General features: G+C 41.3%; 2 protein-coding genes across 24 annotated transcripts; both read left to right on the top strand.

The window, feature by feature from the left end:
- Positions 1-60,976: 60,976 nt before the first annotated feature.
- RNF38 (ring finger protein 38) lies at positions 60,977-190,179 on the top strand. Of its 14 annotated transcripts, none has more exons than XM_057313594.1 (14): positions 60,977-61,078; positions 124,790-124,860; positions 149,094-149,141; positions 159,780-159,973; positions 162,879-162,950; positions 165,932-166,145; positions 173,057-173,224; positions 174,423-174,593; positions 176,899-177,060; positions 177,592-177,698; positions 179,218-179,302; positions 183,106-183,227; positions 185,241-185,340; positions 186,754-190,179. In XM_057313594.1, exons 4-14 carry the CDS (start codon positions 159,867-159,869, stop codon positions 186,814-186,816), a joined length of 1,371 nt encoding a protein of 456 aa, XP_057169577.1. In that variant the 5' UTR covers positions 60,977-61,078; positions 124,790-124,860; positions 149,094-149,141; positions 159,780-159,866; the 3' UTR covers positions 186,817-190,179. The 14 variants fall into 14 exon arrangements, with proteins under 14 accessions (XP_057169577.1, XP_057169576.1, XP_057169575.1 ...); XM_057313593.1 differs by having other exon boundaries at positions 149,094-149,156; XM_057313592.1 differs by having other exon boundaries at positions 149,094-149,243.
- A 33,049-nt stretch (positions 190,180-223,228) lies between these two features.
- GNE (glucosamine (UDP-N-acetyl)-2-epimerase/N-acetylmannosamine kinase) lies at positions 223,229-268,498 on the top strand. Of its 10 annotated transcripts, none has more exons than XM_044386810.3 (12): positions 223,229-223,421; positions 240,332-240,537; positions 247,290-247,741; positions 250,962-251,114; positions 253,220-253,432; positions 256,695-256,782; positions 257,541-257,751; positions 260,060-260,189; positions 260,538-260,759; positions 262,640-262,822; positions 265,450-265,566; positions 266,317-268,498. In XM_044386810.3, the coding sequence occupies exons 1-12, from the start codon at positions 223,257-223,259 to the stop codon at positions 266,550-266,552; spliced, it is 2,376 nt and encodes a 791-aa protein (XP_044242745.2). In that variant the 5' UTR covers positions 223,229-223,256; the 3' UTR covers positions 266,553-268,498. The 10 variants fall into 10 exon arrangements, with proteins under 10 accessions (XP_044242745.2, XP_057169571.1, XP_057169574.1 ...); XM_057313591.1 differs by lacking the exon at positions 223,229-223,421 and adding an exon at positions 234,965-235,076; XM_026506235.4 differs by lacking the exon at positions 223,229-223,421 and adding an exon at positions 235,135-235,336.
- Positions 268,499-268,809: the final 311 nt, after the last annotated feature.

Genomic DNA, 268,809 nt, shown 5'->3' with positions numbered 1-268,809 from the left:
AATGGGCAGAAGATATGAACAGACACTTTTCCAATGAAGACATACAAATGGCTAACAGACACATGAAAAAATGTTCAAAATCATTAGCCATCAAGGAAATTCAAATCAAAACCACACTGAGATACCACCTCACGCCAGTTAGAATGGCAAAAATAGACAAGGCAAGAAACAACAATTGTTGGAGAGGATGTGGAGAAAGGGGATCCCTCCTACATTGTTGGTGGGAATGCAAGTTGGTGCAGCCACTCTGGAAAACCGTGTGGAGGTCCCTTAAAAAGTTAAAAATTGAGCTACCCTATGATCCAGCCATTGCACTACTGGGTGTTTACCCCAAAGATACAGACGTAGTGAAGAGAAGGGCCATATGCACCCCAATGTTCATAGCAGCAATGTCCACAATAGCTAAATCGTGGAAGGAGCCGAGATGCCCTGCAACAGATGACTGGATTAAGAAGTTGTGGTCCATATATACAATGGAATATTACTCAGCAATCAGAAAGAATGAGTTCTCAACATTTGCTACAACATGGACGGCACTGGAGGAGATAATGCTTAGTGAAATAAGTCAAGCAGAGAAAGACAACTATCATATGATTTCTCTCATCTATGGAACATAAGAACTAGAATGATCAGTAGGGGAAGAAAGGGATAAAGAAAGGGGGGGTAATCAGAAGGGGGAATGAAACATGAGAGACTATGGACTATGAGAAACAAACTGAGGGCTACAGAGGGGAGGGGGGTGGGGGAATGGGATAGACCGGTGATGGGTAGTAAGGAGGGCACATATTGCATGGTGCACTGGGTGTTATACACAACTAATGAATCATCGAGCCTTACATCGAAAACCGGGGATGTACTGTATGGTGACTAACATAATATAATAAAAAATCATTATTAAATAAATAAATAAATAAATAAAGATAAGAAACTAAAAAAAAAAAAGAAGCTGTGTATTTTTGTGTATTTTTTTAAAGATTTTATTTATTTATTTGTCAGAGAGAGAGAGAGTAAGAGAGAGAGCACAAGCAGGGGGAGAGGCAGAGAGAGGGAGAAGCAGGGCCCCCACCGAGCAGAGAGCCCGAGCCAGACTTGATCCCAGGACCCCAAGATCACGACAGAGCCCAAGGCAGATGCTGAACTGACTGAGCCACCCAGGCGGCCCTGTTTCTGTATTTTTTCTTAATGGGTGATGGTGGATATCAAATCATTCAGTATTTCGAGTCCATTGGATAACTTTAAAGGAGTGATGTTACAGCTTTATTCTAAGATGTGTACAACAATCCAGCTTTTTAAAGATATATTTACAATAATCCCAAAATTATATTCTTAGACCATTCAGGATTATGAGAAAATGTAGATGTCTACTTTTTCAAAATTATTTTGAGTATACATATTTAAAAGAGTTTGGATATTACTGAATTGAGGAGAGTAATTATGCCACAAGGCAAAATAGTCCAGTGCAAGGAGGCAAGTCTCTGAGTTGTGAGGCCAGAAAGAAGCACCTAATCCAAACCAAATAATAATAATAATAATAATAATAATAATAAAAACCTCTCAGTTACCTAAAAAAAAAAAAGAAGAAGAAGAAGTGCCTGATCCTCTGTCGGCCTGTTTCCTCATATGGATAATAAGGAGGTTGGATTACGTTTGTGCTGTTCTTGTTTCATGAGTCACTAACTGGGTGGGTCTGGCCATTTGGGATATAACGTGTCTACCAATAATTACACCATTACCAGCAATAAGATCCACTATGACTTTGTGAGCAATTATGTGCACTCACATGCATCATCTCTATAACCAAATGCCAGCCCCTCTCTCACAGTGTAATGTGTGCTATTCATTCTTCCACCAGTCACCAGTGCCTACCCTATGCCAGACCCTATTCAGGGCAATGCCAGAGAAAGGAAAACAAGAGATGTTGCTTCTGCCCAAGCAAGCTCACAGACAGAAGAGCCAGATTCAGATTCACAGACAACCAATTCTAATAAAAGGCCAAACAAAAGTACTAAATACAAGTGCACACAGCCATGCTGATTAGAGCTCAGAGAGGAGGGCAATCATTTCTGACCAAGGGATTAATGTATTTTGTACTGGAGTTAGGCCTTGGGAAAAAAGAAGAATTTGACAAGAAAAGAGCATACCGCAGACAGAGCAAGGTATGTGTGCAGAAGCCCAGAGGCAAGAAAATACAAGTCTCTTCAGAGCAAGGCATGTTGGGTAGAGCACAAGGAGACGGGGTGTGGCAAGAAAGGAAGAGCCGGGAAGTGGAGACCCACCTCACTGGGCCTTGTGTGCCAGGCTAGAGTTGGGTGGGGTGCTGACTGGGAGATGGGGATGAGCAGATGTACCTTTCAGAGAAAGACCAAGCAGCCACCCTGCCAGCATAGGAGTACCTGGGCTTGGCAAGGAAGGGTAAGAACTGTGCTTCTCTGGTGGCAGAATGGATACCCAGATGTCAGCGATACATGTGGCTAAGTCATCAGTGGGGAAAGGAAGCAAAGGCTTCAGTCCATTCATAGCAATGCTGCTTCCCTTACTAAACCCAGGTTAGACAACCTCAGGCTATAAACCACATCTCAATTCCTATACGCAATCCAAGAGAAATTGGGAAGCCACATAAAATTAAGTTTTTGGCCATAGTCTTGCTAAAAAAGGGGATAGCTCTACAAAAATTTTTTTAAAAAGCCTAACTTCAGGGACGCCTGGGTGGCTCAGTCGGTTAAGCATCCAACTCTTGGTTTCAGCTCAGGTCATGATCTCATGGGTCATGAGAGCAAGCCCCATGTTGGACTCCCCACCCAGTGTAGAGTCTGCTTGGGGGTCTCTCTCTCTCCCTCACTCTCTGCCCCTCTTCTCTCTCTCTCCCCCTCTCAAAATAAATAAATAAATCTTAAATACTTCAGGGGCTCCTGGGTGGCTCAGTCAGTTGAGCGTCTGCCTTCTACTCAGGTCATGATCCTGGAGTCCTGGGATGGAGCTCCATGACAGGCTTCCTGCTTGGTGGGGAATCTGTGTCTCCCTCTGCCTTTCACCCTGCTCATGCTCTCTCACCCCCCTCTTGTGCTCTCTGGCTCTCGCTCTCTCAAAGGAATACATAAAATCTTAAAAAAAAAAATACAACAGAAATTTGAATTAGATAACTACTTTGGGAATTTGTTAAATTTCCTAATTTTGACCATTGAACTTGTAGTTAGGTAAGAGAATGTCCTTGTTCTGGGGAAAACAGAGAGAGTGAGAGAGAGAGAATGATGACGATGATGAGGATTATGACAGTGACAATGATGTTAGGGCAATATGTACAATTAGTGAATTTGGGTAAAAGGTATGTGAGAGTTCCTTGTTCTGTTCTATTCTTGCAACTTTCCAATAACTTGGAAATTGTATCAAAATAAAAAGTAAACAAAAAATGTCAGGAATACATTTCTCTTTTTTAAAGAATTATTTATTTGGGGGGGGGGTAGGGACAGAGGGAGAGAGAACCTCAAGCAGACTTGCACTAAGTGCCCATCATGGGTCTCAATCTCATGACCCTGAGATCAGGGCCCAAGTTGAAACCAAGAGTCAGACACTTAAATGAGTGTGCCTCCCAGGTGCCCCAAGAATACGTTTCTTAATTCTGTTTACCCTTTGCACCTACCACAGGATCTTAACATCACTATAAATAAACAATGGTTTATCTTAAGTTTCCATTCTCTGCTAGACACTGTACTAGGGACTATAGATACATTATGTCCAATCCTGCAGAGTAGATATTCATATTCCCATTTTACAGATGAGGAAACTGAAGCTCAAGAAGTTTAGTTACCCGGTAAGAAGCAGAGCCAGGGATCCAAAGCCCAGGCTTTTTCTTCTGTAGTTCTGTTAATGTTTGCTGTATTGAACATGAGAGAAGTTTTAACATTAAAGTGTAAGGTACATACAAATTTAAGAGACTTTGTGAATTAATAAGAATGATAATGAACAGTCTGATCAAAAAAGAGCACCCTCATCAATAGGCAAAGGCTACTATGCAACCAACTTTTCAGAAGAAGTACATAAATACACTGCCATTAGGTTTTCTAGGTAAAAAAGCAACATATAGGGACATGTTTATACTAAAAAATTATCCAGTATTTATCCAAAATTTAAATTTCACTGGGGATTTTATATTTTTAGTTGCTATATCTGGCAACCTTAAATGCCATGAAAGGATGTCTGCTTTTTCAGTGAAAAAATAAGCTAATTATATAGATAAATAATGCAGCCCCATTTTTGTTTAGAAAAATGTGTAAGTATAGGAAAATGTCTGGAAGGATATATGTTGTAGTGTTAAAATTCCCTCTAGAAAATGGAATTAGGGTATAGAGGGGAGACTTCGTTTTTACTTTCCATGGTACTACATTGCATGTATTTTTAATTGAAATCTTTATTGAGATAATTATAGATTCACAGGCAATAGTAATAAGAGATAATGCAGAGAGATCCCTTATATGCTTTGCTCAGTTTTCCTCTAAGGAAAAAAAGAGGGTTTTTTTTCCTCTTTTCTTTTTCTTTCTCTTTTTTTTCTGTGTTACTACTCACACTAAACACTCTGACACCAGTTTAATGTTGACAATTCAATTCTGACACGATCTACCTGGAGTTAGCATTAGACAACACAGGTTAAGGGTTTGGTCCCACGAAGCCGCACCCACTTCACATACCCATCTGGAGTCTGGGCCTCCTGCACTTCAGACCAACCAGCTATAAATCAGGAGTTCCCGTGACCCCCTCCTCGGGTTTGATAATTTGCTACAGCAGCTCACAGAACTCAGGAAAAGAGTTTACTTACCACATTGCTGGTTTATTCTAAACGGATACAACTCATGAACAGCCCAACGGAAGAGATGCGTAGGGCAAGGTATGTGGGAAGGGGCTCAGAGCTTCCAGGCGAGTCACCCTCCCAGCACTTTGATGTGTTCAGTGACCTGGAAGCTCTCTGAATGCTTGGCTTAGGGTTTTCTACGGGGGCTTCACTATGTGGGTATGATTGATTAAATCACCAGCCACTGATCATTAACTCAACCTCCAGCCTCTCTGCCCTCCCTGGGGGTTGGGGGATGGGGCTAAAAGTTCCAATTCTCCAGTCACAGTGTTGGTTCCTCTGGCAAAAACCAACCCCTCCAACCTTTGGGGCTTTCCAAGAGACTGCAGCCAGTAGTCACCTCATTAACATACAGAAATACACTTACTGCTTCAGATTCCAAGGGTTTTAGGAGCTGTGTGCCAGGAAAGGGGGAGGAGGGAAGGCAGACAGCAAATATATATTTCTTCTTATGCCATATCCCCAATGGTAACATTTTGTAAAACAAATTCATTCAAGGTGTTGCATGTATCAATAATGTATTCCTTTTCATTGCTGAGTAGCATTCCATGGTGTGTGTTTGTGTATGTATGTGTATATGTGTGTGTGTGTGTGTGCGTGTGTGTATATATATGTTCACATGTTGAAAGACATCTGGGATGATTCTGGTTTGGAGCTATTACAAATAAAGCTGTTATGAACATTTGTGTGAGGGTTACTGCAATTGCATTTTTAAACTAATTTTTAGAGCTAAAGATAATAGACTACGTAAAAATGTTAAAACATCAACATGACCAAAAAAACCCACAAATAAATTGAAAAGCAAGCCACAAACTGGGAAATATTTACAACTTATTTATAGACAAAATAAACTGGTAGCTGTGATTACCTCTGGGGAGAACTGAGTGCCTGGAGGAAAGGAGCAGAAAGAGGACTGCTTTTTCACCACTTTGGCTTTGTACTGATAAACTTCATTGGTGCATCAGGACCCACAGCATGGTGAGGCCCACGACACAAATCTAAGCCTAAATCGGCCTGCACTTACAGGAAACACCGGTCATGGAAACCTAACATACACCGACCCCAGTCCTCCACCTCAGTGTTAGCTAGCTGACCTTACCCAAGAAGACGGGTCCTGTTAGCTCTATGAGGAAACCCCCAGCCTCCTAGCCGATCATGCCCTGTTTCCGTATTGCTGCTTGTAATGCTCTATAAAACTCGCTCTTGCCCCAAATCCCACGGGAAGAGCGCTTTGCCGCTGGTGAGGCACCATACTTCCCCAGTCCATGGATTGTTTTCCTTTGCACAAAGAACAGCAAGTTTGTTACTAAATCGTCTTAGTTTTGTCATTTGACAGTACCTTTTGAATTTTATAACAAATTTGTCTATTACCTTTTCAAAGCTGAATTGCTTTTTAAAGTAATACGTGCATTTTTAAAATCTTTGGCAACAGACATAATTACTTCAAAAAAAAATTCCAAAATGATTTTCTGGATGAAACAAATAAGGTCTATGCTGTGATTTCAGAACTATATAATCCTCTCCCAAAGGCCTGGAGACATGGGGGGAGGTGTTTTCCTGATGAAATTAGTGAGAATGCACAAAAATGTAGGAATCTTGCCCACCAAACGAGCTAATGTGCTTGTTGCTGTGGAAATAAAGATGTTTTCCGCAAGTGTTTACTGGGAGGGCAGAAACGGTAATCCAGGAAACTAAACATAGGTGACGGAAGAGGGGAAGGAAAGGGACCTACGTGGAGCAAAGAGAAAAAAGGGTCACCTTTTAAGAACTAGACACTGTAGGAGAGCCTGGCTGGCTCAGTCCATGGAGCATGCAACTTGAGATCATAGGGTCATGGGTTCGAGCTCCATGTTGGGTACAGAGATTACTTTAAAAAAAGAGAGAGAAATGGCCACTGTATTCAGTCCCTATAGGTGGAGGATTTGTCACCAGGGGAGAAACTGAGCAGGTCAGCGGGGAGAATTCTCCAAGTCTGAGCCCTTTCAGAGCTAGCAGGAGGGGACTGTGCCACAGTAGCATCCAGGACAGTAGCGTCCAGGCACCTTGCCTCCCTGGAAGCTTGCATCCTCTAAGCAGCCTTCTGGGAGCAGAGAGTGGCCAGTTCCCAAAGGTTTGTGGTCCTCATGTGAAAGACTCCACAAGCTCTGGCTTTCCCTAGTAGTCTTCTGGGAGTTTAGTGACTGCAGTGAGCACCCTGAAAGTGGGGTCTTCTGAGTGTGTGAAGCCTGAGCTGTAGTTCCCAGGAGAATGCACACTTTACCCCTATGATCATGCAGCCTTAGACACACACTTCCAGTAGTCCACCAAACACCAAGGCTCATGGCCAGCCACTCAAATGTTGCTGGGAGCCTCTGAATACTGGAGGCCAGAGACCATGTCTGGGAGCCTGCTCCCAGCCTGGCACACAGTAGGAACTCAATAAGATTTCTTTTGAGATGTAACATTCTTGTGTGTCTGCATATCTGTGTGTGTGTATGTGTGTGTGTCTGTGTGTGTCTGTGTGTCTGTGTGTGAAAGCTTGGCTTAATTTTGAGTTTGAATTCACATTCTGCCAAAAGAGCAGAAACTTAATGTCAGGTTTTTGAAGTCCACCCCACAATTTCTCTTCCACCACATTAAGATGATAGAGGTGAGCACCTGACCTTGGTCATCAGCCCATGCCAGTGACCATTACCATTTCTCTCCTTCCTGACAGCCAAGACCCTTCTGTCCTGGAAGCTGTCTTCCCTTCTCTGCCATCTGAGAGTGTGGGAATCAGGCTCCTCCTTCTCTGGAGTAAAAGGATCCCCAACCTTCAACTTTGTCCAGAAGGCAGGGCTTGTCCCTCCATACACCACCAACGTCTCTATCTCCATTTCTTCCCCATTGTCTTTTCTTTCTCCCAGCTGCAGGGAAACCTCTTCTTTGTTTGAGCATGGGGTTTGGGAAGCCCTGCTCTCTCGCAGAGATTTTGTCTATTCTTGGAGTCGTCTCTATTTATGGAAGGGCATATATTTTTGGACACCAAAGCAAGAAGACTCCTTTGATTTTTCTTTCATCTCTATCACATCCCTTTCCTAGGGACATAGACAACCAAAAAGGCAGCCCCTTAAATGGAGGGGGGGTAGGGGAATAAGCTGAGAGGAGGGTGATAAAGCACATGGTGAAAGGAATATCATTAAACATCTCAAAAAATTGTATTTCAGGACAAACAACAGCTCGCTGCATGTTTTATGACATGTGAGTGGATGAACATTCACACCTGCCAAGAAATGAAGTTATCTTGCATTGTGTCCCAGCTTCAACGCAGCTGCCATACTGTGTGTGCCTGAGAGCCACGACAACCAGAAGATGTCATCTGGAGGGTCATCTACGGTAACCGAGCCCACAGATCACCCTCCTTGCGTACCAATAAATCTTGAAACAGCTTTCACTCCCAGTTCAGAAGCTCTGCATGCTGGCCAGGATTCCCAGAATCCCTGAAGCTGGGTTGGGAGAAATAGCTGGGAAAACCCAACCTGTTCACTCTGAGGGGCGTTTCCAAGTTAAGGCGAGGCAGCAGGTCTGAGATCAGAACATTTTACTGGGAACAGATGGACTGCCAATCAGGCACCTTTGGGCCTGGCTGCCCCGCCTCTGTTGTGCACTCAGTCCCCTTGCCTCCTGTGACAGCTGCTGGAGACCCCTCCTTGCCATGAGTTCCTCACACCAAAGCTTCCTTGGCTCTGTCTCCCCATAGCGGGGCCAGCAGAGGACTCTGTGTAGAACTGAACTGAAGGACAAACTGGAGGGCTTAAGCTAAGAAATGGCCATGTCCACCATAAGAAGGCTCACTGGCAGGGGTGCCTGGGTGGCTCAGTCGTTAAGCGTCTGCCTTCGGCTCAGGGCGTGATCCCAGCGTTTTGGGATCGAGCTCCACATCAGGCTCCTCCGCTGGGAGCCTGCTTCTTCCTCTCCCACTCCCCCTGCTTGTGTTCCCTCTCTCGCTGGCTGTCTCTCTCTGTCAAATAAATAAATAAAATCCTAAAAAAAAAAAAAAGGCTCACTGGCAGTTCTCTAAAACCCCTAACTCCATGGCCAAGATATCACCATGTCCTTGAGAAGGGCATTGTAGCGTGCGCTCAGGGGATCGCAGCGAGATCACATAGCCTCAGCCTCCGAGGCTGGGAGGGGCCTGCAACAGCCCTGGAGCCTTCAGAATCAGGGACAGGATTCCAAGACTCTGCACGGAGCCAACATCTACCAAACACTTGCTGTGTGTGGAGACAACGATAAAAGTGATGCCGCCCAACAAATATTTAACGGGCTCCCACAATTCCCTACTCTCACAAAGCTCACCTTCCAGGAAGAGAGACAGAGAACAAACATGTAAACATATAAGTGATTTCATTTCAGAACGTGACACTTGCTGGCTAAGAAAACTAAGCAGGCACAGGGGATGACAAGTGACACGGAGAGAGAGTCGCTATTGTGGATAAGTTGGTCTGAGAAGGCCCCTCTGAGGAGATGACAGGAGAGCAGAGGTCTGCAGGATGAAAAATAGCCACGTGAAGGTAGAAAAAAAAAATCCACACAGAGGGAGCAGCAGAGAGAGATTCTGAGCTGGACTGAGCTTGGCATGTTCAGGAAAAGTCTACATGGCGGGTGCAGAGAGAGCAAGAGCAGGAAGGTGGGTGGTTAAGGTGGAGAGGCAGAAGCCACCAGATGGCACAGCGTCCTGCAGCCCATGGAAGCACTTCAGATTTCATTCCAGGTGTGAGGAGAAGAATTTAAGTAGTAAGACCTGTCAAGAAAGCTATTGCTGTCCTGGTAGGTGACAGTGGCTCGGGTGTGGGTGGCAGTGATGAATGGCGGGAAGCTGTCGATATCCTGGATATATTCTGAAGGCAGACCCCACAGGACTTGCTGATGGAGTGGATCTTGGGGAGTGAGGAGAGGAGTCAAGAATGACTCTAAGGTTTCAAGCTGGGCACGTGGGTGAATGGTGATGCCATCAACTAAGTGGTAGGTAGTATAGCGGGGTGGGGTGGGAGGAGGTCTAGAATCAGGAATTAATTTTGCCATAGCAGGTAGGCAATTCGACGTGATTCTGGAGCTCTGGGGTAGGTTGGGACTAGAGACAGACTGGGGAGTCATCTGTGCAGAGGTGGCATTTAAGCTCCACGACTAGATGAGACGAATAGGAAGAGAGTAGAGACAGAGGAGAGGTTTGTGAATCGAATGCTGGAACATGCCACCAAAATGTGGTCAGGAAAAGAAGGAGTGGCTGAGAAGGTACAGAGGTCAACCGTGTCTGAAGGAAAGCCTGGGAAGAAGCGCTTCAAGGAGAGTGTCAGAAGCAGCTCTTGCACAATCAGACTTATAACTACAGAGAACAACTTAATGGTTGCCAGACAGGAGGGGGGTGGGGGAAGAGCAGGAAGGGGGAAGGGGAGTGGGAGGTAAGGGCTGCCATTTATGGAATGAGGAAGTCACAGGATAAAAGGCACTGGGTAGGGACTATAGCCAATGATGTTGTAATAGCCTCGTATGGCAAGAGATGGTAGTTACACCTGTGGGGAGCACAACATCACGTATAAGCTTGTCCAATCACTATTCTGTATGTTGTACACCCAAAACTAATGTAACAGTGTGTGTCAACCATATTCAAATAAAAAAATATTTTTCTTCAAAGCTGCTAGTAGATTAAGATAAGAACTGAGGGGCGCCTGGGTGGCTCAGTCAGTTGAGCGTCTGCCTTTGGCTCAGGTTATGATCTCAGAGTCCTGAGATAGAGCCCCACATCGGACTTTCTCCTCAGTAGGGAGCCTGCTTTTCCCTCTCCCTCTGCCTGCTGCTCTGCCTACTTGTGCTCTCTCTGTCAAATAAATAAAGTCTTAAAAAAAAAAAAAAGTGAGAACTGAGAGTTAACCACTGGCTAGGAAAAGTGGAAACTGGTAACTTTTCAGTGAAATGCTGGGGTGCTTGCCTCACTGAAGTGGACTGAGGACAAAGTGAGACGCAAGGAAGTGAATGAAAAGCATGAGAGAATCCTCATGGGAAACAGCCGGCACACCTGCAACCCAGCCCAGGTGGGCTTTCTTGTTGCTATTTCTTTGGGTTTTGTTGTTTTAAGTAGGCTCCGTGCCCAGTGTGGAGCCCGATGCAGCGCTTGAACTCATGACCCTGAGATCAAGACCTGAGCTGTGAATAAGAGGCGCTCCCTCAGCTAGGGTTTTTTCTTGAGATGTCTTAATGATGGGGGTAGCTGGAGGAGGTGTACTAATGGGGAAGCTGAGACTCCCAGGGGACAGAATAGCGGGGAAGTTGTTAACACCCTGAGGCCTGAGGGGTGAGAGGAGAAAATTGTATTAGCTGTTGGTAGGCGAGAAGCTTTTGAAGAGGGCCACCTGGAGCCAAAGTTGTAGCTGTTGAAGGAAGTAGCCATTCAGAAACACTGCAAAGTAGTGTGAAAACACAAAGAATAAATTGGGCTGAACTCAGTTGGAAGCCATTGGAAGGCACTGGGTCAGACAGCCACAGGACCCAGTTTCCCAGAACAGAGATGGATGGAGAATGGTTTGGGGGGTGGGAAGAAGCAGGACAAACAAACAAAAGTCAGCACAGCTGTAAGCTGGGGGCGAGGAGGGGGTCAGCAAGTACAGGCAACTCCAAAATAGACCAAAAGGGAAGGCAGCAAGGCACAGAAATGGTTAGGAGAACAAAGGTAGACCTCAAATCTCAGCCTCACCACTGTTTTACCATGGACACAATGATTTAATATCATCGGGTATTGTGAGAATTAAATGAGATCACGGATGTAAGGTTCCTGGACTCAATAAATTTGTAGCTATTATTAGTTGCTATAAAAGCACTATAAAGACACAGCATTAGTTTATTTTAAAAGTAGCTTTTAAGTATCATGTTTAAGAACTGTGGTAATTTAATAAAGTTTCAATGAGGAGAACAAGTCCAGCCTTCCATCACCTTACAAGAAAAGTGTTTCCCTTATTTTACTGCTTGAACCTGTGGCTATGCGTGCTGTTACCACCCGGTGGCAGCATACCCCAATTGTGGATTCCATTGTTTGGAGGGACAACTTCCTTTAAAAGACTACGGATAGAAAGGCGCAGACATTCGGTACCTCCTGAGGAAATGCACAGCACCATCCATGAAGTAGACATGCCAAAAAATCAAACCTGAATCTGATTAAGGTTCTGGATCCAACCACCAATTTACAGAAAATACAGGAAGAGACATTAAACAACTTCATGAGGTTGTGTGCAGGAAGTGAGAATATGTAAATCTCTACCAGACTAACACGTTAGCTTCTTAAAAAAAAAAAAAAGCTGGAAGAGGAATCTTCAGACTAAACGAGACTGAAGAGACAAATGACATATCACGATAAAAAAGCACTGATGGGACAATGGGGGAAATGTGAATGCTATCTGGATATGGATGGTATTTAAAACTCCCTGTCAGAGGGTGGGTCCAAGATGGCGGAGGAGTCTGGAGACCTAGATTTCGTCTGGTCCCAGGAATTCAGCTGGGTAGCTATCAGACCACTGTGAACACCTACGAATTCAAAAGGAGATCGAAGAAAAGAACAGCAGCAACTCTATGAACAGAAAGGTGACCACTTTCTGCAAGGTAGGACGTGCAGAGAAGTGAATCTGAGGCAATATATGGGCAAATAGACCGCAGGGGGGAGGGAGCCTCCGTTAGTACTTACCCACAAGTGATAGAGCAGAGGAGCACGAAATCAGAGCTTTTCAAAGTCGGCTCTGGTGAGCAACGGAGCTCTGGTGGCTAAGCAGGGAGGTGGAACCCTCGCTGGGACGGTGTGGTCTCAGGACCCTCAGGGTCGAAGAAAGACTGGGGATGCCTGAGTGCAGCAGAGCTCCTAGGTATCAAAGTGGGGAAGCTGGTCGCAAAGAGTGAGCTGAGGGGTGGGCTCTCAGCTGGGGGGTGCCATAAACCGTGATCTGCGGCACAGTCGGGCCACTGCTCTCCGAGCTGGAGCCCAAAAAGCGGCAGAACTGGGGCGACCTCCCTTCCTCCCCCAGGAGGAGCAGTGCGGGAGCGTGCGGCAGGAATCCTCGGGGTTTAGAGACTTTAGGGCCCTGTGCCTGAGATAGAAATGCTCGGTCACAGGCCGGGTGAGCATGGGGTGCGGCCAGAGACCAGGGAGACTGAAGTGATTGACTGCTTTTCTCTGAGGGTTCCCTGAGGAGTGGGGCCTCCAGCTCTTGCCTCATCTGGGGCCAGGGATTGGGAAGCCGCCATTTTCAGTCTCATCCTTGAAAGCTGTACGGAAAGCCTTCAGGGAACAAAAGCTACTGAGACCAAATGTGAGCACAGTACTTAACCTGGCCTCTGGCAAGGGCGGTGCAATTCTACCCGGAGCAAATGCATTTGAGAATCCATGCAACAAGCCCTTCCTCTAGAAGATCGGCAGGAACATCCAACCAAGACCAAGTTTACCGATCTATGAGAACTGCAAAAACGCCAGCACCAGGGGAATACAGTGCATAGAATTCATGGCTTTTTTCCCCTATGATTCTTTAGTCTTTCAACTTTTATTTTTTAAATTTTCTTTCTTTCTTTTTTCTTTTTCTTTTTTTTTTTTTGAATTTTTCTTCTTTCCTTTTTCAACCAACTTTTTATCGTATTAATTCCTTTTTAAAATCTTTTTTAATTTTCACTTTTACAGTCATATTCCATCCCTTCATTGTATTTAGCCTTATTTTATATATGTATAAGTTTTTCTTTCTTTAAAATTTTGGGAGGCAATTTCTTCTAACAGACCAAAATACACCCAAAATCTTCTCCCTGGTTTTGGGTCTCTTCTGATTTGTTTAGAGTATATTTCTCTGGGGTTGTTGTTACTCTTTTAGCATTTTGTTCTCTCGTTCATCTATTCTTCTCTGGACAAAATGTCAAAATGAAAAAACTCACTTCAAAAAAAAGAACAAGAGGCAATACCGACTGCCAGGAACCTAATCAATATGGACAGTAGTAAGATGTTGGAACTAGAGTTCAGAATAATGATTATAAAGATACTAGCTGGGCTTGAAAAAAGCAGAGAAGACACTAGAGAATCCCTTTCTGGAGAAATATAATCTAAACAAGTTGAAATAAAAAAGGCTATTAATGAGGTACAATCAAAAATGGAGGCTCTAACTACTAGGATAAATGAGGCAGAAGAGAGAATTAGTGATATAGAAGACCAAAGGACGGAGAATAAAGAAGCTGAGAAAAGAGAGGCAAACAGCTACTCGAGGGGGAGATCACGAGGGGAGAATTTGAGAGATAAGTGATAAAATAAAGCAAAACAATATTAGAATAATTGGGATCCCAGAAGAAGAAGAGAGAGGGGGAGAAGGTATATTGGAGCAAATTATAGCTCCAGAACTTCCCTAATTTGGTGAGGGAAACAGGCATCAAATCCAGGAGGCACAGAAAACCATCCTCAAAGTCAATAAAAGTAGATCAACACCCTGACATCTAATAATAAAACTTACAAATCTCAGAGACAAAGAGAAAATCCTGAAAGCAGCTCAGGACGAGAGGTCTGTAACCTACAATGGTAGAAACATTAGATTGGCAGGAGACCTATCCACAGAGACCTGGCAGGCCAGAAAGGACTGGCATGATACATTCAGGGTGCTAAACGAGAAAAATATGCAGCCAAAAATACTTTATCCAGCAAGGATGTCATCCAAAATAGGAGGAGAGATAAAAAGCTTCCAGGACAAATACAAACTAAAAGAATTTGCAATCACCAAACCAGCCCTACAAGAAATATTGAAAGGGGTCTTCTAAGCAAAGAGAGAGCCCAGAAGTAACACAGACCAGAAAGGAACAGAGACAATATACAGAAACGGTGACTTTACAGGTAATAAATGGCACTAAATTCATATCTTTCAATAGTTACCCTGAATGTAAATGGGCTAAATGCCCAAATCAAAAGACACAGGGTATTAGACTGGATAAAAAAGCAAGACCCATCGATATGCTGTCTGCAAGAGACTTACTTTAGACCCAAAGACACCTTCACATTTAAAGTGAGGGTGTGAAAAACCATTTACTGTGCTAATGGACATCAAAAGAAAGCTGGGTTGGCAATCCTTATATCAGACAAATTAGAATTTAAACCAGAGACTGTAATAAGGAATGAGAAAAGACACTATATGATACTTAAAGGGTCTATCCAACAAGAAAATCTAACAGTTGTAAATATCTGTGCCCCTGGCATGGGAGCAGCCAATTACATAAGCCAATTAATAACAAAATCAAAGAAACACATCGACAATAATACAATAGTAGGGGACTTTAACACCCCCCTCACTCATCTAAGCAAAAGATCAACAAGGAAATAAGGGCTTTGAATAACACACACTGGACCAGATGGACTTCACAGATATATTCAGAACATTCCATCCCAAAGAAACAGAATACACATTCTTCTCTAGTGCACATGGAACATTCTCCAGAACAGATCACATCCTGGGTCACAAATCGGGTCTCAACCACTACCAGAAGATTGGGATCATTCCCTGCATATTTTCAGACCACAATGCTTTGAAACTTGAACTCAATCACAAGAGGAAATTTCAAAAGAACTCAAATACATGGAGACTAAAGAGCATCCTACTAAAGAATGAATGGGTCAACCAGGAAATTAAAGAAGAACTAAAAAAATTCATGGAAACAAATGAAAATGAAAACACAACTGTTTGAAACCTTTGGGATGCAGCAAACACAGTCTTAAAGGGGAAGTATATAGCAATACAAGCCTTTCTTTCTCAAGAAACAAGAAAGGTCTCAAATACACAACCTAACACTACACCTAAAGGAGCTGGAGAAAGAAGAGCAAATAAAGCCTAAACCCAGCAGGAGAAGAGAAATAATAAAGATCAGAGCAGAAATCAATGAACTAGAAACCAAAAGAACAGTAGAACAGATCAACAAAACTAGGAGCTTATTAATTCTTTGAAAGAATTAATAAGATTGATAAACCAGAGGCCAGACTTATCAGAAAGAAAAGAGAAAGGACCCAAATAAATAAAATCATGAATGAAAGAGGAGCAATCACAACCAACACCGAAGAAATACAAACAATTACATATTATGAGCAACTATATGCCAACAAATTAGACAACCTAGTAGAAGTGGATGCATTTCTAGAGACATATAAACTACCAAAACCAAACCAGGAAGAAACAGAAAACCTGAACAGACTCATAACCAGCAAGGAAATTGAATCACTAATCAAAAATCTCCCAACAAAGAGCCCAGGGCCAGATGGCTTCCCAGGGGAATTCTACCAAACACTTAAAGAAAATTAATACCTGTTCTGAAACTGTTCCAAAAAAATAGAAATGGAAGGAAAACTTCCAAACTTATTCTATGAGGCCAGCATTACCTTGATCCCAAAACCAGACAAAGACCCCACCAAAAAGGAGAATTACCAATTAATATCCCTAATGAACATGGATGCAAAAATCCTCACCAAAATACTAGCCAATAGGATCCAACAGTACATTAAAAGGCTATTCACCACTACCAAGTGGGATTTATTTCTGGGCTGCAAGCTTGGTTCAACATCTGCAAATCAATCAGTGTGATACACTACATTAATAAAAGAAAGAACAGGAACCATACAATACTCTCAATTGATGCAGAAAAAGCATTTGACAAAGTACAGCATCCTTTCTTGATTAAAAGTCTTCACAGTGTTGGGATGGAGGGTGCATACCTCAATATCATAAAAACCATCTATGAAAAACCCACAGCGAATATCATTCTCAATGGGGAAAAACTGAGAGCTTTTCCTCTAAGGTCAGGAAGACGGCAGGGATGTCCACTATCACCACTGGTGTTCAGCATTGTACTAGACATCCTACCCTCAGCAATCAGACAACAAAAAGAAAGAAAAGGCATCTGAATTGGCAAAGAAGAAGTCAAACTCTCACTCTTTGCAGATGATATGATACTTTATGTGGAAAACCCTTTTTGAAAAACCAAAACTGCTAGAACTCATACAGGAATTTATCAAAGTGGCAGGATATAAAATCGATGTGCAGAAATCAGTTGCATTTCTATACACCAACAACAAAACAGAAGAAAGAGAAGTTAAGGAGTCAGTCCCATTTACAACTGCACCAAAAACCATAAGATACCTAGGAATAAGCCTAACCAAAGAGGGAAAGAATCTCTACTCAGAAAACTATAGAACACTAATGAAAGAAATTGAGGAAGACAAAAAGAAATGGAAAAACGTTGCATGCTCATGGATTGGAAGAACAAATATTGTTAAAATGTCTATGCTACCTAGAGCAATCTATACATTGAGTGCAATCCCTATCAAAATACCATCAACTTTTTTCACAGAAATGGAACAAATAATCCTAAAATTTGTATGGAACCAGAAAAGACCCCGAATAGCTAGAGGAATGTTGAAAAACAAATCCACCGCTGGTGGCATCACAATTCTGGACTTCAAGCTCTGTTACAAAGCTGTCATCAAGACAGTATAGTACTGGCACAAAAACAGACACGTAGATCAATGGAACAGAATAGAGAACTCAGAAATGGACCCTCAACTCTATGATCAACTCATCTTCGACAAAGCAGGAAAGAATAGCCAATGGAAAAAAGACAGTCTCTTCAACAAATGGCGTTGGGAAAATTGGACAGCCACATGCTGAAGAATGAAACTGGACCATTTCCTTACACCATACACAAAAATAGACTCAAATGGATGAAAGACCTAAATGTGAGACAGGAATCCATCAAATCCTTGAGGAGAATACAGGCAGCAAACTCTGTGACCTCAGCCATAGCAAATTCTTGCTAGACATGTTTCCAAAGGTAAGGGAAACAAAAGAGAAAATGAACTATTGGGACTTCATCACGATAGAAAGCTTTTGCACAGCAATGGAAACTGTCAAACATTTGACAAAACTTTGACAACTGACAATGGGAGAAGATATTTGCAAATGACATATCGGATAAAGGGCTAATATCCAAAATCTCTAAAGAACTCATCAAACTCAACACCTAAGGAACAAATAATCCAGTCAAGAAATGGGCAGAAGACATGAACAGACATTTCTGTAAATAAGACATCCAAATGGCCAACAGACATATGAAAAAGTGCTCCATATCACTCGGCATCAGGGAAATACAAATCAAAACCACAATGAGATACCACCTCACACCAGTCAGAATGGCTAAAATTAACAAGTTGGGAAACAACAGATGTTGGTGAGGATGAGGAGAAAGGGGAAGCTTTCTACACTGTTGGTGGGAGTGCAAGCTGGTGCAGCCACTCTGGAAAACAGTATGGAGGTTCCTCAAAAAGTTGAAAATAGAGCTACCCATGATCCAGCAATGGCACTACTAGGTATTTACCCCAAAGATACAAATGTAGTGATGCAAAGGGGCACCTGCACCCCAATGTTTATAGCAGCAATGTCCACAGTAGCCAAACTATGGAAAGAGCCCAGATGTCCATTGACAGATGAAAGGATAAAGAAGTGGTGTATGTATATATGGGATGGAATATTATGCAGCCATCAAAAATGAAATCTTGCCATTTGCAATGACATGGATGGAACTAGGAACTAGAGGGTATTATACTAAGCGAAATCAGTCAGTCAGAGAAAGACAATTATCAGATAATATCACTCGTGGAATTTGAGAAACAAGGCAGGGGAAGAGAGGAAAAAATAAAACAAGACAAAACCAGAGAGGGAGACAAACCATAAGAGTCTCTGAATCTCAGGAAATAAACTGAGGGTTGCTGGAATGGAGGGGGGTAGGAGGGTTGGGGTGGCTAGGTGATGGACACTGGGGAGGGTATGTGTTGTGTTGAGCACTGTGTATTTTGTTAAGACTGATGAATCACAGACCTGGACCCCTGAAACAAATAATACATTATATGTTAATAATAATAATAATAATAATAATAATAATAATAATAAAAGAAAGTATATCATAGGCCACTTCTTGTGACCTCTTTCTGCCCACAGGCCCTGTCCCTGTGCTTTAATAAAACCACCTTTTTGCACCAATAAATAAATAAATAAATAAAATTAAAAATCACTGCCAAATTTTTTAGGGAAGTGATGTCAATATTGTGGTTATATTTTTCTTTTTTTTTTTTTTAAGATTTTATTTATTTATTTGACAGAGATAGACAGCCAGCGAGAGAGGGAACACAGCAGGGGGAGTGGGAGAGGAAGAAGCAGGCTCCCAGCAGAGGAGCCCGATGTGGGACTCGATCCCGGAACGCCGGGATCACGCCCTGAGCCGAAGGCAGACGCTTAACGACTGCGCCACCCAGGCGCCCCTGTGGTTATACTTTTCAACGATACAGGCATACCTTGTCTTAATGTGCTTGGCTTTATTGCAGTTTGCAGATACTGGGGTTTTTTTGTTTGGTTTTTTTTTTTGTTTTTTTACAGATTGGACATTTGTAGCAACTCTGGGCCAAGCAAGTCTGTTGGCATCATTTTTCCAACAGCATTTGCTCACTTTGTGTCTCGGGGTCACATTTTTACTAATTCTCACACTATTTCGATCTTTTTCGTCAGTATTGTATTTGTCTCACTGCGCTCAGATGATGGTTAGTAATTTTTAGCTATATTTTCTAATTAAGGTACGTACATTGTTTTTAGTCATAATGTTATTGCACACTTAATAGACTACAGTATAATGTAAAAATGACTTCTCTATGCACTGGAAACCAAAAAGTTCGTTTGACTCACTTTATTGCGAGATTCACTTGATCGCAGTGACGTGGAACCCAATCTCAACATCTCTGAGATACGACTGTATCTCTTCTTAAAGAGATACATACTAAAATGTAGGTGTAGTGAGTGATAGGAACCTGAGATTTACTTCAAAATAACTGGGGTACGGCTAGATGAAGAGAAGGCAGAAGCAAAATTGGCCATGAATCAGTTGCTGTTGACGTTGAATAATAGTGCTTAGAAGTACCTTATGCCCTTGTGTTATGGACTGTATGTTTGTGCCTCCCCAAAATTCTTATACTGAAACCCTAACTCCTAAGGCCATAGTATTAGGAGACAGGATCTTTGGGAGGGAATTAGGTTTAGAGGAAATCATGAGGCCAGAGCCCGCACGTTGGATTTGTGCCCTTAGAAGCACAGGAAGAGGCATTAGAGCATCGTCTCTCTGCTATGCGAGGAGCAAAAAAGAGGAGTCCAGAAGCTAGTAAGAGGGTTCTCACCAGGACTTGACCATTCTGGCACCCCGATCTCAGACTTCTCAGCCTGCAGAACTGTGAGAAATCAGTCTCTGTTGTTTAAGCCACCCAGTCTAAGGTCTTTTGTGATAGCAACACATGTGTATGGTATTTGTGGTCACCCCTGAGTATCACAGGGAATCTTTTTCCTAGAAATGCAGAGTCTCGGGCCCCACTGCAGATCTACTGAGAATCTGCAGTTTAACAAGCTCCCCAGGTGAATCATAGAAACACTAAAGCTTGACAAGCACAGAATTACAGGATTCTTTCTGTTTTTGTGTATGTTTACAATGTCTGCTATAAAAACAAAGGAATTGTGAACATAAAATTGATTTGTGTAGGAATATTATATCAAAGATGCTCATTAAATATCGGTTGGGGTGAGTTGGATGCTGCCCAGATGGCAAATATTTGATTTTTTTATCAATCGTAATTATATCATAATTGCTGTGTATTGTAATTAAAAGCATAACACATAGCAACATGTTTAATCTTTGCAAAAAAAGCCACCAGAGTAACCATTGTTACTGTTTTCAGATGAGTAAATCAAAATTCAAAGAGGCCAAATGACTCATCTAAGATCCCAGAGCTCTGAAGTGGAGAAACCAGACTCTAAACCTGGACCTCTGACTCCAAAACCCATCCTCTCTCCACCAGTACAGCGTAATTCTGGGGATTAAAATGGAGTTGAGGCATTTGTGGTTTATTTTTATATATAATTCGGTTTGGGTTTTAGTCTTTTGTATGTCTATTTTAAAAAGTTTCTTCTTATAACAGAGCTTGTTAGGCCAAGCTTACTCTTACTTCCCGCTCTGAGCTCTCCTGACCTTCTTCTGGGAAAACAATGCAGCTCTGGCCTTTAAATCTGACTTTATCCAGAAGAAAATTACCTCAGCCCTTGAACCCTTGAATCCCATTCACAGGATCTTGAAACTTTCGTACTAAAATGACTGAATCATAAGAGTGGTATCAGTGATTCATGAATTTGTTTGTACATTGAAATCACTTGGGGAACTTTTAAAATTCCTGATGGCCAGATCACATCCCAGACCAATTAAACTAGAATCTCTGAGGGATGGGGGTTCCCTAGGCAATCTCAATATGTAGTCTAGTTTGAGAACCCATGACCTAGCGATTCAGAGCAAGATTCTTATTTTACAGGACTAACTTTCCAAGGTATATATAAAACTTAAACATCAAATTTCAACCACGTATTCTGCATCGCCCCCAAAACTCTGGCAAGTAGACTGCAAAGCAAGGACTGAGTAAACTTTGCAATAGGACAGCCTTAAGTAGCTGAGCCATTTCCAATGATCATGATATACATGCAAACTGCAATTTAAAAGACCCTGGGCCTCAGCAGGCCTCCAGGCCAAGATTAGACTCCGTATTAACACATCCATTGCAGCTGGAGAAACTGGATCTACAAAAGGAATTTTGGAGAAAGACCTGCCAAGCCCATTTACTCAGCTTATGAAATTCTTTTGACCCCTCCCGGGGCTGTCCTTTATACCAGACCACCCATGTTCATAATACATCTCATTGCAAGCCTGCCTGGAGACTGGAAACAAGCCACACCACATCAAGAGCACTAAAAGCTAAATATACTCCTGAGTCCCCTGCAAATCACAGGTACCATTTAGGACCATGATAGTCTGAAGGGGAACCCCTAAGTTTTCACTGCTCCACGGTGGCTTTAGCCTGGAAAGAGAAATGACATCCATAACTAACCAGGAGATGCCCACAGTGAAGTATTCTTGGAGAACTGTGTGGATATGTAGGATAGATAATGCCAGGACTAACTGTCTGAACTAGGAAACCACAGAGTGAATCCTGCTTATAGGATTCCTTATAGTCTTTACTTTGCTTGCAGTGGTGGTTTGCTGGTGCCTACCAGGAAGGTCTTCCTTCCCCCCCACACCGCTTCTCCATCATACAGTGATGATGAACAGCTAGAATCCCTAGAAAGGCATTTTCATGGCCCAGTGAATGCAAAGATATGAATCTGTGGATCTGCCTATACTAAGAAGGAAGAATACAATGAAGAAAGCAGCGCCTCCATAATAAAACACTACAAAATACCAGGTAAGCAAAATCTCAGTTATCAAAAATATCTTTAATGTTTTACTCACCTACAAAATACTGAAATGCTTTTATAAAGATTCTAAGTATTTTATTGGACAAATAATCATGACTTCTTTCAAATAAATGTTACTCTTTCAAAAAGACTTTTAAAAAAACAACACTTTTTATATTGGAAAAATTGAAACATACAAAAGTGGACAGAATAGTATAATGAAGTGTAGTGGGAATGTAAATTGGTACAGCCATTATAGAAAAGTATGGAAATTCCTTTAAAAATTAAAAATGGAACTACCATATGATCCAATAATCCCACTTCTAGGTATGTATCCAAATAATTGAAATCAGGATCTTGAAGAAGTATCTGAACTCCCAGGTTCATTGCAGCATTATTCACAATAAGCAAGATACAGCAACGACCTAAGTGTATGTCAACAGATGCATAGATAAAATGTGAGATATTTATATATATGTATTATATATATATAATGGAATATTATTCGGCCATAAAAAAGGAAATACTTCAATTTTCAACAACATGGATAAACCTGGCACACTTTATGCTAAGTGAAATAAGCCAGACGCGGAAAGACAAGTACTATATGACCTCATTCCCATGTGAATCTAAAAAGTGCAATTAACAGGAGCAGAGAGTGTTTTGGTGGTTGCCAGGAGTTACGGGGAAGGGGAAATGAGGAGATGTTGGCCAAAGGGTACAGACCTAGATTGTAAGATGAATAAATTCTGGGCATCTAATGTATAGCATGGTGGCTATGGTTAATAATATTATAGTGTATACTTGAAATTTTCTGATAGTAAATCTTAACTATTCTCACCAAAAATAAAAATAATAATAATAAGGAACCTATGTGAGGTGATAGATATAGTCATTAGATTATTGAAGTAATCATTTCACAATGTATACATGTATCAGATCATCCCATTATACACCTTAAATATATACAATTTTTATTTGTCAATTATGCCTCAATAAAGCTTGAGGGGAAAAAAAGTTAAGCTTTATTTTTTTCCTGTACCTTCACTTCTGTTATTTCTGTAGTATGGCAAAAACCAATCTCACTTGCTTGGGGATCCTGCCTCTTTCATTCGTGTGGCTTCTAAGTGTTAACATCACTGAAACGTGCTTCTCCCCAGATGGTCTTCAGGCCCCGTTCCAAGCTTTGCTATCGCATCTTCCTTTGATCCCAATCATGTGACTTTGAGCTCAGCTCTCTTCCAGCTACTTCTGCGCCCCAGTTAGGTGCATGGGGATCATTTGGCAATGCCAGGAAGAGTCACAGGGACTTCAAGCTGTGGTCTGAAGCCCTGCCTGCCTGGCTTCTCAACCCCCTCTGTGCCTTAGCACCACCTGAAGGAATTGCTAAAAAAACAAGTGCTGGGCCCCACTCCCAAAGCTTCTGATTCAGGGGGTCTGGGGTAAGGTTGGGAGAATGTACATTTCAAACAAGCTCCCAGGTGATGCTGACGCTATAGGTTTGAGGACCAGGCTCTGAGAACTTGGCACATAGACTTAACATGCAGCCCCTCTCTGGGGCTCTAACCAGGAAGGTCAACCCTCTACGTTCAGATTGCCCAAACAAATCATAAGTTCTATTATGTACTACTATTCTAGCCCTGGGGTCAGCTAATCTTTTCTGTGAAAGTCCAGATAGTAGATGTTTTAGGCTTTGGGGGTCTTACAGTTTCTGTTGCAACTACTCAGTTCTGATGCTGGAGTACGAAAGCAGCTAAAAACAGTATGTAAACAAGGGCGCCTGGGTGGCTCAGTCGTTAAGCGTCTGCCTTTGGCTCAGGGCGTAATCCCAGGATTCTGGGATTGAGCTCTGCATCGGGCTCCCTGCTCTCCCTGCTCTGCTGGGAACCTGCTTCTTCCTCTCCCACTTCCCCTGCTTGTCTTCCCTCTCTCGCTGGTTGTCTCTCTCTCTGTCAAATAAATAAATAAAAATCTTAAAAAAAAAAAGAAGTATGTAAACAAATGGAATGATATCTAAATGAATATGTAAATGAACAAATGATTGTTCCAATAAAACTTTATGGAACCCGAAATTGGATTTTCACATAATTTTTATTCTCATTCTGAGTTTTTCAGTCATTGAAAAATGTTCACATTTTCACATGGTTTACAAAACAATCAGAAAGCTAGAATTAGCCCATGGGAAGGATTTGGCCTACTGGCCAGAGTTTGCTGACCCTAACCCTAGATTAATCACTTCTGCGTAACCTTTTCCAAATTTGAAATCTGGCTTTTTGGGGAATGAAACTTGGTAATTAGTTACAAATACATGGGATGCCTCCACATCAACTTCAGACAAGAAATGAAGATGATTCTTACATCTGATCTTAACTGCTGGGTGAATGTGTCTCGAACTGTGAAGGTGAAATCCTCATTTATTTTAAACATGATTATTATAGTTGAGATGAGGCCTTGAGAAAATCACAAAGCCAATAAAGAAAAGTAATTGATCAGGGCGCCTGGGTGGCACAGCGGTTAAGCGTCTGCCTTCGGCTCAGGGCGTGATCCTGGCGTTATGGGATCGAGCCCCACGTCAGGCTCCTCCGCTATGAGCCTGCTTCTTCCTCTTCCACTCCTCCTGCTTGTGTTCCCTCTCTCGCTGGCTGTCTCTATCTCTGTCAAATAAATAAATAAAATCTTTAAAAATAAAAAAAAAGAAAGAAAAGTAATTGATCATGGTCTGTATTCTGGTTTGATACTTGATAATAATAACTAAATTAAATGTCTCGCTTCTCCAAACAATTTAGCTATGTGAAGAAGAGACTTAAAATGTCGTGTAAATCAGCTTGATGGTTTCGCAAAAATAGCATAGTAGATGGCCAGTAATGAATGAATGTCTTTCCTTTTAGACAAGTGATTCTCAACTGTAGCTCCATATTAGAATCATCCGGAAAGCTTTTAAAACTCCAAATGCGCAGACTGCATCTCTACCAGTTAAATCAATCTCTGGGGAATGAGAACTCCCTAGGTGATTATAATTTGTATCTATGATTGAGAACCACCACTGTAGTATAATATTCAGAATTTCTGCTCTTTGTCCAGGTGCACCGTGTCATATCCAATGCCAAATGACAGTTTGCAACACTTGCATAATCCTGTGTAGCTTAACTCCTAAGTAGATTCAGATGCTTTGATTATAGACACCTGGCCTTGAACCTGTGTGCCAGGGCCAGGTGAATTCCAGGTGGGCTTCTGGATTCCGTGTCTATAATCTTGGCAACGAAGAATGATACAGGTACAAATCAATTTTTAAAAATAGCAAAAGGCTTAACAGACACTTTACAAAAGAAAATATATGAATAAGCACATGAAAGGTTCTCAGCATCTTTAGTCATCAGGGAAATGCATACTAAAACCATAATGAGATACAATTTCACACCCACTGACAACTCCAAAAGACTAACAATACCAAATATTGGCAAAGCTACAGCAACTGGAACTCTCATACTGCTGGTGGGAGCATGAAATGGCACAACTTCTTAGATAAACTGTTTAGCAATTATTTATAAAGTTAAATATTCACTTGTCCAATCACCCAGCAGTTCCACCCCTAGGAAATAAAAACAAAAGTCCACTAGAAATGTTTAAGAATGTTCATAGTAGCTTTATTCATCGTAGTTAAAAACTGCAAATAACTCCAATGTCCATCAACAGGGAAATGAATAAACGAATTGTGCTACATTCATACAATGGAATGCTACTCAGCAAGAAAAAGGAACGAATGATTCATGCACACAAGAACACAGATGAATCTCAGAATCATTATTTTGAGTGAAAGAAGTATGACACAGGATGCATATGGTGTGATTCCATTTATAAGAGTCTCAAAGAGAGGCAAAACTGGGGGCGCCTGGCTGGCTCAGTTTGGTAGAGTGTGTAACTCTTCATCTCAGGGTTGTGAGTTTGAGCCCCACGTGGGTGTAGAGATTACTTAAAAATAAAAAATCTTGGGGTGCCTGGGTGGCTCAGTTGGTTGAGCATCTGACTCTTAGTTGTTGTTGTTTTTAAGATTTTATGTATTTATTTGACAGGGAGAGAGAGAACACAAGCAGGGGGAGCGGTGGAGGGAGAAGCAGACTCCCCGCCAAGCAGGGAGCCGCACGTGGGGCTCGATTCTGGGACTCCGGATCATGACCTGAGCTGAAGGCAGACACTTAACTGACTGAGCCACCCAGGTGCCCCTGTCTCTTAGTTTTGACTCAGGTCATGATATCATGAGTTGCGGGATGAACACCCCCCCTCCCCAGTCTGGCTCCACACTCAACTGGGAGCCTGCTTGAGGATGCTTTCTCTTGGCCCCTCCCCCCACTTGTGTGCTTGTGTTCTACCTAAAATAATAAGTCTTAAATAAATAAATAAATAATCTTTAAAAAAAAAAAAACAAAGTGAGGCAAAACTAATCTATGGTAATAGAAATCAGAGTAGTTTTCTGGGGATGGAGAGGGGTGATAACACAAGGACTGACTGGAAAAGGGCAGGGGAATGAGGGAACTTTTTGGAGTGGTAGAAATATTTTAAAACTTCATTGGATTGGTAATTAGGTGAATCAGGTGAATAGTGCTAATACACTTAGGATCTATGCCTTTTATTCTATATAAATCATACTCCCATAAATAAGATATTTAAAACTCATATGAGAAGAAGGATGGAGGACCCATGACCACACATGATTGAGCCCTCTCTCCAGGAGGCTTCTTGACTTTGGCTGAGGTGAGAATGAACACAGGCTCTGAAGAGCATTCTGACCACAGTTAGTGCCCCAGCGCTTCCTCCCCTTTAGGGTAAAGGCTCAGAGGTGGCAAAGTGAAGGAGACTTTGGAGAACATCGAGTAGTCCTGTTTGGTAGCACTGTGGTTCTGCTGGGGGGTGGGGAGGGTGCAGTATGTGAAGGAGAGTTTGGGAAACAGAAATGTCAAGGAAACCCTTGAATGCCAGGTGGAAGAGCTTGATCTTTATTGTAGGTAAGGGAGTCTGCTGGAGGTTTTGAATAGGGAATGCTCCTCAAATAAATGCCTTCTTTTTGAAGGTATCATTGATTCACCTGTGATTCTTTCTCTTTTTTTTAATCAAATGGGCTCTGCGATGTGGGGCTCAATCTCATGACCCTGAGATCATGACCTGAGCTGAAATCAAGTGTCAGACACTTACTTGAGTGAGCCACCAGGCCCCCCAAACCTGTGATCTTTCTTAATGCCTTGTGGAATCCAGAGGGATGCACAAAACCTATTAGCAAAAGTTCCTCCTCCTGGAGTCTATCAAACTCATCATCTTAGTCCTCTGATGATGAGCAGAAGCATGAAGGCAGCTGTTTGCTTTGGACTCAGACTTGTTTTGTCCTTTCCTAATTCCAGGGACATGCTTTCATGGACATTTTCCAGAATAGCTTACTTCCTAGCTCCCATTCTTCATCTTCAGTTCACTCCTGACACCCTGCAATTTTATTTCTCATTCCACCATTCTTCTTAAACCACTCTTACATAGAACATCAATTCTATTAGTTAGAACTTTGTATTCGTTTCTCTCTTGCTGTGGAGCAAACCATCCTAAAACGTAGTTTGCATGAAAACAATGATACTCATGTATTAACCTCCACATTCTTTGTGGGTCAGGACCTCAGACAGGGCACCACCGGAAGGGCTCCGCAAGGTCTCTATTCTGCAGTGTCTCAGATCTTAGATGGACGATCTGAAGCCTGGAGGCTGGAATCATCTGAAGGCTCAGTCATTCACATCTAGTGATAGATTCTGGCTCTCGGCTGGCATCTTAGCTGGGATTGTGGGTTACAGCTACATGTGGCATCTCTAAATGGGTTAGGTTTCCTCACAAGGCAGTGGGTGGGTTACAAAGGCAAGTGTTGAGAGAGAGAAGGAGTGAGATGGAATCTGTACCTTTTTATGCCTTAGCTTCAGAAGTCACATAACATCACCGTGCCATCCTCCACTGGTCAGGGCAGTCACAAGCCCTAGCCAGACTCAAGGGATGGGAGCACAGACCCCACCTCAGTGGGAAGGGTATCAATGACATTGCAAGAAGAGCATGTGTGGTGGGATAAATATATTGATGCAGCCATTTCTGGAAAATACTACACTACACACTCTTGTTGGTTTCATGTTACAGAAAACCGAAGACTAACTGGCTTAAACTAAGAGGAAATTTATTGGCTCATGCATGTGAAAACTCCAGGAGTAGGGGTGACTCCAAATAAGGCTGGAATAAATCTCAGGCTATGTCAGCAGAACCCGGTTTCTCTTTTCTTCAGCTCTGGGCTCAGCCTCTTCCATGCTCGCTCGAGTCTCGGACAGATTCTCCCTTCGTGGTGGCAAGATGCTGCCACAGCTCCACCTACACATCATGTCTTGCTCAATTACTGCAGGAAAAGAGAAGTCTGCTTCTCTGACAGTTCACACAAACATCCTAGAAATCGAGTTTCTTTGGCTCTAATTGTCCTGACTTTGCACTTGTGCCCATCCCTGAGCAGTTTGCCGACATTAAGGAAATGTACTGTACGAACTGCCCGACTAGGCTTGAGTCACACAGCCACCCCTGGAACCACGGGCAAGGTCAGTATGACCAGAAGTCACAGGTTTTCTGCAACAGAGACTGTTTCAGCTGTAAGGGCAGAATTTACATCAGGGATCTATATTTCTCACATCACAACATGTCTGGAATCATATAACTACTGGTATCTGTCCCATGCTTCAGTGATTCAGGGCTGGTTAGAGCTGTGATTCTCTTGATCTTCCCACTGTTTTCAAAAGAGGGATGCCCAGTTCTAGTTATCATGTCTGTCTAGATATCATGTCTCTTTTGTGCCATATATCACATTGCCAATGCTTGCTGTCAGGCAGTTGGGAAAGTGAGGGCAAGTGAGGCAAGCAAGGGAGAGAAGGGCTGGTTATGGTGTTAAGCTATCCAGCCCATTGTCGCCCATGTCAACCCCTGGATATGGAGATGCGGCCACTTCACCCAAACCACATGGCTGAAGTAAGAAGGGACGTCTCCTTCATAGAAAATGTGGAGCGCACCTATCATAAGAAAGCTAATGAGTTGCTGAATGGCAAACGTAAGATATGACCTCAAGGTCCTGTCTTTGAATTCTGCAGTCTTTTCTTTCTGTGGGAAGTACAGAAGAAACCCTAGTGACCTCTTACGAGTAATTGGCAAATTCTGTAGTTTTAAGTAATCTTCTTATTGCCTCTCTCTTTTGCGTTGGATACTGTTGCTCCTTCCTTTTATCTGCAACTCATTACTTCTTCATCAAAATTGTTTCCCTTGCAGGACAGCTGGGTGGATCAGTTGGTTAAGGATCTGCCTTTGGCTGAGGTCATGATCTCAGAGTTCTAGGATCGAGTCCTGCGTCTGGCTCCTTGCTCAGTGGGGAGTCTGCCTCTCCCCCTGCTTGTGCGCGCTCTCTCTCTGACAAATAAATAAATAAAATATTTTTAAAAAGAAACCTGTTTCCTTTGCTTCTATGACACTGACCTCTTTGGGCTGTCCTTGAACCTCTCTGACCATATGATCTGTGCATTCAAGAGGCCCTTCTGCCTCCCCATATTCCACACCCATTGGACCCGCCTGTAGCCAAACACTTTTCTTATTCTGTCGGCTCCCTTCTCTTTGTCATGTTTCTTAATTTGACTGCTCAGTTCAGGTATTTTCATTCTTATTTCTATAATAAGGAAATTTAAGGTTGTTAATCTTCTTGTAAGTAGATTTGGCGTATTCCTATGAACTTTGTTATGTAGTGTTCTCCCTTTGGTAAATACCTAAATAGAGTTTGCTTTCCTTGAGTTTATTTTGTAATATGAATAATGCATATTCTGCTTTCTTTTTGTTTGCACTTCCCTGTTGTCTTTTCCTAAAGGTTGTGTTTAATGTTTCTGCTCATTCATATGTTGCACATGCTTGACTTAAATACACACTCTTGACTTCCATCTAGTACACACATGGACCCTTTTGATTCTCCACATTTATTGTTTAAATGCCATGGCTGCACACCCAGAGATTTCTGAACTTGTGGCCCACTACTGAAAGTACTTTGGATGCCCTTGATATACTTCATGGCAGAGATATTGAGGAGACTGAATCAGACAGGCTTCTCTGGTTACAAGCAACAGAAACCAGCTCTGACTAACTTAAAAAATATATATATGGGTTAGTTCACAGAAGAAAAGGAAAGGCTGAAGAACCAAACCCCTCATCACCCACAGGGAAACGTTCAAATTCATTAAACATAGTAGAAATGTAGTTTATTTTTTTTTCTCCTAAGCTAAACACTGTTCTAAGCACCAGGAAGTCAGTGGAGAACATAATGGACATGACCCCTGCTTTCAAGACATGTATATCTAATGTGGATCTGGACCCAGGGCTATGGCCTGACAGTCTCTTTTCCTGCCACTTTCCAACGAGCGCCTTAAATACTACAGTTATGCATTTCTCTGGTGTACCAGGTTCTTTACTTAATGTTTGCACGACTTCTGTTATGCTACTCTTTCTGCCTGTAATGCCCTCTTCCACATCTTTACTTGATGACCTTCTATTCAGTCTTCGAAAATCAAGCAAAATGTCATCACTATTAGGAGGTCAATAAATGACTCCCACCTTTTCCCTGCTCAGTTGAGAACTATTTCATATGTAGACAGAGGAATTGGTTGATTGAGATAAAAAAGTCATCTTTAGGGGCGCCTGGGTAGCGCAGTTGTTGAGCGTTTGCCTTCCACTCAGAGCGTGATCCCGGCGTTATGGGATCGAGCCCCACATCAGGCTCCTCTGCTAGGAGCCTGCTTCTTCCTCTCCCACTCCCTCTACTTGTGTTCCCTATCTGCCTGGCTGTCTCTCTGTCAAATAAATAAAATCTTTAAAAAAAAGTCATTTTTATCATTAATAAAGTCAAGGTTAGAGGGGCACCTGGGTGGCTCAGTCGGTTAAGTGTCGGCCTTCGGCACAGGTCGTGATCCCAGGGTCCTGAGACTGAGTCTGCATCAGGCTCCTTGCTCAGTGGGGAGTCTGCTTCTCCCTCTCTTCTGCCTGCCACTCCCCATGGCACCCAATAATTCTCCTCTCCTGGTATTCACTCCTCCCCACAAAGAATAGGGTGAACTGCGTAACCTATAGGATATTATGGTAATGATGTAGGTAATGATCTTCCAAGGAGAGATCATAAAAGACAGTGTGGTGTCTGCCTTGCTCCCTCTTAGATCGTTTGCTCTGGAGAAAGCCAGCAGCCATGCTGTAAGGACACTCAAGCAGCACTATGGAGAGGTCCCCATGGCAAGAAATTAAAGCCTCCTGAGCAGCTATGTGAGTGAGTCCACTTTGGAAATGGGTCCACCAGTCTAAGGCCAATATCTTAACTGCAAGCTCATGAAAGACCTTTGCCACCAATAGCTCGTGCTTTGCAAACTGTCTGGTTACTCAGCTGCCTCCCTGATGGATTCTGAGCTCCTAGACCCTGAACCTTGGACTTGCTCATTTAAGTCTTTCCCCATCACAGCAGGCAGACTAAAGGCTCAATGAAAGTGTGTTGGATGTACAATGGTGCCCTAGTAATCAAATGAATGAATGAAGGGAGGGAGATATTCCCAGGGACCTTTAAGTCAAAAGGCACAGACTTCATCTACAGGTCTTTCTGAGAAAACTAGACCTAGGTTTCAAAACAGCAAAATGCAAGGGAGAGACTACTTTCACATAGACTAGGAAAGACTGCCAAACCCTCAAAACAATGGGCCAGGGGAAGGAGTCTTCAAGTATCACAGAAAGAAGAGATGTCACTTTGGTGACCAGGGGGGCAAAGCAGGATTAGAGCAAGGAGATAACTCCCTTGTGAGTACCTCGCTTTATAGCATGTTTTCCAACAGCCTTGTGAAGCAATCGGAGGTGAGATAATAGCTCCATTTTGTTGAAGCGAACATTGAGAATCAGAGAAGGAAAGTGACTAGACTGAAGTCACACAGGAAGGAAGTAGTGCTTGAATTTCAAACCAGAAAGTTGTTCCAAGACTCTGTAATGTACTTCTCAAAACACTGTCTTATATTCCTCTTGGCCCAACCCTGCACTCACCAAAGATTCCTGGGCAGAAGAAGGAAGTAAAAAGAGTAGTTGCTTTTCTGCTGAGAACACTTTCAGTTTCTTTGCAAAGAGATCTCAACAAACTGCGTGTTTGGTGGTGTCGGGGTGGGGAAGGGGGTTGAGCAGGATTTATGAAAGGGAACAGAAGATGCTTCTGGACTGCAGAATTCTGCTGAACATCACTGAGGCCCCTCCTCCTCTCAGAAGCCAGCTAGGGATGATCCTTCTTTGCCTGAAACTCCCACTCCTTTTTCTGAACTCATTATGAGTGTTGGGGGATGATGCGTGGGGGAGCAGAGCAGTGGGAGAGAGTGGGACATTGTCTGGTATTTCACTGATATACATCCATTTATGCCTCCATCTCCATACTCCTAATGTACTTTATATAGGCCTCTATCATCGGGCTAATCCACTCCAGTCTAAATTGTATAAACTCGGGCACCTGGATGGTTCAGTTAGTTATGCATCTGCCTTTGGCTCAGGTCGTGATCCCAGGATCCTGGGATCCAGACCCACATCGGGCTCCCTGCTCAGTGGGGAGCCTGTTTCTACCCTCTCCCTTTACCCCCCTCCCCTGCTCGTGCTCTCTCTGTCTTTCTCTCTCTCTCACTCTATTTCTATCTCAAATAAATAAATAAATAAAATCTTTTTAAAAATAAACTATATAAACTCTTTTCTGGGGTATTTGACAAGGAATGGAGGATTTCTACAATTTCTCAGTAATTACCCTTTAAATGTTAATAATTGAGATAAGGACAAAAGAAGGGAACACTAAATGTAAGTATTTACAAATACTCTGCCCACTGTCTTTACCCTTGAAGCAGGAGCATAACAGAAGCTGAGAGCAGGCCAGACTGCTTTTCAGGAGAAAGAATGGGAGCAGGGAAAGGGGAGGAGGCAAATGGGTAGAAGTTGGTGGTGAGGAGAGATAGAGGAGATGAAATGAACTAACCCTGAAGAGTGGAGCTGTAAGAACAGAGCTTTGTAATGTGAATTTTCATGAAATGATCGTATGTTTTGTGATATAATTCCCAACTTGTTTTCAAGGGCATTCAGTAAAGATTTCTACTGCTTTTGTAGAGTCCCCTTTGTGTTTCTCCTGGATGCACCACTGACCTAATTTTGGCCTCAAAGTGGCAAGATACATTTCAGTTAAGTAATAATTTGACTTCTTTATCTAATAGCAGCTACTTTTTTTAAAGATCTTATTTATTTGATGCAGAGAGAGAGAGAGAGAAAGAGAGCACAAGCAGGGGAGAGGCAGACTGAGAGAAGACTCCCCACTGAGCAGAGAGCCTGATGTGGGCCTGGATCCCAGGACCCTGAGATCATGACCTGAGCCAAAGGCAGACTCTATTTTTTTTTTAAGATTTTATTTATTTATTTGACAGAGAGAGAGAGAGACAGCCAGCAAGAGAGGGAACACAAGCAGGGGGAGTGGGAGAGGAAGAAGCAGGCTCCCAGCAGAGCAGGCAGCCCGATGTGGGGCTCAATCCCAGGACCCTGGGATCATGCCCTGGGCTGAAGCCAGATGCTTAACGACTGAGCCACCCAGGCACCCCCCAAAGGCAGACTCTTAACCGACTGAGCCACCCAGGATCCCCAAAAATTTTTGATAAGAGCACTTTTTTTAAAGATTTTATTTATTTGTCAGAGAGAAAGCACACAAGCACGGGCAGTGGCAGACAGAGGGAGAAGCAGGCTCCCTACTGAGCAAGGAGCGCTATGCTGGATGCCAACCCAGGACCCCGGTCGGGATCATGACCTGAGCTGAAGGCAGACGCCTACCGGACTGAGCCACCCAGGCATCCCTAAAAGCACTTTTTAAGAAAAGACTATTTATTTGACAGAGAAAGAGAGAGAACACGAGGTGGGGGAGAAGAGCAGAGGGAGAGGGAGAAGCAGACTCCCCACTGGGCAGGGAGCCTGATGCGGGGCTTGATCCCAGGACCCTGGGATCATGACCTGAGACAAAGGTAGATGCTTAACCACCTGAGCCACCCAGATGCTCCTCTGAAAATTTTTAAATATAAATCTTTAGGATAACTATCTTGTGGCCTCTCTCCACTAAAAGGAGCCAAAGAAGAAAAGATAAAATTAATGTCATTTGGTCTGAAAAGCTTAAGTTTCTTGGCTTTTGACAAAAAAAAAAAAAAAAAAGAAACCAGAGCAAGGACAGGGTTTGTTGCAAAGCTTTTGTAGAAACTTGGTTTCTTTATTATCCAGTTTATATCCTTTTAGGTCTGTGGTTCTCTAACTCAGCTGCTGGATTTCCCTAAAGGAAATTGGGTACCGGCTGGGGATGACACAGTGAAATCATAAAGAAAAGTGTTCAGATTTAAAAGATAGGCTGTGTTCCAGCTGACTGAGGCAACCAGAGCTGTTCTGGGCTTCCCTACATTTCCAGCTACAGCACTTTCTGGGACTGGTTCCTATTGGGGGTCCAGGAGAGAAAGCTATTTCTTAAAATCCTTCCACCTGCCGAGTATACTCTTGCTGAGTTCTGTGTTCTAAGGCCAAAGAGAGGGGGGAATGGAGGAAAGGCAAGAGAGGGATGTTTAGGTTCCCAGGCTCAAATAATGTCAGAGCAGGGAGGGACCTTAGATAGCATTCTAATCCAAATTTTATAAATCCTTTATTTCTTTACATTACAAAATTAAGATATGCTTGGGGTAACAGATTGCTATAAATAGAAAGCAGACACTCCTTACTCTCCTGCCTTCATTTACAGATGGAGAAACAAGCTCATGGAGGGAAGTGACTATGCAATGTCATCTAGTTAGAGTGCAGGGCAAGTTTTCATGCAGCCAGACATTGGGATTGAGCAGGATTGTTTCCCATAGAAAGAGAAGAGGCTGGAATGTTGAGGAGAAGGTCGTCAATTATCTCTTTTTAGACCTGAGAAAAGACTGGAAGAAAAATAAAAAGACTAGGGCTGTTTTTTGTGTTTTTTTTTTTTTAATGTATATATATGTTGAGTACTTATTGTGGTACTGTGCTCAGAGTTTTGTATGTTTTTTTTTTTTTTTTACTTGAGCCTTACCACTCCCCTGGGAGGGGGGTTAGTTGTTCTCATATTAGAAATGAGGAAACTCAGGATCAGAGGCTTAATTAACTTGTCCCAAATCACACTGCTAGAAAAGTGGAGTAACTAGAATCCGGGTCTCTATAACCCTCAAGTTTCAATCCCACTTGTCACCTGTATAAATTAAAAACAGGTGCCTCTACCTCTGGGCACATGAAGCTTTGCGTCAAAGCTCATGGGTATGGTAGGTACATTCTTCAGAGCATCAGCTGTGTGTTCTGCTCCAAGCTTAAGGCCCTTAACCACTATGCAATATGGTTTATCAAAAAAATCACGACATTTTCATTATGGTAATTCTGTACTAATCCTGCAAATTCTCTGAATTTTTATTCTGACGTGAGATAATGGGGAGCAGAGTACCTGCTGAGAGTCTCTAAAATGCAGTACGGGAAAAGGAAGGACAGTCATACTGCCCAGACACAAAGCACCATATCTTTTCTTTTTTCTTTTTTTTAGAGATGGGGAGGAGCAGAGGGAGGAGAGAGAGAATCCCAAGCAGGCGCCACACTCAGCGCCTCAGCATGGAGCTGATGCAGTGCTGGATCTCACGACTCTGACATCTTGCGTGACCTGAGCCAAAATTGAGAGTCACCCAGGCACCCCCACAAGGACACCATATCTAGGTCAACAATGAAGAGAACCCTGGCGATCTGGATTCTGGTGCTATCTTCCACCATAATCTGGCTATTTGACTTGGGTCTTGGCTTTCTTGTGTATAAAGTGGTACAAAGTGGGGTCTGACCAAATGAATTCTGAGGCTCCTTCCAGCTCTGAGGTCTCTGGTTCCAAGAATAGACAGAGATGCCCAGTGGGGAAATGTTTTAAAATCAGACAAAAACTTAACAAGCAAAGAGAAGACACTCATATGAAGAGTTGAAGACACACAGACTATGGAGATCATTTAATCTAGTGTCTGAAACATTGAAACATGGTATCTAGTATCTGTTGCAATAAGCTCTTGCCCCCTTGAGATAGGCCATGTCATTGCTGGCCAGTTCTGATGGTTAGAATTTCTAGTGAGTCAAGGCTTGCTTTCTGAGACCTAACTGTGCTATGGGGACCATAGAGCCCATATTAAAGGCACTTCCCCAAGATAGTCCTTCAGATATTGAAAAACAGTGAGTGTATCTCCCCAGAGTTATCTCTTCCCCAGGCTAAATGTCCCCTGGACCACCATTTATCCCTCAAAGGACATGGTTTCATGTCCCTTGACCCAGACTCATTCATTCAACAAACAGTTGCCAAGCATATAAGTGACAGTTTCCATGGGGAAAACTGGGAATACACAAGGTGAAGTAGACACAGTCCCAGCACTCAAGGGGTTTACCAGCTAACGGGAATGATAGACAAAGAAGTCCCCAAACCATTATACCAACCCTAGTAGAAGATGTGTAAGTGTAGTCAGGGTCTAAGAAGGAGGCAGTCAAATCTACCCAATAGGTTAGGAAGAATTTGTGGAGGAGGTGAGACTTCTGTCTCTGGAGGTCCATACATAAATCACTTTATCTTCCTCATCATCCAAGGACTTTACCTCCTTCTGCCTTCTTTTCTTGGCATTTCTCTAACACATCCTGTTGGAGTGTTATGTTTCAGGAAATTTTTTAAAAATATATTCATCTGCCACCTTAGAAATGTTTTCATAAGAAGAGAATCTAGCAGCTTGTGACAAGAATGACTATTTCAGCACATAAAGTCTGAGATAATTTCACCAGCTCCCATTCTTCTTATAGTCTCTCCAACCTAGCTTCCTCTCTTTCATCATTCTTCTCTTTTTCTTCCTCTCTCCTTCAGGATTTTTCACTCTCCCTTTCAAGGCATTTTTACATTCTCATAGTTAATACTCACCACACAGCCTTCTTTGTAAACTCAGACTGTTTAAAGGACATGACAGGGCACAAGCTGGGAAGTAGCAGAAGCAGGATTTGAACCTAGCTCGTCTGGTAAATATTCACATTCAATTATAGGAAAAGAGGTCACAGGGTTTCTATCTGACTTTTTGCTAATGCAAGAGTGCAAATATAATCATTCCATGACATGCCAAAATCCAGGCGTAACTCTCCCACCTTGTTGCCCTCTATCCTTCTTGAATAAAATATAAAATATCCTCTCTTAATTGCTTTTAACCTGTTTCTGCTAATGTACATATACCCAACTATTCAATCATTGCTATCACATTAAAAAGTTGTCTTTTCAAAAAACAAAACAAAACAAACAGTTGTCTTCCCATAATGTCCTGAGGAGGTAAATTCGTCAAAGTCCTTTATCTTATCCTAGAAGATGCAGCATGATATAATAAACACAATGTTTTCTAAAATTTGGTAATCTGTATACCACTTTCATTATTTTTATTACATTCTTGTACTAGTTATACTACCTTTAAAAATATTTTACTTTCAATTCATTTACTTTTTTAACCTAAATTTTAAGGGAAACTTTAAATCATTATATAATGTCCCTATCCATAATACCAAAATTTGATGTGCTTTTTATGTTTTCTAAACATTAGAATAAATGCATAAGGGGCTCCTGGGTGGCTCAACCAGTCAAGTGTCTGACTTGGGCTCAGGTCATGATCTCGGGGTCCTGGGATCAAGCCCCATATTGGGCTCTCTGCTTGGTGGAGAGCCTGCTTCTCCCTTTCCCTCTGCCTGCTGCTCCTTCTGCTCACGTGCATGCTCTCTCTCTGTCAAAAAAAAATGAATACAATCTTTAAAAATAAATAAATGTATAATTACTAGCATCTGTAAATATTTGTTCTGAACTATTTAAAATAATCTCGAGAGCATGTCAGTGAAATCAGGGCTGCAGCATGCAAAACTCTGAGGGTGCCATTTACCTCATGGTCATGTCAGAGCTGTTCAAAGCTGTGGTTGGACACATTCACCCTGAGTAAACCTTGGGAACTTCAAGAAATAGTGGGAAATTAGGGCCCCCAGGTGGCTCAATTGGTGGAGTGTCCAACTCTTGATTTCAGCTCAGGTCATGATCTCAGGGTCATGAGATCGAGCCCTGGGTCAGGCTCTCTGCTCAGTGTGGAGTCTGCTTGAGATTCTCTCTCCCTCTCCTTTTGCCCCTCTCCCAGCTTACATACACACACACTCTCTCTCAAATAAATAAATAAATAAATCTAGAAAAAAAGAAAGAAAGAAAGAAACAGTGGAAAGTAGAAAGTGTACTTAGTGAGAGCCTGTAAACCTGGTCTTGAGCCCTGGCACTGCCACTGATTTGTGGTGTGACTGCAGGTAGATCCTTTCATCTCTCTGGACCCCCGGCTGCCAGATCTGAAATTTGAGGGGGATGGACCAGAAGAACTATAAAGCCTCCTCCCAGTTGTTATAATCTTTCTTTTGAGTAGCTTTAGTCATTTTGGATATCATTCGGAGGCATTCCCTAGCTTTTAATCCCAGAGGAAAACCTTGCTGTTATTGTAATTCAGCCAGATACAATGGGTACTTACAGACCGAGGAAAATAATTTTCTTTGCTCCTGTACTCAGGAGATAAGATCAGGCAAATCTTCCAAGACAGGGATCACATGTGGCAAGAGGGCAGCTCTGGGGAAAATTGTGGGTTTGATATTATTGTGCAAAGTCAGATGTTATCACTATGGTTATAGATATTGGTATCTGTGAACTTTTTTCCCCTATTGACTAGAGAGTAAACTCTTTGAAAGTAGGGGATGAAGTCCTCATAGTGCATTAATGCAGTAGGATCTCAGTAAATGTTTGAAAATGGGAACGTAAGGGGAAGGAGAGAAAGTAGAAGGGAAAGAATGGAAGAAAAGAAGGGAAGAGGAAAAGATGGCACCGGAGGGCCTGCTCTTTTATTCCTTAGAATAAGCTAAATAATTTTGGGGGCGCCTGGGTGGCTCAGTTCGTTAAGCATCCAACTCTTGGTTTTGGCTCAGGTCATGATCTCAGGGTTGTGAGATGAAGCCCCTCTCCCAGTAGGGCTCCTGTCTTCTTTTCCCCATGTCCCTCCCTCCCCCCCCCACCCCGGCTTACACATCCTCTCTCTCTCTCTTTCTCTCTTTCTATCTCAAATAAATAATTTTTTTTTAAGGGAGCCTAATGTCTCCATCAGTTAAGCTTCTGTCTTCAGCTTGGGTCATGATCACGGGGTCCTGGGATGGAGCCAGAGTCGGGCTCCCTGCTGCTCAGTGGGTATCTGCTTGTCCCTCTCCCTCTGCCCCTCTCCCCACTCGTGCTCTCTCTCTCTCTCTCTCAAATAAATAAATAAAGTCTTAAAAATAAAATAAAATAAAATAAAAAGTAAAAGAATAAGCTAAATCATTTTGGCTCATCACAGGAGCGACACCTAAATGTGAAGGAGGATTATTTCGCTATTTCTGTTCCTTGTGTTAATTTTCAAGAATGCATTATTTCACACAGTAGAAATGGCACATAGAATGTTTTTCTAATCCTTTCACCACAGTTAAGACTTTTTTGAGATTTCCCCTATGTATCTTTGATCTATTATTCATAAATGCATCCTATTTAAATGATTTAAATGCAATGGTAATTATTGTATATTTTTATTAATTCATTTATTTATTCCAAAAATACTTTTGAGCCCCTACTATGTGTCAGGACCCATGCTAGATATTGTTGAAAATATAATGATGAATAAGATATAGTTCATGACCTCAAAGTTTTTATAGGCTATTTTGGGAGACAGACAGGTAAATTAGAAAAGACCCTTGACATTTGTGAATTACTATTCATCGTTTCAGCTATCCAATTCACAAACAGCCTCAAAGATCCATGACATGAATTTAATTGTAATGAGAATAATTATACTGATATTGTGGGCTGTTGAAAGGATTAACTGAGATAATGCATTTTTAAACACCCAGCATGAATTTGAATCAAGAGCACTGTAAAAATCTTGTACAGGAGGGACTCACTTGGCTAGTCAAACCAAACAGAGGGAGAGCAAATGGGATGGGTTGCAAGGAGGAGGGAAATGAAGGTAGGATATCTCATTCTCCAAATTTGGGAAAGGGAAGACATTTCTTGTAATAAATGAAAAAAGACATGAAAACAATTGCACAAATTGTAAAATATAAGTCATAATCCAAGTTCTTGTGTGGCACTATTTTTTAAAAATTACAAACTATTTATCAAGATTGAAAAAAAGAAGAAAAAAGATTAAAAAGAAAAAGCATGAGTATGCTGGTGTAAATCCAGTGACAATCACTCCTCCTGCCATCTCCACCTAGATGACAATCTGCTTCCCTTCTGCACAAATATAGTTGTTCATATCAAATTGCACAGTTTGCATCACTTGGAGCACAAATTTATGATGCATCTTTGGTTGTCAATCTTTGTTAACTCTGATGACATTATTTGAGATTGTCAAAAGTTTTTTCATTTTTCCTCCCTGGTCCCTTCTCAGTGGCTGTGTTCAGAGCAGCCTCTTCTCTGTCTCTTTCTTTCAGCTTGTATTGTTTTCTCCCGCTATTGTCTCTTCCCTGCCTCTTCAGGTTTGGTGAGGTTGGTCCTATAGAACTAGTGTTTCAGAGACCAGAGACTGTCCTGGTGTGATTTGAAGGTTCAGAACCTTGGACAGCAACATGGGTGCCCTCCCCATTTAACATTCTCATCGTGCTATGCCTGTGCAATCAATAATGAGTAGTAACCATAAATGTGTCAGGGGCCTGCCATAAGATTCAACTTAATAAGTATTATCCTAGCAGAATATATAAAGTGTTGTAGGAGAACCAAGGAGGGAGAGATTGAATCGTCCTCAAGAATCTGGGGAAGGTTCCCACAGGTGACAGGATACTAGCACCTGGGAGAATAATAGTCATAGTATCCAGCTGTTTGAGCTAAAAGACATCTCAATTGTCATGGTATACAGTTTCAGTTTGAAAAAGTTTTGCATAGTGTATCAGGATTAAGATGAACTGTGAATAATAGAAAACCTAAATAAATAACTTAAAAGGGGCGCCTAGGTGGCTCAGTTGGTTAAGCATCTGACTTTGGCTCGGGTCATGATCTTGAGGTCCTGGGATCAAGCCCTGCTGAGTGGGGACCCCGCTTCTCCCTCTTCCTCTCCCTCTGCCCCTCCCCCTACTTGTGCGCTCGCTCTCTCTCTCTCTCAAATAAATAAATAAAATCTTTTAAAAAAATAACCTAAGAATAAGGTAGAAGTTTGTTTCTCTCATGTAAAAGAAGTCCAGAGACAGTCCATATAGAGCTGATGTGGAGACTTTACAATCGCTAGAGACCAAAGTCCTTATGTCTTTCTCTTCTACTATCCTTCGTGGATTCAATACTGGAGGGTAACTCATGATGGCAGCTAAAATTTCAGTCATCACATCTGTATTCCATGCAGAAATAAGGGAAGGGTTATAATGGTACCTCTATTGTCTAAGTCAGCCCTTTTAAAAAAAAAGATTTATTTATTTATTTATTTGAGAGAGAGAGTGCGAATAGGGGGGCAGAGGGAGAGGCAGAGGGAGAGAATCTCAAGCAGACTCCCCGTTGAGCACAGATTCCGATGCAGGGCTTGATCTCAAGGCCCTGAGATCATGACCCGAACCAAAATCAAGAGTCAGATGCTCAAGCCACTGAGCCACCCAGGCACCCCCTAAGTCAGCCCTTTTTAAGGAGACGTCCTGGAAGTTCCACCCTATAATTTCCATTCACATTTTATTGGTCATTCCTTGCTGCAAGAGAAGCCAGGAATGTAATATTTTATCTGAACATGTTACAGCCTATAACAAAATGAGACATTTGTTAGTAAGAAAGGAGAGGAGAATAAATATTAGGTAGACAACCTGTAGTCTCTGCCATATTTAATAAGCTCTGGAAGGGACCTTATCCCAGGGCTTATCCCAGTGAATGAATAAACTGCATTTTAGAAAAAATTGCAAAGTCTCCAATTCCTCATGAAAATTTCTTCTAATTATACTCTACTTTCCAGAATTTCCACTCACTGGTCCTTATTTCTCCTGTGAAATCACCCTGAGGAAGTCTGCCTTTGTCTTATAAGACAAACCTTCAGATATCTGGAGACACTTCTCATGTTCTGTTTCTTTCCTCTAGGTCTTTGCTTCTCCAGGACAATGACCTCCATATTTTCAGCCATTTCTTATAAGACACAACTCCTGGATTCTCCTTTCCAATTTGCCCTCCTGGCAGAAATTTTGTCCCAACCTGGAGCCAGGAATTAATTAATCCATTCCAACCATGGGCAGGACCTAATTTCAGGTGCTGTGGGGACTCCATACTGACTAAAATAAAGCCTTATAAATTATTTTATTAAATTCCCTTGCAATTAAACCTCTTACAGGGGCGCCTGGGTGGCTCAGTCAGTTAAGCATCTGCCTTAGGCTCAGGTCATGATCTTGAGATCCTGCCCTGTGTTGGGCTCCCTGCTCAGCAAGGAGTCTCCTTCTCCCTCTCCCTCTGCCCCTCCCCTGCCCATGCTCTCTCTCTCAAATAAATAAATAAATAAATAAATAAATAAATAAATAAATAAATAAACAAACAAATAAAATCTTTAAAAATAAATAATAGACAACAACAAAAAAACTTACAAAATAGATGGGGGAGAAAAGAGAGACATATGAAAAGTAAAACATCATCCTCAAAGTTGTCACTTGATATTTATAAAATATTACTTCCCTGTGTTTTATATTAATAGCACCTGGCATGGTGGAGGTTTGCCTTTTGGTTGCAGCCCCAGGATCTACTTCCCTGCTTTCCTTGGAAGTTGAACATCCAGGTCCCATTCCCCTATTTCTCTTCTCCTCAAAGCTTGGGTCTCTCTGATTAAAACACTTTTCACATACTGGACGATGGAGCTTGCACTCTCTACTCTGCAGAGTCAGAGGGAGCTTTTCTGGAAGATGTAGCCTTGAGCTCAACGCCTCAAATTTGCCTGATCTCCCAATAAGCACCTCACCTACCCTTGATCCAGCCTATCGTCCTGCTTCTGGATTCCCTGATTAACTCTGCCTTTACATATTTTTTATTTATTTATTTTTATTTTATTTTTATTTTTTAAAGATTTTATTTATTTATTTGACACAGAGAGAGACAGCCAGCGAGAGAGGGAACACAAGCAGGGGTGTGGGAGAGGAAAAAGCAGGCTCCCAGTGGGGATGCGGGGCTCGATCCCAGAACGCTGGGATCACGCCCTGAGCAGAAGGCAGAAGACGCTTAATGACTGCGCCACCCAGGCGCCCCCATAATATTTTTTTAAAGATTTTATTTATTTACTTGACAGAGAGAGAGAGAGGGGGAGAGAGAGCACAAGCTGGGGCAGTGGCAGGCAGAGGGAGAAGCAGGCTCCCTACTGAGCAAGGAGCCCAAAGCAGGACTTGATCCCAGGACACTGGGATCATAACCTGAGCCAAAGGCAGAAGCTTAACAGACTAAACCACCCAGGAGTCCCTGCCATTACATATTTTGGGAATATATTCACCTACCCATGTAGCCAATACATAGATCAAGATACCGAATTTAAAAAAAGTTTTTGAGTATAGTTGACGTGTTACATTAGTTTCAGGTGTACAAATAGTGATTCAACATCTCTATATGTTATGCTATGCTTACGACAAGTATAGCTACCATCTGTCACCGTACAATGCTATTACAATATTGTTGACTGTATTTCCTATGCTGTACGCTTTGTTCCCATGACTTATTCATTCCATAACTGAAAGCCTGTATCTTCCGCTCCCTTTCACCCATTTTACCCATTCCCTCCATTCCCCCTTCCCTCTGGCAATAATTAGTTTGTTCTCTTTATTTATAGGTTGATTCTACTTTTTGTTTATTTCTTTATTTGGTTTTTTAGATTCCACATATGCGTGAGATCATATGGTATTTGTATTTCTCAATCTGACGTATCTCACTTGGTATAATACTTCTAGGTCCAACCAGTTTGTCGAAAATGGCAAGATCTCACCCTTTTGTGGTTGCATAATATTCCATTATGTGTATGTACCACATCTTTATCCATTCATCTATCGATAGACACAGGCTGCTTCCATATCTTGGCTATTGTAAATAATGCTGCAATAAACATAGGGGTACATATATCTTTTCAAATTAGTGTTTTGGTTTCTTTGGGTAAATATCCAGTAGTGGAATTATTGGATCATATGGTATTTATATTTTTAATTTTTTGAGGAAACTCCATACTGTTTTTCACAGTGTCTGCACCAATTTACATTCCCACCAACAGTGCATGAGGATTCCAAGATAAAGAATATTTATAGTCCCCTAGAAGGCTCCTGTGTGCCTCCTTTCAGTGAATACTCACTCCTCAATGACAGCCACTATTCTGGCGAGTTTTGCCTGTTTTTCAACTTTAGGTAAGTGGAATTATCCAGTATGTTCTCTTTTGCATTTGACTTCTTTCCTTCATCATTATGTTGGGGAGATTCACTCATGTTCTGAGTAGCACTATTTCGTTCTTTTTTATTACTGTGTCCATTGTAGCAAATGATTTCTTTTTTTTTTTTAAGATTTTATTTATTTGACAGAGAGAGAGAGAAAGACAGTCAGAGAGAGAGGGAACACAAGCAGGGGGAGTGGGAGAGGAAGAAGCAGGCTTCCAGTGGAGGAGCAGGGAGCCCGATGCGGGGCTCGATCCCAGGACCCCAGGATCAGACCCTGAGCCAAAGGCAGATGCTTAACGACTGAGCCCCCCGGGTGCCCCATGTAGCAAATGATTTCAATATCATTTCAATTTGAGTCCAATCTATAGCCAAGATTGAGAACCATGGCTCTAGAGTCAGAAAAAACAGTGTTTGAATCCTATCTTCAAAACTATTTGACCTGGATTTACTCCTGAAATGTCCACTCTCATGGTCATTGGGCTCAATTAGCCATTGAGTTTCACTTAATTACCATAGCCTTTACTTGGCATCAAATTAACTCATCAAAGTCTAAGATAAGAAACCGCACACCAGCAGAAAAGCATCTGGTACATCTCTTTAGTAGGAGTTCTTGCAGTAATCCAATGATTAGGTTTCTTTTGGCCCCCCAAGGTGACAGCTCAGGTACAAGGAGTTAAGATCACATCAATGACTGTGACGACAACCTTAGTTTAGAAATGACCTGTCTTAAATAAGAATCAATGTTTTGTGTCCTATGGGCACGGCTTTCAGGTTCCCTGTGGGAGATGAGTTTACTGCACTTAGGGAGATCCAAAGCCATGGCTTCCTACCAGGACTTAAATACCCGGCCCACATGTACCAGGAGTTATTTTTATCATAAACAATGCTGCCTAATATCACAGCCCTCATTGCGCCTTTATTAGATTTCCAGGGAGACAGAACTATAAAGTTAACACAAATTTGTCCTAAGAGAAGGAGAAAGGGAAAATGCTTTATTCATACTCCCTTCAGTTGACATGTTACCAAGCAGGTTAGGTCTGAAAATGTCTCCGCTTTTTGAGTCAAAAACAGTATTTGGCATATGAAAATGCTTAATAGATGTTTTCTAATGAGTAAATTATGACAAATAACAGCTTTAAAGAGTTACATTCACCTAAAACAGAACAAAATGACTTGACTCTTGTTTGAGTCTTAATTTCTCCTCATTCTTGCTACCTCTTTTGTGAAATGGAAATAAAACTTTTCCCACGTCACTGGGATTGTTACAAGAATTAAATGAGATACTGCATGTAAAATATGTTACAAACAGCTATGCTTAATCCTCATTATTATAGATGGAGAGAAGAGGTCTAGAGAGAGGGAAAGGGATTTGCAGCAGGTCACATAAGGTGGTGGAACTATCCAGGTCTCCTGACTCCCAGCCCAGGGCTTGTCCACAAGACCATGAGGGCCCTTTTCACAAGTTGTTTTACCCAGTTATGGTTTAAGAAATCAAATATGTCAAACTAATCAGGTCTTTTATCCAAGAGGGAACTCTCGTGAAGGTCCACTTTGCCCTGTAGACTGCTCACCCATCTTTCGCAGGACACAGTCCACTCATGTGCACTTCTCCTGGTGTTGAGTGAAATTCAGATTTTTCTTCAGGCCCTAAGAAAAAGTGAAAATTATGTTCTTGGTTTGCTGCTGACTAGCAGATGAAGGGCAAACAGAACGTCTAAGCATTCATTCTCGAAGGCTCTGGTTCCTTTTTCCTTTTCAACAGCCACTGCAAGGAGGGGGTTGTGAAAAGCAATATGATCAGAATGTAATGAAAGAACAAATCTCACTGGGAGTTAAATACCATTGTTTAAAAAAAAAAAAAAAAGGCACCATGGGCAGAAGCCCAAAAATCAGAGGCTTCCCCCAGTGTTCTTTGAATCCATTTTTTTTAAGTTGTTAAAAACACCCTTAAAATAAACCTGCCATCTTGTGAGGACAGGAAGAAGGTTACCCGTCTTTCCATCACCATCTGCAGGGCTAGCTCAGCTTTAGGCTTCCTTGAGCCACACTCCCCCGCCTCCAGCCTGTTCTTTACAACATGGCAGGGTAGGGTTGATTATAGTCTCTTTCCCTAACTTAGCAAAATTCAGTTACAATTAAAATCTGAAGTGAACCAAGGAGAGGCTATAGAGTAGTTTGCTTCACAATGCATTTTATTGTTGTAATTTCATATTCTTTAATAATTTCTAGCATTGTGCTCAGCCATTTGGATTTATCAGTATACATTTGGATCAGGTTAGTTCGTGAGTTGGGTCAGGGCTCAGGCTGCATTTAAGATTAGAGCTTGATCTGCTACTGAGGTCACGGCTCCTACTTTGGTTGGGATCAGGGGTCACCCTGTAGCTGTGATTAGGGCTCAGTCTGTGGTGGGCTAGAAATATAGTCTGTGATTAGGGTAGAGCCCTGTCGGTGATTAGCATGAGGGCTCCATCTGTGCTGGAATCAGGTCTCAGCCTGTGACAGACATCAGATTTGTTTGTGGTGAGCACTAGGATTCAATCAGGGGTTGGAGTCATAGCAGGACAGGGTTCTATTCCAGGAAAGAAGGGCAGGAAGTGTTGGTCAGAAGTACGGAGTCCACTGAGGAGCTATCAGACCAGAAGACGGAGCAGATGGGGGAACCAGAGAACCAAATGGGGGGTTAAAATAGAATTGGTGACCGCCATCAAAATGGCGTACATTAAAAGGACTAACAATACCAAGTGTGGGTAAGGATGTGGAACACCTGGAACTTTCTTATATTGCTGGTAGAAGTATAAACTCTAAAACTCTATTGGACTGTATACTGTCTTTGGCAGTATACACTCTAAGTATAAACTCTAAAACTCTATTGGACTGCATACTGTCTTTGGCAGTATACATGGAGGTAGGTATATATATGTATACCATATGGATCAGCACTTCCAGTCCTGGAATTGACAAACAACTGCTACACACGACATGGATAAATCTCACGAAATACTGTTAAGCAAAAGGAGGCAGACACCAAAGGGCAGATATTTTATGATTCCATTTATAAGAGGTTCAAAAACAGACAAAATTACGGGGTGCCTGGGTGGCTCAGTCATTAAGCGTCTGCCTTTGGCTCAGGTCATGATCCCAGCGTTCTGGGATCGAGCCCCACCTCGGGCTCCCTGCTCAGAGGGAAGCCTGCTTCTCCCTCTCCCACTCCCCCTGTTTGTGTTCCCTCTCTCTCTGTCAAATAAATAAATAAAATCTTAAAAAAAAAAAACAGACAAAATTAATCTATGATGATAGGAGCCAGATAGGGGTTACATTTGGAGGGGGTATAGACTGGAGGGAGCATAAAGGAGACTTCTAAGAAGATGGTAGGGCTGCCTGGGTGGCTCAGTTGGCTGAGAATCTGACTCTTGGTTTCTGCTGAGGTCATGATCTCAGAGTGGTGAGATAGAGCCCTGCATGGGGCTCTGCATTCAGGGCAGAGTCTGCTTAAGATTCTCTCTTTCCCTCTCCATCTGTCCCTTTCCCCGCTCACTCCCTCTCTAAGATAAATAAATAAAATATATTTTTTAAAAAGATGATGCAGTCTATGTTTTGAACTGGATGGTGGTTACACAGGTGAACATACGTAAAAATTCGCTGAGGTGAGCATTCAATATTTGTACATTTTACTACATGTAAGTTATATCTCAAGGAGGAAAAAAGAGAGCAAGTGAAACCATATTGAAGTGCGGTTGGCTAGGGGCACCTGGCTGGCACCGCTGGTAGAGCATGTGACTCTTGATCTCAGGGTGATGAGTCTGAGCCCCACATTGGGTATAGAGCTTATTTTTTTAAAACATATTTTTTTAAAGTGTGGTTGAAAAAATGTATATATATTTTAAAGTGTGGTTGAGGGATGCCTGAGTGACTCAGTCAGTTAAGCATCTGCCTTCAGCTCAGGTCTTGATCCTAGGGTCCTGGGATCGAGTCCCACATTGGGCTCCCTGCTCAGCAGGGAGCCTGCTTCTCCCTCTGCCTGCCACTCCCCCTGCTTCTGCTCTCTCTTTTGCCTTCTCTCTGACAAATAAATAAATAAAATCTTAAAAAAAAAAAAAAAGTCAAATGTCATTGAGGGGCACCTGGGTGGCTCAGTTGGTTAAGTGTCTGACTTTTTTTTTTTTTTAAGATTTTACTTATTTATTTGAATAAGAGAGAGAGAGAGGGATCACAAGCAGGGGGGAAGGGTAGAGGGAGAAGCAGACTCTCCACTGAGCTGGGAGCCTGATGTAGGACTCTATCCCAGGACCCCAGGATCATGACCTGAGCCAAAGGCAGACACTTAACTGACTGAGCCACCCAGGCACCCAAGTGCCTGACTCTTGATTTCAGCTCAGGTCATGATCTCAGGGTTGTGAGATAGAGCCCTGTGGGGCGCCTGGGTGGCTTAGCTGTTAAGCGTCTGCCTTCGGCTCAGGTCATGATCCCAGGGTCCTAGGATCGAGCGCCGCATCAGGCTCCCTACTTGGCGGGAAGCCTGCTTCTCCCTCTCACACTCCCCTTGCTTGTGTTCCCCCTCTTGCTGTCTCTCTCTCTGTCAAATAAATAAATAAATCTTAAAAAAAAAAAAAAAAAGATAGAGCCCTGTGTTGGGCTCCACACTGATCATGGAGCCTGCTTAAGATTTTCTCTCCCTCTCCTCTGCCCCTACCCTCTTCTCTCCCTCTCCCTCTTGCCCTCTTAAAAAAAAAATTATTTTAGGGCCCCTGGGCGGCTCAGTCAGTTAAACGTCTGCCTTCGGCTCTAGTCAGGATCCCAGGGTCCTGGGATGGAGCCCCACATCGGGCTCCCTGCTCAGTGGGGAGTCTGCTCCTCTCTCTCCCTCTGCCCCTCCCTCGCCATGCTCTCTCTCCAGTGCTCTTTCTCTTTCTCTCAAATGAATAAATAAAATCTTTAAAAAATTATTTAAAAAAAAGCATGGTTGAAAAAAATTGGCTAAAGACTGGTTGGAGAATTAATTCTGCAGTTACGACTTTTCTGCCCTGCCAGTTGTGGCATTACTACCATGGCTTGTTGAGCCTGTGGAGTGGGCCTGGAGGTGCCGGGGGTGAGAGGGTACAGCCTTTGAAGCAACTGGACTGGGCAGTAACGTAGTGTTAGAAAGCTACACACTTGGAGTCAGCAGTCCTGAGGTGGGATCTCAGCGCTCTGCTCAGTATCTAACCCAGTGGGAATCACTGGTGTGTTGTGATCGCTGTGAGGTACGCCACAAGTCATTCATTCTAAGTCACCGAAGCTGTTAATACTCTGCTCTTAATTCCTTTCAATTCTTAATACATGCATTTGGTTAAAAACAAATTAAATCTTACAGAGCAGTATACAGTGAAAAGTCCATCTTGCTCCCATCCCTGACTCCAAACATCAGTTCCTTAATCTCCCTCTTGAGAGACAACCACTGTCATTGGCTTCTTAAATATCATTCCAGAGAGAGTCTATGCATATTCATGAATTATTTCCTTGAAGAAAATCAGAGCAGACTCAAGGTATGCCTGTAATAATGTTGCTTGCATACTGAATGCTTTATTTTATTTTCAGAATGGAATTAAGTTTTCATTATAAAACAATACATGTTTATTTAAAATTGTATAAAAGTAAAAGTGAAAACTCCCTTCACCCACTGTACTACCTCTCACTCCTTAATTCCAGAGACAGCCACTGTTAACAGTTTCCTATGTGGGCTTCCTGACAGCTGCATGCGTGTGTAAACATACAAAGAATATTACTATAAATAGTAAATTTGCAATCTGATTTTTTCATCAGCAATACATCATTGATTCTTCCCACATCAATTACATACAGTTCAACTTACCCTTCTTTTTTTTTTTTTTTAAGATTTATTTATTTATTTGAGAGAGAGAGCAAGAGTAGAGGCAGAGGCAAAGGGAGGGAGAGAATCTCAAGCAGATTCCCGCTGACCATAGAGCCTGACACTGGGCTCTATCTCACGACCCTGAGATCAGGACCCTAAAATTGTGACCTGAGCCAAAACCAAGAGTGGACCACTCAAACGACTGAGCCACCCAGGTGCCCCTCAATTTACCCTTCTTAATGGCTACAGAGCATCAAATGTTTTCCACTGGGAGAGAAAGGGGTAATGATGGGGCAAGAATTACACATGGGTATGTGTCCATCTGAAAAAAATTATCTGTCATATGTGTCCCAGAAGAAAAATTGTGGAAAGCCACTGACTTAAACCATCTAGGTCTCAGTTTCTCATCTGCAAAATGGAGACAATAATGAGATCCTGACTACCTCACAAGATTGTTGTGAAGACTGCACAGAGAGGAGAATGGGTGACAGTGTACTTTGAAAACTGAAAAGTGCTGTGCAAATGTGAGCAACCATTCTTCCTGGAAGGGGAGGTGTGAAGGGGGGTAGTTCCACAGTCTAAAGCCTACAACCAGCACTAATAATTGTTTTTCCTGCCCTTCCTCACCAAATGAATTGATCATCTTTGCATAATAATTGTGAACATTTCTTGAGTTTTTGCTAGCCATTCTTCCAAGATATATATATATGATAAATACATGATACCTTATATATAATCTATACCTATATATATAGAATCTTCATTTAATCCCTCAACAACTCTGTGAAATAGGTACCCTTATTATTCTCATTTGGCTGATTCAGCAGCCAAGGCTGACATAGTTGGCAAGTGGCAATGTTACTTTTGAATGACACCAAACTCTGTGCTCTTCATTTTGGAGGCTTTTGCCTTGCTTCAACTATGTGGGTTGGCCTGTGACTTGAATAGGCAGGTGGGGCGTATGCATTGGAGAAAGAAGTGGCTCATTCCACTGGTACTAAAAAAATAAATAAATAAAAAGCAACCAACGACAAAAACCCCGAGTTTCACTACTGCCTGCTCCAAGACCTTTCATGACTGACTCCCTTCTGCTAAATAAAAGCCACGCTCCTCAGCCTGGTGTTCCAGGCCTTCCTTTGTCTAATCAAATAACCTTTCCAAGCCTTTGTCTTATACCACAGGAATTTCTAAAATCAACTTCTGCATCATTTCATATCTATCTAGGAGCCTGCTATGGGTTGAATTGTGTCCCCCATAAAAAAGGTATGTTGAAGTCCTAACCCCTAACACACCTTGTTTGGAAGTAGAGTTGTTGCAGATGTAACTAGCTATGATGGAGTCACACTGGAGTTGGGGAGACCCCTAATCCGATATGACTCGTGTCCTTATAAGAAGATGGCCGTATCAAGAGACAGCAAGCACACCATGTGACCACGAAGGTAGAGATTGGAATTATGCTGCTGCTGGCCAAGGAAGGCCAAAGATTGCCAGTAAACCACCACGAGTTAGGAAGAGGCAAGGAACAATTCCCCTACAGATTTCAGAGGGAGTGTGACTCTGCTGACAACTTGATTTAGGACTTGTAACCTCCAAAGCTATAAGACAATAAATTTCTGCTATTTTATGCCACCTAATTTGTAATACTTTGTTACCACAGATCCTGGAAACTAATATGGAGCCTCAGCCATTTAACTCCCACACTGCAGATCTGCGCCCAAGATGAATCAGGCCTTCTTTCTCCTGTCCCATTCCTGTTCTCTCAGCTGGTCATAGCATCCTTGGCGGCCTGCTTGTACAACACTCAGACAATCACACCCATGACATTCCTGGTCTCCCCCTTCTCTTCAGGCCGGCAGCACACCAGTGGTCTGTTTACTTCCCGACATGCCCTGCGCTGGGCCAGTCAGGTTCCCTGCCCCCTGCCTCTTCCTGGCTCACGGCCAGCCCAGCCCCTCTGGGGAGACAGTAGACTGAAGCCCCCTTCTGGGTTGCCTAGGCAACAGTGCCGTCTGAGTGCCCTGGAGCCAGGCAGCTGTGGCTGCAGGGAAGGGAGGGACCAAGGGAAGGGTGTGTGTGTCGGGGGATGGGGAGGGAACTGGAGGAAAGACCCAAGGATAGTCCTTAAAACTGGCTCTAGTACAAACCCAGAAGGTGAAATCAAAACTGCCGCCTTGCCATAACCAGAATTATAAAGCAACATAAAAGACTTGAGATGGAGAGGAAAGACTTTACTCAGGGAATTCTATAATGGAGCTCAGCTCTGTGAGTCTTTGAGTCCAAACCCCACTCAAACCTATGCTTTGAGGCCTTTTGACAGCATGAAAGATCAAAAGATAACAAAATTTGGGGCAAATGGGGACTGGCATTTTGTATACCAAGGGCAAATCTTCTACCAACTGCCTTAAGGTGCACAGTAAATGAAGAGAAAGATGCTTGTGATTTTAAGTAAATAAGCAATGCCTGCTGCGAGCAGGGAAGCATGCAGGGCGCTGTGTATGTGGGGTGGGAGCACAGGGAGGAACAAGACGTTATACTAGCCCTCTAGCAGCACATCGTCCTTCTTTCCATCATTATTGCAGGAATGGACTTTTATAACAGCATCTTGGAACTCTGCAAGGTAATTTTTCTCAGCCCATGAGGTTACATAGGACTTGAGGGAGGCATGGGACTCCGTCCTAATCCATCAGGTCATCACCTTGCCCTGGCCACAGATGGGGACAGAGGTGAGCATATACCCAATCTCAGCCAATGACAAGTATTGAGTCTTTTGCTAGAATTGCTGAGAGGAATGCATGTTCTCTCTTCTGTGCTAGAAGCTGCCATCACCGTCTTGTTCCTGCATGGAATCTGATATGAAGCCAACATGGCGGTGAGCACAGCTGAGAGATGGAGGAAAATTGGGAGCTGATGATGTCATTTGAGCCCCCAAATCAAGTCATGCCAGATCTACCCCAGACTTCGGGATATAAGAGCCAATAAATTCTAAGTTTCTTGAGGTGGTTTATGTTACTTCCAATTCAAAAGATTCGATGGGGTGCTTGGGTGGTGCAGTTGGGAGAGTATCCCTCTTGGTTTTGGCTCAAGGCTTGATCTCAGGGTTGTGAGATCGATCCCCGCCTCAGGCTCCATGCTGAGCGCAGAGTCTGCTTGAGACTTTTTCTCCCTCTGCCCCTCCCCGCCTTTCTCTCTCAAAGTAAATAAATAGATCTTAAAAAAAAAAAAGATTCGATAAAAGATATATTAGGAACTCTTTTAACTGATTAATGCTTTCTATTCCCTATGTAAAATATGCCAATTTATGCCTCTGTATCCTGAACATTCACAGCCAATAGGCTTTCTGCTACTTTGCCCTGAATTTTTTAGTTGTATTTATTTCTGCTATTATGTTATATAATTAAATATTAAGTAAACTGCAGAAATACAAGTGCAAAAGGAAAGACAGTTCCTGCTTCTATGAAAACTAAGTTACATGTTTTCAAAAGACTTTATTGAAAAATTACTTTGGGGTTAGATATGGATATATACATAGTTAAAAATGAAAAAAAACATGGATGGGTTTTACACTCAGCTTTGGAAGACTCTTTAGGTTCTTTTTCCCCTCTAAAGACACCAATGCTGGAAATGATGGACGATGCATATTGGGTGAGAAACAGACCATTAATTGTCTCCTAAGAAGCCTGGCAGCTTCCACATGGGACAATTGGAACATTTGCTCTAGAGGAAGGCAGGCACTAGGTAAGAAGTCTACTTATCCTGAGACCATGATATTTTTAGGAAGTCCAAGCTGGTGGCATTGAGAGAGAGATGCCCTGCTAACCCCCAGCATTTCTAGCCATTCAGCGTAGGTACCAACCAAGTGAGTGAGAAAGTCATCTTGGATATCTAGCCCAGTTGAGTTTTCAGATGACTCCACCCCTTTCCACCATCTGACTGCAACCTTTTAAGAAATTCTGAGTGAGAACCACCCCACTGAGCCCAGTCTACCCACAGAAGAACAAGAAATAATAACACATTTTTTGTTTTAAGCCACTTTATATTAGGTTGGTTTGTCATACAACAACAGATAACTGGTCTCTTATGGATGAAAGGAGAGAGTCACAAGAAAAGGGGGGCAGCCACTAATGTCAAATACCATAAAGAGATCAAGGAGGATGAGAAAGGCCACTGTGTTTCACAATTGAGAAGTCAGCATTGTCCTTCAAGCATTGCAGTTTCAATAGAATGGTAGGAGCGAAGGCAAATTGGAAGTGTTCGCAGGGCAAGTGAGTGGTAGGAAACAGATACAATGGCAGATTCGTCTCTTTTCTTTCTTTCTCTTTTAATAGTTTAACATTCACTAATGATTCTTACCTGAATCAATTATCTCATTGGAGATGGCAAAATGGAGAATTTCTAATTCTATCAGTCCTTCTACATTTATTAGCTGACATTCTTCTGCAAAGAAGAGTTTTCCCTCATCAATTGGAGATGAACCTAATTTCTTCCTAAAATGACACATTAAATACTTAATTCTTTCTCTTTAATTACCAGTTTCCTGACAAAGGAGTTAGTGTCATAGTATTTCCATTGGTGGTAAATGAGTCCCCCCCCCCTTTTCTCTCTCTTTCTCTCTTTGAGTATCATTATGGACTCCTGTGTGGACTCATGTATCACATTTTTTCAATGTGTTACAATCAATTACAGACTAAATTAGTCTTTACAAGAAGCAATGGAGGATAGGGCTAAGATGTGATCAGAAAATTCCTGGAAGAATACAGTGGTTAAAGAAATACACACAGACACACACACACACACACACACATCCTTATCAATGATCAAAAAATGAAAATCAAAATTATATAAAAGAGAAAAAAAACTATAAAATAACCAATTCTGTTACTGGATATATAACCCAGAGAAATTCTCAGATAGGTCTCATAAGAGTCATGTATGAAGATATTCACAGCAGTGTTGTTTTGAGTTGTGAGGAGCAATTTGGGTGTCCATAATTGAAGAAGTCCTTAAGCAAAATGTGGTGGGTGGAGTACTATTCGGTAGTTCAAAGCAGTGGACCAGATCTTAAAAACATGTTACTGCGAGAAAGAACAAAATGAAAAAAAAAACAAAAAAACATTTTACAATACTTTTCATGTAAGAAAAAAATACACAAATCTAAAACAATAATACACATTTTAAATAAACACCTACAAACAAAAGGATATATACTTAACATACTGGTTAAGTGTAACATATATGATTTTCTGGGGTGGGAAAGGGCAATGAGATTGGAGAATACGGATAAAAGAGACTAATAAGTAAAATCAATGTGAAAGGCTTTGTGAGTGAAGAATAGGATCAAGTCAGTCCCCTGTATTTAAATACAAATAAATAATTTAAAAAATAAATTGTGATAGTCTTTCTGGAAAGTAAAACCTTTAAAAACATTGACCTAGCAATTATTTTAGGAATCTAGCCTAAGAAATAGAAACTTATGCTTATTAGCATTATAACAGTAAGAAAAATGGTCAGCACGTGTTCCATTAATCTCACCCACAGCCTGCAGTGTACATCCCCAGGTGTTTCAGGGAGGCCTCAGGGGTGTTTCGCAGGTGTTTGTGATGTGCTTGTGAACAAGTATAGTCATATGACATTGGGGGTTAAATGCATCATCTCCTGCTCCAGCTCCTTCCATTTAGTATGGCTATTTCCACTGCCTTTGCTGGGCATGGTTACAACAGTCATTGAGTTCTACTGTATCTGGAGTCCTTCAGTTGCTAAGGCTGCCGAGTGTTATTCTGTGATGTAGCCGAGACTATCTGGCTCTTCTTTTGGTTTTACATGCTATTAAAAGTTTATTGTTGTGTATTACAATTTTTCTGGAAGTAACTCTTTCGGTGTTTTCTTATCATCTCCCTCCTCTATTCACTCCCCCTCTAGGAAAAACAAATAAACAAACAAACCAAAAGACAAAGCAAGACACCACCTGCAAAGCATGCTGGAAGACAAATACAAACAATAGAAGTGCTGGGCTTAAAAGTGAAATGAGAAACGAAAATCAAAACCACAATGAGGGGCTCCTGGGTGGCATAGCGATTAAGCGTCTGCCTTCGGCTCAGGGCGTGATCCCGGCGTTATGGGATCGAGCCCCACATCAGGCTCCTCCACTATGAGCCTGCTTCTTCCTCTCCCACTCCCCCTGCTTGTGTTCCCTCTCTCGCTGGCTGTCTCTATCTTTGTCGAATAAATAAATAAAATCTTAAAAAAAAAAACCTACAATGAGATACCACTTCAGACCCAGTAGATGGCTGATATTAAAAAAAAAAAAAAAAAGGAAAATGACAAGTGTTGGTGACGATGTGAAGAAATTGGAACCCCCGTACATTGCTGGTGGGAATGTAAAATGGTGCAACCACTGTGGAAACCAGTTTGGTGGGTTCCTCAGAAAGTTAAGTATAAAATTACCATATGATGCAGCAATTCTCCTCCTACGTGGAATTCAAAAGAACTGAAAGCAGGGACTCAGATACTTGTATACCAATGTTCATAGCAATATTATTCACAATAGCAATAGCCAAAAGTTGGAAGCAACATAAATGATTGATGAATGAATGGATAAACAAAATTTTATATATATAATGGAATATTCCTCCACTTTAAAAAGGAATGAAATTCTGATACATGCTACAACATGGCTGAACCTTGAAAACAGTATGGTAAGTGAAATAAGCCAGACACAAAAGGACAAATATTGTATGATTCCATTTGTATGAGGTACCTAGAATAGGCAAATTCATAGAGACAGAAAGTACAATAGAGGTAGCAGGGACTGGCAGGGAAGAGAATGGAAAGGTTATTGATTAAGAAGTACAGAGTTTCTGTTTGGGTTGATGAAAAGTTCTGGCAATGCATAGTGGTGATAGTTGAATAACTTTGTGAATGTGGTTGCTGTAGACTGAATTGTGTCCCATTCAAATTCATATATCAAAGTCCTAATCCTCAATGTGATAATATTTGGAGATGGGGCCTTTGGGAGATAATTGGGTTTTGAGGTCAGGAAGATGGAACCCTCAAGTTGAAATCAGTGCCCTTATAAGAAGAGACCCCAGAAAATTTGCTCTCTCTCTCTCCCCCCACCATGTGAAGGCACAGTGAGAAATCAGCCATCTACAAGCCAGAAAGAGAGCTCTTAGCGGAAACTGACCGTACTGACATCTTGATCTTGGACTTCCAGTCTCTGGAACTGTGAGAAAATAAATTTCTGTTGTTTAAGCCACCAGCCTATAGTATTTTGTTACGGCAGCCCAAGATAAGACAGTACTTAATGCCACTGAATTGTATACTTGAAAACGGCTAAAATGGTAAGATCTATCATGTATATTTTACCACAATAAAAAAAAAAATAGAAACAAAAAATGAAATGGGCAATTCTGTTATCTTGCCTCTCCTTTGCAAATCTCTAGATCCCAATCTCAGAAAGACATTAGTAACTGTATAGCAGTGACTCTTGTCCAACTGCCTCAGCCCTTCTGCCTTATGTGGATGAGGAAAGTGAGGATCACCGCGACAAACTGATGTGACTGGGATTGCAGTTCTCTGTTCCTCACCAGGTATACCCTACCTTCAAGAATGGCACTACTATCACCCAGTTGCCCAAACCAAAACTCTTTCTCATCCTTGGTTCTCTCTCAACTTCCTCAACAGCTATGTCATGATGATTCTACCATCTTAATACATCTGTATTCCTACTGTCTCTGCCTCAGTCTGGGTCACTTTGGTCGCTTGCCTAATAGCTTCTTAGCTGGGTTTATTGCTTCTCTTCTTGCTCCCTTCCCATCCATTTTCTAAACAGTAGCCAGAGTCTTTCCAAAATCCAATCAGATTATTTTATTCTCTCACTAAATCTTTCAATAGCTCCCTTCAGTAACTTGGGTTAAGTTCAAATGCCTCAACGTGACATTCAAGACTCTTCAAGTTCTCCTGGTCTTCTCTTAACTCTCCAGTCTGGTCTTTTCTCTCCACTTATTTATTTTTTAAATATTTTATTTATTTATTTGACAGAGAGACAGTGAGAGAGGGAACACAAGCAGGGGGAGTGGGAGACAGAGAAGCAGGCTTCCCACTGAGCAGGGAGCTGGACACGGGGTTCGATCCCAGATCATGACCTGAGCTGAAGGCGATGCTTAATGACTGAGCCACCCAGGTGCCCCATCTTCTGAGCTGAAGTCAGACGCTTAAGAAACTGAGCCGCCTAGGTGTCCCTGTGGTCCATTCTTTCTTTTGCACCCCTTAACTGGCAAGGTGAGGTGGCCAAGGGTCTGATCTGGCCCTCTCTCTTGTTTCTTCCTGGCCTGAAAGGCAGCCTCAGTGGAGTCTTTTGGTTACTGTATTAAACTGCTCTCCTGCCCCTTTTCTTCTAGGGCTGGTGGGAAAGGCATTTGACCAAATTGGAGTTTTAAGAGTAGAAACTGGGATTTGGGCATTGGGGTGGAAATAGGCATGATTTTGTTTAAGGCTGCTGAGACCTATTAAAGGAGAGAAGAATGCCATAGTTCATGGGCATTCTACAGAAGGCATTGGATTGGGACTGAAGCCCCAAGTAGTAATGTTTGTTACATGCCATGAGAAAGTGAAGGATGGGATTCAGGAAATACTAGGACCCTGAGATCAAGACCTGAGCTGAGATCAAAAGTCGGACACCTAACCGACGGAGCTACCCAGGCGCCCCTGACCAATTACATTCTTAAAGTCTTCCCTGTCCCTTCCCCAGCGTGTTTCACCTGGTAAATTCCTAGTCATCCTTAAGCTCTTAACTTCTAAGAATTTCACCATCCTCCAAAGAGACTTGTCAATTCTTTGAAATCTGGGACTGTATCTTCTGGGACTATATCATTGCATCCCCAGGGCCTGGCATTGCTGATGACGGAAAGATCATGTACCTAGTGATTGTCAAAGTGAAATTTAAAATGTCGGTTGCCAAAAATTCATCCACACTTCTCTCTCATGGGGCCAGCCTAGCACTTGTAGCACTGTGCCTTGTCAACTTGTAACTTGTTGTCTCTCTGCTCAGTTCCCGGTTGGTGGCTGCATGTGGGGAAAGGCTGAGGATAATGCCTTATTGAAAAGATCTAGTCAGCAGTTTAGCTGCACCCTCACCCACAAGGCTGTACTTAACAGCACTCCCTGCACATGGTTGAATTTTATTCTGCTTCTCTATGGCTTTGAGATGAGTCAGAAAAACGCGAAAAAGAAATAGGTTCAGTAACCGATATCCCATCCAAGGAGAGGAGGGCCGCCAAGGGGGTCACGATCTGCAGAACTCTTCTTAGAACACCGTCAGCACAGCTCAAAAGCCTTTCCTCACCTCCCGGCCTCTCCCTCTTTTGAGACTAGGCCCAGATGGGTTAGATGGTTTCCCGTAAGTATTTTAACAACAGGGCGTTTAGAAAGAGGAAGAGAAAGTCGGAGGACAGGGCAAGGGGCCAGGGCCCAGCCAGGCTGGCTTTTGCTCATAATTCAAGACGGGTCTCTAAATTCAGAGAAGGCAGCTCATCTCCCTCCATCTCTTTCGTTTCTGCCTCTACTATCCTCTCTGGGTCCGTTGATTTATCACTGACACACAGCTCGAGAAGGGGAGAGAATTTCTTTCCTAAGTGTCTGAAAGAGAAAAACTTTGAGCAAACAGCCAAAAGAGGGAAGGAGAGGAGACTGGCTATAGTGTGGGGAACAGAAGGAGGGAGGCCGAGGCGGCACCAGCCGTGCACTGGGAGGCCGGCGGGCGGGCGAGCCGGAGAGCCGCAGCTAACCGGCCGAGCCCCTGGCAAACTCGCGGGCGCAAACACTGGCGCCGGAGGCAGCCGTGCAGCTGAGCCCCAGGCGCAGCCGGGCCTGGGTGGCGCGAGGCCCGGCCCGGGAGGCCCAAGTCTGTGCCCGGGAGGCGGACCGGGGGCGGGGCCGCCCCCGGAGCTGGGCTCTCCCTCGGGCGGCCCTTAGTCTCCCCGCCTCCGCGAGCGGCCGCGGCAGAGGATGCCCTACGGCGCTGCCTGCCCTGCCGGGAGTCGCGGCTGAAAAGCCGGCCGCCCATTGGCGGCAGCGGCGCAGCGTCTCCGCCCCCTCCGCGTCCCGCCCCCTCCGCCGCCGCCGCCGCCGCCGCCGCCGCTGCTTCCCGGCTCCGCCTCCTCCCCCTCCGGGAGCCGCCTCCGTCGCCGCCACAGCCACCGCTGCCGCCGGCCGGGGCCCAGCCAGCGCCCGCCCGCCGGAGTCAAGTCGCAGTCGGAGCCGCTGTCCGCGGCCCCGCCATGAGCGGAAGCGCCGCCGCCGCGGTCGCCGCCGCCGCCGCCTCAGCAGCTGCGGCCGCCGCGCACTTCCAGCCTCAGTCGTCGTCTCCCAGGCCGGGCGCCGCCGAGCTCGGGCCCCTGCGCCGCCCGCGCCCCCCACCGCCGCCGCCCCGGCCCGAGCCTGCCGCTGCCGGCCGCCTCAGCCCTTCGGGCCACGGGCCTCTCCGGGCGGGCGCCCAGGGTGGCGGCGCCTGCGGCCGAGCGCCGGGAGCAGGTACGGGGTCCGGGAACGGGCCGGGTGGGGAGGGGCGTGGGTTGGTTTCGGGGGTGGGGGGCCCAAAGGCGTACGGTCCAGCCGGCCGGCCCCGCGGAGGGGGTGGAGCGTTGTCCGGGTCAGCTTTGTCCGGCCCTGGAGCCCCTGTGAGCCCTGCGTCCCCGTCGCGCCGAGAGGCTCACAAAGCGTTTTCCCACCCGGTGGCTAGCCCCCTCCCCTAGGGTGGGCAGGGCAGGACCTCTCTAGGTCTCCGCTCCGCGGAGGAGGAAACCGAGGCGTACAGGGGGAAGTGACTTGCCCAAGGTCACGTAGCCGGTGAGAGTCGTAGCTTGGCTGGGACCCAGGGACACCCTGGGCCGCCGCGGGCCCAGAGTAGGGGGCTGGGAGGAGGAAGAGCCGCTAGCCCCCGAGACCCGAGAGACATTGATTCGGAGGAGGGGGCGCTAGGCCCTGCTCTCAGACACGCCCACCCAACGCTTTTTAGGTAGGTTTAGGAAATAGGATCTCTTGCGGGGTGGGACGGAGGAGCAGGGGCCTCTTTGGGGACTTGGTGGTACCCTGGGGAGCCGATTTGGGGAGCCTCGGGGAGAGAGTCATGTGGGGGGTGTACTCTGTGGGAGAGGGCTTTCTTGAGTGAATGGGGCAGGGCTTCGTTCGGAAACTTCTCATCGTGGGGACCATTTGGTCTCTGCCAGGCCGCCTTGCCCACCACTGCCCGGACTAAACTAGTCCAGCTGAAATTAATAGGAGGGAGGCCTTCCCGCTTTTGTGGAGACACCCCTAAGGTGTCTGTTTTCATAAAATGGTCCAAGTTTCGTTCGTTCCCCAAACAGAAGTGCGTATAAGGCCCTAGTAAAAACATTTCTGCTGTAGAAGGCCGAATGAGTTTTTTCCCAGGTGGTCTGCATCTGTCACCCATGGAGAACTAGAGAATAGCTATCCCCAGGCGTGAAGGGGGAAGGAAGCGGGGAGGACTGGGACAAGTCACCCGCCTGCCCGGCATGTTAGGCAGGGCCATATACTGTATGGGACTCCCATTTTTCTTTGGGGTGGGTGCTTGAGTGGGTGCTTTTGACTGTGGATGCATCTTGGAAAGGGAAGGAGGGGAGCACTTGGGAGTTCTGGAGAGAGAGAGAGAGAGCGCAATGAAGAGGGCCCTGTAGCGCTGGAAAAGCTGTAGAATGGGGGGAAAGAAGATATTTAGTCATTGTGGGGGAAGGGAGATGAAAGGGTTGCTGAGGGGAGGGGGCAGTGTCTAGTCCTGAGAAAAGTTGGTATGTTTCAAAGACCGAGCCAAGGGTGATGAGTTTGAAAGGAGTCTGTTAGAGGTGGATGGTATCTTACAAGGTTGAGTAATAGGTATTGGTCTGCAACAATCACTTCATTTTCTTCGTAAAGACAGTTGTACTTTTATATAAATGTTTTAGCCTTTGCATTCCCCACCCCCATTCTCTCTCCAGTTCTAAGGCTGCTGGCCCGCAGTATTGTCTTGGAAGTAAGGCTTGACAAAAGAGGGAAGGGGAAGACTAATTAGCAAATGCATTAATTAGGGCCCTTTGTCCGAAATGATTTCCTTGTTTAAGTCAGCTGTTTTCTTGCTGCCCTCCTGCACTTCAGCTTTCCAGCTGTGGTGGCTGTTGGATGGGTGCTGTGGAAGAACTGCCCTGATTTAGACAAGATAGTTTAGGTGTTTCTTAAAAAACCGAGAAACGCCTATTTGACAAATATGTATGAAAGCATGAAAATTTACTGGTCAAAGATTTTAATCAGGGAAATGCAAATGGAAATAGCAGTGAGGTGCCATTTCACACCCATCAGATTGGCAAAATTTAAATGCTGTGATAACCAAGTGTTAGTGAGCTTGTGGGGAAATCAACGTTTATTTCCTGCTAGTGGGAATGTAAATGGATACAACCCCCTTGGAGAGTGAGTGATGTCTTATTGGAGAGCTAATATACCTACTTACCCGAAATGTCCGTTTCTGGCTCTAAGAAATCCTAGTACAGGTGTCCAAGAAAAGAAGTATGATAGAAGTATAAGCATGTTCATTGCAGCTTAAATGTCCACCACCAAAGGAAATGCATAAATTGTTAGATAGTCCCACACAATTGAGTCTTATCACACTGAAAAATAAACTATAGCCACATGCATTAAAATGATTGAATCTCACAAACATAATATGGGGTGAGGGAATAAGTTACAGAATTCTTACAAAATGTTTCCACTTGTATAAAATTTGAAAACATGCAAAATAATATTGTTTGTGGCTATGTCCATATATAGTAGTAATATAAAAACATGCATGGTAACAACTAACACCAAATGCAGAGTAGAGATTATCTCTGGGAACAGAAGAGGAGGAATGGGATTGGACAGGGGGACACCGAGGGCTTTAATAATATCAAATATTCTTTTTTTTTTTTTTTAAGATTTTATTTATTTATTCGACAGAAATAGAGACAGCCAGTGAGAGAGGGAACACAAGCAGGGGGAGTGGGAGAGGAAGAAGCAGGCTCATAGCGGAAGAGCCTGATGTGGGGCTCGATCCCGTAACGCCGGGATCACGCCCTGAGCCGAAGGCAGACACTTAACCACTATGCCACCCAGGCGCCCCTCAAATATTCTGTTACTAAGAAATCTGAATCAGATAATTGCAAATTAGGATTTGCTTATTTTGGGTGTAGGGTCAGAGATATTCAATATCTTATTTTAAATGTTTTTCAGATGTTTGAAATATTTCTCACACGCAAAAAATTTTCTTGTTTATAGAGTGCAGGATTTTTGTCTCATAATAATGAAATTCTTGCTGCAGACTCTTGTCCAGCACAGCCTGTCAGGCATGTAGCCTAGTGATCCTTTCTCACCCCTTTCTGACCTGCAAAGCCTGGTGTATTGTGCTGGATGATTTTTATTTTGGAACTGCTGATAGGCATGGAGTATTTCTCAGTCTTTCTAAACTTTCTGGTGGACCTAGGTCAGCAGTTTGAGCTTTGTCAAAATATAAGTGGCCCAGGATGTTCAGACTTACATGATATAGGAAGGGACCCAGAAATCTGATTCTGAAAAAGCTCCCCAGTCGGTTCTGATGCCCACTAAAATTTGAGAGCCACTGCCTTGGGCTCCTGACTCTGGGCTGTACTCCATCTCAGCTTTGCCCTAGGCTACCTTCTCTTGCCGCTCCTGCATGACTAGGGCTAATTTGGGCCCATGTGATACTTAGCTCTTTTGTAGGGCATAAAAGAATGATAGGGTTGGAAGCTATTGAGTGTTAAGCCCTTTATAATGTGGTTGTCTATTCCTCTTATTTTCATGCAGGTAGCTGAGGGGCCCACTGCCCACCAGGGCTGTTTATCAGGTTTTACAAACTTTAACCACTTGTGTCACAATATGGAATTTTATAATTAGGATAGGAGCAAAAAAAGGGGCTAACAAAAGGAAAACCAGCAAATTTGGAGAAATGAAACCTCCCCCCAACAGTAAATGTATGTGATTGTGCCTTTTTCTACAGATGATAGTGATTGTTTTAGTGCTTTAGTATATGACATGCATTTAATTTTCAGCTGTTTGAACCTACAGTCAAAGATGAGGGTCTCAGATAACAACTGCTTACCCCCCTCAAGATGGAAGAATTTTTTTTCTCCCAAATTTGCTAGTTTTAGTTCTCTGCCAGACCCTTTTTGCTGTAGTCCTAATATGTTTAGGAATGAATTTATATTCACAAATGTGAGAATTTCTGGTAATGAAATTTGTGAAATGCCTGTTTGTCTTTGGGAAAGTTCTTCTTCCTGGAACCCTACTTTGGAAGTGCAGTGTTTCTCCAGGTATACTTTTTTGCAGGGCTGCTGTGTTAGGTTGTATAGATTGTGCCCAACATGAGGTCACCTGTTTTGGGTGGTGACTGGAAGTGGAAATTCATTTGTGCTCTGTTTTATCAAATGAGCATTTTGTAGAGGTGCCTGGGTGGCTCAGTCGGTTGAGTGTCCGACTCTTGGTTTGGGCTCAGGTGGTGATCTCAGGATTGTGAGATCGATCCCTGCGTCAGTCTCCACGCTGTGTGGAGTCTGCTTAGGATTCTCTTTCCCTCTCCCTCTGCCCCTTCTTGCCGTGCGCTCGCTCTCCTTTCCTCCCTGTCTCTCAAATGAATAAATAAGTCTTAAAAAAAATGTGTTTCGTGTGGAACTCAGGGAGGGGACACCCTTTTCTAATTCTCACAGAGGTACCTCATGAACTAGCATGGCCTTGGAACTTTGGAAGGCTCCATGGCAGCTTTGTTGGTCCATGTGTAACTAACTGTGCCATCCATAGTTATGGACTCTGTGAAGAGGGCAGGTCAGTTTTGGGCCTTGACTTAGGAGAATTTTCTACATGTGAACTTTTCAATGGAAGGAACCTCCCCCTGGCTGGCTGGCTGGCTGGCTGGCTGGCTGCCTGGCTGGCTTGCTTGCTTTCTTTGTTTCTTTCTTTATATTTTATTTATTTATTTGACAGAGAGACAGCCCGGGAGAGAGGGAACACAAGCAGTACCCTTGGCTTTTCATCACCATGCTCAGTTGAACCAAGATTTCAGCTTAAAATTGTAAAATTTGTTATGGAGCTGGAGAAATATGCACAATTTTGAAAATACCATTATTTACGAAAAGACAAAATGAGAGAAATATTAAAAAGACAAAAGCGTCTGGTAATTGAAGAAGAGAAAGTAGCTATGTACCACATTGGCTCTTGCATTCTTGCAGTGCTCACTTTGAGGGGAAAATACAATAATTTGTCTCCCTACTCCTCTACACTAGCGTTCCTGAATTTCTTAAGACCTGAGGCTTTTTAGCCAATTTTGAAAATATTTACCCATTTGTATTTTTCATTAAGTGGTTGTTTACGCTTCCTGCTGTTTTATTTTTTCTTGAAGAGAGAGGAGGGGGTAGTGCTGAACCAAGGACAAGACTGGACTTCCTGCTGCTTTTGCAAATAATGGCAGTGTGTTTTTTAGAACAGTTGTCATGGAAGAGTGCTGTTCTGCTGGCTCAAGGGAGAGGTACATTTGAAGTGGTTTCTGTTGTCTTTTTTATTATTATTTTTAAACATGATCGAGGGTGACGGTTGCAGAGTTCCATTGTGCTTTTGCTGCTGTCTTGAAGGAGTAAAAAAATGTTTTTAAAACGAAAAATGTTTAACAAAAATAGTCTTTTGCCCACACGAGGAAAATAAACAGTTCTCACCTATGGGCCTTACCCAAAGCCGTTTGTTTTCTTTCCAGTTCTGTTTAAATGAATATTGGTGCTATGTTTAGGGACTGCTTTAAACAGTTAACAGGAGTGATGTTGGGCAGGTGGAGGAGGAGAATGATGGGATTATACTGGAGTTTTTCAGTAGTTCCCTGCAGTCTTGATACGCAGAGCTATCACTGTATTGTCTGCTTTTGTGATAAAGTATGTGTAGAAATAAGGGAGAGATTGTGAGTTTTGATAAATACAGTAATTTGACCCTGTTGAAAGAAAAAGCAGAGGCAAGAAGTGGTAAGAGGAAGAAATACATGCATGGAAAAGAGAATAGCAAGCAATTAAATAGTAGGACATTTCATAGCGCTTTTGGGATGTTCTTTGAGTTGAGAGTTACCTGACTGTATCCGTTCTACTTCAGCACCTTGATTTCGGTGTCTGAAGATGGTGCTTACTGATCTGCAGTTGAAACCTGTTCTATTGTCATGGAGCTGGAAAGTGAGCAGTTTTGAAGGCTAGGCTGAGGTGGGAGGCTAGGCTAAAAGTAAAAACAAGTATCCATTTTGTAATTGCTTTTGTAAATAGGAGTGGAGACTCTTGGCGCGCCTGCGTGGCACAGCGGTTAGGCGTCTGCCTTCGGCTCAGGGCGTGATCCCGGCGTTGTGGGATCGAGCCCCACATCAGGCTCCTCCGCTATGAGCCTGCTTCTTCCTCTCCCACTCCCCCTGCTTGTGTTCCCTCTCTCGCTGGCTGTCTCTCTGTCAAATAAATAAATAAAATCTTAAAAAAAAAAAAAGTGGAGACTCTCATAATTAACAAAAGTATTTTTCGTTTGGCATTTAGGCTGTCTTATTTAAAAATGGTTTTACTACATTTGTCTTCCTACATTGATTTTTGTTGCTGCCTGAGTACGTATTTGATCACCTACTGGGTGCCGTAATCCCAGCACTAACCCAGTAAATGGGGGTGGGGGCCTTCCTTGTCGGAGACTTCATTACCTGAGGTGCTGAGAACTGCCCAGAAGACTGCGCTTTGGCCTGTGCTTCCTTCTTCTCCCTGGTCTTTTGGCCTTGGTGGTGGTCTACGCATCTGTCAGGTGATCTCCCCACGTGTGAAGGTGCAGAGGCTTTACGGAACCTTTTGACTGGGCACCCTTAAGTAAAACCCCTTGAACAGTATTGAGCCAGACTTGAGGGCCATCATAGCGGCTCCAGCTCCTCTTTCTTCTCTGCTGCCTGTGTTGCCACCACCCACCCTTTGCTGTGGAGCCTGGAAGGCGCCCCCCTCATCCCCAATCATACAAAGAGGCTTTGTGCTCTGAGGATGTTCTAAAGGCGGGATCACTGTAATTATAATTCCCCAAGCACAACCAAGTAATGGGGGCAGGCAGGGTAAAGATGGTATCCAAGTTCTTGTTGGTAGGGAGAAGTCAGGCGGGGATTAAAAATCATCTGGAGACAGTACCAACATGGATAATGGAGCGTTGTTGGTAATGCTGGTGGAAATGTGTTTAATTGAATACATTTCAGATTTTTAAATTCTAATACTTGCAAGATACTTGAAACTTTAAAAAGATTAAGACAGCCTGACCTTTTTTTTTTTAGGTTTTTTTTTTGTTTTAGTCTAAAATTGTAACTGGAAATTACTTTAGAAGAAGGTATGTAGAAATCTCAGTCTGCTTTGCTTTATGTTTATGTTGCCAGAATGATTGATTGCCCAAGAAAGCCAAATACATATCTTACTTACTATCCAGGGGGTGCTCTTACTAATCCAGCTTTTTTTGTTTATTTCTAAAAGTAAGCCATGACTGACATTTTTGGGAAGCTAATTTTCTCCTACCACTACAAGAAGAAAATCAGCGTGGGGTTATGTACTTAATATAAGACTTTTATATCAACCATCCTATGTCATGATGTGCTTCCAAGCTCTATTGGTAATCTCTTAGTGAAAACTTCTTTCTTACTATGTTAACTATTAGTATATTACTCTGATTAATGTCTTAAACAGACTCTTTTTTTTTTTTTTTTTTTTTAGAAGTCTGCTGAACAGTTGACTACAGAGGTTATCTTTAGACTTTAGCATAGTGGACTCAAGTTGTCTTTTATGCAAGGTGAGGGGAAAAGATCCTTTTTGTTGTCATGATTAGCATGGACGTTTGTGGTGAGTGAAGCAGCCAGGGAGAGTGTGTGTTCTGTATGGAAACCTATAGATATTGTAAGCTGGTCCTTCATCTAATTACTTATTGGAGTCACGTCAAGAGTTGGACCTTTATTTTTACTGTCTAGCGTGATTTTTGTCCTGTTGGAGGAAATCTCCTTTTTTTTAATTGACGGAAGTGTGCAATGTGATGATTTGATATATGAATACATTTTGAAGTGATTACCACAGTCAGGTTTATTAATACATCCATCACCTCATGTAGTTAACCTTTTTTTTTTTTTTTTTTGTGAGAATGTTTCAGATCTCTTAGTAAATTTCAAGAATATAATACAGTATTATTAACTATAGTCATACCATGTTGTACATTAGATTCTCAGAACTTGTAATTGAAGGCTTGTGCCTTTGATAGACATCTCCCCGTTTTCCCTACTTCCCAAACCCTGGTAACCACCATTCTGCTCTCTGTTTCTATGAGTTTGACTTTTTAAGTTAAAAACAATAAAAAAAATTTTTTTTTCTTAGATTCTGCATGTAAGTAAGATAATACTGTATTTGTCTTTCTCTGGCTTATTTCATTGAACATTATGTCCTCCAGGTTCATCCATGTTGTTGCAAATGGCAGGATTTCCTTCTTTCTAATGCTGAATAATATTTTATTGTACGTATATACCAAATGTTCCATCATCCATTCATTTGTTGGACACTTAGGTCCCTGTCTTAGCTGTCGTGAATAATGCTGCAAGGAACGTGGGGGTGCAGATAGCTTGAAGAAATCTACCTTAAATTAATCTTTACATAAGACTGCTGGGTAGTCTGTTACAAAGATATTGCCCATATAATCCTTATAAACCAATTTGACAGCTAAATTTTATGAGATTTGAAAATACACAAGGATGCATTTTATCTGCTATCAATGAAAAGTAAGGTTGAGCTCTCCCTTTCCACTCCCAGTGTTTAAGGCAAGTATACTGCCCAGCAGAGACTTTATTTTAGCTAAATTATACACTGTTATTTGGCTACTTCATACGCTTCGTTTATAATATGTATTTCCTTTGGGCAGTAACCTCTGACTGCTTACTTCACTGCTTTCTGGTGGCCACTAAAAGTAATAATAAAACATTTATTGAATGCCAGCTGTGTACCAGGCACAGTGAGGATTTCAGATACAATTCAGATGGACAACAGTTCAGTGATAGATTCTGACAGTATGTTAGCAGAACAAGTGCTTTTTTGGGTATGCTAACCCTTAATAAAAGGGGAGAGAACATCAAAATAGCATTAATAGTAGTGATATATAACCGTGATAAGTAATGTTGCTAGAGCACAGATCTAACCAGACCAAACATTTACGTGGTTGCCTCTTAAGTAAAAGAAATATTTTTTCATCTGGCATTCAAGACCAACATATTATTTCAATCTCTACTATTTTTCCTCATGAATATTATTCTCCAGGGAAATAGGATACCCTGTTGTCTATATGTGTATCACTTTTTGACCTGTTTCTTTGATTCTTCATCTTGGAATGCCTTCATTTTTTTCCAAATCCTACTTATTTTTTAATATCTAGGTGGTAGTCGTCATTTATTGTGTGCAAAGCTCTGTTCTAAGTGCTTTACCTGGATTAATTAATTTAATTTGTGCTACGGTCCTTTAAGGTTGATGCTATTATTATCCTTATTGTGCAGATGAAGAAACTGGAACACAGAGAGGTTAAATAACTTGCTAGAGATGATGCAGCTATTAAGAGTGTTATCTGGGATATGAACTCAAGCTGTCTAGTTTCAGAGTCTGTATTTTTAGCCATCATGCTTTACTGCATCTATTTTTTTTTTTTAAGCAAACTTAGCAGTTAGTTTTGGTAACAAGAGGTTGAATGTAAGCTAAGGTGATCACTGCTTTAGCCACTGAAAGGAATTTGCAATCTTTAGTTTTACCTTTGTTCCTGAGAAATACACTCTCTTTTTCTTAAGTTTTGAATTATTGCATTAGGATTATTTAATTTTTTTAAAAAAGTCATTCATTACTTTTTTATATAAGGTGTAGGAGTACCTGCTTTGGGATGGGTGGGTTCATATTAGGCATATTTAAATTGCTTCTTGGAAAGTCTCCCATGTTCTGTGATCCTGAACATTAGGGTCTTAACTGAGTGCTTGTTTGAGCACATAAGCGGATAAAAAAATCTCTCAAGGAAAATTTTGGCCCTACTCAGATGAACTTCTGAATCCCACCTTTTTGTGGATATGGCTACTTTCCCCCCAAATATCATCGGAAGAATGGATGTTAGACTTCTTTTTAGCCTTTTTTTTTTTTTCTTTTTAGGCTTCTTAATTTCCATAATAAATTGATTTGTCACAAACTAAAGCATAAACTTATCTGTTCAGTAGCATAGAATATGAACATTTCAGGTATTAATTGGAGATGCTAATGTGTTGGGTTGATGCTGTCTGAGACAGTAGATTATTTGAAGAAGATAATGTGGCATTGTGGTTACCAAATGAACTACTTCAGACTTGGTTGGAATGCTTGTTAAAAATTCTCTGTCTTTAGGTGGCCTAGAGTTGGAATCTGAGATTGAGTAAATTTTGTTATAAGCAGCTATAGATAATGTTTCTAATATTATTTTCATTTATACTGTAGGCTTAATAGGCGTTGGTGGGCCATCAATTTAGAAAATGTGCTGTGGGAAAATGAGATTCTAAGGTCAAAACCAGGTACAGTACTTAACAGACTTTTGGAACATGGCCTGTTTTTGAGCGGAGCACTGCCAGTAGTCTTTTTCTCCTACTTCACTTTTGGATACCTAGAAAGAAAGAAGGAATTCTTTGCTTTTCAAATTACTAAGCGATATGGAATTAAATTCATCAGAGGAAGATACTCTTTCTATTCAGACAGGATAAAGACTGGTTAATCCAGGTAATTGAGGAATTTCCACTCATTTACCTGTTTGGGTTTCTTTAAGACCCTTAGCTTCAGAACAAATCAAGAGTTATGTTTGGGGGCTCTAATGGAAGACATTATTGTTGACTGTGTTTGCTCTATGTCAAAAATGAGTCATGAACTCGTGTGATCTAATTATCCAGTGTTTCTTTTTTTAAAATTGTGCATGTATTGTTGAAAACAAATTATTTCTATTCTATGATATTTTTGAGCTTTAAATAAAAGCTACCGTTGTGTGCTACAAAACCAAAAAACAAAACCAAAAAACCAACAAAGGCAGCAAGTCAAAAGATCTGCCTTCCTAAAACGAGTTTGCTTGCATCTCATGACGTTATTAATTTCTATGTTAAGGTCAAAACAAAAGTCAGAATTTGACTGTAGAATGTTAGAGTCTGTACATACTTTGAATCTAACTTTTGGTAGAACAAAATCTTCTAAAACATGAACTCTGTTTCAGCTGACCTAAGTGATTTTAATTTAACATTAACAGTTTTGTGGGGTGGAGATAGAAATCAAACCAGTTTTGCTATACCAAAATCTTTCTCTAGTACATTGGAGATGTAAATATGTTTCCTTTTTAAGTACAGTTGTTTGATAGAATAGTTGTACTATTTTTCCTGGTGCTATGTAGTTAAAACCCCAGGGCCTAAATTTATTTTAAGGTTTGATTAAAACTTTGTTTCTATGGAAGAAAAGTCACCAAATTGAAAAGGGGCTTCCAAGGGACGCCTGGGTGGCTCAGTCAGCTAAGCGTCTGCCTTTGGTCAGGTCATGGTCCCGGGGTCCTGGGATCCAGTGCTGCCTTGGGCTCCTTGCTCAGCTTGGATCCTGCTTCTTCCTTTCCCTCTGCTGCTCCCCCTGCTTGTGCTCACTCTCTGGCTGTCTTTCTCAAATAAATAAATGAAATCTTAAAAAGAAAAAAAAGAAAAGGGGCTTTTGAAATTTTGATTCCAAGATTGCTTTTAAGGAGGGAGAGGCAAGTCAAACTGGATATGGGCCCCACAGAATTGCCTGTGCTACTTCCTGGGTCAGGGGAGCTCAGAGAGGGGGCTGTGTTGCAGTAGGGCAGGGCGTAAACCTGGTAGGAGCTAGAAGTGAAACTGGAAGTGTCTTTAAAAAAAAAAAAGGCAGATCGTTGTATTAGACTGAGTCAGGCTGGATTGAGCAGTGAGACTGTGATTCTCAAGCACAAATGTGTATGTAGTACCCCTGGCAGATTTCCTGATTAAGTCAACATGTTTGCAGTTGACTCGGGACAGACCTTAGTCTCACTGGAGGAAAACGAGAGAAAGAGCAAAGGGAGAGGCTGAGGCAGGGGCCTTAAAGTGCAGGTTCTGTAAGAAAAAAAAAATTTTTTTTAAGATTTTATTTATTTATTTGACAGAGAAAGAGACAGAGAAGGAACACAAGCAGGGGAAGTGGGAGAGGGAGAAGCAGGCCGCCTGCCGAGCAGGGAGCCCAATGAGGGGCTTGGTCCCAGGACCCTGAGATCATGGCCTGAGCCGAAGGCATATGCTTAATGACTGAGCCACCCAGGCGCCCCATGAAAGGAAATTTCTTTAAAAAAAAAAAAAAGGAAGGAAGAAAGGGAAAAGGAGAAAAGGGACGAGAGAAAGAAAAAAGAAAGATTTCTGTGCCTTTGAGAGCGAGAGAGAGCAGGAAGTTAAAGGTGAAATTCTGGGAATACTTTCCCCTCCCCACAAGCTGTATGGAAGTGGAGGCTGTGGCACGGAAGTGGATGATAAGTAGACTTAGAGATGTTGATAAAGGTAGCCTTCATAGAACAGAAAAGATGGATCACTGGAGTTTGTTTTTAAAACGATAGACGTCACTACAATGTTAGCAGTACAAAGGTTAGCCAGTCTTACGTAATTTTATTATGCCTAGGGTTAAAATTGAAATTCACTTACTTTAAAAGAAAAATGAGAACTTACAATTGACTTAAAATTGACACTTCAGAGCCTTGCATTTCCAGGGTGGTTTAATGGTAGTTACGTGCTGTCTGTCACACACAAAAGTTGACTATGCTAACATGCTCTGCCTAACTGGGCATGCACAGCTCATGTTTGTCCCACCGGAGTGATAGGTCAGATGCAAAGAGATGAGAAACCATTGCTCTTTCTGCTGGCCTCCCCCCTTCCCATCCCCAGAACCATTCATAGATGCTCTGTGTGTGGATGGTGTGTGTAATATGGATTGGAATTAGGTTGATGGCTCTGAGGTAGGCCAGCACCTCTTACGCTCTATGCATCACCTGGGAATCTTGTTAAAATGCAAATAGTTAGCAAGGGCACAGATGATAGTGGAGCAGCCAGGAGGTGGAGGAGTGGCTCTCAAACTTGAGCCTGGATGATAGGCATCTGAAGGGCTGGTTGAAAGGAAGACTACTTGGCCCCACCTTCCTGAGCTTTTGATTCACCTCATTAGGGTGGGGCCTGATATTTTGCATTTTATTTTATTTTTTTATTATTTATTTATTTTTAAAAAAGATTTATTTATTTATTTATTTGACAGAGATAAGAGACAGCCAGTGAGAGAGGGAACACAAGCAGGGGGAGTGGGAGAGGAAGAAGCAGGCTCATAGGGAGGAGCCTGATGTGGGACTCGATCCCACAACGCCGGGATCACGCCCTGAGCCGAAGGCAGACGCTCAACTGCTGTGCCACCCAGGCGCCCCGTGATATTTTGCATTTTAAACAAATTCCTAGGTGATGCTAATGCAGCCGCGGGGAGTATAGTTTGAGATCCCCTGAGGTAGAATATAAATAATATTGAGGAGAATCAAACCATCTGTCTTGGCTTCTTGAGCATTATTTTGTAACTGAAAATGGTGAGGAAGTTTGCTGAAAGTAATAATTAATACTGTTCATGGTGAAATAGGTGATGAGAATGAAAGAGGGCGCTTGTGATCACCGCCACCCGGTGTTCTAGGAAGTGTCGAACCACTATATTGTACACCTGAAACAAATATTACACTGTATGTTAACTAACTGGAATGTAAATAAAACTTAAAAAAAAAAACACTGTCTGTGTTAGGCAATTAACACCTTATTAAACAAATCTGTGTTTTATTGTGGTGAATATATATCTCTGTCTAGAAAACATCCACAGTAGACCCCACCAAATGGATGGTTATAAAGATGATTACTTCTGGGGAAGGATCCAGCATTATGGAGGGTGGGATTTAGCTTTCTTTGTAAGGTTTAATTTTTACTAAAGAGATTGTCCTTCTATTTATGTAATTAATTTTATAAAAAGGGTTAAGAAAACTGGGCCGGATAGCCTCCCATTTACTTCTCCAGATCTGTCCTCCACCCTGTTCCACCTGGCTCTCTGCCCCAGGGAAAGAGCTCCCCCCAGATCCTCTGGCTTCTTACTGGGTTCAGCCTTAGGAGATTTGAAGGGAAGGAGAATGAAGTCAGAGTATTTATCCCTTCTGCTGTTGTGGTAGCCTGCATTTTATTACCTGGATTCTGAGAATCTCTGTCTCCTGTCTTTTTGGGGGGCCAAAGCATTAATTGTTCTGCTATTGCTAGTCCTGGTTCCTGTTCTACCCCCTTTGATTTCTGTAGGCCTCACCTAATTTAGTAATTATTCCTTTTATAAATAGACCCTTTCAGATTATTCTAATTCGAGTTTGTCATCTCTTCACTGTTGGAAGCCTGATGGACCCTCCAGTCCTATTCCTGTCTTTACTATATTTTCCCATTTACACCCCACCCCGATCCTCTCTACTGTAATCCCAAGGGTAATGACAGTACTATTTTGGTAGGTGTAACCTTCCAGACATTCTCTATATATAGTGTGGCTCTAAAATAAATACACATATTTAACATACAAGGAATCATTGTATTTCCTATTGAATAAATTCTTTTTACATCATACTAGATCGTGACCGTCTTTTTTTTTTTTTTTTTTTTTTAGATTTATTTATTTAAGAGAGAGTGCAAGGGGCGGGACAGAGGGAGAGGGAGAAGCAGACTCCCTGCTGAGCAGGGAGCCCGACAGAGGCGACAGAGGCGGGGCTGGATCCTAGGACCCTGGGATCATGACCTGAGCAGAAGGCCGTTGCTTAACCAACTGAGCCACCCAGGCAACCCCTTAACATGCTAGTTTTAATAATGTACTGAATTTCCATTAATACTTGATCTGTTTCTGCATTCTGTTCTATTGATCTGTCTCTATTCTGGCACCAATATTACACATTTTATTGTAGTTTTATACAGCTAACTTTTTGGTCGGGCAAATCCTCATAGTTATTTTTATTTTGGAGAAGACTTTTGGCTTTCATCACATACTTTTTTCGCCTTCCATATACAGTTTTTAAAAGTGCTTGTCAGGGGGGCGCCTGGGTGGCACAGCGGTTAAGCGTCTGCCTTCGGCTCAGGGCGTGATCCCGGCGTTATGGGATCGAGCCCCACATCAGGCTCCTCCGCTATGAGCCTGCTTCTTCCTCTCCCACTCCCTCTGCTTGTGTTCCCTCTCTCACTGGCTGTCTCTATCTCTGTTAAATAAATAAATAAAATCTTAAAAAAAAAAAAAGTGCTTGTCAGGATTCCCTCAGATCCCATTGATACCCTGATTGGAAACGTCTTTGTGAGTTTTGTAGTTTAATTCGCATTTGTCAATGTATTTCACATTTTTTTTAACTTAAAAAAATTTTTTTAAAAAAGATTTTATTTATTTATTTAACAGAGAGAGACAGACAGCCAGCGAGAGAGGGAACACAAGCAGGGGGAGTGGGAGAGGAAGAAGCAGGCTCCCGGCAGAGCAGGGAGCCCAATGTGGGGCTCCATCCCAGGACTCCGGGATCACGCCCTGAGCCAAAAGGCAGATGATTTATGACTGAGCCACCCAGGCCCCTGTATTTCACATTCTTTTTGCTTTTGACAGTGGGGTGTTTTCATCATACTTCTTGAGTTTTGCTGATGTTAGGGAAAGCTGTTGATTTTTGTATATTTATTTAAAAACCTTCCTATTTCCTAAGCTCTTGTAGTTGTTTTAGTAATTTTTCACAGTTTTTTCTTGGGTGTTCCAGTTGGACAGCTTTATTATTGGTAGAGATTACTAATTTAGACTCCCTTTCAGTATTTTCCTCTTTTTTTTCTTCTTGTTTCGTTGGCTAGGCTCTAACATTGGGAAAAATGCCGTCTACTTGACTTTAATGAGGCTGCCTCAGGTGTGCTTCACTCTTCATTGTCGGGCTGATGGTGGATCTGAACCCTAAAAAGTCAAAGGAGTATTTTTATTTATTTATTTATTGTTTTTCTCAGAAAGGATAAATTTGTCAGATGCTTTTCAACTCAGTTATCTACCCTTGGAGGTTGTTTCTTTCAGCCGATTTATGTGCTGAATCCTATTAATCAGTTTTTAGTATGGAATTATCTCTAAATTTCTGGAGTAAATCTTACAGTACTAGATTGATTTGTTAGTATTTAGGGCTTTGGTATATATTCAGAAGGGGGAAGGCCTATAATTTTCCTTCCTTGTGCCATCCCATCAGGATTTTGGTAGCATGGAAAAATGGTGTTTTTGTTGGAGGAGCAGTGACCGTTTCTATTTTGTTTTTTAGTTTATTGTACTCAGTTTTCTTATTTTTTTTGTGTGTGGGGGGCAAGTATTCAATTTTGGTGAATTAGATTTTTTTTGTAGAAAATTCTTTTTCCAGCTTTAAAAAAATTATGAGTTCATTAGGTTCTTTTACTTTTTAGAGTTTCCTCTGTAAATAAGATTTTGTCAGCTTTCTTAATAAGTTGCACTCTTTTTTATTAAAATAAAATCTGTCTTTGTCTATTTACTCATCTGTAAAATGGGTATAATGAAAATGAGCTAATGTATGTGCCTTACCACATAGTAAGCAATCAAATGATGGTTGTTATTTTTTATTATTTAAATTTTTACTTATTTATTTTTAGAGAGGGAGGGGGAGGGGTAGAGGGGGACAGAATCTTTAGCAGGCTCCACGCCCAGCACAGAGCCCACTCTGGGCTAGATCTCACAACCCTGAAATCATGACCCAACCCCAAACCAAGAGCCGGGCACTTAACCAACTAAGCCACCCAGGCGCCCCTGATGGTTATTTTTAAAAAATGATTGTCTTCTATTATTTTTGAATTTCTTGAATTTACTATGTCTGTATTTTTGTATCCTGATTCAGGAATTTCTTTTTAAGATTTTATTTACTTATTTGAGAGAGAGAGAGCGCGCGCAAGTGTGCACGAATGGGGGGGAGGGCAGAGGGAGAGGGAGAAGGAGAATCAGACTCCCTGGTGAGCAGGGAGCCAGCTGTGGCCAGGAGCCGCATGTGGTTTTTTTTTTTTTTTTAAAGATTTTATTTATTTATTTGACAGAGATAGAGACAGCCAGCGAGAGAGGGAACACAAGCAGGGGGAGTGGGAGAGGAAGAAGCAGGCTCATAGCGGAGGAGCCTGATGTGGGGCTCGATCCCATAACGCCGGGATCACGCCCTGAGCCAAAGGCAGATGCTTAACCGCTGTGCCACCCAGGCGCCCCGCATGTGGGTTTTGATCCCAGGCCCCTGAGATCATGACCTGAGCCAAAGGCAGATGCTTAACCGACTTGAGCCACCCAGGCCCCCCTGATTGAGGACTTTCTATTCTCATCTTTATTAAAATCTTTCTGTATGGCCTTAGAAGTTTTTAAAATATGTATATATTTATTGTCTTCTGATTACAAAAACGCACATGGCAAGAAAATTAAACATTACAGAAATATGTGTCAGAAAATAAAAAGGTTTTATTTGAATTCTTGAGAGATCAGTAAGAACAAGTTGGTGTATATATACTTAAGAGTTTTTGTTTTTTTATGCACATACATGTTATAAAAGAAGGGCCGTACTATATATATTATTTTGTAGCTTGCTTTTTTCAGCTTTATATCTTGGATCTCTCTCCAAGTTAGAATTTACAGATCTGGTTTTTCTTTTTTGAAGACTTTATTTAACAAACAATAGACATATAGCAACATTCACATCTTCTGAGTTTGCAACTCAGTGAATCATCAGTGTGAACACACTTGTGTAACCAGTAGTCAGGTGAAGAAATAAAATATGACAAATATTCCAGAAGCTTCCCACTGTGCCTTCCTATCTCAGTCTTTTAAAAAATTTAACAGCTTTATTAAGATATAACTCACATATACAATTCACTCATGAAGTATAAAATTCAATGCGTTTGGTTTGGTATATTCACAACTGTGCAACTATCACTACTGTCTAATTCTGGAATCTTTTCATCACCCCAGAAAGAAATGCTATACCCATTGGCAGTCACTCTCCGTTTCCTCCTACCCCAGTGGTAGGCAACAACTAATGTAATTTCTGTCTCTATAGATTTTTCCTTTCTGGACCTTTTATGTAAGTGGAGTCATACAACTAAAGTCTTTTATGACTGGCTTCTTTCTCTTAGCATAATGTTTTCAGGGTCATCCATGTTATAATGTATATCAGTGTTTCATTCCTTTATATGGCCAAATAATCATTGTCTGAGTATACTACATTTTATTTATCCATTAATCAGTTAATGGACGTTTAGGTTGCACCACTTTTGGACTATTGTGAATAATGCTGCTATGAACATTTGTGTACTAGATTTTGTGTGGACATATGTTTACATTTCTCTTAGATACACACACACACACACACACACACACACCCAGGAGTGGAATTACTGGGTCTGGTAACTCTGTGTTTCACCTTTTGAGGAACTGCCAAACTTTTCTAAGTTGGTTGCACCATTTCATTTTTCATTTCCACCAGCAATGTATGAGAGTCCTAAATTCTTCACATTCTCATCAACAGTTACTATTTTCTGTCTTTTTGATTATAGCCATTCTACTGGGGGTGCATTGGTAGTTGTTTGTGGTTTTGGTTTGCATTTCCCTAATGGTTAACAATACTGAGCATTTTTTCATGTGTTACTGGTCCGTGTAGATTTTTAAAAGGTCTTTAAATTTTCCCTAATTGTCTGAGGCAAAGCTAAATAGTATATTTTATGTCTTTATAATTTTTAGAAAAGCATCTAAAATTTCAGTACATCTATGCTTCTCTACTCTCTTTACTTTTTTTTCTGTAGATATAATCTGGCATTTATGTTATTTTTATATATTACATATTTTGAAAGTGATTTTTTAAAGTGTTTTATGCAATTATATAGTGAGATTTACAACAGTTACTTAGATTTATCTGTATTTTATTTTATTTTTTATTTTTTTTTTAAAGATTTTATTTATTTATTCGACAGAGATAGAGACAGCCAGCGAGAGAGGGAACACAAGCAGGGGGAGTGGGAGAGGAAGAAGCAGGCTCATAGCAGAGGAGCCTGATGTGGGGCTCGATCCCATAACGCCGGAATCACGCCCTGAGCCGAAGGCAGACGCTTAACCGCTGTGCCACCCAGGCGCCCCAGATTTATCTGTATTTTAACTTGTTTGCGGTTGTTTTCCATTCTTAGCTATACAGTAAATGTAAATCACTTCATTTGTCGTGTGAATTCTACAGTTCCCAGAATCTGTGTTTCCGCCATTTTTTCTATAGTACGAGTAGAGATCTGTTTGATTGATAAAGCTGATGAGACATTTCAGAGGTATGATTAAGGTTTGCATTTCATTGACAGAATCCAGAGTTTTTTTCCTCTTAACTGATCAGGAGTTTCAAGGTAGTATTTTTCAGTTAGTTAGCCCTTCTGGGAAGAACAGCCTGAGGTTGGGAGTTTGTAGGAAAAATGATGTAGTCTGTTTCTTGGTGATCAGAGAGATGACTAGGGAAGCTAGATGGACAGAGTGGAGTGCATAGTTTTGTTATTTGGAAGGATTACCTGGTCCTGGAGCATCATGCCTGCTGCCTTTGTTCAAATATAATATGTACATATCCTCGTATTTGTGTGATTTATGAGTACCACTACTTTCTCTATGACCCCTTTCAATTATTACAAATAACTTTTGTACAGTGTACTTTGCTTTACCCAAAAGGTTAACAGTTCATATTGAAATCTGAATGGAAATACTTCTCGAGGAATCTACAGGAGTTGGGCCACAGGATTATTGTGAATTTTCCAAGGCCTAGGAGCTAGTATTCAGTTTCATGGCCCAGAAACTGGGCTTTTCCTGCATGTCTACAGGTGATCAGATTCACACTGCCTCTGTAACAGAAGACTTGTATCCAAACTAAGAGTACCAGTTCATAATGTGAAATGGCCTTTCGGATGACTTAAGTACAACAAATACATACGAGTGTCTGCTTTGTACCAGGCCTGCTTACTACTGGGTATGCAGTAGTGAACATAAACAGGTAAAACCGCTGAACTTACGGAGGTTATATTCTGGTGATGTGAGATAGACTATAACTAATAAACATATAACATGTCATAAAGATGGTGAGTACTAAGAAGATAAATACAGTAGGGTAAGGAAAGATAAGCAAAGTGTAAAAGGAGTGGGTGCTGTTTAAATCTGAGACCTCTTTGGTGTGGTGATACCAGCTGAGATCCAGAGGAAGTGAGGAGTCAGACTACTCAAGTGCCGAAACCCTGAGGCAGGAGTGTGCTTGCTCTATTCTGGGAGCAGGAGGGAATTCTAACTGGCTAGAGAGGAGGAGCAGAGTGGCAGGAACTAGGATGGTGACCTTCACCATTATAAAGACTTTTGTTCTGAGATGAGATTACTGAGCAGAGGAGTGATGATGTGATGTAACTTCCCTTTTAGCACTATCACTCTGGCTGCAGAGCTGAGAATGGGCTGTAGGGGAAGGGAAGGGTTGGAGTAGGAAAAGTGGTTAGGAGGCAGTTCTAGTAGAACAGGAGTTAAAGTGATTAACTTGCTTCTTGGTTATAGCCGGGACGTGTGCGCTAAGTCAGAAACAGGCCGCTTGGTGTACAGTCCATCACCTGTAAGCCCTGGTCAACTTGACCCTTTCTTCTACTTCCTTAAACTTTGGTTGCCAAAATCATCCGTGATGGTGAGTTGCAAACCAGTGGACACTCAGGCCACATCTCACCTTACATCTGACCAGAATCCTCCATAAAATTGATTTTTTTTTCTTAAAAATTTTGTTTGAGAGAGAGCAAGAGAGAAAAGGGGGAGGGTGGGCAGAGGGAGAAACAAACTCCCCACTGAGCAGGGAGCTAGACCTGGGACTGGATCCCAGGATCCCAGGATCCCAGGATCCCAGGATCATGACCTGAGCTGAAGGCAGGTGCTTAACTGACTGAGCCACCCAGACATCCATGTAGAATTAATCGATTCTTTCTTGAATCCCTGTGTCTTGGCTTCTGCAACTTTGCACTGTTGATTTTCCTGTCATCTTTATTTGTATTTTTTTTGTTAGCTCCTTCTCCCCAGTAACTATAGGAGTGAATTGCTCATGGCTTGGCCTTGTACCCTTGTTTTTTTCTGTGTTCTCTTTCTTGATATTATTTGTTCCCAAGGATTTAAATATCATTCATTTGCTGAGAATTCCCAAACTTACATTTTATAGGGAGCTCATATTTTATATGTCAATAACTAAAATTATTACCCAGCCAAAACTGGGGGGGCCTGCCTTACCACCCCCACAGTTTTTCCTTTTTTTTCCTCCCTATGCTACCCCTTTTTAAAAATTTAAATTCAATTAATTAACATATACTGTATTATTAGTTTCAGAGGTAGAGTTCAGTGATTCATCTCTCTTACATAATTCCCAGTGCTCATTATATCATGTGCCCTCCTTAATGTCCATCACCCAGTTACCCCAGCCCCCCCTCCCCTCCAGCAACCCTCGGTTTATTTCCTATGATTTTTTTTTTAAGATTTTATTTTTATTTATTTGACAGAGAGAGAGAGAACACAAGCAGGGGGAGCGGCAGGCAGAGGGAGAGGGAGAAGTAGGCTCCCCACCGAGCAGGGAGCGCAACGTGGGGCTGCATCCCAAGGCCCTGGATCATGACCTGAGCCGAAGGCAGTTGCTTAACTGACTGAGCCACCCAGGCTCCCCTATGATTTTCTTTTTTAAAGATTTTATTTATTTGAGAGCGAGAGAGCAGGGTGAGAGAGAGCATGAGTTGGGTGAGGCACAAGCAGACTCCCCGCTGAGCAGGGAGCCCAATACAGGGCTTGATCCGAGGACCCTGAGATCATGACCCACACTGAAGGCAGATGGTTAACTGACTGAGCCACCCAGGCGCCCCTTGTTTCCTGTGCTTAAGAGTCTCTTATGGTTGATTTCCCTCTCTGGTTTTGTCTTATTTTATTAATAAATTCCTTAAATTCTTAAATTCCACATGAGTGATAGCATATGATAATTGTCTTTCTCTGACTGATTTCACTTAGCATAATACTCTCTAGTTCTATCCACATCATTGCAGATGGCAAGATTTCATTTTTTGATGGCTGCATGATATTCCATTGTATATATATACCACATCTTCTTTCTGTCAATGGACATCTGGGCTCTTTCCATAGTTTGGATATTGTGGACATTGCTGCTATAAACATTGGGGTGCAGGTGCCCCTTTGGATCACTACATTTGTATCGTTGGGGTAAATACCTAGTAGTGCCATTGCTGGGTCATAGGGTAGCTCTATTTTCAACTTTTTGAGGAACCTCCATACTGTTTTCCAGAGTGGCTGCACCAGCTTGGATTCCTACCAATAGCATAAGAGAGTTCCCCTTTTTGTGCATCCTCGCCAACATCTGTCATTTCCTGACTTGTTAATTTTAGCCATTCTGACTGGTGTGAGGTGGGTACCTCATTGTGGTTTTGATTTGTATTTCCCTGATGCCTAGTGGTGTGGAACATGTTTTCATGTGTCTGTTGGGTGCCTTCCTTGGAGAACTGTCTGTTTGTCTTCTGCCCATTGCTTGATTGGATTATTTGTTCTTTGGGTGTTGAGCTTGGTAAGTTCTTTAGAGATTTTGGATACTAGCCCTTTATCTGATACGTCATTTGCAAATATCTTTTCCCATTCTGTCAGTTGTCAAAGTTTTGTCAACTGTTTGACTGTTTCTGTTGCTGTGCAAAAGCTTTGTATCTTGACGAAGTCCAAGTAGTTCATTTTTGCCCTTTCCTCCCTTGTCTTTGGCGATGTGTCTAGGAAGAAGTTACTGCAGCCAGGGTTGAAGAGGTTGCTGCGTGTGTTCTCTTCTAGGATTTTGATGGATTCCTGTCTCACATTTAGGTCTTTCATCCATTTTGAGTCTATTTTTGTGTATGGTGTAGGGAAACGGTCCAGTTTCATTCTTCTACATGTGGCTGTCCAGTTTTCCCAACACCATTTGTTGAAGAGACTGTCGTCTTTTCCATGGGCTCTTCTTTCCTGCTTTGTCGAAGATGAGTTGATCATAGAGGTGAGGGTCCATTTCTGAGTTCTCTGTTCTGTTTCATTGATGTGTGTGTCTGCTTTTGTGCCAGTACCGTACTGTCTTGATGATTACAGCTTTGTAACAGCTTGGAGTCCATAATTGTGGTGCCACCAGCGTTGGTTTTATTTTTCAACAATCTCTTGGCTATTTGGTGTCTTTTCTGGTTCCAAACAAATTTTATGATTATTAATTCCAGCTCTGTGAAAACGGTTGATGGTATTTTGATAGGGATTGCATTGAATGTATAGATTGCTCTAGGTAGCATAGACATTTTAACAATATTTGTTTTTCCAATCCATGAGCATTCAATGTTTTTCCATTTCTTTGTGTCTTCCTCAATTTCTTTCATGCGTGTTCTATAGTTTTCTGAGTAGAGATTCTTTCCCTCTTTGGTTAGGTTTATTCCTAGGTATCTTATGGTTTTTGGGGCAATTGTAAATGGGATTGACTCCTTAATTTCTCTTTCTTCTGTCTCATTGTTAGTGTATAGAAATGCAACTGATTTCCGCGCCTTGATTTGATATCCTGCCACTTTAATGAATTCTTGCATGAGTTCTAGCAATTTTCAGCCCCACAGTTTTTTCCATCGATAATGGCACCATCAGTTGCTTAAACTGGGAACTTAGGAGTTCTTTTTGGCCCTTTGTTTTACTCTCATGCCCTTCCCCCACATCCTTCACCAAGTCCTTTTCAGCTTATCTCCAAAATGTATCCTGTATCCTTTCCTTTCTTTACGTCGAAACCATCTTGTCTCTCTTCCAGAACTACTGCCTAGAGTGTTTTAGTTGGTCCTCAGACTTCTCTGGTTTCCCTCCCATTTTCTCGGCACAGCAGGGCTTTTAAAACAGTGGGTCATATAGCTGCTTAAAACCATTCATTGGCCCTCTGCTGCACTTGAACTTAGCCAGTATTTCCTTTGTTTCACAAGCTGTTTTCTCTACGAAGACTACTCTCTGCCCTTTGCTCAGCTCCTACTCATCTGTTAGCTCTCAGCTTTCCTCTGAGGTTTTCCTTGACCACCTTTTCTTTTTTTTTTCTTTAATAATGATTTTTATTTTATTATGTTAGTCACCATACAGTACATCCCCGATTTCCGATGTAAGGCTCGATGATTCATTAGTTGTGTATAACACCCAGTGCACCATGCAATACGTGCCCTCCTTACTACCCATCACCGGCCTATCCCATCCCCCCCCCCCCCCAGGCCCTCAGTTTGTTTCTCATAGTCCATAGTCTCTCATGTTTCATTCCCCCTTCTGATTACCCCCCCCCTTTCTTTATCCCTTTCTTCCCCTACTGATCATCCTAGTTCTTATGTTCCATAGATGAGAGAAATCATATGGTAGTTGTCTTTCTCTGCTTGACTTATTTCACTTAGCATTATCTCCTCCAGTGCCGTCCATGTTGCAGCAAATGTTGAGAATTCGTTCTTTCTGATAGCTGAGTAATATTCCATTGTATATATGGACCACAACTTCTTAATCCAGTCATCTGTTGAAGGGCATCTCGGCTCCTTCCACGATTTAGCTATTGTGGACATTGCTGCTATGAACATTGGGGAGCATATGGCCCTTCTCTTTACTACGTCTGTATCTTTGGGGTAAACACCCAGTAGTGCAATGGCTGGATCATAAGGTAGCTCCATTTTTAACTTTTTAAGGGACCTCCACACTGTTTTCCAGAGTGGCTGTACCAACTTGCATTCCCACCAACAATGTAGGAGGGATCCCCTTTCTCCACATCCTCTCCAACAATTGTTGTCTCTTGCCTTGTCTATTTTTGCCATTCTAACTGGCGTAAGGTGGTATCTCAGTGTGGTTTTGATTTGAATTTCCTTGATGGCTAATGATTTTGAACATTTTTTCATGTGTCTGTTAGCCATTTGTATGTCTTCATTGGAAAAGTGTCTGTTCATATCTTCTGCCCATTTTTTGATTTGTTTATTTGTTTCTCGTGTATTGAGTTTGAGAAGTTCTTTGTAGATCTTGGATACCAGCCCTTTATCTGTAGTGTCATTTGCAAATATATTCTCCCATTCCGTGGGCTGCCTCTTAGTTTTTCTGAGTGTTTCCTTGGCTGTTGACCACCTTTTCTAAAAGAAGGTTGCACCCTGTTTTCTTTCCTTTGAAGCTCTTGGCACAATTTGTAATTACTTATTCATGGGCTTACATATGCGGCCCAGACACTTGTTCCCTCTAGGTCTGGCAAGGTAGTTGAGGCTGTCCTTTAGCAGAAGAGTTTGGTCTTGATTGTAACTGATCCCAAAGAAAGTGGATTCAGAAGAGACTGCACATAATTTTGTACTTTGTCTTGGGTCAGTTCCCAGAAGCCCATTCTCTTTTGATGTTCCTTCTTCCTTGCTTTTCTTTATCCCTTTCCTTTCTATTCTTATAACCTTCCTTTTGCCCGAGACAGGGAAAGTCTTTGACAGCTTGTGTTGAAGCCTAAGTCGATTTGTTCCTGGCTCTATCCCATAAGGTGGTTTTTTTGGATCATAATATTCTTCACAACTGAACATATATGGGACAGACCAGACCTTTCTTATGTGGTCATCTCTCCTAATAAACTTTGTTCTTTTTTTTTTTTTTAAGATTATATTTATTTATTTGCCAGAGAGAGGAAGTCACAAGCAGGGGTAGCAACAGACAGAGGGAGAAGCAGGCTCCTCACTGAGCAGGGAGCTGGATGCAGGACTTGATCCCAGGACCCTGGGATCATGACCTGAGCTGAAGGCAGATGCTTAACTGACTGAGCCACCCAGGCGTCCCTCTCTTAATAAACTTTGATATGTCGTCCTAATGTATCTCTTTGTGACCAGGAGTTTGGTATTGGGAAAAATGGAGGGAATGAAGGGGCGTGGGGTTCCCCTGTCCTGTTCAGGTTTTCTTCCCTACTAGATTGCAAGCAGCCTGAGGAGATAGATCTGTTTCCGATGTTCGTCATCATGAGATACCCACTGCTTCTGTAGTCCTGACCCTTAGTAGCTGCTCAGTGCACATGCACAGAATGGAAGTGGAACAAAAGCAAATTCTCATCTCGGGAGATCTCACCTAAGTGCTGGGAGGGGGGAATTGATGAAAAATCTCTTCCTCTCAGCAGTAGATGCCTCTAGTATCCAGAATATTTGTATGCTCCCCCTTGCTCCCTGCGCCTGCCTCTCCTCTGGGTAGAGCTAGATGTGACCAGAGTGTGGTCTCAGAACCTGTTTTTTATTGCTGATTGCCACCTTCAGGTGGCCCTTTGTTTCTCTGTATGTACACATGCCACTGATGACGCTGGTTGCTTCTCCGTCTGGTAAGTGTTCCTGGGCCTAGTAAAAAGCCTGTTTCCTACCACTGTGTTCTGATTTGTTTCACTTTCCTAATCAGCCCTGTTCTTGTGGTGGGGGGGGGTGTTTTGGGGCAAGCACACTTGGACATACACACACTTTGTTGCTACTGCATTTATTCCAGAATGTACGTGTATATAATAGTTTGATTAAATCAGTGTAGATAAAAGTTCTTTTTGTTCTTGCCTCTGAATTTCCTGTTTGCTGGCTTAAATTTTGGATTCGTTTTAGTTTCTTTTTTATTATGGTCACTTATGCTAGAGACGTAAACCCATCAGTTTTGCAAACTCAGAACAGTCTATTTGTGTAATACTCTCCACTACCTTCCTTGCTAGACGTCCGTGTGGGGAGTTCTGAGGAAGGTGTGTGGATAATTAACTCTGTATGCTTATATCAAACAATTACACTGTGCCTATAAATGGGGGGTTTGGAATTTCTAGTATATTTATTGGTCATTACTGTTTTTAATCCTCAGCATTGCCTTCTAGGCAGTTGATAATCATCTTAAGAAACCACAAGAAAAATATTTTTTAATTACATTTGTCGTCTCTAATTGTAGGCACTGATTTTGGCCTTGAGTATAGTTTTTAGATTTTAGAGACATGGTTTTGATGAAAGGATTTAAGCCTCTGCCTTTTAAGTTAAAAAAAAAAAAAATTTTTTTTTTTTTTGCATTCAGGTAAAAAAATTTCCCCTAAAGCTTTAGATAGCAATATCCTAAAAATACATAGATATAAAACAGCATTTGTGCTGATGTTACCAATTACTATGGGATAATCTTGAGTTCAAAGATTTCCTGACTAATCCTTCTTTCATTTTCTTTTGGAAGAACACTGCAATTAGTTAAAAACTTATTCTTAGCTTTGTACATGGTGATAGAAGATAAATATGAAGATAAAAAATTTTTTAAATCCACAAACTTTTAAAGTGAACAACTAATAGTATTTAGTGCTGGTGGAAGGAAAGAAGTATTTCTATGTAAGCAGCATACAATGTTTAGAGTTAATATTTTAATGTGGTCTGTATGTGATAGAGTATGGAGTAAGTTCTCTTTCTCTCTTGCTCTCTCTCATGTATCCGGGTGTTAAATATAAAGGAATTCTTCAGTCACAGAAAACACTAACGGCATTTGTAATCAAAGCTTACGAAGCCATAATAATGGATTTATTCTCAAAATATTAAATACTCAACAAAATGAGGGCAATACTCTAGTCCTGATTTGACAGGTTTTCTTTTTGGACAAATAAAACAAGTTAATACTTTAACATAGATTAGTAAATTTAAACTAAGAATAATTTCAGGAATAAATACCTGTCAGACAGAATGGCTAGTATGAAAAAGAGAAGAAGTAACAAGTGTTGGTAAGGATGTGGAATAAAGGGAACCCTTATGCACTGTTGGGGGGAATGTAGATTGGTGCAGCCACTGTGGAAGACCATATGAATGATCCTCAAAAAATTAAAAATAGAATTACCGTATGGTCCTGCAATTACACTGCTGGGTATTACCCAAAAATTATGAAAGTATTAATTTAAAAAGATATATGTACCCCTGTGTTGATTGCAGCATTATTTACAATAGCCAAAATAAGGAAAGAACCCAAGTGTCCATCCATAGCTGAATGGACTAAGAAGATGTGGTCATACAGTGGAACATACTCAGCTGTAAAAAAAGAATTTTATCTTGCCATTTGCAACACATGGATGGACCTAGGGGGTATTATGCTAAGTGAAATAAGCTGGACAGAGGAAGGCAGATACCATATGATTTCAATTGCGTGTGCAATCCAAAAAAACCAAACATGCTCTTTTTTTTTTTTTTTTTAAGATTTATTTATTTATTTATTTGAGAGAGAGCATGCATGCATGTGTATGTGATTGAGCCAGGAGAGGGGCAGAGGGAAAGAATCCCAAGCAGATTCCTGGCTGAGCACAGAGCCCCATGTGGGGCTCCATCCTACGACTCCAAGACCACGACCCCAACCGAAATCAAGAGTCAGACACCCAACCAACTAAGCCGCCCAAGCACCCCTAAACAGACTCTTATATACAGAGAACAAACTGGTGGTTATTAGAGGGGACGGGAGGGGAGTGTGAGGGGGGATGGGCAAAATAGGTGAAGGGGATTAAGAGGTACAAATTTACAGTTATAAAATAACTAAGTTGAAAAGTACAGCATAGGAAATGTAGTCAATAATGGAATAAAGTTGTATGGTGACAGACAGTAACTATGCTTACTGTGGTGAGTGTTAAGTAATACATAGAATTGTCAAATCACTATATTGTACACCTGAAACTAAACATTGTATGTCAACTATACTTCAATAAGAATAAAAAAAAAATCCCCCAAACTTAGAGTAATTTCTGGGAGGGTTAGATCATGGATGCTAAGAGACCCTTTACCTTAGGGACTCCCCTCTCACATTTTCACCCCTTCCCCCAATCTTTTCATTGTGTGGCCCTGGAGGACAATCTTACTTTTTTTTTTTTTTTTTTAAAGATTTTATTTATTTATTTGACAGAGACAGCCAGCCAGCGAGAGAGGGAACATAAGCAGGGGGAGTGGGAGAGGAAGAAGCAGGCTCCCAGCAGAGCAGGGAGCCTGATGCGGGGCTCGATCCCAGGACACTGGGATCACGCCCTGAGCCGAAGGCAGATGCTTAACGACTAAGCCAGCCAGGTGCCCCATAATCTTGCTTTCTTATAAAATATCTTTTTTTTTTTTTTTTAAAGATTTAATTTTTAGGGGCTCCTGGGTGGCTCACTTGGTTAAGCAGCCAGCTGTTGATTTCAGCTCAGGTCATGATCTCAGGGTCCTGGGATTGAGCCCTGTGTCAGGCTCCCTGCCTAGCGGGGATTCTGCTTGTCTCCCTCTTCCTTTGTCCCTCCCCCTCGCTCTCTCTGTCTCTCTCAAATAAATAAATAAATCTTAAAAAAATTTTATTTTTAAGTAATCTCCACATCCAACATTGGGCTTGAACCTACCACCCCGAGGTTATGAGTCACATGCTACACTGACTGAGCCGCCAGGCGCCCCTAAAATATCTTGATGCTCTGTGTCTAAGAGACCAAATGTGGCACTATGCTGCTTGGAAGATGTAGTGGACTTAGTATATATGGTAGACTTGTCTCCCAGTCTTGCCACCAGGAAGCTTCTGGTCTCTCAGGAGTACTACTGTGTTGAGGTTCTGCATTCCAGAAAGGTTGGTATGCGTGAAGAGAGCAGACCTTTGGTGTTGACCATTCTGCGGCCAGCAGAGAGCTGCTTTGCCTCCACAGCCTGGACACTTTGTTTTATTAAAAGCAGTCATTCTGAACTGATAAAGCTATAGATCTTCTCTCCTAACACATGCATGTATACACACACATGAAGAATTTTATAAACAGTTTTAGGGAGTTCATGGACTTCCTGAAGTCCATTGATAAATTTTTAAGGGCCTGTGGACTCCATTTTGAGAACCTCTGCCTTGGGGACACCTGGCTGGCTCAGTTGGAAGAGCACATGATTCTTGATCTCGGGGCCGTGAGTTGGGAGTCCCACATTCGGCATGGAGCATACTTAAAAAAAATGATTTGAAAAAATAAAAATAAGAACCTGTGCCTTAAAGATTAACATCAACAAGGCTTCCCATAAAACTTATACCTAAGGGTGTTAGAGCTATTCCAAGCAAAGACTGTTTAAATAAATATTACTGTCTGCCCATTTGCAGACTTCCAGAATCTCATGGTGTGAACAGAGCTCTGTTGAAAGGATAGATGCATGTTATTGTCTTATAACTCAATAGAGAAAATGTTACAAATTAATATATCGATCACCAATTAAATGGTTTAAGTTCAGGCAGTCTTTTTCAAGCATATCTTACTCTGAACTGTTACTTGGACACAGTGTGTGTAGTTCCACAATATAGTTTTATCTTATGTTCGGTTTAAATGAGATGGATTCCTAGGAGTTTAGTGCCTTACTGTTCTGGAAGAAAGCAAGCTGGTCCTACTTTAACACAAGTTTCATGAGCAGAAGTCAGATTTTAAGGCTTCATTGTCTTATTCCTGGAAGGACTGGTGTCCATGAATTTAAAGAATTTGGGTAAAATTTGTCTCCCTTAATGGTTTTATCAGCTTGTGTCTTATTGTATGGTAATCTTGCAGGTTGTGAGTGTTGATGTAAGTAGTGCAAAAGACACTTGGGCTAGAATACAGTAGATCTGACTATTAATAGATTTTCTGCCACTAAATAACCCTGTGACTTTGGGTGGGTCACTTAATCTTCCTCAGTTTTACTTGTCTGTAAAACAGGGAGGTTGAACTCATCACTAAGGTTCTCGTAACTTACACTTCTAAATACTTCTAAAACACATTCACCATTAAATAGGTCCGTACAGCGGCCAACACAATCCAGACTCTTGGCTTCATACCTGGCACATTGTAGGATGTAGCAATTCTGGAACCAACGAGGTGGTGCATTTGAGCTAGTCAGGAACCTAGAAGCAGTGGGTATTTATTAGATTCAGTAAGTCCAGTAGGCTGAGAGCTAAATTGCAGGAAGAGGCCAAGAGAAACCCTTAGTCCAGGAGGGGAGGCAGTTTTACTGGCAAGTTAGAGCCTAGGAGAGATCATTAAAGAGAAAAACCAAGAGCTTGGCATTCAGGATAGCAAATGGCTAGTTCTCCCTTGATTGTACAGTAGCAGGCATCAGAGTTTTTGATAATTGGTGTTTTTTGTTTTTTAAAGATGCAGGCATCAGAGTTTTTGATAATTGGTGTTTTTTGTTTTTTTAAAGATTTTATTTATTCGACAGAGATAGAGACAGCCAGCGAGAGAGGGAACACAAGCAGGGGGAGTGGGAGAGGAAGAAGCAGGCTCATAGTGGAGGAGCCTGATGTGGGGCTCGATCCCATAACGCTGGGATCACACCCTGAGCCGAAGGCAGACTCCTAACCGCTGTGCCACCCAGGCGCCCCTGATAATTGGTGTTAATGGTGGTTGTGTATAATGAACAATTTTAAATTGCTTTGAATTTAATGTTTTGTAAAGCAGAGGAATACATACTGTATATTGAAATCATATCAGGAAAGAAGGTTGAAATAAAAATTGTTGGATCAGTTATCAAGAAAGTTCATCCAGGTGGAGCTTCTATTCTCTACTGATGCTAAAAAAAAAATTCAAAATTACTGGGCTGATTTCTGTGATCTGGTCAAATGGCGATTTATGAAACCAAAAAAGGGAAAATGACTGCAGTTTTAAACTTGACTTGTTTCTTAGCTTCCTTCCACTACAGATACTTGAAAGTTGGCTTTGTATAGTTTGTTCTTTATATTAAAGAAACAAAACTTTAATTGAGTTAAAGTACAGTTACTACATTTGCAGTTTCTCTGAACTTATTTCTGCATATATGCGGGAGTTGAATACTGATAAATTTGATTTTTCATATTTGTAGGTAATGAGTTTTAGTTGGATACAACACAGTTTCTGTTAACTAGCATACATATGTAACCTTGAAAATCTGCTATTTAGTTACTAACAGGATTTAAAATTAACATATAGGGGCACCTGACTGGCTCAGTCGGTAGAGCATATGGCTCTTGATCTCGGGGTCCATGTCATGTGTAGAGAATACTTTATTTTTTTTAAAAATGTTATTTGAGAGAGAGAGCAAGCACGAGCAGGGGGAGGGACAGAGGAAGAGGGAGAAACAGACTCCCCAGTGAGTGGGGAGCCTGACGCAGGGCCTAATCTCAGGACCCTGAGATCATGACCTGAGCCGAAGGCAAACACTTAACTGACTAAGCCACCCAGATGCCCCTAGAGAATACTTTAAAAATTAAAAATAAAATCAGTACTAATGTATAATTGATACTTTTATTAAGCATAACATTTTTTCAGGTTTAAAAAAATACTTGAAGATGGGGTGTCTGGGTGGCTCAGTCAGTTAAGTGTCTCTCGATCTCACCTCAGGTCTTGATCAGGTTGTGAGTTCAAGCCCTGCTTTGGGATCTTGGGAAATAGACCCACGTCGGGCTTTCTGCTTCGTGGGGAGCCTGCTTTTCCCTCTCCCTCTACCTGCCATTCCGCCTGCTTGTGTGCTCGTTCTCTCTCTATCAAATGAATGAATAAAATCTTTTTAAAAAATGTGTGAAATCTATATATTTGTAATATTGTAGGCACACTTTTAATATTTGTTACACAAAGTTTTGAACATGTACAGGTGGAGAGAGACTAGTACAATCAACCCCTGTGTACCTGTTATTGCAGGTTCAGCAGTTACAAGATTATGACAGTTTTTTTTCATTTACACTTCCATTTCCCCCATATCTATCTGTATCTACCTTGAATTATTTTGAAACAAGTTCCAATCTTGGGCAGCCATGACACTCTCTAGCCACCTGGTGGCAGTATATCATAATTTGAAAGTTATTAAATCTTTTGGGAATATAATTATAGAAAATAAAGCACTGGGGATGGGGAGTTGTTTCTTAATGGCACAAGATTTCTGTTCGGGGTAATAAGAAAATTTAGAAAAAGATAGTGGCAATGGTTGCACAATGTTGTGAATGTAATTAATGCCACTGAATCATACACTTAAAAATGGTTAGGATGATAAATTTTATATTTTATGTTTTGCAACAATAAAAAAAGGACAACCTCATGATAGTATTTGTTAACGTATAAATACACGAGGAAATTTAGTAGTGTGGTTCTTGTGAAAAGAACTAATATGTGTTTGTTACACTGTTACCTTTTTGGAGAGAAAGACCTGGACCAGCCTTTAAATCAGTGAGCTTCCAAAATTACTTTGAGCAGCAAAACCGTGATAAATAAAGCATTAAATTGGAACTGCTGAGATATAATGAGGGGTCTCGGAAAGCTTCTTCCATCTAGTTGAGCAACCTTCTGCATTCCCATACCATTTCAGGGCTCCTGAGTGTATGTAACTATGGAAAATCCCTGCGCAGTTCCTCCTAAACCAAAAAGCCAGTATTCATTAGGCTTACAAGGATTTGTAGAAGAGATCTAGGTATCAGTTGGATGTTTTTATTTATTTTTTATTTTTTATTTTTTAAAGATTTTATTTATTTATTTGACAGAGAGAGACAGCCAGCGAGAGAGGGAACACAAGCAGGGGGAGTGGGAGAAGAAGAAGTAGGCTTGTAGCGGAGGAGCCTGATGTGGGGCTCGATCCCAGGACCCTGGGATCACGCCCTGAGCCGAAGGCAGACGCTTAACGACTGCGCCACCCAGGTGCCCCTATTTTTAGTTTTTTTAAGTAGGTTCCGCGTCCAGTGTAGAGCCCATCATGGGGCCTGAACTCGCGACCCTGAGATGAGGACCTAAGCTGAGATCGAGAGTTAGACACTTAACCGACTGAGCCACCCAGGCCCCCTCATTAGTTGTTTTAACTGGTTTATTGTTCAGTCTGTTTCAACCTGAGATAATCACATGCTCAGAACTTTTTTTTTGTAGGGGGAAATGTAGGCATTTTATGGAGAACACTGTAAATTATAAGAAAGCATGCTTAGTGTTCTAGATGTTCTGAGTTTCAGAGTTGGAAGGGGTCTTGCATTATTTAGTTCAACCTGTTCTTTTTAAAGATGTGAAAACTGAGTTGCCGGGAGGCTGGCTTGCACGATGCTACGCAGCTAGACAGTCAGCAGGAGGGCTTTGCGCTATACCACCACTGCTTGAGAGCAAAAGCATATCAAAAAGAAAATGCTCTCTTCTTATGTCTAGAGATAGGACTAGGAGTCATTCTGATTTTACCCTTTTTTCATGTTCTTTTTCCTGATAATTTTGAGGTTCAGTTATCAAAACCAACCTTTGGTAACCAGAAAATGAAGTCAACTAGAATATGCAGTTCTTCTGAGAAGTCTGCTTGGGAAGGTTTTGCTATATTTGATCATTTTAATTTGCATTTGTACTTGCATAATGCTTTGGTATAGTTTATCACAGTGAACACAGATCCTAGTAGCTGCAGGGACATGGTTTGGAATAGCAGATCCCTGGCCTCAGCTTTAAGATCTTCAGCCCTTGCTCTGCCATTAACTTCTTGTAAGCCTGGGGCAAGTCACTTCCCCTCAGTGGACCTTAGTTATATGTTCAGTGTAAACTGGTAGAGGGAGATTTGATGGGACTCAAAAGTTCCAGCCATTCAGAGCTGTTGAGCTGTGTGTAGGTTTCAGCATTGCCTTGAAGAATCACCCTCTTCCGTGCCTATAGTTAAAAAGAATTCACAGGGTAGAGCTGCTGCTCTTGGTTGCCTGTGACAGTAGTTATGCATATAAGTGAAAACAAACTCAATTACAGAGTACACATGAGTGAATTTTTATTTAGGTCTCTTAATGCAGTTAATAAATTTGAGTGTTGAAATCTGAAGCTTCCTCTTGGCCTGCGTCCTAAGGTCACTGGATTTGAAAAGAAAATAGAAAGCAAATGGTAGTTGGCAAGACCATTTCCTTTCTGTGTTTACATTTCTGTTACTTATTCAATAGTTATTTTGAATACTAAGTATGGTGAGAGGGCTCAAGATTTCAGAGTCTGTTAAAAACTTGTATTTTCTTTGCTTCTTTGGGGACTTATGCCTCTCCTTAGTTTTCTGTTTAAGCGGTCGTTTGTTACTAAACGTTTACTAGCATCATGTTACCAAATGCCTACACATCTAGGGCTTGAGGTACGTAGCAAATTTGAATCCTTCGGAGATAGCAGAATTTTAGTTAGAAATTTGTCTCCTGGATTCATAATGAGTATCATGTCTTTCCATTCGGAAGTATTTATTTAATACCTACTAGTGCCCAGTGGTGTGCTGGGTTCAGTATATCAAAGCATGTCGTAAGGTGTGGGTTCTGCTGTCAAGCAGCTCTTGGTCTAGAAGGAGAAGCAAAGCAATGTGGTATTTTGTGACATGGTATGCAGAGGTCTATAGCAGCACAGAGGAGTGTCTAAATCATGTTATTCAGTCACAGTGATGAGACCCTGTACTCAAAATAGCCACACTTAATCACAGGAGCTTAATCAGTCTAACTTGATGTGCATTTAAAGTTAATGAACAGTTTTTAGATTATATTTTTAATACAAAGAAAAAACAGTTGTTTCCAAACCATTTCCTTATTCCTTCTTTTTTTTTTTTTTTTTTTTTTTTTTTTAAGCACAAGGGAGGGGAAAAAAGCATTTCATGTAAACTGTTAACACTGAATTCATATTGTCGTCAGCACTTAGAGATTGTCCGGAAAATCCTCACTGGGTATATGAGCCCTGTACATTGACTCCTTGCCCTCAAACTCCAGAACAGAAAATAACCCTCCATGTAAATCAATGTAACATTGTCAGAGTCTGTACTTGAAGGGCCAGAAGTCCCGCTTGGAGGCTTTTCGCATAGTGAGGACTTTGGCAGGGCTAACCTACAGAGAAACTCTCTAACCTGAGTAGAAGGTCCAGTTTTTCACGTGGACCTCACAGAGCAGCATGAGAGTTTTTAGAGCATCACAAAGCTTGGTAGGCTTTCCTGTGCAAGAGCCAAAACTTTGAGGGAAGGGGAAGAGGGAAGACAAAGACTAGATTAGAGCAGAGTGAGTGTGGGAGAACTAGACAATTCAATTTCTAAATGTTTCAGTAAGTGGGACTGGCTCTCATGTTCCATCTCAAGGTGTTCAAGCCTGGATGAGAGTTGAAAGGGAGAAGAATTTCAATATATCTTTTCCTAGGCCGTCATTTCAGGTGACACGTTGAAGCTGTGAGTTGCTTTTGTAAAGGAAAGTGTTCACTGCTGGTATTTTGCTGTTCTGTGACACTGTTTGAGATCAGCTGACACTCCGAAGTACTAAATCGAAAACCTGGATTAGGGAGCTGTAGCCCCGCTTTCAGAGAGACACATGCCTCCTTGCTTAAGGAGAGTCTTTCACCAGTTGGTTCTCTCTCTCCCTCCCCCTCCCCAGGTCTTTCTGGTCTGTGGTTTGGCTCTTCTGTCTTAGCATGGACTGTCTGCTTACACTGCCTTTCATCCCAACTCCTTAACTTATTCTCAAGCATCTTTGTAACAGTGTTGTATGTTCTATTGCTTTGATACATATGGCCACCAATGATCCAATTTCAAGTTGTGTACAAGGTCTGATAAAGAGAGTAGAGCAAATGGTAATTGAGTCTGTTTAATTATGCAATTAACAAATAACCATTATTAAAAAGGAAAAAATTACATGAAATCATATTGTCTCAAAATTTGGAACATATGGCCATGTGATCTACTTCTTGCATTTGTCTGTTTCCCAAACCATGTTCAACCTCTCTCCCATGTTCAGGTTTTCTCAGATAGCATTTCATGATTGACTTCTTTCCACCTGGATTTTTTCTGTTCTTTGCTTCTAATACTTGATGATTCTTGTTGATAAGTTCCTAAGTCATATCATTTGTGTGCACTCTTTCCACCTGGATTTTTTCTGTTCTTTGCTTCTAATACTTGATGATTCTTGTTGATAAGTTCCTAAGTCATATCATTTGTGTGTACTCTGTCAGACATCTAGGGTGGAAGCATCATGTCATAATACACTCTGCCATGGTAAAAAAGGTGGTCTACTCTGGTGGATACTGAACCCTGTGGGGCACTGTGTGTTCTGGGTTGGCTAGTGTAGCCTAGGAGATTTGAGCCTTTGTGGTCTATGCAGAATTTGCTGGGGGTGGGGCAGGGACAAGGGATTCACCAGAGTGTATCATAAATGATCTCCAGAGACGGCTGTGAAGAGAATGGTTCTTAAAGCTGCAATATGAAATTATGCTTAATTTTCAGGTTAATAAAGAACACTGATAGCATTTGGGGTGAGAATATTTCTTTTTTCTTTTTTTTTTTTTAAAGATTTTATTTATTCATTCGACAGAGATAGAGACAGCCAGCGAGAGAGGGAACACAAGCAGGGGGAGTGGGAGAGGAAGAAGCAGGCTCATAGCCTAGGAGCCTGATGTGGGGCTCGATCCCATAACGCTGGGATCACGCCCTGAGCCGAAGGCAGACGCTTAACCGCTGTGCCACCCAGGCGCCCCTGGGTGAGAATATTTCTTTATTCAGATTTTACTCTTTAACTTATTTTTCCTCTGAAAAGCTAAACTGTAGTTGTCGTATTTCTAAAGCTGGGGTCTGTTTGATTTTAGCCAGGGATATACAGATAATTTTGTTAGTTTAGCAAGATTTTCTGGACTGTGGGTCTGTTGAGTTCTCAGAAATGGCAGTTAACTGGAGTATTTTACTACAAAGTAGCTAGGCTGCTTACTGTCCCCTCCAGGCCTTTAATTCCATCAATGAATTTCTAGCGAATCAAATTCTTTGGACACTTTTCAGTCTTGATTTCTAGTTGAACTTCCTGTTTATCACTGTTCTTGAAATCCTTCTCCCTTGGTTGCAGTGAACTGTTCTGCACTGTTTGCTCACTGTCCCTTTCAGTGTTCCTTTTCAGGTTTTTGCTTTGTTCATGTCTCAAATCAGTACCAGCAGTCTGGAAAACTGTGTGTCAAATCTGGTTTGCTGACATGTTTTATTTGGTCCTCAAAGTGTTGGAAATGTTTATGGTAGTTGCCAATAATAAAAATATAACATTTTATTTTAAGAATCTGAATGTATGGCTTTTTTTGTGGTGGGGAAAGGAGTTGGCTGCACAGGGTGGCCATTTCCCTGTGGCAGTGATCTTCCGAGCTGCTGCTCTGGGAGAGGCACATCCTCGCTCCACTTGGTTGGCGCTGTCCAGAGCACTTCCCTCCTTCGTTAATCCCCTAGTCTTCGTACCTTTGAGTTTGCAGCTGCTGTTTTCCTTGTTACCTGCGCCAGCTTCTTACCTGGGATCTCTTCTTTTGTCTCCACATGGTCTCCCTGAGCACCTCTGCTCCCATCAGTCACAGAAACCAGATTGAGGAGGTCTGTTTGCCATCTTAAGTAATTTTTTTTCCAGCTCAGTGGTTATGCTTGCCTTTTAACGTTTGAGTTCATTTCTTCTTTGCATTTTAATCACATTCTTTTTGTTGCTTTCTGGTCTATAAGGTTTGATAGCTTGAAATAATTTTCCAGCAATGTGTGTTAATTAAGACTTTTTATCTGCTTCTAGTGATTCCGAATTTTCATTTGAGTCTTCTGTGTACCACCGAGTGTTGTTGTATTGTGCATGTAAATGATATAAAGATTGAATTGCTTTTTTACTTTTTTATGTAAATATATAGGAGCAGTTTTCTCAGATTTTTTTCTTGAATCTTTCATACTTTTGCTTTAACATCTTTATGTAAAAACTGGTCTTTGAGGATTATACCAGACTGGCCTTTATATCCTCTTTGCGTTCACCTACTAAAACTCTGGTACGGACACTTCTGTCATCCTGCTCCCCTCAATTCATGAGAGATTTGATCATCTGGGTCAGATGCCTGAGGATAGTGCCTTTAATGTGACACCTCTAGGAGCCTAAAGTCTACTTGGACGTAACAAACACCAGAAAATAAAAGCAGTCAAAGACTTAAAAATGACATTTTAAGACATTTATACAGGAAGTGGCACAGGCCTATGTTTGATATGTTGTCAATCACATTATACAAGCAGTTATTTGAAGGGTTGGGCCCTCTTTCAAAGACCTATATTCATGTTTCCTTGTGGAGGCACCATCACCCTATTATAATTCCCTTGGCCTCGCTCTGTCCCAGGGGAGGAGTGATGATCTTATTGGAGAATTAGGTTAAGGAATTAGGCCCAGATCCCAGTTCTTTCCCTGTTTCCCTTACCTGGGGGAAGTACAGCCTGTTTTCCAGAAACAGGCTCCAAGCTGCAAGTTTTCTTAGAAGCAGACCTTCGTGTGGAAAGTCAGTAGTTTTCCAACTGTGCCTGTGATTGGGTGGATGAAGTGGCTTATTTCTGGGCTGCAGTTTTAGGAAGCCCACTGTTGCAATGCCTTTAAGTTACATTTAAAAAATATGGGCTTAATCTACAACGAAGCAGACAGTTTGATCTTTGTCTGTTTGACTTTTTTGTCTTATTTCTCAATTATTCCAGAAGTGGGTAGAAGGAATTTTATTTAATGATCCCCTAAACTCCATTGGTAATATTGCTAAAAAGTTCATGGGCGGGATGATCTTTTTTGGCTTTTTTGGGGTTTGAGGTTGGGCATTGCGAAACAGTAGAACTCAGGATTTTAAAGGTGTGTTGACTTGAGAAAATTCAGGCAGATAAAAGTGAATTCTAATTAGGAACACAAAGTTGATAGCTGGCTTGAGCAAAGCCTTTGGTACAGTGTTGGTAGTGATGAGACTAGGAAGATTGGCCAGAGCAGATTGTATAGAACTTTGAATGCTTGATTGACAAATTTGGCTTTTTAAATCTTAAAAGTAACAAAAAGCAATTTGACGGTTCCTTGTAGGGAAATGATAATGCTAAAGGAATGTATTAGAAAGGAGTTTTATGAATTGGCATTTTAATATAGTATGTACAGGATTATGTTCTTATTAGTGTCCAAGAAAAGGCTAATAACCAGTGGTAACAGCTAATAGGCTACAATCTAATGTTCACTTAAATCCGGAAATAATCTTTCTTGAAGGTGGTCATTCCTTAAGTAGCTATGATTTTTTTTTAACAGGAGGCTGCTTTGTGGCTAATTTTGATGGACTTGAAGTCATCCTTGAGCATTTACTTCCCAGAGGAAGTTTTTTTTCTGTAGGAGTGTGTTTATGAATGTATGTTAGACTGGTGCCTGATTAAGAGAAATAGCTTTGGAACCTATCCTTGTGATGTAGTTATACACACACACACACACACACACATACAGATATACAGATATATATATATATATATATATATATATATATATATATATATATTAAGTAGACTCCACACCCAGTGTGGGGCTTGAACTCAAAACTCCGAGATCAGGGGTTGCATGTTCTACCAACTGAGCCAGCCAGGGACCCTGTGATGTAATTCAATATTAAGAAAGATTTGGCAGAGTAATTTAGTAATTCTGAACAGGTATAAGGCTGAAAATGAAATTATTTAAATTCTGTCTTTGCTTATCAGCCGACATTCATGGCGAGGTTGGCTCTGTTACACACAGATGTCCTGGTCCCAGTAGGTGCCTGCCAGGATGGGCAAAGACCATTTTGTAACATCAACACCACACTACAAAATAGAGAGGGGTGCTCTTTTTCCTGTGAGCTTTTCCTTTTTCGTCATTTCTTGTACCACCTTCTCCCCTATCCACACCAGCATGCCATTCCCCCACCCCCTGGCCATCATCGTGGTTAAAGGAGCCACAACCAGCTTTGCCTTGGCTGTGTTAGACTGGCTGGCAGATGGAATGAAAAATAAGTCCGCCCTTGGGGTTTACAACTATCAGACCATGAGCTACTTCAGGGGGAAAAAAAGTTTTGGATAAAAAGGTTAAATCAGTATCTGAGGTTATATAAGTGCCCATATGAGTAATTGTCACTTTAATTACACAAGTAATACTTTTTTCTTTTTATTAGTTTTTAATTTTAAATATAAAAAATAAGTCCGCCCTTGGGGTTTACAACTATCAGACCATGAGCTACTTCAGGGGGAAAAAAAGTTTTGGATAAAAAGGTTAAATCAGTATCTGAGGTTATATAAGTGCCCATATGAGTAATTGTCACTTTAATTACACAAGTAATACTTTTTTCTTTTTATTAGTTTTTAATTATACAGGTAGTACTTGTAATTGTAGGAGATGCAAACAATAAAAAAATATATGAATATACTCCCAGTCCCATTATTCTTTTCAAGGATAATTATCTTAACAGTTTGTGTATATTTCCAGACAAACTAGACCTTATTATATTTATTTATTGATCTGCAGCTTGCTTTTTTTTCACTTAATATATCTTGGTGGCCTTTCCATGTTAGTAATTTGTAGGTGAGCTGTATATTAAGTAGATCATAGGAAGAAATAAGAATTTAACCACTTTCCTATTGATGGATACTGATAAGATTTTCCCATTTACAGACCGTGCCAGACAATTTTTGGGAGAAAGGAGTTTCTCCTTTCTCTTAACTTCTTCTATTGATCTATTGTAAGAATAACCACTTATTAACCCTTATCGTGCCAGACACATTACTAAATTCTTTGTATCATATAAACTTTGCAACAGCCTGTGTCATACATGTCACACCCTTTTCCGGGTGAGGAAGAAATTTGAGGCTCACTTACTCAAGGTCTCACAGCTCAAGGATGGAAGAACAAGGGTTAAATTTTAAGCTGATCTCATCGCAAAATCTTGTTCTTTTTCAGATCTCATTTCTAGATCCAAGTAAATTATTAATAAGTAAAATGTTTTTTTCAGGCAGGGATGTTAGAATTAGCTTGAATGTAATTTTAATGTTTTATTTATTTATTACTATTAATTTTTAGAGAGTTGGGGGGAAGAGGGAGAGGGAACGAGAGAATCTTAAGCCCCATGTGGGGCTCCATCTCAGGACTCTGAGATCATGACCTGAGCCATAATCAAGAGTCGGATGCTTAACTGACTGAGCCACCCAGGTGCCCTTAATGTTTTATTTATAAAAGTTTATTCCTTCTTTATTTGTAGTTCTGTAGTCCCCCTTCCCCCGCCCCTCTTGCTTTTCATACATAGCTATTCTGTGTAGATTTGAAATACGGCAATATGAAGTGGCCCTGTGGCTCATTTTATTCTTCTAGGTTCTGTTAGAGAGTATTTGATAGAGAGAACTGTGTAACAGTAATTCTTTCGCTTCTAATGTCTGTATTGTAAAACTTTACCTGTGTATTGCTTTTCCCTCCCCCAGGCCAGTGGCTGTTCAAGGAAAGCAGGAAAGAGGGCATCTTTTACTCAAGTAGACAAAGATGCCAGTCCTCTTACCTAGCCAGCTGGGTGAGAGGGAGATTTTTTTTTTTCCAGTTAGGAATGGCATTGACACTTCCCCCACTGCATACCTGTTTGGTTTTGTAGAAGTAAATATTTTGGAGAACGAGTGCACTTTCCTACCTTTTAGGCTTTTTGCTCATCTCTGTGAAAGCTCTACTCTGGACTGCAGCTCTTCCTTCCTGTTGGTGTGTATTGGAACAAGGTATGCAGGGAGGAACCTGGAACGCTTTGTTTTAGAGTGGTGAATTCTAACTCTGAGAATCCTGGACTACTGTGAGGATCAGTTAAAAACCACTCACCTGGATTGCCTTTGCACTTTGCAGTCTGACGTAAACCATCTTGACAAGCTGTTTTAGGGTTCTCTGATAATTTAGGTTTTGTTTTCCCTTTTGAAGTTGCAAGCTGCCTGGAGATGGAGCCATGTTTCTGCTGCCTTTTTCCTTCTCCCAGCGGCAAGCGCAAGCTGTCAGCTAGTAGCATTGATTGGCTTATCACTCATCAGGTGATAAGTGAACACTTTATTTTAGAGTGTTGCCCTTAGAAAGCTATGAGTTCAGGTGACAAGAATTAGTTCTCCAGATGGAGGATAAACATTTTACAAGCCAAGGTTGTGTGAATAATTTTAGGTGAGATACCAGTAACAGTATAACTGACCAAGCTTAGGTAGATTTTCTTGTGTGTTAATTTTATTTACTTATATTTATATTTGGTCTCACGTGCATCACCACAGATAACCAAGAGTTGACATAAAGAAGGTATTTTAGGGGCGCCTGGCTGGCTTAGTTGGTAGAGCATGTGACTCTTGATCTCAGGGTTTTAAGTTTGAGCCCCCTGTTGGTTGTAGAGATTACTTAAAAAAAATCTTTTTTTTTCTTAAGATATTTTAATTGTAAGATTTGTTGAGAAAAAAGCATATAGTGTACATACAACTCATCTGATGATTGGTGAGAAGTGGCATCTTTGATAGTAAGATTGACACACGAATTCTTTCACTATACCTGCCCAGCTCAAATGCCAGGAGAGAAAATGAAGGACTGGTCACCTGCCACTGCAGCCTACGTGACCTTGTCAAGTGGTCACTGGTATCCTGCTTGCTTCCTAAATGTTTGTCTGCATTGGGCAAGGGCCTGCCTGACCTTTGCTTCTCTGGTGGCAGAAAACTGCTTTCTCCCAGGACTAGCAAGTCAGGATACAAACTTCAAAGATTATTGGCCCAGGTGGCCATGGCAAATAGAAGATGGATGATTATCCATTTTATAGGCAGCAAATACAATCTAGTACTTTGAAATTCTGTGTTTTGTTATCTAACAAAACTTGGAGATTTTTATTTCCTAAAAAATATGACCGGTTTCAAAATGGCAAAACAATTCATTTAAATGTTAAGCTTCCCATATGATGCTGTCACCTCCTAATGCTAAGGATCACGTCTGCATGTATATTCATAATTGTGGAATAACGTTTTATGAATGACTCTTTGCTGAAATTAGGCTTTTATCACTTCTAAGTCGTGGCAGGGTATTTTGTTTTTATGAAGGGGGTGCCAGAAATACGAAGAAAGTCACGTGTTTTAGCCCAAAGATTTGAATTTATAAGAATTGAAGTGTAAACTAAGTGTATTATGTAACTATGTTTGGTTATCATAAATAGTAGATGATCACCCATGCTTAGCATATATGTGCCTGGCATTTTCTACTCAGTAGCTGAAATAGTATTTGTTAAAGTTCACCTTTATCCCTTGTAAAATGGGAGGTAATGAATAGACAAGAAAGTAAAGACTTGGATTAATTAATTATAAGATTTTTTTTGAAAAAGATTATTTATTTATTTGGGAGGCAGAAAGAGAATACAAGCAGGACAGGGAGGAGCAGAGGAAGAGGGAGAAGCTGACTCCCTGCAGAGCAGGGAGCCTGGCATAGGTATTGAACCCAGGACCCTGGGATCATGACCCAAGCAAAAGGCAGATGCTTAACTGACTAAGCCACCCAGGTGCCCAAGTTTTTTTTTTTTTTTTTTTTTTTTAAATAATGATTTTTTATTATATTATGTTAGTCACCATACAGTACATCCCCGGTTTTCGATGTAAACAGGTGCCCAAGTTTTAAGATTTTTTTTAAATAAAGTAACCTCTATACCCAGTGTGAGGCTCAAACTCGCAGCCCTGAGAGCAAGAATTGCATGTTCCACCAACTGAGCCACCCAGGCATCCCAAGACTTGGATTAAAGCTGAGTGAGAGAATGCCTAGAAATACTAGATTATTTATTTTACAGTGCAGGGTATGGATTGCATTTAGGCCATATTTTTGTTTGGATTCACAATTTCTTCATTCTCTTTATGTCCCCTCACAAAGAATAAGGAGATGTGCTGGAAATTGAATTTTCCCCCCTCTTATCTGAAGTCCTCCTGTTTCCACTCAAATAAAGAAAAGTAAAAAGTAGAGCTATTCCTTTTACTACTTAGCCTCTTATTAAAACTTAAGAAAACTGATAAAATCAGTCACTTCCTCCTTGCTCCTCCCAAAGTCCCCAACTCTATTACCTTGTTTTTATTTTCTGTCTCCTTCTCTTCCTTTGTCTCCTTCATTAACTACTCCTCACCCCTTTCTGTACATTTCATTATTCAGAAAATTTTACCTCTTGGCCATCTGCTTTTCTCTGGCTACAGCTTCTTAAGAGATCTTACCTGTTTCTGAAATCTCAATGACCATCATTTTGATACAAGTTCAAATGTGATATAATTATGTTCGAGGACTGGATGAGAGGGGAAGTAGAATAGGAGGGATGAAAGAGTCTTCTAATAGTAGCATGACAGAAATTTGATAAATAATTCATAAAACTGATAACCAAGAAGTAGTCATATAAGCATGTTACTTAGAAAAATTGAGGTCAGTACTGCCTCGAAGATTTGAGGATACTTGCCTCAGGGAAGGGCGCCTGGGGACTAGGGTAGTGGAGTTCTTTTTTCATCATAAACCATTTCATTCTTTTTTACTTTTCAAACTTATGTCTGTGTGTTATCATTACATGCTAGTATTTCCCAGAATTATTGACTGGGAATGCATCTTTGTAGAGTAGGTTAAAATATAAGATTAAGTGAAAGAGCAGAGACTTTCTCTTATTTATTTATTCCCATGTCCCAGGTGCTTGGGATAGATCTGACACATAATGGGGGTTTGATAAATATTGAATGAATGAAGCCACTGCAGAGATGAAATTTCTGGAGTAGGAATGAGATTAGAACCTTCAGGATAGAAGGCAAGTGCTCTCTACTGAGCTGTAAGCTCCAAAGAGCAAGGAGCCTTGCTTGCTTTTTGCAGTGTCTTCTATACAGGTGTCTGGTACAGAGTAGGTACTCAGAAGTGCTCAGGGCTCTCTTTAAGAGTGGACCATTCACGAATTACAGTCCTGAGTATAAGAAGAAAGCATAATACCCCTACCGGTGTCTTGTTGGATTTGTCTGCTCATAGTATACTTGCTTCCCTTGGTTGATTCCTTTTTTGTTAAGCATAAAATCAGACTTACTCGATTGTGGAGTCTTTATGTATTCAGTAAACTTTAGTAGGGTCTGCTGTGAGCAAAACTGAGCATTGGGCTCTACACAGGTAATAAAGGTGAATAAAAGTAAGTCTCTGACTCTGGAACATGTAGTCCAGCAGGGGAAGTACAAAATTTCTGTATTTAACTGTTATATACAAGACATAGTATGAGGTGTAAGCAGCTTGTGTGGGAGAAGGAAGGAAGGCATAATTAAATCTCACTGAGGCTGGTAGGGTAGAGGGACTGATTGAAGTGTAGACCAGAGAACGGAGGGGGATGATGATACGATGAAGGCTTTTTTTCCTTTCTTTCTCCTTCTCCTTTTTTCTCCCTTTTCCTCTTTCATTCTTATAGTTCCTTTCAGCCTTCCTTTGTTTCTGCATTTATTTAGTGCCTGTCATGAGTTGGGAAATGTACTCCATGCTAGAATATGAAAGATAAATTAAGGCGTTTATGGTCTCGTTGGAGAGACGGACATGTAACCAAAAAATTACAGCATGATGAGTGCAATGAGAGAGTTCTAGCAAAAAGTTATAAGGAGTTAAGGAGTGTCTCACAGGCAAATCAGCAGCCTTGTTTGAACAGAAGTGTTGATTATATTACCATTTCCTGAATTGCAATGTGCCAGGCACTGTGCTGTGAGCATTTTCATACATTTAATCTGAATAATAACCCTCAGGACAACTCTAAAGTAGATGTAAGTAGACATTATTATTCCCATTTTATAGATGGAAGGCATATGATTTGTTAAATGACTTGCTTAAGATCCTATATTCCCATAAATGACTCAGCTGTGTCTAGGTCTGGCTTCAAGGTTTATTCTACTCAAGAAACAACCAGAGGAATCCTTATATACTGCTGGTAGAATTGTAAAGTGATGGCAGTCACTTTGGAAAACACTTCGTCAGTTTCTTAAAAGGTTGAATAGAGGTACCATATGATCCAGCATTCAGCTCAAGAGAAATGAAAACAAACATCCACGCAGAAGCTTGTATACCAATGTCATAATAGCATTATTCATAATATTACTGAAGTGGAAACAACCCATATATCCATCCGTTGATAAATGGATAAGCAAAATGTGGTTATCCATACACAGGAATATTATTTAGTCATAAAAAGGAATGAGTTGATACATTCTATAACATGGACGAAGCTTGCAAACATTGTGCTAGGTGAAAGTCCATTACAAAGACCACATATTTTATGATTCCACTAATAAGAAATGTCCAGAATGAGCATATACAGAAATTAGAGTAGTGGTTGTTAGGGGCTTGTAGAGGGAGAAAACGAGGTAATGGCCTTGGATTTCTCTTTAGAGTGAGAAAAATGTTCTGAAATTGATTGTGATGATGGTTGCATAGCTTTATGAATATACTAAAAAAATTAATTTTACACTTTACATGGATAAATTTTATGATATATGAATTGTATCTCAATAAAGCTGTTTAAAACAACCCAAGACTGAAATTTAATTTTCTGCTCTACTTAGCTAGAAGTAACAGTAAGATCTTATTGTCATGGTAAGTAGGCAGCTGATCCTCACAGAGTAAGATTTTTCCTCTCTTGTTATTTACCTAACATTAAAAATGTCTTGAAGTGTATTATCTGATAGAGCCAGTAGTAAGATTTAAGTTAAGATCTCTAAAAACAGTGCAGTCTGTTTTGTTGTCAAGTTCACTTGGAGAAGGCTTCCAGCATTGAGAATCGGTGAATAAATAAAGTTGGGTTTAACCGGTTGGATACTTGAATCTTTGGAGCAGAAATACAGACCTTGTTAGTTGGTTGTTAAGACTCAGAACTCCTAGCATATTTCTTTGCAGCTGTGCCATGACTGTGATAGCCCAGTAGCAATTGTGAAGGCTATTGTGAGTGATGTGATTCAAACCCAGAGACCTCATATTCCCGAATTTAGCAACCTCTGGGCCAAGTATTGGGTAAGACTCAGTATGTTTGCATGTCCTGCTATAAAAATCAGGCACTTAAAAAAAATTCTGCTAGAGTGAAAAGGAAAAGAGCCCTGAAAAACAGTAAATGGGAGCAGGACCAAAAAATTAGACTTAAGTGTTGAGTATGTCTTTTAGATAGTACTTGTAGTGACAGTTACTTAGGAAGTACAAACAGGAGGGGTGCCTAGCATGCGAGTCTTGATTTCAGCATTGTGAGTTTGAGCCCCATATCGGTTGTAGAAATTTCTAAAAATAAATAAATAAAACTTAAAAAAAAAAAAAAAGTACAAGCAGGATTCTTGGGGCTGGATTTTTTGGAAAATTCTACCTGTCACTCTTAGTGTAAAATGAACAAATAGATGCTTAGTTTTACATGCTTAGTTTTCTTTTTTATGTTACTTATTGAGTTCAGATGCTTTTTATTATCTGTATCAATTATTTGGATTGTGGTGGCTGATAGGCTAATTCAAGTTTTCAAAAGAGTGATTTAGAAGGTGGTTAATACCTCACAAAACAGGACCAGATTTCAGAACAGTCAGTTAAACATGTGTAGAATACCTACTATATGCAGGGGCCTATTCCAGTGTCCTAAAGGATCTAAAAGCAATGTCAGACTGTTGGTAGGTCAGTCTCAACTGCCTTCTCCAGGGTACTTTCTCAGAAGCCATTATGGATTTGGACCGGAGCTTAATAACGAAAGGAATGGAGTAAAAATATTTGTCCCTACACGTAAGCTAACAGTTGCATCTTAGAGCAGAGCAGAGCGTCTTAACGGTTGCCTCCAAGATATTTTTGTGAACAGGATCTCAAAGGAGAAAGAGGAAAATGGATAGTTCACCTCAAGAATGCTGCTCGTGGTCATGAGGGTTCTCTGGTTTTTGTTTTTGTTTTTTTTTTTCTTCCTTGAGGCTGGTTGTCTGATCTGGTTCACTATGCATGGGAATACTGGGAGCTACCCTTGGAGCTAGGCCTTTTTGTTCTTTGGGCATGATGGAAAATTGAAAATACAGTGAGCAAAAGCAAGAAAAAAAATGTCCCCCTATCACGTATTGTTAGTATCTAAGTGTGTATTCTTCTGAATTTTCTTATGCTTATTTACGTACATGTACATGTAACCATCATGAAATCACGCTATTCATATTATTCTATACGCTGCTGGGTTGGATCCCAGGATCCTGAGATCATGACCTGAGCTGAAGCAGGTGCTTAACCGACTGAACCACCCAGGTACCAGTCCTTAAGTCTTTTTTTAACCTAGCCACTTCCTATCTTATATTTTTCCTCTTAAAATAATATTAACACGGACTTGAGAGAACCTGAGCCATTTGTTCTGCACAACAACTTTGGGCAAGCTGATTGCTTTGTGATATTATTTGTTCATCTGTCTTCTCTGTAAGCTATCTATCTTCTCTGTAAGCTATCTATCTTCTCTGTAATCTATCTATCTTTCCTGTAAGCGGAAATCATATCCAGTAGTTTGATGGACGTTGTGAAGTATTTATTGCTCGAATGTCAAACAGAGGTCATGTCTGAATCTCATATTGTATAACCTCAGAATTCATTGTCTGGTTGGCCCACTGTTAATGATGCTGGTTGGCCCCTGGATTAAGATGATGGGAGTTGATAATTGTGTAGTTCTCTCTGCACCTACCAGTAGCCTGTGTAGTGTTACTTTGGCACTTAGAAATTTCCACCGGCCATTCACCTAATGATTTTAACCTAACTGATGACCCTTGCCCGAATCAACAGTTTTATGGGATTTGCAAAAGGATGTTTCCAAATTCTGAAATACCTTCAACGTGTATTTGCTGGCGTTCTTTCGTAATGTAGAACTAGAGAGAACTGAGGCTGTTTGGTTACTCTAAAAGATAGGATAAGTGCATGATATTTTGGTTTTAATTACCAGTTTTTGAAGTAAGAAGCTGTTTTAATAGATACCAGAGGAAGTGATAGTTTTATTTTTCTCCCTTTTCTTTGAGTATAATTACAGACTCACAGGTTTTCATTGATACAGTTGTTTTGGGTCAGCTACAGCCTTTCATTTTGTTGATTTTAATGCTTAAATTGGTAAAACTTTGGCCAGTAGGAGCTCCTGCTTTTGGTCTTGTAGAATAGGTCACAGAAAGCATGTGGTGCTTATGTGGAAGCTGTTGCTCTTCCCATTGTCCAGTTTTGTAGTTCACACCTGAATTTTTTTAAAAAACTTATTTTTATTTAAATTCAATTAATATATAATGTATTCTTGGTTTCAGAGGTAGAGGTCAGTGATTCCTCAGTCCTATATAATACCCAGTGCTCATTACATCACATGCCTTCCTAAATGTCCATCATCCAGTTACCCCATCCCCCCACCACTCTCCCCTCCAGCAACACGCAATTTGTTCCCTATGCTTAAGAGTCTGTATGGTTTGTCTCTCTCTCTGATTTCATCTTGTTTTATTTTTTCCTCTCTTCCCCTATGATCCTGTTTTGTTTCTTAAATTCCACATATCAGTGAGATAATATAATTGTCTTCTCTGACTGACTTACTTTACTTAGCGTAATACTCTCTAGTTCCATCCATGTTGTTGCAAATGGCAAGATTTCTTTCTTTCTTTCTTTTATTTTGGTGGCTGAATAGTATTCCATGTGTATATATATGATCCACATCTTCTTGATCCGTTCATCTGTCGATGGGCTTTTTCCATAGTTTGGCTGTTGTGGACATTGCTGCTGTAAACATTGGGGTGCAGGTGCCCCTTTGAATCACTACGTTTGTATCTCTGGAGTAAATACCCAGTGGTGCAATTGTTGTGTCATAGAGTAGCTCTATTTTTGACTTTTTGAGGAACCTCCACACTGTTTTCCAGAGTGCCCACACCAGCTTGCATTCCCACCAGCAGTCAAAGAGGGTTCCCCTTTCTTCACATCTCCTCACCCCCAACATCTGTCATTTCCTGACTTGTTAATTTTAGCCATTCTGACTGGTGTGAGGTGGTTTCTCATTGTGGTTTTGATTTGTATTTCCCTGATGCCTGGTGGTGTGGAACATGTTTTCATGTGTCTGTTGGCCATTTGGGTGCCTTTCTTGGAGAAATGTCTGTTTGTCTTCTGCACATTTCTTGATTAGATTATTTGTTCTTTGGGTGTTGAGCTTGGTGAGTTCTTTAGAGATTTTGGATACTAGCCCTTTATCTGATACGTCATTTGCAAATAACTTCTCCCATTCTGTCAGTTGTCAAAGTTTTGTCAACTGTTTGACTGTTTCCGTTGCTGTGCAAAAGCTTTGTATCTTGACGAAGTCCCAGTAGTTCATTTTTGCCCTTTCTTCCCTTGTCTTTGGCGATGTGTCTAGGAAGAAGTTACTGCAGCCAGGGTTGAAGAGGTTGCTGCGTGTGTTCTCTTCTAGGATTTTGATGGATTCCTGTCTCACATTTAGGTCTTTCATCCATTTTGAGTCTATTTTTGTGTATGGTGTAGGGAAACGGTCCAGTTTCATTCTTCTACATGTGGCTGTCCAGTTTTCCCAACACCATTTGTTGAAGAGACTGTCGTCTTTTCCATGGGCTCTTCTTTCCTGCTTTGTCGAAGATGAGTTGATCATAGAGGTGAGGGTCCATTTCTGGGTTCTCTATTCTGTCCCACTGATCTGTGTGTCTATTTTTGTGCCAGTACCGTACTGTCTTGATTACAGCTTTGTAACAGAGCTTGAAGTCCATAATTGTGATGCCACCAGCGTTGGTTTTATTTTTCAACAATCTCTTGGCTATTTGGTGTCTTTTCTGGTTCCAAACAAATTTTTTAGGATTATTTTTTCCAGCTCTGTGAAAACAGTTGATGGTATTTTGATTGCATTGAATGTATAGATTGCTCTAGGTAGCGTAGACATTTTAACAATATGTCTTCCTCAATTTCTTTCATGAGTGTTCTATAGTTTTCTGAGTAGAGATTCTTTTCCTCTTTTGTTAGGTTTATTCCTAGGTATTTTATGGTTTTGGTGCCGTTGTAGATGGGATTGACTCCTTAATTTCTCTTTCTTTTGTCTCAGTGTTAGTGTATAGAAATGCAACTGATTCCTGCGCCTTGATTTTGTATCCTTCCACTTGGCTGAGTTCCTGTATGAGTTATAGCAGTTTTGGTGTTTTTTTTTTTTTTAATGTTTTTTGAGTTTTTCCGCACAGAGTATCATGTCATCTGCAAAGAGTGAGAGTTTGACTTCTTCTTTGCTGATTCAGATGCTTTTTATTTCTTTTTGTTGTCTGATTGCTGGGGGTAGGATGTCTATTCGTTGAACAGCAGTGGTGATAGTGGACATCCCTGCTGTGTTCCTGACCTTAGGGGAAAAGCTCTCAGTTTTTCCCCATTGAGAGTGATACTTGCTGTGAGCTTTTCATATATGGCTTTCATAATATTGAGGTATGTTCCTTCTATCCATACACTGGAGAGTTTTAATCAAGAAAGGATGCTGTACTTTGTCAAATGCTTTTTCTACATCTGTTGAGAGGATCTTACGGTTCCTGTCCTTTCCTTTATTACTGTATTGTATCACCTTTATTGATTGCGGATGTTGAATCAACCTTGCAGCCCAGGAATAAATCCCACTTGGTTATAGTGAATAATCCTTTTAATGTACTATTGGATCCTATTGGCTAGTATTTTGGTGAGAATTTCTGCATTCATGTATATATCAGGGATATTAGTCTGTAATTCTCCTTTTTGGTGGGTTCTTTGGTTTTTGGATCAAGATAACACTGGTCTCATAGAAAGAGTTTGAAACAGCTTCAGAAGAATAGGTGTTAATTCTTCTTTAAATGTTTGGTAGAGTTCCTCTGGGAAGCCGTCTGGCCTTGGGCTCTTGTTTGTAGGGAGATTTTTGATTAGTGCTTCAATTTCCTTGCTGGTTATGGGTGTGTTCAGGTTTTCTATTTCTTCCTGTTTCAGTTTTGGTAGTTTATACATCTCTAGGAATGCATCCATTTCTTCCAGATTGCCTAATTTGTTGGCATATAGTTGCTCATAATATGTTCTTTTTTTTTTTTTTTTTTTTTTTAAGATTTTGTCAGAGAGCACAAGCAGGGGGAGTGGCAGGCAGAGGGAGAAACAGGCTTCCCGTGGAGCAAGATTTTATTTGTCAGAGTAAGCACAAGCAGGGGGAGTGGTAAGCAGAGGGAGAAGCAGGCTTCCCGTGGAGCAAGTGGAGCAAGGATCTGGTGGAGCAAGGATCCTGATGCAGGGCTCAGTCGCAGGACCCTGGGATCATGACCTGATTCAAAGTCAGACACTTAACTGACTGAGCCACCTGGGAACCCCTTATAATACATTCTTATAATTGTTTGTTTTTCTTCGGTGTTGGTTGTGATCGCTCCTCTTTCATTCATGATTTTATTTATTTGGGCCCTTTCTCTTTTCTTTCTGATAAGCCTGGCCAAGGGTTTATCAGTCTTATTCTTTCAAAAAGCAGCTCCCAGTTTCGTTGATCTATTCTGTTCTTTTGGTTTCTTTTTTTTTTTTTTTTTTTAAAGATTTTATTTATTTATTCAACAGAGATAGAGACAGCCAGCGAGAGAGGGAACACAAGCAGGGGAAGTGGAAGAGGAAGAAGCAGGCTCATAGCAGAGGAGCCTGATGTGGGGCTCGATCCCAGATCGCCGGGATCAAGCCCTGAGCCGAAGGCAGACGCTTAACCGCTGTGCCACCCAGGCGCCCCTGTTCTTTTGGTTTCTAGTTCATTGATTTCTGCTCTGATCTTTATTATTTCTCTTCTCCTTCTGGGTTTAGGCCTTATTTGCTCTTCTTTCTCCAGCCCCTTTAGGTGTAGTGTTAAGTTGTGTATTTGAGATCTTTCTTGTTTCTTGAGAAAGAAAGGCTTGTATTGCTATATACTTCCCTTTTAGGACCGCTTTTGCTGCATCCCAAAGGTTTCAAACAGTTGTGTTTTCATTTTCATTTATTTCCATGAATTTTTTTAGTTCTTCTTTAATTCCCTGGTTGACCCATTCATTCTTTAGTAGGATGCTCTTTAGCCTCCATGTATTTGAGTTCTTTTCAAATTTCCTCTTGTGATTGAGTTCCAGTTTCAAAGCATTGTGGTCTGAAAATATGCAGGGAATGATCCCAGTCTTTTGGTACTGGTTGAGACCTGATTTGTGACCCAGGATGTGATCTATCCTGGGGAATGTTCCATGTGCACTAGAGAAGAATGTGTATTCTGTTGCTTTAGGGTGGAATGTTCTGAATATATCTGTGAAGTCCATCTGGTCCAGTGTGTGTTATTCAAAGCCCTTATTTCCTTGTTGATCTTTTGCTTAGATGAGTGAGGGGGGTGTTAAAGTCCCCTACTATTGTATTATTGTCAATGTGTTTCTTTGATTTTGTTATTAATTGGCTTATGTAATTGGCTGCTCCCATGCTAGGGGCACAGATATTTACAACTGTTAGATTTTCTTGTTGGATAGACCCTTTAAGTATCATATAGTGTCCTTCCTCATCTCTTATTATAGTCTTTGGTTTAAAACCTAATTTGCCTGATATAAGGATTGCCACCCCAGCTTTCTTTTGATGTCCATTAGCACGGTAAATGGTTTTTCACACCCTCACTTTAAATGTGGAGGTGTCTTTGGGTCTAAAGTGAGTCTCTTGCAGACAGCATATCGATGGGTCTTGCTTTTTTATCCAATCTGGTATCCTGTGTCTTTTGATTTGGGCATTTAGCCCATTTACATTCAGGGTAACTATTGAAAGATATGAATTTAGTGCCATTGTATTACCTGTAAAGTCACTGTTTCTGTATGTTCTCTCTGTTCCTTTCTGGACTGTGTTACTTTTGGGCTCTCTCTTTGCTTTGAGGACCCCTTTCAATATTTCTTGTGGGGCTGGTTTGGTGATCACAAATTCTTTTAGTTTCTGTTTGTCCTGGAAGCTTTTTCTCTCTCCTTCTATTTTGAATGACATTCTAGCTGGATAAAGTGTTCTTGGCTGCATATTTTTCTCATTTAGCACCCTGAATATATTATGCCAGTCCTTTCTGCCCTTCCAAGTCTCTGTGGATAAGTCTGCTGCCATGTGTGCTGCCAGTCTAATGTTTTTACCCTTGTAGGTTATGAACTTCTTGTCCAGAGCTGCTTTCAGGATTTTCTCTTTGTCTCTGAGATTTGCAAGTTTCCCCATTATATGTCAGTGTGTGACCTATTTTTACTGATTTTGAGAGGGTTTCTCTGGACTTGGATGCCTCTTTTCTTCCCCAGATTAGGGATATTCTCTGCTATAATATGCTCCAATATACCTTCTGCCCCCCTCTTTACTGGGATCCCAATTATTCTAATACTGTTTTGCTTTATGGTATCACTTATCTCTCAAATTCTCCACTCGCGATCCAGTAGTTCTTTATCTCTCTTTTTGTAAGCTTCTTTATTCTCCATCATTTGGTCTTCTGTATCACTAATTCTCTCTCCTCCCTCATTTGTCCTAGCAGTTAGTGCATCCATTTTTGATTGTACTTCATTAATAGCATTTTTGATTTCAACTTGTTTAGATTATATTTCTCCAGAAAGGGATTCTCTAGTGTCTTCTATGATATTTTTCAAGCTCTGCTAGTATCTTTATAATCGTTATTCTGAACTCTAGTTCCAATATCTTAGGTCCATACTGATTAGGTTACTGGCAGTGCTGTCTCTTGTTCTGTTTTCTGAGGTGAGTTTTTCCATCTTGTCCAGAGATGAATAGATGAACGAGTGAACCAAATACTGTAATGGCAAGAATAACCCCAGAGGAATATACACTAAACAAATCAGAAGAGTCCTGAAAGTGAAGGAAAAAGAAAAAGAATATAATCAGACAGGTGCACAGAATAGAGCAATACACTGGATCCTGTGTGTATATTGGTCCGTTTGTTAGAAAATTAGATCTCAAAATTGTAAAGAAATAAAAATATATATGTACAAAAATAAAATTAAATACAATGAAAGGGTAGAATGTAACTATAAAAATGAAAATTAAAAGACAAGAAAAACAAGAAATATAGACAGGTTGACAGAGCAGGGCAATACACTATATCCTGAGTGTACTTTGGTCTTTTTTTTTTTTTTTTTTAAGATTTATGTATTTTTTAGAACAGGGGATGGGACAGAGGGAGAGGGAGAAGCAGGCCCCCTACCGAGCAGGGAGCCCAACGTGGGACTCGATCCCAGGACCCTAGGATTATGACCTGATCAGAAGGCAGATGCTTAAGGACTGAGCCACCCAGGCACCCCTGGTCAGTTTTTTAGGAGAAACTGCATCTCAAAATTGTAAAGAAAGAAAGACTTATATATATAGAAAAATAAAATTAAACACATTGAAAGGATAGAATGTATCTCTGAAGATGAAAATTAAAAATGACTTTACCAAAACAACAAACAAAAAACAGAAAACAAAGAAAAAGATAATATGATCAGACAGGTGAAGAGAATAGAACCATACACTTGATTCTGGTTGTATATTGATCTGTTAGAAGAAACTGCATCCCAAAATTGTAAAGAAAGAAAAACTTACATATATACAAAAATAAAATATAGTGAAAGGATAGAATGTAAATGTAAAAATGAAAATTAAAAAAGATTAAAAAGAAGAGTTGATAAAATGAAAAACTGGTTCTAAAAGAAGAGAGGGGAGAAAAATTAAAATTGAAAGACTAAAGAATCGTAGGGAAAAAACCGTGAATTCTATATGCTACATTCCCCTAGTGCGGAAGTTTTGCGGTTCTCAGTGATGGGTAAACTTCGTTTGGGCTGGATGTTCTTGCTGATCTTCTGTGGGAGGGGCCTGTTGCGTAGATTCTCGAGTGTCTTTGCCCTGGGCAGGGGCAGGATTGTACCTCCGTTGCCAGGGGCCCAGGTTAAGTAATCTCCGCATTGGTCTATGTGGCTTTTGTTCCCTGAAGGCTTTCCGCACAGCTTTAGAGGATTAAGAATGAAAATGGCGGCCTCCCAGTCTCCAGCCTCCAGCCCGGAGTCAAAAGCTTGGGGCCCCATTCCTTAGTGCGCCCTCAGAGAAAAGCAGTCAATTACTCCGTCTCCCTGGTCTCTGTCCACACTCAGTGCTCACCCAGCCTGTGACGGAGCGTTTCTGTCTCAAGCACAGGACTCCCTTTCGAGTCTCCAAAAGCTGCAGTCTCCTGTGGCGCAGTCCTGCTCAGCTTCTCCCAGGAGAGGAAGGGGGGTCTCCTGGGTTCTGCTGCTTGCTGGGCCCCAGCTCGGAGAGTAGTCAGCCCACCGACTGTGCCAGGCTTCGCGATTTATGGCAACCCCGAGCTGAGAGCCCACTCCTGGGCTCGCTGATTGCAGCCCCCTTCCTGGCTCCAATGCCTGGGAACTCTGTCGCACTCAGGCACCCCTGGATACCCTGTGACCCAGAGAATCCTGAGACCACACTGTCCTACCTAGGCTTCCGTCCCCGTTTGCCTCCTGAGCGCCTTTCAGGCAGCCACGTCCCTCACCAGAGCAGAGTTCTGTGCTAGGCTGGTGTATCATTTTCCAGTGCCGGCTGACGGGGCTCCTTTCCCCTGTGGTTTATTATCCCATATATCGCCTCGGATTCACTTCTGTGCACCTCCTACTTTGCAGAATGTGTGGTTGCTTTTCTGTTTGCAGAGCTGCAGCTATTCTTTTCTTAGGTCTCCGGTTGAGTTCGCAGGTGTTCGGAATGATTTGATAGCTATGTAGCTAAATTCCTGGGACCAGAGAAACTAAGGTCTCCTAGTCTTGTGCCATCTTGGACCCAGCTCAGACTTCCATTTTTTTGTTGTTGTTCAATTTTTTATTTTTTTTTCAATTTTTTAAAAGATTTATTTGAGAGAGCAAGAGCACGTGATGGGGGAGCAGTGGGAGAGGGAGAGAATCTCCAGCAGACTTCCCCCTGAGGGTGGAGCCAGCACAGGGCTCGATCCCCCCACCCTGAAATAAGGACCTGAGCTGAAACCAAGAGTTGGTTGCTCAACAAACTGAGCCACCCAGGAACCCCTTTTTTTGTTTCATCTTAAGAGTATATTTTATTTATTTATTAAAAGAGAAATATTTTATTTTTTATTTTAAACTGTTAGGATTTGACCACAGGTTAGTTCCTTGTTGGCAAACGAATACATTAATAAATTCAAGAGTGTAGTTTTTATTTATTTCTTTATTTGGGGAGGAGGGGCAGAGGGAGAGGGAGAGGGAATAATAAGCAAGCTCCACACCCAGCTCCTAGCCTGATTCCAGGTCTGATCTCACGACCCTGAGATCATGACCTGAGCCGAAACCCAGAGTGGAATACTTAACTGACTGAGCCACCCAGGTGTCCCAAGAGTGTAGTTTTTAAAAATACTTCTTTCAACATAAAATGTTAGATCTGGAAAATACTTGAATAAAAATATAAACAAGTGCACATTTTACTAATATTTTTATTGAAGTACAGTTGACATACAGTGTTGAGTTAGTTTCAGGTGTACAATTTCCTTATTTGACAAGTGTGTATGCTATGCTACGCTCACAAGTGTGGCTACCAGCCGTCACTGTAGAATGCTGTTACAGTACCACTAACTATATTCTTTGTGCTGTATCTTTCATCCCTTTGACTTTGAAACCTCCATTTTAATTTAAAACTCTCAAATCTTTATTTCTGAGGTGACAGGCAGCTAGCTATTTATTGGGTTCAGGAAGTTAAGAGGAACCCACTTCCTATTTCTAGATTAAATAATGCAAACCCCCATCTCAGATGAGTGCATTGAGGAATAATCCTCACAGTGCTCAAAATGCCACATTTTTATTACAACTTAAAGAGCTACCCACTTTTCAAGATACGTGCACCCTTTGCCCATGTCTCTGTAGTTTGGTTTTGTGGTTTAATGCCTCTTGTTTTTTATGTCCAGATTTCAAGGGGTATGCTTATTCTCAACAGTGTTTTTCTGCTGACATTTATGTAAGAAGATTGTATGTTGTATTTCACAAACTCAGTACAACCTTTTCCCCCCCTTCCTCCTTAAAGCAGTGTGCAGAAGAGTCTCAGTTATATTCCAACTGTCCTTGTTAGATTTTCATTTGGAAAATCCTGCTGGGTGTCAACAAAGGGGAATGCGAATTCTGGATGGGCCTGGGACTAAGAAGCCATTTTACTGCCTACAAAGAGCAGCGGTCTTTGGCAGTGTTTTAAGTCTATTATATTGTAGCATGATAATTTGCTACGTGTGTTTACTGTGTTTTAATTTCCTTTTAGGAAAGAAGTCTCAGGAGATAAGATCAGAAAGGTATAGGGTAGTCAGGTCACGTGGGCCTGGTAGACGAGGGGGTAAGGACTTTGGATTTTGAGTTAGAGATGTAACCAGGGTTTTCAGTGAAGGAGTGACATGATCTGTCTGAACATTTGAAGGGTCATTCATGCTACTATATTAGAGAGCAGATTCGGGGGTGGGCGAGGTGAGGAAAGTTCACAGGGAAAGAGTGAAACTGAGGAAACCAGTTAAGCTATTGCATTAGTCCAGCCTTTGACTTAGGTAGTACCAGTGAGGAATATATGAAGTAGTTATATTTCACGCATATTTTAAGAGTGGAGCCAACGGGATTTGCTAATTGATCAAATATGGGATATGAATGAAAGAGAGGAGTTGAGGATGATACTAAAGGTTTTGGCAGAGCAGCTGGTGAATAGTTTTGTCATTTACTGAAACTAGAAGAGGGGTAGTTTTGGAGGGGAAGATCAAGAGCTCAATTTTGAGTGTGTTACGTGTGAGATGCTAGTTAGACATCTGAGTGATGCTGAGTAGGTAGAAGGATATAGAAATCTGGATTTCCGTGCCAAGGGAGGTGGAGGAGTCAGGGTTCGGAGATAAAGCCATGGGACTAGTTGGGATCACGAAAGGAGTAAATATAGATAGAGAAGAGAAGTTGGAGGATTGATCATTCCAACTTTCCAACTTTTAGAAACTGGGGAGATGAAGCGAATATAGCGACTGGGACTGAGAAGTTGCAGTCAGTAATGTGGGACGTTTCCCTGAGGCCAAATGAAGAAAAGGATTTCAAGAAAGAGAGTGGAATCAGGTCGGTCAGTTGCTGTGAATAGATGAAAAAAGATGAGGATTCAGAATTGACTCTTGGGTTTGATTGTTTGTTTGAAGTAGGCTCCACGCCTGGTGTGGAGCTCAGTGCAGGGCTTGAACTTGCAACCCCGAGATCAAGACCTGAGCTGAGATCAAGAATCAGCCACTTAGCTAACTGAGCCAGCCAGGCACTCCTTGACTGTTGGTGGTGGTCTCTGGGAACATGGCAAATAGTGTCTTTTCTTTACATCACTACCTTGCTTCTGTGGATTAAAACACTAGCTGATATTCTTGTCATTTGCTCTGAAACTTCACTTCCTGTCACTGTTTCACCCTTGACCTCTTTATGTTCTCTAGTTCTAAACTTTGGACTCCAGACCCTGACTTTAATTTTCATTTCTTTCTTTCTTTCTTTTTTTTTTTTTTTAAGATTTATTCATTTTAGAGAGGGAGAGAGCAAGTGAGTGTGCGCATGTGCAGGGGGAGGGGCAGAGGGAGAGAAACTCAAGCTGACTCCCTGGTAAGCCAGGATTCTGATGAGGGGCTTGATCCCACAATCCTGAGATCATGACCTGAGCTGAAACCAAGAGTCAGATGCTCAACTGACTGAGCCACCCAGGTGCCCCTTATCTTCATTTCTGGTCTCTTCCCTCAGTTTTCCACACTTTTCTGACTCTCCTCAGGATGTTGCATGTTTTTTTTCCCTTAAAAGCTCCGGATGTGGTTTGTTCTCCTGGGCCCAGCATCTTTTGCTGGCTAAAGTAGGATTTGTAACTATTTTTGGTGTGTGTCTTGGACTGCTTTGGTATTCAGGTGAGGTTTATTAGGCCCCTTTCCAGGAGAATATTTTTAATTGCATAAAATAAAATACATGAGATTACAAAGAAAATCAATTATGCTGGAATGTAGTTATCAAAACAGTAAAAACTAATTTGTAATAAAAGTACATTTGCTTCTTTATTAATGCATTAAATGACATATTTTAACAGTTTTCCTAATAGCTCTCATAAATTCAAAATAGTGATATGTGTGGGGAAAAAAAAAACCCCAAAACCTCAAAGTAGTGATATGTGTGACATTTCAGTATACCTGCAACAACTACTATGTGAAAATCTATGTGATTTTTATTAGTGTCGGAGTCACCACAAATACTCTCAATACTAATGTGGTTTGTTGCTATATTAATAAGAGAATACATTTTTTATTTAATATTAATTTAATGATAATAAAGATAAAATTTTATTCCCATCTAAGTCTTGGGTCCCAAGTTAAGAACCTAGAGAACTGTAATGCTGGTGTGAGCAGACCATTGCATGGGCCACCAGGTGGAAGAACAAGCCTTGTCTACCTGGAAGCATACTGTTACTTTGGCCCCCTGGCACCTTCTCTGCCTGTGGGTGCCAGGGCAGGTTCTTGAGCCAGAATAGTAATTTTATAAAATGTATTTGAAAGAAAAAACAGAACACTCATTGTAGATACCGTCATCCAATGTAGTATGTTTGGCTTGTTCTGTACTAGATTCTTTCAAGTTTCAAAAATTTGCCTCCTCGTTTCTTCTTTTGCTGCTGTATACTTCTTTTTCTTATTAGCTTATCCAAAGCTGTTTTAAGACCTGCATTTTATGCTTCAGGAATCAAGTGTGAGCACTCTGTCTACATCCTTTGTCTTCTGGGGCAGGGACAGCTAGAGAGGGAATCTGGTGGTTTTGTGCATTCTTTCACTTCTTGGCTGCTTCTGCATTGTCTTCCAGTGGCAAAGGGCCCTTCTCTTAGTGGCAAAGGAGTGAGTTCTGATATTTGGGGCCAAAGGTCAAAGAGAAACCATGCCCATTTTAAAATTGGGTTGTATGTTTTCTTAGTGTTGAGTTTTGAGTTCTTAGAATACTTCTGGATACCAGTCCTTTATCAGATAACGCATTTTGCAAATATTTTCTACCAGTTTGTGGCTTTTTTTTTTTTAATTCTTTGAACGTCTTTCACAGAGCAGAAGTTTTTAATTTTAATAAAGTCCATTTTATCAATTTTTTTCTTTCATGGATTATGCTTTTGGTGTTGTACCTAAAAACTTATTGTCAAACCCAAGGTCTCTTAGATTTCTTCCTTTGTTATCTTCTGTAAGTTTTATAGCTTTGTGTTTTACATTTAGGTCTATGATCCATCTTGAGTAATTTCTGTGAAAGATGTAAAGTCAATGCCTGGGTGTTTTTTGTTTTTGTTTTATTTGTGGATATCTGTTTGTTTATTTATTTTAAAGATTTTATTTATTTGAGAGAGAGAACACAAGCCAGGGGAAAGGGCAGAGGGAGAGGGAGAAGCAGACTCCCTGCCAAGCAGGGTACCCAACACGGGGCTCAGTTCCAGGACCCTGAGATCATGACCTGAGCTGAAGGCAGACACTTAACCAACTGAGCCGCCCAGGTGCCCCTATTTTTAATTTTTTGAGGAACCCCCATACTGTTTTCCACAGTGACTGTACCAACTTGCATTCCTACCAACAGTGCACGAGGGTTCCTTTTTTCCCACATCCTCACCAATAGTTGTTATTTCTTGAGTTTTTGATCTTAGCCATTCCTACATTATTCTTTTTATCAGTGCATAAAATATCATAAAAATCTACCTTTAAACAAATCTAAAAAAGTTATTTCAATAAGTATGAAATAAAAATGTTTAATATTAAGAAAGTGTCAAAGTTTAGTTGGTAGCATTTTCAGTTGCACATGGAATAGTCAGACATCTGAATCAATGGCATGGTGAATTTTACAGAATATGGTAGATGGCAGTGGGATGTTTTAGGTTCAGCTAAACATTTGTCTTCAGACTGGTAAAACTGCCATAGGTCTCACTTGGCAGCACTTTATTCAGAAGGATTTAGGACAGAAACTATAAGTAAGATAGTGAGAGTCCTGGAGCACCTGGCTGGCTCAGTCGGTAGAGCATGTGACTCTTGATCTTGGCATTTTGAGTTCAAGCCCCACGCTGGGTATAGAGATTACCTTAAAAAGAAAAAAATCTTAAAAAAAAAAAAGATATTGGGAGTCCTTGCAGCCATCCATGTAGTAGTTCATATTTTCCGAAGTGCTCTTCTGACAACTTAAGTTCAAAGAAATGTTATCTACATTTGGTGCTGCAGAGAACTCCATAGGCATAGTTTCCAGGATCCTCTGCAAGGGACATGCCTAATTATATGTCACCAGACCAAGAGAAGCTCAGAAACATGGCTTCCTACGAAGTGTTTATCGTACTTCCAGTCCAGATGCAGCTTACTTGTTTGGCAATTTCTGTCATAAGCAATGTTGCCAAGTAATGTATAGGTTGCATGTTGTTTTAATCAGGTTAATAGGGATTATCCCTAAGTCACATTCTCATACATGAGGAGAAGGGGTTTTGCTCACCTTAGGTAGACAGTCATGCCTGCTGGCTTTTTATTTATAGTTTTTGTTTTAGTTATCTTTTAAAAGGCTTTTCTTACTCCAAGATTATAAGTCTGCATTTTCTTTCTTTCTTTTTTTTTTTTTTTTAGTCTGCATTTTCTTTTAAAACTGACCTCATTTTTTAAAAATGTACTTTTATCTTTGAGCCACCATTTTCTGTATGGTGTGACATAGGAACCAAAACTTTTCCAAATGACGAATCAGTTGTTTGGATCATTTATTGCATAATCACTTGTTTTCCTATTAGTTAGAAATGTCGCTATTAAGAGCAGTTATTATTAGGAGATAGTTCTTCAGATTAATAAACATGTATATTAAAATATATACTTTTAAAGCCATAACTTATTCGTAATCTTATATGATTATGTATTAAACTTTTTTTTTAAGATTTTATTTTTAAATCCTCTATACACCCAACATGGGACTCAAAGTCACAACCACAACCCCATGATCAAGAGTAGCATGCTTCCCTGACTGAGCTACCCAGGTGTGCCCCATGATTGTGTATTACATTGTATTATCTGTATGCTAAGAATTTATAGGGTCATCTTTTTTCTCAAAGAAAGTGTGTGTAGTCTGAAGAGGGGTATATATATTTTTTCTAAATAGTTTTTCCTTATTGAAAGCTGTTAGGCTTATTTAGGTGGCCTTTGAAAGCTGAGCTGCTCAGTAAAGTAGAAAATGGTGAATAGGGGGTTTGAACAACGAGCTTCTAGTTTTAGACCCGCCACTTCACTGACTGCTACTTTGTGCAAGTCAGCATCTCTGTGTTTTGTTTTGCTTAATTAAACTGCATGAATAATAATCCCTATCCAGCCTACTTCTGACTATTGTTTAGTGTTAGATGGGATAATAGATATAAAAGCACCTTTAATTGGAAAAACAGTTTAAATGTAAGGACTTACTGCATCTTAACTTTTCCTCCCTTTCTCTTGTAGGTAGTGTTGGTGCTTCTTTTCAGTGCCAGTCCATCCATCACGACCACATTTGTCATGATGACAGTGACAAGGTGAGGTCTGTGTTGATGTCTATCATGGTGAAAATGCATGTTGCCCTTATACTGTTGGGTTCATTTGCATAACTGTGGACATAGGGCCAGGAGGGTGTGCACAATGTTGAGATCCAGAGGGCCTTCCTGGTTTATGTGTCAGATTATTAGACTGTTCCAGAACACTTGAGGATAATTTTCAGGAGGTGGGCTGGACTCTTGATAAACTCTTCATTTTTTTACCCTCATCCCCGTCACTTGGCTTCCTCTTTTCTTGCACAGAGTGAGAGCATTATCTTAGTGTATGAACAGGTGCTCCCAACACTGCTAATTATCTCAACAATTTGTGTCTGTTTCTAGTTTGAAATCTCTTAGCCATTTTGATTTGGTTTTTGTAGTTGATTGTGTTAGATTATGGTTTCTTCTCATACTTAGTTTTTTTCTCTGTATCCAAAGCCCAATTTAATGGTGAGGATTGAGAACAGAACCTGTCTGTTTCATGCCAAAGAAACCTGCTTTGGGCCTGTTTTTTTGTTTGTTTTTAAAATCAGGTCCAAACTGTTGGTAGTTCTGTTTCATTTAGGTGTTTTGCTTCTTCTCTAAAGAAATCTCGTCTTGGGGGCTTTCCAGTACTCATCAGCACCCTTGATGGCCCAGCCCTTGGAGTAATTACTAATGTGGGTTTGGTGTTTGGAACATCTGGCTGCTGATGTTGGATGGGCTTAAATTTAGTCTTTTCCATCATCAGTTTCCAGTGGCTTCCCTCCCATTTCCTGTGTCTTACATGCAGGAATGTATCACTCCCTTGGTAGTTTTCCCAGGCAGACCAATCCAAGTGATCTTTTTCTCTGCTGTTTTAATCAAGATCCTCCTCCCTCATCCTGTTGGAGCTAGATCAAGAAGGTGGTTGGTCATTGGGATTTTCCAAATGGCTTTCTTTGTTCTGTGTGTTGATCTCTGTCTTTGTGAGCTTTGCTCAGACAGATTTCAGTCTGTTTACAGAGAGAGTGGCATGCTTTTAGCATTCCAGAGTCTCTTTTATTATTACAGTAATCCAGAGTCCTGGATTTAACTTTTAACTTATTTTAGAAGCAAGCCACTGAGACTGCTAGACTCTATAGTTGGCTCTATAAAATTCAGTATACCACAGGTTGTAGAAATGAGCATTTGAAAGTGAAAGAGTGATGATAGAGGGAAAGGCAGAATCACTTTAGGCCAGTAATATTGCATACATTTGTGCTTTGTAATTGTGAAGATGTTTTTGGGTGAAGGTCTTTCCCCTGCTAAGTATGATATGCTTTTCTCTATTTGTTCGTTTGTCGGGGTCATGCCGAACTGTGCTCTGTTCTGTCTCCAGGTTCAAGGGTCTGGAGATGAGATTTCTCTCCACCTATGCCAAAAACTTGCCATCTACTTTAAAATGTTTTTGCTCCTAATTTCTGAATCTTTGTATGACCAATTTTGTTGTTTTAGGAGATGGCATTTTTTTCCTGAAATACGTGGGGAGAGGGAAGAGAACTTAAGAGCTTTTGTCACTTGATCTGCCCAGTTCTCAAAGAATTGTGAGAAACTGCTCTTCCCTCTCTCCTGCTTGCCATGTGTATACTTATGGTTATTTTCCCAGAGGGGAAATGGAGAGAATGGATTCGTCTCTTGACTATGTATTTATAATTTATTCAACTGATTCAGTCAAATGTATTGATTGGCATCTATGTGTCTAAGCACTTAGGAAATGTATCAGAATACAAAACAAAGATTGCTGTTTTTTCAAGTGTACAGTCTAGCTGGCAAGGCAGACAATAAAAATAAACTGTTAATACATAAATAATGGAATATGTTAGAATAAGTGCAGTGGATTAAAGAAAATATAGAGCAGAATAAGTGAGATGAGAACCACCAAGAGTTGGATAGTACAGATTGCAACTTTCTATAGGATCATCAGGCATTTTTCTGGGGAGGAAAACAGTAGATAGCATGTTTAAAAATCAGATCTTTATGTCTGCAACAGCTGCTGACTTCGTTCTGTAACAAATCGGTATTGGTTTTGCAAGCAAAACCAAAAATGAAACTGCTACCTGATACATACCACTTGAATGTGCGTATGCACACATATACACTCACAATACATTCTCTCACTTTGAGAATTGAAGGGATTATAGGGCACAGCCAATTTAGCCCTCTTTTTAAAATAAACTTGGAAGCTGTGACCCCACTGGTAGAAATGACTTGTTCAGGAGTCACTCTGTAGTGCTGGGTCTAGACCAGATCTTCTGTCCCCTGTACAAGTCATGCAAAATAATTGCTTAGGTATTCTGATTGTGGAAACTGTCAAAACACATGTTTATGCCTTGCTTAGTATCCTCATTTAGCTTTCAGACATGATCCATTTCTCAGATCTGGGAACCAAAGGTGATTTTTCTTAAAAGTGGCCTCAATCTAACTAAACTATGTGTGACTAGGGATGGAACCAGGGGTGAGATGAATAAAAATTTTTTTAAAAAGGTTTTATTTTTTGTCAGAGAGACCGAGAGAGAGGGGGAGAGCGCACAAGCAGGCAGAGGGAGGAGCAGGCTCCCCCTGAGTAAGGAGCCGGATGCGGGACTTGTCCTGGGATCATGGCCTGAGCCAAAGGCAGACACTTAACCGACTGAGCCACCCAGGCGTCCCAAGATGAATTAATGTGTAGCCTCAGTGGTACACTTTCCCAGAGTGGCCTGGAACACTTCCAGGAAGGCTGGTCACTTGAGAGAGGGAAATGGGAGAATTCTTTCAAAATTGGCATGTATGTGAGTGGCTACTCAGAGTTCTGGACAAAACTTCCTTTTGCTAGCCATTTGTCAGAGAAGAAGACATCAGTCTGGTTTGTGTACAGGTAATGCCATGCAGACTACTTTTAGGGAAGGTAGGAAATGTGTTACTGGTTTTTCTTTCATGACTGTATACTTTCTTTTAATCTTGATCTTTTACATTTTTTAATTTTTAAAAAAAGTTACATGTTGATTATAAAAAGATATGTAGCACTACTTTTAACCCCTCTACCTAGAAGTAACAGTTGGAATTTAGTATTAACAAGATTAATTGAAGTTATATTTGTGTAAAATATTTTTCATCTTTGTAAGTGGTGGTTATTAGTATATTCAGAGTTGTAGAACTATCCCCACCATCTAATTTTAGAACAATTTTAACATTCCTCACTCAAAAACCCATACCTGTTAGCAGTCACTCTCCACTATTCCTTCCCCCAGCTCCTGGCAACCACTAATCTTTATGTCTTAATGGATTTGCCTCTTCTGCCGATTTATAAATGGAATCACATTATATGTGGCCTTTGTGTCTGGCTTCTCTCACTTAGCGTAATGATCTCCAGGTTTGTCTATGGTGTAGCCTGAATCACTCTCCATTCCTTTTTATGGGTGAATAATATTCCATTGCGTGCATCTGACACATTTTGTTTATCCATTCACCAGTTGATAGGTATGTTTCCATACTTTGGTTATTATGAATAACATTGTCAGGAACATTTTTGTGTAAATTTGTTTTTGTTTAGTTGGTCACATGGTATGTTTTTAACATTTTGAAGATCTGCCAAACTGTTTTGCAAAGTGGCTGCACCATTTTGCATTCCAACACATGCATGAAGGTCCCACTTCCTTCACATCCCCATGTTTACATCCGACACTCTTTGGTTGTCTTTCAAATTATAGCTGTTGTAGTGGGACATCTCAGTTGTTGTCCATAAGGGACATATGTTTTAATTTGCATTTCTCTAATGACTTAAGTATGCTGAGCACTTTTTTGTATGCTTATTGGCCATTCCAAATCTTATGGTCAGTAAAAAAAAAAAAAAAAAAAAAACTCAGTTAAAGGTCTTTTTTATCATTCTCGGAGATTTTATTTATTTATTTATTTAAGCACAAGGGCAAGAACAGTACACAGAGACAGACTGTGTCATAAGAAAACTCACTCTCTTTGCATTCTCTTCATGGTGAAAATAAAACTAAGTTGCTCTGCTTATCTGTGGCTGTGTAATCAATTACCCCAAAATTCATTGGTGTAGAGCACTTGTATCTCTCATGATTCTGGGGTTTCTTATGCTCAGGTAGGTGGCTCTTGCTTAGAGTTTTCTCATATGGTTGCAGTCAAATTGTGGCTGAGGCTGGAGTCATCTTGAAGTCTTCAATCACATGTTTGATGGTTGATGCTGGTTGTCAGCTGGGACTTCAACTGGGACCTTTGGCGCAAGCACCCAAATGTAGTGGGGGCTTCTTCATAGCATGGCAGTTTGATTGCAAGAGTGACTGCTCCAACAGGACCAGACAGATGTTGTATGGCCTTTTATGACCTAACTTCAGAAGTCACAAAGCATCACTTCTAGCACAGTCACAGAGCTGCCCAAGTTCAAGAGGAGGGAACCTCAGTCTCACCACTGGGGAGTAATGTCAACGTAAGAAGAAGAGAATGAAGGGTGGGAGAACTTACTATGTATGGTCATCTTGGGAAATATAATCTGCATACTATATGTACTTGAACATCAGTTAAAATGGCTGCATAATGTTCTACCATAAGGATACATGGTAATTTATTTAACCTGTCTTTAATTGTAGAGCTTTAGGTCATTTTAAAAAGCTATTATGCATTTATTCATACAGCAAATATTTATTAAGTCCCTACTATGTGCCAGGCACTGTTGAGTCCCCAGGATAGAGTGGTGGAAAGACTAACAAGGAAGGTCCTTGTTCTTCTGGTGTTTATTTTTTGTGAGAAGGGCAGAAAATGAACTGTATATGTAAATCAGTAAATAATCAGATACTCGTGAGTGCTGTACAAGTAGTTGGGCAGTTGGCTACTCTAGGTGTTAGGGAAGGCCTTTAAGAAGGTGACACTTGGGACACCTGTATGGCTCGTTTGGTTAACCGTCTGCCTTCAGGTCAGGTCATCATCTCAGGGTCCTGGGATGGAGTTCCAGTCGGGCTCCCTGCTCAGCGGGGAGTCTGCTTCTCCCTCTGCCCCTCCCCTTACTCATGTGTATGTGTGCTCTCTCGATCTCTCTTGAATAAATAAAATCTTAAAAAAAAAAAAAGGTGACACTTAAGCTATGGTCTGAATGATAGGGAGGAACAAGTTGTGAAAATCTGGGCCATGAGAGAAACATCACAGGGAGAGGAAAGGGCTAGTGCAAAGGCCCTGAGGCTAGAAAGATTGCCCAAACAGAAGGAAGGCTGATGTGCACAAGCAAGGTGGATGAGGGTAGAAGTGGTATGAGATGAGGTTGAAGAGGTAGGCACAGGGCAGGTCATGTAGAACTTAGTAAGCCAGGGGAAGTTTAGTTTTCGTTCTGTCTGTTACAGGAAGCCTTTGGAAGGTTTTAAAGCAAAGGAATGACATGGTCTCATTTATATTTTTAAACATCCCTTTTGCTGCTGTGGTAAGATTTTTTTCTAACTGTGGTAAAATATACCTAATTTAGAATTTACCTTCTTAATCATTTTAGGTCTGGTACAGTTCAGTAGTGTTAAGTACATTCACATTGCTGTGCAACCAAACTCCAGAGCTCTTTTATCTTGCAAAATGGATACTGTATATGCATTAAGTACTAACTCCTTGTTCTCTCCTAAACAGCCCCTGGCAACTACCATTCAACTTTCTGTCTCTATGAATTTGAGTGCTCTGTGTACCTCATATAAATGGAGTCACAAAATATTTGTATTTCATTAAGATTTATTCATTTGAGGGAGAATGGGAACATGCACAGGGGGTGGGGCAGAGGAAGAGAATCGCAAGCAGACTCCCCTCACAACCCTGAGATCACCACCTGAGCTGAAACCAAGAGCTCCACGCTCAACCAGCTGAGCCACCCAGGCGCCCCATATTTGTCTTTTTGCGACTGGCGTATTTCACTTAGTGTTGTCAAGGTCTGTTCATGTTGTAGCATGAATGTTGGAATTTCTTTCCTTTTAAAGGCTGAATAACATTCCGTTGTATGTATATAACACATTTTGTCTATTCGTTCATCCGTGGATGGACACTTGGGTTGCTTCCACGTTTTGGCTCTTGTGAATATGCTGCTAGGAACATAGATGTACAAATATCTCTTAGAAACTCTGCTTTCAGTTCTTTTGGGAATATACCCAGAAGTGGAATTGTGGAACTGCTAATACTGTTTTCCAAAGTGGCTGCACCATTTTGTATTTCACATCCTTGCCAACACTTGTTATTTTCTGTTGTTATTGTTTTTAATAGTAGCCATCCTATTGGGTGTGAGGTCGTATCTCATTATGATTTTGATTTGCATTGCCTTACTGATATAGTGATACTGAGCATCTTTTCATGTGCTTATTGGTCATTTATCTTCTTTGGAGAAATGTCTATTCAAGACCTTTGTCCCCCCCTCCTCTTTCTAGAGAGAGTGCGCACACGTGTAAGTTGGTTGGGGGGGGCAGAGGGAGAGAGAATCTTAAGCAGGCTCCATGCCCAGTATGGAGCCTGATGCTAGGTTTGATCCCATGACCCTGAGATCGTGACCTGAGCCGAAATTAAGAGTCAGATGTTCAACCGACTGAGCCACCCAGGTGGCCCAGCCTCTGCCCATTTTTAAATCAAGTTTGGTTTTTGTTTGATTATAGGAGTTCTTTATGTATTCTGGGTATAACTCCTTATCAGACAGGTGATTTGCAAATACTTTCTCCCATTCCAGAGGTTTCCTTTTTACTCTGTTGGTTGTGTCCTTTGCACAGAAGTTCTTATTTTGGGGGCACCTTGGTGGCTCAGTCGATTAAGCATCTGACACTTGGTTTTGGCTCAAGTAATGATCCCATGGGTGATGGGATTGAGCCCTGCCTCAGGCTCCGTGCTCAGCAGGGAGTCAACTTGGGGATTCTCTCCCTGTACCCTTCCCCCTCCTTGCTTGCTCACTGCCTCTCTCTCTGAAATAATCTTTTTTTTTTTTAAGTTTTTATTTTGAGGGAATTCCAATTAATCTTTTTCTCTTGTTGCCTGCGCTTTGGTGTCATGTCCAAGAAATTATTGCCAAACCCAGTCTCATGAAGGTTTTCCCCTGTGTTTTTGTTTTTTTTTTTAAGATTTTATTTATTTATTAGACAGAGAGAGAGACAGCCAGCGAGAGAGGGAACACAAGCAGGGGGAGTGGGAGAGGAAGAAGCAGGCTCATAGCCTAGGAGCCTGATGTGGGGCTTGATCCCATAACGCCGGGATCACGCCCTGAGCCGAAGGCAGACGCTTAACAACTGCACCTCCCAGGCACCCCTCCCCTTGTGTTTTTACCCTAAAAGTTCTATAGTTTTAGTTCCTAAGTTCAGATCTTTCATTCGTTTGAGTTAATTTTTGTGTGATAGGGTAAGGTAAGGGTCTGTCTTCATTGTTTTGCATATGGATATCTAGTTTCCCAACACCATTGCTGAAAAGAGTGTTCTTTTCCTATTGAATTGTCTTGGGACCCTTTTGACACTTTGGGGGTCATTTGACCATATATGCAAGGGCTTATTTCTGGGCTCTCTATTCTATTCAATTGATCTATGTATCTGCCCTTATGCTGGTACCACAGTGTTTTGATTATTGTAGCTATGGAATAAGTTTTGAGTGATGTATTTCTTGAGCCTGGATTGCCAGAGTAGAATTGAATCAAAGGATATGAACATTTTTTTTTCAGCCTTTGTCTTTTTTGTATATTTTTTCACACATATGCATCAGTTTATGCTTCCCTATGAGAATGCCTGTCTTGCTTCCTTTTCACATTGAATAGCATCCATAATGTCAAGTTACTTTGTGAATGATTGATGAAAAGTGGTTTCTAATTGTTTTAATGAGTATTTCTGTGATTACCACTGAGGTTGTATAGCTCTCTATACATCATTTGTTCCTTAGTCACTTACAGCTTTTTAAAAATTGGTCTTTTGCATAAGTTTCTCTTCTTGTAGGATATTCCTATTTTCCTATCACTTTTTAAATCTTCTGTCATATTTGCAAAAAAATGCCCAGCTTTTAATTTTTAGTGACTTTTTTTCCTGTTCAGAAATTTAAAATTATTTTGGGAGCAAGTCTGTTGGTGGTCCTTTGAAATGTATTTTATTGCTTTTACTTCTAGGAAATCTGTCTCCAGAATATCTTCAGATATTTCCCTACATTTTCTTAAAGTTTTTAAATTTTACATTATGCTTTCTGAGCTTTATGGTATTATATGATGCAGTGTGTTTTTAAATAGGTTCTCTCTTTGCCTTATTGTGGAATATCTGAGGTGATTAGGAATACATTGTAATGTTAGGTATTTTGAGATTATTGTTACGTGGCATTCTTATCTTGGCTTATGAAATATCATTTCTTTCTAAATTTAATTTGTTTTTATTTATAAGACACTGTCATAACAGGAACAAGTAAGCAGAGGAGAGATAAATAAACTTCTGTGGGAGCTTAAATTTTATATTTGCTCTATAAAGAGTTGTCCTGCTTTAAGGGTTTTTATTTAAGGTGATCATTTCTGTTTTGTGTGAATCTGCTCAGGTAACACACTTTCTTCTTTAACTTAAAGTTTGGAAAAGGCCTCTTGAATGTGGCTTGGACCCGAGGGTACAGGGTTTATAGGGATGTGCCATGTATCACAATGTCTGTACAAAAGCACCCTGCTTAGTCAGTGTCTTAAATGTATGTCATCAGTGGAAGCTACCAAGAGAACCCTGGCATTTTCATTGAGCTGGCCACACCTCATGAATGCAGCGTGTTAGAATTCAATAGCCAGGGGCATCATCCAGAGCAAGGCATCAACTATGCAGTCACATGAGCTCCCCCAGCATTCCCTACAGGAAATTCTGTTTTCCATTAAACATGGTGAAAGTTACAAGATAGTCCTGTGTTCTGATCTGCTTAGAGAACATTCTCATGTTCCTTGCATCTTGACCATTTAAGACCCCTCTCATTCCCATGTCCCTTTTTGGCGACTGCTTTTTCGTTATCTTCTCCAGAGTGAAGGTGCTAGTTGTCTGTCTGCTTTTCTCTTTCTTAACCAGTACTTATACTAGGATTTATTTATTTTCTTGAAGCACTTACGTAAGTATAGTCCATGTTTAGTGGCTTTTGGGGTCATATTTTACTTTAGTGTCTAATTCTTAATGATTTGAGTCCTCGTTCCTTTTAGTTGCAGTTGACCAGTTTTAGCGGGCCTTCCTCTCCAGGTGTTTCTGGGATGCCATAGGTATCTTTTCTGGTGGCTGCCTGCCCTCCTAGCTAGCCCTTTGACTCAGGACCTGTTGGTCACCGGCTTTTCTAAGTGCTGCTCCTCTCACTAGTGTCACTTTGGCCCCAGTCTGGGCCCACTTCCTAGGTTATCGCATTTAATAAGACCGTAGTAAAGGGTCAGGGATTTAACAGGGAGTTGAAACAAAGAGAATTTAAAGCTGGGTATGAAATATGGCTGTTCTCAGAGTATCCTGGCCCAGGTTTTGTTTTCTGGGCTTCTCTCCCTAGTCCTTGGCCTACTGCAAGGATAGAATTAGCCTGTCTTTCCCTCAGGGGATGCCCTTAAACACTGCTGTTTCCTCTCCAGAGTTGACTCCCAACTACTTGCATTTACTGTTGGGTGGAGTAAAAATTGGCTCAACTTTTTAGGAGGCAATTTAGCAACATTTCTCAAAATTAAAAAACAAAGACCCTTTGAAACAGAAATTGCATTGTTAGAAATTTACCTTTATGGATATATTTTCTTTTTTAAAGATTTATTTATTTATTTGAGAGAGAAAGCACAGAGGGGGAGAGAGAGGGAGAAGCAGACTCCCTACTGAGCAGGGAGCCTGATGGCAGGACTCAATCCCAGGACTCTGGGATCATGACCTGAGCCACCGAGACGCTCCTATGGATATTTTTTTAAATGCAGGGCAAACTGTATGTGTGTATGAGAGTATTCATTGAATCTTTATAATATCAAAACACTGAAAAAACCCACTAAATATAATACTTTGTCAAAAATAAGAGATGGTTTATCCCTAAAAATGAAATAACAGGCTTTTGTTAGATCTGTATGTGGTTAACTCTTTTCGTTGCCTGGGGCTGTCCAATGGATTTTTAAAAACTATAGTATTAGCATATGATTTGCCCTGAAATTGAGCAGCTGGATCAATTTAGAATGAGAGTCATAGCAATTAGAATTGCTCCCAAGATGCGCCCTATTTGCCAGAACAGAATGAGCAAGGTGACTTTAAGATCTCTGCTTCAGAGGGTATGCATTAAGGCAGGTCATGCCTCAGAGTCCACTCTTTCTCACTTATCCTGCTCCAGAGATCGAATGTGCCATGATGTGCAGTCCATGCTTTATGGTTCACCCTTGCCTCTCCATTTCTGGTTCAATCTCGGTTTCTGTTTTTCCTGTTTTTGGCTCAGCTTATCTTAGGCACTCAGGTTTATTTACTCATCTGTCTTGAACTCTTTCCTGGCTGATGGCCTTTCACCTGGTTCTGCTTTTTACCCCCTTCTCACCTTCACTGCCCTGAGAACTGTCATGGTTCAGTCCCCGGCATCTCTCACCCATACTATGGGAACAGCAGTCTGCCCACTCCTCCATCCCAAAGCTGGCTATATTGGGGGAGGCTTTCAGTGGACTTGGGTTTGGGTGCACCTTTGCTGCCCCTTTCAGGTCTTTGGCAGCTGTAGCTGGCAGCTGCTGATAATTAACCTTTCCAGTCAGACAGGTGGTAACACTTAAGGGTGAAAAGTGCTTATGCTGATGTTTTGCATTAGATCAAGTCTTGTCATGGTTTTGGATAATGTGTAGCCTGAATAGTGCTAGGCCAATACACCTTTCCACTATGTAGCTTCATCTTCTTGGATCCTTTTAGCTGGTTTTGGGGAAAGGAGGGAAATTTTAAGGGAGGAGGGTGAGCAGCGCTAGCTTTAGGAAATTTTGAAATGTCCTCTTTTGTCTCCTCGTTCCTCTCTTTTACTACCCATTCTACTTTTGTCTCTCCTTTCTTCCTGGGATTTTTCTGTTGAGAAAAACGTTGGAATTACCAATGCTATGAAATATCCCATAATTAATTGAACTATTGAGTGCTTGCCGTGTACTAGAACCCTTGCGAGAATCAGACTTAGTCCTTGGCTTCAAGGAGTTCACCGTCTAATGGGCAAAAGATTCAAGTAAATACGTATTTACATGGCAGAATGATTAATGCTATGTTAGAACACAAAATAGAGACCACTAACAGCAGTAGTGGTTGGGGTTGGAGTGACATTACAATCAGGAGACTTGGCAGTGAATATGATGGCACAACCCTATTCCTGACAGTGTTAACAGTGGGAAACTGCCTCTTCATTATAAAGGTCACCGACTCCCAGCAGGAGGATCATTCTCTACCCAGCACCTTTTTTGACAGGCCACAAAAGCGTATAGCATTTTTCCCCCTCTGATATTTTTCCTCTATGTGCGTGGTTCTTCAGCATCTGAACAAGTGATTCTTTATCTGCAGCTCTTCAATTATGTGTTTCAGCATTTTAAAATAAGAGATGCCGCCCCTTCCCTTTTTTGTGTATTCTCTACCGGCCAGCATTCTTCTCATACATGATAACAAAGGAGAGATGGGACCTGCTCTTGAGGGGCTTACAGTTTAATGGGGGAAACACACATTAAGTAAATACTGTAAGGAATTGTGTGTGATAGGTGTGTGTAAAGGAACAAGAAAGCCTATAGCCTCAGTCACCTCTCTTACATAGAGGTCCTTCAGATAGTCATTATGTTTAGAGTCTGCGATGTCTTAGAAATACAAAATTGAGCACCAAACTAAATTTTATATTTACTGTTAGGCAGACTGTTTATCACTTACATAAAATTTATTTGTGGTTATTGTTTATGCAGTGTGCTCAAAAATGTATTTCCGGCCATAGAACTCTTCAAATTCACAAGATTGGAAGTTAGTTTTCTAGAAGCAGATTGTGAATTTCATTATGAGATCTTCCTTAAGTTTATCCTAACATTATAGTTGTTTTCCCTTTGTTAAAAATAAGGAAGAGACAGGGGCACTTGGCTGGCTCAGTCGGTGGAGCGTGAGACTCTTGATCTCGGGGTTGTGAGTTTGAGCCCCACATTGGGTATAGCGATTACTTAAAAATAAAATCTTTGAAAAATAAGGGAAAGAAACTTAATTCTAAGTTCGGTTGGCTAACCAGCAAATTCTGCCAAATGTTTAAAGAAGGCATAACACCATTCTTACAGAAACTATTCTAGGGAGCAGAAAAAGAGAGAACACTCCCTGATTCATTTCTAAGGCTAGCATAATCTTTGTAATAAAACTTCACAAAGACATTACAAAAAATGGAAAATAACAGCTATTCTCATTTAAGAACACAGATGTAAAAATCCTAACCGACATGTTAGCAAACCAAATCCAACAATATATAATAAGGGTGATAAAACAGGATTTTATTAGGAATGCAAAATTGGTTTAACATCCAAAACCAGTCAATGTAACTCGCATATTAACAGAAAAATTTTATGATTATTTAATAGATGCAGGAAGATATAAAATTAAACATCCCTTTATGATAAACTTTTAATTTAGAAGTGAAAGAGAACTCTCTTAATTGCTAAAGGGATCTGCAAAAACCTATTGCAAACACCATACCTAATGGTGAAATGTTGGGAGTTTTCCAGTTTGGGAATAAGACAAAAGTGCACATTCTCATTTTTTCTGTTTTAGCATTGTGCTAGAAGTCCTAGCCAATGCAGTAAGACAAGACAAAAAAAGGGAAAAATGTGTTGGAAAGAAAGAAATTGAATGGTCATTATTATCTGCCAACAGGATTATATATACAGAAAATTTAAAAAGATTAAGATAAACTATTAGAATTAATAATTATATAATTATAGCTATATAATTATATAATATACATGTATATAATTATATCTATTTTTAGAATTAGTAATTGTATCTAAAACCTGGAATAAACCAAAGAACAAAAATATGTAAGACTTGTATAGAAAATATAAAGCAATATTGAAAAAAAGTTGATGACTCAGGTAAATAGAAGGATACATCTTGCTCATAGATTGAAGATCAGTATTGTAAAGATTCATCCCAGATCCAGTTCAGCCCAATCAAAACCTCAGCTGTTATTCCCATGTATTAGAATGGTAGGGCACCACAGTAGATAATCCCAGTGACCAGACATATTTGAAAGAGTTTTAATATTTTCCTATTTGGTAAGCAGTGATTGGTATGTTTTTATTTTAGAAGTGAGGGCACTTAAATTACTTGGGTACCTCAGGAAGAAGCTTTTAGTAGTCATTCGGTTTTTACTTCTATTGTGAAAATTGATTTTAAAGAGCAGTCTTGGAGTCAGAAGTCTCAAAAAGCTCTTGCTATAGTCAGTTACTTTGCCTACAAGTGTTGTGCTGTCCCTAACCATGTGTGGGTATTTAAATTGATCCTGGTCAATTCATTAGATGCCTTAGCCTCATTTTGAGTGCTCAGTAGCCACATGTGGCCTCCTTTTGGATGGTGCGGATATTGACCATTTCTATCATAGAAAGTTTTATTGGACACCACTCCAGCAAGGCTTTGCACCTTTTTGAACAGACACCAAATAAAATTTTAGGTGTACTGAGGTTGAGCAACTATTCTGTTATAATTTACCACTTGCCACATTGGGTTGTCAAAAGTGGCCCAGCTAAAGCCCATCTCACTGGTTGGGTGTTTATTAGCAAAATACTAGATTTTCCGGTGAAGAAAATCAATTAGAGAAGAAATTGCAATACAGATTTCATACTATCCAACCTTGAGTTATGGGATTATTGTTTACATCTAGGCGGACTTAATGGGTTAAGCCCTAAGAGCCCAGGGAGCTAAGATCTTAACCATTTGAGAAGGTTTTTCATGGAGTTTGCCTCACAGAGGATTGACTGAGGCCCAAGGGGATTCACATTAAGCTTAAGGGATGGAAACCCTGAAGGACTGTAATAGATTTTTGCTGCTGAGATTCAGCACTTGATGAATCTGGCTCTTTTGATTAGAGAGCTCTTAAATGGTTATTTCCCTTCCCTTTCCCAGTTTTTTTCTTCCTTTCCTCCTCTCATCACATAGCTAATATCCAGGTATACAAGAAAAGTGGTTTCGGAGTGGTCTGGATTATGTAAGGAAGCTTGTGCAGCTGAGGTTCTGCTGGAAGCTAAGTGAATCTACAGCAGTACATGAATTATGAGGGACTCAAGTTAGAAACCCATTGCGTTGGTTGCATCTAAAAGTGGTTGGGATTTATGACTGTCATGAAATGAAAAAAAAAACACTTTACAGTTTGGATGTAATCATCTACAAACTGGCTGCTGTGGAAGACAAAGCGCTTTGGGAGGAAGAGTCAGCTAGATAAAAGGACTACATAATGGAGGTGTGGGGCTGGGGGAGGGGGTGTGTTTATCGAATCAGCGCCGGTTATATCATTTTAGCTTCTCTTTGTCCAGGAATTGTAAAGCTTGTGATTTATTGCTGGAACTTTGATTCAGAGTTGTTAAGCACTTGCTGTTGTGTTTCAGGCTGTATTTGGACCTTGGGGTTACAGGGCCAAAACAGAGAGCCAGTCCTCTGATACGGGAGACAAATGCACACAAATAATTACCGCATAGTGTTAATTCATACGTTTTCAGAAGATCCTTAAACATCAGTTTACTCTGATTCCTTAATTTTCCACTAGGCAGCTAGGCCCAGAGCAGGAATGAGACTGGTTTAAGTAATGCCAGAACTAGAACCTGAATTTTTTGCTGATTGGACTACCCTAAGATATGATTACCATTCTTGATGGCATCAACCAGTTTCCTGTCTGCGTAAAGTCCACTTCTTGCATAATGCCCCCTTGATGGCCCACCTTTCCTCAGATACCACTTAGCTGTCTTTTCCTTGCATTTATTGTGCTTTTATGGTCTGTCTTCCCTTTTAGCTCTCGAACGTGATCAGGACAGGCTGCATGCCGTCTGCGGTCTTTGTACCCATCTCATTTCCCATCCTTAGCACGGTCTGAATAACTGTCAGGTTTAATTAAGCCTTAGAGTTGGACACGTTGGGTTCCAGCCTGCTTGCTTCTTTGGGAGACACCTTTGACTAATCACCTCCTTCTACATCAATAAAAATTCCACCTCTGGGTCCACATAAATACATATTATATAATGAATTGAGTGAGGTTAGTTACTGTTTGATTGCCGAGTTTTGGAGGAGGGAGGCATGGCCCAGAAGCCATACTTTAGGAAGAGAAGAGGTATACGAATTGGGAGACACTGCCGGCCCCAGGGTCCCGTTCAGTAGCTGGGGCCTTACGGCGCGCCGGGTTGAGAGGCGGGCCGGAGCGGGGCTGCGCAGCGGCGCTGTGCTACGAACTCTGTTGCCGGAACTAGTCCCAGTCGCGCGCCCGGACGCGCGCAGCGCCGCCCCGCCCCGCCCCCTCCCCCGCGGGGTGGAAACAAAGGGGGCTCAGTGCGCGGAGCTGAGCCAGGGGGGAAAGGGGCGGAGCGTCTGGTGGTCTCGCGCTTTGTGCTCGCTAGGTTTGTTCCTGTGTGGGGGACGAGGTGGGGAGGCGGGCGGCGACCTCGAACCGTGAAGTGGGAGTGCCGCGTGCTCGCGCATCTTGCGGCCTGGCGGCGCGGGGCGTCGCCTGCGCGCGCAGCGGAGGGTAGTGCGCCGGCGCGGCACGCCGTGTTCGCGAGCACCGAGGCGGGGTGCGGCGGGGTGGGACGGTGCCGCGGCCCCGGCAGTTAGGGCCCGGGGGCGGAGAGGATGGAGCCCCCGAGGCGTTAGCCGACTCTATAAGCTCTGAGCGTGCAGCTGTTTCCTAGCGTGGCCCGTGTGATGGTGCCGGGAGGAAGGAAGCGCCGTGACAGCGCCTCGGTCGGAGCCCGGGTTCCGGGGGTGAGGAGGCCCGGGGACGGCGGAGCTGGCGAGCTGGCTGCTGGCTGGGCGAGCGGTCACAATAGGAGGCGGTGGCCCAGCAAGGAGCCGCGGGAGCAGCCCCGCAGGGCGGAGCCTCCCCTCGCAGGTACTGGCCGCAGCGGCCGTTGGTTCCCGCTTGAGGGCGGGACGGGCCGAGCCGAGCCGAGCCGCAGGCCGTTGGGAGCCTGCGGGGCCATTCCCGGCAACCAGGAGGAGGTGTGGTTGCCCGGTGCTTGGCGGGGCGCTCTTTGTTCCCGTGGCGGTGGCGTGGAGGTGTGGGTGCAGCCCGCGGGACCCCGGCCCGCGGCCGCCTGGCAGATGGCCTTTCTCTCGCGGTCCCTCCCGTTTTGCAGAGGCGCAGGTGAAATGATGTCACCCAGGAGAACGCGGAACCCGTTCGGAAGGGTCCTTTTGCGTCCTTCTGCTCTGCGGGTTTCTGGACAGGCTGCGTTTTGTTCTCAGGGGATGGAAGTTCTTCTTTTCAGAGCTGAAGAATGAGAGAGGTTGGTTTTGAACCAGGAATTTTTCAAATTATTGAGAGCTAAAGAAAATAAAGTTTTTGTGTCCGTGTGTAGGACCTGTAAGAGACATAGTTTTTTCTTCGTGCTACGAAAGTTGGGTATGCTAATTCTTCCACCATAAATAGAAATTAATACTTAACGTAGGTCATTGCTGGCATCATGTGAATTGCCTTCTCTTACGTGGCGCACTTAACTTTGAAAATTTAAGTGTATGCAACTCGTACACAATCGGTTTGTTACTTTAGAATTGCAGGCCTTTTGGGATCGTGTTTGGCCTCGGTTACAGGTGCTATTGTTAATACATTTACTTCCGTTCAACAGCAAGCAGCCCTGTTAACACTAGGCTCAAATTAAAAATCCATTTGCACAGTTTTTGTGAAATCAAAACTTACTAAAAATCTAACGACAGTTGGGCTCAAAGTAAAATTTTAACTGTCCTCAGACAATATACTGGAAAGGAAGAAATAAGACTTCTTTAAAAGTAACAATACAAGACCAAATATAGATAGATGTTAGGTCAGTTGTAGTGAAGTTGGGACATACGTGCAATCAGAAGATGAAATTACTAGCTGGAATTTTAAATGAGAATTGTATCTCTTCACGTACTTCTTTCTCCAGTTCTTGCTAGCTTGTAAACTTAATTGGAATAATATTTCTTTTTGAAAACATATTAAACCTTAAATCTGTTCATTATGGGAGTTCAATTTTAAGTTGATTTCTATAATTTTCTGTGAGACTTATCTTTTAAGAGATTTGGTGGACTTTAAAGGCTATAGTTAAATAAATTTTGCCACAAACTGGCCATATGGGCCACAGGGCCTCATCTGCAAAATATGAAAGTTGGATTTAAATGATGTCTGTGGTCCCTCCACCTCTGATATCTTCTCTGATTCTGGAAGGTAGTTTGTTTCTGTACTTGTTGAGGTTTATGTACCCGTCCTGTTTTTATAGCTGAACTAAGTTTGCAAGTATTAATCTGAGTAAATATTGAGAACCTGACTTTTGAGGGAGGATGGACATACGATGGCATAGTTAGGCATAACTTAACCTGTTAGCATCATAATGTGGAGTGTAGATCTATTGTCTCTCTGCCAGCAGCTTTGGATGAACCTTTTGGTTACATTGCCAGACTCTTTATTTGTGCTCATTTTTACTTTTTTCCAAGGTTGTCGGTGGGAAGTATGGATGAGAAATCCTTGAATAAAAATCTAAAATGATCTCTGTGGAAAGATTACTGGTCAAGATTATCGTTGTTTTCTGGTGTAGTCCATCTGTTTCTCTCTGTGCTGCCCCAGTTTTGTTTAGGGCACCTTCATTTTTTAATTCACTTTGCTGGTTTTTATGTAGTGTCTGGGTCTACTTACTAGGTTTTTGGTTATTTTCCTATTAACCACATATATCAGGTCTGTGTTTTCACTTTCCTGCTTTGGTTAACTCGTAGCTTGCTTTATTTTTCTCTGGAGAGAGTATACAGATTGTAAATGCACATTTGAATGTAGTTTTGGTCTAGTTCATTCATTCAGCAAATGTTAAATTCTTGAAGTAACTGCCTTTGTGGAGGAGATGAAGCAAATGCTTTAATTCTGTATAATAAATTAACAAGTGAGAAATTTGAGCAAATAGAGGAAGAGGCCATCTACACAGTCTCATTTCCCCCCCAACTCTTACATCTTTTCCCCAGTTCTTACCTCTTTTCATGTTCCTTTCTTAAGGATTTCAGCACCTTACCTTCCCTCAATGTTAGAGGGCCTTATTCCTCATAGTTCTTGTTGAATTGCCCCTCATCAGACTTGAGTCTCTGAGGGCAAGAATAATTCCTTTTTTCCCCATGTATTCATAGCGTCTAGCACATAGTAGACATGTAATAAATATTTGAATCAATTATGAATTTAATTTAATAAGAATCGTAAAGAGCCTAGTCACACTTTATATTTTCAAATACATAAATATTTTTGTATATAAATTTTTCAGATTGATTTGAACTGGTCATGGTCTAGATACTTTCCAAATCTGTGTAATTCTTAGAGATCAACCTTGAAGAGATACTTTAGAGCATTGTGCTAAGTGGTTACCAGCCTAAATAAAATTATTTTTGATGTACTTCCTTGCTGGGAGAATAATCCTTGTGCAGGCAAATCTGGATGTGGAACAGAAAGAAAAAAACTTTCATTAAAATAATTTGTAACCCTTATTTTTTCTAACCTTTATGTCTACCTTCTCAGAAGGTGTTATGGTAGAGACCTCTTGAGTTGCACGTACACACATACCCCTTCTGATTAATTTATGGGACTGTGGGGTTAGGGAAAGGATGGTGAAGCCTTTCAGCTATTTTCACCAAACCTCGTTCTGTTGCTCCCAGAAGGACATGAACCCAGTTTGTTGTTTGCCTTAACTCAAGAATGGAAATACTAGTATGTGTTAGAAAATGATTGTCCCAGTGCTGAGCAGCAGTGATCCTCCCTCAGTAGGTAGTACCAGTTTTTGAGTTTAAGGCTGCACGATAGTCCACCAAGCGTGTTACCATTATTTTACTTAGCAAATATTTATTGGTTAAACATTTAGATTATTTCTAGTTCCCTTTTTAAATTATTGCTATTACTGTACTATGATGAACATATTTGTGCACGTGGCTTTTCCCTTATTTTGGAATATTCCCATATTGGAGTATAATCTGAGAATTTATCAGATGAAAGGTTACTGATTCAGACTGTTCAAAAAGTTAATAAAATCTACTTGATTACTTTCCAGGAGATTAACATTTGCCATCATGGAAGCAGTGAGAATATGTGGATTTTTAGATAATTTGGATTTGACCTTTTCGTTTTTTAGGTACCCAGACTTGAATTTAAAGGAAGACTTGGAGGAGTCAACACTAAGCGTCTGACTCTTCATCTTTTATTTTGGTTTGGTTCGTTTTGTTTCCCCCCCTCTTCTAATAGGCTATGATTTGAGTGCTTTTGACCAGTTGGTATGCTGCTAGTAACAATGAACAATGTTGTTGTTGTTGTTGTTGTTTTCTGGAGAGTAATGTGGTTGTTTTGGAGAAGACTATTTGGCCTTATAGCAATTTATTTTGAAGAAAGTAGATTATTTTAATGCTGGCCTACACGTCATGTACATGCAAATCCTCTACCTCAACTTTATGAGGAAAATGTAAATGAATGAAGAAGAAAGCTGTCATCAGAAGTGATTTTGGAGGAAGCAAGTTCTGGGACAATATCTGGACCTAAGTCCTATGTTATTTTTAGCACCATGACTGATAATAATTAGACTCTTCAAGACAAAGGTTAAATTGTTGGTTATATTATGGTTTACCATACAGGAACAGGCCACATTAAACAAAAGATTGCCTAAAATAGTACCGTATTGGTACTTAAAAGGTTAAAGTGTTTTCTGTAACTTTAGTTTTGTGAAACAGGTGCTTTTCTCAGTTATGCTAGGTGAATTAGTCATATAGTTATATGTAAATAAACGTTAAAAATGAGAAGCGTCGGGAGTTGCAGATTAATCAGGTCTCGGATGTTTTCTCGGCAGGACTTCTTTTTTTTTTTTCCCCCCGCTTTCATCATGGCATTTTTTAATAAAAAGAGAAAAAGAAAATATAGATCATTTAAGGATTTTCTTAAAAATTGGACAATCACTGGCTCTCCATTCAATTTTTTTTTTTACTTCTAAATAGTTTTTTTTTTTTTAATGATTTTTTATTATGTTATGTTAGTCACCATACAGTACATCCTCGGTTTCCAATGTAAGGCTCGATGATTCATTAGTTGCATATAACACCCAGTGCACCCATGCAATACGTGCCCTCCTTACTACCCATCACCAGTCTATCCCATTCCCCTACCCTCGGCAGGACTTCTTAAACATAGGTTGCATCCTGAGTGAAGACTGAAGTTACTGTATCTTTGTAATGTTCAACAGTTGCCAGGTTAGAGAAGAATGCAGTTGTATCAGTTTCCAGATATGGTATACCATAAGTAATTTTAATTGAGGACGATTGAGGGAAGTAGTGGAAAGTTATGTCAGAAATAATTTACAAGGAAACATTTTTTGAATACTTAAAATAGCTTTAAATAGACTTTGTGGAATAGTTTTTTTGTAATCCAGTTAGATTACGAAAAAGAATGTGTTTTTTAATAAGTTTTATTTATTGAAATAATCTCTACACCCAGCATGGGGCTCGAACTCACAACCCCGAAATCAAGAGTCACATGCTCTTCTAACTGAACCAGCCAGGTACCCCAAGACTGTTACTTTTAAAATTCTTTTTTTTTTTTTTAATGATTTTTTATTATATTATGTTAGTCACAATACAGTACATCCCCGGTTTCCGATGTAAAGTTCGATGATTCATTAGTTGCGTATAACACCCAGTGCACCATGCAATACGTGCCCTCCTTACTACCCATCACTGGTCTATCCCATTCCCCCACCGCCCTCCCCTCTGAGGCCCTCAGTTTGTTTCTCATAGTCCATAGTCTCTCATGTTTCATTCCCCTTCTGTTACTTTTAAAATTCTTAAAAGTGTTTTAGTGGATTGAGCATGCATTTTAGAGCCAGATAGATTTACCTTCAAATTATGGCTCTGGCATTCATGAGATATGTGGCTTTAACAAGTCCGTTAACTCTGACTTGCAGTGTGTAAAGATCAGAGCGCCAGTTCAGTTTCTAGCATGAAGTTACCAGATTTTAAAAACTGCTGTGTTGCTTAGGTAAAAATGTCTTAATTTATATCTTTCATCATATTAATACAGCTAAAATTCTGGAGAAGAAACTTTCTTCAGGTGTGGTACAGCAATTTCTGTTCTATTAGATATGTATACATCCTGTTAGTTTTCTGTTGTGTTAACAAAGTACCACACATTGAGTAGCTTAAAACATGAATCTATTATCTCACAGTTTACATGAATCAGGAATTTTGATGTGGATTAGCTGCAGGGCCCTCTGTTAGGGATTTACCTGTCTGGTGCTGTGATGTCAGGAGAGGTTTGATGTCCTCTTCCAAGCTCACTGGTGGTTGATTCAATATGGTTCTTGTAATTGTAGGACTGAATTCCCCGGTTTTCTTGCTAGCTGTCAACTGGTGACCCTCTCAGCTCCTAGAGGGTGCCCTCATGTCTCTGCCACATGGCCCCGTTCATATGCCTTCTGGCAACATAGTGGTTGCCTACAGGGTTGACGGGAGAATCTCTTCAGGAAGGGTCAGTTCCTCTTTTAAGAGCTTTCTCTAAGTCGGGCTTACCTTGATTAACTTAAAATCAACTAACTTGAGATCTTAATTACACTTAAATTCCTTCACTTCTCTGAATGGGTTCATATAATTAGGTTATATAATTTAACCTAACCATGGAAACGAAATCCACTGTATTTATCGTCCTGCCTACACACCATGGAGGGATGGATTATACAGGAAATGTGTACCAGAGGTGGGAATCTTGGAGGCCTTCTTAGAATTCTGCCTGACATGGACACACAGAATGATTATATGTGATTTTATCCAGTGGGTGCACCTGGTTTCAAGTCTATCATTTTGTCCTGGATCTGTATTAATTATAGCATTTGAATATAGCTTTTCTCCATTGTATTTTTTGTCCTCCCTTTTTATAGATAAATGGAGCTTTTGACCGAAGGAAATTGTTGTGGGTAAGAGAGGAATATGCTTGAAAATTATTAACTTATGAGCACAAGGGCCAGGGCTTGCCAGAGTTTTGTTTTTGTTTTCTTATATATGACTGAAATCTTAAGTTTTCAAAGGAACAATGAATTAAGGAGAGGAAACTTGACTCCCTGATCTATTTGCCAAGCTAGCCACTTGTACTAGCAGTTTATAAGAGTGCTGCTCAGGCAGACTGCTTCAGGTATGATAGTTGAAGACAGGTGAGCTTTTTAAAACATTCTTCAAAGGTACCTTGCAAATTATAAGTTTAAGATTACAAAAAGAATATGAAACTTACATAAAGGAACAGACTTAGAAGAGAATTGCTTTAAAGTGGTAAAAGAACTCAGATTGAGTGAGGAGTCAGGAATGTGAAATACACTTGTTCCTTTGAAATCTTTTTACATGTCTTCAGATAAACTCAAGGCTCCTACCTCTATTCTAATTTTTGCCTGTATTCAGGCATTTAAAACATCCTATAGTTGGCTGCTTTGCATTTTGGTTTTTTTTTTGTAAACTGGAATAAGCTCTTTGGGGGTAGGATCCATGTTTTGTCCTTTTCTAAAACTCTGAGGCAGTCAGTAAATATTCCTTGATTCTGCGTTTCATACTCTGTCATAGTGGTAAAGAATATTAGCACATTCATGTTTTTAGTGCAGAGATAAGCTTTAGCTCATGTTGAAGATATTTTGTGTAGCGGTAGTAATGAATTTTGAAGTTACTGCCCTCGAGTGATTTGCTTTTACTCCTAGGAAGGTGTTTGGAAATAATTTTAGTCTTACCAGCGGGCCTGGTTACCTGTTTACTAGGCTCATAGCAAACCAGAAACAATTCATAAAGGGGCTAAGGATGGTAATTATAGAAGTATTAATATAATTAACATGCCACTTCATGATCTGTCTGCCTTCCTCTCTGGTTACTTCTGTACTGGATAGCCAGACTGAACATGTTGCAGTTTCTTGACTACTGCTCTTTTGCCAGTTACCGCTCCATAGCATCTAGTGCCTAGCATTATCATAGAAAGATGATACTCTGTATATTGTATAGTGATTTGCTTTTGTATCTTTTTCATAGCATATACTTCTTCAAGGAAACCATGCCTATCTTCTTGGTTTAGTGCCTTTCACAGAATAGACATTTATAGGTGAAGGGAATGAATGAGATAGTGAAACTGACAACCAGACATGTGGTTTAAAGCACATGGTCTTCAGTGTAGGGGTAAGCACGTTCACAAACCGTCACTCCCAAGGGTAGTTCACTCCACAGCACAGTGGTACAAGTGATGCTCATGATGTCCGTGATTAAAAATGCTGCAGATTTGGGGCGCCTGGGTGGCTCAGTCGTTAAGCGTCTGCCTTCGGCTCAGGGCGTGATCCCGGCGTTATGGTATCGAGCCCCACATCAGGCTCCTCTGCTGGGAGCCTGCTTCTTCCTCTCCCACTCCCCCTGCTTGTGTTCCCTCTCTCGCTGGCTGTCTCTCTCTCTGTCAAATAAATAAATAAAAAATCTTTAAAAAAAAATGCTGCAGGTTTAAGGGGATTAACCTACAATTAAGTCAAGCATTTAAAACACGGAGTCATTTGCTTTGGGGCTTATGATCTTATTCTTTATTCTTAAGGCCACTAGGTTTGTGTTGAATAGAGCTGAGATGTCCATAAACTCTTCTTTTTTATACCTATGGTCATTATAGAAGGTTTGCTACAAATGTTCTGAAATCTCGTCATCTTTGTATGATTGTACAGAAGGTTAATTTAAAAACAGAATGAAAAAATATTAATCTTAGTCAAGATGGACAGTAATCTTTCTGTACTTGATACATGATTTTACCTCAGGTTTTCTTCACATGAAGTCTTACCTATCCTTGAGGATTTTAGAATTAATACCAACAGAAAAGATATCAGATACTTTATGGGAATCATAGGAAGGATCTTGCATTTTTGAGCAGTGCTGTTTTGTCTTTTAAAAAAGTTTTTGTAAGAGAGATCTGTTGCCAGAGGCAACCTTTGCCATCCTTATATTTGTTTTGATGTTTAAGATTAATTTTTAATTTCTTTCCAGTCTCTGCTAACACAAATACCTAGAAAATCCAGACTGTCCTTCATAGACATGATTCTCCACATTGGTGCGGCTAGCCATGAACTATCCTTTTCTTCTCCCTCTTTTTCCCAGATATCTCCCGGGGCCAATTCAGCACCTCTACCTGGCCATCCTAACAAGGTGATTTGTGAAAGGGTGAGACTTCAGAGCCTGTTCCCTCTCCTCCCAAGTGATCAGAATACTACCGTTCAAGAGGATGCTCACTTCAAAGCTTTCTTCCAGGTTCTTATATATTTACCCTTTCCCTACGTAGGGCTGAAAGTCACAGAGACATTTGAGGTTGTTTCTAGGAAGGCTTAAAACAGAATTCTCAATATCTTCTTCTTATTTTCTGTTGTATGTGGGGATAAGTATTCTTCTTAGAGGACTTCTTCAATGTAACTTTTTAGCCAGCTTTTCTGAAGAATGTTTGTCTTCTCTTGAGCTGCTGTTTATTATTTGACCACTTAATATTCTTGTTTTTTGATCTTTTGGTCTTAATCACTTGTCCTAATAGGCCAAGTTCTATAGGAAAGTAGAAGATATTATAGATATATGAAGTTGTGTAGGGATGGAAAAATGAAAACATGCAAGATATTTTTTAAAGCCATCACTACTTACTTGCTTCATGCCCAGAGTTTGATAGTGATGTATATTTCAAAAAGAAAACACAGTAACTTGCCTTCTATCCCACTTTTGATACCTGTAGGTAAAATGTGATTAAAATTTTTGTTACATATAAAATGAAAATAAATTATGGCAGGGACTATCATTAGTTGATAGGATTGCTAGTATGTGCTCACATAAATTACTGGCAACTCAATTTCTTTTCTTTTTTTTTTTTTTTTAAAGATTTTATTTTTTTATTCGACAGAGATAGAGACAGCCAGCGAGAGAGGGAACACAAGCAGGGGGAGTGGGAGAGGAAGAAGCAGGCTCACAGCGGAGGAGCCTGATGTGGGGCTCGATCCCAGAACGCCGGGATCACGCCCTGAGCCAAAGGCAGACGCTTAACCGCTGTGCCACCCAGGCGCCCCGGCAACTCAATTTCTAATTCGTTACTCCTGGAGAAGCATGTTGTAGTAATGAAAGTATTAGTATTACCAAGAGGAAACTAGTTATACAATGCTTCTGGATATTAGGGTTGTGGGCCAAGGCATGTATTTGTATATGTGTCTATAAATCTGAGGTAGTGGGAGTTGCTAATCAAAGCTTGGACTTTGGGATAGAACCGGCTCATTTTCTGTTTGTGTGGGAGTGGTAGGTTGGGGCTTGGGACTAGTTCTGAAAGAGAAATGCTTGTGATACATTAAATTGGAGATGTTAAATTTCTAAGAATAGCTCTGTAGGTGATCCAGGGCTCTTCGGTACGATATTCCTTGTTGGAATTTGTTCCAGGTGCTCCCCTTTGCATGTTTTGTCTCCTTTGTTTTTAACCCTCCTAATAATAAACCAGTCATGGATGGTTTTCTGGATCAAGAAATAGGCTCAGAAAAGCTCTCTCAGATGCCCAGTTACATAGTTAGTTATTGGCAGAGCAGAGACTGAAATTTACCTTTTGCTATTTCTTGTCTATTATAGCATACCACCTTTAGATAACAGGTATTTCTGTAAATAGTACAGTATATATTAAGAGACATAACTGTATTGAATTAAATGGAGTATTGACTACCATTTTTGATACAGCATTGGTCTGTAATAGCTTGATATTTAGTAGTAAACCAGTGTAGCTAAGGAAGAAATTGACCTAACTACTTTCACTACTGCCACCATAAACAGTTACTTGATGTTTTCTTTGTTTGAGTCTTCAGGCATTAACTCAATACTATAAACTCAGGAGTTGCTGGCAAATGCAATAGATCTAAACATATGTTTTAAAAACAAAAAGAGCCACTTCCATTTGAGTGTTGCAGAAAGGTGAAAGGTATTACTGTTAAATTTTTATTTATAGCCCTAAACTTAAATCTTACCTTTTTCTAACTTTAAAACAAGGCCGTCAGTGTACTTGACTCCCAGGGAAGACTGGAGAGTTTTCTCTGCCCACTTCCTTGCCTACCACTGTTGCACATGAAGCAAAGTAAATCTTTCTCACATCCCCTTTGAGATACTGTCACATACCTTCAACTAATTCTGATTCTACAATTGGGTATGATTTCTTGTTCCAGTTATGCTTCTCTCATCCTTAGAAAACTTAATTGCCACAGGAAAGGGAGAAATCTACCCATTTCTTATCCTTGGAGTTATTCTTTTAATGTGTTGTGTTTTCATTTCTTGGCTCTACCCCAAGTTCCTGCCCTGCCAGCTTTTTCTACTTTCCCTTCCCTGTGGAATACTCCATTTTAAACAGACTCACCTACCTTTTGCATTTTTTTTTCTTAAAGCATCCTCTTTATTCCCTTATCTTAGCTGAAACTAGGCTCTTTTCAGAGGATATCATTTTCCCTGCAGTCTTGTATAGGAGTAAAAAAATTGTTGACCCCCCGACTTCCAAGCATGGGAATTGAGTGTTTGCTCGTAAGTGGGATGGTCATAGAGGAGAAAGAAAGTTTTTGATATTCTCCTGGATCCTTGTTTCAGCCACCAGTCATCTTTGAACAAAAATCTTATCTGTTTTTTAGCTATATTTGTCATCTATCTCCACTTTATCGATTTTGTCACTGTTCTTGTGTATTAAAGACTTTTGTACTTGTTTTATATTACTCTTAGTCAAAACTGTTCAAAACGTGCATGCTTTTAATTTTTTAAAATTACAAAATATTTCATATATGAAAGTTATAAAGCAGACACATGTATAATTTAAAAAAACACCATCCATCTTAAGAAGTCAACCATTACCAATACTTTAGAAGTATTCATATGACCTTCCATATTATATCTACCTGCTGTCCCATACCTGTGCCTTGGGTAAAACTCTGAATTTTGTGTTTAATACCCCTTTGCTTCTCTAAGTGGTTTTACCACATGAATATCCCTCAATACTATACTGTTTAGTTTCTGAACTTAACATAAATGGTATCATACTTTGTATTTTTGTCATTTTGAGAGTCATCCATGTTGATGCATGTGGCTGTGTAGTTGATTCATTTTCCTTCTAGTATTTCATTTTATACGAATATGCTGACATTAATATGTTATTCAAAATTTGCATGCTCTTTTCGATGGACATTTCCAGTAGTTTCCAGTTTTTTACTGTTATTGCACACAATGTTGCCACGAATATTCTTGTATGCGTTTTCCTGGTTGACCTCAGTTGATTTTTTTTTTTTTTAAGATTTTATTCACTTGAGAGAGGTTGAGAGTGAGCACGAGTGGGGGGCAGGGGAGTGGGAGAAAGAGACTCCCTGCTGAGCAGGGAGCCCCATGTGGAGCTCCATCCCAGCACCCTGAGACCATGACCTGAGCCAAAGGCAGATGCTCAACCCACTGAGCCACCCAGGTGCCCCTCAGTTGATATTTATGTATTTATCACTCTGGATTTTCTCACAGAAGAGGTATAGGTATAGGCATATTTGCATCTTTATAAAACTAAGTCTATATTTAACATTAGGATGAGAGTACCCCTTTGATTGTTTTAGAAATTTAAAGTAGAATTAACATACAGTAAAATTCACCCTTGTGGAGTACAGGTTGTGACTTTTGACAAATGCATACAGATGTGGATCCACTGCCACAAGCAAGATATTAGTACAATTTCGTCTCCCAAAAAAATTCCCTTTTGTCTCTGCTATCTACCCCTTATAGTTCTAAAATTAGCAGTTTCTGCACTATCAACCAATTCATTGATTGTGATTGGGTGCTTTCATAAAATAGGTACATTGTGGGAACTTAGATTTCATGTCTAGCACAATCCTTGATTTCAGGGGTGTGTGTTTGTATCCTAATGATAACTGTGTGATACTTTATTTTGTAAATTTATGAAAGTTAATTAGGCAATTGAAATTTTCATGATTTATACACAGAAATAGACTAGGTTTCTGAAAGAGAAGACTATTGGGAAAAAAATTTCTCCAGCAAAGTTACTTAATAAAAATTTCAGCCAAAATACCAGAATTTTATGATTTTACAAAACTTAGAATTATTCTAAATTCATAAGAAAGATTTTTCAAAGAAAGGATGGGGGGAGAACCTTTTTTGGAAATTGTTGTAAGGGGCAGGCAGTATGCCATGATAGATACTAAATCATATTACAAAGAAGTAGCTCCATGTCATTGAGATGTTTGTTGTTAAATACAGTGGATGTTTTTCGGTCCCCGTCTTATGTGACCTCTCAGTTGTATCCTTGAAACTCCATTGCACTGGCTTCTTTCACCACACTCCACTTTCCTCTTACCAGCTACTTGGTGTAAAATATTTCTTAAGAGTTCAGGATTGGACTTCCTTTTTTCTGTATAAATTATTTGGGGAAATTTTGTCCGTGCATGTAGCTTCATTAACCTGCCATCTCTCTATATACCAAAAGCTGAAATCTCTAGTCTCTGAGCTTCAGCTGTCTGCAGAACAGTTCCATGTGGGTATCTCAGAGGGATCTCCCGATTTCAGGTTGTTCTGAATATCTTCTCTGTTTTCATTGGTTTCAAGTTTATGCTTCAGTTTTTTTATTTTAACCATTGATTTGTGTTTACAGATTAAAATTATTATAGTTACAGATTCATGATGCATAAAATCTAGTGCTTTGGTGGAACTAACATACCATTTGGAAACAAATTACAGCATCAAGATAAATCAGTTTTTGTGAACCAGTGATGTTTTGTGTAATTAAAAATTAAAAAAGGGATGCCTGGGTGGTTCAGTCAGTGAAGCATCCGACTCTTGATCTCAGCTCAGGTCTTGATCTCAGGGTTGTGAGTTCGGGCCCCGCATTGAGCTCCACGCTGGGCATGGAGTCTACCTAATTTTTTTTTTTTTTTTTAAGAAAAAATAGGACATTAATATGTATCAAAAAATTACCCATGTAGGCCTCCCTTAACTTAGGGAGGCCTAGAAGTTGGACTACCAGTGATAGTAACATCATATTTTCACACAATGTTGGATTCTATTCATTAAGATGGGACTGCGGTGCTATACCACTAGACTCCCTTTCCAAGCACTCACTGCTCATAAAAAACTATTCTTTTCTTTGGCCTTTCATGAAAAAACACAAACTTGGATCCTATCAAAAGCAAATTTCTGATTTTTTTTTAATGTGTGCTTTTGAAAATACAATATTCAAAGCCTCTTTCCCCTCTATATGAACAAGATAACATCCCAGGAAAATGTACTGTTAGTCTGGTTATGAGTTCAGATTTTATTCTGAAATCTTTTGAGCTGAGCAATATCAGAGCTGTGCATTAGAAAATTGAAGTCCAATGTGAATTATGTGAAACAAGACTATGTATTGTGTTGTTCAAGGGCAGTGTAATCATTCAGTTGTCTTTGGTTCGACTTAACCAATAGAAACACAGCAGTCTGGATATAGTTTAATAGTTTAAACGAAGAACTTCAGGTTGTGGAGAATTAAAAGAGAATGTATAGAAATCATTTTATAAACCATATTGTGTGATTAAAATATGAAATTGTTAATTTCTTGCTTTTCCCCTGCTTATATCCTTCCTTTGCAAAACAAAACAACTGGGTCCATCTTGATGGTTATTCTTCGTTACCAACTTGCTTTATGTGGAGTGTCTTAGTTCTCTAAGTACTTTGACATCTATTGTTTAAAATGAATGAAATTCAGTGTTTTCTCTCTCTGGGTCATTTAAATTTAACATTTGTTTCTTAATTGTGAAATGAGAAATTTTATCTTTTGTCAAAGATAGTTAAGGCAAGTGGAGAAGGTCTGGGAATTTTTAAAAATTTTTTTCTTTTGAGAGAGAGAGAGTGGGGTGGGGGGAGAAGGAAAGAATCTTAAGCAGGCTCCACGCCCAGCACAGAGCCCCATGTGGGGCTTGATCTCACGACTCTGAGATCATGACCTGAGCCAAAATCAAGAGTCAGACATTGGGGTGCCTGGGTGGTTCAGTTGGTTAAAGTGTTCAACTTGCTTAAGATTCTTTCTCTCCCTCTGCCCGCCTCCTTCTCTCTCCCTTTCTTTAAAAAAAAAAAAAAAAAAAAAAAAAGTTGGTGCTTAACTGACTGAGCCACCCAGGTGTCCTGAAAAAGTAAATTTCTCCTTTATGGTGAGTTTACCCTTAGGGACTTTTCCTAAGAGAGTTCCTGAACTTGGTTTGGTGGTTCTCAGAGTATAATCCCAGACCACCAGTAGCAAGCATCACCCAAGATCAATTTAGAAATGAAGATTCTTGGGCCCTAATCTAAAATTTCTCAGTAGAGACTGGGGAGTGGGCTCAACCACAACCTGGTGGTTCTGACACATGCAGAAATGTAAGAACCACTGGCCAAGGTAATGGGAGTATCCCTCCAGATTCTGCTGTGCATTTACCTCTGTGAAGAGTCCTTGTCGTAGCATAATTCTGAACCAGTTTCTATATTTCTAAGCTTAGAGGTTCATAGGCAACCTCTGTGGGCAATGAAAAAATTGAACCCTAAACTTCGTGTGAGGAGCTGAGCTAACCTGTGGTTTGAATTCTCAGCGGAGAAATCTCTTCTCCAGTTCCCAGTCCAGACAGAGTGGGTATGTTTTCTTACTGATTCTCCATGCCAGTGAGCTTTTTCTAGTTTTCCCTTTTTATTTATCTTTTTAATTTAAAATAGGCTCCATGCCCATCACGGGGCTCGAATGCACGACCTTGAGATCAAGAGTCGCATGCTCTACCGACTGAGCCAGCCAGGGGCCCCTCTAGTCTTCCCTTTTATTGCAAGTATAGTACTTTGGAAATTTGGGCTCTATGCAGGGCTCTCAGCGAGTGATAAGGCCATATCTTCTGTGTCCTTCCCCAAGATAAGAAAAACAAAACAAAAACAACCCTGGTTTTCAGTTTTCCTCTTTGTTTTGGTCCTTGGTAATTTTTCCTTTTTTTTTTTTTTTTTTTTTTTTGAGTTCATCGTTGCATTTAAAACCTATTTTTGTTGTATTTAAGCCATTATCTCTGGATGTTATACTATTGATGATTTTCATATTTGGTCCGTGATTCTGTCAAAACAGAGGTCTTTTTCAAACCCCCTGTAACTACAATGGTGATCTTGCATGCCTTGTCTAAGTTGATCATAAAATTGAAAACCAGTAAACATTCTTCATAGTGTTAAGAGTATAGTCATTGCAGAACCAACTAGCATGTTGACCGATGGAGAAGGAGATGTAATTACATCTCTGCCTGTTGCACTCAAAGAATGTGTTAGGTGACAGAATGATACAGATTTGTTTTCATCTTTGTTTTTTCTAGACTCTGATTACGTTTTATACTTCCTATGACAGAGGAGCCATGTGCTTAAGTTTTATTAAGAAATTCCAAGTTCTCGGGGCGCCTGAGTTAAGTGGCTGCCTCCTGCTCAGGTCATGATCCCAGAGTCCTGGGATTGAGCCCCGCATCAGGCGCCCTGCTCGGCGGACAGTCTGCTTCTCCCTCTGCCCCTCCAACCCTGCTCTCGTGCTCGCTCGCTGTCTCTCAAATAAATAAATAAAATCTTAAAAATGGGGGGAGAACTTCCAAGAGCATTTTTCTTGAAGTCTTCTAGCTTGTTCTAATTGGAATGATGACTTTTCAGACCTTTACTGCCATCATCCTGAGGTTTCTTTCCATTGCACTTCTGGGTTACTTCTGCTGCTTATTAGATCGTGTGTGTGTGTCGCGCGCACATGTGTATGTCCTCGAGAGAGAACACATGTGTGCACATACGAAGTCAATCAAGTAAAATTTTTTGAAAGAATATGTGAGAAACATCTTTGAATCTTTATACATCTGGTAGGTTCTTTGTTTTTGCCTTCACACTAGATGAATAGTTGGAGTATAAAATTCTAGGTTCAGTATTTTTTTCCCTCAACATTTTTATTTTATTTTTATTTTTTATTTTAAAAAGCTATATATATATATATATATATATGTTTTTAAGATTTTGTCTGTCAGAGAAAGAGCAAGCGCAGGCAGGGGGAATGACAGGCAGAGGGAGAAGCAGTCTCCCTGCTGAGCAAGGAGCCTAATGTGGGACTCAATCCCAGGACCCTGGGATCATGACCTGAGCCGAAAGCAGATGCTTAACCCGCTGAGTCACCCAGGCATTCCTTCCCTCAGCATTTTTAGCATCTTTTGTTTTCTGAGTGAAGTCCCATGCTAATCTAATTCTTGTTTCTTTGTATGTTATTCCCTCTTCCCTTTTCTGGAAACAGGATATTTTTGGAGTTCCTTAGAGTACTAAAAAAAATTTTTTTTTAAAGATTTTACTTACTTACTTACTTATTTGACAGAGAGAGGCAGCGGGAGAGGGAATACAAGCAGGGGGAGTGGGAGAGGGAGAAGCAGGCTTCCCAGGGAGCCCGATGGGGGCTCGATCCCAGCTTGAGCCGAAGGCAAAAGCTTAACGACCGCCACCCACGCGCCCCTAGAGGACTAAAATTGATGAGGAATGTGATGAAACCATGTCGTATATAGTAAACTAACTTTTTAATATTTCCCTGTCTTTATCCATTTTGGTTTTCTGTTACTTTGAGTAAAAAAGGAAGACTTAATAGCTCACTTCACATACTTTGTCTCCCCCTTTTCACTAATGTGAGCCTATCACAGCACGAAGGAAGAGATGGGAAACTTCCCAGTCACCTTTGCTTATCTCTTTAAAAAGAATGCATGTGTTGTAAAATAAGAACAGTGTTAACCCACAGTTTTAACATCACTGAAAATTTGTAAAGGTTGATAGTCTAAGTGCTTCTTCAGGTGGTGTTTGTGGGTCTGTACCATTCCCCTCCATTTTGGGCCGTTAATTTTTAGAATTCAGAGTTCCATGTCTTAGCTTGGCATTAAGCTTTGCAGTATAGGGATATACATATGGAAGCTAATGATCATGATTGGTTGCTAGCATTTGGTAGTTTAAAAAAAGTCATTTATTTTACAACTGGAGAGCACTTATTTCTAGTGCTTGTGTGTAGTTCATGTATGAGTTTGCCAGGTCTTGATCAGTCGGCTTTTTTTTTTTTTTTAACTAAAATGTCAAAATTTCATTGGTTATTTTTTAAGTTTTAGGATTATTAGAGCATAACTGATTTTACTAAAATCAAAGGGGTAAAAAGCATATTTTTAATAGCACCATTAAATCTAGGGAGAAAATAAGGTGTGTCTTTGTGGTTCTGAAAACTATTTTCTATTTTAATTAAAATGACAAATTTGAATTATAAACTTAAGTACATAAGGAAAATGGTGTTTTGGGAATACCTCTGCTAAATAACTTGGAATGATCAAAAGTAACCATTTAGCAGTTTGCTTTATTCCTAGCAGTTTGCTTTATTCCTGTCAGTTTATCAGTTCTGTTTTATATGCTTATCTTTTAAAATCTAATGTTGTAGTATTGGAGCTCTGTATACTCTTTTGCTAATATTCTGATTTTTTTGTGCTGGCAGCAGGCACCAATTATTTTGCAACCAAAAGTGCTGTAATGCCCAAGTAATTAGAACTTGAAGGAGTAGATTTGAGATGAGAGAGGTTCTCTTAGAAAACACATAACCCTCCCCAGACATTAGGTTAATGTGTAATTTTGACAGTTTTTGTGAGACTGGGTTGGAAAATTGAGTTGTGTGGGGAATCCTAGAGAGTTATAATTGAACTAAGAGATCCATACCAATTTTATAGCTAGTAAACAGTGCTGTGACCCTTGAAACCTCAACAGGTAACAGGAACAGGTTTTGAATTATCCACCACTCCCATGATTTACCTGAAAGTCCATGTCTTCCCCAAAATGTTATAATGTACTAGTTAAGAACTGATGATCTAGATGAGGGGATGACTGGGTGGCTCAGTCCTGGTTAAGTGTCAGACTCTTGGTTTCATCTCAGGTCATGTCTTGTGGTCACAAGATCGAGCCCCATGTCGGGCTCTGTGCTCAGTTCAGAGTCTGCTTCAGATTCTCTCTCCCTCTCCAGCTTACTTTCTCCCAAATAAATAAATAAATAAATAAATAAATAAATATCTTAAAAAAAAAAAAAAACCCAACAACTGATGATCGAGATCAGTTGACTGTTCCTTTCCTTTGTTTTTGTAAATGTTATTTTATCCCTATAAATTTTAAACAATAGGAATAAGAAGCAGAAGAGTGTTATTTAGAAATTACTTGAATTATACCCCCTCCTCAGTTGCTCTCTTAGATGAGAATTGATCCCTAAAAGAGTAACTTAACTGATGAGGTAGCATAGTGGAATTTCTCAATTGGGTTGGGATTTTAAAGAAATGGTCAATGGGAGCCTGGTGGCTCAGTCAGTTAAGCTTCTGACTCTTGATTTTGGCTCAGTTCATGGGATGGAGGCCGTGTTGGGCTCTCACTGGCAGGGAGTCTCTGCTTGAGGTTCTCTATTTCCCTCTCCCCCTGCCCCTAGCGTAAACGCTCTCTCTAGAATGAATGAATGTTTAAAAAATAAATGGTCAAGTTCTATACAGTTGCTTATCGCCTTATTGTGTGTTTATATGTTGATGAGTTTTATGATGATTTTGAAGAAACAGGTTTTACTTTCATTTGATAGTTACTTTGCATCTCCCTTCCCTTACCCAGAATCTTTATTCTTTAAAGATACTTAATTTGGGTTGACAGGATATTTTCCCCCTCCTTTACTCTTTAAGGTAAATATATTTAAACACCTGTGCATATATAGTATTGCAAAATCCTTAAAAGGTCTCATTAAGTTGATTGATTTTGTTGCATTGGCAGAGTGAAGATAGTCCGAGTCCCAAGAGACAGCGCCTCTCTCATTCAGTCTTTGATTATACATCAGCATCACCAGCTCCCTCACCACCAATGCGACCATGGGAGATGACATCAAATAGGCAGCCCCCTTCAGTTCGATCAAGCCAACATCACTTCTCAGGGGAACGATGCAACACACCTGCACGTAACAGAAGAAGGTTAGTTGATTACAATGTATTTCTTAAATTTTCTTCCATTGGTAGATTTATGAGATTTTTTTTTTAATGTCAGAAAGCATTTTTTTTCCTGTGGGCATTTTATAAACACATTAACACATATGCTCATACACTCACACATGAATTACAACATGACACATTGTTTAGACTCCCACACTAGAGCATGAGAGTTATAGAAGAAATTAAAAGAGGGTAAAGTGATTTACCTAAAGTCAACCCATGCCATTATATATGAATTCAGCTACTTTATGGTTTAAGGCTTTGTGTGGGTTAGCCTCCAGTTCTGATTACAGAAAAATGCATTTTATAGTTCAAAACTATAAGGAAATATGGAGACCCGAGAAATGAGCTACCTCTTTTTCACTGCGTTCCTTTATCTTCTCTATCCTTAAGGCAGTTGGGAGCTTAATTAGGTTTCTTGTAAAACTGTGGAGCCTGTGGTGTGAAAAACTGACTGAGGTTAACTTTAGTGCTCAGTCTTCTCTGTCATGGGATGTGGCCCCTGGCTTTCCTTCCCAGAGGAATATATTTCTTCTGAGCTTCTTCCTCTTCAGTTGTGGCCTGAGCCATACATTTCTACTTCAGGGAAATTGTGTATCCTTGGAGTGAGACAAGTGTTCGCATGTCCAGGATGTTGATAATCTAAGAAACATTGAAACTCTTGAGTTAGGAAGGTGTTATGGACTGAATGTTTGTGTTTCTTCAAAATTCATGTGTTGGAGCCCTAATTCCCAGTGTGGCTGTATGTGGAGATGGGGTCTCTAAGGAAGTAATTAAGGTTGAATGAAATCATAAGGGTGGGGCCCCCAATCCAATAGGATTGGTGTCCTTATAAGAAGAGACACCAGAGAACTCACTCTCTCTGGCATGTGAGGACACAGTGAAAAGATGGTTGTCTGCAAACTAGGAAGAGAGCTCTCACCAGAAACCCATCATGTTGACACCTTGATCTTGGACTTTTAGTCTCTAGAGCTGTGAGGAAATTAATTTTTGTTGTTTAAGCCACATAGTGTGTAGTATTTTGTTATGGCAACCCTGGAAAACTAATACTGAAGGGTCTTAAAACCACCAGTCTTGAAACGCCCTGGGTGGCTCAGTCGGTCAAGCGTCTGCCTTTGGCTCGGGTCATCATCCCAGCATCCTGGAATCAAGTCCCGCATTGGGCTTCTTGCTCACCGGGGGCCTGCTTCTCTCTCTGACAAATAAATAAATAAAATCTTTAAAAACAAATCAAAACCCCCCCATTCTTTGTTCCAAATGAGACAAAATAAACCTGTTCCTGAGTTATATTCTGTTGAGACACTAAGACTTTTACATTACTTGGTGCATTTTCCCCCAATTTTATGGGACTATTTAAGTTAAAATCATGTATGTCAACCCAGGTAAAATACTTTATAGCTGTTAAATATTATAGCATGAGACAATATGGTTGTTTCAGGGTTACAGTCTGAGCACCTGCTGTAATCTTGTCTATTGTTTTATGGTGAAATGCGTCATACGTTCAGAAGAACATGTGAAACAAGCGTAACACTTAAAAGGATAACACACAAGTATACCAACACCCAGGTTAAAATAGAACATTGTTAATATATCAAAAGCCCCTGTTCATCCTTCCTAGAGGATAAATCTTGTTCTGTGATTTGACATCATTCCCTTGTTAATGCTTTTTAATACCTAGGAATGTATTCTACAACAATATAATTTTAGGTTTTGCCAGTTTTACTTTCATTTAAATGTATTCTTCTTTGGCTTTGTTTATCAAACATTCTGTTTTTAATGTGGATAGCAGTAGTTCATTTATTTTTAGTTGGTATAATCTTACATTGTATTGATATACCATTATTTATCTATCTATTGAGTAATTGTTATGCTCAGTTTCTTACTATTATAAAGGATGTTATTAGGAACCTTTTATGTACATGTTTCCTGGTGTACATGTGGAAACATTTCACTAGTGTATAGGCTTAGGAGTACAAATGCTGGGTCATAGGAAAGGCTCTGGATCAGAGAGGGAATGTCATACGTGTCTATTTCCAGGTGGTAGTAGTAACTAGCTATGGGTTGTTAAATTGAAGAGAAGCATCATACTCTAAGCTCATGGAAACACAGAGGGGGGAGGGTAGGAGGAAGCACTTACCTAGAAAACCAGCTTATAGGCTCATTCTGCCCAGCAGTGTGTGTTATTCCTTACTCCATACTTTATTATAGGCTAGCTATAAGCTTAGCTGCCAGATTGCCTCCAAGCAGATACAGTATTCAACAGTAGTCTAACATAATTTCAGATACAAAGATGAGCACACAAAGTGAGAGAAGAACACTAAACTCAATAAAACAAAGAACTTAAACAGTTAATAGAACAGACAGAATTTTTAAGTGTAACATGAGAGAGATGCAAGAGGATATTGTATTCATAAAAGTCAACTAGAAACCTTACTAAGGAAAAAATTAGAACTCAGTAAATGTGCAGAAAAGCTGTCCTAGTTTCTGGACGATCAAGTGGAGAAATTTTCCCAGATGTAGTGTAAAAGGCAAAATAAAAAGTGTGGATAAAAAAGTTTAAATATAGAGACAGAGCCATCAGTTCTAAGTATGTATAATAATATTTTCAGATGGAGACAATTGAAGGGACCTTTTTAAAGAAAAAATGCAAAACCATTTCTCAGAATTTAAGAAAGACTGTTGAACAAGATTTTGGTGAACTTGCAGAACATAAACCAAGGATAATAAAAATTCACAAATATTCCAAGACAGAAACTTTAAGTTCTGCCAGCTGATTTATCACTTAAGTATAAAGCCAAAATATAAATACATTTCAAATATTAAGAGACGGAATTGAACAGCAAGAAATCCTCCCTGAAAGAATTAATAAAAGTTTTACTCTCTCCAGGAAGCAGAGGAATGAATGCAAGAACTACGATTCAGGACCATTGGTTAGCAAAGGAAATGAAAAAGACATACAGTTAAGTCTGAATAAAGGTCTGTTGTTTAAAAAAGAAAAAGAAATACGGAGATCTGCCCATGAGATGGGGACAGAGCAGGGAGAAGAGTATATAAGTTTAATTTCTACGCGCCAGGAATGTTGAGTAAATCTAGATGTTTTAGAAAAGTGGAAGTATATATTTAAAAATTAAGGGTAATCACTAGGAGAATAGAAATAAGGAATGTGTAACTTCTACACAAAAACACACAACATGTGTAAAAAACTCAATCCAACAAAAGGCGGGTAAGAGGACAGAACAGCTTTGTGGCAAATGATACGCCAAAAATAAAATGACAAGATACAATAAAGTCAACTGAACGAAATATTTGTATTTTATCATTATTTCTTATTTCTAGATTTTTCAGCTATTCTGCTTTCTAAATGTTGTCGCAAAGGCACATGTAACATTTAATGAGAGGCCGTATAATAAAGATAAAGAGACCAAATAATAGACTTGAATGTCAACATGAGGACTTGGATCTTAATTTGTGTTTCGTTGGAGTGCTGCTGAAATTATTTTTGAGTAGGAAAATGAGAACAAGTGGCAACAAAGAGAATAAAAAATAATAAAGGGGCCCTTGAAGTTTATGTATAGGTTGAGTAGATTTTCAGGAGATGAATGATCTGAGCACATGTACTCTATTTTGATTTTAAGGTACATATTTTCCCACATCTCAGCGTCTGTTAAGGACTTAGAATTGATAGTATGTCATAGTTTAATTGGCAACCTTTTTTTTTTTTTAACATAAAATAGTCCTTTATCTTATATATTTTTAAGATTTAATTTTGAGTAACCTCTGCAGCCTACTTGAACTCACAACCCTGAGATTAAGAGTCCCATGCTCCACCCACTGAGCCAGCCAGCTGCCCCATAAAACAGTCCTTTAAAATGTCTGTACAGCTACAGGAGCACCTGGGTGGCTCTGTCGGTTAAGTGCCCGACTCTCGATTTCATGCTCAGGTCCTGAACCTCAGGGTCATGAGATGGAGCCCTGCATCAGGTTCTGTGCCAGGCGTGGAGCCTGCTTAAGATTCTCTCTTTCTCCTTCTCCCTCTGCTCCTCCCCAAACCTCCTTAAAACAAATAATAAAAAGGAGATATGACAACTATACGCAATAATGGGATCCTGTATTGGATTTTCAGCAGTGAGGGGACTTTGGTGGAAAAACTAGTGAAATCTGAAATATGCTCTGGTTTAATTAGTAGTATAATACCAAGGTTTATTAATTTTAGTAATTTTTCTATGCTTATGGAAGATACTAGCATGAAAGCTGGGCAAAGGGTATGCAAAAAACTATACTAAAATTATCTCAAAACATTTAAAAAGTGAGTTCTAGGGTGGATGGCATCTTAAATTCAATGAAATACAGCATGTAGATTTTGAAGCAAAGATATGTAAATTTTGCAAAAAGAGACATATTAAAATAAAGTTAGAGGAGGCAGTTAATGGAACAAGAAGCAGGGGAATGGTATCAAGAGTACTATAGAAGAGTTAGTGTCATGAAGGAATGTCCTTGTTCTCCTTAAGATTGGGCAGTTGGGAGTGAGAAGAAGCAAATTTAGAGGTAGAGAGGTGACCTGATCTCAGTAAAGATTGCTGAAGGGGCTGTGGGTGCAGCTGTGTCTCGAAGGGGGCTGTTTGGCCTCTTTTGCCTAAGAGTAAGTTTTATTTATTTATTTATTTGTTTATTTTAAAGATTTTATTAATTTGAGAGAGCGCGTGAGAGGGTACAAGCAGTGGAGAGGGAGAGGCAGCTTGCCCATCGAGCAGGGATCTGATGCAGTCCTCAATCCCAGGACTCTGGGATCATGACCTGAGCCAAAGGCAGCCACTTAACCTACTGAGCCACCCAGGCGCCCCTATAGAGTACGTTTTGATGAGTCTGCTTTTTTAAATTGCGTTGGTGCTAAGTCATTGTAAAAAGCAGTGGAGATGAATCGTGGAATTGTAGAGAAGTAGAAAATAGAGATTTCACCGTAACAGCTTGACAAAGTTCGTGTTAAACTATATAGATGACTATGACTGTTGTAGGGGGAGTAAAAGTAGTTTCCTTCATAACTTCATGCTTAAAAATTGTGTATATTACAGGAATATTTATGCTGATGCTATCTCAGTCATTTTCATTTTCAGCATTTACTGAGTTACTATTATATTTGCAATTGTCCACAGATGTTCTATTTTCTACTTGAATTTTGAAAAAAATCTCATTTTGAATATGTAGGAACTCTTTTTCACCTCGATTTCTTTTTTTTAAATTGAAGTATAGTTGGCACAGTGTTTCAGGTGTACAGTGTAATGATTTGACAGGTCTGTATGTTTTGCTCTGCTCATCACAAGTTTAACTACCATCTATCACCATACAATGCTATTATAATGCCATTGACTATATTCCCTATGCTGTACCTTTCATCCCCGTGACTTATCCATTCCATAATTGGAAGCCTCTACTTCTCACTCCCCCTTCACTCATTTTGCTCCCCCTACCCCACTCCCCTCTGGCAACTACCAGTTTGAGGAACTAAGTCTTTCTGTATATCTTAGCTAGATAGATAAAACATGAAGTGCCCATTAGGCATATATGGAAGATTGGCAAGATATATGCAGATTAAAATTCGTGTGTTTACAAGATAAAGGGAGCAAAATAATGGGTTAAGCCATGTGAAATTGCTGATATTTGACTACTTTGCCTTTACAAAGGGCAGTTACATAGTTAAACAAAAAAAGACCAGTAGTGAGCTATTGATTTCTAATATTTGCAGAGCTGAGTACCAATTTTGTTATTTTTTTAAAAAAAACATGTTTATGTTTTTAGAGCTGATGGGGAACCACAGTAGTTATTTAATACTCAAGCTTTTGCCTTAGCATAAACTGATGTATTACAAAGAGAGACAATACTTAGAATCCTTATAGATCACAACAGTAACTATTACGACTTTTTTTGACATTTGCTGTATTACAGTCCTCCTGTCAGGCGCCAGAGAGGAAGAAGGGATCGTCTGTCTCGACATAATTCCATTAGTCAAGATGAAAACTATCACCATCTCCCTTATGCACAGCAGCAAGCAATAGAGGAACCTCGAGCCTTCCACCCTCCGAATGTATCTCCCCGTCTGTTACACCCTGCTGCTCATCCACCCCAGCAAAATGCAGTAATGGTTGACATACATGATCAGGTATAGTTACAGAGTGGCCAGAAAATACAGATGCTAAAAATTGGTGGCAGTTTACTGAGGTTGTGTGTTTTTTGTTGTAAATGTCTTTTAATTTTACCTAAAAGGAAATAATTTTCCCCAAACTGAAGCTGTTTTAGATAAGTTGTTCTTCTTAATTTAAATTCTGCATAGCTTAGAAGAAAGTTGAACTTTAAAAAAATTTGGAGCAAGGTTATGAAAGCTCAGATTCTGATTTCATGTATTGGTTGGAAATCACTGATAACAAAATTAACAGGAGAGAACAGACAGCTGGTAGTTTGAATACACATTTCTGTTTCCCTCTCCCTTCCAGTTTCTTCTGGATAATTCAATAGGCAAGACAGTTGGGTGCATCTTTGCTGATAGGTTTCCATGAGTCTCCAAAGGGATGTCAGGTAGAAGGCTTCATTTCCCTTTGTTCCTGCCAGGAACTGAGGGACTAGTCGAGGAAAGAGGGCTTGTCAGTCTTCAGAGCCTGAGAGTAAAGACCAGAATTGTTTGGATTTCTGTGGAGTTTCTGAAGTCAAAGAAGCCACAAATCTAGATATATCTGAAAAAGTTGCTGAATTTTAAGGATAAGGAAAAAGTCAAGTTTGTAGACAGAAATTAACAAAGGAAAGACACTCAGACTAGTATTAATTTTTTCATCTGCACTAGATGATAGGAAGTCATGAAAACACTATATATTGACAATTAAAAGAAAATATGTCTCCCAGGCACCATCTTCTGTCAGACGTGTTAATGAAACACTAAAAAAAAAAAAAAAGATCACGCAGTAAGAAGTTCTAAAAAGAAAAAATTTTTCTAGACCACATTCTTTGTGGTCATAAGCTGATAAAACTATAAATCATAAGTTTAAAAATGATTTTTAAAATGACACTGAAATACTTGAGGCAAGATTGTAATTAAGGGAAATTAAAGGAAAAATCATCAAAGTCAATGAGATAATGCCTAAAGCTGTTTTCTGAGAAAATTTTATAAACCTTCATTATTTATTTTAAAAACTGAAAATAAATAAACTAATTGCTTGAATAATTAGGGGGGAAAATTGCAGAGTAAACCAAAAGGAATTGAGAAGAATAAATTACCAGGAAACACAACTAAAATTAATAATGTGGAAATCTATTTTTTTAAAAAAAAGTAGCGCAAAACCCAATCCTGGTGCTTTGAAAAATTGATAAGAATAACAAGCACCTTGTGAGCTTGGTTAAGGTGAAAAGAACAAGTATATAAAAGAAGTAGGGATAATAAAAAACACCTGTTTCCTATGGGATGTTGGGAGAATTAAGAGTTGATTCATTTTGAGCACTTAAACTAGTACATATGGTAAGCACTCAATTATTATTTTGTTACTAGCTATTATAATGAAATTCTGTGTGTAACTTGGGGGGACAGAAAGAAAATGTGAAGTTCCAAAAATTAACCCAACAATAATAGAAAAATTTGAATTACCACGTTAAGTGTAAAAGCTACCATTGAAGAGGCACAGTGATCAGATGGCTTCACAGATAATTTTTCCAGTCTGTAAGGAACTCTCATGTAATAATATACAAATGATTTCAGGCTTTTCTTAAGACCAGTTTTCTAATTATTTTATGAAACCCATGTAGTTTTAATATCAAAAGTAAATATAAAGATAGTAATCCCCAAAGAACAATAGAAAACAACTCAAATACAAAGGAAGATGTTCTAAATAGATGTTAGACATACAGTCTAGCCGTGTATCAAAAAGAATAACCTATGAATAAATAAGGTTTATTCCAAGTAAGAGGGTAACTTAATATGAAAATATTCATATTACATCAACAAATAATAGGAGAAAATGATAATGATTTTATCAGAATATGTTGAAGTCAGTTGAAATTTAATAAAAACTCTAATAAGAACAAAAAGGAAATTACTTAAATATAATAAGTAAAATTAGCAGCAAGTATCCTGATTGGCCAGAGATGAATCAGCAACTAGAGATGTTTGCTCTGTCCATTTTTATTTAATGTTATATTGGAAGTTCTACCAAATGGAATAAGGTAATGTAGTTATAGGTATAAAACATTGAAAGAAATAATTGTATTTTTCTCCTCACTATATAACTGTAGAAGAAAACACAAGAAACTCTATTTTTAAAAGAATTTGATCTGGTGCCCAAATGCAAATTAAATGTGTAGACTAATCTGTAACTTACATCGATCATTTGATGAATAGATACAATATGGTATATCCGTACAATGAAATAATTCACTAAAAAGTGTAGTGAAGTACTGATTCATGCTAGGCTACATGGATTAAACTTGAAAACATGGTAAGTAAAGAAAGCTAGTTACAGAAGGCCACATTTATATGAAATGTCTAGAATAGGTTAATCTGTAGAAATGGAAATGAATTGTTTCCAATATTGTCATGGAGGATAAGTGAGGACAGAAGGCAAGTAAAAGAGTTTAAGAATAAGAAAAGAACAAATAACACCAGCAGTATTTGCAGATGAAAAGATCATATGCATAGAAAAGCCCAAAGCATCTTAGATAAGCTATTAGAATTAAGAATTGAACAGATTGATTGGTTACAAAAACACCTATCAACAGTCAGTTGTATTTTTCTATACCAGAATCAAACATAATAAAAAAAATTTTTTTAAAGATATATTTACACTAAACAACCCAGATTTTTTCAACAGGTAAGCTGTGGCAGTGAGGGTGAGGAGGGGAGATGCAAGTGGCAGTTATAAACTTAGAGATCTTCCAATTAATTGCAAATATGTGAACCATTTTTGGATTCTGATTGAAAATTTGATATTGATGACGCAGTAGGAATTTTGAACAGAATATTATTTTTAAGGATCTTTTTCTTAAGGAAGGTTGGTAATGCTATCATGGTTGTGTTTGTGTCTTCCAGAAATACATACTAAAATATTTATTAAAGGTTGGGTTCCTAGGATTTGCTTCAGCAAAAAACAGGAAAGGGAGAAGTTGATGGAAATGGATTGGCTATGGTTTTGGAGGCTATATGTGATGCATATGGGGACTCATTATACTACTGTTTAACATGTTTGAAATTCTCTATAATAGTCAAATAAATATTGAAAAACCAAAATAATATGAAGTTATGAAGCAATCTTAATAAAAGATGCTCAAGATTTCTTTGTAGAAGATTATAAAACTTTGTTAAGGCAGATTAAAGAAAACCTATCTAAATGCTGAAGGTTTGGCTTTAAACCTTTTTGTCCAAACTGCCCGTTGTCAAAACTGATATTCGGAATATGTAGAGATAGCATAATCTCAAGTAAATTTCCAGAAAGTTTTTGGTGTAACTTGAAAAGCTGATTCTGTTATTTCTGTTGCATTTTATAAAGGACTTGGAATTATGTTGGAGTGGGGAAAAGCAGGCTACTGCTGGCTGTTTCTGTAGAGTTTTATTGGAATGCAGCTATGCTTGTTTATTATCTGTGGGTGCCTTATGCAGAGATCAAGATGCCCACAAGCGTAAATACTTACTTTCCCACTGTTTAAGATAGTTGGCCAACTGGCACTCTGGTCTAGTTGCTAAGACCAAGTGGTTCTCAGAGTATGTCCTAGATCATCTGGCCAGCAGTAGCAGCATCACCAACACATTTGTTTTAGAAATGCAGATTCTCAGCTATATACTAGACTTTCTGAATCAGAAACTCTGGATGCGGACCAAGCAACCTGTTTTAACGCAGGTGATTCTAATGCCAGAATAATTATGCTAATGAAATAGAACATAAAGCCCAGAAATAAACCCACACATTTATGAATACTTTTAATGACATATGGCTTCAGATGAGTTGGAAGAAGATAGAGTTTTTAATAAATGATGCTGGGACAATTGGGTATCCAAATGAAAACATGAAACTGGATCCTTTATCTCATAGCGTTCACAAAAATCAATTCCAGGTAGATTAAAGATGTAAATGTTAATGGCAAAACTGTTAAGCTTTTAAGAAAGTCTTGTAGCAATAGCTTCATGACCTTAAAGTAGGGAAGGCTTTCTTAAGTAAAATATGGGAAAAGCACTAGCCATACAGAGAACTGTTGATAAATTAAACTTAAAGAACTGTGTTCATTGTCAGAAATAGACTTAAACATCTATTGGTCACTTAATTTCTGGCAGAGGTGCTTAAAGGAATTCAAGGAAGGAAAGGAAGGTCTTTTAGTAATGTTATGGTGACAACTGGATAACCATGCACATAAATTGGAACCTTGACTCCTACTTGATATCAGTCTCAAAGTTGGGTTCTAGATCTAAATGTGTAAGGTAAAAAATAAGTAAATAGATAAAAGAGATTGTCTACATAAGGTCGGCAAAAATTTCTTAAACAGGATATATAGATAAGCACTTAATAGAACACCAGCATAGTAGATTTCATTAAAATAAAAAAAATTTCTGCTCATCCAAAGACAGTATTTTAAAAGTGAAAAAGCAAGCCACTCCTTAGAAGAAAGTATTAGTATTATTTCAGGGAAAAGACAGAGCGGGAACAGAAAAATTCAGTAAATATTTCCATGAAAATCAGGTTATGAGTGCCTCTGAACATCATCTTTGAAGGTTCTTTATCACTAAAGCAAAAACGCAAGAAAAGTAAATTGTGTTGAATCTTAGCAGATACGGTTGTATACATACGTAGGAAAGAGATTTTTTAAAAATCTAGAATTGAGTTGGATAAGATTGTTAGATTCAAGATACATAAATAAAAATCTAACTTCTCATAGCACTAACCGGTTTGATATGGAAATAGAGAAAAACAACCTATTGACAATATAATAAAACCTACAAACTTACAGAAGAGCTTTGAGGAATAAATTATATAAGAGCAATATAAGATCTTTATGAAGAAAAGTAATGTCTTGAAGGACAGTACTATAGTATTGAACATGTGGCATAATATTCCAGTGAAAAGCCTTAATATAAAATTTCGTGTCCTTTGTAAAATAACATAACCTTTAGTATAGTTAGATTAATAAAAATCAAGACACTAGTGGGTTTTGAAAGGGGATAAAATTTGAGTTTATTTACATAAGAATAAGTGTGTGAAAATGGCCAAAGAATAAGATGAAAAGAAAGTGTGGCAATAAGAAGAACTTGTCTTTCTAGATACTAATTTCTGGTAAGATAACTAACTATAAAGCAACGTGAATTTGGCACAGAATATAAGTGGGAGGTTATTGAGTGGGAAAAGATGCTATTTCCGTTTAGAGCGAAAAAGGGTGTCCTAATAAATGGAACAAGTATTGCAAGAAAACATTAGGACCCTACTTCACACTATAAACAAAAGTAGATTTTAGTTGGAATATAAGTTAAATGTAAAAAATAAAAGGATTAGAAAGTTTAGGAATATATATGTATATCCTCATCAATAAAGGGAACTATAAATTTATATTCAAAAAATAAAATTCATGGGGGCTCCTGGGTGGCTCAGTCGTTAAGCATCTGCCTTTGGCTCAGGGCGTGATCCTAAGGTCCTGGAATTGAGCCCCACATCGGGCTCTCTGCTCCACTGGGAGCCTGCTTCTTCCTCTCCCACTCCCCCTGTTTGTGTTCCCTCTCTCACTGGCTGTGTCTCTCTGTCAAATAAATAAATAAATAAAATATTTAAAAAATAAATAAAATTCATGAAAGATGGAATTTACTATTAAAAGGTTAATCAAAAGATAAAAGATAGACTGGAAAAATAGCTTTGTTAGACATGACAAGCAGATTTGTATCTCTAATTAAAAATAAATTCTAAATGAAGGTGACAGAAAACCTGATAGAAAATGGTCAGTGAGCAAAGGATAGTTTACAGAACAGGAACTTGTTAATAAACCTATTACAAGATATTTAGCTGCTCTAATCAGGGAAATGCAAATTTAAAGCAAGCATGTTAATACTGTTTTGTTTTTTTTTTCCCATTCTTCAGGTAGGTAAGCACAGTTGTGATAACAAGTACGTCTACTTTGAGTGGAGGTGCTAGGAAATGGGCCCTATTGTTACTATTAGGATTGTGGCTTACTCAGCCTTTTGCAAAAATGTAAAATTCACCCTTTTACCCAGAATTCCTCTGGAATAAGTGAAACTTCTAGTATGTAAGGATATATTCAGTGATATTTTTTTTACAATTGTGTTTGCATTGGCGAAAGAGTGAAAACAACATGAATAGCCCATTAGTATATTAGTGATAGGACTGTGTTAAATGGAATGTACTTGAAATATTTGGCTGGTATCAAAAAGAATGAATTGACTTTAACTCCCTTGAAGAGATATCTACAATACGAATTGAAGAAAGTTATTTGCAAGGTAATATCTCATTTATGCTAAGGAAAAAAAAACATGACAACAATTTGTGGGTAATCTGTTTGTATATATTCGTATGCTCCTGGAGAAAGATGTTGAAGGGTTATATGTTATTAACATTGTTTGGCTCAGGTAGGATAGGACTCAGACTGGCCAAGAGAGAAGGAAATTATTTAACTTTTTAAATTCTACTTTACATTATTTTACAAGTTAGATTTAAATTAAAAAAAAAAAAAAAAACTTCCTGTTGGATATATCTAGGTATTAGAAGATACAGCTTTCCTGTTTCCAAGTTTCCTCAGAAGAGTTTTCTCTATAAAGCAGACTAGAAGAGTTAATACAACAGTTCATTTTTTCCTGGACATTTCAAGTCTTTTTGAGGGTCAAGTTGAGTTTCAGTTCTGTGGGTTTCGTATACTATTCTTGAAACAGTCAGCTGTCCTATACAAAGACAAAGAATATTCTGGTCGAAACTGTTGGAGAAGTACGTTGTGAAACTTGTGCAGCTGAGAGGGGAATCAATAAAGGCCCAGATTTTAATTTTTAATAGTTGATTTTTTTTATTCAAACAGCTGAAGTTCTAAGGTTCTGTTTTTCTTTCCTAATAGCTCCATCAGGGCACTGTCCCTGTTTCTTACACAGTAACAACAGTGGCACCACATGGGATCCCACTCTGCACAGGCCAGCACATCCCTGCTTGCAGTACACAGCAGGTCCCAGGATGCTCTGTGGTTTTCAGTGGACAGCACCTCCCTGTCTGTAGTGTGCCTCCTCCAGTAAGTCTGCAGACCCCGTAGAATGGCTAAGTGTGTTCTATAAGCAAACAGAATTGGAAGAGACTGCTCTTTGTAAAAAGCTTTTCACTTTCAAGTAAAAAAGGCAATTTTAGTGTAACAGGAATCTCAAAGCATACTTAGAATAACAGTTTAATAAAATTAGCTTTAAAACTTGGTATATTTTCAAATTAAATTATACATATTTGAATATTCTGAAGACAAAGCATGTATCAGCACTTTATAATTAAACCCTGATAAAGGTTGGGTTTAGGGTACTAACATAGGAAATTGAACTAGTTAATAAGTTGGTCTCAGAGGCTTCAGTGATCAAAAGTAATAGTCTCAGCACTTAGTGGATTTTAAGAGGCACTTTGAGTGCTTGGTCTTACTTATTGCTCACTGAGGAAGCCTGTGGTAAAAATTTTCTAGATGATGAAATTGAAAATGACTTGCTTAATGTCACAGAGACAGTTAGTATGAGAGAGCAGTGATTCACACCCACTTCTTTCTGCTTCTTAAGTTTATGTTTTATCCTTTACTCTACCAACCCCCGGTCCAACTTCCTTATTTCACAGATGAGGTCGCTGAAATCCAGAGAATTTAAATGACTTGTCTAAGGTCTTCAAAGTAAAGCACTTTGCTCAAACTAAATATAATCCTAATATCCTTATTTTGAATGTGAGATTAAAAGGAACACACAGATACCAACACTAGTTTAATTTATTAATTTATCCCAACCTTGGTTTCTCAGTAATGGATTATGGAATCCGTGTGCTAAATAGCAGACTAAAATATTGAGAGAAATAACATAAGGCACTTAGTTGTGAGTTGGGCTCTTAATAAATATCAGAATTCTATAAAAAAGAAAATTTCTGTAAGATTGAGAAGGAGGGGTTCTTAGAAAGGAAAGCAGTAATGTCTGCTTCTTCAGTCAAGTAGAAGGAGCTTCCTCTTCTATGCCGCACACTTCACCCCATTTCTTAGGTGTCAAAGTAAAGAAGTTACTAGTTACCAATATTTTACTGATAGATGCAAAAACACACTACTATTTCATTGTTAATGTAGGTTAAGACATTTTGGTGTGATTTTTGAGGGGGCTATGGCAATGACATTTTAATCTCAATGTATAGATTTTTAAAAAAATTAGTAGTAGTAGTAATATATTGATACATTAAACAAATAACAATTTCTTTTACAGATGCTTCAAGCATGTTCAGTTCAGCACTTACCAGTACCATATGCTGCGTTCCCGCCCCTTATTTCTAGTGACCCATTCCTTTTACATCCTCCTCACCTTTCTCCCCATCATCCTCCTCATTTGCCACCACCAGGCCAGTTTGTCCCTTTCCAAACACAGCAATCAAGATCGGTAGGTATTTACTCTTACTTCTTTAATTTTTAGAGAATGTGTAGACCTAAGAGGCAGATTAATAGATATAATTTGTTACCATTTAAAAACTATAATTGAGGCATTCTTTTGGTTCTTAAAAGAATTAGGGAATTCACAGACATACAAATTAATATAAACATCTTTACCTAAAATTATCTTGGTTGCTTAAATTTTTCTAGTTTTTTTATATGTCTCTTGTATAATTTAAATTTGTTCCTTCATATCTGTAATCCTTCAGGAAGTAAATCTGAAGAAAAATTCAGTTCTGTTTTTTTCCGTTTAGGTATTTCTAAAGTGGTGGAAAATGAAAGTTGATACAGTTGTTTATACTGGCTATAATAATTACATTCATTTAGTAGAGTTAATTTCTGAGCCTCAAGTGGTTTTTTCCTTTGTTTTCTGGGGTTTTTTGAAGTCCTGTTTTTCTATAGTCTGATGAAAAGATGAGATCATCTATTAACATAGTTAATTCAGTCTTGGGACTGGAATTTAGCTGAGAGGCATTTTCTTTTGGGGGTTTGGAGGGTGCATAAGCACTGTAGAAGTGGAAGGGAAGGCACAGAAGGAGGCCCAGATGTTTTTTGGACAGGCCAAGTTAAACATCTGAACTATCAGGCATTCAGGGAGAACAGGAAAGAGAACATACGGAATGGTCAGGGGAGGAGATTTCAGTTCTGCGAAGGGAACTTGACCCATGTATTCTAGCAGAGCCTAATCATCCTTTACCGAGGATTTATGCACCATGCTGGGTTTCAGATGAAGGTGAGCTTAGCCTGGCTGCTCTCCTGACAAGTATAGAAGCCAATTAGGACAGAAATTTGGCTAATTCAAAAAGTCATAACTACTTCTACAAGAAAATCTTCTATTCGAATCAGGGCAGGATTGATGCCAGGATGTTCTTTAGCTTCCAATATCTGAGAAGTTAAGGTTAGAACAAAATTTTGCCATCACTTATATTTGAGTTTGGAATCCTTCAAAGGTCGGTCACATAGCCAAATCAGAACTTAGGTTCACTTGTGTTGTCATAGTGTCAGCAGTTGGGGTTTCTCTTAAGCATATATAAGCTCCCATACTACAGTGGAATTTTGTTTGGATAGTGAACAGTGTGTTGATATTGTCTAACTGCAGGAGGAAGTCAGACTAACATTTAAGAATACATGTTCCTAAGAGAATCAGAGACACAGAAATATGTACATAAATGTTCATAGCAGCGTTATTCCTAACAGAAAAGTGGAAAGAGTTCAAATGTCCATGAACTGATGCAGTGAATAATTTTTCAACTATAAAAAGGAATGAAATACTGGTGCACAAACTACAAGATGGATGAGCCTTGAAAATATTATGCTAAGTGACAGAAGCCAGATACAAATGATACATACATATGAAATGTCCAGAATAGGCAGATCTGTAGAAATGGAAGGTAGATTGGCGATGGTCCAGGGCTTGGTGAGGACTGGAAAAATGTAGTGATGGACTGCTAACGGGCACAGGTTTGGGGGGGGGGGGGGAATGAAAGTACTCTGGAATTAGGTAGTGGTGATGGTTGTACAACTTCTGTGAATCTACTAAAATCTATTGAATTATACCCCTTAGCAGGGTGATATTTTTATAGAATGTGAGTTGTATCTCAGTAAAGCTATTGTCAAGAAGAAACATGCTGTGTGCTTTGCTTTTGTACATTGTCTGAGTGTTCATAGCATGCTTTTGAAGTAGGCACTGAACCTATCAGTCCTCTAAATAATATTGAGATTCATGTTAAGTTATTTATATAAAAGTCACATGGCTGATTAGTGACAACAGCAAGAGTCTGTCTGATGCTGAAGCCCATAAGCTTTCTAATACAGCATCATGCCTACTCTGTTTTATCCCATTTAGCCCTGGTTCTTATTTATAAATATACACATGCTCAATTTCATATGTTAAAGATTAAATGTCTGAAAATTTTATGAGTAGGTCAGTGTATCATGACTAATAAGAATTTTGACTTTAATTACTTACTCTGTCTCCTTTTTAAGAGAAATTTCAAATAGTGAAATGTGTCTTTGGATAGTGGAAATGTTTTAATGACATGTTTCAGAGATTTCCTTATTGAAATCCAATAAAAAATAGGAAGATTTTACTGTAGTCTCTATGTCCACATGTATAAATTTAGATGGGTGTAAACATCAAGGAATACATGACCTTAAAGGTTTTGGGGGGGAGTTAATTTTTATTATTATAAAACATAATCTATCTAAACACTGGTAGTATATTAATGTATTAGTTCGCTTTTTTCCTCCCTCAGCCTCTGCAAAGGATAGAAAATGAAGTGGAACTCTTAGGAGAACATCTTCCAGTAGGAGGTTTTACTTACCCTCCATCGGCCCATCCCCCAACATTACCTCCATCAGCTCCATTGCAGTTCCTGACCCATGATCCTTTGCATCAGGAGGTGTCCTTTGGAGTAGTAAGTTTTCATTCATGGTTATTAATCTATTACTCGCTGTGATAACTTGTTTTGAGTTCTGTGTCTATATAACTCTACATATTTAGAATTTTAAGTGTATTCTTGAAAACATTTGGTTGGAACATTGTATTTAAAAATACACCTAAGTGTATTTGCTTTTTTAAAAAAGATTTTATTTATTTCTAGAGAGAAGGGTGGGGGAGCAGAGAGGAGAGGGACAAGCATACTCCACGCTAAGCTTGGAGCCCAATGCGGGACTTGATCCCACCACCCTGAATTCGTGACCCAAGCCAAAATCAAGAGTGGGCACCCAACCGACTAAGCTACCCGGGTGCTCTAACCACTAAAAAATACACCTAAGTGTATGTTTTAAATTAGCTATTGTATCTACGCTAACATCTAATAAATACCAGATGTTACTTACATAGTAAGGAATTTTGTAGGTTTTTTAAGGAAGAGAAACTATTCGACGGAATAAATAGTTACAAAGGTGGAATGATCTTAAATTGTTTTAATGTTTTTCCCCTACAGCCGTATCCTCCATTTATGCCTCGGAGGCTCACAGGACGTAGTAGATATCGATCCCAGCAGCCAATACCACCTCCCCCTTATCATCCCAGCTTACTACCATATGTGTTGTAAGTTCTGTTTTTCTCATTTTAGTGAATTCTGAATTTTGATACCCTTGACATTCTCTTTCTTTTATGAATATCTTCTATGTGATATATGATTTAGGGTGTGTTAGAGATTTGTTTTTATTTAATGTTAAAGGGTTGGGCTGGGGAACCATGTAAGGGTGAAATAAAGAGAAGAGCTAAGAACAAGGGAGAAGTGGTAGAGGAAGAAATTTGTGAGTGAGAAAATAGGTCAAAAGGTTAAAAAATAAAAGGTAGAAAAGTTCACAATTTTTGGCTCTCTGAACAGCTGTGATCACTAACCATCTTTGAATATCCAGCTTTGTTTTTTTAAGATTTTACAATTTATTTGAGAGAGAGAGTGCGCGTGTCCATGCAGCGGGGAGGGGCAGAGGGAGAGGGAGAAGCAGACTCCCTACTGATCAGGGAGCCCAGTGTGGGGCTCGACGTGGGGCTTGACGTGGGGCTTGATCCCAGGACCGTGGGGTCATGACCTGAGCCGAAGGCAGATGCTTCACTGACAGCCACCCAGGTGCCCCAAATATCCAGCTTTTGATTTTGCTGCTTTTCTCAAGGAAAGAGGGACAGATAAGTTAATTCTGTGCCTTAGAAGTACTGTTAGGATTAAGTTTGTAACAAATGCCCAAGGGTTACACATCATAGTTTTTAATTTCTCTCGTGTAATGAAGTTCAGAAGTAGGCGATTCAGGGATTGTTAGCCCTATAATTAAGGAATGGTTTTACCATGTTCACAATTTTATGGCTTTCTCTACATGATTGAAGATGGCTCCTCAGGTTCTAGCCATTATATCTACATTCCAACTAGCAAAAATGAAAATGGATCTCTCTGTGTACCTGCTTCCTCTCAGGTATACAAAGTTGCATATATTACTCCTGCCTACATCTCACTGGCCAGAATTCCATCTCAAGTCTATAATTACCTTTCTAAGAAGACTAGGAAATGTTTTTATACACAGAACCATGTGCCTATACCACCCTATTTTGATAATCGTAGCTGTATTATAAGTCTTAAAATCAGAATGTATCAGAATTTGGTTCTTAAAATTATTTTACTTAAAGTCTTACATGATCCATGTAAAGTTTAATATCAGCAAATCAGTTTTTACTAAAATATAGCTTGCGGGGATTTTGGTGGGGGTTGCATGAAATTTATAGGTCAGTTTTGGAAGAGAATTGATATCTTCTAGTCTGCTTAACAGTATATTTCTCTGTTAATTTAAAAAAATGTTTTTTCCTGGTAGTATTTTTAGTTTTTAATTATATAGGTCTTGCATGTGTTTCGTTAAATTAATCCTTAATATTTCATGTTTTTTATGCTATTGTGAATTGTATTTTTTTAATGTCAGTTTTTATCACTAGTACAGTCCTTTTCTTTAAGGGGTTGCCACTGATTAACACTGACCATTCTTTATTCTTTTGGCATTAACCTTGTTCTTCCCATCCTGTTCATTGAAGTAATGTATCAGTGTATCAATGCTAGTGTTGGTTGTTTTCACTGCAGATCAATGCTTCCAGTGCCACCTGCAGTGGGCCCAACTTTCAGCTTTGAATTGGACGTGGAAGATGGAGAAGTAGAAAATTATGAGGTTAGTAGGTGAACTGTTAGTTGGTTTGGGTAGTGTTATATGCATAAGAAGTACTGTTCTGCTCATTTACTCATTAATTAAGCATGCATTTGATAAATCTTTTGTATGTATCACAATACGAATATATCAAAAAAGTGATCAGCACCCTTAGGATATTTCTACATGCACCACACAGCTATGATAACAAGATAGGCTTGGTGCTGTATTTGAAATTCCATACAATTCCCGTGAAAGAATGTAGATGAGAGAACAATGAATTGTGATTGGGTGTTCTGACAAGATTTTGTGGAAGCACGAGTGTTTGAGCTGGTTCCTAAAGGATGGAAAAGCTGCTTCATGCATGAGATTGAGGTAGGGAAGCGCTGGATATTCTTGAGGCACAACATACAGTTGGTGTCTTAAGTGAAAGGGAGAAAATAGAGATTTGATTGAAAAACTCAACTGGCTCTTGTTGAGTATGTGTGCCCTGCTAGAGACATGATTTTGTCTGTTGTGGGAGGAAGGAGCTGCTAAACGTTTTGGTTCTGATGACATCAGCCTCTAAGAGTCAAAACTCTGCTAGTAGCGTGAAGGAATAGATGGGAGTGGTTAGACGTTAGTGGAAGGAAAACTTATTTAATAGGTTGGGCAAGTTATAGAACCGTGCAGTTCTGAGCTATGGGAACTGCAAATATAAGAGTAGACTTTGAGAGACTTTTTTCTTTTTTATTCTTAAAACTCTTATATGGTTTAATTTGAAAGACTTAACACTAGAATCAGCAAGGATTGATTGCTGAATGGTTTGTGGTAGTGTCGGGTGCATAGGGGGCTTGCAAAAGAAGATGCTCTGCAAAAAAGATCGCAGCGGTTCATGAAGAAGGCAGACCGGAAGAAGACAGCAGCTCTCAAGTAGCTTATATTTCGTATATTTATATAATATATATTTTCTGTATTATACATGAGTATATATGACATGCATATATATAATATACATTTTTAAATATCTATTTACATGCAAAATATAAAAATATATATAAATGTATAAAATAATTTATAATTTGAGGTTAGGAATGGGAGGTGCAATTTAGGGGTTGGAAGGCAACTTTGCATTGTTGAATGTGAGTGATGATGTGACTTTTTTCTTAATACTGCTAGTTACCTTTCTCATCCCAGCCTTTCTCAGTCTCTATTTATACAATGTGAAAGAGACAATACAAGGAGACACACACACAATCTTAAAGCACTTTTTTTTTAAACACACGTGGAAGAGATCAGGCCAAATGCTATATTCTTCTGTAGTTTTCAAAATGCTATTTTATCATTCTCCTTCTACATATATAATCACACTGCACTGTCCTTTGGATTCCAGTTCCAGATTTCTAGAGAGCGAACGGGGCTGTAGTAATTTCGTGGTTTTGTTGCTACACTGATGACGTTAGTTTCGTGGAAAGGAGTTGGTTATCCTTTAGGTATTCTGTACTAAAGTCATAAGTCACCTTGCTGAAGAGGACACCTCTTCGTTAAATAGATCATGTACCCATCAATGGAAGAAACAGTGATACCATCCCTGTATAAGAAAAATATTTTGGGACGCCTGGTTGGCTCTGTCGGTTAAGCGTCTGCCTTCGGCTCGGGTCATGATCCCAGTGGGATCCTGCATCGGGCTCCTTGCTCAGTGGGGGGCCTGCTTCTCTCTCTGCCTGCTACTACCCCTGCTTGTGTGTTATCTCTCTCCCTCCCTCCCTCCCTCTCTTTCACAAATAAATAAAATCTTGAAAAAATATATTTTTTATTTGGCATTGGAATACCTTTGTGAACTGTACTTTGAGTTAAATATGTTTGATCTTTGGCAGTCATACTTTAATACAATCAAGACTCTTCCTTTTCTGGTTTTGAATCTATCCTTTGCGTTCTTGCCTAAGTGCCTTTATTCCCCTTGTCCTTCTGCCTAAGAACTCCCCCCCCCCTCCAATTTGGAAACATAACCGTCTTTTAAGACCTGGCTAAAAATACTACCTCTGTGAAAGGCATTTCTAGTCCATTCCCAGATCTAAATGAGTCCCTCCCTCCTTTTTGTTCTTAAAGTTCTTATAAAACCATGCATGTTAATCATGTCCTCACTTTAGTTGTCTTGCTTGCTGGATCATATAAATTCATTGAAGGCTTGATTATCATTATAGCCTCCATCCAGTAAGGGCTTAGTGAACGTACTTTATTGAATATAATTATTATAAGTTATTTTCAATGACCAAAGTGTCCTATGGTATATATAAGAGACGTATAAAAGATTTATATCGGCTGTATCCTAAATTTTATCTGCTAATTGCAATCGATATCAAATTTAACAATTTACTATCTACCATTTTAGAGGGACTTAGGGGCATGCATGGTGAAGGGGGAGCAATTTATTTAGATGACCCAGTTCTCCAAATAAGTGGTACCAAAACAGCATTGTGGTGTCATCATGTTAAGACACAGCTATCATATCATTAATTATTGAGGTTTGGGGAAATTGATTCTGTTTCTCTCATTGTCCATCATCATTTGATTGTTAGCCATTCTCTTAACCCTGTGGCCACCTAAACAAGAGGGGAAAGCAGCATACCAGGGGCTGCCAGATTGTAGGATAAAGCAAATGAGTAATTAGAGCCATTGAAAACTGGGAAAAAGGAGTTACTGCCATAAAATCAATAAGCATAAGAGCATAACTAAAGCAAACCTATCTTAAAATCCACGATTTCTTAGTGATAACTTCAAGAAGTAGGAAATTCACTGGTCTCATGCTGCCTTTTCTATTTAAATTGTGCTACTGAGTACAGTTTGATATGGGACAGTGGTTCAGTATAGTAATATTTCATCTAATAAATTAAGACAGTGATAGAATAGGGGCGCCTGGGTGGCTCAGCCATTAAGCGTCTGCCTTCAACTCAGGTCATGATCCCAGGGTCCTGGGATTGAGCCCCACATCGGGCTGCCTGCTCTGCTGGGAGCCTGCTTCTCCCTCTCCCACTCCCCTTGCTTGTGTTCCCTCTCTTGCTGTCTGTCTCTGTCAAATAAATAAATAAAATCTTAAAGAAAAAGAAAGAAAGTGATAGAATATTACCATTTTGCCATCTTTAATGGACCTAAGCAGTGTTCATCAGTGACTGCTGACATAACAGCTAGGCATGATGAGCCTTATGATGGTAATAGTCAAAGCTACCAACTTATAGGAAGTACAGGGGACAAGAAAGTAAAAGTCTCAGGGTAGGTAGGTTCGGTCAGCAAAATTCATACTGTGGGAATTAGTACAAGCAAGCCATTGACCTGTTTTCTTCAACAGATAAGAGTACAAAAACGTATTAGAGACATACCAAGCAGTGGTAATGTATGGATTTATTTGGATCCTGATTTGAACAAACTTTTTTAAAATTTTATTTATTTGTCGGAGGGAGGGGGAGAGAGACGCAGGCAGAGGGAGAAAAAGGCTCCCCGCTGAGCAAGGAGCCCGACGCAGGACTCGATCCCAGGACCCTGGGATCATGACCTGTGCGAAGGCAGATGCTTAACCAACAGAGCCATCCAGGCGTCCCTGAACAGACTATTTTTAGAAGTGTTTTTGAGGGACGCCTGGGTGGCTCAATCCATTAAGCGTCTGCCTTCGCACAGGTCATGATCCCAGGGTCCTGGGATCGAGTCCTGCATCGGGCTCCTTGCTCAGCGGGGAACCTGCTTCTCCCTCTGCCTGCGGCTTGTGCATGCTCATTCTCTCTTTCTGGCAAATAAATAAAATCCTTAAAAAAATTTAAAGAGAGTTGAAAATTGTCTCCTTTTTCCCTCTCTAGGCCCTGTTAAACCTGGCAGAGCGACTGGGAGAGGCTAAGCCTCGAGGACTGACTAAAGCAGATATTGAACAGCTTCCTTCTTATCGGTTCAATCCTAACAACCACCAGTCAGAACAGACTTTGTAAGTACATTTTTCTGACATCACTCTGAAATTTCCTTTTCTACCTTTATAAAAGAAAAGCTTGAGTGTCAAAGATAACTTGATAAATGTAAGTAGTCTCTATTGTATACTCCAGCCCTGTGCTGTTTGGTAAGGTAGCCACTAGTCATATGGGGCTGTTTAAATTAATTAAATAAAAAGTTAAGTTTCCTTATTGCACTCACTAATGATGCTGTGACGGAAGATGTAGAACATTTCTATCTGAGAAAGTTCTGTTCGACAGTCCTGTTCTAGATTTTTAGGTTGCCTAGAAATTTTATGGTTTCTTAGAATATTTTATATAAGATTAAAGAGTCTCATTGAGGTTTTTACCTAAACATTCTGCTTATTATAATATCTTTAATAACAAGTTTACGGAGCTATAATTCACATGTAAAGTGTACAATTCAGTGGTTTTTAGTATATTCATAGAGTTTTCCAACCATCTTCAAATTCAAATGTACACCATTTCTTCACCTCAAAGAGAAAAAAGCAGCCATGTCCTATTTTTCCCCAACCCGATCTATTCCAGCATAGACTCCCACTATTTTACTTCTTTTTTAAATCTCTGTAGATTTGCCTGTCCCGGACATTTCACATTAATGAAATCATACAGTATATGCGCTTTTATGTATGGCTTCTTTAACTTAGCTTAATGTTTTCAAGGTCCATCATGTTGCTCGTATCAGTACTTCTTCATTCCTTTTTATGACCAGATAATATCCCGTTGGATGGATACACCAAATGTTGTTTATCCCTGCCTAGTTGATGGACATTTGGCTTGTTTCCATGTTTTGACTAGTATTAATAATACTGCCGTGAACATTTCTGTACAGAATTTTTCTGTGGATATATGTTTTCATTTTTCTTGGCTATCTAATAGACCATATGGTAGCTTTGTTTAACCTTTTTTTTTTTTTTTTAAGTTTTTATTTATTCATTTATTTAAATAGTCTCTATACCCAACGTGGGGCTCGAACTTACACCCCTGAGATCAAGAGTCACATGCTCTTCTGACTGAGCCAGCCAGGTGCCCCAACTTTGTTTAACCTTTTGAGAGCTGCTAGTTTTTTCCAAAGTGGATACACCATTTTACATCCCCACCAGCAATATGTGAAGTTTCTCCACATCTCTCCAGTGGTTATTATTATTCTCTTTTGATTCTAGCTGTCCTAATGGGAGTGAGGTGGTATCTTGTTAAGGTTTTATCTCCATTTCCAAGATGACAAATGATGTTGAGCAATTTACTGTACTTACTGGCCGGCCACCTATGTATTTCTCCAAAGAAGTTTGGAGAAATGTCTGTTAATATCCTTTGTCCATTTTTAAATTGGGCTTTTTGTTATTGAGTTGTAGAGGTTATTTATATGTTATACATACAAGTTCCCTTATGAGATATGATTTTCAAAAATATCTCCCATTTTGTAAGTTGTCTTTGCACTTTGTTAATGGTGTTTTTTGAAGCACAGTTTTTTGTTTTTGTTTTTTTTTTTAATGTTCAGCTTACCTAATTTTTTTGTTTCTTGTGCTTTTGGTTTCATTTCTGCTAAACCATTGCTTATTCCAGTATCATGAAGATTTACCCCTATGTTTTCTTCTAGGAGTTTAATAGTTTTTAGCTCTTACTTTAGGCCTTTGTTCCATTTTTCAGTTAATTTTTGCATATCATGTGAGGTAGGGATCCAACTTCATTCTTTTGCATATGGATGTCTGATTGTTTCAACACCATTTGTCGAATATTATAGTGTCTTCAGTATTAAGACTAGCTTGGATGTTTAACCAGAAGTTTTCTTGATGATCTCTCAGTAAAGCAAAGCACTCTAAATGTCTTAATATCATTATTTTTTCAGGGTATTGATAGATTATTTTGTCTTAAAATTTAAATGACAGTTTGAAAAGTGAGATGGTAAATGGTTTTTCTAGGCTTCATTAGTCATAACAAATAGAAAACCACTTGAATTTATGGTTAAGTGATTTTTTTTGCTTTTTTTTTAGGTGTGTAGTATGCATGTGTGATTTTGAGTCAAGGCAGCTACTTAGAGTTTTACCCTGTAACCACGAGTTCCATGCCAAGTGTGTCGACAAATGGCTTAAGGTAAAGTGGATGGCATCTGTGAAGAGAATAACATTTGAGTTTTCTCCTTTATTGACCATAGTCTTATGTAAAATAGGTCCATTGTTTGGTGGAGGATGGGTAAGGAGACAAAATTTTCAATGACTTCTGCAAATGAAAAGGCCAGTAAAAATTAACTAGAGTCATCAATGTGGGAGTGATTGCGCAAAACTTGAAAATGGGTTATCTGTACTTGATCATCAGTATATCCTTTCTAGTGTTACATAGGGACAAGGCCTGAACTTCCTGGGCCAGTTTCCTGTAAGAGTTTAGAAGGGGACCTCACTGGACCTCCTTTGTCAGAGATTTACATGAGAAATGAACCACTAGTGCTTTTATTTAATTCTTATCATTTTCTCTTTTGTAGATAAGAAAAACCCAAAGCACACAAATTTTGTATTTTATAATAGTAGAATAAAAATATGATGCAGTAAAATAATTTAAAAATAGTCAACTTTATCATCAACTAAACTTCATTTAGTTGATCTGAATGATCTTAAAAATGATAATACCTCTGGGTTACTTAGGGCCACAATTTGATGAGGAAGACAAATGAGTTAAAAGAGAATCAGTCCTCTGTGTGAGCACCGAGTAAGGGTGCCCAGTATTTAGCTCAAGCCACATCCTGAAGGCAGAGAGTCTTAACTTTTTAGAAGAAGAATGTATTATATATACACAGCCCTGCTGTGTAGGAACAGAGACTGATCAGAAAACAGCAGATTGCATATGGCCGATAGCGAGAGTGGCAAGAGACGAGATCTTCAAAGATATGGCCAGTGACTGGCTTATTGTGAAGTCATGATGCTTGTGAGGGAGTGTGACTTGATCCTGGAAATGATGTGGAAGGCTATGACTGAGATTGTGCTTTAGAAAGATGACTGACCACCGTTAGGAGAATGGGAAAGGAGAGAGGTTTCTGAGAGACTTTGAGATGGGATGATGATGTTCTGGGCTAGACAGAGAAGGAATATTGGCAATTGGATGAAAAGAGGAGGACTGATTGGAGAGTTATTATAATGTACAGATGGGAGTATTTCATGAATAACGTGTTTTAGAAAGTAGGAGAGCAGGTGATAGTTTTGTGGCTTTGGCAACTGAGAAGATGGTGGTACCATTTGTTGAGAGGGCGTTTTAAGCTAGTTATTGTCTGAACTGGTGATAGGTAATTTTGCCTATATGTTGAAACGGACCTATTAAAAATAAAAGCACTCATCGGCTGCTAAGTATTTTGAGTTTGTGGTGTATTTTTTTAAAAGAGAGATTTAATGATTGCTTTGTACCTTTTTAAAGGAATAAAGAATAAAAACTGTATGGGAAGTAAAAATAGCTTGTTGCTTTTAACATGTTACATTGTATAAATCACAGTTCAGACAGGTTTTCTCTTTTGTGTTTTAGGCAAATCGTACTTGCCCAATCTGCCGAGCTGATGCTTCAGAAGTGCATCGGGATTCAGAATGACCAACCTAAGAGCACAAATTTAGTTCGGGTGTTCCTCATCACATGTATATACGGACTATCCATTGAACTTAATCTGTGTGGCTTCCAGCCCTCCCTTTACCAAAAGGGTCAATGGACCTTTCTTTGCACTGTGTGACTTAATCAACTATAAAAGCTTACAATTAGTCTTCACAATTATGGGATTGTTATACTAACCGTGTGATTGGAACTCCAAAGACTTTTTCTTTAGCTTAATTTTGTGTGTGCACTAACATTCCCTGGTTTTTGTGTGATCATTCCGAGTGTTGCTGCAAGATTACAGTGGACGTGATCTTTTAGCATGTGCTTTTATAAAAAGTGGTAGCTCCAGATGATATAGCAATCTACCTTATATAGAGCCTTCAGAAACTGTGAGTGGAAATGAATGCAGCGTATGACTGTTGGTGATAAATGTATCTGTGTGTGAGAGAGAGTGTGCGCAACTACTTGTGTGAGGGCATGGTAGCTAACGTGTGTATGAGATCCTATATACCAGCATGTACCAAGAATGTGTGTGTAGTTTTAATTATGCTGCAATGTATAATCTGGTGTGTTATTTAAACAGCACTAGTACTGTACACTGGTTTTTTCCCTTGTGTTTGCTGTTGCACACTGATTGCTAAGGGTGCATCAATGATAAGCATTGAATACTCCATCCCTTCCCTCCCAGTGAATGGAATGAGAAAAGCCTTCTTCCTTTGCTTCAGGCAGCTGTCACCTTCTCTTCGTTGGTGGTCCCAAGTGGGTCACTTAAGAAAAAAAGTGTAACAGATTTCTCACTCCATGAACCTGATTTTTTGATTCTGTTGTGAAAAAGAAATTTTTTAAATCTCCAACTTGCTGTTTCCAAAAAGAAGGTGCAATATCATACATCATCAGTTAGCAATATTAGCATTTCAATCAGTGATTTGAATGTTGATACTTTGTTTTTTTCCTTTACATTTCCAGTAAGCTTCTTACAGGAAGTACCTGTGATTTTTTTTTTCTTAATGTTTAGGTTTGTAGTCTATCTGAAGATATTTGAGTAATATATTTCTAAGAATATCGCTGGTCCCATGAAGTCTCACCTCCTTTACTTCCACCAGAACAAAATCTATTAGCTAATTCAGCTTGACTTCTGATACGTTCTTTGTTAAGCTCTCATAGGCAACTAAATTGTTTTAAGAAACTATATTTCTGTTTGTATCGATTCACCTGCCAACCTCCAATTCTGAACGTTGTCTAGTTCTTCCCTCCGTGAATGTGCTTCTCATGGAAACCCTGATTTCCAGGATGGATCAAGTGCTGTGACAGCTCGAATTCTTAGACCTGATGTGCTTTGATGTTTTATTGCTTTTTTAAAAAATTTTTGTTTGAATGAGAAAAATTTAATATAACAGGTCCAGAATACTTGCAGTATAAACGAAGATTTGATTTTGTATAAAAATAATGCTGTCAAACAGGAATTGACCTTCATTTAGTCGCTCTGAAATAATACATAGCTGTGGGTTTATAGGTCCACTGAGCATCATTTAGATCGTTTAAAGTCATTTTTCCAGCAGTGTTTTGATTCCTCCCTCATTCTTTTGTTGTCTTCAGCATTGTCTGCCTCTTCCTGCAGTTGAGGTCATTGCTTTGTTTGCGGTAGCGCGAGCTGCGTAATCCCAGTCAGGACTGTGATGACTTGCTGCCAGCCTCACTCAGCTTTCAGTTGGCTCTGTTTTCTACTCAGACAGTGTTAACTACTTGTTACTGCCATGCTACTTGCCTTCCCTTGAAGTCTCTATAAGCTCATCCCAGCTTAGAGTTCAGTAAAGTCAATTCTCACAGAAGCACAATTTTGCCCTTTTCCAGACACTGTTGCCTCTATCTAGTCAGACAAATAGGATTTTGCACACTTTCTGTTCGCCCCTGTATTTGTCAGTGCATCAGAAATACATCTCAACAGTGCTGAAGTGCACATGTTACTTTACAATCATTAGGACGTTCCCCACCTGTTCCTGATGAATAAGAAGAGTGTTGAAGACCAAAATTATTGGCGTAATAATCAGCTACATTACGAATCACGTATAGTTTGATCTTTATTTTTTTTAATCATAGAAAATCATGTTTAAAATGGCAAAAGCCCATCTTATACATAGACTCTTTTATATAGCTGCAAAAAATTTATATCTGTACAGATCTAACATAACACTACTACACTCAGTATTCATTTTATTGAAGCATGCAAGTAAAGCACTTTTTCTAATTTATATAGATACCTAATAAGGCACATTGTACTAATGACTAGGAAAAGTAGCTCTTCCCTCCCTTGGACGATGAATTCTTGTCATAATATCCCTTTTCCAGCAAATTTTTGAGAGGCAGTTGGCAATTTAGGAGGCAGCAGGGTCTATTTTGGTAAAATCCTGAAGTAATGTTGCACTCTTGTGGCTGATTTCTCTTGGGGAATGTCTTTCTTTGCATGGGGCCCTTAGAGATGTGTACAGATTTGCTTATTAAGTGGTTAGTGCGTATTAGGAGCATACATGCATGTGGTCTGAACCAGCTCAGACTAGCCACAGTGAGCAGCTTCATGGCTAGCAAAAGAAAGAACAGTTGATTCGTGCCCAGCTGTTGTCACCTTGAGCGATGCACCAGATAGCAGGCAGATGTTGGTTTGTTGCCTTCTTCCTCTTTTCTCCTAAAACAATATTGGCTTTACCATCTTAACTCTGCTGTGGGGTTTCATTTTGTGTTATTTTGCATGAATTATCATCTTTGAATTTTTTAGTGCCCCCTCCCCCCAAATAGAACAAAACAAAAAAGTCAAGGCCTCCAGGTATCAAGATCTCATTAGGATTTTCTGTCCTGAATTTTTTTGAGCAAAATCTGGAAAATGTGAAAGCATATTTAGATTTTATACACTCTCTGAAATGTGATTTATTAAGATTCTTAAATTTGGTCCTCTTATAGTATTTTGAATGAGATCTACCAACTCAAAGAGAATATTTTTCACAGATATCTTTAGGCCTTCATTAGAAAGCTATTTTCCCCCCTGTTGGTACATTTGGTTACCTCATTTTGCTGTTTGTTTCAGATTATGAAAGCTTACAGGGGTGTTTTTTGGAATCATTTGCTGAGTCATTTCCTCAAATCATATCCCATTGTATCAGTTAACATATAGTTTTAAATGTACGTATTATAAATATCTGTAACCAAATCATTTGAAGGCTTGATAAATTTTTAACAAAGTTTGTACATTTTTTATGAAAGTTACTAGTAATGCTTTACTAAGTAGTGCAATGAATTTTTATTTTTAATCCCTGTGCCCAATTTTGGAGTTGAGAGGGTTGTTGGTAATAAATGTATGATGTACACTTAAAACCTTTGTTGTGTTTCGTGTTACTGTGTTAGGGAAGGAGTAAGGTTGCGTGTCCTTGAAGCGGGAGGGTTGTAGGGGATTCCGGCAGGAGGGTGGAGCTGTTGAGCTACCTGTGGCTAGATTTAATTTTTAGACTATAATACATCTGTGTAAACATCTTCGAAACATGAAAACAACTAGCATCGTAGCATGTGGAACAGAATTATATCCTTTCAAAACCCAGGAAGATAGCTGAATAAGCTTATTGAACAGTAGGGCCACCTACTAGGTAACTAGATATCTTTCTATACATGCTAACCATAAGATGCAGGAAATAAGATGACAGTAGATAACTGAGCAAATTTGTCTCCATTAGCTACAGTTTACGTCCAACTTACTGTCAACATAATAGGGAAGAGGAGCCTCTGTTAGTCACTTTCCATACATGTTTGTGTAATCCCTTTCCTTTGACCAAAAAGGAGTAAAAGACATCTACTTATATGTACATGCTGACTGTGTTACTCGAGAAGGAAAGTTAGAAACAAAACAAAAAGTGGAGGCTGAAGAATAGATTCCACCCCTCTTACCTCTCTTGGGGCCTGAGGGGAGAGGATGCCCTCTGACTGGCTCCAGCACTTCGCTGTTAGAAGCATTCAGTATACTGACCAAGTCCTGATTGTTTTTTCATTTTTCCAGCATATTAGAAAGAATGCTTGTGTTGGACTTTGAATACCTCCAGAAACCCAAAACTTGTGCTGTCTTACGGCAGAGGCACTCAGTACACACCTGTGCGTGCTCTCGTGCCTCGGTAGCTGCAGTAAGGCAGGGAGGCCCGTGCAGCTATTGGAGCATTGAAAATGTGGGATGTACTGTACATTTTTACACTGGGTTTCAAAGAACTGGTATGAGGAAACAAATACCTCAGTAGTTTTTGCACTAATTCAAAGACCAAAGGCCTATAAGAACAGGCCCTGTGGCAGCACTTAAAAGCCAGCTCTCTTTTCCTCTACCATTGGTGATGGCAGCCCTGGGTTCAGAGTCACTAGCTGGAAAAGAGCTCTCCTAGAAAGCCTCTGAATCAGCAGATTTTCTGTGAGCAACAGAGGCCCTTATAACTAAGATGTGCAATGTAGACTCTTACCAGGACTTCATCTTGGTGCATTTATTTCCCCCTTTTACAAATCTTTTCCATTTTAAATTCTTAAGTCATCTACTAAACCTTGGTTGTATCATATATACCAGTTAAAGCTCACTGGCTACCATTATTTCTTAATAGATCACAAAACCTGATTTGTACCAAAGGAAAAAGTTCTTGTGAATGTTTGTGATCACAGTGCTACAGGTGTTTCAGGTCTCTTGTATGTTTCAGATGACAGCCAGTATAGACTGCTGTTAGAAGTGTAATGAGCCATAGTTGTAATTAAAGGTTTTTTAGTAGCCACATTAAAAGGTAAAAGGAAACAGTTGACATATTTTTAATATATTGTACCTAACCTACCCAAAATATTTCAGTATGTGATTAGTATAAAAATTAATGAGATGTTTTATGTTTTCTCATACTAAGTCTTTGAAATCCAGTGTGCAGATTTATAGTACATCTCAATTTGGACTATCCACATCTCACATGCTCAAGTAGTTACCTGTGGATAGTGGCCATTATGTTGGACAGGACAGGTCTAGATTGGGATAGTGGCAGGTTATTTCCTGATACCCTCAAGACTTAACATTCTACCACTGCATACCTTAATAAACTATCATGTGGTTAGCAGTGTTTTATTCCTTTTTTTTTTTTTTTAAGATTTTATTGATTTATTTGACAGAGACAGCCAGCAAGAGAGGGAACACAAGCAGGGGGAGTGGGAGAGGAGGAAGCACGCTCCTAGCGGAGCAGGGAGCCCAATGCAGGGCTTGATCCCAGGACCCTGGGATCATGACCTGAGCCAAAGGCAGACGCTTAATGACTGAGCCACCCAGGCGCTCCAGCAGTGTTTCACTCCTTGTGTAGTTGAATAACTTCTGCTATATTCAGTACATAAGAAGCTGACTTAGTTGTTGTGAACATCATGTATAGCTGGCCTCGGTAACATTCAAGAGCAAAGTTTCTTCTCAGTACATTCCCTAATCAGATGTTCGCTGAGCACTTTCAGGATTCACGGCAATTTGAGAGATTAGTTGCCAATCAGAGAATTGGGCATTCTGAAGGATTGGGAGTAGGAAACTTCCAACCCACATCGAGATGATGGGGTGGATTGCCGTTGAGGTTGCCCTACAGATCATATGTTTTTAACGTCTTTCATGTGGCTCTCTCTGCCTCCCAAAATGGCAAGTGGGAAATACAGGAATAAGAAAAACTGAAGAAAGAAAAATACACATAGTGACAGCCAGGGAAATTGAAGGTCCCCTTACAGTCTGAAGTCTGGAAATGTGCTGTAGAATCAGTAAGGATGTTTTCCCACCATACAGGAAGTGAAGGGAAGCGAATTGTTAAGTAAAAAGGAACCCACCTTCCTTCAAACATCTGATTCTTGGTCTAAGGTGGAAACAGTATAATGGCTGGTTAATAAGACCTGTAGCCAACACCCAGTGTCTACCAGTACCCATCAATGTATCCAGTAAACGTGTTCACAAGCTGCTTTTTTTAACCTCCTTTTCAAGTGTTAGAGTCCCTTCCCCACTTCCTCAATAGTAAACTTAGAGATTTGCGATATGATGGCCTCTCTCTTCCCGTTACCTCAGTCCTTTCATGTTTGGATAAGAATAATTTTTTTATTATCCAACCTTCTTGGTAGTTATCACTTCTAATAAAAAAGGGTGCTACAAACAAGGTAGATATGCTTCTGACTATGTATACTTAATCCTAATAAAGATTGGCATTTCTGTTGATGGTGCAGGCTTATGGTATCCACATGTTCTAGTTGGTTCTTTTTCTCCCCTTCTGCTTTTGGTCATATTAATATTGGGCTTAAGCTAAATCAGAGGAAAATAACCTTGACCCTGGTACCAAAACAAGGCCAGTGTTCCCAAGAAAATATTTAATGCTATTTGGCGATTCAGGCTCAGATTGCCCTGGTTTTGATATCAGTAAGGAGGGAAATAGATTGCATTTACTCTTAATTCCAAAATTTCTAAAAGAAATTTGGGCCATCTTTCTAATCCAAGCTACTAGACTTCAGCTGGGGAAACAAGTCAGAAAGGAAAAGGTGATGGAATACCTGTCTGGCTCAGTGGGTAGAGCGTGTGATTCTTGATGTCCGGATGGTGAGTTCAAGACCCGCATTGGGCATAGAGCTTACTTTAAAAAAAAAAAAAAAAAAAAAAGTGCAATTTCTTTTTCCCATGAAATGAGAGATTAACGTCTTTCCTAAGATGCGCTCACAGCCCCCAAGGCTATGTTCCACAAGCTTCTAGAGAGCACCAGTTTATGCCAGGCAGCTCCAGAATCAGGAGTTAGGTCACTAGTGTGTCCGTTTCCTAGGGCTGCTGAAACAAATGACCACAAATTTGGTGGCTTAGAGCAAATCATCTCACTGTTCTGGAGGCCAGAAGTCTAAAATCAAGTGCAGGGTTGGTTTTCTCTGGAGGCTCCGAGGGGCGGTCTGTGTGTCTCTCCTTGAGGTCCTTTGGCTTGTAGGGCCGTAACTCCAGTCTGCCTCTCTTTGCACCTGGGTCTGCACATCTCCCCTGTGTCTGTCTGTGTTTTCAACTGGGTGGGAGGCCCCACGCTTCTACATAGAGGTCAGCTGTATGGGTGGGTACCTTAGAAAAAGCCAGATTTGTCCCATCTCGGGAATTATTTGAATCTATTCCAACAAATGAACTCAAAACTCCAGAGTTTATCATAAAACATGACCAAAATAATTTTGACCCAGGAAATGTTAGGGGGGTTTATTTCTTTATCTTCAACAGTCAAAGATAAACCTCAGTCGCTCTCACAAATTGATTCAGAGTAGTGAGGCTTCCTAGTATATCCATGAAAATACGTTAACTGTGAAAATTAACTATAAATGTATTATCAGGTAAGTGAGCAATTAGTAATGTTTTTTTTTAAGGGGAAATGAATAAATAGGAACAAGCCTGCAACCTGTGTCCTGTCCCATGTGTACAGTTTGATCCATGATGGCTTCTTTGCTGAATCAAAATCTGATGAATCTTCAAAACATTATCGTAAGTGAAAGAAGCCAGACAAAAGGTCACATACTGTGCACTTCGTTTGTGTGAAATGTCAAAGGCAAATCTATAGTGACAGATTAGTGGTTGACTAGGGCTGAGGGGATGGGAGGCTGGGGGTGACAGCTAAGGAGTGTGGGGTTTCTTTTTGGAGTAATGAAAATATTCTGAAATTGTGATGGACGCACCGTTGTGTGACTATATTGAAACAAATGCATGTGCTAAAATACACGCATGAGAGTATTCATAGCAAACTGATCACCCCAAACTGGCAACAACCCAAATTTTTATCAACTATTGAATCGATAAATTATGGTTGAGTTTTATAACGGTATTTTCATACAGCAAAGACAATGAACTACAGGTGTGCAGAGCAACATGCTGAATCTCATCAAATATATTTAATAAGACACAAAAGAACAATTTCCAATTACATATATACACATATATAACTATATAGATATACATTCCAATTATAGAAAGCTCAAAAACAAGCCAAGTACATCTATGCTGTATGAAAAAGCATGGTAGTGGTTACGCTTGGCATTAGAAGTTGTAGTTAGACCGGAAGGTGCAGAGGGCATGTTGGGGGGGTTGGGGGTACAGCAGGCTGTCAGTAATTTTGTTTGGTGATCTGTGTGCTTGATGACACAAGTACTTCAGTTTGAGAAATTTGTTGTGCTTTATGATTTGTTCATTTCTCTCAATGTATAATAAGCTTTATTTTAAAAAATAAGGGGTGGGTCCCACTCTGTGACCCTTTTGATAGAAGTACAGCTGCTATACATCACACATGGGCATAGGAATTTTTAACCATCTTGAAGGAGCCATACCAGGTACATTGATAGCCCCAATGTTACATGTTGCATCCCATAAAACCCAAATAAGCTAAAACCCAAATCAGACAACCCTACCCCTCCACGTGTGAGAGCAGGAATAATGTGAGAATATTGCCTTCATGCTAACATGCATGACTCCACACCAGAGGGCACTGTTGTACACAACCAAGTTCCAAATAAAAGCCTTTATGTACAGGTCAAGACTGATGTGGTTATAAATGTCCAGAATGTGCCTTAATGTTGCTTTTATTTACAGAAAGCGTGCATAAGAAATCTGTTTTCTGAGTAGTACGGGATCAGGACAGCTCAGAGACACTCCTTTAACACTGCATTTGTTCCGTACCAGGTAGGATTTCTAACCGTTTAAATGTTTTTTTAATGTTTAACCTACAACTGGTTGGTTGGTTGGGTTTGTGTTGTATTCTAAAATGCAATTTTATTGCGTAAAATCAGGCTCCCTTTATATAAATTGATCGAGATCGATTCATAGATAGGAAGTCAGTTCCCATGCTCCCTCCACATGCGAGCATGTGGGACAGGGGCGACTATATCTGCCAACACCTGTCTGCCCCCACCAGTCCCAGGTTTGCCAGTGGCTTCTTAAAATGTCAAATCAAATGAACACTTTTCAGTCTTAGTCTTGCTGGACTTCTCTCTGGTGTATGACACCGCTTATTTCTTAGAGCTGTGTGCCTTTGGCTTTTGTGATGTCTCCCCACTCAGTCCTTATTTCTCTCTGTGTTTCTTTCCTTCCGTCTCTCTGAGTTTCTTTTCTTTGGCCTGCCCCTTTCCCGTCAGGGCCCCCAGGATGTGTCTTCACCCTCTGGTTTTCCTATTCTGCATATTCTCGCCGGAGTGACTGCATCCTCCTGTTGATTCAACTGTTCTGTCAGTTCTCATGACTCACAGCTTCATACCTGCAGTCCCGGCTTCCTGCTGAACATACCCTCCTGAACCTCCCCTCCGGAATATCCCATAGGCACTCGATCTCACTGCGTCCAAATATAAACATTTCCCCCCAAGCTTGTTTCTCCTCCTGTATTCTCAATTTCTGTTGCTGCCCCACCAGCCACTGAAATAATCCAGCTAGAATCAGGAAAGTCATCTTGACTCACTCATCTCCGGCCTCCTCCAGATTAATCAGTTTTCCCCTTTGTCTCCCCTTCCTCCACAACTGTGGTTCAATTTCCATCATCTGCCTTTTCAAGATCTTGCTTCCAGCCTTGCATCCCTCCCACCCACCCTCTTATTCAGACCTCTCCACAGCTTCCCAAGTGAGTCATTCAAAATCTGGCTCCCTTCACCAGCCACCCCCACCCAAAGTCCCAAACCCTTCAATGGCTTTCCATCGCCTACAGAATGTAGTCCAGTCTTAGTCTCCAACACAAGTGCTCCTAGGTCTGCTCCTAATCGTGGTTCCAGTCTTAATGCTCAAGGCCCTTTTCCCACTGTATTTTACCCTCTGGCAGCATCAGCCTGCTTGTGGTTCCCCAGACACACTGTGCTCTTTCTTTATTTTCTCCTGCAGACCCCTCTGCCTGGAAGGCTGCTTCCTCCACTCCTCTCTCTCTTCGCACGACTCAACACAGGTATCACCTCTTCCAGGACATCTTCCCTGATCCCTGTGTGCTGGGTTAGACACTCCACCCCTCCTCCTGGAGCAACCCGGTGTGCTATTGGCACTTGTTCTTGTGGGTTCCCCACTGGCCTGTGAGCATCTCCGGCCTGCACAATTGCATGTCTGTACCGTTAGGGCCTAGCACAGAGTCTGGCACTGGGTAGTGGTTCCAGAAAGATCTCTGGAGTAGAGGAATGGAGAAGGACTCAGCTTGAGTGGTTAGGCAGCTGGTGGGAACAGTCACCCAAGGAATGAATCTTGGAGGAGGAGCAGGTTTTGACAAAAATGAGGACGGGAGAGGAGCGTGTGTGTCAAAGAGGAGACATCCTGTGAGGTGAGCACATAGAGTGGATATCCCGTATCCAGGTCTAGAGCTCCAGAGAGAAGCTTGGGCCCCTGGGTGTTAGAAACATTTAATTGTGTCAGCTAAGACAAGGCTGACTTCAGGAGGCCTCAGAAGGAAGTCTCCACATGGCCACCTGGGGAGCCAACTCCGCCTTCTTCCAGATCTGGGCCAGGTTCCACATGACTCTGGATGGCAGAAAATAAACAGACACTCCTTCACTGAGACGTGCCAGAGAGAGGCTGCCAAGGCTGCCTGTGACTCTCCCACCTCATAGCAACTGTCCTTGGATTTGTGTATTGAATGACTTAGGTTCAGGTCACCAGGCAGGGTGAGAACTGAACCCCACATGCCAAATGCACGAGGAGATCACAGTCAGGAGTGAACCCCAGCCTATGCACAGAACACAAATGCCACCAGTTCCTTGCCTACCCAGAGTCCAGCCTTTGTCTAGAAAGGGCCTGCTTGTCCCCTATGGGGTGGCTTGTCATGACTCTTCCTAGAAATCCACTACCCAAACCCAACCTGGAACCCAAGGCATTTGCTGGAGGAAATGCACCAGAATTTCATTGCATAGCAATGTGGCAGGAAACCCGAGTTCCAAGCAACTATTTCATTAAGGGTTCTCAACCCCACTCCGTGAATTGTGCAGCAAACAACTGCAGGGGCTTAGACAACAAGTCTGTGGAGAAAGAAAAGTAAGCAACCAGGGCTCACAACTCGTTCCCCAACAGCCCACCTGCTGCTGCAAGATCCTGACTGAGCACACAGAGGTCAGTTACCTGTTGCTGGTTTGCAAAGAACACACAGTTTCGGGGTTATCCACCCCACTCGTCATGACCTTATTAATTGACACCCACCCGGAGTGGGGCCAGTGGAGCAGCCATTTTGTATACTTCACTCACCCCCTGTGTTGATGGGTGTGCTGTCTCCAGGATTTTGGAACTGAAGGAGAAAGAAAAGGACAGTGTCTTTAGTGGTATTTGTTCTGCCTCAAAGCTCGAAGACTCAGAAAAGGTCTATCTGCAGGCAGAGAGAATGGAACAGAAACCCGGAGAAGAGCAGAGATGAAAGAACGGAATCCTGACATCTTCAGTCCCTGATTCTCTTCCCACCTGCATCTCAGCGCTCAGCCTCCAGGAGACACCTTGGACCCTTATGACAAATTCCCTGCATTCTGAGTCTGCTGACTCAACTCCAATTCACTGAGAAGCCTCATACCGGGAACGTGCCATACTGGGTGCTGCGGGTCAATTGCTTAACCTCTCTGGGCATCTTTTCTTCATCTGTCAACTGGGGGTCGGAAGATTCTTCACAGGATCAAAGGAACTAAGTGAAATAATTTAGTGAAAGCGAAAGTGCCAATGATACCGCCACCCACATGGCAGGCCTCTTCCCTGAGGGACCAAAGACACCCCCTAAAGGTCTGGAGAGAAGACTCTGGGGTCATTCAGATATTGGTGATAGGTCGTTGACACCCAGAATTAAAGAAAAATCAATTCTTTCACCCGCTGAAAGAGGACTGGAGTATTCAGTGCTTCCAGAACAAGCTGTGGCATCTTTCTCTGGATTAGCTTCTTGAGTTTGCAGGTCTAGACATTTTGTCCAGTGAACACTTCTCATTGCCTACTGGTATCCATTCTCTCATTCCTTCCCTGACAGCCCCTAGCCATCCGGCCCCCCTGCACCCTATGCTCAGAGGAGGGAACTGACTTTGATCCTAGATTCAGGGTGGGCCTGAGCTGGGTAAAGTCAATTTGCCCATTTCCCTGGGCAAATCAGGGTTTTCAAGAGGCCAGCTGGTCCAAGCAGTGCACATGAAGCTGAATCTTACTTGAAATGTTGGCTCAGGGATGCTCTCTGTTCTTCTGGATGTAAAGATGGAAATATGCATCCCTCTTAGCTACTGACCGTCATCCTACAGGCATGAGGGAAATTAGCCTCAGGATGAAGCCAACCTCATGAAGGCAAAAGAGAATTTGGACAGAAACAGGCCGCTGAAGACATCGGTGGACTGTTTGTCTTACGTCTATGTGAGCCCCTGTTCAATTGGCTTTTCTGTTACTGGCAAAACAGTATCGTAACGGATAGAACCAGGCGAATGTCTTTGGGGTTCATAATTCCATGAAAGCAGACATTTGTTTGAGCAGGGCAGTGTTTCAACAGGAGCAGTGCAAGTATTTGAGATGAAAGACCGTTATTCAAATCTTTCCCTAAACACTGGAGTTCTCAACCACGCACCTACCCCAAGATGACTCCGCCAGTCATCTGGTTTGGCTATTCCCCAGTATTTACCAAATTTGTCCCTCTCCTGAGACTCTCCGGCACCTCGGAATTCAGCACGTCTAGACCCGCGCTCGTCTTCCTGCCCAAACCCCTCAGCCTCTGCTGAGTCCACAGTCCCTGATTGTGATCTGCTGACCGAGTCCAACAAGGCCAGCTGTCACCAATGCCGCCACTTCCTCCCACCTCCCTCCTATCAGTCCCCAAGTCACACTTCGACCTCTCGGTTCTGCCCTTTGGTTTGTTTCTTTTTTTTTCATTACCCTCATTTAGGCTCTCTTCCTTTCTCTCCCAATTACTAGTCTGTTGAATCATACTTACTGCTTTTTCTGATGGATTTTTTTTTTAACAGAAAGTTGGGATCTTGCTGCATACCCACGAGTGCACTAAGTGAAAAGGAGGGGACAAAACTGTATACAACATGCACATCCCTACTCATGAAATAGTCTTTGCAGAAGTGAGTTTTGATAGTGGTATAATAGTCCATTGTATGCGCTTCAAAATGTATTTAATTGTTCCTCTGTTATTGAACATTTTAAAAAATATTTTAGTTAGGGATGCCTGGGTGGCTCAGTTGCTTGAGCACCTGCCTTCAGCTCAGGTCATGATCCCAGGGTCCTAGGATCGAGTCCCACGTCAGGCTCCTTGCTCAGCAGGGAGCCTGCTTCTCCCTCTGCCCACTGCTCCCCCTGCTTCTGTGCACACTCGCTCTCTCTGACAAATAAGCAAAATCTTTCGAAAGATGTTATTTATTCATTTGAGAGCACAAGCAGGGGAAGTGGGGGGGAAGCAGTCCTCAAATAAAACGTTCACATGCTACAAGAAAAAAAAGGGAAGGGAGGGAGGAAGAAAGAGAGGGAGGAAAGGAGGGAGGGAGGAAGGAAAAAAGGGAGGGAGGAAGGAAGGGAGGAAGGAATGAAGGAGGGAGGGAATGGGGAAGGAAAGAAGGAGAAAGGAAAGACAGAAAAGGAAGATAAAGGAATAAAAAAAAGTATATACAATAAACAGAACAGTAAATTGTTTCCTCTAGGAGGCAGTACTGGGAAAACACTTGTAGCGATTTTAGATTTTCATTGTGTTTGGAATTTTTACAATAAACATGTTTTATTCTTAGAAGCAGACAAATATCCAGAGAGCACTTAATAAATGAATGAATGAATGCATAAATGAATGAGTGAGTGAAAGCCACCATAAGGGCCCCACAAAACTCTCACTCGTTGGGTGGGCTGGCAGCTCCCCTGCCTCGGGGGGCCGCTGGCACCAGTAGAACTCTGTTTCTTGACTGCCCACACTCGGTGGGGGGGGGCATTCAGCCAGGACTGCAGACTGGTCTGTGTTCAGGAGCAGCGGTGGTTAACTTTCCAATGGGGAAACTGAGGCATGCTGGGAAAAGGAAGTCAAGCAGGGGGTTAGAGAGAGGCAGGGTGGGCTGGGACCCACATGTTCTAGTAGCTAGTATCATGTTCTTTCCGTGAGCGGTGTTCATGTGGATGGTGGCCAACAAGGGACTTTCCTCCTCCACCCTCCTCCAACCAGCAGCGCAGCAATTCACCTGTTTGCTCTTTGGCAAGTAAATGAGTTTGGCAGGGTTTATTGTTTGCCTTTGTGTTTTTCATTTTTTACAGCACTGAATTCTTAGGAAAAATGAAGAGGGTACTCTTCACTTACTGTGCCCCTATAGAAATGTGGAGGTTCTGTAATGACTGCAAGTAACTTCCCGCACTCTCCACGTCTCCTTACCTACACATTAGCTGCGGGTTACTGGGGAAATATTTCTGGAGCAGTAAATCTGATGATCGAGCTCTACAGCCTAGAGCTTTGCTATCCCTGGGGGTCAGATCTTAAGCCATTCTTACCAGTTCCCAGCAGAGCCTCTCCTCTCTGGCCCGAGCCCCTTCCTCTTGGCTCCTGGCCACACTCTTCCATCCCCCAGGACTGACCTGGAGAAATGGGCTGTTCCCAGAGTTAATGTGTCCTTGACGCATGGCCAGACTCCACAATAACCTTCTTAATGAAACAGGGAAACTGCAAAGTTCAAGTGGGTGTTTAGCAGTGAGCTTTGGCTCATATACTCAGTGATCAAATAGCAATAGAGTCCTCAAACAAAGACCATAAAGTTCTCATCTCGACCTTGAAGAAAGATGGTGGGGTCTGGGAGTTCTTCAATAGGCCAGGCAGCTGGCCGGCAGGTGTTAGGAGCCGGCTGGGGGTTTTAAGCAGACAGCTGCCGAGTCTAAGGAGCCAGCTGATGCTGTAAAGGGAGAGACCCCTAAGGGGCCGGGGTCCCCAGCCTCTGCTGGTTTCAGCTCTGACTTATGTGCTTAGATTCAGTTGTATGGTGTGTTGGGGCACGATGGTGGGGAACGTCAGCAGTGACTTTCCTTTATGTCCCTGGGGGCCCTCCACCCATTTTCTCCCACGTCTCCATCCTGTTCTCTGTTGGCCCTTGGTCAACTTTCTGTGGCAAGAGACATGAGCAACAAAGGGCCGTGTGTCTTCTGAAAAGGATGTTGAAACGGAAGTGAACATGCCTGTGTTTTCAGAACCTCCCATTTGCTGGCCACTCTTCTGGGTTCTTAACCTTTCTGTGTGCCGTGAGCTCACTCCGCTGGCAGGCTGGCCGAGCCTGGGGACTGCTTCTCAGAATGCTGTTTCTAATGCCTAAAATAAGTGCAAAGGGAACCGATCAAATTGAAATACAGTTACCCAAATAGAAACAAATCTGCGATATGGAAAGTAAATCCTACTTTATTAACGCGTTGAAGGACAAAATCTAGCAGTACGTCTAATAGTGACTACGCTTTTGAAGAGGTGACGAATGGAAGTGGTAATTCACAGTCTCTGCAACAATTGTAATGTGCTATGAAAACATATGTGACTCCGGCAGGTGACAGAGTCACAGGTCCCCTGCTACACCATGGTTTGTGGCCCACGTGCTTAATCGAAGGAAAATCTAAATTGTAGTTGGAAAAGCAGGGTGTCATCTTTTCCTTACTTATATTTTACTGACCCTCTCAGTTCTCTCTGTGGGCCCCTGACTGAGCCAAGTCAAGCCTTCTGCCTGCAACAGGCTCTTTGCAGGGTCTGCAGCCAGGCCCCCACCTTTATTATCACCCTTGCCCGTAGCCCCCCACTCCCTTCAGCATCTCCTTGGCGCTCTTTCCTCAGGGCTGGGGGGGTAACGTCAGATTTAGATGGACTTGGCAAGGGGCAGGGATTGTATGGAGCTCTCCCGGTAAACCAGCTGGTAGACAGGAGATGTCAACCTCCAAACCCAGGTCTGCCAGCACTCAAAATAATGTTCTTTCCACCAGGCCCCAGTCATCCATGAGAACTTCCCCCAGAAGAGCAATGAGTGCTTCCGCCTCCCTAGCTCGGAATGGTTCGTCTAAACAAAGGGCAGCCAGTCGGACCTGCAGTGAGAGAGCTTTCAAATGCTCCTCTTGCACAGCCGGCTTTGCCTGCCTGCTCGTCGGGCTCTGGTCTGGCGCACCCAGCATGAGGGCAGGTCACAGTGTCGTTCGGTAAAGATTTCCTAATGCCTTCTCCCGTCATGGGCCCTATGAAAACTGCGGGAAAGAATCCAACCCCAAACCTGTCCCTGCCAAAGCCAGACATTTGCTTGTGCTTATTGTCTCTGTGTCCTACCAACATCAATCAGAAAGTGTCTTTGGCTGGACACAGGGGAGATAAAGGTCACGGTGTCCGGCGCACCCTGCTCTGAGACTGAACAAAGGCCGACCCACAAAAGGCAGGTGTCTGCTTCCCCTTTCTCTGCAGAGGATTACAGAAGCTGCCCACCAGACAGAGCTCTTCCTGAGAGGCTCCTCTGTCCCCCCCCACTCACACTCCATCACTCTGCTCCGTTCCCTTCATGGACCCAAGACGGCCTTGCCTATTTCATTCATTCATTCATCTACCCATTCGCTCTCCATCATTTGCTGAGCATCTAGATATGTGGATGAAGGTAATCTCACCAAGCTCATAATCATTGGATTAGATTCCCTGTTAAAATGGATGTAAAGGGGCGCCTGGGTGGCTCAGTGGGTTAAGTGGCCGGCGATTATAAACACAGAAGAGACAGAGCTTTAGTTCTAATCTGAAGGACTGAAGGATGGAAACCTGTCCTCCCTCCCCGGCAGCCAGGGCCCTCTGGACAGCCACAGGACAGTCCTAATCTGTCTTCTCAGCACTGTCCTGTGTAAACCCTTGGCTCCAGGAGTTCTGGTCTGGCTTAGTCTTATACCAGCTCCCGGACAGGACGTGCTGCTTGGGCCTTGAGAATCTCTGCCATCCCTTAAGGCCCAGAGGGCACCAGCCATCCTCTGGACGGGTGGGCATCTTTCCTGCCCACAGTGAAGTGAGCGCCCTCTCCTCTGAATGCACATGCTGTTGTCCACGCTCTTTATCTGACGACGGCCACGCGAGTACGACATCGTAGGCGCTGGATGTTGCTGTGTTACTGTGGCTCAGCCATGCCTAGGTCTCCTCTCCAAGTTCTGGAGCTGCTTCTTCGTCATATTCTTACATCTGCACCTTTTTTTCAGTGACCCCAAGTCCTTGTCCCTTCATCCCTGAATATAACAACTATGTCAGTAGTTTGAGCTGCCTACTTGGGGCCAGGCCTTGTTCTTTTTTTTAGTTTTATTGAGGTGACAAAAAAAATTGTAAGATATTTAAAGTGTATAACGGGACGAATTGATATATTCACATTGTGAAAGGAGTCCTACCATTGAGTTAATTAGCACATGCATTGCCTCATATATTTATCTACCTTTCTGTCTTTCTTTCTCTCTTCTTCTTTCCTTTCTTTCTGGTGAGAACACTTAAGTTCTGCTCCAACCCACAAAAGACAGGTGTCTGCTTCTGCTTTCTTTACAACCGATTTGATTTGGGGGCCTGTCCCTTGGGTGGCAGCTGCAAAAGGTGGGGCACTCGATGTGTGGACAAGCTCCTTCCAGGCAGATAACAGCAACCGGACGTGACTGTTGGAGCAGGCTGGAGGGGAGAAGGCAGGAGGATTTCGAGGCCTAGGCAGCCAGTCCCTAGCGGGGTGCTAAATTAGAAGCCAGAGCCTCAGGCACAGGGTGCAGAACGTGTGATCAAACCTCCACCAGGGAAAGACGGGGAAACGGGCACTCTGGCCTCGTGTCCCTGTGCTGAGCCCCGGGGGGGAGAGCGGCGGTGCTGGGCGCCCGTTAATAACTACTTTTTTGCTAGCTTTAGTCCTGTGGGTCTTGTGGACACGAGCTCCATTGGCTTTCAGAGCGAGGTGTTCTGAAGGCCCGTCTCTCACGTGGGAGTCTTAAAAGTTGGGGTGCTAGATGTGTGGTCCAGACTCTTCGCTCCTCACAGGTAGTGAAATCATCTCCTTTTTTAAAAAAATGAGAAAATAGGGATCCGGGTTGTAAAAGTGAATTGCTCGAGGTCATATAACTTGTTCCAGATAATATTCCTTCCTTCTAACCCAGGGCTTTCACTAGGAAAAAACTGACAGTGCGTGTGAATTTTAGACAGCAGGGCAACATTGGCTATCAGCTCACTACTCCAGCTTATACCCAGAAAACACTCATGCCCAAGCAGATTTTCGTGGGAAAGATCCTGGTGGTGCCGGCGGCGCCAGGGATCTCTAAACCTTACACTTCAGATCAAACGGATGCCTGAAACTGCAAAGTAGAAGCTCGAAAGGTTTGGTGGTTAAAAAAACAAAACAAAACAAACCCAAAAAGCCCCAACGTACCGCGAGCAAGAAGCCTGGTCTCTGAATCAGGTTCACTTCCTGAGAGCTGGGGCAGCAAGTAACCATTCATCCTTTCTTTCGTTCGTGTATTCGGTCAGCGACTGTGCCCTGCATCTCCCTGACGGAGCTTTACTCTAACGATGGGGCAGAAACATAAAACGTAAGTGAAATCCGCGTCAGACGGTGACCTCAGGGAAAGAACGACGAGCACACGCACGAGGACGGAGGACGAAGTCTCACGAGGCGTGCGCTCCGTGGCGGGCAGCTTCTAAGGCTCTGCGTGTAGGAATTTATTTAATCTCTCCAAAGCCTCTGGGAGGTGAGCAGCAGTACGCGCCCAAAGTTTGTATTAGAAAACTCAGGCACAGGATGGTTTTGTAACTTGCCACAGGCCACAAAGCTGGTAAGTGGATTCGGGCCGTCCGGCTCTGGGGCCTGCATCTCCCACGTCTCACTTCTGTTCAGAGGACAAGGCCGGTGAGCAGGTAGCTTCTGACCAGAAGGATCGGGAAGGCTTCATGGAAGAGCTGACATTTGAGTTCATCCCTGAGGGTGAAGGAAAAGAACGTTCTGGGTTGGGAGAGGAGATGCAGAGATAAAAAAAAAAAAAAAAACACAGACGTTGTACTGGGTTTAAGCGCCTGGCGTGGAAGGAGTGGGTGGGTGACGTGGGGGGAGGGGGTGCGACCTCCCTGACAGTTGTTCGGCGTTATTCTGAAGGCACTGGGAACTTTCCACCTATCCCTTCCTATCCCTTCAACCAATATTTATTTAACATCTAATTAAATGCCCGCTTAAACACCTAATTTAACACCTGTTATGTATTTATTTAACCCCTAATTTGGGTGGTGGTAGAGGGGAATAGTGTCAGCGATCAAAGAAATACAACTGAATTGAAGACACAAGAAATAACACTTTTCAAAACTGTAGACAAGTTAAATGATAGGATACAAGAGGTGTTCCAAGGTAACGTGTGATGAATGGTTTGACAAACCACACGGTCTTGCAAATTTCAGGGTATATTAATTCTCCCTTTGGCTTGGGTTGAGGGTTTGCAAGGGCAAAGGAGGAGAGGAGTCTGGGAAGTCTGTTGGGGCAGTATGTGGATGGAGGCCTTCAATAATGGGGCTACCCAACCAGCTAGCCCTGGACTCCCAGCTGCAGGAACAAAACGGTCAGTTTTGGAACTGGCTGCCCAAGCACCCTGTCCCTAATCCCCATCACACCCCAGCAAGAGCAGAATTCCTGTCCTCAGAGACTGGGAGTGAGGAGCTGGCTCCGATAAGGGCCTGACTGTCTGGATCTGGGGTGTCCCGGGCTGAGTGTGTGGTCCCACAATTCACAGTGAGAAAATTCTGAAGCCTCCCTGCCAGGTCATGTCCTAAACGTATAGTTTTCATCAGGAAAAACTGTCCAAGATATGGAAGTGGACAAAAGTGATTCCATACTAGGTTGCCTTTCAGTGGAATGCTTATCACTGCCTCTCGGAATCTCTGTCATTTTCTGAATCTATAAATTAGTGAAATTTGACTGATTTCTTATTAATTAGGCTATTTTCCCAGCTCTGTAGGAATTGAAGTAAGCTTGTAAAAAAATTGTTATTAATGCAAGTGGTTCTTATCTGTAGCGATACAAATGAATTTTGTCTGGTAAAGATACAAGTGAGCTCCCCTCTGTAGAAAAGAAAACCCCAAACATTACATTCTCTTGCACTGGTTCTGCGTGTGTTAGCAAAACCATTTTATCTTTCCTCATTGCCTCTCTGTTCCTCACATTCTCCTTTGAAACGGTCTTAACATCTTACTGGTGCCCTTATGAATTAATGGGTTTGCTTAAAATCTTTGACCTGTGTTCATTTTATATTTGCCTGAAAGTCGTATTTTTACATTTTTGAAAAACCGTCCTTTAACACTTAATTCCTGCAGGTTCTCCAGCAGCTAGGTTAATCAGAAGGAAGGAAATGCCACAATTTCCATTAATGAACCAGAGGTAGTTTCCAGCAACTCTGTGGAGCTTGTTGGCAGCACTTTGAGAATTCTAAACGGAGTTTTAAACAGGTGCTTTAGGAGAACTTAGAAAAGAAAGGGAGAAAACATTCACTGCGTATATTGCCAATTACCATGCTAGGTGATTTACATATATTATCTCACTTAATCCTCAGGAAATCTCTGAAGTAGGTATTCTTGTCCTAATTTTGCAGGTGAACAAGCAGGAAGTAGTTGAGTAAGTACGGGAACTCCCATCTGCAGGTGAAGTCGTGTAAGTGGAAAATTACAGTCATGGTTCGTGAACCCCAGTGGTTAAAAGGGCACACTATAAATAAGGGTGTAACATGCAATAAACATGTGAGTGAGAGGATAACCAGCAAGATTAAAGTCATAAATCAGTAAAACCGGTGGAACGCTCAGCCGCGCTCCTAGTTAACATGGCTGGAGCCTGAAGGCTTCTTTAGGTAACCTGTTTCTTGAGACGTCAGTTAACAGCACAGCTTCCCACACACCCACCCTCTGCGGTCTGCCTCCCCTTCTGGGCAAGAGACAGCGAACTTCGGGTCCACTTCAGTGCCCGCCTTCGAGTCCGGATAATCTCAGGGGGATGTGTGCTCCACTGGCAGGAGGCAGGGCCACCGACCAGGAGCTGAAGGAAGTGGAGTCACCTCCTAGAAACAGGAAGGGTAGTCTCCTCCCCTGTGTCTGTGATCTTCAGCTCACTGCAAGAGTTATTGCAAAATGGCATAATGCTAACATTTAAAAGCTGGGTAGTGACATTTTTCTCTGTTCTTGCCTCTCTATTTCATAAAGAAATAAGGTTACTGTTAAGGGAAAAAATATCTGGAGGGGAAAAAGATTTAAATTATTCATTTTGATTTGGGCCCACCGTCTAACAGCAGAGAGGGGAGAAGGCAAAGGGAAGGCCGGATGGTGCCTGGTGTTCTCAACACCCCTCGGGAGCTGGTGCGGCCCCTGCTGCTCCCAGGCCACTGGCTCTTCCTGTCAGGGTCTGGCCTCCCCCGGGCCAACAGCCCTCTCTATCTTCCACCTGCCAGATGCCTCTTTCTCTCGGACACCATCTCTTGGAAAATGCACGGCCGCTCAGGGAGATCCTGCGTCTATAAGATCTGCTGGCTTAGGCCCTGGAGGTCTCTTTAGGCCTCATTTCTCCTCTGGCCCCCCTGTCCTGGCTTCAGTTCTCACCCAGCTCCCCTTGTCTGCGTTTGTGCGTTTATCTCATCAGCCTATCCCGCGTCAAACACGCACGCGTGCACACGTGACACAGACTAGTGTGTTCCAGGGTCTGCAACCTCACAGCAAATATCTGTCGGTAATAAATCAGAGCCTGGGGTTCCTGCCTAGCGTGGCCTGCGGCGGACCCGTCCGCGCGGCCCCTGGGAGCTCCTGCCGTCGTTGGGGACACCGGGTGGCCCCCCGGCTTCTGCTCCCTCAGTGCCTTCTGGCAGGTCTGCCCAAGTCATTCGGAAGAATTTGGGCCTCACATTCCACCACCAACGCGCGAGGGCGGCTCCAGGAAAGCCCCTATCACTCCTCGTCCCCGGGCGCCTGTTGCCCGTCGGGCAGAGAACCGCTGTTTAGAAGAGGTGTTTTGCCACTGCTGCCTGCAAAGGGGTGCCCGTGAGGCCTCCGGGTCCCCAGCCAGCAGCGGCTGTCGGCGCAGCTGGGCCGAGGGAGCCCGAAATCGCAGCAGGGGCCGGCGCCTCCCCCGGGCTGTCACAGGAGCCCCTGCCCGGCCTTCCTTTTCCTGCCGTCACCCGAGGGGTCTCAGCGACTCCGACACAGTCGTGGCGCCTCAGGAGCCTTCCTTCTCCCCAGATCCCACCCGGAAGTCTTTCTGGGAAACGGCCTTCCTCCGCTCTGACCGGACGCCCAGGCGTCCCTCGGGACAGTAAGTGTGTCGGGACAGCTTTGGCGGACGCCTGTCTGAAACCAGGTGCCCCTGTCAGGGCCCCAAGCCGCTGACGCGTTGCTTCCTGTCGGTGGAAAGCGAGCGGCTGGGCTGCTATGCCTCCGTCGTTGAGTCTCCGCGTTCTTCGGAACCACCTGACCCCGGGATCGCGCTTCCTTTCCGAAACCCTGGGTTTTTCCCGATGACCTTTCGGAGGCCTGGTCACGCGGCTTTCCGCGTTTCTATTTTGAGCTCTGGGCTCTGAGCAGCATGAGAATGGCGCAGGCTGCAGGTCTTCCGGAGGCACACCGTGGGGACGGGCAGGGGGCGGCACACCGTGGGGACGGGCAGGGGGCGGCACACTGTGGGGACGGGCAGGGGGCGGCCCTGAGACAGGACGGGTGGGGGGGGGACAGAGGCCGGCAAGCACCGCCCTCTGGCTGCCCTCATCCTGGGGGACAGGGCGAGTCAGGAAACCCTGGCAGAGGAGCCACACAAGGCCACCTGGTGCCAGAGCCAGGGGAAGGTCAGTGCACCATTGGCCGTCGGGGTGGATGAGGGCGGTGAGAGGGGCTGCCCACTTTTCGGAGGGCGGTTTCAGGAGAGTGGCGGCCGGAGACAGGCAGCCTGGACGAGTTAAGGAATGAGTGGGCGGCTGGCCAGTGGAAATCCTACGTGCAACCTATTCTCGCAATATTGTGTCCTGAGAGGAAGGGAAGAGATGGCCCCAACGTGCCGAGGGGAGACGGCGGCGAGAACTGGCTTGGGTTGGTTGTGTTTGTTTTTGCCCTAGAGAAACGTGTGGGCACACAGAGAGGAGGCCTGTAGAGAAAGGAGGAGACTGAAAGGCAGAGATGGAGGATGTGATGGAGCAAGTCCGGTCCCCGTGAAGGAGGAGCCTTGGAAAATCGGACCAAGGTGGCAGTCTGTATTAGCTGCAGCAGCGTGTGGCGCCCCGTGTGCCACGTCTGACAGAGTCAGACAGCTGGCCTGGAGCTCTCGGCTTCGCGTAAAGGAGGCGTCTCCTAAACGACCCCCAGATCTGAATCTTGGCATCTTATTAGGGCACGGACCTGGGGCCCCAAGCCGTGTTGTGAGAAGGACGTAGGTCCCCAAGGAAAAAAAAGAGGGTAAGTTGGCTGTCTTGACCAGGCCTGTAGGCCCTGTGCCAATTTACTCATGCAAGCACCTGGACAGTGGAACAAAAGAGAAAGAGAGAAAGAAAACCCGCACACAGAGGACGGCCAAACCCACAGAGCAGGCTTGAGTCCATCTTTACTTTCGGTTACCTATAAGGAAGACGTAGATGAAAGAGCAAGAACAAGGGGCGTCTGGGGGTTCAGTCAGTTGAGCATCTGACTCTTGATTTTGGCTCAGGTCATGATCTCAGAGTCGTGAGATGGAGCCCTGGGTCGGGTTCCTTGCTCAGCGGGGAGTCTGCTTGCCATTCTCTCTGTCCCTCTCCCTCTGCCCCACTCCCTGTTCACTTGCTCTCTCTCTCTCAAATAAATAAATAAAATCTTAAAAAAAAAAAAAGTAAGACTAAGAGGCTCAAGCCCTCAAATAGATCCCCAGCCCTTTCAACTTCCCTCCCTTCCACTGCATGGAGGATGCAGAAGAGGAGAAGAAAGCCTCCAGGGGCGCCTGGCTGGCTGAGTTAGAAGAGCAAGCGACACTTGATCTCGAAGTCATGAGTTTGAGCCCCATATAGAGGGGTATAGAGATTACTAAGAAAAAAAAATAAAAAAAAATAATAATGATAAACAAATAAATAAATGTAAGAAAGCCTCCAGCCTGAGGCCTGGGATTCTAGTGTACCCTGCCTGGGCTCCTTGGTAAACACATAACAGACCTTCCTAACTGGTGCAGCAAGTCATCGATCTTCTCAGTCCCAGGAACAAGTGGGGTCTGGGGCCAACTCCCTTAGCATGGATGCTGGAGAGCCTAGATTTGTGCCAGCCTGTTATTTTTTTTTTTTGAAGATTTACTTGTTTCTGTTTGTAGAGAGAGAGCAAGCCGGGGTTGGGGGGTGGAAATCTCAAGCAGACTCCCTGTGGAGCATGGAGCCCAACTCAGGGCTCAATCTCATGACCCTGAGATCATGACCTGAGCCAAAACCACGAGCTGGACACTCAACCGACTGAGCCGCCCAGGCGCCCCTGTGCCAAGCTGTTCTAACACAAGAAAGCACTCTAATATCTGCTGAATGAATGACTACCTGTATTCATTATAGTTTGTATTAGAAAAAAGATCTAAAAAGATCTCTAACTAGCACAGTAATCCTATTGAGAGCATAAAAAGTACTCTAAATTTCTTTTGAATATCTCTGTGTGTTAAAAAATACATAATTGGCAAGTGAAACCCACGATTTCACAAATATTATTCTTTAGTACAAGGCTAAGAAAAAAAAAAGAATTGATTTAAAATTGATTTCAGGAAAAACCGAAGTAAAACAGTATTACCAGGAGGTTGGGCAGTCATCAGACTGAGCTACACTGTCTCTGCCATCGCCTGCACCACCCGGGAGGGCCTGCATCACCGTTCTGCCCGGGCTGGGGGAGAGGACGACGTTCCCTGAGAGTCAGGCGCTGGGCGGGCATTTTGCATAGCTGTCTCCTGTGACCTGGCAACAGCCCTCTGAATATGATCTCTTCAGAAGTCTCATCAACCTTAGACAAGTTAGATAACTTGTCCAAGACCAATCAACTGTAAATGGCGGAGGCAGAATTCAAACACAGCTCTGGCTGACGCCTCAGCCTCGCTCCTGTTACTCTGCCAGGCGAGGAGAAGAGAGTGAGTCAGTGCTTACAACATGTTCAGCTCAGGGGAGGAAGCAGAAGGGAGTTTCCTTGGGAGGTTCTCAGTTTCTATGAAGTCAGTGGGGAGGCCACTGCGGCGGGGGGGGGGGGGTCTGATAAGAAATCATCCTGACGGCAGCTTCCATCCTGATATGATAGAAAATTAAAAGAAATAAGAGCACTGGAAAAGAAAAGCCCTTAATAGGTTTGCAACCACCCGTGGCCCCTCATGTCCAGAACTAATACTTTTAGTATTAGGAATTTATCTACTGCAAGATATTTTTACACTTATCCCCATATTTGAAGGGCCTCAAGTTTTCACAATTCCCCCCCTCACAGGAATCTCTACCTCCTTACTACTCAAAGTGCCGTCTGTTGGACCCATAATAAGGTGACCAGCCATCCTGGTTGGCTTGGGGCTCAGGGTTTGTTTGGGACAAGGAAATTCCAGTGCTGACACTGGGATAGTCCTGGGATATGTTGGTCGCCCTAATGAGTAGCACCTGGAAGCTTGTTAGGAGTGGGGAATCCTGGCCTCATTCCAGATCTATCGAATCGGAATCTGCACTTGAGCAAAATCGTGTGCCCATTCAAGTCTGAGAAGCAGTGCTGTGGCTGAGACATGGGTGTAGTGGGTGTAATGGTAGCCCCCTGCAGTAGTCGGGTTCTCCAGAGCAACAGAACTAATAGAATGTGTAGGTATGTATAGAAAGAGGTTTATTTTAATGAACTGCATCACATGATTGTGGAGGCTTGGCAAGTCCAAAACCCAGTGGGGGAGGCTGACAGTTTGGAGACTCTGGAAAGAGTTATCATTTGAGTCCAAAGGCAGTTAGGCTGGAGACCCAGGAAGAGCCAATATTGTAGATGAAGTCCAGAGGCCATCCACTGGCAGAATTCCCTCCTGCTTGGTGGAGGTCAGCCTTTTGCTCCGTTCAGGCCTTCAACTGATTGGATGAGGCCCACCCACATCGTGGAAGATAATCTGCTTCACTCAGTCTATTGATTTAAATGTAAATTGCATGCAAAAACACCCTCAAGGAAATATCCAGAATAATCTTTTGCCACATATCTGGGCAACATGGCCTAGCCTAGTTGATACATAAAATTACACATCACACCCCCTCAAAAGATATGTCCCTTTCAAACCCTGGGAACCTATGAGTGTTATTTTTTTTTTAAGATTTTATTTATTTATTTATTTATTTGAGAGAGAGAGCAAGAGAGAGAGAGAGAGAGAGAGAGAGAGAATGCAAGCAGGGAGAGAGGCAGAAGAAGCAGGCTCTCTGCTGAGCAGGAAGCCTGATGCAGGGCTTGATCCCAGGACCCTGGGATGATGACCTAAACCTAAGGCAAACGTCCAACCAACTGAGCCACCCAGGCACCCTGTGTAAGTGCTAACTTATCACTAGAGACTCTGCAGGGGGCGCCTGGGTGCCTCAGTCCGTTGGGTGTTGGACTCTTGATTTGGGCTCAGGTCATGATCTCAGGGTCGTGAGATCCAGTGCCACGTGGGCTCACCCTGCGCGTAGAGCCTGCTTAAGATTCTCTCTCTCCCTCTGCCCCTCCCACTCTCATCCCGCGTGTGTGCTCTCGCTCTCTCTTTCCTAAAACAAAAACAAAAACAAAAACGAGTCTCTGCAGGTATAATTAGATATCTTGAGACAAGAACATCCTGGATCCTCCCAGAAGCCCTTAATCCAATGACAAGGGTCCTTAGGAGAGACACAGGGAAGAATAAAAGGTCACGTGAAGACAGACACACAAAAGATGAGTGTGATGTGGCCACAGCCACATAGACCAAGGAACACCTACAGCCGCTGGGAGCTGGAGGAGGCAAAGGCCTGTCCCCTGGCACCTCCGGAGGGCGAGTGGCCCTGCGGGCGCCTGCATGTTGGACTTCGGACCTCCAGGGCTGGGAGGGAATGCAGGTTTGCGGTGTTAGGCCCCCCAGCCGGTGCTAGTTGTTGGCTGCCGTAGGAAAGCCAGAGGCTCCCTCTCGCTCCTCTCGGCTGTGGCCCCTGACCTGCGCACTTGCCCGCGGCCCAGAAAAGGCTCGAGGCGGCCCTACCCGCCTACTTCCGGCTTCCGCTGTTTGGGTGGTTTGACTCCAGGCCCCCCAGGCCGCGTGTCAGGACCCTTCACCTCTAGCGCCCTCAGACCTCCTGCCGGCCCAGCGCCGCGGGCCTGGGCGCTCCGGCCTCACACACGGCCTGGCTCCGAGGCTCTAGCGCGGGCGGGCGGCCTCCTTCAGGCCTGCTGCCCGCCCTGGGCCCCCACGCTGTCACCGTCTCAGGCCAGCGGCAGCGGCCACCGCCGCGCCGTGGGGGCCTGGCCCCTGCAGGCTTACTGTCTGCGCGGTCACTGCCCACCCCCTCGCCGCGCCGGGACGTGGCCCGCGGCCACGCCTTTCCAGCGCCCGCGGCGCCTGCCCGTCGGGGTCCCTAGGGGCCGGACCGAGCCCGGTGCCACATCGGAACCGGGATGCCGCTGCGGAGCCGCTTTCGAAGGCGCGCGTTCATGCCTTGGTCTTTGCTGTGGAAGAAGCCGTGTACCGAACGAAAGCAAGGCGTGGGCCGCCGTTGGCTCCTGGAGTTATAAATGGTTATTTCATCACAGCCTTCGACCTAATGCTCAGTCGTGTTTGTACAAGAAAAGATAGGGAACAATGATGGTATATTTTGCGATCTAGATTAGTGCAGATTTACATAACCATTACCGCAGCTATTAGAAAAATGTAAGGCGAGGCCTGGTTTCAAATCCTGCCTCGTTAAAAAAAAACTCACCCTGTAAAATCCACTCACTTCAAAAATCAAAATGTTTAATCAGTATAGATTTGTATTTATTTATCAATCTATCATACTCTTTGAGTGTATGCTCTCTCCACATCTGATTTTCTTAAAAAAAATTCTTTTTCATATCTTGGATATAATTGCTGTCACTTTAAATAATCCAAAACGTGTTTAATCACGTTAATAGGTCAAATAATCCATTCTAGACATAAAATCATGAAGATTAAGACTGAACTGACCTTCAGCACCAAAGAGACCATTCTCATCTTTCTCAGCTCTTTTGAGCCTCCTTACCCCCATTTATATCAGAAATCATGGGGGTAATATCCTACCCCATTCAGAAATCAGCTCATCTCATTTTAATTGAACTCATAATTTACTGAGTGTCTGCCATGTGCCTCGCATTACGTGAGGTTTTGGAAATACAAAGTTGAACAAAATGGCCGTGGCCAGCCCTGATGGAGTTTACAGTCTACCTGAAGTGCTGGTCTGTTAACTATCCTACACCGAGCCGTGGTTCCCAAAGTATGGGCTGGGGACCTCTGGGAAGGGAGGAGGAGTCCCTGAGACACTTGCACAGCTATGTGTGAAGCCCAAACTACATCCCTGTATTCACCGTAATACAGCTATTCTCATTACTTGCAGTAGAATGTTCTAGAAGGTGACTGTGAACACTGACTCAGTGAATACTAAACTGCTGCTCCCAAGGGAAAACGACGATTATGTTCCTTCACATCTCTGGTCACATTTTTGTCAGTTGATCAATATAAAACCCCGTCTTCTGCGTGTTTCTATTTAAGGGCACTTAACATGAGAGGATGCGAGGCTTGTGGGCCACCTCTCATTCACCTCCCCAACTTCACTGGGAGGATCTCGTGACATGACTTCTTCTGGCCTTCTAGGTTCTGACAAGGTGAGAGGCTTTCCGCCCCAGTCCCCTCAAATCGGAGCTTCACAGCGTGAACCTGCTCGGCCGCCGCCCCCAACGGGCTCTTCCACGGTGGCCGTCGTGCATCTCACACTGCAGTCCACGTGGCCCGCTGTGTTTCTCTATTGTCCTCTCTGGTGTGTGGGACGAAAACCAGGGGAGTTGGCACCCTAAAAGTGGCTTCTTGTACCTTTGCCCTTCAGCCAGTCAGGCTCACCCGCAGCCTTGCGCGTGCTTGAGAATCCGAGAGCCCAGGTACTCTGCTCACAGCTGGGCCGTCACCCTCAGCCTGCAACCCAGCGATGAGAACGTTCTTCAGGTCTCAGCCCTCACAGCTGAGCGATCGTGACAGAGACTAGAAAAGGAGGGAGGGGAGAAGAGGACTTGTGTCCAAGAGTTTTTAGGTCATGAAGAGAAGCAGACTGGATCTGAGGAGATGGATGGGAATGAAGAGTGGAGATTTAACAGAAGAAGGTTGCTGAGGGTTCTGATACCCTTAGTCATATTTGGCCAAGGTAAGAGAAAATTTGAGTTATTTAAAAATTACTCATTGGTGGCCCAGCTGGTTTCTCTGATTGCAACACTGCTTTTAAATTCAGACCATGGCTTGCTTCATAATCTGTCAATATACAATGATTAACTAGGAATTTCTGTGCCTGGGGGGAGGCTCATGGTGCATGACACCCCTGAATGTCCCAACCAAATTGTAAGAGATAGTTCTATTATTTTCTATTTAAGTACAAGTTCCTAAAGCTTTCTACACGTGTTGAAAAGAGAGTGGGCATAATACTTCAGCAGAATGTCTCAGTGGGAATGGGCCTGCCATTTGGGGCAGGGAAATGGTGCATTGCAAAAAGTTCTTACCCAGTGAAAACCCAAAGCACCGACTGCTCATTGTGACAGTTAAAAATACCACCCCCCTCCACACACACAGTTTTAAATACACCCTCTTGGGAATGGAACTGTCTCCCTTGAGAACTACTGCCAGTCAAGAGCAGATGGAGACTATCTGAGAAATTCAGCTCAAGCTTCCCTCTGTCTGGGCGCCTGGGTGGCTCCTGTCAGTTAAGCGTCTACCTCCGCTCAGGTCATGATCTCAGGTCCTGGGATCTAGCCTGGCATTGGGCTCCCTGCTCAGCGGGGAGTCTGCTTCTCCCTCTGCCCCTCCCCCCAGCTCGTGCTCAGCAGGGCCTTCTTATGAACAAATGTTTGTGTCTCCCCCAAAACTCATATGTTGAAACCCTACCCCCCAAATGTGATGGTATTAGGAGATGGGGCCTTTGGGATGTAATTCGGATGAGATGAGGTCATGAGGGTGGGGCCCTCAGGGTGGGATTAGTGCTCTTATAAGAATCAGGAGAGTGCTGGCTTTCCCTCTGCTCTCCCCGATTGAAGATACAACAAAAAGTTGAGATGTTGACAGTTTGCACTTGAAAGAGGGCCTTCACCAGAACTTAGCCATGTTGGTACCCTGAGCTCAGGCTTTCAGTCTCCAAGGCTGTGAAAAGTACATTTCTGCTGTTTACAAACCACTAAATTATTTAACTACAGACTGAAGGCTCCTTCCCGTAATTAACTATACATTGAAAATAAAAATTTAGGGGCGCCTGGGTGGCACAGCGGTTAAGCGTCTGCCTTCGGCTCAGGGCGTGATCCCGGCGTTGTGGGATCGAGCCCCACATCAGGCTCCTCCGCTATGAGCCTGCTTCTTTGTCTCCCACTCCCCCTGCTTGTGTTCCCTCTCTCGCTGGCTGTCTCTATCTCTGTCGAATAAATAAATAAAATCTTTAAAAAAAAAAAAAGAAAATAAAAATTTAAACACCTGCAAACATTTTATGTTGAGTCATTATGCTTTTATAGGTCATTCATTCACCTGTTTATCCACCCAACTATTCTACAGATATTTCTTGGGTACTTACTGCACTCTGAGCACTGGGTTAGGTGCTGGGAGCACAGTAAGAACAAGACAGGCATGGCCTCTTGTCATCAAGGAGCTTTCAGTCTATGGGGACAGAAAAAAAGTAAAAATTAACCCCATAAAAATCCCAATTGGATTTCTCCTGGAAGTTGGCAAGTTGATCTTAAAATTTATATGGTAAATCAAGGAATAGAGGAAAAAAGAAAAGGAAAGTACATCAGAGTACCAAAATGGTTAAATAGTAAAGGTTATGTACGTGAATTTTCTAAGTTCTTAACAGGTTTAAGTGAAGATTGGAAATCCTGTTTGAATTGTGGTATTTTTGAATGTTGCATTGCTTTTGGGATAAAATGTGATTTAGTGACTAGAGTAGTTATTGACATATGTGTACCTATCTCTACAGTGTATGGAATATAGTTTAGATTTATTTTTTACATACATGGGATCACACTATGCATATAGTTTGGATGCTTCTTTTTCATTTAATGATGTGTCCCAGAAGTGTTCCTTAGTGGTACATCCAGACCTACGTGTTCCTTTTAATAACTACGTGGTATTTTACAGTGTGGATATCCTGTGTTTACTTAACTGGTCTCCTCTTGAGCGTTATTTGGGTTACCTCCAACTTAGAAAACAGTACCATGATCACGATTGTACATATATCTTTGTATGCATCTGCGGGTACATGCGTATAATAGAGGATTTGGAGTGGAAATGAGGAGTCAAATAGTATATATATTAAAAATACAGATAGTTGTTGTCAAATTGTTCTCCAAAAAGGATACAACCTTTTATACTCTCATCAGCAGAGTAGGAGAGTTCTTATTCTGCCAACCATCATTATACATTATCAAATCATCTTAGCTTCACAAGATTTGATAGGCAAAAGATAATTACTCTTTGTTTTCATTTATATTTCCCTGAAAACAAATGAGTTTGAGGATCTTTTGAAATATTTACTGGAATATTTGTGTTTCTTCTTGTAAGAGTTATCTGTATTTTTACTGTTTTTCTCTATTCGCTTTCTTGTTTTTAATCATATAGTCATAGAAATTTTATGTATTATAGTTACTAAGCATTTGTCTATGATATATGTTGCAAATATGTTTCCTAGCCATTCACTATGAGGAGTTTTAAATTTCTATTTAATAAAATCTGTCTGTTTTTGCTTATGATTACTGATTCTTTTTCATCCCCTGATTATAAAGATATTGCCTTGTGTTTTCTTCTAGTGCTTTTATAATGTAGATCTTGAATCAATCTGGATTTATTTCTGAGTTTGGTATGAGGCAGAGATTCACCTCATTTTTTCGCTTGTGGCTCTCTTATTGTCCCAGTACTATTTCTGAATAATCTTTCATTTTCCCACTGTTTAGAAATTCTACCTTTATTGTATAATAAGTTCTTATGGGAACATGGGTCAATTTCTGGACTCTGTTCTCTTTTGTTAACCTGTTTATTCCCACTCCAGTACTGTATTATTTTAATTATTGTAGTTTTTTTTTTTAAAGATTTTATTTATTTATTTGACAGAGATAGAGACAGCCAGCGAGAGAGGGAACACAAGCAGGGGGAGTGGGAGAGGAAGAAGCAGGCTCATAGCGGAGGAGCCTGATGTGGGGCTCGATCCCATAACGCTGGGATCACGCCCTGAGCCGAAGGCAGACGCTTAACCGCTGTGCCACCCAGGCGCCCCCTAATTATTGTAGTTTTATAGATTGTTTTCATATCTATTACGGTACGTTCTTCACCTGATTTTTTTTCTCGAACTTTTTTTCTTTCTTCCCTTTTTTTTTTTTTTTGGCTGCACCAGCTTGCATTCCCACCACCAGTGCACAAGAGTTCCTTTTTCTTCATAACCTCACCAACGCTTGTTGTTTCTTGTGATTTTTGATTTTAGCCATTCTGACACATGTGAGATGATTGCATTTCCCTGATGACAAGCGATGTTGAGCATCTTTTCATGTGTCTGTTGGTCATCTGTGTGTCTTCTTTGGAAAAATGTCTATTAATGCCTTCTGCCCATTTTAATTGGATATTTGTGGGGGTTTGTTTTGTTTTGTTTTGTTTTTGGTGTTGACTTGTGTAACTTCTTTATATATTTTGGATATTAACCCCTTATTGGATATAGCATTTGCTAATATCTTCTCCCATTTAGGAGGTTGTCTTTTTGGTTTTTTTTTTGATGGTTTCTTTCACTGTGCAAAAGCTTTTTATTTTGTTGTAGTCCCATTGCTTTTGCTTCCCTTGCCAAAGGAGACATACCTAAAAAAATGTTTCTACAGTTGATGTCAAAGAGATTATGGCCTACATTTTCTTCTAGAAATTTTTTGGTTTCATGTCTCAGATTTAGGTCTTTGATCCATTTTGAGTTTATTTTTATGTATGGTGTAAGAAAGTGGTCCAATTTCATTCTTTTGCATGTAGCTGTATAGTTCTCCAACACTATTTGTTGTTGAAGAGACTGTCTTTTTCTCATTGCATATTCTTGCCTCCTTTGGCAAAAATTAATTGACCGTATAATCATGGCTTCATTTCTGGGCTCTCTCTTCTGCTCCATTGATCTGTGTCTATTTTTGTGCCAATACATACTGTTGAGATTACTACAGCTTTGTAGTATATCTTGAAATCTGGGATTGTGATGCTTCCAGTTCTGTTATTTTTCAAAGATTGCTTTAGCTATTTGGGGTCTTCTGTGGTTCCATACAAATTTTAGGATTATTTGTTCTAATTCTGTGAAAAATGCTGTTGGTATTTTGATAGGGATTGCATTACATGTGTAGATCGCTTGGGGTAGTATGGACGTTTCAGCAATATGGTGTTCTTCCAGCCCATGAGCATGGAATGTCTTTCCATTTCTTTGCATTGTCTTGAATTTCTTTCATCATTGTTTAATAGTTTTCAAAGTACAGGTCTTTCACCTCTTTGGTTAAATTTATTCCTAGATATTTTGTTTTTGGTCCAATCGTAAATGGGAATGTTTTCCTAATTTCACTTTCTGCTACTTCATTATTAGTGTGTAGAAATGCAACACATTTCTGTACATTGATTTTGTATCCTGTGACTTTACTGAATTTATTTACTAGTTCTAGTAGTTTTTTGGTGGAGTCTGTACGGCTTTCTATATATAGTATCATGTCATCTGCAAATAGTGAGAGTTTTACTTCTTCCTCATCAGCTTAGATGCCTTTTATTTCTTTTTGTTGTCTGATTGCTGTGGCTGGGACTTCCAGTACTGAGTTGAACAAAAGTGATGAGAGTGGACGTCATTGTCTTGTTCCTGATCTCGGGGGAAAAGCTCTCAGTTTTTCCCCATTGAGATGATATTATCTGTGGGTGTTTCATAGATAGGCTTTATTATATCGAGGTATGTTTTCTCTAAACCCACTTTGTTGAGAGTTTTTGCCATGAATATGTATTGTACTTTGTCAAATGCTTTTTCTGCATCTATTGAAGTGATCATGTGGTTTTTATGCTTCCTTTTGTTAATGTGATGTATCACCTTGGTTGATTTGTGAATACTGAACCACCCCTGCATCCTGGAAATAACTTCCACTTGATCATGGTGAATGTACTGTTGGATTCAATTTGCTAATATTTTGTTGAGGACTTTTGCATTTATGTGCATCAGAGATATTTGCCTATGGTTTTCTTTCTTTCTTTCTTCTTTCTTTCTTTTTTTTTTTTTTTAAAGATTTTATTTATTTATTTGACAGAGAGAGAGACAGCCAGCGAGAGAGGGAACACAAGCAGGGGGAGTGGGAGAGGAAGAAGCAGGCTCATAGCAGAGGAGCCTGATGTGGGGCTCGATCCCATAATGCCGGGATCACGCCTGGAGCCGAAGGCAGACGCTTAACCGCTGTGCCACCCAGGCGCCCCTCTTTCTTCTTTCTTTCTTTCTTTCTTTCTTTCTTTCTTTCTTTCTTTCTTTCTTTCTTTCTTTCTGGTAGTGTCTTTGTCTGGTTTTGGTGCTAGGGTAATGCTGGCCTTATAGAATGAATTTTGAACCTTTCCTTCCTCTTCTATTTTTTGGAATAGTTTGAGAAGAATAGGTATTAACTCTTCTTTCAATGTTTGGTAGAATTCACCCATGAAGCTGTCTAGTCCTGGACTTTTCTTTATTGAAAATTTTCTTATTACATTTCAATTTCTTCGCTAATTGATCTGTTTAAATTTTCTGTTTCTTCCTGATTCAATTTGGGAGGTTATAATTTCTAGGAATTTCTCCATTTCTTCTAGGTTTTCTAATTTATTGGCATATAATTTTTCATAATAGCTTCTTACAATCCTTTTTTTTTTTAACTTTATTTATTTTAGAGAGAGACAGCGTGGTGGGGAGGGGCAGAGGGAGAAGAGAATCTGAAGCAGACTCCGTGCCGAGCGCAGAGCCTGACGCAGGGCTCAATCCCAGGACCCTGAGATCATGACCTGAGCTGAAACCAAGAGTCGGTCGCTTAACCAACTGCACCACCTAGGCGCCCCTTTTCTAATCCTTTGTTTTTCTGTGGTGTTGGTTGTTATTTCTCCTCTTTTATTTCTGATTTTATTTATTTGATTGGGATTCTTTAAATCAATTTCATTTTTTGATTTGTGCTAGCCTGCTCTGGTTCAGTAAATCTGCTAGCATAGGCTAGTGTATATGCCTCCCACTGGTCATTTAGATTTATAAAGAGCAGCAGAAAGTGTTCCTTAAGTACAGTGGAAAGTTGTATAGTCGATAAGGCTAGGCTGGTGATGTGTTCAAATGAACATATGCCAATCGAATGGAAAAAAGCAGATGATCAGCCTATATCCTTTGCTACCCGTCTGGCTGTGAGAGTCCCTGAGCATCAACAGTGCAAGGTACATCCTTTATAAAATGTAGCAACAGTTTTCTATTGTAATGTAGCTTAGACAAAAATGCAGCAATGCTGACTTTTCCTTCAGTCTTGTGAAGCTAAGGATTCTAATATGCTGAGGTCAGTGACTATTAAAAAATCTTAAATCCTCCTTTAATTTTAGTTAAAATTTTCAATTAAAAATTTTTTTTAACGATTTTATTTATTTATTTGACACAGAGACAGCCAGTGAGAGAGAGACAAGCAGGGGGAGTGGGAGAGGAAGAAGCAGGCTCCCAGCACAGGAGCCTGATGTGGGGCTCGATCCCAGAACACTGGGATCACGCCCTGAGCCGAAGGCAGTCGCTTAACGACTGAGCCACCCAGGCGCCCCTCAATTAAAATTTTTATTTTTTTTTAAAGATTTTATTTATTTATTTGACAGAGAGACAGCCAGCGAGAGAGGGAACACAAGCAAGGGGAGTGGGAGAGGAAGAAGCAGGCTCCCAGCAGAGGAGCCTGATGTTGGGCTCGATCCCAGGACTCCGGGATCACGCCCTGAGCCAAAGGCAGTCGCTTAACGACTGAGCCACCCAGGTGCCCCTAAAATTTTTAATTTTTTTAGTTTTAGTTTATTTTTAGTTTAATTTCCTTAGTTTACTTTTTGGTCAAAGTAGTATGTCAGTAAGTGTTTTGAATATACCTGTGTGTGAAAAAGACAAATGAGATTTTTGATTTGTAGATTTTTGTTTCTATCTTTGAGAAACTCAGAAGAAAATAATTTTCCTAGTGGAAAATAGAATCAAATGGTAGAAACAGGGAAGTCACACTCAGAAACTGACTGCTCTACTTTCAAGCTACTGTCCAGGAATACAGGAAGAATTTAGAATCACTTTTTTTTTTCCCCTGGTCTTCCTTTTCAGAGGGGCGGGGCTCAAGATTTCGACTGGAATTCAGATGCCTATTGATGACTGCTCTGTGGCAGCCAAGCCAAGAGAACAAACAGCTGCCCTGTTCATTAATTCAAACAACACCGGGTACAGGGCTTTTCTACAGAGCTTCTGCTACGGGATGGAAATCAGTGTGTATCCTCACTGGAAGTTGTGCCTTCAAGGACCTCACGTAAGTCATTTAGCAAGTCAATAGCCCTTCACTGTGAAAACTGAAATCCGGAAAAAAAAAAAAAAAACAAACAAAAAACAGGGAAACTACAGGAAGAAGAGGAAAGCTTTGGTTTAAGTCTATCCCATCCATCTTTTTAAAAATGCCTTCTTTTTACTGCTAACCCATGTTAGTCATTCTGTGGTTGCTATTTGTTTCTCTGTTACTGCGCTGAAACTCCTGGTCTAAACTGAAAGCTGAATTCTTTCCCTCAAATTCCTCATGCTTTCATCAGATAAAGTGGGGTTGCTTTTACTTTTTGAATCTTCTGCTTCCTAAATGGAGTTTATTTCCAAACGTGTGATGTTCATGGCAACTGTTTTTACTTTCTTCTTTGCTTTTGAAACTTCATGTATAGAGGGGCCCAGCTAATGCTTCTTTCTCTCCCAATTATTTAACTACACCAGCTGCCTGCGGGAGAGGAGCGTGTTTACTCTGAGTTAATTAGTATCCAGTGGTAATGGCAATTATCGTGTTTATCGAAATATAACTATGTCATATAGTGTGCTATATTATAATGAAACTTATTTAACCTAAATTTTTTATTGAGGCATAAGGAAATCCAGATGTTTTAGGCAATTAGCATCACATTTCAATTTGGTGATTTAAAAAAAATATTTATATATATTTAAAGACCATCTAGGGGCAGCAGGCTGGCTGAGTTGGTAGAGCATGCGGCTCTTGATCTCAGGGTTGGGAGTTCGAGCCCCACATTGGGCGGAGCGATTACTTAAAAAAATAAAATATTAAAAAAAAAGATCGTCTATAGTTAAGGAATGGTTTGTAAGCAGTTTTCAATCAAATAAGGTCATTCTTGCAATTATTTTCAACACAGTCGACTTCTACCTGTATCACTAATGCCTAATCTCGATTTGCCTTCTTGGGCGAGAATTTATTATCTTTATTTTTTGTAGCACTTGTACTGACATTTAAATTCAAGGTCAGACTTCCTGAGTTCTAAGTTGGAACTTCTTAGTTTTTTTTTCTTCCTCATGTCCTCAATGAAATCTAAGATTTGGCTGTCTCTAGTTACAAATGTAATAGTTGTCTGACTCCCACTTTTCATGTGACTGATTTTTTTTAATGCGCCTTGAAATTACCATTTCATCCATCTGCCTAATGTTTTGTGGTCCTGTGACCGCATCAACCCCGAAATACTGTATGTGATTTTTAAGTTACCTTTCAAGGTTCTCTTCCCCTTAATAATACTTCTGTATTTTCCAATATTCCTCAACAAAACTTTTCTCCTGTTGGGCTAGTCTCCTCTGTATGTTATTCTCACTCCCTTACTATGTTCAATCACACCGTATTCTCTCCTAGCAAAATGCTCATCTGAAATGTAAAATTGATAGGATCTCATGTCAGACTGAATTTGAGAGCTAATGGAGAAGTCACAGAAGTCTCCCAGTTACTGGGTGGTTGATGATACAATTCACTGAGAATTAGAGCAGAAAACCCCAAGTTTATGGAGGAGAAGAAAAGTTCACTCGGGCAAGTTGATTTGAGGCACCTGTGGAACACAGCCAAACGCAGGTGTCCTAAAGGGAGTTAGTTGTTTTTGTTTTTAAGATTTTATGTATTTGCTTGAGAGAGACAGAGATAGCGACAGACAGCACAAGCAGGGAGGAGAGGGAGAAGCAGGCTCCCCACTGAGCAGGGAGCCGGACAAGGGGCTCGATCCCAGGACCCTGGGATCATGACCTGAGCTGAAGGCAGCCCCTTAACCGACTGAGCCTCCTCAGCGCCTTTAAAAGGAGTTAGTTATTTGGGTCGGGACTGAGAAGACTAGGGTGGAGTTTCAGAGTTAGCAATAATTTAAAATGTTTGTTTGTTAAGCTGTGCAGGTGGTTGAAGTTACGCGGGGAGGATACTAAAGGGAGATGAAAGCTAAGTGGGGAATTCTGAGAAAACATGAACTTTTAAGTAGCGGTTTGAGCAAGTACAGCAGCCAGAGGTGGCAGATAGGCAGGAAATCAGGAGATGTCATGGAAACGTGGGAAGAAGAAGGTTTCCAGGATGAGGCAGTGACCACAGTGAAAGGAAGAGGTTAAGAGAAGAGCAGCCGGAGAGCAGGAAAGACTGGGTGCCTGGGTGGTCAGAAAAAGTGAGTGGAGAAAGAGGGAACGTGGCCAGGAAAGCACCCCAGAATGTTTAACATAACACACCGTAACCTGACGTCCCTGGGTTTCCACAGGGTTTTACACCCTATAAAATTAAATTTAATAATGTCTAAGAGTATAATCATCTAGGACTTAGAAAACCGTTACAGGCAGAATATTATAAAAAGAGTTCTGAACCGGCCAAGAGTACAAGTATAACAAACTGGGCATCAGGAGCATTCAAAGAGTCCGGCGAAACGGGTAGAACAAGAAATGTAGCTGGGTGCCTTGGGCTAAGAGTGCGCAGTGTATTTCAAAATAGATACGAATTTCGTTGGGTGAATTATGCCTATCGCAATACGTATCTCCGACCCACATCACTCTCCAGGTCCCCAGTCTAATGAAAATGACCTTTAGGCACTGCAGATTCAACGCAGCCGCCCCAGAGATCCTTATCACCGCCTCCACGGCCTCCCCTCTGTTTCAGATAGCAGCACTGGCAGCCACCCAGCTGCTTTGAAATAGAAACCTCATTCTCTTACATCGTCCCTTCGATCTCGTCTCTGCCATCAAGTTCTGTCCATTCTTTCTCCACATTCTTTTGATTCTCTCCTCTTAATTCCCACTACCACCATCCTAACTCAGGTCCCGGAATAGGATTCTTTTTTTTTTTTTTAAAGATTTTATTTATTTATGTGACAGAGAGACAGCCAGTGAGAGAGGGAACACAGCAGGGGAGTGGGAGAGGAAGAAGCAGGCTCCCAGCGGAGGAGCCCGATGTGGGACTCGATCCCGGAATGCCGGGATCACGCCCTGAGCCGAAGGCAGACGCTTAACGACTGCGCTACCCAGGCGCCCCCCGGAATAGGATTCTTAACTGGTCTGCCTTCTTCTAGTTCTACCCCTCTTTCCAACCCATCTTCCACAGTTGTAATTAAGCAAGTCTGATCATGTCACTCCCTTGATTTAAACATTTGCCAATTCTGGGGAGGAGGAAGAAAGCCTGACCTCCTCGGCAGGACATCGTCCGAGGCCCTCGCCGAGCTGGCCTTACCCCACATCTTAACTGCATCTCCTTACTTTCTGCCTCCACACATCGATCCTATAACACCATTACATTTCTTCCTGTTCTTCAACTCACCATGCTGTTTTACCCTTGATCCATTACAAAATCTGAGCAACAGTGCTGTACTAGTCCGATCGTAAGTTTGGGTGCTGGAGGAAGCTAGATGGGTGAGCTGAATCCAAGTGACTTGAACCAGTCATAGAGAACAGAACAGGGATGGCAATGACTCTTTTTATTGTTTTAAAGATTTCGTTTCTCTTAAGTAATCTCTACACCCAGCGTGGGGCTCGAACTTACAACCCTGAGATCAAAAGTCACCTGCTCTACTGACTGAGCCAGCCAGGTGCCCAGCAATGACTCTATGATAAGAGATATGATTGCCCATTTCACTTGATGCTTATTAGACTGTATGTCTTACATATGTCATGATTCAAGGAACTACCAGGGAGACAAGTATACCTAACAGAATGAACTTCAAGGAATTTATGATCTGATGGGAAAAATAGGACATAGAGAGTAACTTATGTGACTGATTTTCTTATGAAACATCAGATCTATTACTTTACAGTCATAAATATGTACATTCAATGATGGCAGGTAATTAAGTATGAAATGAGTAGTAATCAAGACAAGTACAACTGCTACAGGTATTTAGAGGAAGAAGAGATTTTTTAGGGATAGGGTGTTCAAATTAGGTTTTACAACAGAGGTAGGACCGGAAGCGTGAGTAGTATGTAAGCAGCAGGAGGGATGAGAGCCTTCTTATTGTGGGGAATGACACAAAGTGAGGCGGAGAAGATCTATTCAGGGCAAAAGGATCTGGGTAGGGGAAAATGTTGGCGACAGGAACAGGTCAGGATGGGATTGTGGGGGACTTTCAATCCAAAGGTGATGTCTCAGGCATACCTTACCTAGCAGGGAGTGGGGAGCCCCTGAAGTTGTTCTTAAGCAAAGAAACTTAATGAAAGCAGTCCTTTAAGGGGATTCACCAGGCAATAGTGTGCAGGACAGATGACAAAAGCAAGGGAGCGCAGGCAGGAAGGACAACTAGAAACACAGTAATTTAGGTCTAAGATGCCATATTTTCTCAATTCTAAGACACTGTTGACATAACAGAGTTTGTAATAAAAAATCCTCTACATTAAATGCATACATTGATTATAAGATAAATCTTGACTTTAGGTGTGAAAATCATAAAAATATATCCATCTCAGAATTAAGGAAATAAGATGAACTAAGGTAGTGATGATAGGAATTGTAGGAACAGGAAGGAAGAGTAGATGCAAAAGAACCCCCCAAAACAAAACAAAAATCCCAAAACCATTTTGAGGAAGTTGAGACATTGCATATTAAAAGTCAGAGAAAAGATGAAAATATAGGGGCGCCTGGGTGGCACAGCGGTTAAGCGTCTGCCTTCGGCTCAGGGCATGATCCCGGCGTTATGGGATCGAGCCCCACATCAGGCTCCTCCGCTATGAGCCTGCTTCTTCCTCTCCCACTCCCCCTGCTTGTGTTCCCTCTCTCGCTGGCTGTCTCTATCTCTGTCAAATAAATAAATAAAATCTTAAAAAAAAAAAAAGAAGATGAAAATATGACTCCATGATTTTGAGTCTGAATGAAAGTGGCAAGTTGGTACCATTGACAGACAGGGGGAAGTCAAGAGGAAAAAACCGAACTACATTTTATATATAGAGTTTGAGGTGAGGAAAGATCTAGCAGGCAATTGGGATATGGGCCTAGAACTAGGAAGAAAGATGAGGCTAGAGTTTGCATCCAAGGAATTATCTACACAGCAGTCAAAATGGAAGGCTTGAGAGTAAATGAAATTCTGAAGGACGGAATATGTAGAAGGCCAGCAGGAGAGGTGTGATCCTTAGGGGATACCCGAATTTAGAGACAGGAAGCAGGGTGGGGAAGAAAAGCAGACATGATGTGACAGGTTGGGTTAGATTCATTGCAGGGTAGGAACACGGAGTCATGAGAAGAGAGAGGCTGTGGCTTATATTCAGGCTTAGGATTTATAGACGTTAATTATGTGTATTTGGAAGTCTTTTCTTTTCTTTCTTTCTTTCTTTCTTTCTTTCTTTCTTTCTTTCTTTCTTTCTTTCTTTCTTTCCTTCCTTCCTTCCTTCCTTCCTTCCTTCCTTCCTTCCTTCCTTCTTTCCTTTCTTCCTTTCTTCCTTTCTCCTTCTTTCTTTCTTTCTTTGGGTGGGGTAGGGCCCAGAGCAGAGCCCAGTCTCACGATCCTGAGATCATGACCTGAGCCAAAATCAAGAGCTGCATGCTTAACTGACTGAGCCCCCCAGGCACCCCATGTATTTGGGTGTATCTTAAGCATTCACAGAGGTATGAAGAAGCCCACTTCAGTGCTCTAAAGGAATGTCCATGTGGGACCCCACCTTCATTCTTCGCTTCACGCTGACTACCAGCTGTGGGCTATTCCTCAGCTCCAGGGGTTTTGGACCAGTCCTTTGGCTGGTTCGTCAGCCTATATTGAGAAATCATGAAATGTCTCCAAAGGCTTGTTGCTGGTTTTGAGTGCTATTGATCTTAACCAGGTCCTTTCAAGTCCAGAAGAACATCCTTCTCATATAACTCTTTCATGAGCGGTTATTTTAGAACATAATTTTGTTGATCTAACTTTTTATAACAGAGTCAAAGTTAAAGATAAACTAGTTCTAAATGCTTTTCCAGTTCTTCGGGAATAGCTGTGCAAATTAAACTTTCTGAACTCCAATTAGTCAGGGATGGCTGAGCTCTCTCTCTGGCTTACATCATTTCCCTAGCAGACAGATAAGAAATAAAATTATTTGCTGCTTTGAAATATGATACTTTCATAGTTCATAAAGAAAAATGCACTTGAAAATCCCCAAAAGGGCAATATTTCACAAAACAAACACACAGTCATGTATTTATTCGTACTTTTCTTCTCTAATTGGGAGAGCTGGCATAGGGATGGCTCACCACCACCAGACGTGCTCTAAAAGGCTGATTGGCTGACATTATAAACTGATTAGTAATTGAGGATATGAAGAGTGATTAAATGGTCCCGAAATATGAATTTCAAGAGACTTTTTTTCTTGTTATGAGTATCTTAATCACTACCTTTGTAAGCATATCTTTCAGGCTCGTGCTCTTGCAAACCTGAAGTTGACACATAGAGTTTAGGATGTTACTGAAATATTTTCAACGTAACCTTAATCCTTACATGCTTTTCCCAAAGGGGAAGGAATTGCTTTCCCATCTGTGTCGTCATCAGTGCGACAAGCGCAGTTCGGTCTGTTCTGGGGAGGTGCCTCTGTGACTTGGTTGGGCTATCAACCATCTGGCTTATGCAGTGATATCTGGTTTGTAAGGTGTGTTTTATCTTTATGTACTCAAGAGGTTCTGGCAATTAAAAGTGTCGTGCCTGAGATATAGAGTGAGGTCAGGGGAACGGTTAACAAAAGGATATTTATTTAACAGAAATATCCAGCTTCATATGGTGGTTAGTGGCTCAGTGTTTTCCACGTCTTGATTTCTTCATGAAATCGGCTAAGGGCAGGAATGGCAAGTACGGGGCACCGTCCCTGCCTTCCTTCCATCCTCCCCACAAAACAACACAGCCGATACCATGCGTTTTTTCCTTTGAACTCACCTCAGAGTCATTTTCCACACAGTTCTCTAGGCGGCCACTACCAGTTGGTTGGAGTTGGGAGTTAAAATAATGGGGTTGGAGATCCATCCTGGTTTATAGTTTTGGTGTTAGTATCATCTGACTGCAAGGAACCAGGCACCTTAAGAAACAGAGGAGTTTTAAAGAATTCACATGGGTTGAAGTTGTTCAGGATCCAAGGCAAGTCAGGCACTGGATTCTTTGCCTACAGCCGGCTTCTTTTACCTTCTATGGCATATCTGTTTTGTCTATGTGTTTGTGCCTCATTTTCCAGTTTGCTCCCAACTGGCCAACCCTCCCTGTATTCCACAGTCTAAAGGCTTCAGAGAGCTAGTTTAACATGCTTAATCAATACCATTGTGTCTATTACTAAGCACAGCCTTGGCGCTAAGTCTTTCCATGGGTCATGGACAGTCAGCCCTTGCGTAGACCGCCCGTAGACACTGGCAATGTTTTCTTTCCTTATTTTAGTTGTAGTTACCCAGATATGTCCGCTTCATGAAAATTCAGACTTCAGCACATACTTATTGTTGTATGTCACACTTCAATGAAAAGCTTATTTTTTAAAAAAGGGCCAAACTGATCTCATTTTCTTTTTTGAAGGCTTTATGCAATTAGTACATCAGGAGACTGTCATAGGTATTGTATACCTTGATTTTATTTTATTTATTTTAATTTTTAAAAACAGTTTATTTATTTGAGAGAAAGAGAGGTGAGAGAGAGGGATAAGCAGACTCCATGGAGCATGGAGCCCACGGCAGGGGGGGTGGTGGCTCATGTGGGGCTCAGTCCGATGACCCTGAGATCACCACCCCAGCGGAAATCAAGAGTCAGTCGCTCAACTGACTGAGCCACCCAGGCTCCCCTGGATATGTTGATTTAAGGGAGATATCTTTAAAAATCTCTTAAAGACATTCATGTAAGCAATTCAGAGAAATGTGGGCTGGATAACAGAAGAGTTATGTGAATTCTTAACTAGTGGAACAGCATACCCAAAAAATCGATGAGCAAATTCAACCTGAAGATAGGTTTCTGTCATAAGAAAGGCTCTGTTTAGTATAAAGAGGAAATACTGGGTAGTGGCTAAACATGTGGGATCAAGGGCTGGGTTTTTCTGCTTACCAACTGTGTGACCTTAGGCGACTTTCCCTTTTGTGCTTCAGTCTTCTGATCTATAAAATGGGACTGATAGAATCTACATCTTAAGGTAGTTAGGAGTACTGAGAGAATATAAATAAAGTGTTTAGAATAGTGGAGTACTAATACATGGGTAGACTTTAGAGAGAGACAGAGTACTTTATAATTAAACCACCAAATAAAAGAGCAAGATAAGTCCCTATTAGAAGAAATGTTCCTAAAGTGGTCAGATGAACATCTGTCAGGGATGATTTAGAGAGGTCTCTGTCTTTGTTTTTTTTTTTTTTTAAGATTTTATTTATTTATTTGACAAAGAGACAGGCAGCGAGAGAGGGAACACAAGCAGGGGGAGTGGGAGAGGAAGAAGCAGGCTCCCAGCGGAGGAGCCTGATGTGGGATTCGATCCCGGAGCGCCAGGATCATGCCCTGAGCCGAAGGCAGACGCTTAAGGACTGCGCTACCCAGGCGCCCCTAGAGAGGTCTCTGTCTTTGATGAAAAATTGTGTTAGATGATCTTTTGAGATTTAGGATTCTCTGATAACCCAATTATGCCATAAATGTTTGAAGTTGTAATTCTGCTTATGGAGTAATGTATGGAAAATTTGATTTTATTATATTATAAAGCCATACATACTTTTTCGCAACTTGTAGAGCTCTCAGATTAAAGCCAAAGCAAACCAAACCAAACATACAAAACGTAATGACTTGGGAAGATTCTTGATATGTTAATTCACACTGTTAAGTAGCAAAGTAACAGAGATCTGGAAATGTAATATTACCTATAGAAATGTGATCCAAAAAACCAAAAGGAAATGCCTCCTACACTCCTTGCTGCAACTTCATCTTGAGAGAACATAGACAAAAATTCTAAAAAAGAGGGTCATTTCATTAATTTCATTTTCATTTCAAGGTTAAATGATTCCATGAACACAGAACTACTCAAACTACATATGGAAATATAAAATTTTCAATATTGGTCAAACAAACATAAAATCTACAAGTGGCTTAAAAAGTGCACAAATTCTCAAAATTGTATTATCTTTATTAAAAGTATTTGTATTTCTAGTTACATTTTCCCCCAGCTATAATCGTAAGCAGTATTTTAAAAATATATAGTACTTATAATACACATAAAAAAGTGCAGATATCTTAAGTGTACAATTTGAATTCTAACAAACTAAACACACCCATGTAATAAGCCCCCAGATTTTTAAAAAACTGAACATTAATATTGTTTTTTAAATTAATTTTTCTTAACTTTAAAGAGAAAAAAATTAGTGCTCTTTTCTGGACATTTGGTGGTATGGCATGTAACTATTATTTTTTTTTAAGATTTTATTTTATTTATTTATTTTTTAAAGATTTTATTTATTTATTTGATAGAGAGAGACAGCCAGCGAGAGAGGGAATACAAGCACGGAGAGTGGGAGAGGAAGAGGCAGGCTCCCAGCAGAGGAGCCTGATGTGGGGCTCGATCCCAGAACACGGGGATCACGCCCTGAGCCGAAAGCAGACGCTTAACAACTAAGCCACCCAGGCGCCCCATAAAGATTTTATTTTTAAGTTAAGTAACCTCTACACCCATGTGGGGCTCCAACTCACAACCTCAAGATCGAGAGTCACAAGCTCCATCGACTGAGCGAGCCAGGTGCTGCTGGCATGTAACTTTAAAAGCAATAAGCCCATCTTGAACATTTCCTGGAAGTTTCGATACCATTTGTGGTAGGCAAAATAATAGCTCCTCAAAGACAGCCATGTCTTAATCCCTAGAACTTGTGAATATTTCCTTATATAGCAAAAGAGACTTTGTAGATGTGATTAAGTTAAGGATTTTGCGATAGGAAGATTATCCTGGACTAAGTGGACCCAGTGTAATCACAAGGGTCTTTTTAAGTGAAAGAGGAGGAGAGTCACAGGAGATGTGACAAGGAAAGCAGAGGTCAGGGGCCACAAACCAAGGAATGACGGCAGCCTGTAGCCAAGGAAAGGCAAGGAAATAGATGGTCCATTGCCCCCTAGGGAAGGCAGACCCACTGATACCTTTAAAAAAAAATCTGACATATATTTGGCATAACATTATATATTAGTTTCAAGTGTACAACGTAATGATTTGATATATGTATGTATATATTGTGAAGCGATCACCATTATGTTTAGCTAACATCCATCACCACACGGTTACAATTTTCTTTTCCTATGATGATACCTACATTGCTACTTTGACTTTAGCTGGGTGACACCCATTTCAGACTCCTGACCTCCAGAACTGTAAGATAATACATTTGTTTTTAGCCACTAGGTTTGAGGTAATTTGTTATATAGCAGCAATAGAAAACCAGTACGCTCTCTGGTGAATCTGTGTCCAGACTCATGTATCTTGTTCACTTAATAGCTTTATATAGCTACTTCATAGGCATCTGGAACATATCCCAAACTAAAACTTTACTTTTAACTCCCCAAACCTGGTCACTCCCTCAGCTTTTCTCTCATCTTGGTAAATGGCACCAATTACCGAATTACTAATGCTGTCCTTGTTTTCTTCCTTTTCTGGCATTCCCTCATACCTAATGCATAATTTTCAATTCTGCTTCCAAACTCATATTATCCATCTGAGTTTCACTGCCACCATTTATTTACAATTCATTTTATTCTCTTTAATAAGGAATATGTGCATATACTACAAAATACAAAAGATATTATAAATAGGTATTTGGTGCAAAAATCCATCTTCCAGCGCTATCAGTGGGACCAGTTTTTTATGTACCTTCCAGACTATTTTTTTTCACTGCCACCATTCTTTCAGTGCCACTCCATTCTCCACATACTAGCCAAACTGATATTTTAAAAAATCTGTTGGCACTTCCTTACACAAATCCCCTTAAAGTCTGTCCTTTTGTGGCTGACAGGACCTTTTAGTAGGTCCAAGCTAGTTGCAGGGAAACTGCTAGTTCATAAGTACTCTGCAAATTACAGCTTCATCATTAATTGAAATACATGAAATGCGAAAGTTTGATTGGATTTGAAATTCGCTTTATAGCAAGAACTCTAGATGAGTTGTTAAATAGTTTCACCTGTGGTAAATTACTTAATGGTTGTAAAAAATGTCTTAATGTTTTGTAACACCAGCTCATTCGAAGCTTGTCATTGGTGACTCGGTAATTTGAAAGATCATTAAAAAGTCTTTCTCAGACGCCGTGGGAGTCCTATTCCGCCACCTTTTCTGTGGCCGCCAAGTTCCCTTCTGGACGTCCTGGGGCGCGGACCGATGGGAGGTTCCCTAACGGGGAGGCGTAGGCGGAGCGCTTGATGATCAGCCGGTATCTGCCTTGTTTGGATCATTATCAACAGTCCCGTCAGTCTTCTAGCAGACGTGGTCCTGGAGTGGCGAGGCTTTATCTCAAGAGATGGCTCTGGGAAGGACCGGCTGCACGACAGTATTGTTTTGGTCAGGGTCTATGAAATGCCTCAGGGAAGAGAAGGCGTAATTCTCCCTTGGGTGCAAGGCCAAAACAACTACCACGTGAGAGGACGCGAGCTCCCCAGGGTGCCTGTGGCGGCGGAGGAGAACGCGTCGGGGCGGGAACACAGGCTGGCGCGGTCCGCCACGACAACGGAACACACTCCACCCCCCTCACCCGGCCCCTTCCAAAAACCGTTCGGTATGGGTGGGGCTTGGGCGGGCGCAGCCAATCACAGGGCCGCTCTCAGGTTACGTAAGGGCGCGTTCGCCGATTCGGTGCTGGGGGTGGGCGTGCAGGGGCGTGCGGGGCTGGGGTCGAGACGAGAGCCCTTTGCGCGCGTGGCCGACGACTGGCGGAAGCAGGGCCAGCCTTCTGGTGCTCAGTTGGGTTCTCGCCCGGGAGGCGCGGCGGCGGCAGCGGCGGCGGCGGCGTGGGAGGGAGCTGCGCGCCAGCGTCTGGTGAGAACCCCGCGTCGGCCTGGACCCCGGGGACGGGCCGGGGAGAGCATCCTCCAGGCCCCCACGGCCTCCTTCTCCGGCCCCTGCCTCGTGGCCTCCCCAGTCCGGCGGCGGCCTCGGACCTCCCCGCGTCCCCAGGCCCGCACGAGACCCAGGCCTCGCCCTGTCTTCCGCGGGCCTGCGTGCCAGGGCCCCTCTGTATTCCCGTCACGGGCTCCGTCTTGTGGCCCGCGGAGCAGACAGGTTCATTGCGGGCCCCGGGCGAGTAGCTGGCGGCCCGGAATGACTCCAGCCCACGGGCAGTGCTGTCCAGTAAGGAAGCGGGCTGCCCTGGGAGATAGTGAGGCTTCTGTTACGGAGGTATGCAAGAGAGGGCGGAGAGCTCCTTGACAGACAAGTTGCCCTGGGGTGTAAAGGGTTGAACTAAAAGATGATATTGAAGGTCTGCGTCCAACCCCGACGGCGTCCTGAGTCTGGGCTTCCTTACTAGTTTGATAGGCGTTTATTTTTTCGCCCAAATCTGAGCACACGCGTATAATTGTTAGAGCACGATAAAGTATTGGCTTTTCTGAAAGAGAGGAGGGGTGCCGTTTAGCAGTCTAGATAACTGTTTAACCCAGCCGTAGAGGCTCTGGAAGAAGCCAAAGCAGACTACAGCTCAGGAATAGGTTTCTGAATTTCAGGCCGCTTTTATTAGCCCTTCCTCCTTAATCCCGAGTCTCATCCCCGCTGCACCGAGGGAAGAGTGATATATCATGTTCTTCTCATTGCCATGGGGCCTGGCTGGACCTGGCCCAAAGAAGGTCCATGGATGTTAATGATCAGATACTAGGCAAACACTAGATGTGGCAGCATCCTGCGTGCTGGGTTTGAGTTTTGGTTCTGGCAATTATTAACTGTGATTTGGGGCAAGTAAATTATTTTGGCTGTACCTCAGTGTCCCCTTCTGTAAAATGGGGCTAGTGAGGGGGCTGTCAGGGTGAAATGGTTAATGCTTATAAAGCTCTTAACACAGTGCTTAGCACCTCCGAAGTACTTCTCAGATGTTTATTGTTACTGTTTCCTCTGCTCAGTGACTGAGCCAAATGTTTGTGAGTCTTTTTCCACAGTTGAGTGGAATATTATTCTGGAAAGTGTTGATCACCTTTTGTCAGTATTTAAAATGGTCAGTCTTGAAAGAATGCAGGAAGTGTGGCCTTTGAGAATTGTGTTTCTCAGAGGTTGCCAGTGAATTCAAGATGAAAGAATACTTCTTTGGCATTTATCTGTATTTTAGTTACAATTTTGGAATTGATAGGTGAAATGGGGGCAAATATCCAATTCCTCCTGACTTTCTGAGCTTTAGGCTCTAGGGGACTATGGACAACATACTTATGTCACAGTATCTTTTTAAAAGAGTTCTTGTTTTTAGGAATGAAAATTTCACATGTGCTTAAAAGGACAGAAGACGGTATGACACCTTCTACCAGTCACCAAGATTTAACACATATTAATGTTATCATGTTTGTTTCACATCTCTGCTTATGGTATGATTTTTAAAAAAATAAATGTTAGATAAAGCCTGAAAAGCCCCATTTTGCTTTCCCTTCCCTCCCTCTCCAAAGGTAACTACTTTCCTGAGCTGGTGTGGAACTTTACTGTAGATCAATAAACAACATAGTGTGATGTTTTATACATTTTGAAAAACTTACAAAAAATGGTACCCTGTTGTATCTAACTTTTTAGAATTTGCTGTTTTCCTCTAATGTTCTGTTTCTGAGATTTATTAATATAGACAAATATGGACATAGTCCATTTATTTTAATTGCTGTCTGGTATTCCACCTTGTAAAGAATTGAGTTTTATATTGTTTGCCTTACATTGTACTTCATGCAACTTAAATTGTCCTATTACAGTTTAAGTCCATTTTGCCACTCATTCATTATTTTGCCATTTATTCATTCTCTACTAGTCACAGGGACTCTGGTCACAGTTCTCAGTTGAAAATGTATCTTTGGGTATGACCTCTTATCCAGAGCAAATAATAATGTATCCTGGGATGAGGAAAATAATTACTAATTTTGTTTCCGGGGCTTCTTTTTGGAAAAGTAAGCTAGTTAAGATCCATTATGTGGCCTGGTGTCCGTACTAGATTTAAAGTTTCTAAAGATCAGAGACAGGATCTTTCTCAGTTCTGTGTGTCTCTCAGCTTTCTTTATAGTGCTCCACACAGAATAGATACTAAATGTGACATTGATTATTTTTACTATTGGGTCTGTCATAACCCTTCATATATTTAAAGAGATGATGGCCAGCAATTTTCAAAACTTTGCACTTTGGATATTTGCAGTGCTTTTAAACTTTCCCATTTTACCATTCAATTCAGAAACATAATTAAAAGCATTTGTAAAAGCAAGGTGTGCAACATCAATTTGTAGAATATTATCAGTTGTATAATATATGCTGTATGTATTCATAAGCAAATATATCTATTAATATATGCATGGTTTACCTATAAAAGTATAGATAAGAACCTAGTAACTCATAGCTTCTAGGGAGAACAACTACGTAGCTGGGGAGCACAGATGAGAAGACTTTGCTATATATAGCCTCTTGTGATTTCTCAGTTTTAAACCATGCGAATGTACTATCTAAGAAAAAAATAAGTTAGTTAAAATTATTTTTAAAAAACCCAAAGTTCTCCCCTTAAAAAGGCATTTTACTGTATCTTAAAGATTTAACTTCTTTCCTCAAAAAAGTTTTGACCTTAGTAACATTTTTGCCTTTTTTTATAGTTTGTTTATTTGGCCAGCTTACTCTGAGTTTTGGTAGAATAACCTTTGAGTTACTTGGTAAATACTAAGCATTTTAGTATTGTGAGGTGGAGTTTACATTCTTTTGAAATAAAAACAAATTGACCAACCATGAAAAATTTGCTTTGCCTCGCCCAGCAAGTTGAATATCACCACCAGTTTGTTCAGCTCAAATTTAATGATCAGTGAAGGAAGGGTTATGTACAAGACCATTTAAGACAACCATTTTTGGAAAAGTAATTTTGTCTTTAATGAATAGGTAATGCTTAGATTTTATGAATACAACTCTCTGGACAGAATGCTTCTTTCCTTATATCCTAAGTGTTTTCTGTTGGGTGGAATTAGCTTTTACTGGAGATCGGTGAGTTCGGAATGGGCCTAATGATGGGGCAGTTTGTGTGCTCACAGAAGTTCGAGCCTTACAGAGATGAGATGGCAGCTGATAAGATTTCCAGTGGGTTTGAGAGTTTTCCCTGATCTAAAGGGCAGCTCCCCTTCTGGCATCCTTACTCAAGCTTCTCTGTATTCCTGATCACAGACTCTTATGACACACTTCCTGAAGCAAAAGCATTGAATCCATGAGCAAAAACATTGAATCAATTTACACTGATATAGAGAAGTTTAAAATGCTCCATAAAACAGCTCTTATCCCTTGCCCCTGATTTTTACTTTGAATGGAGGGTATAGATGGGGGGAGGGAGGGCGTGGGCAGAGGAGTTGAGCAAAAGTCTACATGTGTTTGGTAGGGCCATAGTGCCCAGAGGAAGGCAGCAGCTAAAAGGGGTGAGGTGAAGAGGAACTGAAGTTTGTGTAAAGGTTTTCTAGAAGAGGCCAAGCTTAGACTGAGTTTCGAAGTGACGAGGAGCCCAGGCCAGAGGGAAAGGAAGTTTTACCTAGAGGTACTTATATCTAGAAAGGCACAGAGATTTGGAGACTCACTGGTTGAACTGCAGGTGCTTTTGTATGGCTTTGGCACAGAGTAAGGGTAATTGTAGGTCAAGGAAAAGTGGTTGGAAAGATGGGGTAGGTCCAGGTCAGTAATTTGGACTTTATTCATAGGTTGTGTATTCTGTTGAGCATGATAATGAAATTTTGAACTTTGGAAAGATCACTCTGAAAGACTGTGGGAGGCGGGGCAAGAGTAGAGACAGGCAAATTACTTTGGCAGCTGTTAACAAGGGTTCAGACCTAAAATGAGAGGTTGGACTGGGAGCTGTCCTGGTGGGGATGAAGAGAAGGAACTAGATCTGAAAGATGTTTAGGAGGTGGAGGGCCGCCTGGATGGCTCAGTTGGTTAAGCATCTGACTCGATCTCAACTCTGGTCTTGATCTCAGGGTTGTGAGTTCAAGCCCTGCACTGGGGCTCCCAGCATGGAGCCTACTTTAAAAAAAGAAAGATATTCAGGAGGTGGAACTGACAGGGCTTTAGGAGGTACAGAGTAAGGGACAGAGAAGACAAGGATGTCAAGGGTCAAGGCATTTGGATGAATGGAAGTCATAACTGAAAGAACGAGGAAGGAGGAACAGAAATGAAGAAAAAGAAAATGAGTTCGGTTTGGGCCACTGACTTCATGGTGTGTACAAATCTGGAGATACCTGGTGGGCATTTGGAATTGTCAGAAGTTTGTGGGCACTGGCTATAGGGGCTAATGAGGCCTTGAAGGTAGGGTTTTTTATTTTACCTTTCTCTTCCTTAATGTTAATCACAGTGCTTTGTATATAGTGGGTGTTTAGTGTGAGGGTGAACAGATCTTATCCCTTAGAAGATGTTATCTCGAATCTTGGGGAAGTAATTTCCTCTCTCAAGACGTGTGTTTCCCTTTCTGTAAGAGAGGGAGTTGAACTAGATCAGTTCTCAGTAGTCTGGTATGTTGGGATCCGTTGTGAGGTATGTTAAGTAATTTCTAACTAATAAAGAGCTGATGTGTGCTTGCCTTTTAAATGGGAGCTGATTTTTGTCACTGTTTCTTAATTGCATTCCAGTGTGTTTTCGTAAGTGTGAGAGAAAGGGGTGGAATTAGTCCGAAGGAATTTCCTAGCTCTAAATATCCCAGCGGGTGTGTCACATAGGAGCAGGGGTGGAAAAAAGGTTAAAAAGCACTGTATTAAATGGTGGTTAAAAGGCTTAGAACTAGAAAATTCTGTGTTTATATCTAGGACCTATCATTCTGATGATAAATAATTTTTATTTTTGCAATTTTAGGAACTCTATTTTGAGAACCTCTCAAAACAAAAGAAACAAGTCATGGAGAAGAATGGGAATAATCGAAAGCTTCGGGTTTGTGTTGCTACTTGCAACCGTGCTGATTATTCTAAACTTGCCCCGATCATGTTTGGCATTAAAATGGAACCTGAGTTCTTTGAACTTGATGTGGTGGTACTTGGCTCTCACCTGATAGATGACTACGGGTAAGAGGAAAGCATTTTCTTACGATATGCTTCATTGCAACATGGTGTACTAGAGAGAGCTTGGATCTTACAGCCATGTGGACGTATCTTCAAATCCCAGTTCTCCCTCTTAGTTTTTATGTGTTCTTGGAGAAGTTGCATCTTCAGTTTCCTCAGTTACAAAACGGAGTGAAAACCTGTGTTGTAGGTTACTGGTTACTGTAATGTGTGGAGATGGGGATATAAAGTGTCCGTCACAGTGTAGCTGCTTAATAGGTGCTTGATAAATGATAGCCATAAATATTTTTGTTATTGTTACATTCAGGAGAAATGCCACTTATAAATATATGTTGTGTGACTCTAATAATGTAACCTCCTGTAATATGTTTGTGAGTTCTAATGGTACTACTTTCTTAAAACTCATGTATTTACTGACAGCATATAAAGTAGTAGATATGAAACAAGATTTTTAAAATGTAATTTACAAGATAAATTAGAATGTTATATTGCCATTGCTATTTATTTGGTGTTTATCATTAGGTTTGTTATTGATCACAGTCTCAATCTGAAAAATGAAAGTTGGGAAATCTTAGAACAGAATGTCTAAACCAAAGATGAACATTCATTTTGTTCTGGGTAATAAAATGGCATTTAGTGCACTCTTGTGGCATAAAAACATTAATGCAGCTTCCAAATACCGTATTATATATGAAAGAAGCTTGTATTGAAGTAAAATTGCCTTTTCAGACTATTCTTTAAAAGCAAGGCAACAGCAACAACAAAAGCAAACAAAAACCTGCCTCTAAAAACCAATTTTCTCTAAGAAAATACTTAGTAGAGAAGAAACTGATGCATAGCTCAAAAATTCATAGGTTTTAAAAATGTGCAATGAACCCTTGCTATCTAAGAAAAGCCACTGGGTTCCTTACATAGGACAAAGTAGAAGAGAAATTTTAACCAGGGCCTGAACTGAAGTCTAAGTTGGCTCATTTACTTCTTTGAGAGAAGTTCAACGGGAAGATTAGTGGGACAGAGGCTTTCGAGGAAATTGTGTTACATTTCCCTGTCTGCCACAGTAAGTAAGGGTGGGAGGGCAGTATTTGTCTCGTGAGACTGTTAAATAGGCCACTTGACTGGTACTTTATGGAAAAGTCACGTAAAGTACATCCTGACATAAGTTGGTTGCTTCTGGGAGAGGAACTGCATGACTGGGAAACAGAAGTGAGAAGGTGGCCTTTTCACTGGAGAACCTTTTGTATTTTAAATTTTAAACCATGTGAATGTATTATCTATATTTCAAAGACATTAAAACAAAAAAATAAGCTACCCTCTATTTCAACTACTTGGATCCTTTTTTTAAAAGACAGCATTTTTATACTCTTTTAAGAACTGGGTGAAAAAGGAAATAAGTAACAACAGACTAGTTAGAAATTCATTTGTTCATTTATTTCATATGAGTCGGTGATACAAAATATTAAAACATTTTAGAGCAGTTTAGGTCTGCAGCAAAATTAAGCAGAAGGTACCAGGGTTACCCCATATACATCTCTGCCTCCACATATGCCTAGTGTCCACCATTATCATTGTCAGCCCTCCATCTCCAGGGGTACATTTGTTTACATTACATTTTGAGAGAGAGAGTGGAGCGCGTGCGTGCATGTGCGTGCATGCAAGCATGGGGAGGGGCAGAGGGAGAGGGGGAGAGAATCCTCAGCAGGCTCCACCCGCAGCGTGGAGCCCAGTGCAGGGCTTGATTGCACGACCCCGAGATCACGACCTGAGCTGAAATCAAGTCGGGTGCTTGACCGACTGAGCCCCCAGGCACCCCTTGGTGATGTAAATTCTGTATGTTTGGACAAATGTATAATGAATTGTATCTACCATTATAGTATCAGAATTGTTTCACCGCCCTAAAAATATGTTCTATGACCATCTCCGTAGATTTTTACCATCTCCACAGATTTGCGTTTTCCAGAATGTCGTGTAGTTGGAATCATATAGTATGTAGCCAGTTCAGATTGGTTTCTTTCACTTAGTAATATGCATTTAAGTCTCCATGTCTCCATGTGTTTCCATGGCTTGATAGTCCTTTCTTTTTAGCACTGAATAATATTCCATTTTCTGGATGTACCATAGTTTATTTATTCATTCATCTACTTAGGGGCATACTAGTTACTTCCAAGTTTGGGCATTTATGAATAAAGCTGCTGCAGATACCCATTTTTCAGAGCTTTGTGTGGGCATAATTTTTTTAGCTCCTTTGGGATATATCAAGGAGTCTGATTGCTGTCTCGTATGGTAAGAATATGTTTAGTTTTATAAGAAACCACTGAGAGGGGGCGCCTGGGTGGCACAGCGGTTAAGCATCTGCCTTCGGCTCAGGGCGTGATCCCGGCGTTATGGGATCAAGCCCCACATCAGGCTCCTCTGCTAGGAGCCTGCTTCTTCCTCTCCCACTGCCCCTGCTTGTGTTCCCTCTCTCGCTGGCTGTCTCTATCTCTGTCGAATAAATAAAATCTTTAAAATAAATAAATAAACCAAACAAAACCACTGAGCTGTCTTCCAAAGTGGCTGTATCATTTTGTATTTGAACCATCAATGAGTGAGTGTACCTGTTGCTCCACTGTCCTTGTTAGCTTTTGGTGATATCAACATTCTGATTTTGGCCATTCTGATAGGTGTGTAGCAGTATCTGTTTTAATTTGCATTTCCGTGACGACATATGATGTGGAGCATCTTGTCATATGCTTATCTGCCAATTTTACGTGATCTTTGGTGAGGTATCTGTTAAAGTCTTTAGTTAATTTTAAGTCAGATGGTTTAAAAATTTTTTTTTATAAATATAAATATATAAATATATATATATATATATATATATATATATATATATATATATATATAAATATATATATATATATATATATGAAAAGGGGCGCCTGGGTGGCTCAGTTAAGCGTCTGACTCTTAATTTTGGCTCCGGTCATGATCTCAGGGTCGTGAGATCAAGCCCCATGTCAGGCTCTGTGCTGGGTGTGGAGTCTGCTTGAGATTCTCCCTCTCCCTCTGCACCCTGCTGCCCCCTCCCCCCGCATGCACATGTGCACTCACTCTCTTAAGTTGTTTTACTGTTGAGTTCTAAGCCCATGGACCAAACAAATTCTAAGGGAAATTAGAAAAATCTTTTGAACTGAATAATAAATATTACAACATATCAAAATTTGTAGGTATAGATGAAGGAATAATTTGAAGAAATTTTTACCTTTAGATACTTTGGTTAAAAAGTTTAGAGGGGCACCTGGGTGGCTCAGTTGGTTAAGCATCTATCTTCGGTTCAGGTCATGATCCCAGGGTCCTGAGATCAATCCCCACGTCGGGCTCTCTGCTTAGTGGAGCCTGCTTTTCCCTCTCCCTCTGCCTGCCGCTCCTACTGCTTCAGTGCATATTCCCCCTCTCTCTTTTTCTCTCTCTCTCTCTAATAAAATCTTAAGTTTAGAGTTAGTGGTCTCTTTTCACTTTATTAAACAAGAACAGGATGAGAAAACCCCTAAGTAAGTAGAAGGGGGGAAACGAAGAGTGGAAATCAATGAAACATAAAAGTAGATTAAGCAATAGAGAATTATGTTTAAAAATATTAAGTTGACAAATTCCTAACAGCCTGAGAAAAGGAGAACACAGATTACCAATATAAGATGACAAAGAAGATGTCACTACTGATCTGATAGCCATTAGAAGAATAAAAGAATATTAGGCCAGTAAAGTTGGCAATCAATTTATATAACTTGGACAAAGTCCTTGAAAAAACACTGCTTATCAAACCAACACAGAAGAAATAGAAAATATCTATATCAAACACTTCCTATAAAAAATTTCCTATAAAAAAGATGTCACTTATGAATTCTATCAAACATTTAAGCAAGAAATAACATCAATCTTTTTTAAGTTTTTAATTTTAATTCTTGTACAGTTAACATATAGTGTTGTATTAGTTTCAGGTGTATAATATGGTGATTCAACAATTCTTTACTCAGTGCTTGTTATGATAAGTGTACTCTCTGATCCCCAGGACCTATTTCACCCCCCACTCCACCTCCCCTCTGGTAACCATCAGTTCTCTACAGTTAAGAGTCTGCTTCTTAGGGCGCCTGGGTGGCACAGTTGGTTAAGCTTCTCAGTCTTGGTTTTGGCTCAGGTTGTGATCTCAGGGTCATGAAATCGAGTCCCATGTCGGACTCCGCTGTCAGTGTGAAGTATGCTTGAGTTTCTCTCTCCCTCTTCTGCTACCCCCCCCCCCCCCGTTCTCTCTTCTCTCTCTCTCAAATAAATAAATCTTAAAAAAAAAAAGTCTGCTTCTTGATTTGTCTCTTTTTTTCCCCTTTGGAAATAACACCAATCTTACATAAACTCTTAGAAAATAGAGGGCAGGGAATTTTCCCAGGTTGTTTTATAAAGTCAGCATAGTCTTGGGGCGCCTGGGTGGCTCAGTTGGTTAAGTGTCTGCCTTTGGTTCAGGTCATGGTCCCAAGGTCCTAAGCTCAAGCCCCACATTGGGCTCCCTGTTCAGCAGGGAGTCTGCTTCTCCCTCTACCCCTCCCCCCACTTGTGCTCACTCTCGCTCTCAAATAAATAAAATCTTTAAAAAGTCAGCATAATCTTAATAGTAAAACCTGACAAAGACATTGTAAGAAAAATTCAGACTAGCATCTCTTATGAACATAGACATAAAATTTAAAAAGAAATATTAGGGGCGCCCGGGTGACTCAGTCGTTAAGCATCTGCCTTCGGCTCAGGGCGTGATCCCGGCGTTATGGGATCGAGCCCCACATCAGGCTCCTCCGCTATGAGCCTGCTTCTTCCTCTCCCACTCCCCCTGCTTGTGTTCCCTCTCTCGCCGGCTGTCTCTATCTCTGTCAAATAAATAAATAAAATCTTAAAAAGAAAAGAAATATTAAATCATATCCAGCAATATAAAAAACAGATAATACATCATGACCAAGTGGGTTGATTTCAGGAAATCAAGATTGATAAAACATTTGAAAATCAGTGTTACATATTAACAGAATAAACGGGAAGCATATATGGTCATCTCAATGGATGTCAAAAAACCATTTGACAAAATTAAATCAGTTATGATAAAACTCTTAGCAGACTTTGAATAGAAGGGAAATTCCAGTCTAGTAAAGGCCAGTGGCGGGAAAACCTATAGCTAACGTAAAAGTAAGCTTTCCCCTGAGGTAGAGAACAAGGTAAGGATTTTTGCTTTCACCATTTCTCTTCAACTTTGCGAGACATAACAGCCAGTGCAACAGAGTGAGAAATAGACCAAAAGACAAAAATTGTCTTTGTTTAGAGACAACATGATAGTTTTGTAGGAAAATTCCAGGGAATCTATAAAGTGACTACTAGAACATCCGTATGATGTGAAATGATGTATGTAAAGAATCTTTCATGATCTGGGAAATTATATGAAATGCATTAAATAGATTATAAAATTTTGTTCTCAACCATGTTGAAATATACATAAAGTGGCTAGGAAAAAAGTCAAAGTGATTTACACTGATATTGCTGAGTGTTAGGTTTATGGATAATAATTTTCTATGTTTTCCAATTAAAAATATATTTATAAAAATATAGAATTATGTTATATATATTCTAAATATGTATATTTAGAAAAACTATCTTTTTAAAATCTAGTCGTAATAGGAAACTTGAGGCATTGAGAATTGCTGCTTTATTGAAGCATGAGACAGACTTGATATTGTGTGTCATAGCCAATTTTTATTTTATTTTATTTTTTTAAAGATTTTATTTATTTATTTGACAGAGATAGAGACAGCCAGCGAGAGAGGGAACACAAGCAGGGGGAGCGGGAGAGGAAGAAGCAGGCTCATAGTGGAGGAGCCTGATGTGGGGCTCGATCCCAGAACGCGGGGATCACGCCCTGAGCCGAAGGCAGACGCTTAACCGCTGTGCCACCCAGGCGCCCCTTAGCCAATTTTTAAATTTTTTTAATTAAAAAAAATTTATTTGAGAGAGACTACAGGAGGCGGGGCAGAGAGTGAGGGAGCAGACTCCCAGCTGAGCACAGAGCCAGACTTGGGGCTGGATCCCAGGACTCGGAGACCTTGACCTGAGCTGAAACCAGGAGTTGGCTGCTTAACCGACTGAGCCACCCAGGGTCCCTTTGTAGCCAATTTAATACTGTAAAACCTACATTTACACCCCATTTAGAATTATGCTGCATTAATGATACAGTACAAATTCAGAAGATAATTTCCATCATTCAGAAATTTATAGTATGGTGACAGGTATCCTGATATCCTTTTTTTTTTTTTTTTAAAGAAAGCACTTTGTTTTTATAAGTAACTTTTTTTTATTAGGTAGCATATTTCTTTTTTTAAAATGTATAAAAAGAGAAAAGTCAACCACCAAAAACTCTGGTCTCTGTTTTCATAAAAAAAATTCTCCTTTAGGTGTTTCTTTATCCAGGTATTGACCAGGGCACTGGTGAGACTTTGCAGGTGCTCGAAGTGGTATATCTTGATCTGGGTGGTGGCCTCAGGGGTATTCATGTAAAATACTCAAGCAATCTGTACATTTATGATTTGTGCTTTTTAGTTTTTGTGTGTAAGTTACACTTCAGTTCGTCTGTTTTAATAAGTAAATTTTATAAAATATTTCTCCCTGCAGGGTTGATGTTAGATTGCTTTTCCCACATGTTCTCATGGCCCTGTGTTGAAGAACACGCTCTTGTATCTGTTTCTCTTCTGCCTTAGGAACACGTACCGCATGATTGAACAAGATGACTTTGACATTAACACGAGGCTACACACGATCGTTAGAGGGGAAGACGAGGCAGCCATGGTGGAATCAGTAGGCTTGGCCCTAGTGAAGCTACCAGATGTCCTTAATCGCTTGAAACCTGATATCATGATAGTTCATGGAGACAGGTTTGATGCCCTGGCTCTGGCGACATCTGCCGCCTTGATGAATATCCGAATCCTTCACATTGAAGGTGGGGAAGTCAGTGGGACCATCGACGATTCCATCAGACATGCCATAACAAAACTGGCGCATTACCACGTATGCTGCACCCGAAGTGCAGAGCAACACCTGATATCCATGTGTGAGGACCATGACCGCATCCTTCTGGCGGGCTGCCCTTCCTATGACAAGCTGCTCTCCGCCAAGAACAAAGACTACATGAGCGTCATTCGGATGTGGTTAGGTATGTATCACACTTTATTCCGTCTAATGGTGGTTTTTCTCCATTTATAGGTTTCAGGTTTTTTTAGAAACTATTGTGGGAGAATATTCTGTTAGAATATTTATAGAATGGAATGCTTTTGATCCATTAAATATGCTATGGGTAAATATTTAGTTACAAGGAGAGATCCTGGTATAACAACAAGGGGGGGAAAACAAGCTACAAAATTATATGTGTAATATGCCATTTTAATAAAAACTATAACATAATGGAAAGGTTAGGAAGTATGTATACCAATCATTTATAATGTTTACTTCTGGTTAGTTGTTATGGGTGTTTTGGTTTTTGTTTTCCTGTATTTTGTTTTTTGGGGAATGAAAAAACTTTTTAAAGATTGATTTATTTGACAGAGAGGACGGGGTGTGGGGGGGGAGGAGCAGAGGATAGAGGGAGAGGGAGAGAGAATCCCAAGCAGACTCCATGCTGAGCATGGAGCCCGAAGGAGCCCGACTTGGGGCTCGATCCCACGACCCTGAGAGCACGACCTGAGCCGAAACCAAGAGTTGGATGCTTAACCGACTGTGCCACCCAGGCTCCCTTGAAAAAACTATTTTTAATTTTAATGTCTTTCATATGAGGTTGTTGGAATACTCAGATAATGTTGAAAGCGGTAAGCTATAAGTACTTACTAATATAAGGGATTGTGGTGATTATAATTAAAGCAAAAGTCATAGTTGCACCATTAGTATTATCTCTGTAAATAGCCTTGAATTCTGAAATCTTCACTGATCAATGATTCAGCTTCCTGGAAATTAACTTTTTTGAATAAGATGCAAAGAAAATAGTTTTATAAACAGAATGTCAGTTGCTTAATTTATAGCAAGAGTACTGTCTAGAGGGCAAATCAAAACCAATATTAGACATTTGGGACTCTCCTTTTTTAAGAGGTGGATCTATAGTATAATGAAATTAATGAATAGAAAATTGATATAGTGGGGCACCTGGGTGGCTCAGTTGGTTAAGCTACTGGCTCTTGATCTCAGCTCAGGTCTTAATCTCAAGATTGTGAGTTGAAGCCCTGTGTTGAGCTCCACACTGGGTGTGGAGCCTGCTTAAAAAAAAATTGATTTAGTGATTGCGTATATATGGGGTTTTTTAGCAAGTAGGGGGAGGGGCAGAGAATCTTCAAGCGGACTCCCTGCTGGGTGTGAAGCCCACCATGGGGCTCATCCCACAACCCATAAGATCATGACCTTGAGACAAAACCAAGAGCTCAACCGACTGAGCCACTCAGGCGCCCTATGATTGTGTATATCTTTAATTTAGATCACATTAGAACAGGAAAGGAATAGGGCTTCCCTACTAATGAGTTAATCCACTCTATGTATTTCTTACCCTTGGACAGATATTAGTTGTCAAGGAGCCTGTCTACATAATGCTAATGGAACAAATTCTGTCTCTTTAGGCTCTCCTTTTTGTGTGCTTTTTTTTTTTTTTTTAAAGATTTTATTTATTTGAGAGAGAATGAGAACATGAGCACGGGGGGCGGGGGGAGGCTCAGAGGGAGAGGGAGAAGCAGATTCCCTGCTGAGCAGGGAGCCTGACACAGGGCTTGATCCGAAGACCCCGAGCTCGTGACCTGAGCCGAGGGCAGACGCTTAACCGACTGAGCCCCCGGGCGCCCCTCCTTTTTGTATGCTCTGAGTAAACACTCTGACATTCTGGTTATACTGTTTGCTCTAGATGGATTCTGAAGAACTTTGTATTTCTGAATGTAATGAATAGAAAATCACCATTATAAACCAAAATGTGGCAAGATTGTACTTGTGGGGCTTAAGGTTCTATTTGGAACCACTTCAGCAGTTTCTTTATGAAAAGAAGGATGACAAAATAGCAAAAACTAGATTTTTTTTTTTTTAAGCCAGTGGAAATGAAAAAACAATGAGTCTAAGCCACCCACCCCTGGCAGTATGTTTTGTGCGAAACCTGTAACCACTTCTCCACCTGCAACTTCTGATGGTATCGCTATGCTTATAGGAAAATTAGGGTTGGGTAGGCCACTCAGAGCATGCAACTTCGTCATCAGAACATGAATAAATAATAGTCCTAGTAAAAATATTAGCAAAGTTAAAAAGACTTGGGATGCCTGGGTGGCCCCGTTAGTTAAGCGTCTGACTCTTGATTTCAGCTCTGGTCATGATCTCAGGGTCGTGAGATCGGGCCCTGCATCTGGCTCTGTGGTGGGCCTGGAGTCTGCTTAAGGTAGTCTCTCCCTCTCCCTCTATCCCTCCCCCCTCCAAAAAAGTTAAGACTTGTTACATTCCTATTAATGAAAGAAATACCACAGTAAATCAAGAACTGTACAACGTGAAACAAAACAATGATACCTTAACGGACAGGGTTGTGTAGAGGGCTGAGTGAGGCAAAGCAGAGTGGTGTCAGAAGTTGCACATCGAGGAGCAAGAGGTTTCCTGTTTAGTCTCCTCCTTCCAGTTCCCACCGATGAGCAAATGCAGTAGCCAAGAGACATAAACTTTAAAAGGTGGAAGGGTGTCTCTGAGAAGGTAATGATCCTGTGCACTGCAGGGAAATAGCCATTACTGGTATTTCTTGTTCTTTTATTTATGTTAACTATGCATTAAAGTAATCTCTGAGCTTCATCAATTCATTAATATTGCTGATAATTCATTAGAAACACTGGTTAGAAATGAGGAAGATTTACATTTTTCTAATGCTTTGAAGTATTCTGAAAAAAAATTTTTTTTTTTAGATTTTATTTATTTATTTGACAGAGATAGAGACAGCCAGCGAGAGAGGGAACACAGCAGGGGGAGTGGGAGAGGAAGAAGCAGGCTCCCAGCGGAAGAGCCTGATGTGGGGCTCGATCCCAGAACTCTAGGATCACGCCCTGAGCCGAAGGCAGACGCTTAACGACTGAGCCACCCAGGCGCCCCGAGTATTTTGAATTTTAAACAACAGATTCTAGTGACTGCTGTTTAAAGTTATGTATTTGTAGTAGCAAGCGCCTTTGTAAAAGTTAACTTTGCTAGATTCTTGGACTTTTTCCTGTGAGTTCTTAACCGTTTGAGCCTGTATTCAGGTACTCTGCCTGGAATGTGGCAAACTGTTTTTCCTTAGAATTTCTAAGCACAGACTTTGGGGTCTTGCTTTTTAGAATTTGCTTCTTCCTCTTTAAGATTCTTAACTAATGAAGCAGTGTGGTTTGATTTTCTTTAAACAGGTGATGATGTAAAATCTAAAGATTACATTGTTGCGCTGCAGCACCCCGTGACCACTGACATTAAGCATTCCATTAAAATGTTTGAATTAACATTGGATGCGCTTATCTCATTTAACAAGCGGACCCTAGTTCTGTTTCCAAACATTGATGCAGGTAATTGAAAATGAAGTGATGCCACCTACTTTTCCAATTTTATGTTTCTGTTATGTCTTCTGTCGACTGCCCCTCCTATCTTATCATTGAAGCTATTGTAGTCCTGAAATGCACTCCAATCGTTAGGGGATCGCCAAGTTTGTAGTAGATGGAAGTGTGCGATGTTTTTGCCAAGTTTAGTAGAAACTGAATAGGAAAGAAATACTACAAAAAATTCCTCTAAACTCCACTGTAGTTCCAAATTTAGTCTCTTCCCTCCCGTTTCCACCAATGAGAAAATGCAGTAGCTAAAAGACTTAACCTTAGAAGGCGAAAGGGCGTCTTTAGGAAATAAGGAGCCTAGTGAGTGCAGTAAAATAGCCACTGTTGTTGTTTCTTGTTCTCTTCCTTATGTCAGCTATACCTCAGTCTCGAGCGTAGGCAGTTGAGATCTGGAGTCCCCTACCAGTTCATCCTCAAGCCTGACCTGGTTGACCACCTGCTGGTGGACGGTACTGTAGCCTTTGTGCTGGTACGACCTCAGCAGGTTAATGGGAAGATGAGATACAAATGAGAAATGCAGAGCAGGGCCTGACACTGCAGAATTTTCAGTTACTGGTTTAGCTGATACCACTCATTGCTGAGCTTTTAGGCATTTGTTGATGAAGGCAGCAGGACCCTTCTCTGCAATACCGAGACGTCTCCATCTTACTCGGAAAGTATCCCTTTCTTAGAGTCTCTTGAATAATCTTTTCTGTTAGGGGAAACAACGTAGGATGTTAGTTGGAAAAAAAGAAATTAAGAACCCCCAACCCAGGTTTCATCCAGGTTATGTACCAGTATCTCAAAAACCTTCATGTTGATTCTTCTATCAATTTTCTAGAAACATTTGGTAATGTAATAATATGTTTCTCATTCAGTTTTGTCAGCAGTACTCTGTTATATACTTTCCTGATTATATACACTTTAGAATTTGAGGTCTTTTTCCCTGAGGAACATAAAGGGTCCCAGGAATACCTAAATCATGTCTGCTGCTCACCTCTCTTCCTCACAGGGTTTTTGTGTTCCCAAGGAACAATTGGGAAATAATCATGGCATCCCTTTATCATTATGTGGTGTAGGGCCTAATTCCCCAACATAGGAGAATAGCAGTAGTGTCTGGTTTAGGCTTAAGGCCAGAGAAAGCCTTCACCGAGCCCAGATCTGAATCTTGGAATGGTACTGTCTTCTGGTGTACCAAATACTACAATAATTATAGTCAGTGACTGGCATGCTGTGGCAGGACTGGGCATGGAGAGAGGTGGCCAGGCCTGCTGTAAGGAGTTACACCCTGAGTCCGTTACCTACCTCGCCACTTAGAGAATGTTAAAAAGAGAGAAAACACATGCATGTCCAGCTTCTCGTAAGTCAGCAGCTCCCTGCCCACTGGTGAACACGGTGTGGTAACACTGTGTGGTCTGTGGTTGCTGTCCTGCTGTCTAACCAATCGTGATAGCAACCTTGTCTCCCTTCTAGATGGTGAGTAAAGGGTGAGTAAAGAGGCAAGCCTAGAGGCATTAAATATTGCCTCCCCTTCACACATTTGTAACATTTTAAAAAATCATGCATTTGAAATAAAATTCAGCTACAGTATCAGAATCTACGTGTATCTTCTTGGAGCTTAGTCCAGGTAAGGGCGAGCGCTATCCAGTTGAGCTGTTGTTCAGGTAAATAGGAGCATAGCTGAGGTAGAGGCTCTCTGATCAGCTTGGTGTGTGGAGCCGAGACCTTCCATTTAGGAACTCCCAGCTTAAGAGCTCGAGATTCCTGGCCTGTCTTGAACTTCTTAATTGTTGTCTAAGGTAGAGGTTTTATTGGGGCATTAATAAAAGGTATTTACTTTGTTGAATGCTGTTTGAAAAGTCCCAAATGCTGCTGTTTAAAGTTCCTAGATGAGTTGAAGCAGAGAGCTGGCCAGACATTTTAGATACTCATCATTCCTGAAAAGATCAGTAATTAAAATTACCATCTCCCTAATAACCATCCTGAATTTTTATAGGCTGATTTCTTTAAGTGGGGCTTTACTTGCCAGTGGAAATGGTTTATCTCATAAACCATGTAACAGGTGGTTCTTTTCATTTTCACAGGGAGCAAGGAGATGGTTCGAGTGATGCGGAAGAAGGGCATAGAGCACCATCCCAATTTCCGTGCAGTTAAACATGTCCCATTTGACCAGTTTATACAGTTGGTCGCCCATGCTGGTTGTATGATTGGGAACAGCAGCTGTGGAGTACGCGAGGTTGGAGCTTTTGGAACACCTGTGATCAATCTAGGAACACGTCAGATTGGAAGAGAAACAGGTATTTCCTCCGTTTGTGTCTCAGTTGACTAGGAATATATGTGGCCTCAGTGGCTCCTGCCCACCGGTGAACACAGTGTGGTTGCTGGCCTACTGTCTGACCAATCAGAGTAGCAACTTTGCCTCCCTTGGTAGGCAGTAGCTAGGAAAGTGTGAGAAGAGAGGCATTAAATATGGGCTCCCCCTTACACATCTGTGACATTTTTTTCATCATATATGTGAATTATTACAGGGTTTGCATGTATCAGTGCTGGCATGCATTTTTATGAACAAGTGAGTGAATGAGGTTAATGACCTGTTGCCTAAAATCTTTAAATAGCACAAAATGATTATCAGTTTTTAGGGCTCTACTTAATATTTTTGTCCTTGTGATGTCAGAGCTAAGGTTTTGTTAGCTGATTATGGTCTTTGATGGCTGTGTTTAAGACAGAATGACTGTGTTTTAAGTATATGAGTGCTAGTCTTTCATTTTTGGGTAGAGTGCATTTAGTGAGTACTTTAGAGCATGAAAATTCTAAATAAGATGCCCCCTTAATAACTAAAGTGTAAGAAGGATTATTGTTAATGAATTTGCTAGCTTAGCTAGATCTTGTTATTAATATTAGTCCAAGTTCTAATAGTATCCATGCAAATATATTTCTGTAGCTAATGGAAAAATGTATGTACTTTGTGGACAAAGAACTGGACTAGAATCAATGGGGTTAGTTCCAGCTCTGCCCTTCCTGTGTTCATAATTGCTACCCTAATTTTCTGTTACCTTTAGGTCTTCTTCCTCTTTCATTCCCAACATATTACTTTGTTCCCCCCTTCACAGAGAAAATACAAACCACTGAATGGAAATTCTCTCAACTTCATTCATTAAGAAAATATTTAATAAGCACCTACTATATGTAGGCACTGGCAGTAAACTCTGCTAACCAGGGCAGAGCTCTCATGTAACTTTATTCCAGTGGGAGGGGAGATAGACGATAGAAAAGTATCAGACTTTCTGTGTGCCGTGCAGGCTGTAACACAAGGTTATGTGATGGGATACATTAGATGGCGTAAGGGAAGCCCTCATTGAGGAGATGACACTTCAGCTGAGACCTGAGTGACAGTGAATCTGCTATGTGAGGATCAGAGAGAAGCAGAGGGAACAGCCAGCATGAAGACCCGAAGATGCGAACAAGCCTGATGTATTTGAGAAACAAGGGCCAGTGTAGCTGTAAGGTGGTGGGCAAGAAGAAGCGTGATACAAGACGATGTTAGAGAAGGAGGCAGACCTTTGTAACCCAGGGTGACTAATCTGGGATTTTTTTCTAAGTATCATGGGAAGCCATTTATGGGAGGAGGACGTGGTGTGACTTGGCATTTTGGAAAGACCGCTCTGCTGCTCTGTGGAGAGTGGAATGTGGTGGGACAGGAGTGGAAGCGGGGGGACCAATTAAGGGGTTATTTCAGTTCCTGCGAGAGGTGATAGTGGCTTAGAGCACCGGTAATAACAGGGGTGGACAAAGTTTAGATTCGGGGTTTGTTAGAGTACTTGCTGCTGTTTGGATGTGAGTAGTGAAAGGAAAAAACTTTCAGATTTTTGGACGGAGCAGCGGGGTACTCTTTCCTGACTACGGGACACTGCAGGAGGAGCACGTTTGGGAGGGGTGGAACGAAGAGTTCTCTAACGGCCATGTTGAACTCGAGATGCCTAGTACTCTTCAAAGTAGACATGGCAAGCCAACAGCTAGATAGTTCTAGGGAGAGTCAGAGTTGGAGGTAGAGATTTGAGAGTGATGGGTGAGAGTGATTACATCTGCCGTAATAGAGCCAAAATAATAGTGCCTAAGTAAGTTAGATTTTCTCATTGGTATGGCTCCGTGGTTATCAGAGAATTACCTCCATCTGTCTTCTTGATAGATGCCCCCACTCTTGCTGTCAAGTCCCCGTTTTAGCCGTTGGAAAGGAAGAGAGGAAACGTGTCCTTCCTTTTCAAAGCATCACCTGGAAGTTGGAAGTATTTCTCCACATATCTTATCAGAATGCAGTCACAGGGTCCCTTCTAGCTGTAGGGACGCTGAAGGACATAGTCCTCAGCTGGATTATCAGATACCCAGCTAAAAATTCTGATACTAGAACAGAGAAGGGATATGGAGGATGATGGTGCACTCTGCCAGAGATGTCATTTAAAACGAAGGGACCACATGAGATTGCCCGGGGGTGACATGTAAATAGGGAAGAGAATGGAGCCCAGGACCAACGCTGGAGCCCGTCGGCATTTAGAGTTCCGGTGAGGAGGAAGGGGCTGGCAAGGAAGACTGAAAAGAAACTGCCAGAGGGGTCAGGGGAAGCCCAGGAAGGTGATAGCATTAAAGCCCAGAAAAGAAATGGTTTTGAAGAGGTGGTGTTGAACACTGCTGAGAGTTCAAGGACAATGAGAACAGACAGTTGAACGCTGAATTTGCAGCAGGGCGTCTGTTGTCAAAGGCAGACTTGTATATTCTGTCACCACACTTAGATAAACACGTGCCCGTCCATCCTTTCCTTCTTACCTATTTACTTCGGAGGGCATGGCGTCTCTCTGTCCTGCCCACTGCTCAGCCTTCTACCCGTGTTCTAGATCGCCACCTGTCCTGCCTTCTCCAGGACCTCAGGGGCAGCCTTTCTTTGCCATGGATCTTCAGCCTCCTCATCGCTGAAACATGCCTCGGCCTCTCACGTCTTAGAAACAACGACCCCACTCCTCTCTCTAGCTACCACTCTTCCCTTCTCTTCTTAGCCAGCTCTATTGAAAAATATGGCCATTTTCACTATATTGACTCCATCACATTGGTCAGAAAATATATGGAGACAAAGTGACTGACAGCTGACTGGCTTATTGACTGACTGACCAACCTCGCCTGAGCAGCTGATGCACAGCTGGCTGAGTAGATGGAAGGCAGGGTGGATGGAAAGAGTGGACGCACTAGACGACTGGAGGCGGGGGGAGGGGTTCGAGGGTGCTAGATTCATGCATGTCATTTCTTTCAATAAATCAACAAGAACTTGACTTATTATTCTCTTTAGGAATAAAGGACCCTAGTGTTCTTAAGTATTTGATACATGGAAATCTTGCTGAGAATGCTTTAAAAGGCGTAAAGGAGAAGAGTTGCTGTTGCTCTAACAGAAGACTCGTTTGAAGTCCTCTGGGTTCCAGGGTTAATTATGAGCACAGTACAACACATTGCTAATTTCCTAATTCTTTGGACATTTCCACTTCCAAATCATTGTAACGTGTCACTGGGTTCACCTAGGGGAGAACGTCCTTCATGTCCGGGATGCTGATACCCAAGACAAAATACTGCAAGCACTGCACCTTCAGTTTGGTAAACAGTACCCTTGGTGAGTATACACCCTTCTAGTGTTTCAAAGGGGAGCTGCCTGGGTACCATTTTTAAGCTGTGATCATTCTTCAGTCATTTTAACAGAGCTTTCATTCTACATCCCTAGGGGTCCCCTAGCTGCTAGTGAGACAGGGCTTGCTAATATAAGCCCTGTCATTCTACCAAGGGTTCAAATGGAGGATAACTTCTTTTATTTGTCTCAGTTAATTAATATAGCACTTCTGCCAGGAAATACTTCTTTAGCCTACTTTGACTTTTTGTAAATATTAGAAAATAACTGATTTTCTTTAAAAATAGTCTAGTTCAGCATTGTAATTTAGACTGCTCTCCTTTCTATTTCGAATTTAATGAGATTTTCCTATATTTGAATGTTTGAAATGTTTAAATTCTGAAAATAACTCTTTTTCCCCATGAATGTAAAGATTAAAAAAGCAATAAGTAAATAACTTTGTTGCCCCAAACTATGTTATGTTCTGAAATTGGCTTAACAAAGATTATTTGTCTTTGATGACAGAGGTATTTGTTAGTAGTATCTCAGGCTGAAAATAGCTGTATTTCTATCAACAGTAGAATTGGGACCTTCCGTTAGTAATGTGCACGTACTTACTGTGTTGCTAGAGATACCAGATGTTATTTAAAATGAAGCAGCACAACTTTATTACCTGAAGTCTCGGTTTCTACTAGTACCATGTCCTCCACATCGTTTACCATGTATGAGAGAAGCGTTTAATTTAATTGACTTTTTTGATATTGCAGTTCAAAGATCTATGGGGATGGAAATGCTGTTCCGAGGATTCTGAAGTTTCTCAAATCTATTGATCTTCAAGAGCCACTACAAAAGAAATTCTGCTTTCCTCCCGTGAAGGAGAATATCTCTCAAGACATTGACCATATTCTTGAAACTCTAAGTGCCTTGGCTGTTGATCTCGGTGGGACAAACCTCCGAGTTGCAATAGTCAGCATGAAGGTATAAAATAATTCTAAGTCTTAATTTCTTATCCCGTATAAAAACTTGATTTTTTTTAAGTATAGTTGGAAGGTAGGACTAGACACATACATTAGAGCTTGTGATCATTTGCCCACAGTGTTGACTTTTGGATCCATTACAGTGTTGGCCTCACTATTTTACTAAGCACTAACATTTCAAAGAAGTAAAATTCTCCGGGAATCCAAGTCAGTAGACTTGAGTTGACAATGGGAGACCCCTTAAGGCACCAGAGAGGGCTCTTGCCATCCAGGACACCTGGAATTCTATACGTGGTAAAGCATGGAGCGTGCTGATTACTATCACTCCCCAGGGGAGGGTAGCAGCAGATGGTGAAGGGGCTTGCGTTTCCTCTAGCTAGAACATGATTTTAGTTCAGGACAGCACACCTTCAACCCCTTAACCAAAAGATTAACACAGTGTTGACAGAGAACCTGAGGGAGCCTTCATAAAAACATAAATTGTTCATGTTACAATGATCTCTGATGACTTAAGAATAAAACTACCAGAAAGACCTTTGTTGGAAATCTTGTAGGTATAAACAATTTTGGGAGAGTCCATGAGGGACGGCAAGGATTTAAAAAATGAAGCTGTTGAGGCCAAATAAAGCGAAACAAAGCAATTTTCTCAAAAGAAGCCAATGCTGTCCTTTGTAAAGATTCCTTAAAAAGCATTAATAAAAGATTTTCTTAACCTAAAGATGATCTTTCTGTGTCACTAGCCAGAACCCGTTGTAGTGGTCAAACTCTAGAAACATTCCTGTTAAAATCAAGAAGGAAAGATGTCTTCTGCAACATTATTGCACATAATTCTGGAAGTTACAAAGGGAATAAAAGCAAGGGCTTTTATTTAAAGCAAGGAACAAATAGCACAAGTGGAGACTGTGCACAGAGTAAAACAAAAAATGTTATAGACAATATGAATAAACAAGCTTGCAGAATTAATAAGACATCTGAGTAAAATGGTTAGGTGTTATGATAAATATACAAATATCAGTGACTTCCCACTTAACATGAAGTTTTAGGCAGTCTTCCTGTAAATGAGTGTTTGTTAGCCTGACTGCACATTAGCATTACCTGGAAGCTTTGAAAAATACATAGATACCTGGCTCCTACCCCAAGACTAATTTGAATCTCTGGGCGGGGGGGCGGGTCCATGGCATCAATATTTATTCAAAGCCCAGATGATTCTGCTGCGGTCAGTAGTAGAGAAACACGACTTTAGGTTTGCTTTCTTGTTTGTTTGTTTGTTTGTTTGTTTGTTAAGTAGGCTCCACACCCAGCCTGGAGCCCAGACCTTGAGGGTAAGACCTGAGCCGAGATCAAAAGTCAGACCCTTAACCAGCTGAGCCACGCAGGTGCCCCTAGGTTTATTTTTAATGACAGTCATTAGAGACCGCTCTAACCCTTGTAAATGGATAAAATCCATTAATAACGAAAGAATGGAAAAAGAGCCTATTCAGAATAACAACCAGAAAAATTAAGAATCGTCTAAACCAAAAAACTATGTAACCTATATAAAGAAAATTATAAAACTTCAGCATATAACGTAAAGGCTTGAAAAATGTCCTGGATGGGAATGCTGAGTATTTTTAAAATGTGAGCACTTTCTAAATTGAATTATGAGTTTAATATAATTTTAATCCACATTTTAAGGGGATTTTTTAAAGTTTGACAACACTGTTTTGAAATTTACTCAAAATGCACAAGTGAGAAGAGCAAGAAAAATTAAAAAAAAAAGATTTTGGAGAGACTCTCCTTGACTAGTATTCAAATATATCACAGAGCACAGTAATGTATTTATTTGGGGGGGGCAGCAAAGCAAAGTTTGAGTGATAGCAAAGTGAGAGTACAAAGCTCCCGAAGAGGGAGGGGACCCAGGAGGTTGCCCACAAAGCGCGTAATGTAATCATCGCGGAACCGTGCTGTTGTTGGCTCCCTTTATGGGAGGTGATTAAAGCTCAACCTCCTTAGGGTATTTATTTAGTTGCCTTAGTTTTTAAGCAAGGAAATTTTGTCAACCTGAAAGGGAAACTGTGACCTTTAAATGCAGACAGAGATTAGGCAGCGTTCTCTTTGCGCTTGAGAGGAGCCCGTGGTTTGCTGTGGAGCCGTCACTGCTTCGTGGCCCTGTGCAGGGACGGCTCCCCTTCCCGAACAGTCGCCTAAATAAGTCTAAGTACTCTCTGTCCTCTGGCTCAGTGTGACTTAGCATGAGAAAGGTCAGGAGATTCACGGGGTGCTCCTTAGGTAAGATCAAGGAGATAGGGCTTGTTTGTTTTCTCTTTCAGGGTGAAATTGTTAAGAAGTATACTCAGTTCAATCCTAAAACCTATGAAGAGAGGATTAATTTAATCCTACAGATGTGTGTGGAAGCTGCAGCGGAAGCTGTAAAACTGAACTGCAGAATTTTGGGAGTAGGTAAGATTGTGAAGTGCATATTCAAGAAATGTTCATTTCGATACACACAGTTTACTGAGTGCTGATGCATCACTGACCATCCGGTCACTGCCCTGTGTATGTGGCTCCAGGTCCTATCTGTGGGCCCCAAGCATGGGGACTTTCTGGAACACCAGTAATCATCATGGGTACTTTGGTGGGGAGCTGCAGATTTAGCTCAAAATGCCTGACATTTCCTTGCAATCTTTGGTAATATTTGTCTGAGGAGATCTTGGGTGAATTAATTTGTGTTTGAAACCCAGAAAGTTGGCACACTTTTCTAAGCTTGCTAATGAGAATTATTTCCCTCGTGTGTGTGGTGGAGCTCAGGTATTTCTACGGGTGGCCGTGTAAATCCTCGGGAAGGAATTGTGCTGCATTCAACCAAACTGATTCAAGAATGGAACTCCGTGGACCTCAGGACCCCCCTCTCTGACACCTTGCATCTCCCCGTGTGGGTCGACAATGATGGCAATTGTGCTGCCCTGGCGGAAAGGAAATTTGGCCAAGGAAAGGGCCTGGAAAACTTTGTGACCCTTATCACAGGCACAGGTGAGAGCAGTAAGAGAAGGTTGCTTCGGGAGCTAGAATGTGCGTGGGGCATGGCCTCAGCGTCAGCCAGGCAGCTTGTAAGTCTGCTGTAGTCTTCACCTCCTGCTTGAGCAGAGCCGGAAGGTGAGCCCCATGTGAGGGCATGGGACCTTCCTGGGCTTTCCTGAGCGTGTGCCCTGCCCTGGGCATACATGTGGACCTCACACTCCCAGGAACTTGCCAGAGCTAGTCAGGCCCTTACTCCCCAAAGCTTCTCATTCCCAGCTTCTCCTCCCAGTCTTTCTGGTTAGTATAATATTTGCCTCAACTATCAGCTGTTGTCCTAGGCAGTGGAGACTAAGAAATATATTTTTCCTTTAAATGTCCTTGACAAACCCCCCACCTCCTGGGTAGCCCCCTCAATTCTGTGGCAGGTGACATAACAAGCCCTTTGAGCTGGTCCTCCAGGAGCTGCCGAGTAGGTCAAAACAAACCACCACAGTTGTTTGAAAATAGAGTTTCTCTTGCTCCTTCCAGTACTGCCATCGTTGCTGAGAATGTGGGCTGGTTCAAGGTCACCAAGCTGGGAGTGGGTGGTGGGACCTGAAAATTCCAGAAAGCTCTCATTAAAATTCAGCTGTTTTTTTGCCTGATGAAGCATTTCCCTGGTTCTTACAATCTTGTTAGTTTGCAGAATTCCCAAAAAATTGGTTCTGACAGTTTTTGCCAGTTCATTCCTTGCTTTAGCGGAGGGATGGACTTTTGGAGTTGCCTACTCTGCCATTTTTGCTGATATCCTAGTTTGTTTTTGGAAGGAGGAGACTGACTCAGCTAGGAGGTGGTTGAGCCGCCATTTGACCCCAGTTACGTCTAACCTCACAGCTTGGGTGCCCGTAAACTCTGCATTACACTACCCCCTCTGGAAGCTCAGGCCCTTCGTCTCTTAGTCTCAGACACAGTTTTAGCAAGCTTGGCTGTCATTTCCTAGATCTCCTGTCAGAGCTGAGAGTTTGCGAATTAGAGGGGTGGAGGCGAAGAGTAGTGCCCCAGGAAGTAACCGATGGCAGGATGAGTCTAAAAAGCAGGGCCTTCTCAGGCTTTCCTCTTTAATGACTCCTAAACTCTGCAAAACAAGTCACTGATATTCATATTCAGAGTCACAGATTTTTAGACATGGTGGCATTAAGAAGAGGCAAAATCATATTTCTTATGCTCTGTTTAAGAAAGGGTGGTGTATGATATATTTTGGAAAGATGGTCTTCTCTTGGGTTTCCCCTACACCAGAGCCTAAGATGAAGACTTGGGGTATTTTATGTTGGAGTGATCCTGAGAAGCAGGAGTGAAGGAGTGAGAAGAGTAGAACAGAGTAGGTGGAAAGCCGTTATCCAAGTTGCCTTGAGAGCAGTGGGGGCTGAAATCTACCAGAACCTCCCAAGAAGTCTGCAGAAGGCCATCCAGAATTGTCCACTGGAATCTGCTGGCTCTTGTCTTGCTTGGTTGAGGTTGTCCTGTGCTCTCATGGATGACTAGGCCCTTTAGTGTTGAGGTGGCCTTGGTGAGGAGACAGGCAGTGGGAGCTTGAGGTGGCATATTGTCGTCACATGGGGAGTCTGGGCCTGCGTGGATCCGTTCCCCACAGCTGTGGTTGAAATCACAGTGAGCCACGTAGATGCAACCAGGGTTGCAACATTAGGGTTCGGGTTAGGGACCTGCTTAAAATATTTCCCTCCAAAATGCTTCCAGGTCAAGTATTGGTAGTTGGTAAGTTTCAGCTACTTAGGAAAGAAGGCATCATAAAGAACCTCACATTCCAGAGCTTTGCTACGTAGACGAGGCGTTGCTATAGCACAGCTTCCTGTTTCAGCTGAAGAGCCACCTCAGTGATTGTTCTCTCGCCGTAGGAATTGGCGGGGGGATCATCCATCAGCACGAGCTGATCCACGGAAGCTCCTTCTGTGCCGCAGAACTTGGCCACCTTGTTGTGTCTCTGGATGGGCCTGATTGCTCCTGCGGAAGTCACGGGTGTATTGAAGCCTACGCCTCTGGCATGGCCTTGCAGAGGGAAGCAAAGAAGCTACATGATGGTTGGTTTCTTTCGCCTGAGGAATTAAATAGCTAAATGGTAGACCAGTATTTCAAAGTAGATACTCCAAAGAGAGCTGGACACTGAAGCCAGAACTTGTACCCTTCTCCCTTCCTGGAGGAAAGGTGGGGCTTCCTCATACCGAAGCTCTCTGAAATCCCCTTAGTCCTGACCCATATTAACACTTTCCTCTCCAGTGTTGGGGATGGACACGGGTCTTGAGCTCCAGGATAGTGGGGAAGCTTTGATTGTTCTTTTCTCAGCCCCTAGCCGAGAAAGTAAATGGATTAACATATTACAGTTGTGAACTCTGAGAAGTCTATTTGAATTAAAGCTATTTCTGAACATGTTATAAAGGTCAGGGTGGTTTCTAGTCTAATGCAAGAGGGAGTCATTTACCATCATTATAGTGTCAAGTGCACTGAGAACGATGGCCAGGGAATGTAGATGCATATAAGGACACCAGTGATCCGTCCCTGCCCTGTTCAGAGGGGGAAGGGAGTGTTAGGGTGCTGTCGGGGGGTTGAGAAAGGGTAAATAGAATTGGCAGGGCAATTTGGGATGAGCCCGCGATACTTCCAAGCCTGGGAAACAGTGCTGTGGGTGCATAAAGGGCAAGGTAGAGTCAAGCGTAGCAAGAGGTTGGCCAACACCAGCAGAATGGAGCATGGAGAAGCCGTTGAGAACTTCTGGGGGAAAAACATGGTCAGATCTGAATTTCAGACTCTTCACTAAACTGTAACTTTTTGTTTTCTGGGAGAAAAATAGTCGAATGGAGTAGCTTTAAATGGTGCAGTTCTAGAGTGACTTCCAGTTTTCTAGCTGGACAGGCTGGGAGGAGCAGGCTGTGGCGGAAGGGGATGGTTGGGTGGCTGTGGGACGTCGGCTGGAGATGTGTAGGCGGCAGCTGGCTACGGGGGTCTGGTGCTCAGGAGAGAGGACTGGGCTACAGATGGGGCTTTGGGAATCATCAGCCCTGAGGTGGCAGTTAAACCTCTGAGATTCGGAGTGAGGCAAGAGTCAGGGGTGGAATCCTGCAAAACAGCATTGGGCAGAAAGGAAAACCAGGAAAGGGTCAAGTCACAGAAGCCAAAGGGAGAGTGTTTCAAGGAGGGCGTACTTGGGAATGTCAAGTGCTGCTTATGAGTAAGAGGAAATCAGAAGAGTTCATTGGCTTTGGCCATGAGAACATCACCTGAAACCCTGAAAACTTTGTTTTTCAACTTCATTTCTTCATTTTTATCGTTAGCCTCCCTTAGGAACCTGTTTGGACATTTTTTCCCTAATCATCGCCCCGACACATGATACTTAAGTGCCCCAGATGTACTGTTTATGTGCTTGTGTTTATGTACTATTAGTATAAAAAGAGGAGGTGGCGTTTTTTGTTTGTTTTGTTTTTTGCCTCAAGAACCAGTTTCTGTCCTCCTGGGGGCAAATGCATGTCTTATGAAAGAGTGCATTCAACTAGCAGGAGCAGAGGCCTGACTACACTAAGAGGGAAGAAGTGCTTTGAGGACAGGGAGATGGTGAGCACCTGCTGGCGGCAAGCGGACCGCGGGGACGGAAGTGAAGGTGGAGGATGCAGGAGAGAAGGGCAGTTGAGTCCCTACCGTAAGGCCCCTGAGGAGTGGGGAGGAGATGAGCTGCAAGGCCTGGGTAGAGGGCCTGAGAGTGCGAGAGGAGTGAAGGTAGGCAAATACAGACATGTTTTTAGGCAGGGGCAGGAAGTAAGGGAAACCCTGCCTCGTGGGGTCCTTCGTCAGAGAGGTCAGCAGTCCAGAGATCTCGTGGTAGTGGGGGCGGGGTAAAAGGTTTGAGGTGGTGGAAGCTGAGAGCCATGAGGGGGAATGGGAGAGAGCTGGCAGAGCAGCTGTGAGGAGACCCCTGGGTGGGGGGGGGGTAGCAGCCTGCATGGTTGGGATTTGCTCTCATCAGAGCCCAAGTGTGATAGCAGATGAGGAGGAAGATGGACCTGGGTTGTTGACGGGCAGAGTGAGGGGCGGACAAGGACTACAGATAACAGACCTACTTACTGTTCAGTGAGCACTGCCTCTGGCCAGCATCTAGGTTCTTTACGTCCGTGATCTCATTTAGTTCCTCAGATAATCCTGTTAGGTTACGTGTGTTACCCCCGCTTTCTAGAGAAGAGAAGAGTATAGAGGTGATGTGACCTGGGTGGGGTTGTGCAGCTGGTCGTGGCCGAGCTGGCGAATGAACCCCCGTCCGTGTCAGTGCTTTAGGCACTGCCGTAGAACGGGGGGCCCTGCAAGTGGTGTGACGTGCACCTGGGATGGATAAAGGAAGGAGAGAAACAGGCGAGTCTCTGTTGCATGCGGAGTGAGAAGTCGGAAGCTAGGGGGCTGGCTAGCGGGCTGTGGTCGGAGGTGAGGATTTTCCAGTTGGGGAAGTTCTGGATGATGTGTAACCAAGGCAGGAGGAGGGCCGCAGCGGCCTCTGGAGCAGTGTATGTGGACACTTGGGAGTGACAGAAAGCTTTGCCAGTGTGCAAAGAACACGCTGTCTTCCCGCTTGGGGGCTTGCTGCCCGCAGGCGGACTTCTCAGCCCGACCCCCTGCAGGGCTGCCACGGCTCGCTGATGACTGCCGCTTCTCCCCTCCGCTCATACAGAGGACCTGCTCTTGGTGGAAGGAATGTCCGTGCCGAAAGACGAGGCCGTGGGCGCGGTCCACCTCATCCAAGCTGCAAAACTTGGCAATGCGAAGGCCCAGAGCATCCTGAGAACAGGTGAGCGCGTGGCTCCGGGCGGCTCCGCCCTGGCTCTGCCCGGGGCTCCCGCACATACCCAGCTTCGCTCGGGGTCAGCGCTCCGCGGCGTGTGTTCCGAGGTTTTCCCTGCTTTCTGAGAAAAAGGGAATGGCATTCGAGGTATTTGGCAGCCTTACCTTTATTACACAGGTTTGTTGTTTTGTTTTACAACTATGAATAGACTACTTGTTCGTCCTTCAGGAAATCTGGAGAAATGTGAGAGTAAGAAAGTATCACTTCAGGTTTTACTGTTCAGAGATGAACTGTTAACATTTCCTTCCAGTCTTTGCTATTTTTTTTTTTACATAGTTGAGATCATATGCTATAGTATATAGTATACCAAGCGTTTTTTATTTCAAAGCATAACATCATTTTCTCTTATTAAGAATAAATCACGAATAACTTTCAAGTACCGCTTTCTGTTATGTAGTGTGCATGTAACTAAGGAGTCTGGGCTGCTGACTCTTTCCACCATCCTCTGGCGTTTTTTTGTTGTTTTGTTTTGTTTTTTAAAGATTTGACTTAGAGAGAGAGCGCACAAGCAGAGGGAGGGGCAGAGGCAGAAGCAGACTCCCCGCTGAGCAAAGAGCCCAGCGCTGGCTCCACCCCAGGACCCCGAGATCAGGACCTGAGCCGAAGGCAGAGGCTTAACCGACTGAGCCGCCCAGACGCCCTCTGACGGTTTTGATTTGGCTCTCGAGACTGACTTTCATTTTTGTTTTCTTGTAGCTGGAACGGCTTTGGGTCTTGGGGTGGTGAACGTCCTCCACACCATAAACCCTTCCCTTGTGATCCTCTCCGGGGTCCTAGCCAGTCACTACGTCCACACCGTCAAAGACGTCATCCGCCAGCAAGCCCTGTCCTCGGTTCAGGACGTGGACGTGGTGGTTTCGGATCTGGCGGACCCTGCCCTGCTCGGTGCCGCCAGCATGGTTCTGGACTACACAACTCGCAGGATCTGCTAGGCCTCCCAGGAGGGGACCTGGAGCGAGTCGTAGAGCTTCTCTGTGGAATCAGGTTGTCTCTTAGACAAGCATTTCTTTTAAAAAGCAGATTTGGTATTTAAATGTGGTATTTGGCAGGTGACTTCGGGAGTTAAATTTTTGCTTTTAGTCTCCTCTTTGGAGCTCCCTTTCCCAACCCCCCCATTTTTGTAGATGCTGCTCTTTCTGGGGTCACTTCAGCTCAAACCCTGTAAGTACCAGTCATAATGTTCTGTGCCAAAGGAGCTGTGGTCGTGGACAAGGATGCCTCGGGGCTGTGCTTACTAGCTGGACCGCGGAGACCTGCAGGCCTTGCCTGAGGTGGGGCCTCAAGACTGGAGTGTGGACTGTTCTCCCTTCCTCCTCTGACCCTCAACTCAGATTGCAGAAAGGGATCCGGTCAGGAAACAGAAGGAAATCTCACTGTGAAAGGCTGAAGTAAACTTCTTTTAAAAAAACAGCTTTACTGAGGTATTTTTAAAAGTGTACCATTTGATAAGCTTTGACATACGTACACACCTGTGAAACCATCACCGCAGTCAAGACATTGGACACCTCTGTCTCCCCCAGATGTTTGCTTAACGATGTTATTTATCACTCTCGCAGAATCTTGAGCAACTTGAGGGATCTGAATGACAGTGGCCTTACTGACCTTGTCCTTATCTTAAGGACAGCTGAGAAGCCACTAGGACTTACAGCCTCTGAAAGGAGATGAACCATCCCCAAAGGATCTTTGCTACCGCCAGCTACCTCTCCCTTCAGTAACTTTTCATACTCATGTTGAATACGACCCTGCAGTAGCTACTAAGGCAGCGTCTGTAGAGCCCGTATCGTGAATCTGGGTTCTGGCTGAATGAGATTCTGTGCTTTCTTTGGTGTCAAGATACAAAGGCCAAGGTCCTTGCTATCCATTTTAACCTAGAAGTACTAATACCCACCATTTATTAAGTGCCTACTGTATGCCAGGCTCTGATCTAGGTGCTTCATATACATTATTCTAAATTCGTACAGCCTGGGAGGTGGGTGTCCCAATTTCCATTTTATACAACCCCAGACTCAGTCCTGGGGTGCTGAAGTGATGTACGTAAAGCCATGGCTAGTGAGTCTTAGAGAATAGGGTTTGATCCCAGGTCCCTCTGTGCTTTTCTGCTATGCCACACCACCTTTCATATAAAAAACTTGCAAAATGTGAATATATCCCAATTCACTTCATACTACCAACAGCTTTAATAAGACTGACTCAATTTGCCTTTGATCCTGTCCCTCAGCGATACATTTAATCAAATATTCCTCTACGCTGTGGACATTTTGCCAATATGGTATTTGGTCTAGTGACAGGTTTTTATGGGTACTTTTAGATGATCTAGAAAAGCATATGCATGTTTTTCAGATTTTTATTTTAGGAAAACCTGAAGGTTTGCATTGTTTTGGTGTTAGCATACAAAATAAAGTGAAAGAATCAATACTGCATTTGAACCACTTCCTTCCTGGTAGGTTAATGTGAAAAGATAGGTTGGCTGATTCCTAGAATTCCACCAGCCCTGAAATGATCTCCAGGTTCTGGTTATTGTTGAAAAATTCCACAGTGATTCCTAGGAAGGAAGCTAGTCTGCTTGGCCATCCGCGTCCGGGGTGAGGTGGCAGACTATTGAAGGGGCATTGGTGGTTCCTTGGTGACATCTGTAACTGCTTTGTACACCATAGAGTTGCACTGCTACCAAGTTTCATACCAAATATTTGGAAGGATGGTATTAAATCTAAAACCAAATCTTAATTTTTATTAAATTCATGGAAAGGCTAATATATTCCAACATAATTATTACCTATAGTTAAATAATCATGTATTAATTTATTTTAATGTAAATATTTTTATGTTCTGAGCCAAATTCTAAAGAAAAAATAAATATATTTCTTTGTGGAAATCCTAACATTTTTGCATTTTGTTTTCTTAATTAACTCTCTAGTTAAAATCTCTTTCCAGAGGAGATTTATACTGTTGGACTGCTCACATTTTGAAGGTCATGTAACTTTTTTTTTTTTTTTAAGATTTTATTTATTTATTCGACAGAGATAGAGACAGCCAGCGAGAGAGGGAACACAAGCAGGGGGAGCGGGAGAGGAAGAAGCAGGCTCATAGCGGAGGAGCCTGATGTGGGGCTCGATCCCATAACGCCAGGATCACGCCCTGAGCCGAAGGCAGGCGTTTAACCGCTGTGCCACCCAGGTGCCCCTGAAGGTC

The sequence above is a fragment of the Ursus arctos genome, unplaced genomic scaffold (assembly GCF_023065955.2).
Source record: "Ursus arctos isolate Adak ecotype North America unplaced genomic scaffold, UrsArc2.0 scaffold_18, whole genome shotgun sequence".
Classification (NCBI taxonomy): Eukaryota; Metazoa; Chordata; class Mammalia; order Carnivora; family Ursidae; genus Ursus; species Ursus arctos.
The sequence above is the reverse complement of the archived record's forward strand: the minus strand, read 5'-3'. Positions and strand labels throughout refer to the sequence as shown.

Excerpts from the sequence above, each read along its gene's own strand:
- RNF38 (XM_057313596.1), top strand. Across the intron at positions 162,951-165,931 it reads GGAAATGAAAAAGACATACA|TCCTCCTGTCAGGCGCCAGA; the intron begins GTTAAGTCTGAA and ends GCTGTATTACAG. Across the intron at positions 177,061-177,591 it reads AGGAGGTGTCCTTTGGAGTA|CCGTATCCTCCATTTATGCC; the intron begins GTAAGTTTTCAT and ends TTTCCCCTACAG.
- GNE (XM_044386810.3), top strand. The coding sequence starts at position 223,257 with ATGCCTATTGATGACTGCTCTGTGGCAGCCAAGCCAAGAGAACAAACA. Across the intron at positions 247,742-250,961 it reads CGTCATTCGGATGTGGTTAG|GTGATGATGTAAAATCTAAA; the intron begins GTATGTATCACA and ends TTCTTTAAACAG. Across the intron at positions 262,823-265,449 it reads AGCAAAGAAGCTACATGATG|AGGACCTGCTCTTGGTGGAA; the intron begins GTTGGTTTCTTT and ends CCGCTCATACAG.